The sequence below is a fragment of the Molothrus aeneus genome, chromosome 4 (genome assembly GCF_037042795.1).
Source record: "Molothrus aeneus isolate 106 chromosome 4, BPBGC_Maene_1.0, whole genome shotgun sequence".
Classification (NCBI taxonomy): Eukaryota; Metazoa; Chordata; class Aves; order Passeriformes; family Icteridae; genus Molothrus; species Molothrus aeneus.
Window position 1 is genome coordinate 47,112,758 of NC_089649.1, and position 288,358 is coordinate 47,401,115.

The window sequence follows — 288,358 nt, forward strand, 5'->3', positions numbered from 1 at the left end:
ATAAAAGCAAAAGGTTGTCATAGCACAAGGTGGCGGGGAAAAGAGGAGCTAACCCACTTGGCAGCTTGTACAAACACATGGTTGACTACGCGGGGTTCGGGGATGTCCGAATTAGCACTGTGCTCACCTTCGTGAAATATGTGTTGTTCTATAGCAGAGTAAGGACTTCTGGTAAGCAGTGCTGTCTACAAAAAGCACCAAAAGAAGCATTTCGTTTGCTGAGATTCCTGAGTAACTATGTTTGATAATTTTAGAAGAAATCGTCAGTTAAATTGAGCCAGCCATGATCACAGCTGCCAAGTTCTGGCAAAAAGATTACATAAACAAAATCTCAATTTTAGAATTTTTGGGGGGGCATGAAAAGCAAAACTGTAAATATAAGCTAAGAACTAAGAAGTCCTTTTGCTGTTGGAATATACCATCATCTTAAATTTTAATAATCTTCATACAGCATCCTGTAGAACCACCATCTGTATCTTCTAATTTGTGTTAAAAAGACTGTCCCATTCTAAATAAACCTTACGGTATGCATTTTCTTTCCCCAGTTTGTGAAACTCTAAATCCATAGGAGTAAACTATAAACACCTAACATCTATATGACCTATTATTAGCAATAAAGTCTGGTCTACACAATCAAGAGGACATAGTGCTAAGCTAAATTTTGCCCTAGAAGTCTCAAAGTCAAGTGATTCATTTACCCTGCAGTATGATGGGGTTTGGTTATTACAAAAACTCTGTTGAATTTTGGCTGCTATTTGAAAATGTGTTTTAAAAGTTTGAAATGTGTTTTAACTGTCCACAGAAGAATTAAAGTATTTTGATGGAAAAGTTGACCTCACAGGGGAAGGAAGATTGAGACTCATAGATTTAATGAGCTTCTCTGTTTTCTCCAAGTTCCATGTCACTAAAGGCATCTTTCTTTTTCTTCATTAAAGAAAAGTCATACCAGAATAGTCACCAAGCTCACTTATGACTGGATATCAGGATTATGTGAGTGATGACACCCTTTCATCTCGCGGTGGTGTGATGCAAATGGAAGATGAGAACTTTGGCCAGAATAAACCAGAACATGGCTGCTTTTGGAGCTGCTTAGTGGAGCTCGAGGCTCACAGCATGTATTCAGCCAATAAATATTCAAAAAAATTTTGCAACCCTTTCTGTAATTACAGTATCTTGCTTCATGGTTCAGAGGTGGTGTTCCAGTAAAACAAGACATGACTGGAATTGTGAACCTGATATGCTTGTGTGGCTTCCATTACACTCATAATGCAATGAAAATAATGCAGATCCTGACAAATTTCCCATTGTATTCTGGGTACTGTCTCAGAGATTCTTAGTAACTATTAAGTTTGGCTTCACATGGCACAAAGTTACACTCTAGTGCTCTCCATAGGGCTGATATATGTATGAGCATCAGAGCAAAAGAGGAGAGAGTTTTCAGGTATAATGTCTTAAATACAAAAGTCAGTGCTTACACATATATGTGTAGCAATGCCTTTCTCTACATTATTTTTTTATTCCTGGAGTGCCACAGGTGTACTTGACAAAAAATAAAGCAAAATATTTGATCTTTATAGGAATACAATGATGTCAAACCAGTAAAGTCAAGAAAACACTACAGTAGGAGCTTCCACTCACAGAACAAGAAGCATTTTCATTCTAGAATAATACTTAAGACACCCTTACCCCAAGGCAGACATAACAAAATTATCTGAATTTAACAGCCCCATAATTACATTGGTTGGCAGGGGTAAACTTTTCTAAAGCTAGTGATTGTAAAACACAATGCTTTATTTGGGTTCAAACTGTAATACAAGTATGTTTTGAAACCCAAGTAAACACATGGCACTTAAAAGAACTTTCCGACCCTTGTGAGAAGTTGTCCTTACGTATTGCCTGAGATGCCTGAAATGAGTATGATGAAGAAGCAGAAGCAAGTGCCAGAGAAATGGAGGAAAAAAACAAGTGCCAGAGAAATGGGATGAAAGTATGAGCACAGATTAGGATTAAAACCGCAGCTCTGGAAAAATGCAGGAGTGGGTGAGTTTACAGTTAGGCACTTGTCACAATCTCATGGGAAACACAAACACATGCAGGTCCCTGCAAGCACTTTACTGGGTTCTTCACACTGAGAAGGGGAAATCCTGTATCTTAAACATTTCATAATTACCAACTATTCACTTCTTAAAGATAGCCCAGGCCAAGTATAAAATAGAAGTACATCCAAGAATCAGCCAAGACAGAGAAAACTTACATGATTCCTTGCAAGTAGTGAGGGCAGTTTAATGTTTTACTCAGAAGTATGTTGACTGTTTCCTGCTGTGACTTTTCATGTCTTTTCATTCGCCCTTAACTCCTACTACCATCAGCATGAGAACAATGCCCTGTCGTGTAATTCTTACTTCGTTTTCCATGCTCTGTTATGGTTACAAAGCAAGGGGGTGGAGCTTTGTTTCTCAGGGAATTTTCAAGCAATTAACAGGGTTTGATTTTGTAACAGACAAATAAACCACGTTTAACACAAGTGGTAATAGTTCCTCCTGCTGGCACGCACTGCACACATACGTGGAGTGTTTCTGTTAAACTTGCACACCAGCAAGGCTTTGCTTTGGTGACTGTGGTGAACCTCAGGACCCTGGCAACCCTTCAGTGTTTTCTAAGAGGTTCTTCAGTCAAGCAGCCAGAACCTGTAAACCTTCCCTGAGTTTGTGAAATGTCAGTCATTGATCTGCTTATACTCTGACAACAGATAATTCCTCAGCCAAACATTCAACTCCATAATGGTTGTTTTATTTTTGGTATCACTTGGGTTTTTTTTTTCTTTGATGTGTAAAGTTGGTTTTGTTCAGGAGCAGTAAGAATCTCTTTTGTTTTGTGTTTACTCTTCCAAATCACTTACATTTGGTTTCTGTCTATTACCTTCTCTCCATTTTTATAACACTGAAAAACTTTCAGGTAAATCTTGGAAAGAAATAGTGTTTGAAGAACATATTGAATTGTGATAACTAACTTTACATTTAAAGTTACAATTGAAAAGAAGCTTAAACTGATTTTTAATAGGCACTTTTGCACAGAAATTTGCAAGAATTCAAACAATCCTATCTCTAGGCAATCACTACCCCAGGCACACATATAGCCCACAAGAAAATTATCATTCCAGTGCTCTTTCATTTTATGTTCAGTTTAAGCTGGACCAGTTAAGAAGTTTTTGGTTATTAAGTACTCACTCCACATGGGATTCTCTAGCGTATTGCATTTTTCAGAATAGCATGGAGCCAACATCTATTAAATAGTTTTAGTGTATGTTTCCAAGAATACCTTTTAGATCCCAGTTTTAGAAAGGTATTAGATACACTTTCAAGACTTGTTTTAGGACAACGCTCTTGCCCAGCCTCCACGTGAAAAGCACATTTTGCAGCAGCAAAGTCTGATCCTCTGGTTTGGCAGGAAAGAGTGGGAGAATAGTCTGGTGAAAGGGGCTTCAAATAGCTGAGACTCATGGAAGCTGAAAGCTTTTTTTGGACTTAAGAAAATTAACTACGTGTTATGATTCTTATGAAACTGAGATGCCAAGGTCATGCAAAAGGAGGAAGTATAATGGTGATCTCACAGGCTATTCATTTCATGATAAGCACTGAAGTGTCATATCACCATTTTAGATACTCTACTGAAAACTATTGTCTTGCTGTGAAAAAAAAACCCAAAGCAAAATGAAATAGAAACAGAGACCTTTTTTATTAAAATAAGATGCAGAATAAAACTCATGTTTATATTTTTTGTTTTAGAAAACTTATTCTTAAAGAGAGGCATTGCATTTCTCATTTCAGAGAAAGTAGAACCATTTTTTTCAATATTCCTAGAACAACCCCTCCCACACCCAACTGACATTTTCAGGATAATTTTGTCTTGCAAAATTATTTTTGCTTGATAAAAGTGCCTTTCTTATTTGTTTAATTCTTGTTAATATGAAAATTTATTTATTTACTTAATTATTTACAAGCATTGTAGTATTAAAATCAAAGTAGATAAGCAACACTTTTCATTCCAAAATGGTCAAGGTAGAATTTCTTTTTTAAAGAAGAAGATTTCAAAAAAAGTTTCTTTTTTAAAGAAGAATATTTCATGTCCAGAAAAAATATTTTCAATTTGTAAGACAGACCCTGTATGTTGTATATTGGGGTCCTCACTACAAGAAAGACAGAAGTTACTGGAGAGGGTTCAGTGGAGGCCACAAGGATGATGAGAAGTCTGGAACATCTCTCTTGAGGAGAGACTGCAGGAGCTGGGCCCGTTCAGTCTGCAGAGGAGAAAACTGGGAGGGATCTTATCAGTGCATATAAATATCTCAAAGGCAGGTGCCAGAGGATGGTGCCAGACCCCTTCTGGTGGTGCTCAGCCACAGGACGAGGAGCAGTGGCTATAAACTAAAACCACAAGAAGTTCCAATTCAGCTTGAGGAAGACCTTTCCACGGAGAGTGGCAGAGCACTGAACAGGCTGCCCATGGAGGTCCCAAGCCCACCTGGATGAGTTCCTGTGTCACCTGCTCCAGGTGGCCCTGCCTTGGCAAGGGGGGTTGGACCAGATGACCTCCACAGGGCCCTTCCAACCCTAATGATTCCGTGCTTCTGTTACCTTCACTAACATATACCCTTGCTGAAAGAGCGTTCTGAATTTCAGTGGAGAAATCCGAGAAGGCGGAATTTTCTTGGCGTGGTCGCTGTTCTCCTACCGGAGCAGCGCAGCGGGAGGCGAGAAGTGCCCGTGGGGCCCTCGTCGGAGCGAGGAGCGGGGCACGAGGGGCACCCTGCGGCCCGGCCGTCCCGGTGTCCCTGCGCCCGGCGGCCGGCAGGTGCCGCTGGAGCCCGGGAGCCCGGCCGGGCCGGCCCCCGCCCAGCGCGGCTCAGCACGGAAGGCAGGCACTTGTGCGCTTCTGGGGCCTAGCCGGGCCGGGCCAGGTCAGGTCAGCCCAGCACATCCCGTTCCGTGTCCTCCGGTGGCCCGCGGAAGGTAAGGGCGGCGGGGGCCGTGAGTGTCAGACTCCTCCTCCCCGCGCCGAGGCCTCCGCGGGGCCGGCTTTCAACGGCGTCACGGCGGGGGAAGGCGGGGGTCGGGGCGCGGCTTTGGGCAGCAGGCCCAGCGCAGGCGGCCGCTGCGGGGCCTGTGCTGCCGCAGCCCGACGGCGCCGTCGCCCTCAGTTCAGGAAGCACACTGAGGTGCTTGAGCGTGTCCAGAGAAGGGCAGCGGAGCTGCTGAAGGGTCTGCAGTATAAGTCCTGTTAGGAGCGGTTGAGGAAGCTGGGGGTGTTTAGCTTGGAGAAAAGGATGCTCAAGGAGACCTTATTGCCCTCTACAACCACCTGGAAGAAAGCTGTAGCCAGGGGAGGATTGGTTTCTTCTCCCAGACGACCAATGGCAGGACAAGAGGACGTAGCCTCAAGCTGTGCCAGAGGAGGTTCAGGTTGAACATTAGAAAGAATTTCTTCACAATAAGGGTGATTAGACATTGGAATGGACGTGACAGTGCCGTGGTTCGCTTGACAAGGTGGTGTTTGCTCATAGGTTGGACTCGATGATCCTAGAGGCCTTTTCCAGCTTAATTGGTTGTTTCAAGGAAAGAAATGCGCTGTGGTGGCCGGGCGTGCACTGCCCTGGGTGTGGGCACCGAGCAGCCGCTGCCGGGCTGAGCAGGCCTGGGGCATTCCCCAGCCCTGCGCTCTCGGGCTGTTGGTAGGGACCTTTTCATTTACTACCTAGTGCAGCTACTCTGTAGACTCGCCTTTGTTTTAAACTCAGGCTCTTATTTCAGAGAACCAGTTCAGATAGGTGCGAAACATCATGTTGAGGCTTGTCATCTTCCTGATGATGGTCCTTGAAGTGCCTCCCTGAAATCTTTGACGAATGGTGCCTGCCCTGGGCATCACAGCCCACTGCCTGGACCAGTTAATACAAACGATTTTGGCTCCTCCCTTTCTTCTCCGAAATTCTAGCCCTAGAAATTTTGGGGTCATTATTCCTATTCAGAAGGAGGCTTTTTATTGAAAACACAGTGTATGAAGTTGACAACTCTCATATTTGAAAAATTTAGCTGTCTTCTTGCATACTGCTTCTTTGTCATCCCATTAGAGGTATTCAAACTGTGAGATATTTTCAGGAGCCTAAAATTAGCATTTTCTTCTGAAAATGAAGAAATCATCCAGAACATTTCTTGTAAAAGACAAATAAGTTTTTTGACTATTTGATCCTTGCAAACCACATTGATTTAATCTTGTATTATATAGGTATTTCATTGAAACAGAATAATATAACTGGGAAATTCTTCCCAGAATATACACTTTATTGTTGCACTAAGAATCACGTGTAAGGTTGAGAAAACAGCAATGAGTATTGCAGAAAACGACAAGAAATTACATTTCTTCAGTAAGCTAATGGTAATATAGTTATTTTTTGGGATAACAGTTGTCTTTCCAAGACACAGGGGCTTGAAATATTAGAACACTTGTACATTCCTCAGATAGAAAACAGCTTGTCTGCTAGGTATGAATATTAATAAGTCAGTTACATAATATTTTGATGACATCAACTCTGTCTCTTTGTTTCATTCTTGCCAGTATAGCTCTCAGCTTTCATCCCATATGGGAGATGTACCATGAGGCTGCTTAAAGGGCTAAATATTTTTGGGGTTCTTCATTATGTTGAAGCAGTAGCATAGCTGAATAACTTATAATTCAGGAGAAATGTGTACTTAGGCCAATATAGGAGGCCCATGGCGAACTGCAGATAGCTGTAATCTTTATTTATACCCACTCTTTTCCCTTCATTTTATTTTATTTATTTTCCTCCTGTGACTCAGCTGTTTTATTATCATGAAAAAGACAAGCACTTTAAATCTGTTGCAGCATTTAGAAACTGTTTCCAGTGATTATTTTATGCAGCCGTCTGCACAAGTATGCTTTCTGAGTAGATAAGAATAAAAAGGCAGATAAGAAAAGAAAATTTGATTCATTTTTGATTGACACAAACATCTTTAAAGTTTTATGTGTCTTTCTTATATTTTATGTCATTTTTTTGCATTAAGTGACAAGAGACTGATGAAAATTAAATTGCTCTCAAATTGAGGAAGATGGTGTAGAGCTGTGTAGAGGGCAGTGAGGGTAGTGCAGTAATTCTGGACAGCACACTAAAGAAGCTGTTTCTTGGACCTGCAATACATTAAAAAATTAGAAAGGTTTTCTATTACTTGCTCATATTTATTTTCATTTCTTTATGATTGAGCATTCTATACTAGGTCATGATTCAGCATTTAATTGTAGTTACTGACTTAGCTGTTTAAGTTATGCACAAGTCTGTGTTGCTGATAAGTGATAAACTGTGCTGTAAATTGTGTATCAGGATGCTCTCTGCTGTAAAAAATGCACTCCTTTCAACCTGGTAATTTTTCTTTCTAGATGAACATTGGACTTACAAATATCAGTATGATATCTTGACTTTCTACCTTTGTACCTTGCAGAAAGAGAAGTAGCCAAGCATAAAACACTTCTGCTGAACAAGAGCAGTAGCAGACTACAAGGAAAGAGACAATGTCTTCTGAAACAGGTCAACAGGGAAGTCAGACACCTCCAATAAAGCAACCTGGATGGGTAAGCTGGGTTTCCTCCCTTTTATTTCGATGCTATTGCTAATGAATAACAGATTTTGCCTCAGTTGCTGTTTTTGAAAGAGAGAAATAGGTGTCTGTTAGTTTAAGCATATAGATGAAGAGAGGAGAGGATGGTGTGTTGTTTTTCCTGGTTCACTGTGCTCAGAGGGCTGGGAGTTGGGAATCTTAAGGCTCTGATTTATGCCCTGAGTTATGAGCTGGCATAGCCATGGTGTCTGAGTACAAGTCCAGTACAGCCTGTCCCCATGAAGCTCTGCATGTACATATTCAGAAGGGGAGAAGGGAACAGTACAGCACAAGAACATTCTCCTCTGATGGAGACATCAAGGAATTTAAATGTGATAAGACTTTTTGTTAACCGGTCACTACCAGAGGGCAGCAATACTGGGTTGATCTGCAAGGAAGAGGCACAAATGACAGCAGGGTGGCAGGGGATAGGGCCTCAGGTACAGGGAGCACAGTATCACAGTACCCAAAAAGAGGAAGAGAGCAGATCGAATGGTCAGCCTACAGTCAGTTCAGTGACTGCCAGGCAAGTCTGATGCTAAGCTAGGTGATCAGGTTAGCAAGGCAGGGTAAGGATCTCCATGGTATAGCTACAGCACAGTTAAGGCAAGGGCCTGAGCTTTTATACAGCTCCTGAGCTGAAGGGCAGAGGCCCTGGGTAAAGCTTCCAGCTGCTTTCTCTGAGCTTTTCTGTTTTCTCAGCAGACTAACTCAGTGTTACACAACTGTGCCATGGTAGAGCTGACTCTGAGCTCAAGCAACTAAACAGCTGGCAGGGTGTGTATGGAGGCAGAAAGGTTGCAAAGCCTGTTGGTGCACTTGGGGCTCTGACATGCATTTCCTTATCTTTCAGGCAGCCTGTTTGTATTTTACTGTATGCGTTATGACCTTGCTCTGAAACCAGTTTGAAGCGGTTCTCTATGATCTGGAGTGGAGCCAATTCTGTATTGTTTGCCCAGGTCCACCATTAACTTCTATGGGAGCAGTACTTGAAGAAGGGCTGAGATATTAATTACCTATAATATGAAATGTGTGGCTCTGGCCAGTAAATGCATTTCCTTATTATGGCCATAAAATCATGCATAAAAGGAGTCAGGCATAAAAGGAGACTGAATCCTGTAATAGATGAATGTACTCTTTTTTCCAAGGCATTGCTTCTTCTATGATGCCTGGTTTTTCTTTCAAGAATGTGTATGTTTGAAGATGATGTGGTTTTACAGAAAAATGTTAAAATTTCAATTAATTTTAACTTAATGACAACTCCTTTCCCTTGGCTTTTCTTGCTGAGCACGATGTCATGTTATGGAATTGGAATATCCTTTGGATCAGCTGGGGTCAGCTGTCCCAGCTGTGTCCCTTACCAAATTCTTCTACATCCCCAGCTGGTGGGGCAGCCTGAGAAACAAAAAAGGCCTTGACTCTGTGTACGGTCTACTCAGCAGTAATTAAATATCCCTGTATTGTAAAGACTGGTTTGGTCATAAATCCACAGCCTAGCACCACACTGGTTACTATGGAGAAAATAAACTCTTGTCCAGTTGAAACCAGTATACCCATTTAACACTGAGTCTTTTCTTAAAGAAAGAAAAATAATCCTCATATGTTTCCATGCCAATACCCTGGATAGAATGCAAGGGAGAATACTGTCACTTTTTCCTCACAAGCACAATGGGTGAAAAAAGAGCTACCTTCAAGAAGTCTGTTGGCAGCCTGATTTGTACTAGGGTAAAGCCAGTATGAGTTCAGTTAATGCCATGGATATATTTAAATTGCTCAGAGAGAAAGTTCTACTAGTGGGGAGTCCGGCAGAATTTGTGTTGACCCTCTACTTGCAAAATCTGCTATTATTGAACTTCACTTGACTTCTGTACAGAGCAGAACTTGATTTTTGAAAACTGCCACTCTGCCTTTATTTCCTGTCATTTCTTTCTGGGAGACATAATGTAGCTCATGAGAATGAAATGACTAACAGATATAAAACAATATGCTTCTGGGGTAAGCAGCAGCTGAGCTATTTTAGGAAAGTAAAGACCAACAAGATGGGTTGTTTGTACTTCAACCTATACTTAAAACCTAAAACCTTTCTGTTTCTGTATTGGGGTATCACAATTTCATCACACTGCTAGCAACAGAATAAGGAGTTTTGCTTGGAGGTTTTTGTATTTTATTTGTTTTTTAAATAATTTATCTTCTTTAATTGATTTGGGTTTTTTTCTTCCTGTGAGATTAAATTCGGTAAACTAATCCATGTTTATGCTTTCAGCCAATGTTATTTTGTCCCATGTCCCAAATTCAAGACAGAGAGGTTGCAAGGATCATTAAAGAATGCAAACAGGAAAGTTTCTGGTACAGAGGTGAGTGATCCAAAATCATTCTCACCACACCACACAGAATGACTTCTTGATGTGTGTATGCAAAACTGTCTGCAAAATGCTTTTTTGTTGGAACACTGTTGTGGGTTAACTCTGTCATGTTAAGTTATTTGCATAATTGTTGTAGGTAAAGGTGGTTGAATTGAGGTCTTGTTTAATCTGAACTTCAGCAGTTGTAGAGTTGGTTCCATTCTTGAAGTCTATTATAACAACCACCTTAGGAATGTTTTACTTTGTTACATACTTATCCTTGCCTTTGAATGGAAGGCAGGCATGGCTATGTGTCTTTGATTTGTGAAATTCTTTGTATGTTATGACAGCTAAAAAGATCAGTGCTTGGTGTTTTAGTATCCTTTACTTTCACCCTTTCAGTTTGTATCTAAATTACATAATTCCTTGAAAAGGGTTTCAGCATTTTACTGGAGTTGTTGTCATTAGAAGTGTTGCAGTACTTAGAGGAGATATTCAGATTGTGGAAACTATTATTTAATAAATATACATATATTGCATTAGCTCCAGATGTTACAGCATGGCTGATGTCTGGCACTGTGTGAGGACATCGTGGCTTTGAAGAGAACATAATTTGAATGAGCAGATGTAATAGATGATTAAGACAGTGAGCAAAGTTAATGTTTAGAAATAATGTGTTTAACATTAGAAACGGAAAACATTTAATGTATAAGAGAGTATTTGCCAAATATGTAGCAAATTTTGGCTGATACCAGCTACTCTCCTTTTCATTTTCACAGCTCTTCCTTTATCTCTTGGGAGCATGCTTGTCACCCAGGGGCTAATCTCAAAAGGTAAAGATAAAAAAATATGTCATTAAAGTGCTGGTTTTCAAGATCAATATTCTTCTTGCTCATTACCATCATTGCTATGGTGATTTGATTATTATGTGTGCATTGCCACAGTCATTCTTTTGCAAGAGCATGAACTGAAAAGAGAATTTGCAAATCCAAAGACTGGTGGCTGGGTTTTGTCACCATGATCACCTGGAGTTGAGTAGAGCCTTCACTGGGGCAGCTCGTGGGGCAGAGCGTTGTACAGCCCGAGCAGGGTGTTAGCATCGGGGGCTGGAGCTCTCACTGTTCTGTTTAAAAATGCTGGCAGTGTTTTGACACTGACCATGTATCAATATGACTGCAGCTTTGGTGCAAAGGGATGAGGAGTACTGCCAAAGTGAGGAGACAGAGAGCTTTCTGTAGAGATGGCTCATGATCTGCAGGCTAACACAAAAGAAATTTGTGTTCTGTTTATGTGGTGGACGAACCTGGTTCTGCACAGGAACCTTCAGTTTCCCTGCTGGGGCCTTGACTGTGTATAAGGTTGAGGTTGGTGTTTTGGGGAGAGAGTGAGGGGCATCCACCCTGAAGTCTGCTAAGCTGTATCACAGGAGGCTGATGTGGGTTCCCTACTCCATCCTTGACCTATGAGCTTGTAGGGAGACAGGGAGGGAAGGAGTAAGAGTGTGTCAGAGAAGGATGACACACTGGAAAAAGGGTGAGCAGTGATAGGAAGGGCACCGGGGCTGTCTCTGTAGTAACATGCCAGCCTCTGGCACCAGGTACTCTTCTCAGTTTCTGTTCATTGTACTTGGATGTTTCTGATCAGCTGTGAAATAACAAATGCTCTTAGTAAATAATCATTACTGTGTGTCAACAGTTGGAGAGGCGTGATTAGAAACAAACAACACTTTTGTTCCTCCCTCCCCCAGGAGACCCAATATAAAATTGCATAGATCACAGTGGGCAAAAGCCCTTGTGCTTAGCATAGGCTGAATAATCCTCTGTCTAAATACTTTCTTCTGATGGCTGCACACAGTACCCTGCCTCTAGAAGATGCTGGAGCTTCTAAGCCTCATTATTACTGTCTGAATGCATGTAACAGTGCAACCAGTGTTTACTTCCCTTCCCTTTGCCATGGTAATCTTGCTGTGTGGAGCCCTCCTCCACAGCATGGCATTCCTCTGCCAGACACATAGTTCTCAGAGGAATACTGGCTTCACCTCCTGAGATAACTGGGGGAATGTGGATTTTGGTGGAAAAGCTAAAGATAATTTTTTGCTTTTCTTGTTTAGCACACTGTGTTCTCCTCTTAAAGGCCAAAATGTGTGATCTTTGCACAGGGGAAGGCTAGATACCAGTGGTACAATTTTAATTGATAGCCATGGAAAGCTTCCAAAGAGCAGTTTCATCCTACTTATCACAGCACAAGGAGCTGAAGCCTGTGTAAGAGATTTAATTTTGCTGTTTTATATGCAGGGTTGGTTTGTGCTGAAACATAAGCCACCATCACTTCCTCTGCAGTGCTGCAGGTGACACCAGTGGCAGACATGTTGGTTCACACTGCTGCTTTCATGTTGGTTTGCACTCTGAACTCCTGCCTGAGGTGAATCCTGCAAAGTCCAGATTCTCTTCCTCCTATGACTCTAGAACTGCCCCAAAACACATGCACTAAGAACTAGTGGAATAGAAAGTGCCCTGATGTACTGAAATCTGAGTTAATGGACTTCATACCATCTTCACCTTAAGAAATGCAAAATCTGTAGGAAAATTAGTGCTGGTTTTGAGTGCTGCTGAGTTCCTCAAGTGAATAAGCTTTCTGACTATTTCCTTTTATTGTAGGCATTTTCTCAGCAAGTCCAAGATTTGGTCCATTCCCCAAGATGGCAAGTAAGTTGTACCCAATTCTAAAAGGAAAGAAAAGGTTCTTTACAGGCAATATGCCTGTAAAGATGCATCTCTCTGAATTTCTTTCCAAAATCTTCTTTTTTTTGCAATTTATATGTTACCCCAGCAGATTAGGAAATCAGATTTCTGATGTGTTTAAAAATAAATGTATGAAACGAGATTCTTCTAATGTAAATATTTTCAGTAGCAGCTTATATTTATGTAACACAGTATCTCAAATTGGTATAAACTCTAGTCTCCACTTTGTTTTATAAATTATGTCATCTCATTGTGCTTGGCAAATTGCACAATTTATAGTATCAAGAAGTCACAATACTATAATATATAAAATAGTATGGTCCTTTACATATGTTTGATTGATCTCAACTGTCTAATTCAGAACCATGGATTGATAAAGAAAACAGATAGAAGCACAGGAACTGTACTGTACATTGAGGTGGCTCGTAAATGACAAGAAATTAAATAGATTCCCTCTCCAGTAGAAATTCAGCAGGAAATCAAGGACATTGAAGTAGTCTTTTATTCTGACTCTAGTGAGTGAAAGCCACAGTGCAACAGTATGGCAAGCTGATGTTCCAGCTTCTTAGAAGGCCAGAGAAGTTGGTGTTAAAAGTGTGATCAATTAGAAGTAAACCATGTTGTGCAATCAAAGGCAAAAACTGTTAGTGCTGACATTGTGACTTAATTTTATTTTCTATAATCTGGTCCTTTAAATATTATCTCATTTTCCTGTACACAGGAATATTATATCCTTTTTCTGTATCAATTATTTTGGACCAGTTGTTCTCTCTCATGATAGGTAACCAGTTTTCAGTAGTTATTGAATTCACCCCTGTAAACCCTGTATAATTTCACATGTGTTTGTGACATGTTCTGAGAAGATGTGGTACAGAGTTTGTTATATGATTAAAGTGGAGCCAATAGCACACTCCTGATTTAAGCTGTTGTATTAACAATGTTTTGTTATCTGTCTCTGTAGTTGCTGGTGTCTTGGGTTTTGCCATTGGAAAGATGTCATACATGGGAGAATGCCAAAAAAAGTTTCAGAAAATGGGTATTGCACCAATTGGTCCACAACAAAAAAGGTCTGTGCTAATTTAAAATAGTCTAAAACACACTAAAATTATATGGAGCAAAACTATGAATTTAAATTGTATTATTAGATACTGAGATACTCCTCTTGGACTATATATCACAGTATTAGAAACTACTACGCATTCTTCAGAAAATGCAAATTAAACTCATTGTAATACCTGTTACTAGGATATCCATTATTTAAATGAAATTACTGTACTTTTAGGTGTGATGTGACAACAGTTGCTCAGTCTCTTTTCTAGTATCATACTGCTAAGATTGTCCGTGTTATCACTTTGATCCTTTGAGTCTTCCTTTGGAACATACCTCAGGCCAAATATGCTACAGATTTTCTTATAATGTTCTCATATTTTAACAACAGTGTCAATCTCAGTTCGTATTCCAACCTCCCTCTCCTCTATGGCTTTGCCCAACCTCATGCTGTCATGCCAAACCATGAAGAGCACAAACTGAGGGGGTGCTTTTTCCACCTTGCACCTCTAACCATAGAATAGATTTCAGTGGTTGACTTCTGTCACCTGGTGCCTCCATGAATGTTTTATTCATTGTTTTCTTAATTTCACATAAAGTACTCCTTCCCATCAAATCAGACTCTGATTTTCTTCCCAGCTCCTCCTTCAGCTGCCTGGTGTACTCTCCATTCTCAATATGGCTTCTTGTATAAACCTTTTGCCCACAGAACACATTTCCAAAAGTCCTATCTATAAAACCATTCTCCTTTGTCTTCTCCTTTGTCTTTCCCCCAGACCAGCATGAGCTTTTATGGCTACAAAAGTACCTGACTGATAATGGGAAGCTTCTTCAATGTTCATCTATTTGTCTACTTGTATTTTTTCCCCCACATAACAAAGTATATACTTGGTATTACATGAAGTGTTAAACACCTTACTCCTAGCTCAGTTTGCTCATAGGTACAATGACAAGGACTGTCCTTTGCTGCTTAGAAAATCCTGTTATATTTAGCAATTGCTAGAAAGAGTACTTAATATTAATTAATGGGCATTTATTGTCTGAGGCATTTAGATGTCATATTTTGCAGTTTATATCCCATATTACAAAAATTGGGGGATCTAGGCAAGAGATTACTTCTTCAAGAACTTTTACCATCATGCTCTATGGTTGTATTAGTAGAAACCCAGCAAAATTCTTCAATGTTTTATTTGCTTTCCATATTGTAGGAAGTGTCATCATACTTGCAAAGAATGTAAAGCAAAATTGGGATCAAATGAGAGAGAAGGTTCTTCAGCAACTTAGTGCCAGGTAGGCAACCTTGTAATTTTTTTTTAAATCTCATATTATTTTCCATGGTGAATGGTATTCTTCTTTTGAACAATATTGCGTAAATTACAGATTTTAACAATGGATCAAAATCCAAGCATTACTCGAGGAAATATTCTGTATTTGTAATTCCTGATTAATTTTGTTTCTTAATTTCTACCTTACATACCTTTCATACTAATTTTAAATCCCCCATCCCTGTGGAATTTTTTCTTTAGTGTAGCTGAGTATTGATGATTGACCTAAGTGGAATTAATTTGGATTGACTGCTCGTATTAAAACAAATACAACTCCTTTCAATTTTCAGCTTGTTTTATTTAAGAATCAAATAATTATGGATTTTGTTGATATTTAAAAATGCATTGAAGTATTGAGAACTAAAAGCAGACACAGCTGGGTGTAGGTTTTTTGCATTCAGTTCTACAATTTGGCTAGAGCCTTAGTAGGGTAGTGTGAAAGTGGGTGCAAGAGCAGTCTGCTGTGGTGGGGCAGGGGACGTGGCTCATGAGGTGTTCTCACCCCAGAAAGGGGGAAGTTCCCTTTGTGGAAAAGGAGGGTTTGCAGGGTAGAAGGTAGGCAAGTGTTTAAAAGGACTTGCACTCTATGAAAAACAGGCCAGCAGCTGGGTTTTTTAAGAATGCTTTCACACTGTCTGCTTGTGGTAAGCTGGCCTACATTTCTCACAGGCAGGAGAATGTGTGAAAGTGTTTGCAAATAGCTCAGCTGCCTGCAAGAGAGGGGAGCAGAGGGCCTGTTTGAAACCCTGCCATGGGAGTTTATTCAGCTAAGAACAGAAGTCTGACACAGAAATTGTTGCATTGAGTCTAGCATATATAATGTACCAGTTTGGACAAGGATATTGGTGATGGTGCCTTTCTTACTCCTAAGTGCATGCCCACAGACAGTCTATAAGGAGGCATATCCTATCAGAACCTGTTCACTTGCCCAGATGAGAGATTTTGATGGACTTTTACTATGCAGCAATACATTGTGGCAGTGAGGATTGGAAAGACTTTTCAGAGTCCTTAAAGAAGGCATTAGAATAAAGTCCTGATTTTAATCAACTTTGCCACTGGTTCAGCATTTTATATCAAGTGCTGCAAGTGCTCAGCCACTAGCAGAAAATGCACTTTGGCTTAGGCTCACCTCATTGGGTTGCGCCAAAAGAAGCAGTGTTTCTCTTGTGCCAGCTACAGAGATCACTGAGTGAGCTGGCCCTCCAGGCCACCTCTCTGCTCTAATTTGGTATGAGGACAGGGGTAAAAAATCCCCCAGAACTTTCTGAAGGGTTTCTTGCTAGTGCCAGCATGAAGGAGGAAGTGAGCCAGACTTAGATAACTCTGAATAAATAACATTCTAAATCCATTAGCACCTATGAGCTTAATTAACTTCTTGCAATGCTGTGCTGATTAACTGCTTTTGAAGATTTTGTGTTAAATAAATGTTTATGTAGGCTCACTTATTTCAAGTAAGGACCCCAAAGCATATTTAATTGAGAATGGTCATTTACTAGCAATTACCTGTGTAGAGGAATCAAATATTTATTATGGGATTTACCCCTGCTGTTTGTCAGAGCTGCAGCTTGCTGAACCTTCAATCCAAACACATTTTATTTTTCAGCCTTCCTCTGTGAGCTGACAATATTTTTTCTGGTATGCGAGTACCAATTAGCTTTTAAATAAATTCTAAATTGTCTCAAATACAAAGAAGCCTTGCAGCTTTTAGAGGGGAAGAATAAAGGATGCCACAGGCATCTCCTTGTTTTCTTCCTGTAATGGGTCCTGAAAGTTCTGCTGTGGAACCTGTTCCCTGCTCCAGCTCACACGTTCATCAAAGACCTTGATTGCTGCACATTTTACCAGCAGCTTAGATCTTCTTGTTTGGTTTATAAAAGAGCTTGAAAGCTTACTAAAAAAATTAGTTTGAAGACAAATGTAAGGTAAGTGTATTTCTTTCAAGTTTCAATTGCTGTAATGAAAAAGCCATTATATTTGGGGCAGTGTGATATTTTGAATTTGCCACAAATCAATTCTGATGGACAGGTTTTAGAAACTTAGGAAAAGAAGAAGTACTGTAAGTATTATGTTGTTTTCTGTGTTGTTAGACCTCTTCTATGTTTCAATAAAAGTTCTTAATTTAGCATGCTGTGCTCTAAAAATGTACAGAGCCCCTGCTGAGCACATCTTGCCACTATCCATGCGAAGCATGTGGTGCAAGCTCTGGCAGTACCTGGGAAGACCACTCAGATAAAATTGTATTCATGTCCAGGAGTCCAAAGGTAATGTCTTTTATCCTCAGGGACTCTGGAATGTTTGAGAAATCACCAAGTAGTTCCACGTTTCACACTGAAAGCAAGGTGGCACTCACATAAATAACAGGTCATTTTATTCTGTTTACAGATGTGGTGAACACGATTAAAACCTTATGGACCATCTTCTTTCAAGGCACTTTCCTGTAGACTAGAAATAATAATTTTGTGATTCTGTCTCTTAGATTTGATATAAATTGACTTATTTGAAATAGTTGCATATTGTTTCATAGTTCTGTTTGTACTAAATACCTCTTTTTTGGGATGCACTTTTTGAAATACACCCCTCTCTTTTCAGCACATTAATTTTCCTCTTTTCAGTGCAATTTAGCTCTTAGTGCTGAAAAATTACATTTGTCTATTGTATTTAGATGCTGGCAATGCTTTGTTTAACAGACAAAGTGGTTTATGTTGGAATGTTTGTCTGTGTCAAACAGAAAGGGTGTGAGGATGTTTAAATGGTTTGCACAGTCAAGCAGCTATCCAGTCTCTGAGCTGACCCCTTGGTTATGGAGTACTCTAATAGTACCTAATTCAGGGGATTGTCAGACTGCAGTTACTGAACCAACTTCCCATAAACCAATTTTACACAAGGGCCACTTTGCCAGAGATACCAAAATCATGAACAAGAACACACAATATTTTGGAACAGTTTATGGCTGCATAAAATCTGAGGCCACCAGGTGCTGAGAAAACCCCAAACCTAGATGGCACATGCTCCCTACAAACAGCAGGACACAGTCTTCCATGAAACATCTCAGCAAATCAAAAGCAGGCACTTCCCCTAAACACAGTGATGGCTTTCATATGGAAATAAATGCAGTTACTGAAGAGTTTGGCCTTGGCTGTCAGTCGATGAAGACTGTCTTCTGTGGGCTTTTTCTGTTTGCTTTAATATTATGCCTGTGGCTATTGTTCCTCTTTTGAACTAGCTTCTGTGGGCATCTTTACCTTGACACAAAGAAATTCTTCAAGCAAAATATATAGTGTGGAAAAGTATAATGTAACTATTAATTGGTTAGTAAACACAAAAGACATTCTGGATTTGACAAAGTCATTAGACTGAATACTCAACTCCCTGATAAAGCACTCACATAGCCTTTTCTAGCCAAGCAGCCACCAGGCAGAAGGGGAAGGGTTAGACTGGCCTCCCTGTTCTTTTCTTTACTATAAGATTTTATATTTTTCTACTTGGTGTTTATCCTCTTGAATTCTTGAGCTACTAAGAACCCCTGTCTCAACAGGGGTTTCAATTTTACACTCGTTACTTTTCTACAGAAATTTTCCACAGCACTTCCAGTGGGAGTCAGGGATACACAGCAGTGCTGGGTCACAGCTGCTGCTCTGACAGGCAGGTGAGCTTGGAGGGCCTCCAGGGAGAGGGGCTTACGCACCCAGAGAGAAGGCAACCTCCTTTGTGAAAACCTGTCATTGTCATGGGTATGCTGTGATAGCCACCAAAACTTGACTGGTGACATGTCTGAGCTACTTCCCCTTCATCTGTCATCTGCTGTCAAGGTAACAGCCAGCAGCTGCCCCAGGGTTAGTCGAGCCTGGCTTATCTGAGGGAAGCCATTACATCCAGGTGACACCAAGGAGAGCGATGCGTGTGACAAGGACCTTGCATGTCAGACTCCCAGAGGTTGTTCTTGTGGTGTTACCTCTTGCGATTACAACTTAGCTACTGAACTTTTCTTTAAATGTAATTCTGATTATTTTTTACCTTTCATTATTTTTCTGTAATAAATATACTGATGCATAAAATTTCTTGTTTCCTTTTTTTCTAACTTTGTTTCCATACTTTGCAAAAGGCTGAATAGCTAATTTTGTTGATCTAAGTTCATGAGTTACTGTGATACAGATATGAAAAGAGGCAATTTGTGAATAAGATGTATTAGCACAAAATCTATGCATGTCAAAGGAAAAATGAGCACAGCTAATGGGCAAACTGTTCTTTCAAAGGTCATTAAAAGCAGCTGGTTTTTAGTAATTATGTGCAGTTTAATGAGCTAATCTTTGTTGGCCATTGCTATTGTGCATTCCATACAAGCAGGTTAAAGAATTTATTTTTAATTGAAGCAGAAGTTCAGTACTTTGAATTTAGGAGTGACCTGTCAAAAAAAATTGGGAAAGATTTTAGGTAATCAGTTTCTTCTTTAATAAGAGGGGAAGAGGTCTCCAGGAGGAAAAGCATTTGACCTTGCAAAGGTAAACTAAACTTTTCTTAGTGTTTTCTTACACTGATAATTGGCTGTACTTTCCCCTTTGGCAGAAGATGTTAAAAAAGGCTAAAAAAATCCAATGAACTTACACAGCTTCCTGTGAGTCATTTGTATCTGGAAAGTTGAACTTGTTTTCTTCACTCAGAGACAAGGGAGTTGAACTGTGTGCTTAGGCATATCACAGCTTAGGTGCAGTCCATGTACTTGTTAAAATTGGGAAAGCAAATACCTCCTTCAGCTGTGATACATACAGAGTGGATAGCTGTATGAGATAGATAAAGTGCCTCTGTGCACTTTATGAATGTATGGCTAGAAAAAGGGTGCAAGAGGAAAGCTACAGTGACATTAACCACAAACAACTGCAATAGACTGCTTATCTTTGTGGATTTTTATATCAGCTGTTGGCATCCATTTTACAAATATGGTATTCACTCCAAATTTTTTAAAAATGTGTTTTAGAAGAGAAGGCAATTGTAGGTTGAAAGCAGCACATTCCTGTTTAAATCCTTAGTAGGTGGACTCTAGACAAGCCAGCTGGTCTAGAATTCTAAAACTGGGAATGAAAGGGACATGAAAGCTCACTATCCAAGTTTTCATAAATCCCTACCAAAACCAAGATTTGGGCCTTATTTTATTGTATTTTTAGAGAAGAATGAGAGAATAGGGCATGCTATGCAACAACAGGTGATAGGAGGGCAGAGCTCTGGAGTGAACTGGTAAGAAAGCTGGTTCTGGGGCAGGATTTAAAAGAAGAGCATGCTTGACCAGGCCCTGTGGGAAATACAGAGTGGCAGCAATGCTAACTTGGGAGCAGCAGCCCCTTCCTCAGGTCCATTTCTACCAGTGGAAGAGCTGCTGGTAATTTGTCCCACTCACCCAGCTTGTTTTTGGCATCACACACGAAAAATCCCTTTGAGAGGACTAAAAAAAAGGGATCCAACTTCTGACATCAGTATTGCAGTAGTTCCACATCCTTGAAATACTAAGAACTTGTACATTATATGAGTATGGAGGGTTATTTGTTTTGTTTGTTTGGGTTTTTTTTTCCCTAGTAAGTCCCTCAAAAAAATGAGGTTCTCCAGGAAATAAATGAGACTTCTCAAGGCTGTTTAAAATCTAGAATGCCTGAGAGGGCATTTGGGGACATGTTGGGGGCATCTGGTCAACATTTTAACAGATAATCTGCCAAAGGAAAACACAAGTGTTTCTTGATGACAAAATTACAGAGCTATGAAAAAAATCTTCGCATGAGAAGCTGACTAATAAGCTTCATAGTAATGCAGAAAAATACTAACTGCATCACACAGTTGGTTTTAAATTACTCTGACTTTTTCAGTACAGGGACCTGGGAGTCATTTTGCATAGTTGCAAGACATAGGATCAGTGGTCTTTGACAGCCAAAAGGCAAGTAGAACATTAACGATTCTTAGGGAAAAAATAGATTTAGACTACACAGCAATTCTATGGCATGCCCTCATTTTGAATATTATGGTGCTTCCAGTGCATCTCAGAAACTGTGCAACACAGAGACAGAAACAGGAGAAAGAAAAAGTAAAAAAGAATGATCAGAAATACAAAGTGGTTTCATCACAAGAGATTATGTAACTCACTTTCCAGGCTGAGAACATCTCAAGGTGAGGAATACTATGTCTGTAAAAGAGTGAAAGATGAATAGGGAGCAAGTAATTGCTGGTCTTGTAAAATCAAACATCAACACTCAGTGAAATCAGATTTAAACCAAACAGAAAAGAAACTCTTGTTTACACCGCACAATCCCATCAGGGGCATTCTTGCCACAGGATCTGGTAGGAGCAAAGAAAACAGCTTCAAGGGACATGACCTACACAGAGACTTGGCTGCAAAACACCTGCATTTGCATGATCCAAATGCAGCCTTTGTGTCAGGAAATTGAGCAGCTGTGATCAATGAAGGGCAGGAGTGGGCACCAGTGAAGATATCCTTCTAGAAGGATCACTTGCCAGTGTGGGAGACAGGGTGACCACCATGATGATTCTTACATTCTTGCAGCTATTGAAAAACCAAGTTAAGAGCCTTGCCAAATGAACTAAACCCCAGGGAGGTCATATCTAGAAGTGGAGACTGAAACATCTTCATGTGTAGAAAGGACAAGATTCATGATTTCCTGAGAAAATGCACTTTTAAATTATTTTTATTACAGTGTAGTGACTTCCTCTGCAGATGAAGGGTGAAAAAGAACTAAGGGTGGTAATAGATGCTTTTCCCACTGTCTTTGGCATTCAGATTGTTTGAGAGCAGTGGCACTTCCAACTTCCTGCATAGAAAAACCCCACTTACCCAAACTTGGAAATGTTTCTTCTCACCTGTGGGCGTTTTGAGCTTTCTGCAGCCTGTGTTCAGGCACATCAGCAAGCTCAGGTATTTTCAGAACAAGAGATCTTTAATTCTTCATCCCAGAGGCACATTTTAAACCTGTTCTTCACTCAACCAGCTGCAGGCTGAGGTCTGCCAGGGCTGGGCTGGACGTGCCCAAGGGTACTTCTTCCTTTTACACTGTCACATCTGTAATACTCAGAGGAAACCTTTCCCAGCAGCAAACGCTTGCCATTTACTCACTCCCATTCTCCTGCTTAGCTCCAGGATCCAGCACATGTAGCGCTCTGAGCCGTGCCAGGCACGGAGCCTGCCCGTGTCTCACTCATGCTACACAGCTGGCAGCTGGGGCCGGCGGCCGCCGCAGGTCAGAGCGGTTCCAGCAGCCCGGCTTCCCCCGGTCCGTGCCGGTCCGTGCCGTTCCGTGCCGTTCCGGTCCGTGCCGGTCCGTGCCGTTCCGTTCCGTTCCGTGCCGTTCCGTGCCGTTCCGCTCCCGGCACAGCTCCCGCCCGCCCGCCCGCCCGCGGCTCCCGGCCACAACGCGGCCTCAGAGCGGGCTGAGAGCTGCGCGTTCTCCGGCATGTGGAGGGGCAGTGAGGAAAAATGCATGCGGTCTTAACATTAAATCTTCAGGGGACACTAAAAAGCACACTTTGCTCTTCTTTGCATGCACTGACTCCACGGCACTGTACCAGCAGAAATGTTTTCTACTTACCATAGCTAAAATTATTTTGACATTGTTAATAATAATCCATCATTAATGTTTAGGGATTGGCCACTGCAACCAAAGTCACCCTTACTTGAATCAGTTGCACTGTTTAAAAATGCTAGTTATCTTAAAATAATTAAGATTAACAATTGTATTCAAAGTACAAAATTAAGCCAAACAAAATTATTTATTTTGGCATTAGATTCATATAGAAACTAGCTTCATAAATAAAATAAAAATCGAATGCACTAGCAATGTGCTTCCTCTGTGGGTTAGTGGAAGTAGAAAAGAATGTGTATCATTCTGTGTAAGGAATGAATGAAAAATTTCAGGGTTTAGAAACTGTTCATGCAAAATCTCAGAAGCTGAAAATGGAGTCCTATGTCATCAGTGAGCAACTGGAAAAACAGCAACACAAAGGTTATACACTATGAGTTTTAATCCTGAATAATTTACCTCAAGTTTTGGCAAACTTGAGGTAAATTATCTCCACTTCTTGTTCATTTTAAAATTTTTTTTCTCCTTTCAAGGATAAGTGAATATTCTATTTGATTGCATATCTATTGTATCAGATGATTGCACAGCCTCTTTATCATCTATCCTTTGTTTGCTTACTGCAGCATCACATTATGAGAGTAGCTCATACCAGGATCTTGACTTTTAGTTTTGAAAGTATAAACTCGAGGCAGATGCATGTCCAGGTCTGCACTGGCTGTGCTGAACCACCACACCCAGGGCAAGGGTCTGAAGTGGTAATGGGATGCAAATTGTCCCAGTTGTTGCCTTGAGATTAACATCCAAGGATTTGTGGATTTCTGCTAACAACTTAATAGGAAACTAAACTGCAAAAAGTAAAAGGATATTTTTAGACCCCCTGTTTCATGTAAGAGATTACAGAGAATTTATTCTGGTTGTGAGTTAGGAAGACTGGGCAGCAAGCAAAGCCTTCTTCTGGCAGGTCTGGTGTGTTTGTAGGGCCAAGGAACTGAGCTGGACATGCCTCCTGCAGCTGGGCAAGGTCCTCACTCAGGGCCACAAACAAGAGTCCCCCATGAGGAGAACAAATAGGTCTTTGAGCTTCCAGCAAATAATGGACAAGTGAGGATTTCTTCTTGAAGCTCAAGGAGGCAAAAAATTATGGGTTCAATCTGGAATATTAATAATTTCCCCAGGCTTCCACAAATCTGCTCAGCTTTCATTAATCTAATCAAATCAAATCAAATAAATTTTCAGTTACACCTTTCTCTTCCATGTAGCTGTGTTCCAAACAAAGTCAGTAGGGAAAAAGCCCTGCAAAGGTCAGACTAGTACCTACTTGGGACTCTAAACATGCCTACTAATTTGGGGAAACAAAGAAACACTCAGGACTAGGATTTTTGGTAGCTTTACCAGCTATAAAAGAGCTGAGGCACATTTTTGCAACCCTCTTCTCTCTGTTTATGTACATTAGTAATAATAAATTTGGGGATAATGCTACCAGCTCCTTTAAACTGGCCTGCTTATTTTTAAGTTTGAAGAAACTGTGAAAACAATTATTTTAGAGGGTTTTTTTAGGAATGTTCTTTGTGAAGCATTCAGACTCCTTTCCTTGTGTTTGATTTAAGGTATAAAAAGTTACTTTTTTAATGTTATTTTTAATTTGAGGAAGAAAAGAAAATTTACTTAACTGTACAATAAACATTGAGTTAATTCTCAATTATTGACAAATATACAGGTATGATGGACCATAGAAAAACTTCAAGTATTTTTTAACACCATTGTTCTATACATCTAGTAACACTGCTCCCAGTAACCCTGCTGTCAGCTCCAAGACACTTGGTTTCAGCTAAAAATTCCCAAAAGTCATGGCACTACAGTGTAAGCAAGCTACTGATGGGTGACTGGGTAGCTGCTATGAAACCATGAGTGTAAATACCCACTATGAAACAAGGAGGTACTAATGGAAGATATGCAGGAAAAGGGAAGAAACATTGAATTCCCATGGCTGTTTAGCGAATCAGGGGCTCAACATACACATTGTCACAGCAAACTCAATGTGACCCAACTTTGATGAAATATCAGTTCCCAATACCCTACTAAATTAACAACTATGATTGGGAACTCTCCTGTATTTAATGTGTACTAAGGGTGTGAAATCAGAAGAATTTAGAGTTGGTTGACAACAAACCAAACTTGTTCAAGTACAAAAGAAAGTATGTCCTCTGAGAGTTACTAGATGCAATAGAATAAAAGCTTTATATTCAATTTAAAAATGCTATCAATACAGAACAACATTAATTGACATGCCTTTTATTTTCTCCTTTAAGAAAGGAAGAAAAATTCTGATACAATTTATATAAAACACTGTGCTTGTCCACCCAAAAATAAGAATGTGAGGCAAGACACTTTGCAGGAAGGCACCATCACAGGAATCTGCTCTATTATTATCATCTCAGTAGTCTGCCTCTATTGCTTGCATAACTGACAACTAAGAAACCGTGAATATTTTCATGATAAAGCTGATCAGCTTTGGATTAGCACACTGAAAACCACAGCAACACAATTCTGGCAGACTGTGTATTTTCAGAGTTCACTCCTAACAGCCATGAGAAACCCTCTACAAGGTAAATTTCTGATACAACTAAAAGATTATCCAATTAGTGCATTCATTTTTTTAGAAGATGAGCTTTTCTAAGAGCAATCTTCCTGGTTTATTTTAAGTAGTATTTAGCTCTTTAAGCATCCTTCTCTTCCCACTTCTTCCTCCTCATTTGTGCCATTTGCTGCAAGTCCACTAAATCAATAAGATCTTTGAGAATTTTCAGCTTGGTAGGCATGTTGTTTTTCAGCTCCAACACAGATTTTGGGAATGCTTTTATGCTATCAACTTCATCATGGTTCTTGCTCCCTTATAGCCCAAACCCCCAAATAAACACAATGCTGGGAGATGAAACTACACAGGTGAGAAGATGAAAATCCCTAAGTGAAGGCAACATGTTCAGAGACAGAGCAGGTGATGCAAATACCAGGAAAAACTCTTCAGTTTTGCCAATGTAGCTCTTGTCTTACAGGTGATAAAATATTCCATAGATTGGGATCTCTTCTCCATAAACATTGTGGTTTTGTCATGACTTGGAAAAATCAAGAAATAAGGTCAAATATACAGAGCCTAACATTAACAGTCAATATATCATTCAAGGTTTTACCAAAGTTTGTCATGTTTAGCCTTCTGCACTTAAATGTAGCTATTTTCAATACGTGCAGTTTCGTTCAATTATTTTCTTCAGAAATGACTGTCTGTAGAAACCTGTTGTGGGCAAGCAGAGTATCAGCCTAAAAACAGAGTTGGCACCATGAAACACTTTTGAAAAAGTTATGGTTACTTCAGTGTCTGGCTCAGCCTTTCCCCCTCAACAGTTTAGTAGTATTCCTGACATTACAAACCAAGTATAAGGACAATTTCAAGTTCCCAGCATATCACTTTCAGACAAAACAAGGTGAGAGGTTGAGTTCTACAGGTAACTTTTAATGCAAGTCTTGAAAATTTGAGAAGATTCTGATACTGTTCCCTTCTCAATACATGGGATTGCATTTATTTACATGTATTTTTCCTTTATGCTTTTTGTTCATATTACCAGTTACCTTTCTCATTCTTAAACAACAGCACAAATGGTTTACAGTCATGACACCTCACAGTAGCCTTGTTTTTCATTTATGCAAAATTAAAAAAAAAAATTCAGCATAAATACAATTTTTAAATTTTCTGAGAAGTCAGGATTTTCTCCTCATTTATTAATAGTTGTGTCTGGCAGAGCACACCAAAGGTGCTGATACTCATGACTAATCTAGATGAAGTTCAAGTTAGCTGACAGGAGGTAATTTTCTTCAGTTCTTCATTTGACTCTTACTCATCCCAGGTATCTCCATATTTATTTACTTTAACTAAAGAAAACAAAAGAAAAAACAAAAGTAGTCATGTGATAGTTTAACTGCCGAAGTTTATCATATAGAATGCCAAAAAGTATAATGAAGTGCACTGTCATCTCAAGTGGTGCATGGGGAGAGTCAGTCACAGCACAACAGACACATAATTAAAGCCACTTTTGAATAAATGGGGAGAAGAGTTTGCTAATCACTTTACCTTAATGAATTAATATTCAGTCAGGAGGCCTCCTGTGCTAATTCCTGCTCTACAGAATTTGTAATTACTTTAAAACAAATGTAACACGTGAATGAAACAAAGACAATTGGAGGAAACAGGCAAGGAATGTTACAATAAATAATGAGGCCACATAATCTGGTTACATGCACAGTTGGATGTATTTGGGATAGTTAAAAACACATTCAAAGACAAACAAACAGAAATCAGTAATCCCGACTAGGAAACTACTCAGCCATTATTATTTGGTAGCTTCCTTTAGCATAGGATTGAGTCAGAGAGGAAAAAACCCAGGGTAGTGGTCTAACGGCTTTGCTCAGAAGTGTGCCACTGTAACTGAACAACGACCAGAAAGTGAAAATGGGCTCTCTTGAGAGTGAGCTGCAAAGTCCTCTGTAATTGACTGCCATCACTGAAAAGGTTAAGAATGGCTCCATTTGATCCTGTAGGAATGCTGACAGTAGTTGGGCACCCCTTTATAAATTCACTTGCAAGTTAATAATTAAGCTGACTGTTTATTACTAACTATGCAGCAGAACAAGCAGAATGGAGCAAAACACCTGGTCCTTGTCTCTGTGAGCTACCAGCAAACTGAGCATAATGCCCTGACAAATCTCTTTGGAGTGACTGATATTGCAGTGAGACACAATGAGAAGCTCTCTCCAAGTAGGATTTGATTTCCATTTATATTACCCACAGCAGCTGAACAGGCTGCACTCATTCCCTGGAAAATGGGCCAGTCTCGATCACTATGCAGATGCACGTATTTGTGCCACTGCAGGGAAGGGAGAAGGCACTGGCAGATGGAAGTTAGGGACTGCTTAAAGCTGCTTTGGTTTCCCTTCTGCCCTTGCAAGGAAGGTTCTATTTGCAAGGGACTCAGAGATAAGAGAATGAACCAAGGGGCAGTGACTCAGAAAGTATGAACAAACACACAGTAAGTAACATGTCCAGTTTGACACAAGAAGCTAAATCAGATCTTAGTCCACAACATCAGTGTAATCCCTGAACTGCAGATTTAAATGTACTTGCATGTGCAAACCATTCCTGAATTTTTGTATGCCCTCCTTTCTCTTTTTCTCTAAAAAAGTGAAGAGACACTTTAAAAAGTCTCTATTTACAAATCTCTCACACTGGTCAGTTTTATTCTCAAAGCCTAAGTACAGCCTTCAAACACAGAACCCAAAAATATAATAGAAAGAATGCAATATTTGATCAACATTTTATAGAGGTCTTTTACATACCTCAAGTAACTAAAAATAAAGTAAGAAATACACATTCTCATTTCACAGCCACATCTGCCATGGAATATGGCAAGGTTTCAGAATGCTGCTTAACATTTCTTTCTGTGGCTCACAAGTGCCACTTCTAGGTTTTCTACTTGTGGAGAAGTATCTTGAGAAAGAAACATTGTGTAAATCCATGAAGTGTCAGCCAATAGAATTTAAAAACAATCTGAAACCACAGCTTCAATAATTTTTTCATGTCTGATTTGGCACAGTCACATGATAAGAAAAAGCCTTTTATCCTTGAAATAACAGTTAAAAATCATTATACAAAAATGGCTTATAATTTTTCTTTCAAGACTGCAGATCTGTCCAAAGATAGATGATCTGCAGAAAGTAATTCACAAGCATCAAAGAGACTGACACTCTGTTCCAGAGCTTAGTGTTACTGCTTCAGAACATTTTGCTTCAATACACTCTTCTATACTTATTACCACCCATTATGCCTAACAGGAGACAACAGCTGTTCCTAGAAGTCTTGTTGCAACATGGCTGACTAGACTGGGCAGTGCACACAAACCCAAACAATTCCAGGTGACTGACTAGTCCATCAGTGTGTTCAATAGTAAAACTTTTCCTCCTTAGCTACAATTGTTTTTACAGATGCCACATTAAATTAAAAAAGTTCTAGAGCAAGCAATTGAATATTAATTGCTTATGTGTCTCCTTTTCAAAAAATTGATTGAGTCAAAAAGTTGTCTGAATGGTGTCTTGCTCTTCAGGACATTGCATTCTTATTTTGCTCTGCAGAGTTTTCTTTTTCACTGTGAAAACAAGTCTCAATATTGCTGCCAAATACCGTTTCCTTCCTCTGGGTTTTAATGTAGAAAATGAACCTCTACAAACAATGCCTCTATAGAAATTCCCTAATTCCACATGAAACTATTCATAAAAATAAATACCCTCTCCTTCAAACCATGAGCCATGTGCTCTATTTTGAGAGAACAATGCTATCTAAAACACAAGCCCCCCTCCCATAGCTCTTTGGTATAGCTCTGAGCTCAGAGAATTCTTTATTGAAAGAGGTTGCTCAATATACTCAATGAAGCAAAACTTATGAGCTTTTCAGTCTGGTACCAAGCAATATGGCTGGAGAAAATGAATTACAGTTTTCTATGGGATGACCAAAATTTTCGAAAAAATAATTAATCTGAAACAGGAAACTACAAACTGTATCTATCATATATTAGATACCTGAAGATACACTAAATATACATTGCTTAAAAAGTATGCAGAATTAAGCTTTATGCTTGCAGCCATTTTTAACATGATGGCAAATATCTGGATTTCACAAGTATTTGTGTAAATCAGTGTATTACCTTCCTTAGCTGGTTTTTCCTGGGAAAACTTGCTGGGAGTTTCTGCCTTTGGTGGTTGCATTACCTCGTATGTCTGTCTGTGTTTATTCCTCAACTCCTCGTATGTGATGCCTTTTTTTTTACGACTTTCTTCTGGAACTGGAGCAGGTTCTGGACACAAAACAAACAGAAAAATACTAACTATGACATAACACACCAAAATTTAGCTTCTAGAATACCAGTTAATTGTTGCTCAATCCCAAATTAATAGGAGCATGACAGCTGCAATTCTAAATACAACAGTGAATGTGTATGGTCTTCAAGTAATCCATTCCTTTTATCCTTTTAATTTTACCAAACTTCTTTGAAACACTGGCTGTTAATTATTTTTCTTCATTTTACTATAAGAAATTCTAACAACCATGTGGTAGTTGATGGATAAAATAGTTCTGGTCACTTTATCTAAAATTTACATTTATTGCACATTTGAGATATATATGATTTCAGAAGAGAAATCTAAGTGAAGCTCAAGGGTTTGCATTAAGGCTTTAAATTTTGCTTTCAAAGAATTAGGACAATATGCATCATATGATGCCTGATAAACATTTGATCCTTTTATCTGTATTTATATTGCAGAATCTTTGTTATATAATAAAGGTTTTACTAACTATTGATATTTGTGATGAAATGCAATAACAATTTTCTTGACACATTTATATCTTATATTTTCATATAATTATAACCAAGTTGTATGATAGGGCTTTTTTAGTGAAATAAAACATTTTTCATAAGTAAGTTGAAAAAATCCAAACTAATTCAAAGTACAAAACCCTGCATTTGACATGATCTTCCTCCTTTGTGTACCAGAGATACCTGAATTCAGAATCCTGTGTTTTCCCTGCAATAGCTGAGGACAGTTCATACTGGAAGGAGGGAAACAGCTGCATCATACTTGAAAACCATTTTAGTTCTCTGTGAGAAAACCAGACTGCTAGTGGATAGAACAGAATATCCATTCAGTTCCCAGGAGACAAAAATGTTTTTTTCACATTGAGAAAAATTTTTAGACATTTAATGTCACAGAGTTACAGCACTATCAAGTGACAGCCCCACAGATGGTGGAACTGCAACAATCACCTTGGAAGGGCCAGCAGGCAGTGGGAAGGCTGTGGTTTATTCAGTACAGTGAAGGGATGGCATATTCCCCTTTCCTTCAGTCAAAGAGAACTTTCAGTCAGGCTGAGTTTTTTGCAAGTTTAGTTCCACAACAGATTGCACTTTGTAAGTTAATTCAGGATCTTTATTTGCAATTAAAGCAATTTTCAGCTAGAAAACCCTGAATCTGGTTTACAGTTAGAACACAAAATAAAATTTATATTCATCTTCTATGTAAAAACAATTATAATTCTTCCACAGCTCTTTCACTCAAAACCACTATATTCTGCCATGTGTATTTGCATAGGGTGAGAATACCTAGTTTAGTAAGAGCAGTATCTAAAAGAAAGTCTCTAAGTACTAAGACTCACCTTGAACAGAGTAGTCAGTAATTCCTGTAGGTGAAGATTCATTCAGAGAAGCACTGAATGGAATGGGCTCATAACTTGAGAGGGCTCTATCTGTTGAGCTGTAATCATCTGAATAGCTGGAAGAAGGTGGGAATCCAGCACTTGGAGAAGATGACTCAGTAAATGACTGAGAAGGTATGTCTGAAAATTCAGATTTACGACTGGAACGACTGGAAAAGAATAGAACTAAATATTAAATACAAAAATACTGAAGTTAAAAATGGAACTATAGCAATACTTGCAATTCAAGAAAATGTTCTTTCATTTTAAATAGTTTAGTTTCCAACTGAATCATCATCTTAAAAAATTTTTGGGATGTTTTGGGTGTTTTCTTTACACTGCAAAAATTTCTCTCTTTCTTTCCCCACAGAATCTTAGCTCATACCTCCAGAACAGGAGAGAAAAGAGACAAAACATATTGAACTTTACAATAACTGAAGTTACAATCCTTTTTCTCAAGGAATCTTCAGACAAAAACACCCCACATCAGACACAAACAGTACACAGTGTGCCCACGTAACTAGTGGTAGTGTAAACTACAGTGAATTTTAAAAGCCTTTTAGGAAGAATTTGATATTTAAAACCCTTCATCATTAGAAGGTGCTGTAATTGATCAGGACTGAAGAACAGAAGAAGAACAAACAGCTATCCTAAGAAAATTAAATGATGAAAATTAATCAAGTTGCTGAATTCTGCAAAAATATTAATGAATTTTCTCTTGAGAGAGAAAGATAATATCATATAAAAAATATTCTGGAAATTGGTGCCAGATATTTTAAAGTGTTCACTATATTCTTAGAATTGCCTTGCAAACCACTACACAACATGTCCCTCTATCAGGAATGCCACCACTAGAATGCCACTAGAACGTCTCTAGAGTATTTATTAATTTTTTACTTTTAATTTCTGCTCAGCTGTACTTTTAGTTTCCTATGATAAACACTGGCAATTAGTCTTTATTTAATTCTCATAATAAACATACAGAACAAAGCCGCTTTATTGCCTCAATTATGCTTTTAAAATACATGCAAACACAGCTTTAAAAAACTACCTAATCTTTTAGCTCCCTACAAGTTTTAAACTCATATTGTATTTTGGTAAATCTGGTAAATCAAATTACCAAAATACATTAATTAGTAGACATACAATGCTCAGGAAAATGTAATGATTTCTGTTGCAAGGGTTAAAAGGGTTAGCATGTATGGATAATAATGCAATTGAAATGAATTTAAATTATTTATTCAACCAAGGAAAACGAATTTATCACTTAGGAAATAAAACTTTACAGATACAAATGGGCCATTAACAGTAGAAGGAATTTAGTGGTGTGGCAGATGATGGTACTTAAACAAGTTCTCATGTAAACACAATTAATAAGCATGACAATTTCATATTAGCAACTGGAGGGGGGTGAAAGGACAAGTCCAACTCCAGTTCAGCTGATTCCATACAGTAAGTGTATGCAGTGGTAATGCCTGAAATTGTGTGATGTCATAAAACCATAAACATTTCAGAATAAAGGTAAATCTTGCAGACAAAATAAAAACTGTCATAAATCTGAATTTATAGTGTATTTAAGAATTTAAGCAAATCCTTTATAAACACTAAACAAATCTCGGCACATACACAGGAGGACTACTACTCACTATCCAAACACTATCCTCCCAGTTTTGAATCAAGGGTTTAAGTGACATATTCTGAAAGCAGCTTGCAATTAAATACCAGTTGAAGTAGAAAACATTCTGGAAGAAAACAGGAAATAGTTTTAAGAACCTGATGAGTTTCTCATATGTACAGCATAATGGTGTTACAGATGTAAAGGATTTAAACAAACAGCAGTAAGTTTGACCACCATGTTTCTTCCTGCACTGATATTGTTTACTAAGCTCTTTCCTTTGATAAACACTGAAATCATTTCCACCCTTTTCCTACTTCAATCAAATTAAACTATGGGAAAAATTCCAGAATGTAACACTATTTTATTTCAGTTAATTTAGTTTACTTTTAAACTAAGGAGACAACTTATGCTGTCACACTTCTCTAAGCAAATTCCATGGGAAACACTCTCAATTTTACAAGGAATACAGTTTGTTAAGTAAACTGTTTATTTTTCTACTACTCAAAGTGATCAGTTGTATGTAAAGAGCTCAAAATATGTATTTTATAGCTTGCCAACTGATACAAATACAGATTTCTGAAAGTGGTAGATTTGAGGTAATGGGGAATGAGGGAAGGTGCAGCTCTGAAGGTGTTGGAAAGCTGCAAAAGTAGTATTGATCTGTTAGTGTTTAAAATACCCTATTCAGAATATGTTTTAAATTTAAAAGATACTTAAACTCTTACTTAGGTGAACTATGTCTCTGAGCTTGTCGCAGAACATCTCCTATTGGGGAATCCTTCAGTTTCTTAAATTTCTCGCTACAGATTGGCAAGTAGGATATCTTTCCAGCCAGGTATCCACACATTCCAGCAACTTTTTAAAAAGAAAAAAAAAAAGATGGGTTTATATGCTGCACTATAATATCCAACATTGTTTTAAAATAATAATTTCAAATAAATAATGTAGTATCTTGAATAAAAGAAAGAAAACCAGTTTATATCTAAACCAAAAACATGCAGTAATCATCTCTGCTTCTTCTGCAGACAAAGGGTACAAAACCAAATGCAACAGCTGAACAGAGACATAAAGCAATGATTTAGACATGGTGTGAGCATCAGATGATTTCAGCTAGTACTTGGTGAATGAAATGTGGCAAAAAAAAATAAATTGCATTGTTTTTTCCCAAGAACCAGAAATCACAATTAACTATCAAAGATGATAAACCAACCAGAAATAAATACAGGCAGTACATTCTGCTAATTTAATCCAACAGAACAGTTGGATCCTGAAAAAGCTTTACCAGTATGAAGAGAGGTCTAAATCAACTTAGCAGTAGGCTTATTTTCTGTAAAGGATTCTGTTATTTGACTGCCAGGGGGCAAACAACTGAATTAGCTGAACCCTTGTAATGACTAAGCAAATGGTTTCAATTTAGTGCATGAGCTACTTCCACCTGCTGCAAAGGACCTAAGAATAAATTGCCAAGATAGCTCTTTCTGGGCCTAAAACTTATGATTTCCATCAACTGGCTCCTTCAAGTTTTATGAGTGGGTCAATGGTGTATGAAGGATTCTGTGGGATTTAACAGTTTTCTTGTCGACTTTGTAGGAGAAAAAGACTAGTCCCTCCTTTCATGTGCAATGAGTATTTTCTAAATATAAAGATTAAGAGTCTTGATTATCTTTAAGCCAGGAAAGAGTTAATTATCAGTAACGTTAATCCTCTGCAATTCTCAGCTGTAGACTACATTGCCTGGGAGCCAATATAAAGGGGATCTTACCCTAGCCTGCTATACTGATACTGAAATTTTGATTCCTGTTCTAATGTCTTATTTTCAAAAGAAGGATAAAAGTCCTTTTCCAAGGGAATAGAGAAGAACAGCCACAACTATGAGTGATGTTTACAAATAAGGAATGTAAGGGTTGCACTGTTTAGTGGGTTACAAAAACCCAAACACCTCATATACAATAAATATGTGCAAAGAGAAAAATTACAAGCCTAAGAAGAATTCAAACTAAATATTTAGCAAAATAAAACTTAACAGAAAAGCTGATTAGTCTTTTGCATAAATTACAGAGAGAAAGTTTCTTGAGGCCTTCTAGAAAAGAAAAGGGGAAGTATCTCTCTGGAAGATGTTTCACTCAAAGTAATTATTGGCCAAAGTATTTGATTTATTTTATTACAGAGCTAAGAGCCAGATGATCCACATTTTTCAAGTTAGCACAGTAAATTAGATGTTGTTCTTTGCTTCTACATTCACTGTGACAAGATCTTAGAGAAGCTGATTAGATATGGCCAGGTCCCACTGCAGACTAACATGAAGGACACAGAGGCATTGGAATCTTCCCCTGCTTTGTCAAGTCAGAGAGCACCAAGAGCTCTTTGCTGTGTTGAAGGGGATGCTGTCAATGTAGTGAATCAGCCATGGCTAACTAGATGTTTCAGTAAATTGCTGAGAGTACCTAGAAAACTACTGACAAAAGTACAGTAATTCCTACAGGCAGAACATCCTGGCCAGCCCAGCTGCACCTTATTTTTCCCCCTGATTTCAATAAATTAGTTGTATTAAATAAGAAGAATGTGGCCCGTATGTGTAGAAGTGATTGGGGAAATAGCTGTTGTATTATTTATTAAAAATGTTTGTGTTGTACCATTGTTTGGTGTTCAAAGAAAGTAACCAGAATTTAGCATAAACAACTGGAGCCCTAGTCTCACATTCATTTATCTGCTTAAACAACACTTCCTTGACCACAATTCATAGGGTTTACCCTCTTCCCACTGAAGTAAACTGGCTGTATCTGCCAGATTGGCAAGATGGCAACTTCCTGTTTTACTGTCCTGTATTACATTGAAAAGGCTAATTTATTAAGTTAATAATTTATTTTTGCTTATACTTCATCCAAAAATCATTCACATGAAATTGCTTTTTTCCTACAATTGTATATACATAATGTCCAGGAAAAAAAAAAGTAATTAAACTAGCCTGAATGGGACACGTGAGATCCATGAATAAAGACCTTCAAATTCGGAAGGGAGGGGTGGGTGTGTTCTGGCAATGTAATTTAAAGCAAGGTTGCACAGTATCTATTTACAATATTTTTATCTTAAATGATTATGTTACATTTATCAAGCAATTTTATACAAACCTTATAAACAAGAGTTGTGCAAAATGTGCAGTACAAATTCAGACAGTGAATAAATCACTGAATCATAAAATGGCTTGGGCTGCAAAGGGACCTTAAAGATCATCTAGTTCCCCTGTGGCATGAGCAGGGATGCCCCCCACTAAACCTGATCGTTCAGGGCCTCATCCAACCTGCCCTTGAACACTTCCAAGAATGAAGCATCCACAACTACTCTGGGCAACCTCTCCAGTGCCTCACCACCCTCAGTAAAGGATTTCTTTCTAACATCTAATCTAAATCTCTCCTTTTAGTTTAAAACCAGTGGTCACACTGGGCATTAGGAAAAGGTTTTTCACTGAGAGGGTTGTCAGGCACTGGAGCAGGCTCCTCAGGGAAGCAGACACAGCACCAAGCCTGTTAGGGTTCGAGGAGCATCTGGAAAACACTCTCAGTCACATGGTGCAGTTTGAGGTTCTTCTGTCAGGAGCAGGGAGCTCGGACTCTGGTCCTTATGGGTCCCTGCCAACTTGAGTCACAGTAAATTAGCCAGCCAGCCCCAGGGGAATTACATCTGCACAGCAGAGTCCAGAACATACAGCACAAATACAAGCTGAATTTATATGTAGCTTTTACTTACATGCAACTTTAATAAAAGAGCCAAATCTTGAGGTATCTCTTAGAACACCTGAAAATGAGGATGAAATCAGATATTAAGAGATATGATATGTAAGATATGTGTAATCAGGTATCAAGAATTAACTTGAAAAAACTCAACTGTAGTTACGTTTGTAGAAGCAAGTTACTCCTTTACACTTCACATTAAAGAAAATTAAAAAAAAAACCCTAATATCTGAATTCCCCATATAATTAAAAAAATCTAGGAACTATCTCTTTAATCATATTTAACTACAGGGTTATTAACACACTAAGAACATATTGTTTCATAAGCAGTGAGATATTGCACTTCTCACACAACATAAAACACATATGAACTTGATTTTAAGTTCAGCTCCTTCTTTATGTTGAGGAACTGCAAATCAGAGTTGCTGCAGAGTCTGAGCTGCATCTTTTATTTGCAAGTAGATTGGGCATTATATTATCATAATAACTTTCTTAACAGCAGAAAGATATTTCAACTGAGCAAACTGAAATGAAACTGAAGTATTTTTATACTTTACCTTTTCTAATTAAGAAACTAGTACCAAGCATGCTCACTGCAGCCAAAGGGAAAGCTGTGAAGAAGAAAAAAAGCTGCTTAAAATACAATTTTCAATATTTTCAATCACATTTAACAAATATGCAATAAAATGAGAGTTGCTATGCCTTCCAAAGCTCATTTGTGTAAGGAGATATATCTAATTAACAAACTGTATATAAATTATCAAATATTGTCAATTCCAGTTCTTAAGACCTACTGCAAATTATGCTGTATGAGTTAATGAGTCATCCTGCCTGCATTATACTTCATGTTTCCTAAAATACAAAAGCCACTGTTGGATGGAATAGAGCTCTCCAGACAAGACTCCAGGTCTAGCTACAACTGCTACAGCATCAAGGTGCAGAACTTTAAGCTAGAGAGGCATACACAGTTCTGCACAACAGGAGGAAGTTATATACAGGCCAGTGCTTCTAAAAACTGTTGATAATCTAAACTCTTGATGTTTTAACATAAGAATTTTGGAAAAAGTTTGACTCCTACAGAGCTATAAATCAGATTGATTAAAATTAGGCAATGTTTGATTCACCAGCAAATTAAAAAACAGGGCAGCTTTTCCTGTAGCTTACAAATCAAACTATACAACCTGGAGTTAGGGTCAGAAATGCAGAGAAAAGAACATTCTGGAAGACCATCACTGCCTACCACAACCAGCCTAACAGTTCATGTCAATTTTTATTATATTGAAAAACTTTATGTGGCAAGAAGTATTTGGAGATCGCAAAACCCAGAATGAATGCTTCTTTCAAGCAATGATAATTACTTTATCAGGAAGATTATTGTGCAGCTATTCATAAAGAGCACCACCACTGCACAAGATACAGGGACAATGAAGTAACAAACACAACAGAAGGCTAAACTTATTTACATCAAAGATTTAGATATGTCATAAAGAAATTTAATTTCATGCAAGTCTGAAAATGTAGATGTTACAAAAAGGCTCAATGACTTCTAGGAGAGAAATGTTTGCAACACTAGATTGTTGAAGCATTTTGATGCACACAATTTGCTAATTAAGCGCATAGTTGAAGACAAATTGTATTTATGGAGAGCAAAGTATTAAAGAATACTTTGCAAATTAACATCTAATTCCCTCAAAAATTCTGACAGGTCTAAACTAGGTAAGGAGTCCAAGCAGCATCTATCTCTGGGTAAATGCAACTGGATGTCACTTTTAAGAAGAAATATTGCCTCCTTAGTTCAAAGCAGGATTACAGCAAAACTTCAAAATAAAGAATAAAACCTCCCAACCTATCAGATGTTAAAAATCTGATGCTTTTAGAGATTCCCGACCTAGATTTTCAAAAACTTACTGTTCTAGATTTTCTGAGATATAAAATGACAGCACAGATTTGAAACTAAATTATAAAAGAAAAACAAAAGCAAACAAAGCCAACAACAACAACAAAACAAAAGCAAACAACACCCCCCCAACAAAACAAGGGGAGAGAGGGTGTGTAAAGAAAAATACGTTCAAAAATTATTACAGAAGATTTCAGTCCAATCCTTAGAAGTTTGAAATTATTTATAGACCTAATAGAAACATTTTAGATATCAAAACCAGGCTATACTAGTATCTGAGCATATAAGTGACCTGAAATAGTAACTAAAAATTAAAAAAAAAAAAGGGTAGATGAAAATTGGATTCATACCTAAAAATCAACATGAATTATTCAACTGTAGGGAAAAAAAACCCCAACAAAACAAACTCAATAAATCAGAAACCATCTAATGGGCAAAGAGTACTTTTTCTACTTCAGGAACAAAATAAATCTAGGGAAAATAATGGAAGGCTGATATATCAACAGCACATAAGGATGGTAATATAATGCACCCAAGTCAAAAGACTTCCAAGTATTTGTGTAAAAGCAGATGAGGAGAATGCCAAACCCACGGAGAAAGACAAAACAGAACTCTGAATCATTAATTCAAAATCACAATGCCTTAGGAGCTGTCCCTGAAAGTACTGGCTTCCATGAGAAATTAGAACCCCAGTGTGCTAAAATTGGCAAATCAGCCGCTAAATTCTTTATCTGTCCTGGTTTTTGCCAAGCCACCTATCAGCATCAGTAACCTACTAGTGTGTGATAAAACAGCAGGTAGCAATCACATCAGAAGGCTTGTTCAAACCTTAAGACCAGGGTACAAAAATCAAGCATGCTTTGAACCTTAGGGTTACAGAAACCATGCACAGACACAGCAATTTTCTCTAAAAGCTGAACAGAGTGACTACTTATATATTGTTCTCTTCACAAGTCTCTATAAAGATGAAAACTAATGGTTATAAGATAAACTATTTTATTCTTGCATGTTAAAGACAACAATAAAAATTGAAAATAAAAATGCAGAAATAACACAAAAAAATCCAGTAATATAAACGAGACTCAGTAATTAAATCTATTTTCAGACTTTTAATAACCACATAAACTTAAAACATGAAGATACCATGTCATAAGGCATGCTACTTAGAAATTATGTTGCACCTTTTACACAACTGCTGCAAACTCTTAGTAAATACTACATGGATCAGCATTTGCTGGGACACAGTTCTAGTACACATGAAGCTCGTTAATGCTCTATTGTGCTATATTGACCCAGGCCCTCTGTAATGCCTCAGGCAACAGCAAAAGCTAAGGGTGGAAGGAAAGCAACCAAGTTTACCAGCAAACTGAGCTTACCTCTATACCGAAAACTCTCTTCAGCACATTCCTTGAGGAGTCTTCTTTCTTCCTCCGTTGGAACATAAGGCTTCGGTACTTCCCTCTTTCATTAGTGAAATAAATTAGAAAAGAATGAACAAAACAGTTTGGAGGCATTTTTCGATCAAAAAATTTAATGTCTAACTCTCACACCTTGTAATTTCTATACTTTCACCCAGTTAAGAAACCAGTGCCTTTTGTCCATAAATGTCACATAAAATATATAATTTTAAAAAATCCAGTGCTTCTAAAAATTACATGAGAGAGCAGGAAATACTTTGTGCATAGTCAGATCCCAACTTAGCTCAGTCCTTTTACTTTAGAAAAGCCTGCTTTGGTCCCTCCAACCAGCCTTCCAAATAGCTGACATCTGACAGCGCCTTTTTGAAGTATTTCTCAGGGTTTCAAATACCACACACGGCGTGTTGTTGGTTCACAGGGATGTAATTCAGCGAGAGCTGACCAGCTCTTTCCCCAGCGTGTGCGAGGTTCGTGCGGGGGTGCTGACCCTCTCCCGCCTGAGAGCTGTGACACTGGGCACACTGCTGGGCACCGCCCGCCAGGAGAAGCACAGCTGTGGGAAGGCCACAGGGGAACAGAGAATCACGGAATCAGGTGGGTTGGTAATGACTTCTGAGGTCATCTAGGACTGAACACCACCACACTAAGTACCATGTCCAGTGTTTCCTTAAACACCGCTAGGGACGGTGACTCCAGAACCTCCCTGAGCAGTCATTTCCAATATCTAATGACCCTTCCTGTGAAGAAATTCCATCTAATGTCTAATCTAAATCTCCCCTGGTGCAGTTCTCTTGTCCTGTCGCTGCTTGCCTGGGAGAAGAGGTCGATCCCCACCTGGTTACAACGTCCTTTCAGCCAGTTGTAGACAGACAGTGATAAGGTTGCCCTGAGCCTCCTTTTCTCCAGGATAAACAACCCCAGCTCCCACAGCCACTGCTCCTAAGACTTGTACTCCAGACCCCTCACGAGCTCCGTTGCCCTTCCCTGGACAGGCTCCAGCACTTCAGTGCCCTTCCTGAGCTGAGTGGCCCAAATCTGAACGCAATACTTGAGGTCTGGCCTCACCAGTGCCGAGTAGAGGGGGACGGGGACTTCCCTGGTCCTGCAGGCCACGCTATTCCTGAATGAGGCCAGGATGCCACTGGTACCCGAGCACCTCGGCGGCTCACGGTCAGACACGAACACCTCCTTACCCTCTGCCAGGACCCCCCGCCCGGCCCCCGAGAGGCCTCAAGGGCACCGGCCCAGTGTGGAAAGGCAGGGACGGCCGAGCGGCTGACAGGAATCCCCTTTCCCTGCCCTCCGCCTCGCCGCCCCCAGCCCCGCCAGGTTTCCCCGCGGCAGCGCCGCCGAGCCAGCGCAGTTACCTCGGCCGTGTCGCCGCCGGGGCCGGGCCCAGGGCCGGGTCCCTGCCCGGCCTCCATGGCCGCCGTGACCCGGAACTGCGCGCGGCGCACGCAGGGCGCGGTGCGCGTGCGCGCAGGCGGCAGTGACTGAAGGCGGGCGGGCCGCGGCGGGGTGGGTTTGGCTCGGCGGCGCTGCCCGCGCTGGGCACGGGCCGGGCCCCTCACAGCGAGAAGCGAAAGGCTTCTATCTGCCCCTGCCTAGCTCCAGCTGTAGGTACAGTACCCACAGGCTTGCTAACCGCCTGCTAAGGATGCGTGGCCAGAATTTCCTAAAATGAAAGGATCTCTGTTGCCTAAAAAAAGGGTTTTTTTCTGAATCAGGACCAAGCAAGGGTCTGCTAGGCAGCTCTTGAGCTCGGAAGTGGAATTAGTTTGGTGGTTAGTATTGTCTTGGAGTGGGAGACTAGGAAGTTGTGTGCTTGATTCTAGCCGATGCCGTGGAAATGGCAGCTTTAGCAGGTGCTTGCAGTTTTTGAGAAATAAGGAGAAGTTGAGGGAAAAATGTATGGTGTTGATAGTGCGATGTATGCCTTGGCATTTTCTTGTAAACAAGCAGTACTATGGCTTGAACTCACTATATGCTGATTTGCCCGTACTTGCATATGGAATGTACCACTCCCTTTAAGCCTTTCGTAGAGCAAGCCATTGTCTCTTTACCCCGGAGTTTGGCTTAAATTGCTGCTTTCTGATGGCTGTACAAAAAAGGGTCCATGCCTGAAGATAGGAGAAGGAAGGTCCTTGAGATTGGAGGTCTGAATTTGGTAGAGAATGTGAACCATGGGAAGGGCCTAGGGCAAATGGACTAATGAAAACTATAGAGGAGGTTGGATTCTTGAAACAAAATAGGTGGATAGAACCAGAAACTATGTATAGTGGGGTTCTTTTATTCATACCTCTCATCATACAATAAATACATTTCTAATTTACATGCGATTGGAAGTAATTGGTGTAATCAGGCAATCTTTATTTCTGCTTGTCACCTGGGCCCTTGCTAATGAAACATTCTCCAATATATGACCATCCATGATGCACATTATTAGTTGGAAGGCAAAAGATTTTTGCCTCATCAGCTCAAGACAGTTTTGTTTATGGGACGAATAGCTCATTTATTAAAACAACTTATTTCATGCTTTTTTCCACTTATCTTTCTATGCAAAGAATACAGTGGGTTTTTAAATGTTTAATTTTTGTGGGGTAGGACATGCTTATGAATTGCACTTCCTCTAAATAAGGAGCTTCAGTGGGGAGGAAATGGCAGTCTCCTTCATTGTAGAAAATAATGACTCTGAGCTGCTGTTTTGCTTCTCTATTGTAAAATTAATAGTTATCCTTTCAGTTTTCTCACTTCACTGTCTTCATGTTTCTTATTCTTCTAATGGGGAAAAAAATTAAAATAATCCAGCAAACCGGTGAGTTTACCACCCACTAAAAAATCTTTCCTAGTACAGCCTGCTCATGAGATACTTAAAAGTTTCACCAGGCTACATGCATCCATTTGTTGGCTTACAGCTTCAGTTGTGGGGCCATATGTAGCATTGATGGTAAAGCATATCTACATCCTTGGCACTTCATTCTCTGTACTCAAGACCGGTTTTTGGAGTTCATTCATTGAAAGAAATGTTAACAAGGACACCCTTTCTGACCCTCTGGTCTTTTTTTTACAACTTCCTTTATAATCATGCTATCTTTTATACAACTATGAGAACTTCAGTTTACAATTGTTGATTGCATCACGAAGTCCTTCTGATAAACATAAAATATTGTTCTCTTGCAAGGCTTAAGGCTAGATATGTAAGCCTTTTCTTGAATACTATTTTCTCTACTTTCTGCTTTAACAGATGCCATTATGCAATATGCTGATTTTTGTTTATAAATCTATGCACTAGAGTAGTTCTTAAGAGAAAAACTCTCAGGGATCTTGAACTGTTTGTTTTAACAACAGGCACAATGGTGGTTTGACACTTCAGCTGTTTTATAATTGCTGTTCTGTGTTGTTTTAAACACAAAAATAATAGATTATTTGTAATAGCATTAAGTTATATATTTTTGGACCACTTCAGGAGTCAAAATTATTTTTACAAGTATTACAACTCATGTATCTACATCTCTAAACTTTTTATCTTTTATGACTTAATATCATGTAAGAATGAAGAATATATTTGAGTTTCAAAATACTCTAACAAAAAACCTTGATAGTTAACCTTTAGAAATTGGAACTTATTTCTTGTGAAGGAGATGCCTCGAAAGAAAAATGAAAACTTTCAAATGATAAGATTCTCTTGATATGAACTTATTACTTAGGTTAACAAGTTGGAAGGTGTGAAAGTCACATGGTTTCTAATTGCAGTACTTTGCAAAGCAAAGTGGTGAATATTCAGAACCCTTGAAGGTGGAGCTCAAAGAATGATTGGGGTGACCTCTGTGCAGTCTATCAAGTGGTTTAAAAGTTTATGTTTCTGATGAATTTTTTTTTCATCCCCTTGTTAACAGTCAGTGACAGGTTTTATACAACTCCACTGCAAAACACAGGTGGCCTAACAAATAAGTTTTACAATACTGTATAAGACATAACTAAAACTATTAGATATATGAAAGAGTTGTAGCAAACGCTGATCTGGTAAGGAAAGTCTCCAAAGCAAGTACTAGAAGTGTAGGTACTCAAGTACAAAGGACAATGGTGATTTTTTTTTTTTTTTTTTTTTTTTTTTTTTTTGCTTGGTGCTCTGGACAATATAGTAAAATGCAACAGCTGAGAGGTTCTGGTGACTGCCAAGAGTTAACAGGAATGTATTTGGAAAAATCTCTCCCTAATGAGGAAATAACAGTGCCTCATACCAAGAAAAAAGAGCATTGTTGTAACTACTACAACTGGTGGCAAACAAAGAATCAGTTATTTGCCTGAAGCATTATGGCACATCAGCAAGAACCAAGAGTGGGTGTCTTTGAGGAGCTGATAGTCAAAGCCTCAATTAGTAAGGACTTTACCCACATAGATAATGACTGCTATTAATATTAACTGGTAATGTAATGTATTTTGAAAATTACTTTACATGTTAACTAATCCTTAGAGCTATTTTGTAAAGCTGGCAGGTAAGGAGCATTTGGGTCTGAAAGTGACATTGCTTCAATCAATTGTCTGAAATGATGCACAACACCAGCAGCAATGAATACGGTTTGTCATGTTAGGTGCTCTATCACCCATGTTTGGACTGTTTGGTACAATTGTTAAAATACAATAAAAAGTACTCCACAAAATTCTTAAAGCTACGGGGAAGAGTTAACCTCAGCTAGCAGGATAGCTTTATTTTTTTCCTCTCCTGCTTTCTTTTCCGACTGGCTTCTGCAAGTTGATGGACATCATGTGTCTTAAGGGTATGCAGCACATGGACAGAAATAGTTGAACATGGAGAGGCTTTTACTGCAAATAAACTATAATTGTACAAAGTGTAGTACAGAACTTTGAACTTCTAATAGAATTTTTTACAACTGTTGTGCTGGTGCATTTGTTCTTTGTACTTTTCACTCAGTTCTGGTTTTCTTAGAAATGCTTATTATAATACAGTACTTGCATGACAGGCTTATGTTTAACAGTGGGAAAATGTTAACGACAGGATTTTTTCTAATACTGCTTTGCAAATCTTGTGTTATTTTATCACACTTTACATGTATTTATTTTTCTTTCTTTCCCCTCACTCCGTTTTTCTTTAAAGCCTGGAAGCTTTGAGGTACTTCAACAAAAAATATAGTTACTTTTTAACCAGTTAAAATGTTGATGTTGGTACTGTTTCTGTTAACGATGGCTCCCAGATCTTTGCATTGTTTACAAATACATTGTTACTTCCAACCACCACTCCTGTTGTATTAGTGAAATCCCGGCTAGACCCAGTAGCGGCTCCGTTTTCTGAGGATGATGTTGTGAATTATCTTATTACCCCGCCTCGCTACCAGTGCATTGCGATAAACCTTGCAGCTTGGCTCCTGCGGGAAGTCCATGAAATCAAAGCGAATAACAATGGCCGGAGCAGTCCCAGTGCTTTATATGCCGTGCAGGGGTGGCGGCAGCGTGCCCTGCCCTGCCCCGCCAGCTTCCCGGGAGCCAGGCTGCTTCTGCGGGGGAAGCCCGGCGGCTCGCGTTGGTAGAACAACGCGAGTAATTCCTGGCAAAAAAAAAGGCGGTATTTCAGCATTTGTGCAGCTGGCCGCGACACAAATATTTGCCCTTATTCGCTGGGGGGAAGGGCGGGTTTTCCGACTGCTTCCTACGGGCGAAAGGAGCACCCTGACGGCACGGCGCGGCGGGACCTCTGCGGGACTTCATCGCCTCAGCAGCCAGGACGCTTCCTTGATGTTTCCCAGCGATGCTGCTGCCTGCCCAGAGAGCCGTTTGATTCCCGGCTACCTTGATGATACCGGCCTTCTTAACGGCAGCGATCGGTCCTGCTCTCTCCGGGGGCTCGGAGACATCCCGGGCCCGGGGCCGCCCTGCTGGCCGGGCCCGCTGCGGGGCTGCACGGAGCCGCCGGGGCCCGGAGCGCTGCCCGAACGGCCCGAGGGGAGCAGCGCCCGGAGCGCTCCGGGGGCGGGCCCGGCCGCCGCCCCGGCCTATCACAGCTACGGGAAGGGGGGTCACCGCCAATCGGGGCCCGGCTCGCCCTCGCCGCCTCGCGATTGGCTGAAGTGTGGAGGGCGGTTCCTGGAGGGCGGGCCGAGCGCTCGGGAGCCAACGGGCAGGGAGCGCGGGGGCGGGGCCTTGTGAGTGCTGCGCGCCTGCCCCAGTGAGCGCCGGGGCCGGGCGGGGCCGCGCGTGCCAATGGGGCGGCGGGGGGGGCGGGAGCGCCGCGCCGGGACGTCGAGGTGCCGGAGGGGAGAGGCGGCGTCGGGATAAAGCCGGCGGGGGATGCCGGTAGCGCGCGTCGCTCGCTGGATCCCACCGGGATCGCTCTGAAGTGTGGGGGGGACCGCAGCCGCGCTGAGGTAGGCAGCGGCGCCCGGGGCTGCGGCACCTTCCACCGGCGGGAGAGGTGAGGCGGCGGCGCAGCCGGGATCCGGTCGTGGCTGATCGGAGGGAGGAGGAGGCGCCTTGCCCCGACGGGAGCGGAGCCCGCGGGTTGTGCTGTGCGGCCCCTGGTGCTGGCCCGGCCCCAGTCCTCGCCGCTTTGTTTACGGTGGGGCGGGGAGGGGAGGGACGGGAGGGAGGACAGCGTGTGGCCGGGCGGCCCTGCCCGCCGTCGCCGCGGGGGCATGAGTAGGGCGGAGGCGGAGCAGGGGTCGGCGGTGCTGCGTGCGCCCGGCCGCCCCCACCTGAGCTCTGGACCTCCCGCCCCGGGGAGACGGAGCCTGCCCCGATCCCCTCCGCGGCCCGCGCTCTGTCTCCTTCCGCCCCTTCCTCCCCGGCCGCGGCCCCACCCGTGCGTGCCCAGCTCCTCAGCCGGCGGCCCCCGGAGCCTCCGGGCTAGGAGCGGCACTCGCACGGCCCCGCGGGCCGAGCGTAAAGGGGCGGCCGCCGCCGGGCTGCTCCCGCCCCGCGCCCGCACCCCGTCCGGCCGGCTCTGGCCGCCCCCCGGGACAGCGGGGCCGCGCAGCCGCCGGGCAGCCACCGCCGCAGGGGATGGCGGGGCTGGGAGCGGGCCAGGCCGGCCGGGAATGGCGGGACGGAACGGGGAGGGTGGCACGGAGCCGGGCTTTGTTCCCGGCCCCGCCCCGCCTGGGGGTGCCCGGGGGCTCCGGCGGAGAAACGCGCGTCCCGGCTCCTGGTGCGGAGGGCGGCGCGGGCGAGCAGCGACGCCCCCGGCCGCCCGTGCCGCCCTCGGCGCAGCTGGCCCGCTCCCCCGCCTTCGGGGGAAACTTGGGAGACTTGAGCGGCAAACTAGGAGACGTGTGTGCGCTCAGTGTGCAGCGCCTCGCTGATGGAGTCGCTCTGAGGTGCTTTTGGGACCAAGTTTGGCTTCCACTGTTTTTACAGCCTCAGATCGGCGTGCTTGTATAGCTGTAAGTATTGTAGGGGCTTAATTAGTTTTCCCCTCTTCACTTTCATGTGTCTGTTTCTAGTATTTTGGTAATGTGATAATTTTTGTTACTCAGCGGGCAGTTCAGTTTGTGTCTTGACCAGAAATCACTGCCTGACGATCAGGGTAGCTCTAGCTAAAACATGCTAAGGATCAGAAGGAAAACGTAAAAAAAAATATCCCTGAAAACCCAGCAAACCTCAAATATTTTGGTGGCCACTTATACTGAGGGAGTTGCAAAAGCAATTTGCTAATATGATCTTAAGGAATAAATAGTAAGGCAATTTGGAGACAAGGCAGCAAGAGTGTAACCTGGACTTCCTTCAAAATTACAAATCTCAAATGCACATTAGGCAAGAAATATACTAAACCAGAAAATGAATTCTTTACTCCTTTGTGCACTGTGTATCTCTGTGCTGAAGACTTCATGGAGTATATAGAGTTCTATGAGAAAGGTAATTTGCTGCTTGAGGGTTGGGCAAAGAGTGAAATTAACTGTAGTTTCTTAAGAAGTATTTCCTCACCATGTCATTTCCTCAGTAGGCTGTTTCAGTCGCTTTGCTTCTGTGTTACTCCTGTCGTGCTGAGGATATGTGCTAAATACTTCAGAATCTTTGTGGAAGATCTCACACCAAGTGCTGTAAAACCACGCTGATTCTTATCTTGTGACACTATCTCAGGAAGGAAACAAACCACCCTGTGAAAATTGTGTTGCAGGTTTAGTAAGGCACGTATTTAAAGATGAGAACAACATTTTCAGCATCAAAAGCTTCCTTTATCTGTGGTTTGTAGAGGTCCTTAGTGGTACTTGATGGTGGTTGTTTCCCGTAGGCGACCAACTTCCCTGCGCAAATTGCTGCTGTGAATGACTCCTTATTTATATTCCAAAACTGATTTGGGTAAAGTCTGTGCTGACTTCTCTGGAAGTGGTTTCCTTGGAGCAGAGTGGTGGTATGTTGCTTTGGGATGTTGTAGAACATTGCTGCTGAGCTTCATTTCAAAAGAAAAGTTGTTTAATTCTTCTGTGAGGTTAGTTAAGGTAAAGTTGGAAAATTCAACTAATTCTATTTCTGTTTGACTGGCCTAAGTGAACCAAAGCATGGTGATAGCTGGTTTTCATGTAATAGCATAATACTTTTAAGAAGGGAAGTTTTTGGTTGTAGAGGCTAAGGCAAAAAGTAGAACTGTTCATTTTTCATGTTACTGTATTAATGCTTTGCAGAGTCATCCTCCTAGCTCAAGAGTGGTCCTCATATGTTTATTTCATTGTGAATACTTGTCTTTCTAATTGGGGGTGATAAAATTAATTGGTATGCTGAAAGTTTTTGCTAATACAGTTGAGATCATGCTGTCTGTATTTGCTTTTTCTAAGAACTTAAGAAGATTATAATTCCCTTCAGTGGCTATGCATCAAGGAAAACAACTTGGAAAACGATGTGTTCTGCATCAGGCAGGAGTTGCCTATTTTATATCTAACCTTTTATTTAAGAGGGTTTTGTTTTCATTGTCTTGCCAGGTGAAGACTGCTTCGTTATTGCATAAAGAACCAAAGGACAAGTTCAGATTTTTTGTCTGAGCTCCTTAAGACATGTGAAGGCAAACTTTTCGCTTCAGTGGACTTGCATAATGCAGAGCATGGGTGCATAATGTGCTCCTTCTAGCCTAGAGTGCTGTGAGTTTTTAGCAATTTTGCCTACATTTAAGCCTTAGTTTGAAAGAAACTATAGATATTGTGCACGTAATGTCAGAGGAAGGAGCTACATGCACGTGTGGGCTGTGTGAGTTACTGTGAGAAAAATGAGGATAATATTTCAGGGTTTGTGACCCTGTACCTGTGGTTACTGGCCTGCCTTACCAGTAGAAAATGTGATGTAGCTTTTCCTCAGTGAGGGGGCAGCTGGCCTAGCACACGGCCTGGCTGTGGTTTGCTGCTTTCTGCAGCTTCTGCGTGCTCGCACCCAAACAACTTTCAGCCTTTACAACTCTTGTATCTGTAATAATCCTCCCAGGAATCACAGTGGGCTGGAAAAGTGTTGCAATGTTAGAAGGTTTCAGAATTCAGCATTATTCTTGTCTGGTCTTGCTCTAAATCCTGATGAACTCCAGTAATAGATGCTAGCCAGACTGACTCAGCTAGGGCTGCTTCTGCCTTCCTATATTCAACTAAAAGAGAAGTTCTTTCTGCTATTTAGCTTGCTTATCCTCAGTTCTCGACAGTTAATTGTCTGAGTATCTGTGTACTGCCATATAGCTCTTCTCTTCTAAGATTTCTGTTGTCCTCCCTTTCCTTCCTTCCCCTCCCCCAAATCTATTATAATCCTAATTCCCTCTGACATGAGCACCTCCCAGGAAGAATGACTGAATACAGTCTCAAACAGCAAGTGTCCAATACCATCACTGGAAGATATCGAAAAGGAAAAAAAAATCCTCTTGAGCTAGTTGAACAACAGTGTTTGCTCTGGACATGGCTTCAGTTTTGAGGGATTTTTGTATTTATCCCTAGTTTTTCCTAATGATTTATGTTTGCATGCAAAAATAGAAGAGGAACAAGTATTAAAAACAAAACCAAACCTCTTTGAGTTTGAGGTTCTCTGAAATGTCTGTGTATTTGATCTGGTGCAAGGACCTGGTGTCCTCATGCCATTGCTGTAAGCTTTGGGGTTTTATTGGTTTGTTCTTTACGTGGGTATTCTTGTCCTTGTCACCAGAAGCAGCATGAATTGTTTTTTGTGGTTAGTGACAATAGTCAAAGCTGAGCTGTATGGAATTTGCACAGACCTCATTACAGAAGGACCTTTCTTCCATCATTCCAGCTGCTGCTTTGGCTGCTGGCCCATACAGGTGTAAGAGAGCTTTACTTTTCAAGAGCTGGGGCTGGCCTAGCCTGAAATAGCTACAGACAAGAGTGTCTAGCAGTAGGCTTTGGACTATTGACATGCCACTTGAGTGGTGCAGGTGGTCCCTTTGGAATTAGTGTGGTGACCTATTTTCTTCTTATTCCCTGTATTCCAAAAAATGGGAGAAGACTCCTGGCTTGAACCTTTTTTTCCCCTCTCTTCTTAGATTTTTTTCAAGTAAAGTTACATGTTACATAAGATGGTCATGATAATAAAACAAGCTTTGTGTGTTTTGTCAGTTAACTATTGGAAGGCTGCTTCAAAACCAAGTAACTGATACTTGGGGAATATTTGCAATTGTATGTTAAAGCAGTTTGTCAATGGCAGTTGCCAACGTTATTTTTCATCTTGGGTGGCAATTTTTTTCTTTTTAATGTTTGTTTTCCCTTATCTTGAGTGTTTCTAGAGAGCAATAGCATAATTTTGCTAAACCAGATAAACCAGACTCTCTCTTGTTCAGGTGAGATTTCATGTTCACTTTATCATACTAAAATGCTGTAATTGCCTTCTTGATGTATTAATTAGTCTTTTTAACATGCATTGGCCAGACTTCTATAAAGTGTTCCAGGGAAAGTTCCAATGGGACTTGAATACTCTGTGTGTATCTTGCTGGTAAACCTTAAGGATCCTGTTTTCTTTCCATAGTCCTCTCAAGCTTTCTCTCTGTCTTCATAAACTGCAGCTTATTAAAAAAAAATATTACTGCTCAAGTATGTTACATTAAGGGAGGAAGAGAATCTGTAGGTTAAATGCAGCTTTAGTGGGTATCATTTTTGCCAACAGTCCTTGGGGCTACTAAAGTTTGGGCCCCAGTGGGCATGGTGTTAGTCATACTTGTGCAGAGAGTGTTCAAGGAGCTCAAAGATGCCCCAGCTGTGTGTTAGTAAGCAAGGGAGAGGAGGACAAAATAAAATGGTGTGTGCTAAAAAGATCCTTGGGTTATGGCATGATCTGCCTTGCCATATGCAATCCCATTTGCTTAGCCTCTCACAGACTTCCTGCTGTTGAACTTTTACTGCTGGCTTTTTGTAGTAGTCTCAAGGACAATAATTGTGTAGGTTTTACCAGCCCTATGCAGTTAAGTTTGTTTGTTTAGAGTAACTGAATATAATGTTGGATATGTTTATAAAATAAGAGCTGGAGAGGGCATAAAAACTACAAATAGAGATAGTTTTGTTGTACTTGATCCTGAAGATAAGGCTCTACTAATTCAATGTGGGAGACTATTAAGAGATTAAATTTTTTTAAAAGTGAAGGAATATCTATAACATGAGGCTTGGGAATGGTCTGATAAAATGAGACCTCAGGAATTTGCATTTGAAGTTGTTATTGCGAAGAGTGACTTTCTCCGTTGGTGTTGTCCAGTTTTGCAAAATAAAGAAGCATCTTTTGTAAATGCCATGTCCTAAAGAGGACTTGGAACTAAGAGTAGACCTGGACAAAGGCTGATTCTCTTTAAAGGCATTAGCATGGGAAGTAGCTGAAGTGTTCCTAGTAATTTTTATCTGTCTTTCATGAGAATAGTCCTTATCAACACCACTTCTGCTCTTGTGCTAAATCAGAAAGACCTGCTGGGGTTGTGCTCGTGGCAGCTGGACATATTGACGTTGACAGAATTTTCATGATTTTTAATTGAACTAATCTAATCTGCCAGTAATGGTGATTATGTTAAAAAATTGCTATAAGCAAAAATACTAAGCTTTCTACCTCTGTAGACATCATCCAAAACCAATGGCATCCAAAAAGCTGAAGAACTACTGCCCTGTGCACTGTGACTGCTGACTGGCCTGGTTCTTCTCTGGGACAGGGTGATGAGTAGTCACTGGTCCCATGACAGGTGTTGGTGTGACTCAGGGGGCTCCTGGATACCCCATGTCAGCCCATAAAGAGAAAGGAGTTGCAAATGAGTGCTCTTATTCTTTGCAGGAGTAACAACATATGTAGATCTCCCTGACATCTTCACTAGGATATGGCAAACCTGGTACTCTGTTTCTTGACACAGAAATCATGGAGATCTTGCCCCATTCCCTCTGTTTCTTCAGCTGTGAGCCTACCACTGCCACCCTGTTTGAAATTACTTTGGTGGTAGGTGTTGCATATAAAACTGGGGACCAGAGCTGTCTTTTCAGATGGAGTTGATACATGTGTTTGTGTGTATATTTATATGTATTTACAGGCACCTACCTGCAGAATTGATAGGTGAATAGCTGGGGAGGGTGAGAGTGGTGGATAGTAAGTGTGGGAACAGCAAGCTGGGTAAACAGAAGTACAAAAGAAATAGAACAAGCTTTTGGTGCAGGAAACAGAGAGATTTTACCTACACATTCCTTTAACACTTCAGTATAATTTTGGGCCTTTGCTGTAGTAGGGGAAAAATGAACCTTATTTCAAAGCGTTTATGAACACTTCTTTTCCTATAAGTCATGAGCAGGCTATGATATTATAATCTAATTCAAAATCTGTAAACAAACCATCAGGCACAGATTGTACTTGTATTTTTGTGGTGCTGAGATAAATTGTGTGCAACTGATTTGATCCAGTTGGAAACCCAACCTTGTATCTCCTGGGAGAATATCTAAAGAAGGTATTGCATCATATGGCATTCTGTGTTATGCAGAATAGTGTGAGTTGTTGTTCTCTTGTCTTGCCTTTTTAAATTAAGAATAAATAGTTCCATTTTCAAGTATGTCCTAGTCTTCCTAATTTGAAAGTATCTTTTGTTGCATGTTCCCATCAAACCATATCTAGTATATAAAACTCTTGCATAAAACTTAGGTAGTTTAAGGGCATAAAATCTTTGTGACTGTAGCTCAATGATACAAATATTCCAAGTTTAAGTACTGACATATGTTAGGGACACAAGACATTCTGAATTTTGCAGGTGGCTGTTTGAAAACTATGATGTGATTATTATGGGAAGACTAGAATGTAGAGAGAGAGAAATCATTAGGGCTTTCTTAACGTTTTGTGCCTAGAAACAAGAAGGATAATTCAGCTACTTTAATGTTTGTTATTGTTATGCTGGAGAATGCAGACTGGCCTCATTTGAGCATTTTTTTAAAGTAAAAAAGCAAGTTCATATCTCACCCTGTGTAAATATAGACTCTATGAACTCTACAGTTTAAGAAAAAAGAATAGGTTGAATGGTCTGCAGGTACAACAAAGTCCCCATTCTGGTCATTGCAGTTCAAAAGCAGTTAGCACAACTGCTTTTCATGCAGTATTTGTATTCTATTTCCAGAGGCCAGAGATAATTGCACTAGGTTGGGATATATCAATTGGAATGTTTTTCTGCAGTGGCTTGAGTAGCTAAGGAATCTGCTAACTGATGTTATACTTGCTGTATTATACATTATTGATGTTCTACTTCATTGTTGTCTGGTCAGCATATTGGAAGAGCTACTGGTTCTATATATAGTTTTATATATAGGACCTTAGTTTAAGCTCTGTTGAGGATGCTTTGAGGGGAGGAAGTGGGGAAGGCAGCTGCCTGCTTTGTTCGAAGGAATAAAGTGGTAAGTTTTTTTTTGGTGTGGGTGGAGCAGTGGGGAGTTGTTATTTATTTATTTAATTCATATAGACCTTGGTACTGAATGTACATAAAGTTCATGTTGGTTCCTCCTAATGCTATGTCATAACTAACAAAAATTGCCACATTTTCTTATATACCGTAATAGAAGTGGTCAGTGTTTTATAGTTTTCGGAACTTAAAAAAAGAGAATGTATTTTGAGCCTTAATAGTCTGTTAAGGGAAGAAATGTTCTACATAAGATGTTAATTTTTTTATCATTCCTTAATTTCAAGTGCTTGAACCCTGCTAGATGGTGAGCTCCAAAAACCAATTGAATAAAAAGGGATTGTTGTCTTTGGTTTGAGATACTTTCAAAAATAGGAAATTGCCAAAAGCAGTTTGAAGGTGTGATGTAAGGTCCTGTTCTTTGGATCTAATTTATTTTGTTTCAGGCTCATTTTTAGTTTAGCTGTGCTTGCAATTTATTTTGTAAAAAGGGAAAAAAGGAGTTTGGTTTCTAAAGCCATTTAGCATTTTTTTGCATTTCTCAGTTGTTGCTTTAGTGGTGGTGCGGAGGTCAGAGTTTTAAGCTTCTGGCCTACACTGCACACTCATTGAAGTTCTCACTTTTCCTGTGGCTGAAACTTTGTTAATAGAGATGATGGTGAGCAGTGGTGTTCAGATGAATGCAAACACTCCAGACGCACTGTTGTGCTTTACTGTTGAGGGCAGCAGTGCATCTGAGGAGAGCATGATGGTTGTTGCTCTTGGTGAGAGTCTGCTGTTTTCCCTTCCAAGCACACATAAAATAAGAAGGCACAGATGATGATAAATTCTAGGGGACATAAGATTAGGCAAGCTGGGGTCTTACCCATTTCTTCTCTTGGAAATACTATACAAACTTAGTTTTAGCTGTTCTCCTGGTGGAAGCAACATTTCTTTAAGTTAGTCTGAACATCTGAATTGCTTACAACCTCTCGTGCTAAGAGGAAATAACTGTAATTTCTTGGTCCTCTGCAGATCACTTGCAGATTGAACACTTGCAGAGAAAGTATTTCTCTGCTGCAGTTTCTTGCAAAGCAGCTGAGAAATACTTTCTCTCAGATTGCTAGTCCAAATTAATGGTGTAATAGAAGATAGTTAAGGTCACTTTTTGGGGGACCCAAAATATTTGGTTCTGTACTACAGCTGAGGAAACACTCCTCTAAATCAACAATCAGAAAATAGCAGGGGTAAAGGAGCAATCAGAGGGCATACAGCTTGGAAAGGTGTAACTGCATCACTGCTTTCTGAAGGCAGTGGGTTCCTTGTCTTGTGGCACTAGTAAAGGCAGTTTTTCTAAAGAGAATAATCTGAGAAAGTGAAAAGGTCTTAGGCCTAGATGGAAATATCTATTCTGCTGTGGTAAAAACATGGTCTGAGTTTTGGCATACTCCTAATACTTTGAAATGAGACTCCAAAAGAGAAAAAGTTATGCTAAAGAGTCAAAGAGCAGGCAGCGCTTGTGGCCCTGGCCCAGTGGAGATTTGGGATTCACTTACTTAGTCCCTTTTCATGCTAACTAAGGAAAAGAGAATTCAAATAACCCATTTTAAGTTTCAGTTATCATGGTCAAATTATTACACATTTAGTACCAAGCCCTCAAATTTATCTTGCAAATCCTTCTTCACTACAAACAGGAGCATTTCAATTGAACTTTATCCGTTTGTAAATGGAGAGCTATTTGTAATTCTTGGAAGAAGAAAGTGTTGAACCGTAAAACACGTGTAGTTCTCAGGTGGTTGGCTATATTCCAAAGATTTGTTATGACTGAGGCAGTTTTTTCTTCTTGTCCCACGAATCCTTTTAGGTGATCTCAATATGTCTTATGAGTGTTATCTCATTTCCATATCAGTTATGTAAAAGCTGAACCTACATTAATTTCGTACCAATGATCTATACATCTTCCAGTTGCAATATTTGTATTCAATGAAGTTCTCCCTGCCCAAGCCCCTGAAGGCTTTGTTTTTGCATTAGTGACCCTGTGTCTCTCCTGTTTACGACTTTTGTGGTTCCTCACTCAACTGATTAATTGATCCTCAGTTAATTGTTCAGCAGCCACCCAGCCTCACTGGTTGTGTGGATTGTGGAGTGGAAAAAAGCTTTTTCTTCAGTAAGGAGATGGTCGGTGAAATTGGGAGAATATTGCATGACTACTGTGTTCTTGACAGCATTTACTAACACTCAGTTCATCAAGTACCATTTTTAGTTTGTGGTGTTGATTATTGTTATACACTGTTAATATACTTAAAACTTTTACAGGAAGCAAAAGAACGAAGTTGTTACTAAAATCTTCTGTTGATACACAGTGTGCTGAGCATCAGTAAGGAAATGGAATAGATTTGAATAAAAGGAGCCTGGGAAACTTCATTCTCCCTTTTTATTCTTATGACATCCAGTTTTATGAAGTAATTAGTTTAAAAGTGGCTTCTGTAGTATTCAGGTGCTCTCCAGCTCCTCTTTTTGCTATTTCTGATGTCAGTCACCAGTATTGCTTACTTGGGAGGACAGCAAGCCATAAGCTCAGTATAGTCTAGTAGTGCATGCTGTTGCTGAGGGAAAGGTTGGGAGAACAAGGGAACTGGTCAGCCACTGGAAATCTTCCAGGCTTCTGGTATCATTTTCCCATGCTGTAGTTGGAAAAAATGCGTAATTGGTCTGTAACAGGGAAGTCTTGTATAAAGTCACTATGTTGTATAATAAATCTAGTTTATAGTTAATATTGTTAACTATAGTTAACATTTATAGTTAACAATGTTGTTTTCTTGTTTTCATACCTCCTGTAGGAGGGGTGGTGTTAGCTGACAAGAGGACCAGAGCTCACCAGGGGTGGTGGGTTATCTCAGGAGTGCTTGTGACAATAGGTTATAGGTTACTTAGTTCTAGAAAAAGCTGAAGTTATGGGTAAGTCACAGGTTCGGGGTACCATAGTGCCATTGTGTAAATGTTTGCCCCTAAACTTCAAGCTTGTTGTTGTAATTTTTCAAATGATGCCATAAAAACTGATACAGTTCCTTTCTGCCTTTATTCTACCTGTGTAAAAGCCAACAGTGTATTGAAGCCTGGTTAGGATTTGTAGTGTGGAAACACCACTTCTAGCAGATGGGCTAAAACTATTACTATCTCTTTTTGTCTTTTGAAGTATCATCTTAATAAATTTTTTGGGCCAGTAATTGTGAAGAAGGCTCTAATATAGTGTGTTGTGTGTATCTTCTTAAATGAAGTTGCTGATACTTGGATTTCCAGCAACATTAGTATTAATCCCCCTCCTTGAAGTTTTTGGAAGTGATCTGCTCTACCCCCTCTCCTATGCTTAGCAGCGTGTGCTGAATTGGAGCATGTTAATTGCTGCTCAGAAGTTAAAGCTGAGTTCTGTCTTGCACAGTAGCCAGCATTATAGCTGCTACTCTGTGAATATAATACAACAGCTTGAAAATAATGCTCTGTGAACACCTTTCCTTCCAAAAATAGAGTTTATGTAATTAGAAGTTACATGTGCTGTTACTTGATCAGATTTGAAGTTGGCAGAATTTTTATTTGTGTTTTCCAATTCAGGTTGTTAGAGGAGTTCTGAATTCTTTTAAATATGAAAACTTGGAGGTAGCATCAGTTTTCTTTGTACTATTTTTTGAACCTTATGATAGCAAACCTCCTGTATTTTCAACTTTGTTATGTTTCTTTTTTTCATGTTCTGCTTCTTAACTTTTCATAAATCTTCCATAGGGGTGAACCCCAAACACCGAAACTACACCTGTGTGATACCTTTGACTTCAAATCTGATAAATATAGTTATAGTTTAACTTGTCAGCTGCCATTAGGAAATGAAGCCAAATGAACCAGCAATATGCTGTAGCTACTGTAAGCTTCCCTGGCATCTGTTGGAGACTTTTGACCTTTTTGTTACCTTTACTGATACTTTATTTTTCCTGTAGTCTGAGTTAATCTGATCAGATTGATTCTGTAGAATACCTCAGGTTGTATTCAAATCCGGCTGTAGTTGTTCTTGAAGTTCGGGGCAGCAGCTACAATATGAAATTCATTATTGCTCAGTGTGCACAAAAAAACTTGGGTACATTGCATGGGTTTTTATGGGCTTCCCAGCCTCTGGCCTCTTTCCAAACAGTCAGCTATCTGAACTGACAGTGCCTTCCTAAAGCTTGCACAGTCGAGTCAGTTTTCAGCTTAACTTTATTTCCTTCCTTAAGCAGCTGGGCTGTTGGGTGGTGGTGTGGTGGGAGGGGGAGATTGAATCTGGTGTGGTAAAGAAGGAAGATTTGTATGTATTTCTATGTGTTTGCTCTGAAGGCAGCAAGCAAGGAAGCCTCTAATGAGAATGGATTATGTACCTGTGAATGTATGTTTTGCTTGAGGTGGTGAGCTAAAATGTCAGCATATGCCAGGGTGGTTTCTGTCTGGGTATTCTGTCAATTTTGGGGAGGGTAATAATGCATGGGTTTGATTGTGTTCAATTGCTGATTGTATTAGGGGAGGAGTTAAAGGACACCTGACCCACTCTCTTTCAAACTAGGGCAAATGGAAGGGTTGTCATGAACTGAAAAAAATTATTGCTTACCTTTAATAAAAAAAAAGAGGAGCAAAAAAGGAAATTTTTCAGTTTATTGATGTAGGTAGGATGAAAGGTGATTGTTTTCTGCACAGGAGAAATATATTCTAACTTATCCTAAGTGTCTGAAGAGGAAAAAGTGATGTGTATTTGATGCACTGCACTGTCAAATGCGCAGACTATGGAAAACAGTTGACATTTTTATTAAAGTGTTGCAAAATTTAACAGGTAAAATTCACAGTCAGAATTTTGTCTGTCTTCAAATGCTTCCCTTTGTACCTAGTCAAGTCTTTGAAACACTTGACTTCCTTTTCCAAGGGTTTATGTAATGCTTTCCCAGTTTATATATAAACCTCAGGTTGCCTCCTATTTGCAAAAGTTTATCTAATTTTCTTGCTTGTCTTGCAGTCTCACTTTTAAGCTCTCTTACATGTTAAAATCTTCAGGATGTGGCTTTTTACTTTTAGATTGCACTTATATGGGTCTCTCTTTTGTATTTTTGGAAACACTAATTAAGAAGTGGAACAAGTTGTACATAAAAGAATTGATGATGATTGAATAGTTCACACATACTTAAAGGAAACTACTACATTTGTGCTGCATCAGAGCACTGAAAATCGTGTTGGATGTACAGGGTTCTTTACAGTTTTTTTCTGGTAAATTTTCAAGCTATGGAATTTTAAAATTCCCAGAATTTTTCAAGCTACGAATTTTAAAAAGAAGAAAAAATAACTTCCCCATATAAACTAGATGTTCCGGAGTGGTGGACTGCTGCTGCATGATGAGACTTGAGTTGTTAAAAGCAGTTGAAAGTGCTTGATCTGCCTTCAGGGTAAATTTAAAAATACTAAAGTGCTTTCTTTTACTGTCGTTTGGCACTATAGAAGAACAAAAAGAAACTGCTGCCTAGGCAAGTTGTGGCAAGTATGTCAGCTGCATACAAACTTCTATTGTGAAGGAATCTGCAGAAGTTCTCAAGGCTTTGTTAGGAAGACCCAGCTCTGAAGTATTTTGTTTCTTTTTCTGACCACATCCTCCTGCTAACTGAGCAGATGAAAAAAAAAACCCAAAAATCAGAAAAGAAATTATTAAAAGGACTAATATGAAAGAATTGATTCAGAATTACTTGCATTTTAGAATGGTTAGATATGATTAATAAAAATATGATTGTAACTAAAGTGCATTTAAAACCTTTCATAAGGAATGGATGCATGCGGAATATGCTGAGTGTGGGAAACCAGATGTTATTTTGGTGTCAGTTTTAATTTTTCTCTTTCATGGGGAAAAAATCATTAAAAATAATTAGCTTCTGAGCAGAAGAGCAATTTTGAAGACAAATGTAACAAATAGATTTTTCTAGTTTTTGACTCTTAAATGATGAATTTAGAATTCTAAAGCATTGGGAAATTGTTGGCATCTCTGTTAAATGTCTAAGGTTTGATTTTTCTTCTCATTTCTTTTTCAGAGTTCTGTATTTCATTTGTCTGTACTGTGTTTGGAGATCTTTCTCCAATTTTTGGCTACATACCAGCCGACTCAAAGCTGTTTACATCTTTGTCTACTCTTACATCTCGAAGCACAACGTTGGACTCGTGGGGAAAATGTCTTGATGGATCCAACCTAACTGTGATAGCTCTCGTCAGTGGTTAACAATGGCTTCTAAGTGGTAAGGTCTTTCTCACGGTAGTAGTGTCATAAATAGATTTTCATCTATCTCTTTCTGTTTTGCTTGTCTGTGTTGTACTGTGAACACACCTTGAGCTGCTACTTCAGATATCAGTTGTCTGACTAGAAGTCTGTCTGTACTGTGTTAAGTCCAACGAGAACATTTGTTTTAATACAGTGTAGTGACTGATCATGGCCAAAAGTGAATGTCTGAGGAAGAGGTCAGGAACAAGGCAAATAGCCTCCCTGTCATCTGTGTGGGGACTTCCGAAGCCAGATGTGGTTTCTGTGCATTTAGTAATTCTCGAATTGTCTTGAATTGGTATTTCTTTTGTGTAATTTCTGTATGTTCAACAGGTCTCTCAAGTTTTCTTTCTCGATCGTCGGTGCTCCGTGCAGGTGGGAGTTGGTGGGAGCGGAGCCCTCCCGGTGTGGGTGTGCGGGCGGCGCCCGCGCACTGCCCCCTGGTGGGTGCGGCCGGTACTGCAGCTCATTGGCAGGGGCAGTCATGGACTCGTGGAACGCCTTGGGCTGGAAGGGACCTCTAGTTCCTTAGTCAGAGTTCTCATTCCTAAGTCAGTGCCACGTACAGATGCTCGTTTCTTTGCTGCTTTGCGTGTAAGGATTTTACCTTAGGATTTTCCAGTAGGAAATAGATAGGCGTTGATGCCAAGTACAGGGCAACTATTGTCCCTAAAGCACTTCTGAGCTGAAATGAGCATGGATAGATCCAACCAACATCTAAACTGTCCTTTAAAAATAATATAACACACTGCTTTTCTATAGTCAAGTGGTAAAACTGATAGACCATGCTTTCTTGGGGCCTTTGAGGGGGTACATTGGTGTGATAGGACGAAAATATTGAAGTGCTGTTGTTGATATGCCATTTACTATGTGGACTTCTGTATTCAAGAAAATTTTATTATTTATATATTCTATAGTATTTTGTAGAATCTAATAGGATATTTTTTTATTACTAACTGCCATTAATAATTAGAATATATATGTTATATAATATTTACTCATAGCTCTCACTTTCCTTTATTTTTTATTGTTCTATATATTCTGTGCAGAAGTATACAAAAAAATAGAATTTGGGTGCATGATAAGATCTGCCTTTGAAACATCTCCAGTATATCATGTACCCATGTTTGCTTCTGTTACTTTTTTAATTTCCAATGATGTAACATGCTGACCTCCTTAACTGTCCTTTGTTAGAATTTTATACCATAATTATTTTTGTACTGAAGTATTCTTTCTCTCAAAGTATAATAAATTTGTTGCTGCAGGAGTTTACCTTATACACCATATCTTGCTATTGCTCAAGGATGGCAAGTACATCTTTGAACATTAGAGTGGGAACTCCAAATCAATCTTTTAAATGAAGCAGAACAATGGAGACAGAGGGTTTGAGAACATTACTATAATTTTTTACTGTAAGTTTTTCTTCTGTCCATGCTTATCCTGCTTGGGACAACTTTAGTTTTATCTAATTTTGTGTATGTTTCTACATTTCTATATGTTATATAGAAAACGTACTCCAATTACAAACTTCAAATGTTCAAGTTTGAATTGTGTAGTTTTTCTTTATTGGGAACAAGGCTGTCCAGTACTGATCTAGTTTTTGGAATACTTCTCAGTAATTATTGTGCTTTTTATACGTACTGTGAGATGTTTAAAAAACAATCAGGTTTTTAACAAATCAGGTTTAAAACAAATATTCTTAGTACTGGGTCCACAGCTTTTCTATCTATTGTCTTCTGTAATAAAAGCCTACTGTGTTTTGTACAGGCAATAAATGTTTGGGGTGTTTGGGCTTCTTTTTGTTTTTCACTTTGGAGAAGTGGTCTTTCAGGATCTATTTTCCTGTTGGAGAATGCAGAGAAAGTTTTATGCAAGTGCATTTCTTTAAAAATATGGGTGATAGGGAAAAATAATACAGATGGAAATATGTCCCAGTTGCCATTCTTCTTTGGTGTTGCTAATTTGCCTGTTGTCAGTTTCCTGATCCACCTTGTTGCTCAGGGCTTTGTCCAGTCAGGTCTTGAAAACCTCACCTGGCTTTTCTGCAAAATTGTCTGGAGCACCAGTGATGCTGAGAAACCTATTTCTGTAAAAGCAATTCCTGAACATATTCAAAATAAGAAATGGGCCTGTTAATACTTCACAAACATTTTTGCAAGTGTAAGAAATAAGTTTGGTAAATTTCTTTTCCAGTATAATTAATAGAGAATCATCATGAGGAGAAAAAGTGTAGTGCTTTTTTAATGCATTTTATTTAAAAACAAATATTTCTTATTCTTCCTTTTATTTTTTCTTCTCCTTAAATAATCATTTAGGATTAAAGGAGTACTTACTACTCACTTGATACTCTGCTCGCAGTTTCTTTAGTTTGGTTAATATAAATTCTAAAATGGATATTGAAAAAGTAAATAGGAAATTTAAGTTCTTTCTTCATCACGAAGTTTCTATTAAGATATAGCTCAGTGGGCCTCAGTGACTTTTAATAAGGCTTTTTGTGGGCTTTCCCCCTTGCCTCCTGCTTCATTTGGACATTTGTTCTCACTCTGATGCCTGACTAGAGAGGCATGTTTTTGCTGAAGAGCTGAAGACCATACCTAATTGTAGTGACAAATGGCTTGTAGAATGCCTCACACTTGATGCCTTGCGTTGTTCAAATAATGTGGAACATCTGAGGCACATCTACCAAACAAACCCCAGAAGATGGAAATCTAATAGGAACACAGAAGAGCTGCTTAATCTGTGAAATGGGAAAATGTCTGTCAGACTAGAGGGGAAAAAAAAAGTTCAACCTTACTTAGGACGTACTTTCCCTAGGATTCTGTGGACTTTGTGCTTTGTTTTTGTTTGTTTGGGTTTCCTTTTTAGGCAGCATTCAACATTCATAAATTTTTGTTTTCAACATTTTGTAAAGTTTGGGTTTTTTTAACTTATTTTCTGGCATAAAGAACAGCAATTTATCTTTATAATGAACAATAAATTTTAGTGTGATTGATTTTTTTTTTTCTTTTGACCACATTTTAAAAAATATAATCTGCTTTTGTATTGAGCATAATATACAAGGCACTACCTTTAGGTGTCTTTTAACACCTAAAATGAAATACATTTTGCCTTCAAAGGGGCTAGACCTGTGGTGGATTTTTTTTTTGGCAGTCTCATTATGCATCAGCAGAAATATTGTGGAGAAGAACTCTGTATGCTAGGTAATTTTGCTCTTGCTTAAAAATTGCACTATTACAGCCCTTTTTAATATGTATATATACACACATATATACAGCTATTTGTATCCATATATATCTTCAATCCTCATTTTTAATGCTTTTTTTGGTCAGGCAGCTGTTATATATTGGTTGTGGAGATGCTGCTGTTCTCCATTTGCAGCCAGCAACTGTTTGCTTGAAAGCAATTCACTTGGAGAGGTGCTTAATTTAAAAGTAACAATAACTTAAGGTGTAGGGTAACTGTACAAGTTACAGTAAAGACTCCATATTGCAGTTTAAATCTATGATATATAATGGAATGGAAACCAGAAATCTTTAAGGAACTGGAAAATGCTTATTCCTTGCTTAGCAGCTAATGAAAACACTGTATGTATTTAAACAAAACAGGTATGTCAAAGATAAGAAAAATGATTTTTTTTTTTCCAGAGATTTGGGTAAAGCACAAGTGATGTAGCTACTTCTGATACCTCCTAGGTAGCTGCAGAGCTTTCCTGTGTAAACTCTTGAGTTGCCCTCCCTTGTGCCCCTGCTCATCAGGGCTTTATACATCTTGCCTCACTTGGCCCAGGGCAATTTCCATGTACAGTGCACCACTGGTCATTAAGCTCTTGTTTCTACTATGGTTAGTTCCTCCTCAGTAATGCTGTGGCTCAGAAAAGCATAATGAAGTGCAGCAAGCCTCACTTCTGATGCAGAACTGTTCTTCGATTTGAGGCACGCTGTAAAGAATATAAAGATTCAGTCTAAGACATACAGCAGAGTTAAAGAAGGAATAACAGGGTTGTGTGAGGAAAGGAGCCTTCTCCCTTTCAGGTGTACTTAGCTCCTATTCTTAATTGTAACCACATTTCATTGGCTCTTCTGAGTGAGTGATGAAAGGTAATCCTAGCATGGACAAAATGAATGACAATTGTCACACCTCTTTAGCATTTCCTTTAAGAGGAAGTAATTCCAGTTTGTGAAAATTTTTAGCAAAGAATCCTCCTGTGTTTCACTATTACAATTACTAGTCTTTTATTATTAAAAGTCACAAGTGAAGAAAGCACTCAGGTGTTCTTTAGTCTTTCTGTTCTCATCAGATGACTGGAGCATCACTTCTTTAACTAAAGGAATTCTTCCCTTCCTTGGTGATCATGTTCAACCAGGTCCTTAAGTTTTAGTTTCCTCTCTTTCCTCTTCAAAGGCAAGTGATTTTTTTTCCTTCCTGCTTCTAACAGGCATAGGCTTAACCTCTCCTTTAGATAGGTTATACAGCAATTCTCCTCCATAATAAGGATACTTCCATAAATCTTTTACAGTACATGTAATCTTGTATGTGTTTCTTCTGGCATAAGAAATTAGAATAATCCTTTTAATCTGATGATATATATGAGTAAAAAGTATGCCACCACTCTTAGTATGTCTGTTCCATAGATCCACCTTAAGGTGTGGTACTTGGTAGAACTACTCATACATGGAAGTGCCTTTTGAGCTTTGCTGTTGCCCCCAGGTGACTGTCAGAATGCCTGAGCAGCAGAGCTGGTGTGTAGGAACAGTAACTTTGCCTTGATTGCTGTCTTTTAAACCGAGTCTGTTAACTGTCCTTCTGAAGTTGCAAAGTCAGTGTGCTGTGTATTGCTTCTGGGTTTTTTATTTTATTTTTTGGTGATCTTGTTTACTGCTCTTCAATTGTATAAGCTTTACTGTGATAATATGGCTATATTTAGCAAACAAACCTGCATATTGTGCTTAAGTTGTTTTCTCTTGGATGGCTCAAGAATTTTTTTGTTTAGTTCCTTCATCCTTGTGTGTTTGTTTACTTAGTGACTTTGATATACTGAGAATTAGTTATTCTAGCAGTGCATTTAGCGACTGTGTTTAGTTATTTACTAATCATCAAAAATTGTTTGGTTTCAAACTTAGGTTTTTTTTTCTCCCCTTCTTCCTAGAAACATTTTTGAACTTTATTTTAGTACCTTAGTTGGACCCCTGTTTCATCTAAGTATGTTGTATTTTTCCAAACAGGAAATTAGATTTCATCTAACACTGAAAGTTAGAATTTCCTCTCCTGTGCTCAAAGCCCTGAAACCAAAACCTCACCAAACCTAAACGATATCTATTCTCTTTCCTTTATATAAATTGTAAACGTGCAAATTCTCTGCCTCTTTTCTGGTTTTACGTTCACCGTGAATGATGTTTTGTAAATGTTTATGTATTTAAAGCTACAATACTGTGGTGCCCATAGGCCCATGTGGAATTCTACTGGGAGTATTCTCTGCAGTATTTGGTGTTTTGGTTCTTGCTATTGATTTTTTTCCTCCTCCTTAAGACAGGAATCCAGATGTTTCCATTCACAGTCCAGTCCATTTGCAGAGACAACACCAAAAGGAAACCTATTAAGTACTTGTTCTGATACATATGTTATATTCATACAATGTATATAGAGTTTCAGAGTTATGGTCTGTATAACAGAGTCTAAATTAGTAGAGACTTGAGCATGTCAGTTCACATGAATGGACAGGTGAATGCAGCCACCCAGGTAGGTTGGGTTTTCTTCCAAGTAGGTTGAATATGAGTTTCTACTTTCTATTTTGCCATGTAGATTAAACTTTCTGTGGCCATGTTTCAAGAACCCAGTTAATTTTGCAAGAGAAGAGCTAAAATAGATGGGATGGGCGTAAACCAAGACAGAACCTGTATTTAATGTAGGCATTGAGAGCTTTTTCATTGCTATTGTAAACGGAGCTTATCCTATGAACTCACTAAGCATGTTTGTTTTATTTTTTCAAGTAATAGAAGCTATTGAGAAAAATCACAATGAAAAAATGGTAGTTCCCCGAGGTCAATGTGTGCCTTGTATGAAATTTTAAGCAATGAACTATAGTTAGGTTAGGCTTGGTAAGGGAAGCAAGATAAGTCTGCTGTATGCAGTTTTGGGATTGGAATGATGGTTATTTTGAACAGTGGAATATAGATTCCCATGCTGTTTGACTTTTATGCTTTCAACATGATTTTAAAAGTTGGCCGTTCAAACATGAGGAAATTCTTCTACAGATGTGTACTTTTATGTAGTGCTAGAGAAACTCTTTACAGAGACTGTGACAATGCTGTGAAAATCAACTAAATAGCCCAAATATTTGTTTAAGAAATACATGTTGACTCACTGTTCTTGAGTAATTCTGGAAATACACATGTGCTTGGTCTCTGGTTATTACTTACTGTGTCTTCTGGCCGCTCTATGTATTAACAATTGGCAACTCTTGTTTTTCTGTAGAGCATTTAAAAAACGTTTGGTAAAAGTTTTCAGGTTTCAATTCCTTAGAGGTCCAATTTTACAGCAATATTACCGTTGTTGTTCTGGCAGTGAACCTTTGGTTTTAAAATGTTTCTTATTTTAATGTCCTTTATATAGAGATATCAACATCAAGATTGTCATCATTCACTTTGATTATTTTATAAGAAAAAAGGTCTGGCCACTTCTTTTGTTATGGGATTGTGTAATGATGTCTTCTCTTGCTGTTTCTACTTGCATGGAAATGGGTATGGTTCAGGTTATGCTGCATAATTTGGAAGATCTTGTGCAATATATCAGTACTTGGAACAAGCAAGAGGTTAGCAACAGGAAGCCTGACTGAGGATTGTAGGAGCTGTGGGGTAGACAATACCTTGCTCTTCTCAGGAACTCCTAATGAGTTCAGGAAGGCATTGTATTCTTGCATGTGACCTCAAGATAAGAACAGTTATTTAATACATAAATGGTAAGAATTTGGGGGTTTTTCTGTTCAACAGACTAATACAGTATTCAGTCAGTGAACATAACAGTTTTATGTTCAACTGCTGATGGATATATTTTGACAGATGTTTGTATTTTTTTTTTCATTCTCATGCTAGACAATCAAAGCTAAACTCTGAAACCTCCCCCTCAAATCATTCCCGGAAATTTGCAACCTTCCAAAGAAAAAAGCCCCACAACTTGCTCCAAAAGGATCTCCAGCCCCATTTAAAGCAAATAAATACAGCCTAAGTGACTGAAAGAAAAGTGAAACTTTACAAGAAACTGACTGTTGTTTGTTTCTTTCATTTCTCAGAAAATAGCTAGGTGTGTCTAAGTGATAACTGAAACTATTTACATTTTTACATTAAAAAAGCAGTAAACCAAAACTATAGAAAGGTTAAATGGCTTAATTTATAAGTATTTTATATGCAAAATAATAGCTACACAAGTTTGCACTGATACAGAGTGCATTGCAAAATTGTACATTGATTTGTCCCTGGTTGGGTTTTTTCTGTGAAATAACATTAGTTGAACAGAACCAAGGAAACCATTAATACTAAGTAGCTTAGGAATTAATTGTAAAGTTAAGTGTAACTTATATGAAGCATGGCCTCTTAAATGTATTTTTAAAGTTTGAAATAGACATGGCAAGTTGATTCCTTTAAATATATTAGGTCCTTACAAGTGGTTAGTGCAAACTGCCAAAAGATGAGACAACACCCCTACATGACAGATACACTGTTTTCTCCCTGTGTGTGTGTTTCTCTAGGCTATGTTCTTTGTTCAAAACCGTGTGACAGTTGTAGTTCTGAAGCAAAAAGGCTTGCCATTTTAAAAAAATGCAGCATATACAGAGGAAGAAACAGGGTTTGTCTTCCCTACCCCATGCAGGCTTTTGTGTGAAATTATGAGTGTCCTACTATTTGCCTGGCCGGTATAAAACATGGATGTCCAGTGCCCACTACCTCTCGTGAGTTTAATGTAGGTCTGTTAATTTATACCTGTAGGCTGGATTTCTTTATACCTGTAGGCTGCTGGATTTCCAGCTCTGCTGTTTTATTCTGCTTTCAGTTGTGTATCTTGCATCATAACTTTTTTTTTTTAAGAGTAGATTTTTTCCATTGGGATATGACAAACTATTGCAAATAGTCTTACAAATTTGTCTTTTCTTCTAATCATCAAGAAGACACTTCCTGTACTTGGGTTTTTCTCCTAAATATTTATTTTTTTTAGCAAATTTGCTTCCACATGACAGTGGAAGCAAACAGTGATGTCAGGTTGAAATGAGGAGGTTGGTGAAAACAGTCATGCTTATTTGGTGTGCACTAATGCTATGTTTAATATGTTTTATATGCTATGTTCAGTATGGGATGCATAGTTAATACCCTTAATCTCAAGGAATATTAATGTTTCCTGAAGAGCTGCAAACAGATAGAAATCATTTTGCATCACTTGGCCTGCTCACTCTTTCAAAAGGCAGAACTTGCACCCTTTCTTATGCTGCTGGGTCTTTACTGTTAAAACTCCTTTGGTGATGCCTCCAGTACCAGTGTCCCAGCAGGAAGAATAGTTTTTGCTTTGTAGGTTCTTGTTTTGGTGGGGTGTTGGTTTTTTTTTTGCAGGGGAATGTTGGTGGTTTTTTCTTGGGGTTTTTTTTTTTTTTTTTGGCTGTGTCATTGTGGGAAATACAGGCACAGAGAGCTCCCGAAGCCTCGAGCATACAAGCTCAGAGATAGAGATTGATACAATGTTTGACCTAGGACCTTGGAGGAGGCTTGAACGTTTAGAACAGAAAAGTGAAACAGACACAAAGTAAGAATAAAGATTTGTAGTTTAGGCAGAAATATGTTTTAAGCAAGTAGAAATATGCCTCACGTAAGCAAATAAATATGCTAACCAAGATAGTAGAAAATTTTCAAGTCTCGTAATGGAACTTGTTACAGAGTTGGTAAAAAGTAGAAGATACAGCTGTAAGTTTCTGTAGAGTTACATGATTGGCTAAAAAGAGATGCATTGTGACAGAATCATGTAAAACAATTAATGATTGGTTTATGAAGATGCTAGCGAGCTTTGTGGAAGTAGTTGATTGGAGAAGAAATATATCAGACATTGTAACTAGAATTAAAATGGCTTTTGATGTGATGGCATTGGATGTAACAACCTTACCATCTCATCCTCCATGAGACTGATTTTGCAAGAAACCCTTTGCTTAATCACCTCACCAGTCAACCCCATCTACTCTGTATCCCAAACATGTTGTTCTATCTGGTTAACCTTGTCCTGTGGCTGAAAAGCTGGGAGAAAGCACAGGGTCTGTGTGCCAATAGATGTGCCCACCCCATAGCAGTGTTTAGCTAAAGGGGAGATCATAGAATCGTTTAGGTTGGAAAAGACCTTTAAACCACCAAGGTTTGCAGTGTGAACTTCCACTATGCTGGCACAGGAATGCCTCTAGCTGTGTCCTTTGCCAGCGTGGTTGTACTGATGGCCATATTGCCAGCATGGCTGTTGAGGAATATATTCCTCACACGTGGCTCAGTGTACAGCTCCAGGCTGAGCTCTGCGGAGCCAGGAGCCTGAGGCATGAGAATGTGAGTTGGTGACCCTGTGCACAGCGAAGGGGATGTGGTGCCAGCCAGGGCACCGGGCCCTCAGAGACAGGTGGCCGAGGACTCAGCTGGGGGACCCCAGGCATCCCTGTGCCTGCACTGTGAGGGTACAAACGCCCAGGGGTTCCTTTGCTCGGGGTCCCTCCTCTGGGGCACCAGCTCCAGCTGTTATTTTGTGATTTAATTATTGCATTACCTTAAATTATTTTAAGGATCTGGACGTCTGAAACTCTGCTGTGGGAACCCTGGGATAGAGCCTACAGGGAAACCTCGTCTGACTGTGGGTGTGGGGCGTGCAGCTGTGAAGGGGCCTTAATCCCAGCTCAGGGGCTGGCAAGGTGGCTGGCAGAGCGGCTCCCAGATGGGCAGACAGGGAGTTTCCTTAACACGGCTGTATTTTGGAACACACGTTCCCACCGTGCTAAGCAAGCTCTCCTGAACTTGTTGCACTCTGCGGGGGCCCGTGAAATCGGGCGCAGTTCTGTTTCCTGTCCCAGGGCGGTCTGCGCGGCCCTGACAAGTTAAACCAGCCCGCTGTGAGGGCCGCGCCGGGCCGGCAGTCGGGCCGGGCGGAGCAGGGTCCGGCCGAGGGCCGCGCGGGGGCGCTGCGGGCAAAGCCCGCCGGGAGCGGGGGGCGCGGGGCTCCCGGAGAGATCCCGCTGGGACCGGGGCACCGCGCTTCCCCCCGCCCTCCAGCACCTTCCTGCCGCCTTACGCTGTCAATATAAAAGAAACCTCTGCCAAGTAGTTTTTTCTCACATGGATCTTTCTTTCGTTGACTGTGTTTTGTTTTTTCAGTATTTCTCATTCTTGGGATGTTCCTCCATCATCAGGTTCACCTGCTTCAGTGGAATTCCCATGTACATGGCTTTCTATGCACCCCTGCCAAACAGCTTGGCTATTTATGTTCTGAAAGGTCTAATCCAAGGAGACAGTGCTCTGAGAAGACCCAGTGATCATTCACTCACTGGGTCTCCCAGTATTATACTTTTGCATGTTTCATGATCTGTTTGCAATCCCTTCTGCTAATGTGGACTCCTGTTGGTGAGAGGTGCAGAGCTCAAATGTTATCTTGCCAGCTAGTGATACAAACATCAAGGACTGTGGCAGGGGAAGCCTGAATACTTCAGCAGGCACTTCAGTGCAAAATTAGTCATGCTTTGAGTATAACCGAAGTGGAATACATGTGAAAACACATCAAAGAACTTGCTGTAATGAATGTAACATTTTTAAAAGCAGGTCTTCTATTTTTAAAACTCTTTTTGTTTAGAGGTTCCAGAATAAGAATTAAAAATTCTTATTATTCTTATTCTGTTAAAATTTATTGAATAAGGCTTATCGTTGCCTTTTGGTTTTGTTTAAACATGAATTTAGGTATAACAATTGTAAGACTTCTGGTATGTTTTACACTGACAGATAATCTGTAAAACTTGCTTAGGTTGTATGGAACCCACAATTGTACATTGTACTGTTTAAGGAGATGGTAAGAGCAAATGTGAGTAAGGAGTATATGTGAAATGATATACCAAGGCAAAAACATAAACCTTGTATCTTGCCTTCATTTTTTATAAAATACTGTTTTCATACAATGTAGTGAAGCATGGAAATCCTGGAGTTAACCTCCAGCCATCTGTATACATGTAGAAATATGCATGTGTGTATCCCCAGCTGTCTTCTGTAGAAAACTTCTTGATGTTCTTAAGAGTCAAAAGCCACCCTGAAGGAAAAATCAGTCAAAAGCTTTTTAGTATATCTGTTTTGTATAAGCTTTATTAGTTTATCAGGTTTAATCTTGAAATATGATCCTGTGTCTGGACGGTGGTTTTTATTGCTTGTATTTTATGTGTCCTATTACTTGCAAGGCTATTTTTTTCTTATTTTGCAAAAAATACAGCTTCAACACCTAATTGTTTTTTAAATTCATGATTAACTTACATATGCCACATGTTGTGTAAAATGTCACATCTTGTGCACTTAATGTTAAGTGGTGCACTAGGTACTTGAACTTTACATGTTGACTCCACCCTGAGTCCACACACATAATAAAATCTCCCTACCATGGTTAACAGCACTTTGATTCCTAGTCTGAGCCTTTCAGAGGGTACAAAGTGAAGTATCTGGTTGCCCAGATAGATAGGTACAAAGTGAAGTATCTGGTTGCCCCATCTGCAAACTCCAGTTTGGCAGGTGGATAGTTGGAAGCATTCTCAGTGTCACGGAAGTATCTGAATTGCTCTCTTGCTCCCAAATGCAAGGAACTGCCAAGTAGCTTTGTGGCAAGATTTCAAGGGCAAAAAAAGGAATTCTGTAGAAAAGAATGCTATTATGAATAAATGATGGCTTGAGCTTGTAATGACTCATGATCTCTTGTAATCACAAATTGTCTTTGTGATATCTTTACTATTGTTCTGAAAATGCGTAAACCCCTTTGTCTGTATTTTCTTTTTGTATTGTGGATAAAACACTGTGAATGAAATCATTTTAGGGAGACTTTTCTGCTTGATCTCCCTGCAGGAAGTGGTATTCTTGCAATACATCTCTTATGATAAGGTCAGAATTTTGTATTCACTTATAAGGAAAAAATTGTGTAGATGTTTATATTCATTTACAAGGGGAATTTGGACTCACCTGGTTACCTGGGGATTTTAATGCAGAATTAAATAGAAAAGACATTTTCAGTCTATATAGAACTTGAAAAAATATCTTAGGTGGCCACTTTAATGAACTTGTACCAACTTTTTCAAGTTGTGGCATTCTGCACAACATACGTGGCAGTTGAGTAAGACTGACAACTTAATCCAGTTGAGCAGCCCCTTGTCAGCATGTAACTGAAACTCTGAGACCTGAAACATGTTATGCTGCATACCTTTCATTAAACTTTTGTTTTCTTTTTAAGAGCTAAACAGAAGTGAATTTCGGATTAAATACCTTCTTTTGAGGAAAGTATAGAAGTGTGCTATGCTTCATGTGTAGTTTGGATAGTTGTGTTGCATGCATTCAGCAATGTTTTGGACACTGTGCTGCCTTCATAAAAATAACAGAATCATGCAGGCTGCCACTGAGGTGTTTGGAGTGAGTATTTAGTGTATTTCCTCTGAGCAGTGTGTACAGTCTTCAGTAGTAAATGAGGTAGGAATATTGCCTAGTACAGTGTCTATCTCCACTCTAAGTGGAGTAGTAAATAAAAGTGTAGTGTGTAAAATAAAAGAATACTGTGTAGTAAATAAAAGAATACTGTAAATCAAACAATTATACGTATTCCCAATTGTAGAAAGCCTTAAGGAACATTCTTCTTCTATGATAATTTATTTGTTTTGTCCTTCAACTTTCTTCTCCAAATGCCAGTCATCTTTCTGGCTTCTTTAAGCTAAATATAAAACAACATTCAAACTTCCCAAAATAAAACCCAAAAATTCAGCTAAACCAGGCATGTATGGAGAAGTAGCCCTAGGGATAAAGTGGATGTTTGGACAAGAGACAGGTTATTTCTGTACTTGTAGTTTTCTGGAAGGTGGTGCAAATATTTTAAGTGGTAAAAATAGCACCAGAGTCCCTGCAAAACAGCACATAAATATAATAAAAGTTAGTATTTTTGTAGTTAGTGGCTAAAACTATGTGAGAGTGTGAATGGTGATGTTATACACCAGCTTTAAAAACAAGGTGCCTAGACTTTCTGAATGATAAGTGTTATCTTTCGAATACAGAAGAATGCTCTCTATGCACTTCATGAAAATGAAGAGCTATTGAACTCTGTCAGATGCGAGTTTGCAAATGTGTTGCAAATGTTCTTAGGGTTTAAAACTTTTGCAGTGCTGAGTAGTGTCTCCTTGGCGTGCAGAATGTAGCATGCATTGGTTAATATATAGGCTTGGTGGTGTTTGGTTTTCTTATCAGTCCCCACAGTGAAATGTCTTTAGAATCTGCCCTGGAGCAGCTGGCAGGCAGCTGACGCTGCTGTTGGCACCACCCAGGTTTAAACTGACATCACCAGAAGAAGTCCACCTCTGTGCTCAAGGAAGTTGATGTGGGAGCCACGCTCTGTGAAGTGGAGCATAACTGCTGAGAACACAGAGGGCATGTAAAAATGGAATTCCTGAAAAAAATTGTTCCCACTGCTGCTTCTGGAGATGTTCTGGATGTTGGGAGTCCAGCCCGTGAGAGCTCTCCAAGGCTGCTGAAGATGAGGCGGGTCAGGCTGTTTTCATTAGGACAGACAATAGATGAAGATGAGGAGACGCATGTTTTACATCCTGATTACTGTATGTATCCACATCATCAACCTGGTGGAAACTGCTTGCTAAGCTCTTCCTTCAGATCGTGATTATTTTGTTAAATTGACAAATTTGATTATAAAAGGCCTTTTTATCAGAGCTCCTATGACTATGGTGTCTTGAGCTTTGGAACTATTTTATCACTGATGCGTTATCATTTGTTAGTGACTTATGTGGAAGCAATTTTTCAGGATTTTTAATTTCAGGACTTCTTGTCTTTGTATGCCTGTTGTAGCTTTTTCCCCCTCCTCTTTCTGGGATAAGAATATGTTTTTAAACTGTAATGTATGTAAAATTAGGCACTAAGTTGTCTAGACAGAAGTGTGCTACACAGAGATCTGTAACTGTAGTGCAAGATGCGAGTTTTGTGTCATCTTTTCTCTCCCTGTCTTTTGATCCCCTAAGTTTTCAAAGGCTTTCCTTTTGAGTGGCTTTTTGTCTCAAAACAGTATATGTTTCACTCTTTTAGTGTTTTGAAGATTGCACATTTTTAGTAAACATATTATGTAAATAAGTAAAGTAAGAATATGGATATTGTATAGAGAATTTTTAACCTCAAGAACATGGGTAAGGTTGCTTATATGATTGCTTTTTAAAAAAATTTTTACTATGTGTTAGTGGCTAAATATTAGTGTACTGTGCTAATAAAAAGTAGAATTAGTTCATGCTCCTTTTTCAGATAGTACAGCTGGGTGGTAATGGAAAATTCAGTTTTACTTTTTTTTTCTTTTTGCCTTCAGCTAAAATAGTGCAGTCTTGAGCCTTTATAGTCTTGGATTCTGCTGGCTGTCAGATGTAGTTTTTGCCCTTCACTGTGTGGTTGGATATTTTCAAGAATTAGTATGGCTTTTAAAATTTTTTTCCTTACCTGCAATTTTTTTCCTGTCTACCTGCAGTGGTGGGAGATGGAGACATTCATCTGTCTTACTGGGTAATGAACTTACAGCCTTAGGGAATTCGGCTTGCGGTGGGAGAAAACTATTTCCTTGAAAAGACGTCTCTTAGCCTTTCTGATTGTTACATGAACCACTTTTTTCAGTGCATCAGGTTGAGTAAAATAGGCAGCTGAGGAAAGCAGGGACAGTTCTGATGTTTTAAACAAGTTGTTTCTGTGCACAGCAAATTACAAGAAGTTGATGTTCTAATGCTGTGGGTTATTGAAGGCTGCCTACAGAATAAAGTGTTATGGCTGCCTATGTACTTGAAATCTGATCAGAAGCCCATGTGTCTGATGGCAAAGGTTTTTTAGTCTCATTTAACTTGGAGTGCTGTACAACAGCCCTGGAGTTTATAGTTGGATATCACTGTGAATTTAATATCTCCATAGGTATATCTCACCAATCCTGCTTTTATGCTACATTCTAATTTCTTTATAACTCTCAATTTAATTAATATTTTTTCCACATGTTATAACATCAGAAGAAATAGAATTATCTTTGTGTCAAGTTAAAAGAAAATGCTGTAGGCTGATTAAGTTGGTAGAGAAAAGAGATACATTCATCTTCAGTGTTTTGTTGATAGTTTGAGCAAATGAGGATAATAAACATAGAATAAACTACTCTGACTGTTAAAGATGAATTTACCTCTCTCGATCCTTAAATATGGGCCAAATGGTGGCTATTAGGAGTGATTTTGTGGAAACCAGCAGTGCCTGACTAATATTGTTTAATAGTGTGATGTCATCATTTACGAAATGAAGACTTAGAGTCTGTTCTGGGATCATGCTTTTACAATAGCAGATAGTAGCTGAATCCTCTTTAAATTATCTGCTTATTTCTATTTCTGTATCTTGGTAATGGAATGAGCTGCTCTGCTGGAATAGAGCAAAAGAACTACTGTGTTTACCAGTTGGGTATGCTGCAGAAGGCAGGTGCTGACCAAACAGGTAATAAAACAATAGAATTATTTGAAAAAATATTGTAAACATTTACTTGCTTGTTGTTGGCAGATGTGGTGTTAATACACCATAGAATTTGAGGAGCTCAATAGTTTTTTAAAGCCAAGGTGGTTTATTGTATTACTGTGTTTGAATTTGAGAGTGAATGGTGTTTATTATTTTTTTCATTTTACTTTCTGTTCCTTATTGCTGCTGTTTAAGTTTTTTTTTCTTTTGTTTTGGTGAGAATTTAGGTGAAATTCTGACCCTGACAATTATTTTTAAGTATAACCATATTTTAGAAGTTCTCCAATAGACAGACCAAGCAAAAAAAACCTATTCCTGGCATTGAAATCCTAAAATATTATTTTTATAATACAAGCTAGTTGGGTTTGCATCTAGCTGACCTAAAGTTTTTGTGAAAAATTTGGGTGGTGAAGTTTTTTGTTTTTGTTGGTTAATAAATATTTATCATATCAGCTGTCAAAATATTTACTCAGTTTATACTTTGTTTTAAAGCTGAAAATAGGACCTTACAAATATATGCTCTGTGATACATCTTGTAAAATATGTAGTTTCCATCAGAATGGTTTCAAGTGTATTTTAGAAGTCTTTTCAGAAATGTCTTTTTAGATGTGTAAGATTAGCACAATTGTAGAAGAAAACCACAACTGAATTGTTGAAGTGTTTGTATATGACTGGATGCATATACAAATATGCATATATGACAGTGCTTAATAGAGATTAGTAAAGAAACAGGCAGCTTTTAAAAATTTGCTGTACTGTTTAAGACTACATGTTCTCAGTTGTAAAAATTTGTTTCAAAAAAATCTACAATCCATATGAAACATGCAAAGTTGAGCATGGAAGTTTCAGATTGTGGTGTTAAAGAAGGGGAATGCCATGACTGCCCTGAGTGAACTGGCAAATGGCAGCTGTACCTGCGGTGTGTGAAATGTGCCCTCCTGTTGCAGCTCTGTGCTTTCGCTGTGATACAAGGCAGGGTAGCTAATACTGTGGAACTGTCTTAAAGTCAAATCTGCAAGAATTGTAGATGAGATGTTGATTTTTTCAGTGATGTGAGTATTCTCACTGCTCACAGCCCCCATGTTATTTCTGTGTATGGAAAACCTACTTCACTTCAAGTGCTTCTGCTAGGAGAGTAAAAATACATTCCAACAGGAATGTGGTCTTTGATGGTAAAGTAACAGAGCTGTGGCTGCCTCAGGGGTTAGCAGCAGGGGCTGGATACACATACAGTACCTGTGAGCACTGTGTAACCTGTAATATCAGCAGCTTTGCAGGGCATATTCAGCTCCCATTGCATCTCTAATCAGCCCTGTACACCTGGGACTTGGTGTTTATACATGAAATAAAAGTCAGTTTCTGTACCCAAGTACAGAGTTTTGGTTAGAAAAGACTGGAGAGGTTGGTGTGCAGCTCAGTGCCATGGCTGCCCCCCACAATCTCTGCTGGCTCATGTTTAAAGACTGCTCCATAATACTGTTTGGGATCCAGAATACTACTTGCATAAAAGCCTTTAGCCTCTCTCCTTGTTTCCTTATCACTGCAGATAACATTATTTTGTTTGAGTAATGCCCCAGGAAATTGTTCTGCGTATATTTTCCATAAGAAATAATAAGTGAACCTTTCCTAAGGGCCTTTGGAATCTGTGCTTTGAAGCCCTTTGCAACAGAAGGGAGGAAAAGGAGATTTTGGTTCGATTTTTGAGTGCAGTTTTACAAGCGGATCAGGCTGATCTAACAGTTTGCCGTCAATGAAAAGGGCAATCTCACTCACAGCTGTGCAGCCTTCCCCATCTTCTCCTGAGTTCTGGTGTGGCTTTTCCCTGAGCTGATTAATTTCACAAAGCCAGTGGAAAATGTTCCAATGTATTAGGGGCACTTTTGAAATGAATCGGCAAGGGGAATCAACTTGCTGAAAGGGCCTTTTGGATCAGTAATGAGACAGCATTAGATGTCCTACCATCACCAAAAGTAGCAGTCACCTTTTTGGATATCCTCTGTTTTAATTGATTTGTGGAAAATGAACTCTTAAATATTTTAGATAAATGGAAAAACAAGCATCCCTCCAGAGTTTTATTTTAAGTGCAGGCATGATAGATTTTATTATTACTGCTTATAAGCAGATAAAATGACCACTGGGTAAATGTTTCTTAAGTAAGGCATTAGCTTAAGATGGAGTCAATAAAGAACTGAAATAATGTCCAGCAAATCTTTTTAAAAGTAAGCCCAAGTGCAAAGGGGGTACACTTCTGACTTCTTTATTTTACCATTAATACAGAAAATCAATTGTAGTTGTGTTTAGTTTTCAGACACATCTCAAATATAATCTTCATTTTATTGAAGATCTGATATTTTAAAATTGCATACTTGACTGTATACCTAATATACTTCTGCTGTACTTTTTCTCAGGGTTTCTTCTGAAGAGTATGTGTGCAGAAATTTACAATGAATATATTTTAGTAAAGTGGTGAAGTAATTGTAATTCACTGCTTCATACAAGGTGTGTATCAGTACGAATCAAAGGTGGATCTAGAAGTATTTCTTCATACTTAACAGCTACTTGAGTGGGGTATATTTATATAAATGTGTGCAGTATATGTATATAGCGAGGAGGTAATTCACTTGTTTTCCTCTAACACGTGGTGAAGAGCTTATAAATTGATTGCTATTGGTCACTTTATAGATTATCTTTGTATCACATTTATGCATCTTCTGGACTTCAAGCACTTTAAAGGTTTTCTCAGACATAGTGTTAGTATGAGCTTTCATGTGACAGCTGAATCAATGTACTGGCTCAGTGTTGTGAACAGGAGATTGTACCCTTCCACCTGTGTAGTTGTCTTGCATATTCATTTTTGGTATTTCCGTTGTACATCTATCTTTGGTGAGACTATTCTACTTGGTAAACCAGAGGAAACCTCCCCTTCCCTTTCAATACCAGTGGATAGGCAGCAAACTGGAATGCTGTGACAAATGACCAACAGCAAATCTAGGAAGTGAATGACAGTAAACCTGTGGTTTGGACTTAGTTTTTCTGTTCTTTTGACTTAGTCCTGCAGATTGTAAGGTGAAAAGTAAGAATAAAATCTCCAGTTTATTAATTATTAATAGATAATGTGACAAAATTTCTGCACACACTGTTTATTAAGGGAAAAAAGGGGAAATTGGACAATACTTAGCTGCAAATATTCATTGAAATGTTATCTTCAGATTAATTCTTTGAAATAATGCAGATAAAATTTAGTGGGAGGATTGTAAATTAAGCAAACATCTCTTGACCTTGCCAATCTACAATTATTTTTAAGGTAGTTGTGAGAGGGACAAAATAAAGCTTTTAAGTTGAAGGAGAGGGGGAGAGACATGATACATGTGGGGGATGTGAAAAAACTTAAGATAGAAAACCAAGTTTTCAGAAGATTCTATGAAAGCTGATTCTACAAAAGCTGCTGAAGTGAACAAGATGTGGAGAAACTTATTGCAAAAATATCTGCTACTGTAAAACTGTTCTATCTATAATATACTGGTAATAGAACAACAAGAATATTATTTTAAATTTTTTGTGTCTAAGGTGGCCACAGGCCTTGGAAGTGACATTTTGAGAGAGACAGAGTAATTTAGCATGTTGTTCCTGTTTCAAATTTTACTTTTATATATCTTGCACATAAAACAGATTTTAAAACTTAATCTGCTATCAATAATGTCTGTTAGTGATCCCAAGGTAGTGTATATAAAAGGCTGGATAGCATGTAAAATAAAAGTATCAGCTTATTTTTAAGGAGCTGTTTTCTTTGAAGTAAAAAACTGTTATCCTTTAAAACATTAAAATTGATCTATGGGCTAAAAAAATCCCAACTAATATCCTCCTAATGTTCAAGAATGTATTTGAAAGGTCAGTATAGTATTTACTAGTAGGATTAATTCAGCAACTTCATGTGAAGATGCCACGCTTGTGATACCAGCAATTCAGATTAAAGTTACAGAAAGGTTAGAGTTAGAACATTGTGAAACAGTTTTTCAATTATCACTTGAAAAAGAGGTCTGCGTTTCAAATGGAAAAGTGTTAGTTTATAGGTGATCAGACTAGTCTTAATCTCCTTTAGGCGTGGTTTTTCTGTTTCTAATGAAAATGTGAATTTTAAGTGGAAGAGTCAGATATGATATTTTTCAATAATTTATATTTTTTATGACTGTTGGTAGTTTCTGTTGGCTGCATTTGTTAACTGTTTTATGTCTTTGTTTGTAAACCTCTATGTTTCTAGTTGCTTTTGTTCTAAGCTTTTCGGTAACAGGATGGTTCTTACCCTGTGAGTTCTAATTTTATATGTGTTCCTTTATTGTGTGGATCCAAACTGGGGGAAAAAAAGACTACTACTTCAACTACATCCCATTTATCAAGGGCTACTTTGGAAAGCCTTTCCACTTTCAGTAAAGGTCATTTTTCACCTCTCTAACTTAACACTGAATAGCCTTTAGTTGCTCTTCAAGTAAGAGTATGTTCTCTCAGGTAGTAAATGCTACTGAAGAGTAGCTGTGATTTGGGAAGCAGTGTTAGTGACGTTGGTTGTTTCACTCGACACATATCCTCTTGTTCTCCAGCCAAGTTCTAAAAGGTCCCTTCAAGCAAGGATCCACCCTCCCAGACAGGAGGGTTCTTGACTCATGCTTGTACATTTTTGAAGCTTGTATTTATTTATAAGAGAAAGAATTTGTTATGAGAAATCCAAATGCACTACTGCTTTGAAGAGACAAGTAAAACTTCCAGAAAGCCATGTCACTTTACCAGTGGAACCTTCTTAAAGAGATTGTTTCTGTCTGCAGCAGTTTTTCATGACGTGCTCTGGATGTTCTGGACTTGGTGTATCCTCACTTAATAAGCTGTGCAATATGGCTTTGTAGGGTGATACTACATAAATAATAATAGTTCTTTAGCTGATTAGTCCAAAAAGGTCTGTAGTGACAGGCATGTTGTGGACCCTGATTGCTTGGGATACTGTCAGTGCTCATTAACAAGACCAGTATGGCAATAAAAGCTTCAGATACTCTTAACATCAGGATGCTGTTGCATGGTCATATTAGAGACTAACTCAAAACTGTCTGGTGTCACTTGGCATCTTTAAAAATGCACTGGTGTGAGCTTTGTCTCAGTTACTTCTTTGAGAGGATGACTTGCTGAAGGAAGGATGTTTTAAATTTCAAAGTATTTTCTAAGTTAAAACAGGAAAACCAGTAATACATATAAAAGAAACTCAAAACGTGTATAAAAATATTGTATTTATCTAGTATGTTGTTTTCAGTTTATTAGAGTTAGTTTAAAACTGTTTTTTTCTTTGTTGATTGGGGTCTCCATAAATTCTATTTCCGTGGAAGGTGCTGTGCGGAGCAGAGTAGGTTAATTTGCCCAGGTATTGAGGAAGTTATAGATGTTTATAGGTACATTGTATGTTTGGATAATTAACATGTTCATATCAGTTACTGGGAAAAATGAACAGCATGCAAATGCTCTATCAATAGATAATATGACTGACAAATAGGGAGAGCCAGTTGAATGAATAGAAGAAACTAAAGGACATTGTCCATATTATGTGAACACGTTTTTACCACCTGATTTCAGCTGTTCATTTTTCAGTAATTAGTAGGGCTTGCAGTGGGGTGACACCATGGCTCTGGTTAGATATGCTGTGCCCGATGCAGGTGTGTGCATGCAGAGCTGCCTGCCATGGTTCAGGTGGAGTGCTGGGCTTGGCAGCTGCTGCCCTGTGTGCAGCTGCTGGCAGAGACTGGCTTCTAGTCCACCAGCTATGGCGCTTTAAGGAACTCTGTGTCATGAAATATTTGCACAGTACCAGACAAACATGGCCTTGTAAAGTTTTAGTGTGTGTTAGGTGTTTAGTATCTAACTGTTGCATTTAGCTGCCCTTGGGTTTGTTACTAGTTCTGGTTCTCCCCCTTTCTGATTTTTGTGTTTCTTTTCTTGCTTTTCTTTAGTGTAACAGCATGCTTGCTCAAGATAAAGGTTCAGAAAAGACACTCATACGAATTATTTTATTTCTGATTTGCAAAACAATGTATGTTTTACCTTTTAATTACCTTTCTAAATCTTAAAAGCATCTCTCTTTTTAACTTATGCTTCAGGTTCCTGCAAGAAATATGTGTTTCACAGAGATTGGAGAGCTTCAAAATTCAGCATTAAAAACACTTGTTTAAATCCTGGTAACTAACACACTAAAGAAAGGCGCTATAAATATTTTCTGGCTTTGGAGTAAAGAAATATGCCTGTTAAGTTCAACTGTGAAGAATGCCATGTTAATGTAATGACTCCATTTATTTCTGATATTGGGTGGTGGAGCTCCATATGCTCCTGCCCTGTGTAACAAACATCAGGAAAGGCAGGTTTAGGAATTGAAACCTCAAGAGAAAATTGGCTGTCCATGCCTTGCCCCTTCTTGCTTTCCTTTTCCTGACTCTAAAGTACAGCTGTCCAAGTCCTTATACTATGTGTGCAGAGCTGCCTACATAGGGATTGAAGCTGTGGTGGAGTAAGTTGGTAGGCTGTGATTGTGAGGAGGTTTTACAGAGACACCTGCAGCAGTTCCCTCTTGTCACTGTGCCATTGCCCATCCTCTGCCTACTGTTAAGTGCCCTGTGGCAGAGGTGGCTGAATGAGACGTGCGTCTGCATATGCAAGGTTCTCTAGTGTTTAATGTATGAGCAGAAGTGGACTGCAGTGACAGTGGCTCAGGAGCAAACACTCAGCTTTGCTTATGGCAGAGGGAGGAGGGCAGGAGTTCACCTCCCAGCACAGGGTAAGCACACACACAAGGATCTTCAGCTGCTCTGTGAGTTTAGTGGTAATCTGCAGCCAAGAATATTTTCTGCCCAAGTACTATTGCGCTCATGAGGCTTAATAGATTGCAGCTTCTGGGCTGAGTTTATCCCTATAGGTAGCTTTTTTCTTTAACTTTTTCTTCTTTAAAGTTTTCCCAGATGAATCATAAGCTCTCAGTGTTCTTTTTTCCCCCGATGCTCTCTATAGGGATGGAATAAAAGTGGCAGAGACATCCAGCAGCTTGGGAGGAACAACAAAAATAGAAACATAACTGATTTGTAGCAGTTGTCTTGAGGCCTTGTAGGGTAACAGAGTTAAGCCTTTCCTTACTCTATCCATTTAAACGCCCAGCAACTAAGCAGGGATTTTCTGTGTAGCTTCGTAACTGTTTCCAGGTTCCATTAAAAAAGTTGGTGAAAAGTGAGTGCTGGTTCCCAGTGCATGGGTATGTTTGTGCTGAGGCACTGTGAGGAGGCTGGCACAGTACAGAATTGGACAGATCAGACCTTAAGCAGTTATTTCAGGTTGTCTGACATTGAACAATCCTAATTGGGCTTTATACCTCTAAGTTTTATTTGCAGTCATTGAAGATTGAAATTTAGCATCTGAGAAGGGAATAAATCACTGTGTTTCTCAGAATTTTAATTACAGGGCTGCTTGTGGCAATTGAGAAACTTGGATTTGTCAGACTTATGAGATGTGGTAGCAACTTTAGGCTTGGGTATCACTTTACCTGTCTCATTTTGTCTTGGCAGGTGATTGGTTAAATATCATCTCAGAACGGCCTATTGTGGGTTTTGAAATGTTTCACCTTTTGATTTCTGATTTGTTTCCTTGTAGTCTTACAATGTTTGCTGATCTGGAAAGCTAGATTTTCAGGAAGGGCTGGGTATCTGTTTACTATAAACTCTTACAAAATTCATAAGGCTGTTGTTATCTACCTTAAAATTATTTGAATTTTCATTATTTGATTACTCTTGAAGGTTGTGGGGGATTCTTTCCCTTTATTTTTTTTTCCATTTACAGCAGACTTACTATTCAACCTAGATATTGTTAACTTAATGAAAAGTTAAATATTAACTATATCCTCTTTGATCCTACTCAGAGACTGTGCTCTGTGAGGAGGGTGTGCATGTGTATCTTCAGTGTACTTCCAGAACTAGCTGGAAACGTCATCATTTACTTTCAGTGGGGAATATTATTTGTAGTTCTGAATGTATTTTCTGCCGGTCTTTATCATCCTGAAGATAAATGTAGTAGGGTTGAAAACGGTAAAGGAACTTACAGAAGCAAGGATAGCTGCATGTTTTTTGTAACTGAAAAGAATGCCTTTAGCTTTGGTTTTTAATTGAGTGTTAATGCCAGAATGCTTTGTTCAAAATAATCTAAATTATTTTGCAGAGAGATAAGTAGAAAAATCATATTCTGTTATCTTGGCCATGCCACTAGAAAAAAGCAAGAGCTGCACTGGGGGTTTGAGGGAGGGAGGTAGAGTGTTCTCTAGAGTCCTAGAGAAATGAAGCTATTGTAGAACTGGGGAACAACACTTCAAATGAAGAAGGGGGTGGAAAGGAAATGAAGCTAAAAATCTGTAATGCTTCCTGTGAAACACAAATTAATTGCTTTTAAATGGCAAATAAATAACACTTTATAAGTAAAGTTTTAAAAGTTAAATATTGCTCTTTTAAGATAATAAATACAACGTCTTCAGTCATGAAACCCCTCTTACCTTTGCAGCCTGTAGAGGTGAAGCAAAACCAGCATTGTATGAATAATTTTTGTTGGTCTTGCATGTCACAGTTTTCCACAGGCTAGATCTCTGGCAGGTACTGCAGCAGCAGTATTATGCATATGGCACTTCTTGTACGTTGTTCAGAGTAGTTGCCAGCAATGTGTATCTCCAAGAAAATGGCATGATGTTCTTGAATTAAAGTAAAGCTGTGCAAATAGCCTTTGCATACACATTTCTGTGTAAGCCCCAAACAAACAAAACAAAAGGATAATGATCCTTTCAGAAATATTTTTATTAATATAAAAATATTATAAATGCTACAAAGAAAGAAAAGTTCTGTAATCTGTACTATCTACAGTGCTAAAGTTTCTGATCTCTTAAATTACTTGGGTCCTCTAGCTATTAAAACACTCAAGGCAAATCTTGCCTGTCCTGTGACTGGGCTTACTGTACCTGGATTGAAACTTCCATCTCAAAGGTATGTGTGGAAGTGCTGAATGGGCTTTGTTTGTACAGGTCAAGCGTGCTGTGGATGAATGGTACCACAAATGGCCAGTCCAGTGCTTCCTGGAGCAGCTGGGCTTACAGTGCGTGAATCTTGTAATGTATCAGTCTATTTCCAGCCTGGAGTCTGCTGACTTAAGTCACTGAAGCAGCTTGAGCAATTTGCTTCTGGCCATCCTCTTTACTAAGAGTTTTCCATCAGAGCAGAAAGCATGGTGTGGACTGGGCATTTGGATGAATCATTTTAGTAGAGTACAAACAGCTTGTGTCTGCAGATTGAGCACTTCTGCTTTACTGCACCTACAATCCAATTCTTGTCATGTTCTTTAAAGAGCTTACTGATACCAGTGTGCTTATTCATGCATACCTCACCTTGGCTCTTGAGAAAGTCTCAAAAATAGACTTTAGAGTAGTCTGCTCCCTTTAGAAGTGAAATTGATCCAGAATCAAAAGGTATACTGGGATCAGTATATAAACTGTGTATTTATTGGAATTGCGTAATGTTCAGCCCATTTATAAAAGTATGCACAGATCCTCAATTTCATATTTTCTTTTTTGGATTTTTTTTTCTTACTTGAACCAGCTCCAGATGAAAGCTATTTGCTTATATTTAAATGCAAGTGCTTTATTTTCCAGTTTATCTAAAATAGTAAAATATTAATCTTACAGAAGACTTTTTATAAGTACTCAAACTGATAGGTATTTTTAGTGGTCATACTTGTTGCTCTCAGTTTTAGACACAGTGTACTTTCCAGAAGACTCTTTCATTTTCCTCTCTGAGAATGAGGAACTGGAAAAAAAATCCTTGTTGTAAATTACATTTTTCTAACACTGTTCTAGAAATACATGATATTGATATCTTTTAACTTTGCCTTATGAGTTTTGTTGGGCTCTTCTCAAAGACAGCCTTGTCTGTGCTTGTCCAAGATTCAGAAGCTTGTAATCCATAGTTTTTCTTTCCTGCTTTTACTATTCTTGTTTTGATTAAAAATAAAAGGTTACATTTTAAACTTTGTGGTTTATACTGAAATCTTCTGTTTATTCTAATATTTGGTAGGTTGTTTCATTAACTCATTTCAAAGGAAAACCAAAACCCAAGAAGTCTGGTATGGCAGTCAATTGTTATTTACACACCTTTGGTTATAAAGCAGTTAAATTGAGTTGTGAGGAAGAATTGTTGGAGGGCTTGTGCACAGTTGTACAATGAGATAACTCTTATGATGCTGATGTTGTATGATAGGTCTAAGATACTGACAGACCCATTACTCCACTTGTGAAATGGATTGTACTGATAATTTGGTTCTGCCTTTCTTGGGGGAAGGGAGGACTGTGAAAATACTTGGTGAAAGCCATTTTTAAGTCTAATAAATTAGTGATGTCCATTTAATGAAAGTTGCTATGTCTGTTCATGTATGTATGAGAGCATACATATTCATGTAGTATTAAAAGAACATCTTTATTTTCAAAATATTTTGGTTCCTAATATATATTCCTAGTTTTCAATGCATCTACTCAAATCTTTAGAAAGAGAAGCTTATACTCTTGGTACATACAATTCTCATTTCTTATGAGTTGTTAATGGGCTAATATTTTTTCTGTTAATAATTTAAAATTACAATTGCTAGTATCCTTGAGGAAACCCAATCTGTTGTGATCATTAGTTGATATTATGAATAAATAACACTGCTACAAAATCTCAGATGCTGTGGTGAAAGGCCGAGTAACTTGCCTGGCCAAACACCTCAATGTCATAAATAAATGCAAATTTTGAAAAAGATTTCCTGATAATAATTTAATTTTGAAATGCTACTTATAGAAATACTGACAACTTCTCTGTTGAAAGTCTCTTAACAGGAATCCAGAAGGTGGAACATGGAGACTAGTATTTTTGTAGGGTTGTTTTAGTGTATCTCTTGGAATTTCTGGGATGATTGTTTTTAATAAGTTTTTGGCACTCATAACTTAAAGAATAAAAGCTGAGGGGGGGTGGAAAGAGCAACTACAAAGAAGCCAAAGTGTATTTTTAAAAGTCATTATTTTTGAGGTGCTGAGAGAGTTGGCTCATGATTTTGGAATGCACACTGTTAACAAGGATTCCTTTGAAGAAGTCTCTCTAGCCCAGTGTTAAAGGCAGTCAGAGACCAACCATAATTAATACAGTCTTTCAAATTAGTGGTGAAATTCATCAGCCGGCTCCAAAATCTGACCTTTATATTCTACTCATAACAAAATACAACCTCTGTCATGTCTTGTTTAGTAAGAGGAAAAAGGAATGATTGAAGTGTAACTTTGAATGTATTCATAAAAGGAGTGATGAAAAGGAATATGATATAATACTACCTACTACATGGGCAGTACTACCTGAAACAAGCTTATGAGAGAAAGTTGGATGTGAAGTCCCAAAGAGTTACCCTGTGGATATATGTTCTGCTGTAACCTGTTCGGGAAGAACAAAAGTACTGTTTTGATATAGGTGGCAATTTAGTATCTAATTACAGAAAAATATTTTTTGCATGGGGAAATTTGGATTATTTTTAATCTATGAAAACTGAATGAGATTACTGGTCTCTCACTTAATAAAACTGTTCATCTCCTAAATGACAGCAGCTGTTGCTTGAACCAGCCTAGTGCAGTGACAGGCTTGTCCCACTCTTTCTCCAGTACCTTCTACTGCTGTGTTAGACCTGTCACTTAGAACCACTTAGTTTTACATCAACTGGTTTATGTTACCTCTTGGTTAGTGATAATTCTTTTGTCTAGGTGGGGTGAGGTATATAGATTAAAAAAGCCCCAAACAAACAAAACCTTAAAAGTATTTGATGTACACTGATCTTAAATCTTTTCTACAACTTCAGATAATACCTGTGTCCTCAGACAAATTAGAATTATTTCCTCCTCATGGCTTGTTTACTCCTAGTACAGTATGGGCAGCAGTTTTAAAACTGTGGATTTTTAAAAATATCACCTTAAAACAGATTTAGTTAATCAGTGTTGGATTGCATCCCTAGGAACCCAGAACTGTAACTTCTAAGAGACTTTCCATTGTAGCATTTGAGATGATACTAGATGATTACTACAGAGTAAACCATCAGAAATACCAAAATTGTGTCAAGTCCTTTAGAAGACGCTAAGAAAAAAAACCCCAAACCAAACAAACCCCAGCTCAAGTCCTTTAAAAGACATTAAGGAAAACAACCACCACCAACCAAACTCCAGAGAGTTTGAATCATAGAAGGATTTGGGTTGGAAGGGGCCTTAAAGCTAGTCTAGTTGCAGCCTCCTGCAATAGCAGCACTACGCCAGGTTGCTCAGAGCTTCATCCAGCCTGGCCTTGAACTCTTCTGGGGATGGGACATCCAGAACTGCCACTGGCTGTAGCTCTTTTGCAGGCATCCACCGTGGGAATACTTACGGCCTTCCTGCCCTCCACTGCGATTGTTTTTCACATTTGTGATTTCCCATCCACTGTACCGCCACCCCTCCTTTGATTTTGATGATCTTTTAGCGTAGACGGCTTGATTGGCTTTTGGCACTGCGCAGAGCAACGCTGGGCGGTTTGTTTAATTCATCACGATTTTAACAGATCGGTTGGAAGTTTATTTAAAACTCGGAAAAGCACAAAGAGCTTTTTATAGCCCCTTGTGGTTGTAGTTGCAAGGAGTCGCTTGGTTCGGCTGCCAAGGGCTGGGGAGCTCGGTCGCTGTGCCCGTGTCGCTGGGAGCATCCCCCGGGCGGAGCGTGGGTGCACCCCGGAGGCGGAGCGGCCCCGGGGCGGGGCCCGGCGGGCGAGGAGGGCTCGGTGCCGGCAGGAGCCGCCCCCCGCCCGCCGCCCCCCGGGCCCTGCGTCACGGCGGCACCGGCGCGTCCCTCCCGCGGGTGCTGGCGGAGGCGGCGGCGCGGCCGGCGCCCCGCTCCGCCCTGCCCGCACCATGCTCAGCCTGCAGGACTCCCTCTTCTTCGAGATCAGCATTAAGTCTCTGCTGAAATCCTGGAGCGGCAGTAGCAGTAAGTATGTCGCTGCACCCGGAATCACAGCAGTGTAGCAGATATCTTATCCCTTTTAAATTTTCTTTTTTTGGGATTTTTTCCCCCTATTTTTCTTTTTCCCTTTTTTTTTTGCATGTTGCCGTGTGAAATTGCCCTTTAAAAAACAGGCTTTTAGTGGTCCTGTGTGCTGGTGCAACTTGGCATAGCCAGTCCAAGAGCTATCTGCTTCGTAGTTCTCATGAAAGATTTTGTATGTATATATTTGTTTATTATTTTATTTTCTCAGAGTGCAGTTATTTCAGTCTGATAAAGTTCTTTGCACCCTTTGCTGTCCAAGAGAAGTGACAGTAGATGCTCATCTCTGCGGAGTTACCAGATGCTGATGATGTCTTAGTTCTGTCAAGCTCCAAATGCTCCTTTGAAGCAAATCAGTCACCCTTGGACAGTGTATTTTACAGGGGGGCATTGTTTTTGTGCCCGAAACCTATTATTATGCCTACAAAAACTGCCCACTTTGATCTTCTAAATGTCCTGAAACGAGAGTTTCTCGGAGGATTCCTTGTCTGAAGTGAAGCAGCGAAGCAAAGATGCTGCTCTTGGTTCAGACAAGCCATCTGTCCTCACGTCACCCCTTCACACACGCTTCAATGCAGAGTCTGGGCCCGGAGCTGCCTCGCACCGTGTCGAAGAAGGCTTTGCTAACGTAAGCACAGCAACTTCATGACAGGATGCCAGGAGGTGACAAAGATGATGTAATTGGACGTCAGCTGAGCATTTCCTACGTCTGAAGTTTCTTGTATATCTGAAAACGAAAAAAGTTAAGATCTGGAAGTAACCAGCATCTCAGCTTTATGTTTCATTAATTGCTGCTTGATATGTACTGGGATGCAGTTTCTACTTACCATACACTTCATCAAAATAGCTCCATTAGGATTTTTACCCCAATACAGTAGTATATATTCACCTGTCTTGTTTGAAGGAATTAATAGCAAGTTATTTATTATACACTGTATTAATCAGTGCTAGGAGATATGCAGATGCTTATTTTGTCCTAATAGCTCATTCAGACCTGATTTGCTTTTTGTCTTAACTGCTGTAATTTGTTTTAGACTGATAACTTCTAGACTATTGTCTTACAAGTTAAAGCAATTCATGTTTCAGAACAGGTTTTCCTTATAGGTTTTGCTTTTTGGTTTGTTTAATTTGTGTCTTGCAGATTAACAGTATCTGTTCCAAATTATACCTTGTAATTGTACTTGGTAGTTATTAACATGCTTGCTGCAATAGAGATAACCAGAAGGATTTTTCCAGTGTTTTATAGTAGAAGTTGAAAATACCTTATGAAAATGATTAAAAATCCTTATTGTTTCCAAACTAAAGGAAATTGTAGGTTACAATCAGTAACAATAAATTTAGTCTGCAACTAGATATATCATTGTATAGTTAAGGAGATAAATTGTAGCTTCCAGACTAGATAATTGTCAGCTGTGACAAGACAGAGTAATAATAATAAGATAGAGAGTAATAATAATAAAAAGGTTGTCCGAGAAGCGGTTATATATGATGCTATGTTTTCTCCTTTATGCCCTCTGTTATGTAAGCACAATGGAGTAAAATCTTCCTGACTCCTTCATCAGGAAGTGGCACTTGGATCATCTACCAACAAACCAATTTTCTCTGTGTGCTGGTGAGATAGCTGGGGTTTATTTCACTTTTCCCAGCATTGTCACTCCATTTGTGGGAATGGTTGTGATTCCAGCATAGCTGCACGTCTGCTCCGTGAGCGTTTGGGAGTCGCATTCTGATGGCGCTGTGTAGCCTGGCTGGGAGCAGAGCCCTCTGTGCAGCCTGTGCTGGCTCCAAGGACTGTGATTCACATGCATACCTTAGTGAGCTGAGCTGAAGTGGGCAAGCCATTTGCTTTGTTCCTAAAACATTTTCTATTCAAGAGATGCACTATGTGCAGAGCAAGGAATTACACAATATTTGCGTTGAGGATGAGCTTGGAAATTCAGGAAATATCCATATGCTAAGAAATTACTTCAGAAAAGTTTTTGCTATGTTTTCATAAAATTTTTAGGTGCACATGCTACTTTTTATGGTTTTTATCATAACTTTAAATTTTTACATGCTGAAGGATGTCAGAAAAGGAGTGGGTGTGCTTGCATGCATTTCCATGTGCATAAAAGTAAGCATCTGCAGAGAGTGTTTAAGTGTGTAACAGAAAGGCAGTAAAGCTCCATGAGTCTGGTTAAGGGCTTGCTTAGCTGGCATAATGTTGCAGTGCTGGCTAAGGTTTTATTGTAGTTGATCTTTTTTCTTTCAGTAACAACAATGAAGTGACATTCATACGGCCTAGTTTCAGAATGCTATCTCTGTGCCAACAATTTTAGGCATTACTTCTTTTTAAATGGAGTCAGGAATGTTCTTTTAATCCAGCAGTGAAGCGAGGCTGTTCTTGCTTAAGAATTGATTCCTTACTGAAGTTGTGAATGTAACGGGGAGCTTTATACTTGCTTGTCCTCAGGGCTGCTTGGCTCCTTAGTATTTAAGGAATCCTAGTTGTGATGATGTATCTCAGTGCTCTTGGATTCTGTTGTTTAGCCCATCGCAGTTTCAATATGTGGTCTGTCTAGTGGTTCTTCTGAGTTCCTAAATTGTAGGAAAAATACTAATTTTGATTGTTGTTTATGTTGCTTGTGTAAAAGAGCTCTTATATTTTGTCCATTAAAACCTTCATTTAAGGTTAAGGAGGTCTGGATGCCATGAGAATTGCTTTTAGTAATGCAATATGTGGGTTCAAAATCAAAATGTAGTGCTGCTTACAGTGAAAAGCATTAAGTAATAAATACCTTACTGTAAGATATGACACAAGTTTTAATGAAAGCTAGGCATGTATTTCTGGGGCTTACAGTCTGGACAGGAACAATGACTTTCCAGTAAGCACAAGTACAATCCATTATTGCTTTATTAAAAGCTTTTTTGTGTTTCCAATATATACTGTATTAGTAGTCATGTCCTGTTTGGAAATAAAGAATTATTTCTGGATTTTTTTTTTTTTAATAGGATGTATTGTCTTTCCTAAAGCTATCACACAGCTTTTTGTTGCTGTGCTGCAGTTGTGCTGTATCTATCTGGTAAACAGAAGGGACTAAACAGAAGGGTACACCTGTCATGTGGGTGCTTCTCTGTCCTTGAATTCGTCCCTATCTTCTTCTGGATGAATCAGTTTTGGAGGTGCTTTGTGAGATTTTCCATTCCACCTTGCTCAGCTTGGTTCAGAAGTCATGCATATATCTCAAGAACTTATGCTGGTTAAGAGAAGGCTGCCCTTTGACAATGCCCCTGCCAAAGCTACATTGAGGTTGTTGCCCTTGGCTTCTTTTTGATAAAGGTTTGTGACAGGGATTTTCAAAGTTACTGAGACTCATGAGCCTGGGAACAAAGTCCTGCCAGGAAAGCAAGCTGTATCTGCCTGGACAGCAGTTGGTTTGGAAATTGTTATAAAATCAGAAAGAAATGGAGCAGCTTTAAAAGCTCCAAATTATTGGAGCTATGGCTGCCAGGTGCTGATGAGCACATGAAAACTGGGGAGCTGCCTGGCAGATACTTTTGAATCATTCTTTCTGTGGATGAAAAAAAGAACTTGGAGCTTGCTTTTTAAGATTCACTTATCATCTCATAGGATTACTTTGACTGAAGATTTCTTCCTCCTTTACCAACCAAAAATGAACTCTTCACTCTCAAGAGAGGTTCTGCTCTCCTAATACAGTATTTAATAAAGTAGATGTAGTGGATTCATTTTTATCCTGTGATTTTTTTGTTTGAAGATAGCAGCGAAGCTGTAATTTAAATAAGAAAGGTCACATTACAATGTCATTATAGGAATGTATATGAAAGAGGACCATAGGAAGAGTTCTGGGAAAAGAAATGTTTTCTTGATGGTCTTGTTCTTTAGGAGAAGATGGGTGGGGTAGAGTATACATGGAGGTGTGTGTGGCTTTTTAATAAAACCACAGATTTGCTGCTTCTGTAGCTATTTGCTAGTGGTTTATACTTAAAAGTAATAAAAGCACCAGTTTTTAACATACTGGAAGTCATTATTGTATGATAAATTTAATCTTGTTTCCCCATTAACTGTTAAAGAGCAAAGAAAAATGAAACTTGAGGAAAAAAATTAATCTGAGATGTTACATGATTGCTTCTCTTTCAGACTGTCCTTTGGGCTAAGAGTTATTAGTGGCATAGCCGTGCTTTAGAGAATGTTCATACAGCATATTTTATATTCCAGTGGATAAACCAGTATTACGTCACCATGTAGAGAAGTCCTATTTTCATGAGATACTATTTTTGGTGCCTTCTAAAATAATTATAGTTATTAAATAAGTACAATAATAAGTAGGGTGTTAACTTCAGCATCCCAAACAATAATATGCTCAGTCTTTTTTTTGTTGGAAACTTTTTCTTTATTGTAACCTTGACTTCAAAGGATCACATCAGTTAGTAGTGTTGCCTTGTATGCTGAAACATGATAGGCACTTTCTAGAGAATGTAACAATTTTCTTTATATCTTCCAAAACTGTTTTGACATGTTGCAAAGTGAATTTTTAAAATGAAATATGAATCCAAATGTATTGAGTTTTGGAAAAGCTACTAAATTCTGCTTTTTTGAAAAAAGCATCTACATCTAATTTGTGTTAATAAATGTAGTTACAGGTCCCTGTACTACTTGAGAAGCAATTTTTTTCCTGTAGAAGGGACATATGATGACCTTTCCAAAATCTTTAAGTTGTCATGGGAAAAACAAGTTTCTGTCAGTAGTTAATTACCCAATACAGTGTGAATGTATCAATGTATTAATGTGTTGTGGAGTGTGGCCTCCATATTTGGCTCTGTTTATGAACTTCTGTGGCCTTTGCTGATGGTCTCTTGTGCAGTACATCTCGAGGCGCATAATGAGTCATTGCATTTCCAGATATATGGTGTGTTGGCATATTCATTAACAGAGGTGCTGGTAACATTCTGTGTAGTAAAATTTGCTATGTAAAGAGAACATTGGGTGGGACTTTTTTTCCTCCTTCTTTCTTTGTTTCTTGGTATGTTTGGAACAACAGGGTCTATCAGTGGATGTAGGCTTGAAGAGGATAACAAGGCTGTAAGTATAACATCCAAACTAGTCAAAGCCAAGTACCACCCTGAAGCTAAAGAATACCCAGCATACACGTGTGAATGATCTCAAGGGAAGGAGGTGCCTGTAACAGAATGTTCAGGATCAGCTGCCTGGCAGTGAGAGGCTGCCTGTCTCTCTTGGTGGGCATGTATGGATATCTCAGCTCAGCTGGATCCTTGAGTCTTGCTCTCCTGTCTTTTGCATAGAAGCCTTTTTATATTTGCTCATTTTTCTTCTGTGTGACTGAAGATGGGGAGTGGGTTGGGTATTTTGGGGTTGGTCTAGCTTCCATTATTGCTGAGCATTCATACCTACTTGTATACTTTTTGCCTGCCTTATCTATTTGATGTCAGCAGTCTGTATTGTAACACCTTCCATGTAAGTTGGGCATTAGGGTCTGGATGCTCATTAGGGAAGTACATGTATCCAGATTTTTACCAGTTGTAATTAGCTAAGGTTATATGATGTTGTGTGCCCTACTTTGGACTTCTCTGCACATAAAGATGGAAAGTATGGAACTGTTATTTAAAACAAAATTTTTTTGAGGATTGTTTTGTGTGAAGTTCTTTGTATTGATTTTTTAATAAAATGCTTGTGTTGTAGGAAGTACATTATATGTTGAGATATGCATTATTTGTCTTCATCAGACATAGATATGCTAGAATGAGCTTCCCTTTGTGAAATTCTTTCTATGAAAGTGATAGACTTTCTGCTAAACCCATAACTAGATTCTGTAATGATTCAAATTGCAGAAGAGAATGCTGTTGAAAGGAGAAAGTGCACCAAATGCAAATCACTCTGTCAGCTACTGTTGCTGGAATAAACTGCCTGCTCTGCATGGACTTCAGGAAAGCTCCAGATAAACCAATTGCAACAAGCCATATCAAATACCCCATTTCTGCTGACTGTTTTTTTTTTTTTACACTCTAGCTCTGGTGCTTTTGTATTTGAAGGGGAAAGGTTTAGACATTAGGGGTTTAATAGCATTTAGGAGATAACTGACACAACGACATTTATTTATTTGGAAAGGTGGTTGCCAACTTTTTTTGCTACATTATATCCTGTGTACATGTAGTTAGAAGTTTCCCACTCTATAGAAGTAAATGTTCTTCCTCATTCCTATACAAAGAGTAATGATGCTGGTTAAAGGGGGCTGTTCAATTCTGTTAGGTACAGTGCAAAATAAAGGGTCTGTTTAAAGAGGAAAAGGCCATTCTAAATCAGAAAGGACACTGGGAACCTAAAGGAAACTGGGCCATGCTACTGTAAATAAGAATTAAGTTTTTGAACTCTTAACATTCCCAGTTGCCTGTGTGAACGTCACAAGCAAAGGTTTATATTGGTAGGTCTGGTGGAAAGTATATTTTGTGAGAGATTTCAGGGGAGTTTAATGAAACTTGATGTGCGTAATAGGCTACCAAGCTACAATAACAGAAGAAAATAAAATATTGAGGCATAGAATTGCTTGAACTGCTTTTAATATTAGAATATTAGTTATTGGAAAATTAGGTTACAGAAAGAAATAAACTTTTTATCATTGAGTTTACTTTAATAACTCTTATTTGACAAATCCAGGAGTCTCTTATAGACTGATATAGAAGTACTTAAAATACAGCGATGGTCAAAAAGCTAGATGTGGACAGTGTTTCAATGCAGTTACAGAATTACATGGTTTATGAGTCTTTAATTATTTTCATCAGAATTTAAACTTGATGCCCTAAGTAGGTATAGTTATTAAAACAAGAAAAGAATGATGTGTAGGACATATTTTACTCCTATCAGAACAAATTCTTCTAATGAATATGTGTGTATATACATATATATATATATATATATATATATAATGCTTGCAAAGTAGTAGTAGAACACAACAGGCGTATGAAACATTTTCTTCATTCTTTGCCTTTTCTCATTCTTCTAAGAATCAAGAATCTGAAAATCCAAAGGAAGGAGTACTTTTTATCAGATATATGTAGACTCAGAAACAGACTGCTAAGAGTTTAAAAAACAACCATTTCAATCTTCAAAAATAACATTTTTAATTTAGAACATTAATATTTATAGGTTTCTTGCTCAAGAATTCATTTAAGTTCTAGAAGCAATTTATTTTATAAAGAGATCTTAGGAAAGCATGGGAGGTATAAATAACTCCTGTGCTTCTGCCTATCAGGCACAGCTGGCATGTGATTTGGGGATATTTTCAACTATATTTTTTGAAGTTTTCTTTGCAGATAACTGGTACAGACAAGAATAGTGGTCTAGAAAGATGTATGAATGCCTTAAGCCCTTGCAAATCAATACTAGCTAATTATTGGATATTTGAAAGAACTGTTAGATTCACAGTGAATGCTACCAAAGCAATGTAAGTAGCTCTGGGGGTTGTTCATTTTCTTCCTTTTGCTTTTTTTATTCATCATCCCCGTTTGCTGCCTTTATTCATGCTGCTGAACTAGAACTGAAGATCTTCAGGTTAGGAAAGTGATGTCTGTGAGGGTGCCAGGGTCAGCGATCAGTAACAGCTCAGCAGCTCTTAGTGAAGCCCATGTTGGTCTTAGAGAATCGTGTGTCTGACATCCCAGTGGAAACCTGCCTCCTTTCTCTCTCCAGCATCTTGCTTTGTGCTGGCTGTCAGCAGGACATAGCAGCTGGGCCAAATATCACCAGATTTTTACTGTTCTTTCAGCTACAAGTGAGATCTTGTCCTGAAAAAAGAGAGGCTGGCAACTGGCACTTCGTTTTTATGACAGCAAAGTGAAGAAAGAAAGAAGCAAAGCCAGGTGTTCTGAGGTTTGACTGAGAAGTTCAAAGGTTTTTTTGGTAGCTGTTTGAACTCTTTGTCCAGAAACCCATGATAGACTAAGCTGGGGATATTAAGGTGGAATCCTACATTGTTCTGCATGTAGGGGTATTTTCATCTTTTAATCTCTCTCTCTTCAGAAAGTAACTGGGTAGGAAAAAAGGAAAGAGAGTACCCAAAACCTAGAAATAACCTAGCAGAAGTGCATGGATTGCAAAAGTTTTGCAGTCTTTTTGTCTCACTTTTTTTCTTCTTAAATAATGATTTAAAAAACCCTGAAAGAGTACTTCAAGTTAGAATTTTTCTTCTCTGGGAAAAATTAGAAGTGTATCACTAATTCTGAAAGAACTATCTTAAGAAAACTATGGGCAAACCCCAAGTTTCCCAAATATGGCAAAAGATGGCCAAAAGGAAAGTGATTTCACTGTTAGAAGTTTTCCTAGTATCTATCAGTGTAGTATTGTTCAAAGGTTAATTTGAATAATTTTTACTTATGTATTTATTTTTAATTTATAGTTCATGCCTATCTTTTATGCCCACATTATCCCTAAAGACATTGCTGTAACTGGAAAACTGGAGTGCTCATCTTGGAGAAGACAAGGAAAAACAAGAACATAATGTATTTAATCAAACAGGGGAGAGGGTGGCAGGACAGAGCCTGGGAGGTCCTTGGCATTGGTTCTATATTATTTGAAGTAAACCTGTAAGATTTTGCTATCTAAAATGTAGTAAAGGATGTGAATTTATGCTACCACTGAGCACAAAAACATTTTGAAGCGTATTGAAGCTGAAGTTCAACATCACTAAAAGCCAATCTTGGTGTGCCAAAATGGTGTCTTGCTGTAGATTCAAGTCTTTAAAAAAAAAAATAGTATGCACTGCACTTCTCACTCTGAAAACCTGAAGTGAGGCAGTACTGTATCCTCGGTTAACTTTAATTTAGATACTGTTTTTTTAACATATATTCTTGCACATTTCTAGTTTTTTCTCGAGCTTTTGTATGTCTTTCTTGCATGCTTACTTCTGCTGAGACCATCTACCTAATGATGCTGAGAAAAACATGTTAAGTCCTTGAGAATTGTTTGCAGTTTTAAGACTGAGGTTACCAGGACTGACTGCCAGAAGGCAGTTGTGAGTATCAGTTTTAGCTATTTGGGGCTGAGAGAGGTGACAGAGACCCATGAGGTGCAGCTGTGCCATCCTGACATGATTAAAACATCTCGGTGGTTTATGGTGGTGTTAATATGTGAGCATGCAGACTTAAATCCCACATCCCGAAAGAAAAAGATGAGCGATGAGCTCTGGATGTGAAACTGGCGTTTCCAGGTCACTGGCCAAGAGTGTAGCTGGGCAGAGGCCAGAGCTTGTTATCGTTTCATGGTTTGCCTTTGGTCTCCTTCCAGGTGTCAGGGCTGGAGCGCTCCCTGCTTTGAGGCCCTAAGTCCCCACCATGCCCAAACTGCACCTCTGCTTCTGTTCCCCCCAGAAGCTGGCCAGTTGTTCCATCTCATCTGTGTTTTATTACTGGAGACTGATTATTGAGGTCATGTTTTATTAGAATAGATACAGAATTTGCCTGTGTAACCTCAATATAGTGAGGAAGCTTGAGCTCCAAAACCTTGATCAGAGAGTCTGAGATTTCCAGGGTTAAGTGGGAATAACTGGGCAATGTATAATATCAGTTCTGTTAATAGTATACCTGAGCAAGAATGAAGAAAGTATTGCTCCATTTTAAAAATAATGCTGCCAATATATTTATATATTGCAGCTTAGGAGATGGCAGCATTGTCTACCTCTCTGTAGTAATTCTGGTTGGAAACTTAAATGACCTAATTTTTATTTTTCTTTATCATGTAGCAGTAGTAAGCAGCCCTACAGATTATCAGACCATTATTTGTTTTGTGATATCCTCTGCTAGGAAATTTCACCCTCTCTTCCTAAAGAGGGATGAACATTAAAGAATTTTTAAAGCAGAAACGTAATCGTTTCATATAATTTTTCCTGTATATTCCTCATTTTTATATTTGTCGTGAACAGTGTAGTCATCTAAATACCATGCAAGTACTGCTGTCATTATTGGCCAGCCGTAGTTGGTGTCAGCACATGCAGTTAGATACTTAGTTCTTTTTCAAGCCCCAAAACAGTAGTATTTGAATGACTTGCAGATCTGAATGTAGCTATGACACAGTTGTCTCATCTCCTTAACAGACTGCTCTCTTTGAAATATGGATTGATGTATAAACATGTTTTTATCCCTGTCCATCAGCTTGTAGGCCAGTGTATCTATTTCTTTTCTGATAGACTGGGGATATTTTCCGTGTCTTCCTACACAAATACAAAACCCACTATTTATTTTTTACCACAGCACAGTGTAGGAAATGCTGTTGCAACATTGTATAAACTGTGTAGCAGATGTAAATGTGATATCTTGTAAGAGGGAAAGCAGATATTATTTAAAATGAACTGAGGGGAGCAAAGTGTATGAGTCCAAGAGGACCACCAAGCAGCCAGGCACTAGGACGGGGGGGGTGCTCAACATCCAGCAAAAAGCCACCACAGCGCTTGTGTCGAGCTATTACATCTGTAATCTATGGTCATGGTGTGGCAGCCAGGAATGTCAGGTGTATCATTCTCCATGTGTCCTGGGCTCCTTTTCAGTTGGCATCAGATTTTGGAGCAGTGTTTTTGAAGTTGTCGCTGTTTAGTGTGCCCATCCTGTCGCACTTCTGTGAGTCATTACATGATTCTTTGTCTCCAGCTCTGGGTGTGTTGTGAAACTGCGGGTGGGTGAGGTGGGTGCAGGGGGATCTCTGTATCCGCTCAGCCAGATGTTGTTCATGCAGGCCATGCTGAAAGCACCAGTTCCCTGGTGCCTCCACAGCCAGAACTTCCCATTCATATCAGCCCCAGCCTCTCAGGTACAGTTCTCTGCAACGCTTTTTAGAGTTTAAATGAATGTATTGAAACCAGATAAAGGTTCCTATTGCAGAGAGAGCAAACTATTTTTTGAAGTAAATTAGAATCAGATAAAAAATAAAAAGAAAGTTGAGGGAGTTAGGAGAAAAAAGTTTTTTTTTTTTCCTTGTGATACCAGTACACGCAGCTCAAATCTTTTAAATGACCAATTTAGCCATGTATTTTGGAGTTCCATGGACAAGCATATGACAACCTATTTTTACTTCAGATGTGACTAGTCTCCTCCCATGAAACTGACAAAGAAGCTGGTAACTCTGAAACCTGGGTGTGTTTATGGTGGCTAAGAATAGCATGGCACTGAGTATTGTCTCCATATAGAAGTCTAGTGTGAGTGCTGGCTGTGTGCTTGCTGGGTGGGATTTTTTTGCCAGGTTTGTGCTATGCCCTTGTGCTTCATCTGAGGACTTAAAGCCCTGAAGGCTGTCATCTGCTTCCCTAAGGAATTGCACAACTTGGGATTCTTCCTAATTTAGTTTACTTTTATTTGCAGTAAGCATAGATAAATTTAGTCAGAAAGACTGATTAGAAATAGAAGTGTCTCATGCTTTTTCGTAAAAAAAAAAAAAAAGCTAACTAGGGTCTCATGTGAACTCAGCACTACCTTCTGCTGTTAAAGACTTAAAAAGCACTGAGAAACCCCAAAAAACAATACCCACATTAGCCCACACATGCAAAGCAAATTTGGATAAGTGTCCTAGTGAACAATCCTAAGTTTTCTATATATTTGTTAATTTCCATATTCATAGAACTTTTTTCCCAAGAAAATAGTTGTCCCAGACTATCAATAAATAAAGCAGCTGACACTGCTGTTTTTCTGTAGAATTTGAGGAATGGTCTTGACTCAGAAGAGCACATTTGATAAACAGGAAAGACACAGACAATTTACTACACCTATTTAAAATCAGAACTTACAACAGCATTATAAGATTGTGTTTATGCCTTCACAAGGAAATTTTTGTTGTAGTTGAAAAATACTCAGTCTCTCCTATGTGCTGATTACTCTTTGGGAATATCTACTGGGAACTGAAACTCATTGGAGTTGAATTTTCAGGAGAGCTAATTTTTCAGGAGAGCTCTGCCCTGAGTGCAGGGCAGAAAATTTCATTCAGGGAAATTTTCAGGTTTTTTTTACAGTTAAATATAGGTAATTACCTGGATGTGAAAAGAAAAAGGGGTTTGTTTTTTTATTCCTCAGCAAAATTACTAAGAATATGCTTTTGAAAATGTTGGCTTCACTTTTTCTGTTTTTCTTCCTATGACATGTTTGTGTTAAACTTGGCAGATTGAGTTAGTCTAGTATATTTTCCTTTTCAGCTCATATGTTCATATGAAGGATTACTAGGCAAAACTGACAGAATCGGAGCGTGGAACAGTTGTGCTTTTCTGAAATTGATATTTAATGCATGAGATACTTTTTGTCCCTCATTTGTGTATGCTTGAGCATATTCCAGTGCTGGATTGTATTTGTTTACTTATTTTCTCCTTTGCTTTTTTAATCCTTGTGTATATATACCTAACACTTCAATTTTCAAAACATACCTTGGTATCAGTAATACTATTACAATATTTCTGAGTACATCACTAGACAGTTATTTACAAAGAAGTGAAGGTGCTCTCTAAGATGACCCAGTCTGGGCTAATGTATTGGTTTTGGGGTTTTTTGTTTGTTTGTTTTTAATGATACATTATTTGAAGTTCTTGGTTACCTTATAACTGACATTCCACAGTCCTTTTCTTAAATAATCTTTTAGAGCAAAACTGCCAGCATTCATTACTTTCTTGCATTTACTCAGGAAAGGTATCAATTTGACACTAATGAGGATAATTGAGGATAATGAGCATAATGAGGATAATGAGGAAAAGTTTTTTCCTCTTTGAACTGGGAGCTGGAATTGCCCTCTTCTCACAAGGAAAGAATTAGCAGGCAGCAAAGTGAGAGAAGGTTAAACAAACTACCTTGGCTGTGCTCTGCAAGAGACCTCTTTGCAAAAGCTGCTGGCTTCTGACACAATCTTATTTGGAAATAAAATTAAGCATAAATTTGTTGAGTATTTTGACATTGTTTTTTCTTCAAATACAGTGAACCAATAGGGTTTTTTATATTCTTAAGTCTGCAAACTGAGGATGTGAAGTTTTGTTTTTCCAGAGAACTGTGGATTAGGAAAGATGAGATAAGGTATTTAAGTTTCTGTTTGCTAGTTAACAAAGGCATACCTGTGGTCACTTTGACTTTGTTACAGAATGCACTTTTTGTGTGTGGTGTATACCAATCTTTTAATACATTGAAAGGAAATAAAACATCATCACGTTTGCAGTGACAATTGTTAAGAGTGTTTGTGCAGCCTGTATTTATGTGTATTCCTTTGCTGCTATATCCTTGCCTTAGTTTTAGATTTTAAATGCTAATTCTTAAAACTTTAGATTTAGTTCGTGTTTTTCTTTCCCTTCATGTAGTTAGCATACCATGGTAGTGAATTCTTTATTCAGAGCAGGTTCACTCTCATCATTGCTGTGGAAATGTGTGTTTTCTTAACTTACAGATCAGTGTGTAAGGAAATCTGGAATAAACACTTGTGAATAAAATTCTCTTTCCTTCTCTTCCTACTCTTTCACTCCACAGGCCTGACTAGTGTATCTTTCACTGCTGCCTTTGCTTCTCTTCTGCTTTTTAGTTTAACATAATTTAGCCAAGCATTGATTTAATTTTATTGCCTTTGCTAGCTCAGCTTAACACAGGATTCAGAGCATCAGTATGTTTCCTGCCTGATGCAGCCTTCAATTTGATGGCAAAAATGGGTTTCTCTCTTAGGAGTAAGAGAGAGCAGTAAGTTCTGTTCTCTGCCCCACTTCCCTCACCCCATGGACTGTGCAGGGCACACTTTCTGTGCCAGTCAGAAAGGTCATGAGTGCTTGCAGATTTACCAGTGTGCCCTTCCCTGTTGCTTGAAAGTTGACCATCAGTATCTGGCTCTCAAATGGGAAGGAGAGGGAATGATGAGAAACCAAACTGCCCTCAGCAAGCTTAAATTTGCTCTGTAGGAATCTGTATCCCCCTTGGAAACTTCTTCTAAATAATAAAAAACTCCAGGAGACTGAACTGAAGGAGAAATAATACTAATGAGTTATGGCCTCTCAGCCATTGCATGAATGCACAAACCATATAAAAGCATGGTAACTGACTGGCATGCTGGTGACCCTGAACTTATAAGCCCCCATGAAAAGCAGGGAATAGTACTGGCTCAGACTTAGTGGGGACTCGGTTAACATTTTCCAGATGGATCAGAAGAACTAACAGAACAAGCCAATATTAAGCAATTTTGTCTTTGCTCTCCATATTCAGTGGGAAGTTGATGTCTTTGTCCCGGTTGCAGAAATCAAGTTAAATAAAAAATAAGCATCAGATACTGCCCTTTAAAATTAATACTGTAAGGTTTTTTTTTTTTTGGCAAGTTAATCATACTGGAATAAATTGCTTCTGTGTTTGCATCGTTAATGAAAGTATGACTTGCAATGCTGTAGAAGCCTAATGCTAATGAGGATAGGAAGTAAAGAAACAAGATTAGGGATTTTTTAATACTTATGTGGGTATTCTTTTGAGGGAACACAGAATTTGTAATTGAGTGAGTGTTGATAGTTATATATGTTCATTTGTTAAAGTTCAGTGTTTTGAAGGAAGCTGAGATAGCAGGGTGGGTACATACATTCTTCGCTTGTGCTGTGCAAAGTAGTTTGACAGTTAAGGTCATGTTTGGTCTTCACAAGGTCTACTGGGAAAGGAGACTGAAGGTACCAGATGTGTGCTTGGGGTGGTATTGGTTCTCTGAGAAGTTTGCAACTTGATTACAGAACTGTTTTTGAGCAGAAATTACTGCATTAAAGTCTAGCTTGCTTTATTATATGTGCAGCTTAAAATTGCATTGAAGGCAGTTGTATTAAATGTCAGGACACTAGGAGTATTTCTGAAAACTACTGTTGGGAATTTGATTTACAGCCCTGAATCTTTGCATTCCTGCCATTATCCTGCTTCCAAATGTGATGGATTATGTTTAGATTACGGACAGATGAGACTTATCCTTTACATTCTTTGAAGCTGATCTTGCATGAGACCAGCTTTCTGACAGTGTAGTTTGGAAGTATGCTATTAATTAAATCTCACTTCTTTCTAAATAAGGATTGCTGTGAAATTCAAAAATATTATTTTTAATTAAAGTACTTTATTTGAAGACGTTTTCTATTCTGGCTGTTGTTCTAGAAAAGGAATTACATAAACTATATTTTTAATGATCTGACACTTTAATGGCCAGGATATCCTGATGGCATGCCGTAATCAAGAGTGACTGGGCAGGACTTGAGACAATTGAGTTCAAACTGATTTCCTCTTCCCCCTCTAGTTTTTGTGTTCTATCACATTGTTTTCCACTGTGTATGGTTTGCTCTTTTGGCATCTTGTGCTATCAAAATTATTTTTTAATTTTTCTTTTTTTCCTGTCTGATAATTATCTACATCCATGGTCTTCCATACAAGGCTCTGTAAAATGAGTCACAAAATGAGTTGTACTTCTTGCATATGTGTCTAGAAATTTCAGCCAGTATTTCCCATGTATTCCTAGCTGTTGTGTTGTTGAGGATTTTTTAAAATGTATGTAAATTAATCTTATATTAATCTTAGTTATTTAAAAAAATAGTATTTCATTTTAAATTTCTTGTTTGCCATGGTAGTTACTTCTGCCATAGATGGCACAGTCTGTCCTGCTGTTTGACACTACATTAGAATTACACAGCACTAGAGATCAGATGATCTTCAACATTATCTTTGGAGCTTCTAGAAGCCTTTAATGCTGTTAAATCCAACATTCTCAGTGGACAGAGGGAGCCCAGTAACAACTAACAGTCTATTTCTGACTACTGCCCTGGGTATCCTCACTCTGTCCTGAATGTCAGATCTGATCTCTTTTTCAACCGTTAAATTTCTTAATAAAAGTTTTTGTGCATTCTACTCCAGTAAATACAAAATACTCATCCATCTGATTTAGGTGATTGTGCATTGTGTATGTGGCTGTTGTTTGTCCTGTTCAGCCACAGTTCTGTGAGAAGCAGGTGCTCCTCATACACTATGAGGATAGAGGGTTAGAAAGAATGTTCAGTGGAGCTGCCACTTCTCACCTATGCATAAAGGTGTGGACAACTGCCACATTCCATAATTGCAAAGCCAGTAGGATTTACTTGGAGAAATTCAAAGCCCTGGTTCTCTCTTCTCATGTGTCTGAGTTTACAAAAAATAAATATTTAAAAATAATTTCCCTGATTTTATCTCAAATCCATTTTGTCTTTTTATCTGTTCTAAAGTTTCAGGAAAGAAATCATATACCTATTTTATTTTTGACTTTTCAAAGTAGGGAAGGGACTATAAGAGATGAGGTCCCATACATAAATTGGAGTATTTGCTGGTTAGAGTTTGCTCAGCCGTTAAAGCAGCTAGACAAGAAGAATGTCTTGTTCTCTTCATAATGCTTCCTCAAAGAACATCTGAATATTAGTACAAAAAAGGGGTAGAAGAACAGTGTGGTGGAGAATATAGCAAAAAGTCTCCAGAGGATTATGGTGATGGGGAGTTTAGAAAGGAAAAAGACCTTTCAAGGACTTTTTTATGTTTGACACATGGGGAATTTACTTCATATATCCCAGACAATGGTTATATGTGTGGAAAAGAAGCTGGAGAAATTTTCTTCTTAACTGAAATATTTGTGGTTAGTTACAGTTGGGTTTTTTCTAATAATTAAAAATGTCACTTTCAAGTTTGATGGAATATTACTTCCCTTTTGCTTCTTCTCTTGTGGGAGACTGTTTGGTTGCATTTCTAGAAATTTATGCCAAATGAAAATCTAAAAATCACATTTTAAGAATGAAAGTGACAGAGGTATTAACAGCAGTGGAGAAGAAGTCTACTGAATCTCTGGAAGGACTGAATTACTTAGTTGTAAGGCAAAGCTCGAAATCTGAGGATCATTTGTAGCAGCAAGACTTCTAAGGGATTGCAATCTGGCCCAGATACCTAGAAAACCAGATATTGCCAGACAAGGTTCTATGCCTTAGAATTTCTGCTGTGTCTTTGTGTTGGCAAGAAGTAATGTTTCTATTACCATCCCAGCCTGTGTTTGCAGAGTCTTTGAGAGCAGAAAACAAGTTTCATGTGAGTACCTGTAACTAGACAAATTTACAGCTGCTCTCCCAGTTGAGTCAACTTCCCCTAAAGAAAGTGTGTTCATATTTGCTGGAGGTAAAAAAATAATCTTTAGAATAAAACTTCAAAGATTTCTGTGAAGATTTTGTTCTGTGGGGATGTTTTTAGTCCAAATGAAAGCTCAGCTGTCATAGCACCAGTTCCCATAAAAAACTCAGAAATACCTTGTGTATTCTCTCTCAGGCTATACTTCATGTTACAGCCATATGGTTAATCAACTACTTGTTGAAATTAATTTATCTTCTGTTTATTGATGCAGCATTCATTTATGTTCTTTGTCCCAGAGTTTGGCTGAAATTAAACATATCTGAGACTCCTTAGAGAAGTTTTTAATAGGGAAGTGTTTCTGCTGCAGAAGTAAAATGTGAGTTCCGATTTAGATGTGGAGGGGAAGTTATCAATACACATAAAACTTCCTCTCACTGAAAGGTTGGACTTGTCTTTACAAACTTTACATGAACCGTACCACTGAACAAAGCCACTTGTAAGCCTCTTTCTATTTCACAGGTAGGTAATCCATTCATCTTGTCATCATGTGTGATATCATAAATGCATGACACAAGTACCAGCTACAATTGCTGGTTACTTGATTATTTCCACAAGTCATTTAAAACCAGTAAAGAATTGAGAGAGGTGAGGTAAGAATTTGCACTCTGGGCTTAGTCCATGTGACCTGTTAATGAGAGAATATTTCTTCTTTGCCTGTGGTGTAGTTGGACATGTGCATGAAGCCAAAATTTTTTGTTAAACATCTTCCAAAGAAAATTCACTGTATACTGCCAACACAGAAAAGGAAGAGATAATTCCATAGCGGGTGTTGCTGGATGAATTAGTTGTCTAGTCTTTATTGAAAATAATAGGAAGTTTGTGCTTCAAGAACTATGTATCCAGACTAAGGTATGAGAAATAGGGGAAGAAGTGCTGGTTTGTTTTCTTGATCCTGTATATTCTCATGTATTCAAATTGATTTCAGTTTCTACTGCTGTGTTTGTATTTGTGGTGTTACCAGTCAGTTCATATGTATTATATACAGCAAAGGAATGTCTAGATACCACACTCTAGGAAAATATGTGGTCAGTTGCCCATAATAGATGCTTAATTTCACTGTCAAAGACTGTGAATTTTGTTCGCATTATTTAGGTTATCTTGTAAAGTGACATTGCTTTGGTGTCAGGAGGCTGCTTTGCCTCTCCCTTGGCATTGAGTGTTTCATACCAGTATCAAAATTAATATTGGTATTAGGTATGGAGTTTTTTAAGGGCCTTGTAAGAATGTCTCAAAAAAGGGTATCTGGCAGAAACTCAATTTCTTGATCGGTCCAAACATATTATTGAGAATAATTTACATAACCAAGAAAATCAGAATGGCATTTGTATAAAAACAGATGTGCTCAAAATGAGTACATATTTTATGAGTTTGCATTTTTTTTTCTCTTTTATTGTATCTAGTAGCACAGTTTAAGATTAGTACCACCTTTCTGGTAAAGAAGTGCTAGTGAAATAAATGAGAAAATCTGGATAAATGCAGTATAATGCAGAAGTGTCCACTAATTCTGCAGGACTGCTGAATTCAGCACTTGTGTGATGCTGCTGAGCCAAGGAGCCAGCCACATGTGCCACAGTACACGGTGTGCATGACATCAGCAGGGATTCAGTACAGCTGGAGCAAGTGAGGCAGGGATAAATCCAGCTGTCAGACAGGCTTCATGCACTATCAGTAGTGCTGCATAGTTGGAACAAAAACCAAAAAGTGAAGTAGACCTGGTTGTCTGCTGTGCCACCACATGCTTCAGCAACCCAGGTAAACCACAGCCTCCTATTGCTACTGGGAAAGCAAATCCAAGAGATTTGAGTGAAGAGTGGCTCTTTCTTTGTATTTGCTTATAGGTTGGAGGCTAAGATCTGTAATGTGCACCTGTTACTAGAGCAGTGTTTGTTGAGTTTCGTTGTATTCATAAAGCTGTTCAGGTTCCTTTCATTCAAGTCATAAGCCTTTCTTTTCCACTGGCTAGGAGTAAGCAGACTTTGGAAACGGTAAAAACCTGATGATCAACAGGGCTTTCAGAATTGTAAAGTAATGATAAATTTAGTGAGGAAGTTGCTCTGAAAAACAGGGTTCTTATCAACGACATGGGAAACCTAGGTTTAACATTGGGGCTCTATTCATAATTTTTTGGCATGATTCTGGATAGATTGCCATCTCTTTTGAGCATTGACATCCTTTTTAGGAAAAAAATATTCTTTTGGTAAAATAACTAAAGATTGTTTGTTATGAAACATTGTCACAATCACTACAGACAAGTTTCCATGTATATTAATATCATTTCTGGAGGCAGGATAAAATGTTCTAGATGTTATCAGAGTAGAAGGCAAGGAGTTTAATTAAAATTCCTTTAAGTAACCACACGTAATATTTTTAGTCTTTGGAGACTTTTGTATTGTCAGTTGGACATGCAAACCCTATTCTGCAACAAGTGTCGCAGGAAATATAAAGTACTTCTGAAAGTACATGTGCTTCAAAAATAACAGTAAAAAGCTTAATTGCTAAATGTGAGCTATGTAAAATTATGTACTACTTTAGCAATTAATTATAAAAATAGCAACTAAGAATATAATCTGCTTGATGAAAACTGCGGAGGCTCCTCAAGATTGTGTTGAGCATGTTTATTTTATAGTTGAGTACCTTATTTTAAAATGCTATAAAAGTAATTCCAGATTTGTTTTCAGGTATGTGGAAAGAGGGGAGATACCTGATGGAAGTTTTGCTTCAGTCCAGCCATTTCCAACTTCCCGAGACACAGCAGCAACTGAACCCAACTTTCAGTTAAAGCAGTAACCATCAAAAACTCGGGGGAAAAGCACATATAAAGTGCCAACACTTGGCTAAGTGTAAAGTAGTACCCAAAAAAAGTCTGAAAGCTAAAAATCATCATTTTTATTAGCCATGAAGTAAAATGGACTCATCAGCTGTCACTGGCTGGTGTTCATTACCTTTCAGTACCTGCTTTGTATGTTTGAACCCTGAATAGTCTCATTGGTAAATAGGATGTTACTTTATATCCTCAAATACTTGATGCATTTGGGCTATGCAGAGAGAAACAGGATGATAAAATAGTAGCATTCTTTACTGTCAAATTGGGTATTAAATAACCTTTCCTAGTTCTAGACACTTGTATTTAACATGAAACAACTTTGTTTTTCACTTAGCATACATCAGGGCGTGTTGCCTTTTGACCTAGGAGTGTGTTGTCTGTCTAATTACCCTTTGTATTGTTTTACTGTTCCTTGCAACTATCCAAACAATTCGGTGTGGCCCTAGCAACCAAACAATACTGTTTAACAAAGATTTCCTTACTGCATTGCTCCCAGATTTCCCACGTAGCAGTAGCTCCCATCAGAGCAAACAAACAGGATATTGTTTCAAGTGAATAATGTTCACTGTTTTCAAGTGGTTTGTGAAAGTAGTTTTTTAGTTTTGAGCTGTTGCAAGCTGTATGGTTTCTGGTTCCAGATCTCATATGAAGTTCTGTAGAATGCTTCATGTTTTGAAGCTTCCAAACGATGTTTGAGACTTACATTTTCTCTGGCAGCTAAGAGTAAAGAATGACTTTGCTTTGATGGCAAAGAATAGCAGAAAACAATATTTGATTCTGTCCTGCAATGACTTATTTTTCCATTAAGCATACTTAAATTCATATAGATCCTTCCTACAATTTTATTGATTGCAAAGTCATGAGGAAATGCATCCCACTGAATGTAATTATACCAGATAATAATGTTGTTTGACCTAGGTAAGAAATCTAATAATAGATTTTGACTTTTCTTTAACAAACTCTTGTATATTTACTAATTAAATACTCAAGCTCCCTCTCCATTTTCCCTCGTACATGTTTTTCTGTGTGTATTTAAATAAATTACTGGTTTTACAAAGCAGATGAAACCATGAACATTGTCATATGCAAGACAAGAGTCTTGATACTAATGTCAACCACTAGTGGTGTTGTGAACTAGAGTCCTCAGCAAGTTCATGGATTACTAATAATTTTTTCTTCCTTTTACATACTCTTACATTTTAGCAAAACTAAGGTATTTGTAATACTGTCATGGCAGTGTTTATAATTGCTTCAGTATGACAATTTTCCCTATTTTTTGTGGGAAAAAAATCAGGGGGGTAAGTTCATTGCCACCTGGAGAGTTTGTGCATGTGAGCACAGAGATTAGTAACATGAATGGTTGTAGGGATAGCCGTGACTCTGCTTTGCTGCTGAAAGAGTAAGAAGGCAAGGCAAGCCCTGTTCCTGCACTGACTCTGCTGGCTGGAAGGGATTGCATCCCTGGACAGTGCTGCAGTCACAGCAACCCTGTGTGTGCACTCTATGTGCTGTCCAAGAGGGGCTCTGTGAAACTATAGCCAGGGAGTGGGGTCCTTGCTAGTTCTGGGGGATGTAAGGCTATCCTGGCACCACATTTCCTTGGCTGCATGGTCATGACCTCTGCCTTGTACTGAAATGTCTGCAGCACTCACAAGACCCAGTCTGATTATAGTCCAGTTACTTCTTTTTTTCTTGCCAGCATAAGATTTTTGCCCAGTTTATCCATTTCCTAAGCTTTTGTTTGAGCCTGAGGAGGGAATTTACCTGTGTTTAGATGAGTGTAGAGAGCCTTGGAGTTTCATCCTTAGTGAGGGAAGCTGTCTTACAGCTTTGAAAGTTAACACACTAAGGTGATCCCTTTTACTGAGGATTGAATTGCTAACACAAAGTAAAGATAGCACTTAAAAGATGATCAGCTCCCAATGTTTCCTGATTCTTAAGTGACAGGGGCTTTTTGAATGTGATCTTTTAAATTCTGAAGACAGAAATGTATTATGTAATCACACTATTAAGAGTTGTCTACATCTAAATATAGTGTGGGGTTAAGGAGCACAGTGCTCTTTGTTTCCCCAGAGAGCAAAAAGAGCTGGTTGAGTACCAGCTCCTCACTCTTCAGGAGTGGGAACTGGACCAGAGCTCTGGCATGTTCACTTCAGTCCAGATCATGCAACAGCTGTGGCATATCCAGTAGGTAAGTCTGGAATGAGCTGAGCTGCTGCTTTGCTGAATTTCTTCTGACAAGACACAATTTAGCAAATAAGTTTTGATATTCAAAAGGACATTTAAACACTCTCATTTCTTTCCAGCCTGTTAGTGTTAATATGTCTTTTAAAATAAGACAGTCCAACTTGTCTGTATTTAGAACAAAGCTTTATCGTTCTTAGAAACTCTCATATTTAGGATAAAAGCAACTGCATATATTAGAAATATGTGGTATCTGTTCTGGGTCCTTAGCTACTCAAATTTCTATTTTGTTTATCTGATGGAAATGAAAGGAAAGTTGTTCAAAATTGCATATTACAGCATTCTTCTGTTTTGCCTATCCCATGCTTGGTATTTCTGTTTGTTACCTGCTATGGCCATGAAGGATGTCTTTATTCCTTCTTTCACCTCGTCTCAAACCTCTGTACTCTTGTTCTTGACACATTTTCATCTCTCTCATTTTCTGGGCTGCCTTTGGAAACATTGATGCTTCAGGATGGCAAGAGTGTGGATGCTGGAGAACATAGGCATTGTAAAGACATGAATTGTTTTTTTTAAGTTCCTGTAATGTTTATGTTTCTGTGCTGAAGGATGAGCCAATCATCAGATGTGGGATGAGAGAGTTTTGGGTTGTAATCTTCCTTTTGCAGCCTGCACTTTGTTCTGTTTCTTAATGCTCTTACGTACTTGTATGTAGTGAGCTTCTACTGTAGGGATCTAGATCATGGCAGTGTCTGTGATGTCCCATTGTCCCTGGCTGTGTGGGACATGCTCTTCTCTGTCTTTTAGGGCCTCTGCTACTGAGATCAAAGTGCTGGATTGAAGTGTTAGAGGATGTTTAGAAATTTTTTATGACATATACAGTGTGTGCCTGTTGTTCTGGTGTTGCCCCTGGTTCCCAGGCACTCAGTTTTGTGACCTTGTGCAAGTCTTTCCAGCCTCAAAGAAAGGATTCTGTTATTTATGTTTATTTCCTGTTTTATGCAACAGGAAAAAAGATGCATTACTCCAGCTAAACAGCAAGTTTGTACAATAGCATAGGGATTAAAAACAAGTAATGTGTAGTACTCCCAATCTTATGCAAGGTACCCTTCCTTCTGGATTAGAAGCTGAGGTAGTTGGGGGCATTCAGTTTTCACTCCTGCAGAGTTTCTCACTTCAGTAATGCCTTTGATAAATGATAAATTTCAATGGAAGTTGCAGGAGTCTGTTTTATATTATGTAAAATGTAACTTTCTGAATTGATAGAAGATATAATAAATGGCCAAGACTTCTCTTGAGAAGATGTGATGTACCAATGTTTGGTCTCCATGTTTGGTCTCATGTTTTTTCATAAATGAGTTGAAAAAAACATTTGATAAAAAGTTGTGGATAATATTTAGCTTACAGGGTTTGAACATGTGAAAACTAAAAATTACTTCATGTAAAAAAATTTTCAGGTTGAGCAAAATAAACCAAATGTGTCACCTCACACTTTACCTGCAAAAAGCCTTAAAAACGCTTACCTAAACACATCACGAAATGTAGCAGAATGAAACAGATGGGAGCTAGGCTCCCTGCATGACTGTCTTAGGAAAATAAAATCTTAATATAAATAGATAGGAATTATTAATATAAATTCCTAATAGCAATTGAAAAATAACATCTGCAGTCATGGAATACACTAGAGAAATATGTGTACCTCCCTTTGTACGTCTGGGTCATCATTAAGAGGTGTCAGCAGTTATTTTGATATATAGTGTGCAAGACAAGAATTGTAATTTACTATCCTGATTGTTTCGTGTATTAAACCTCTGTGTGTGAGTTCTGAAACATGCTTTTCAGTACTGCAGTTCACATTGCTTTCACAATAAATGGATGTTTTGGAATGCCTGAGGAGAAAAAAAATTAAAGGTGGATAACTATATATGAAGTTTGTATATGACAATTTCAGTATAAAACCAAAATAATTCTTAGAAAATGAGACTGATACATACAATGTTATTTTTATTGATTAATAAATATTTCTTACAAGGAACCGTTTTTAACATGGGACTAGAAGATCAGTTAGCGTGAAATGTCTAAAAAGGGTTTGCTTTCTTGTTAGGAAAATCAGCTTATTGACAAAAAGTGCCAAAGAAGAATTTCTCTTGAAGGTATTTGGACACAAAATAGAAACATGAACTTAATGGGTGATCCATAAAATGGAATCAAGCAATGCTTCTCATAATATAGGGGATAACCCTTTCCATTCAACCTTCTGATTTTTAGTCATACTTGAACTGAAGCTACTATATGTTAATCATGTAGAGCATTTTATTGACAACACAAGTGACCTGCATTGTAAACCCTTGTGCAACATAAGCGTAGAAACTCCAACCTAACTAAAACAAATTCTTGTTGTATGTTAGAATTGTTTCCTTCTGTTTTAGAGAATGTACTGTGTGAAAATATATGTGTGATGAATGGGAAAATATCGTGGCACGATGTTTAGAAGCTCTGCTTTATAGCTCTGTGTTTTTCTTGTTTTTTACCTTTAGCCTCCGCACCACCCAGCAGAGTAAATAAACGTAGAGTTTCTCCAAGTGTTGTTTCCACCTGGGAAAAGAGAGGCATCATCATGTCTAACATTACTATTGACCCAGATGTGAAACCGGGCGAGTATGTCATCAAAAGCCTCTTTGCTGAATTTGCTGTTCAAGCTGAAAAGAAAATTGAACTTGTAATGGCTGAACCTTTGGTGAGTCCTTTTTTTTTCATAGTATCTCTCAAAACTGTCTTGTTTTTTTCTGGAATAGGTTGATTTATCTTATGTATGGTTAGTGAAAAAAGCACTCCCAGATATTGTTGACTTTTCAGAGAGATTACTTCAGGAATAAATAAACTTCTGCAAACAGGGTTGCTCCATGATTTGTTTTATTGACTTGTGTCAAAACTGTTACCTAGTAGTTCCTGGAAACAAAACTCTTTAGTGTATCCCAAAGGTCTGTGAAGTTACAAAAGGAAATAGGAACAAAAAAAAATGTTCTTTCATTAATACTGTGAAGTGTGTTTCCTGTCAGTGTTTTTTTAAATAATACTTAGGCAATATACTTTCAAGAAAAGATACATTTGGTTTGTTTTCTGAAGTAATGATAATAACACCTGGAATAATATAGTAGCCTGCTTATATTGCAGATTAAGCAAAAAGGTAAAATTCCATTGTTGATCTAGACTTTATGGTCTTGAAATAAATGGTTTTCTTTTAATTTGGAAATTTCTGAAAAGAAAACAAACAAAAGTGGAAATTCACTGGGCAGGTGAGATGCTGTGGCTAGCAGAAGGCCAGCTCACAGAAGGCTTCTGTTGGCAGCTGCTGCTTGCCAAAGTGCTCATGTGCAGAAAGTGCCTATGTGAGCATTTGAGCCCCAGTTTTGAAACTTCAGGAAAAAGTTTTCCTAGGAAGCAGTCCAAAAGGGCACAAAAGCAGGGCTGAAACTGTTTTGTGGATTATGGAATCATCTTCAGCTACAACCATTAGTAGATAAAAGGCTGAGGAAAATGAAACTTTTCTTTATACCTGTTCTTTATATATATGTCAGTGTGCACCAAGCAAGTTTACAACTTAAATATAACTTGTTTATTTGTTTTTTTCATCCAAAAAAGTAATGTATTCAGGAGGGGTTTATAAGTAAGCACAAAAACTTCGTAGAAAACGGGGCACACAAGCCTCCACCTGGCTGAAAATGAGAGGAGAGCTGTAGTGGCAGTGATGCTGTGGGAGGAAAGGCTGGTAGCTCCACTGTCCATCTATGTGCCAAGTGCTGCTCCTCCAGCCCCATTTCCATCCATCAGCTAAACAGACAGGGAGGGTAGTGCTTGGCCAGAGGGACAGACTGCCTGGAACTGAGATGAGCTGAAGAGGGCTTTTCCTGCAGACACAGCTAGTTTAGAGTCAAATATAACCAGAATAATGGAAGCAAGGCAAATATAATAGCCCTGGAGCTCACTTTTGCTGCAAAACTTGTCCCTAGACCAGATAAAATAAATCCTCTGTCATCAATCCCAGGTTGTGTCTCCTTGCCATGCTGTTGACTGTTAATTAAACAAATGTTTTTAAATCTGTTAATCATACAAAATTGAAACATCTCACCAGATTAAAAATTAGAAACCCCATGAAACTAATTAAATAATTCACTTTTCACAGAAGAGTGATTCCCAGCTCTGTTGCCTGGTGAGGTTTTATGGTGATTGCATGAAGTCTACCTTAGTCAAGATTTTTTACTGATAAGAACCTGAAGTCAGTATTTTGTGTGTATACAAGTATGTATAAAATTCTTTAGAATAAAGTAAGAAATTACAAATATTACTTAAGTAGTCGTCTATAAAGGTTTTAAACAGTTTTGTCTAGCTTCATTTGCTAAGCTGAATTCCTTTAAACAAAATGAATTTTAATGGAAACAAACGTAATTTACATGTATAGCCAGCTTTCCTTATTTTATATTGGTTGGTGAGAAGGACTGTATAGAAAATGAGCAAATTAAGAGAGGTGCCAAAGGCTGTGGAAAAGTGAAACAACCTGAGCCTGTATAACATAAAGAGGTAGAGGGAATCCTTAAGTGTCCAACTGAAAGGAAATACTGAGGTATTGAAGCAGCTTTATTTCTGTATGTAGAATTTTTGTAAGTACTGAACATTTAGTTCTAGTGTATGAAATTTAAAAAGAAAGATAAAAAGGCTGGAAGAGCACCAGAAAAACACTGATTGTGATTGGATAAAAGGCTTTAATGGAAGAGTGGAAAGCCCTTTATTATTTTAGTGTGATTTGATTTTGTGGAATGACTTGGCTGCAAACAAAATATGAAGAATATATATAGAGTTACATAAATCTTTAATGAAGCTAGGCTGTTGGGTGAAGCTGTTTGAGAGAATTTAAAGCCAGACTAATAAAGATTAGGAGCTAGACAGTTTTTAAAACTTGGAAATGACAGTAGGGGAGCAAAAATTAATTAAAATATAAATTAAAAAAAAGGTCACTCACTGCAGATCAAGACAGCATCTGTGGGTGAGAGGTAGTACCATTTTTGCTAAATGTATGGATTACATTTAAAGGTAACTGACTTGTGATTTCAAAAATTAACTGAATGGTTTCTCTGGCTGTGATTTTTACCTTACTTCTTCTTACTAATTTAATTAAGAGTTCTCTGCTTGCAAAATTGTAATACCTCAGCTTTTTCAAAGTTACAGACAGAGCTTATCAGCAAATTGTTAAAGTAAATGATTAAATGAAAGCAGCAAGTGTAATGACAGGAGGGAAGATCATCCTTTTAGTGAATAAATGAAATAAAACCACTATTTTTTTTAACCAGCTATGCTAAATCTTTTGGAGCAGTATATAGTTTTAAAGGAAAAAAAAGAGCCCAAGAGTACTCTTGTAGCTTAAAAAGTACTCTTCAGCTTAGAAGGATGACACTGAGGAATGACCAGCATTCCCCAAATGTGACATAAACCATACCAGTTAAAAAGATTAGTGATAAACTCAATTATTTTGCATTTTGTCAAGCTGCATATAAGTATGGATGGTTAGAATTTAAGCAGAGAGTTTAACTTGGTGCCACCTACTAAATTGTAGGTGTCTCACGCTGAAGTCACAACTAGCAAGAGTATTTATTCCTGTTACCATCACAAGTGATTTTATTCTGCTGTGGAAATACTACACGTGGCTCAGACTAGCACTGTGCACTTGTGCAAGTCTTGCCTACATGCTTTCAAAAGTTTGTCTGAAGTAAAATTTAGCACAGTACTGTGCTTGCCCCTGGGGCGGGGATGCACTGCCCAGCCCTGGGGCTGCAGGAGGCAGGGCAGCATCCCTTGTCTGGTTTCTTCCCTGCAGCTTGGAGCTCAGGCAGAAGCACTCTGAGCCACCCTGCTGAGGTGTGCTGGCCACCAGAGGATGGTGCCAGGGAATGCTGGAGAGGGGCCAGTGGGTGGTACCTTTTTCCATGGGTGCAGTTGTTTGCCCAGCACATGCACATCCTGATCCCTGCTGCCTGCCATATGTTGACATTTCTCCTTTACACAATGAATGCAAACTGCTCTTTGCTTAATGCAATAGTGTTTTGGTTTTTTTTCATTTCACTTGTAAAAGATAAATGGAGACCTATTATTTTCATCTCTCTCTGAACTTCAGGAAGGCAGGAAAATAAATCTTAAATTATTCAGTTAGAGTTTCCAGACATTTACTTTATGCTGTTGAATAGATTTTTTTAAATCATGTGAGATGACTGGAGCCATGACAAAGCAGAGGTAGAAGAAGACATTAAAAGAAAATAGATTTAAAAGCCAAATAATTCAAAGGCCTTGATAAACTTGTGGTTGGGTTCAAGAGTATTATTTGGTTATGTCAGGTTTGGTTAGTGTTACATTACCTCTACAGTGTATTTACCTTTTAAGAGTTAAGATCCTTAGTGCTGAGGAAACATAATAGAGTTGGTTATGAACTTGTAAGGTCTTAATTCTTTCTGACCTTAAAATCTTAAACATTTGATGTACAGAAGTATCTAAATTAGTATGGGTTATGGGAGGGAAGCTAAACTTTCAGAACTAGCTTTCTCTCTATTGACATGGATTTCAAATTTGTGTAAAGACTTACAGAATGTTTCACTTCTCTTTGATTTGTCATTCTTTTTTTTAGCAATTTTTTGGGTTTAGGCACATGCAAATGGGTATAGTGAACCCAGGGTTTCTTCACTTGTATAACAGTTTTGTAGTATTATGGTGGAAACATGGTTTGTTAGGACGTTGTATCCTAAGGACACTTAAGGAACCTGACTTTTCCCATCTTCTTCCAGGAAGACTTCTTCCCATCTTCTTACACTTTTCCATCTTATAAGGAAATAGTTTTTCTCATGTAACTTACTTAGCAATGATACAATGTTTGTATAGAGTGGAACATTTCTTGTACTTCTGCTTTATAGATAAGCTAGCAATTACTGTGCAGTTTATCTGAAAGCATAATACAGATAACAAGAATTCATCTGTAGCAGGCATTTCTGTGTAAAAAAAAAAGGAGGAGGCTTGCTAGCTAAAAGAAAATTTGGCTTTGCAAGTGCTCTCTGGAGCTTTTAGTATATACTTCAAAATATCAGTCTCATAACAGTGTTTTGAACAGATTTAACATGTAAAATTACATGAATTTGAAAGACTCAAGAAGGTGAAACCTTTCCCCCTTTGCTTTTAAATAGACAGTGAAAGAACATCAACTATTACATCAGTTTGTTATAAATTATCAAATCGGTAGCCAAATTTATGAAAAATTTAACAAAGATTTATTGGATTGATAACAAAAAATAGAATTTCGAAAAAGAAGCACCACAGCCTGAACAGCGTCAGCCCCGGGTGCAGGCGCTGGGTGAGCCAGGGTCCACTGACAAAGTGACAGCGTTTCCCCAGGAGCTCACCCGAGGGCTTCCAGCGGCAGCTTGTATACAGTTTATTCTGCCTGAGGCAGAGGTGACCACACATCTCTTTGTGTCTCTTCACATGCAGAGCGGGGTCCATACATGTGCAGGAACAGACAAAGACGAATGAATCTATAGACTCAGACGAATGTCTGAGTATCCAGGCAGAAGCTCTATTCACATGTAGTAGAGTGATACCAGTTCCTGTGTACCGCACATGTAATCATGCCCAGGTGCAGGTCTTGTGAGTTCCTTGAGACATTCCATTACTCATGGTCCAGGAAGGTCTAGATGCTGTCTCACAGGTGCAGATGCCAGGGGAGGTCATCGATGATGGTCTGGGACTGTCCCATTCATACAGTAACAGACCTGATATTATCTTAACGCTGTCCGGGAACTGGTTACAATGAGAATAGAACTCTGCTCCCAGCCAGAGTGGTCAAAGGCATAACTTTGGACCTTCACAATATTTCATACACACATATATATCTATCTATATAGCATGAATTATCTCTACCATATATTACAAGTTGATTAAAAAATAGAGCTTTTTCAGAATAACCAATGCATTTACCTAGAAACCCCCTTCTTAAAATATTTTTTAATTTGGGCATACTGGAAGTGAACATAAATGGTAGTATTTTCCTAGATAATTAAGTGGATTTCTTTGGATTATGGAAAGTGAAAATGACTTGTGCATTGACATTTTTAGAATTTCAAATTATACTTTCAGAGTAGGCAAGTGCTTTTTGCCTGGGCAGTGTTGAATCCAAGTTTTCAGAGGCTGTAGTAGTTGCCAGATATTGCATTCTTTTTAACAAATTGTCAAATACAGCTGCACTTCAAGGAGAAAATGCCAGAAATGGTGCCGTATTTTCAAGTTTACAATTAGGACAAGAGAAAATAAGTTGCCTGTTCAAACCTTGGATTTGGGACATGCAAAATGAATTTTTATCTGTTGAACATACAGGCTGTCTCTTGCAGCCTTGCAAGTGTTAATCACCAAGCAATGTTGACTTTCTCAGTTTTTGTCAACAGCCTAACAGCATGGGTGTTGTCTCATACTAAGCTACTGAGCAGTTACTTTGTGCTGAGTTACAACCTGTTGAGAACAGAACTGGCTATCAGTATTGCTCACACCTCCTTTTACATGCCAGACCAGGCAAGTAAACTACTTGACTTAGCCTGCTCCATAAAACTTCCTTGTTTGCTTACTGCAGTCTAATGTGAGCTATTAACTCTTTAGGTACATTTTTACTTTCCTTGTGAAAGATAACATTTTGGACTCATTTATATTATCAAGTGAAGGATAGTTTAAAATTTTTTTAAATAAGAGGAAATGCTCAGCAGATTTACGTTACTGCTTTGCAGTGTGCTCTTAAAGCTGTTACTGTGGCGCTTGGGTTGCTGTAAATCAGTGACCCTCACAGCCAGTTCACAGGACTCAGTGTTCTTTTCCTTTTTTCTTCTCTTTCTTCTTCTTCTTCTTTTTATTTCTTTATTCTTTTCTTCCACCTTTTTTTTTTACTTTCCAGGGTACCTGAGCAAGGTATAAAACTTTTATTTCTTGTAAGTGTATAATTTCATACTCTACAGAGTGACTAGTAAGAATTACTGTTTACTATTAGAGTTTATAAATGTTTTATTTCCACAATGCTTTAATCCTCACTAAATTGTCAGGAGTATAATTTAATTTTGCTTTTAACAGAGCAGTATGTTATATGCTACTGGTAGCAATAAATATTGTAATAAGTAAAATTTTAGTAATAGTGCTTTTTTTTGTTCCTTACAGTTACTTCAAGTTAAAACAAGTGATTATTCACATTCTTCTTTTACTGGAGTAGGTCTTCTACTGTGTTTCACTGCAGTTCAGAGGAAGAGTAGATTGGAAATGCATTGAACACTTGTCTCTGCCTTTGTGAAGACATTTTAAAAGTCATTATTGTAACTTAGAATAATTGCCATATATGAACGTGAATAAACTTGCTAATTGAGATAGGAATGGCTTTCCCTCCAAGTTACACTTGACACCCACCACCAGCTGGTCTCTGTTTGGCCTCGGACATCTTCTGTTTGTCAGTCTTTAATGTTATTATTGTTTAGCTACTGAATTAATTTTTGGGACTATACATCACATCTCCAGAAATATTTGTATCTAAAAAACCAATGCAAATATTTATATTAAAAGTTTTTTCTTTGTTCTGTAATATAACTGGAAAAAAGGAATCTATCTTTGATAATACTCAATGACATTGTGAAATGTATGTTTCTTTTTATTTTTTTGTACAGGAAAAGCTCTTGTCCAGATCTCTTCAAAGAGGTGAAGATCTTCAGTTTGATCAGGTAGGCGACATATAATTGAAGGCAATTTTCATTGGATTAAGGTGTGCTTTACTTTTGCAGAATAGTGATTCCACTGTTGTAATAACTTAAAACATTCACATCTGAATCTGTGTCAGAAGATTTAGACTCTGAATGTTAGTTAGACTTTATTTTCCATTGTAGAATATGATAGTAATAAACTATTAGAATAGATAATTATTTGAAGGTGGCAGTGAAAACTGGTGGAAGAAAGATACTGAAGCACACAAGGGGACAAAAAGTCTTAGTTTATTTCCGCATCACTTATTGTTTGAGTGTCCAGGGTTCTGTTTTTATAAACAAATAGTGTGAATTTTATTTCAGTAACATGGCTTTTACTGAGTGCTTTTTGATTCTATGGCAGAAGGTATAGGGTAGATTCAAAATGTTTCTAAACTGTTACTTTGTCCTTTGCTGAAAATATAGATTGATTGCTAGGCAATTCCATTTCACTTACTCTCAGTGAACTGTGTCTGGAAAGAATCTCTGCTCAATTTATTCATATTTATTGTCTGTATTTCTAATTCTTCAATAGTGTAGGCATGTTTGTGTCCCATAACCACTTCCTTGCAGTGGAGAGGCAGCGTTCAGAGGAAGCCCCATTAATTGCCTGTTCCTGTTCTTGACTGTTCCTGAATAGCATCTACTATATGAAGCTTAGTGTTCTGTCTAAGAGAGGTTCTAAAAACAGGCTGAGTGAAGAGAAATAAAAAATAAAACATGTAACTTTTAAAATTAGATAATATAGAAAGGAACTGGTTTTCCTGAAAATAGAGTTTAAAAAAAAAAGTTTTGATTGTTTGTATATATATATGTGTGAGTTCTTATTTTTTTCTTTTGTTATTTGTAATCTACTTTGAAGTCAAGATCTGAACTTTAATGCAACTGAATAACTGCTTTAGAGAGACTGGAATGGCTGGGATGATGAACTTTGTTAGGGAATTTTGCACATTGTTTGGCAAAAGGAATTAAGATTGCATCTCTCTGTTCGTTGCTTGCTGTATAAAACCCTTATTAAGAACAGTTCTCCAGCAGTGCAGAAGATTCCAGATTAAAAAAGTGATTGGTAAAGTGTGGGAATGAGGAGGATCCAGAGGTCACAGCCACAGCATCCAGCAGAGAAGCTAGAGCTGTTGCTGGGCCAACCTTGTTCACCTAGAGGTCTTTATGGAGCCAGGAATCTGGGTCTAAAAAGTGGCTTTACCTGTACTGATAATGGGGTCTGAGTCTGTAAGTGCTGTACTTTGTGAATAAAGAGAACATGCTTGGAACACAGGAGGGCCCTGGGACTAAGGTGCTATTTAATTAAGACTTGTTTTCTCATCTCAGTAAGTGATGAGAAAAGGGATGGAGGAGGAAGGCATGTAGTGTTGCCCGTCCCCCTAATGAAAAAGTAAAATAGCATTTAAGGGGATTATAAGTCATTTTTTTTAAAAACATAACCAGACCAAGAGGGCTGCTATTAAAACAAGTTTGAAAAATCAATAGCTTTTAATTTCCAAACAGCAGAAATCTTCTCTTTGTCATTTGATATCTTAATTGGAACAATAATATAAATTCGGCTAAAAGAGGAGAAATTTTGGAAAAGGAAATTTGTATGTTGATACACTCATGAACTGTTAAAAATTTTAGCACCAGAGCTTTCCCTTTACCATTCCTAGCACATCAGGAAGCTCCAGACAGGAGTTTTTTTATAGAGCATATATTGCGTTTCTTAAAATATTTTTGCTTGTACAGCTTGAAACTGAAATAGCAAGTGTTTTTCTTTTTTTGTTTGTTGTAGGAAACATACTTGGCAATTTCCTACTCTTGTCCTAAGACACCAAAATTTTATGATCACACAGAAGCCTGTGTTGACCTTCTCAGTGACTGAAAGCAGATGTATATGAGGTTCAGGGTTGTTCATGATTAGGCACAACTTGAGCAATGTTTTCAGGATCAGGATTTTGGCCAAAGCCGGAATTTGGGCTCTAGCATTTTACTATCATTTTGCTTCTCTCTTATTACCTCTCACTGTGCTGTTGGATATGTTATGTGAAGCAATTAGCAATATGTTACAGCCTTTAAGACTTGAGCAGGATTTGCTGTTTCATTCTGAGGAACTGAAGTATACGTCATATCTATTGCAGCCCTGTCCTCCTGGGTATTACAGGAGCCCTTTGTCTGGATTGCTGCTTTCAACCTAGGCATAATATAATGCTACAACAAAAGAGTTTTCTTGTATGAGAAATAGATCTTTTATATAAGAAATTTTTTTTATTATAAGATGATTTTGAATTTAGTATCCAGGCAGTATAGTAGTTATTTTAAATGAAAAATAGCTGATGTTCTGCTTAGATGCTATGCAATATTAGCAAAGATGTCATCTTCCTTTTCATTAGAATACAAATAATTCAAAACTTGGCAGGAAATAATTATTATGTAAAACTTTTTCTTTTCCAAGAGGAAAATACTTTATTATGCCAGCATTTTAGCAGTGACATTTTTGAATGTGTGTGATACATGCTTGTTTCTCCAGAAGCCAATGTAAATTGCCTAACTAATTTTATGAACATTTATGAATAGTATTAGTATTGATAAACTCTGTAAACTTGCAGGAAAACCTAAAGAAAAGGTATAGTAAAGCTTAAAATTCAACTTGCTTCTTTTTCTTCTGCTAATAAACCCATCAGTTCAGAGCACTATTTAATTCTTGTGCCTTGAGTAGCTGACTAATTAACAATCTGAGTAATGTATTCAGAAGATTAAAAGAGGTCCTTCTGAGGTTTTCCTGTGGTTAACTTGTCCCCATCCTTTTGACAAACCTAAAAACCCAAGATGCTTCAAATGAGGAAAAAGAAACAACTTCATTAATGTTTTATCAGAACACGTAAAAGTGTAATATTATATTGTTGTCTGGAATGGTGAATAATAGGTAAGTTATAGCATGAGCATGACTTCTATCAAAACCTTATTTGAAAGATCCAAGAGGTAGGTAATACATGGCATGAGTGAGCAACATGGTAACTCTCCCATTCCAGCCTGTGTTTAGGGAAAGGGCTTGCTCCCTGTTGCCTCCTGGAAGCAAGTTTATAATGGCATTTTGCTGTCTTCAGTCATTCTTCTCCTTTCCAAAAAGTTTTTAGTTAAAGAAAGCCTAGATAATTTAAGTTTAATATCATCTTAAAGTCTTCCTTCTGTAATGGTTCCTGTTGCCCTATCTGTTGCACAAATGAGTTTACTACTCATACAGATTTTCTGAAAGAAAGCAGAAGATGCGGGAGTTATACTAAAAGTAAATATAGCCCAAGACCCAGACCAGTCAAATGTATTAAAGGCAATGTAGAATATCTAAAAGGCTCTTTTTTTGTTTATATAATAGCCAAAGAACCAAATTTTTTAAAGTTTTAAACTTCTTCAGTTTAGGAGGGCTGGCTCTTGTAATTTGTGAAGGTTTCTATACTTCAAACATACATATGGCAACATTCAGGGACGTCCTAATACCGCTGCTGTTTTCTCAATGATTTTATACACGTTACATGTCTATAAATTTGTCATTTTGTGATCCCTCTGAGCTTTGGAACACTTTACTTAAATTTATTATAATATTACACTCAGTATGTTATATTTACAGTAACTGTCCTAGGTGAAAATGAATATTAACTTGCCACTTTGTGAAGTTATGTGATATATGGTTTTTAACATTAAAAAACAATTTGAAAGAATTATTTAACGCCAGGATTTTCATAGCTATATGAGGCTAAAGTATTTTTCTTACTCTTCCAGTTGATAAGCTCTATGAGCTCAGTAGCAGAGCACTGTCTCCCCTCCTTACTACGCACCTTGTTTGACTGGTACAGGCGCCAAAATGGAACAGAGGATGAATCTTATGAGTATAGACCTCGGTCAAGCACAAAATCAAAGGGGTAAGAATTTTCCTTGCAGAAGTCTGTTTGATTTTTGTGTGCTTTCTCATAAGAAAATGTGTGCTTTGTACTTATGTGACAAATATGTTGTATTTGGATTTGTCCTTACCTAAATTTGTGTAGAAAAAACACAGACTTCTTTAAGGTAGTGTATTTAACTTGTGTAGATGATATACATGAAGTGACTTAATGGTTTTGGTGTGGATATACAGATGGAAGCTGGATACTGGTAATTCTAAGCTAGTTTGTCCCCCCCCTTTTTTTTTTTTTTTTGATTATTGGCAGGTCCATCTTTCCATTTTATATACATCTGCAACAGTGATTACATGAAAAACAATGCAGTAATTGTCCCTGCAATATTTGTGTTCAGTCTTGTGTCTGATAGCTGTGTTCTTGATTTCTTATTTTAGGGATGACCAACAACGTGAAAGAGATTATCTACTTGAAAGGAGGGACTTAGCTGTAGATTTCATTTTTTGTTTAGTTTTAATAGAGGTTCTAAAACAGGTAAGATCTTTGGCTTTGGCAAATTAATTTTAATATTTTGCTTGTAATGTTCGTTTTGATAATCTCCTTTAAATTTTTATTTTAAAGACTAGAACATATCTGTGGTGAGTGTATGCAAGGCTGTAATTATACTCTCAGTTATATAAGGCCTTTGGCCTCTCCTGCCTTTTCTTTACATGCCTGCATTATCTCAGTTCATGTGTCTTGGAAAGCTGCTGATGTACTGCAAAAAGCAGAACTGTAAAAAATAACATTTAATTTATGCTCAGTACCCTTTGTCAGTTTAAATGTTCTTGAAATACAGGTTGAAATTGTTGGATAATGAGGTTAAAATGTACTTTAGAATTATCATTATTTGGCTAAGAATGCCAATACAGATTGTGTAAAAGTTATATAGTGCAGAATTAGCTTGATATATGCCAGGAAAGGATGTGTCCTTGGACACTGGTGGGAGAGATTTCTCCAGAGCATCTCACAGCACTGTTTATTTGCTTCATACATGCATGTATGTATAGGTGTTACGTACATGTAAGTGATATGTGCCTTTCAGATACCTGTTCATCCAGTGCCAGATCCTTTAGTACATGAAGTTCTAAACTTGGCTTTTAAGCACTTTAAACATAAGGAAGGGTAAGTTTCAATTGTGTACTTTAAAATATTTTGTATTACCAGCCTATGTTTCTTTGTTGTGATTGCTCTCTTTTGCCTCACATGTAACATGTTGGTGATAATACCAGTGTGAATAAACACAAGTCAATGTCTTTAAATTGAAAACATATCTTGAAAGAACATGGCTGTGTTCAATGTAACACTGAGTTTATTTTACTTCGAATATACAGAATGATTTGCATCCTCAGATGCAATAAGAAAAGTCTGAGTTTGGATAAATACAGTAAAATTTCTATCCAGAATATGTTTCTTTTGAAATAAGAAATGAAACTACATTGCTTTAAATGTCACCCATGCATTTCGTGTTTGAATTTAATTGTTTTTATGGTAATAATTTGCCTGCTAGGGGACAAATGTTTTGTTTGTAATTGAAAACTTGCTTGGGGTTTAGAAGAGCAGAGTTGTATTTAATGAGGTTTTTTCCCTTTATTGTTTTTTTTTTTTTTTTTCTCTTTAGGTATTCAGGAACCAACACTGGGAATGTTCATATTATTGCAGACTTATATGCAGAAGTGACAGGGGTTCTTGCTCAATCAAAGTAAGTTCAGTCTCTGACTCTTTGTGTTTAGGAACAGACCAATGTAGACTTAAAGACTATTTGCTATAGCAGAATCTATTCATGTCCCCCAGTAGATAACCCTGTAAGTGTCAAATGTAGTCAGGTGTAGTGTGCTGTGTCTGTCTGATGTTCCAGCACAAAAAAATTGAACAAATCAAGAAATAATCTTTAGTAGCATTGCTTTGCAGTCAGCTTGTTAGGGGCAGGGAAAGGAGGCCCTGTGCCAGTCAACTCTTGTTTACTTAACTGGTATATTCTCATGTACTGATCATCATAGGCACTCTTAAATGCCTGGATTGGAAGTACCAGGGTTCATCTCCCTTGCATTTCTCATACAGCAGCTGCTGATATTGTTACAGACTAAAGAAATTGGTTCAAAATTATAGACCTCATACAAAAGTAACTAAGAACGCAAATAATTGCTATCTGTATCCCTTGTTCAGGTTTCAAGCTGTTAGGAAGAAGTTTGTCACTGAATTAAAGGAACTGCGGCAAAAAGAACAGAGTCCTCACGTAGTACAGAGTATCATCAGTTTGATTATGGGAATGAAGTTTTTTCGAGTGAAGATGTATCCTGTGGAGGATTTTGAAGCATCATTTCAGTTCATGCAGGTAAACAAATGCTACAGAAAACTAAAATAAGCATAATTTTAAATGTTTAAGTCATGAAGCTACGATGACACTTGCTGTGATCAGTCACTCCCTCTACTTGTGTGACATCCTTCATCCTTTTCTGTTCAGTTCCTAATTTTTCAGAGATGTAAATTGTTTCTCTAGTTTGTGAATACCTTTCATCAGGAGAAGCCTTTCACAATTGCCTTAGTAGTGTGGCAAACCTGTAATATATGAATTTAAAACTGAATGAAAATGGATAGCAATCAAATAATTTTGTCTTTATAAAAGCAGTGTATTAAAGAAAAAGAATTATTTTGTATATAATTTTTTAACAGATGAGATGTCAAGACTTACTTTTCTTTAAAAACACTTCACTATGGATTATTTATTGTGTATGGAATATTTAATTATATTTAATTTTCTTTGCGTCAAAGTCCTTTGAAAATGAAAATCAGTATTAAAAAATAAAATACAATTTCCCAATAATTTTAATAGATATAAGCATTAAAGTTTTTTAAGCTTCAAAATGATCTGAGGGAAAATGTGTGTATTTATATTCTTTTGTATTCTGAGTACTCTTTATATTCTGAGTAAAAAGTAAATAGCTATCTGGTATTACAAATGTTCTCCTTTCAATTCATTGAGGTGTATTGCTGGGCAAACAGGTTTTAAAGTTTCTTATGTTTTGTGAAGTTGATACTGCTAAGGAATATAAAAGTAACTCAAACACGTTACATGTTTAAAATTAAAACAGGCAACTAATGTTAGACTGCTAGTGGTTTTTATAGTTATGTTTGTATTCCTTTTTCTAAATATTTTTCTAATGTTTTCTTACTAAGGAGTGTGCTCAGTACTTCCTGGAAGTAAAAGATAAGGATATAAAACATGCACTTGCTGGTTTGTTTGTGGAAATTCTCATACCTGTGGCTGCTGTAAGTATTTTAATCCCCCCGCCGCACTGTTCCTCCCACTTTCAATTGGGCTCTCATTATTAAAATTCTTCAATTAATCCTCAAAATACTGCATTTTTATAGATTCAGAAGGACATCTAGTGCCTCAGGAGGGCTTACAAGGAGGCTGAAGAGGGACTTTTTACAAGGGCAGGTAGTGATAGAGCAAGGGAGAAGGGCTATTGCCTGAAGTAGGGTAGGTTTAGATTAGATTTTAGGAAGTAATTCTTTACTGGGACCATGGTGAGGCACTGGTTCCCATGGTGGGAACAGGTTCCCCAGAGAAGTTGTGGATGCCCCATTCCTGGAAGTGTTCAGTGCCAGGTTGGATGGGGCTCTGAGCAACCTGGCCTAGTGAAAGGTGTCCCTGCCCACAGCAGAGTGGGGAGTTAGAGCTAGATTATCTTTAAGGTCCTGTCCAACACAAACCATTCTGTGACTGTTACATAGATTACCTTCACTGTCTTAAAGGGAAATAGGTTGATTTGTGTATTGGCTCGTTTCCAAAGTTTTTTCAGAAATTTAAAAAATTGTCTGTTTTCTAGACACCTTTATTACCAGAGCATTGTGTAATTTTATACGTGCTTTAAAAATTTGAAATTTCCTTGGTTTAATATTTGTTTGCTCAAGGGTCTGGCTGACTTTTCTTTATTAGCTGAAATCTTTTGAGTTCTTTCTGTAGTAAGCTGTGTAACATTTTTACAGTTTGATAAGGAGAGTGTGAACTCTTATGCAGGAAGGAAGAATGTAGGTCTTGGCTAATTAAATAAAAATCATTTGTAGAGGTGAATGTCCACTAGATTTAATCCTTCAAGGGGAAGAGCAGTAAGTCATCTCCTGTGTGTGCTTTAAATCTAAAAGTAGAAATTTCACACAGCAGCCATGAACAAGGAAAAAAAAACTCATTATCATCCCAGTGTTGGATGTACTGTGCCTGGAATGCTGCTTGTGCAATCTTTTAGTCAAGACAGGCTCTCTTTCTTCCCAGGCTGCTTTGCTTGGTTTTGTGAAGCTTGTTCAGCAGGTCAAGAAGAAATTATGGCACCTGAGTATAATTCAAGTTGACCATTGACAAGCTCAGTTAATTTCTTCATAGGAGATTGATACTTTCTGGGATTGTTGTGTAAAATGCTAGTTGTATTAGCAGATGCAGGCCCATGTTTGGCATGCAGTCCCAAAAAGTGGCCAGTTGTGGCTTTGTGTTGCCACATAGATTATAGGGACATATCTTGCTATAAATGGAAAATTGGGACATGTAGATCTTGTTTTGTAGAATAGGATCTACAAAGAGTAGCACACTGGGTGGGCGTCCCATCTGAGCAAGATCATAGGAAAAGAAAGGAAAGTAACTCTCTGGGTTCTTCATCCTCTTTTAAATGGTTTACCTTGCCCTGGGAAAATTCTTCTTTCCTTTCCATGGTCTCAGTCTTGGTTTTTTGAGGTGGGAGGTTGTTTTTGTTTTTGTGGGTTTTGTTTGTTTGTTTTTATGGATGTTTGTTTGTTTTTGTTGGTTTTGGGGGGGTTGTGGGTTTGTTTGAGTTTTTTTGTTTGGCTGCTATTTGTTTGTTGGTCAGGTTTGGTATTTGTGGGGGGCTTGGGTTTTTTTAATTATTTTTAAATTACAAAGGAAACAATCTTTTTTCATAAGACATAATTAGAAAGAGGTGCTTCTAGTATGGGAAGAAGTTTTGATCTTACCCAGGCATGCTTATACTCTTCTAGAGGAGAATAGAAGAATTTCTTTCTTCTATTCTTCTTCAACACATTTTGTCATTTTGAATTCCATAGTTGCTTGGCAGCTGGAGTGGGAGTGCCGAGTGAAACTATTTAGCATTTAGGTAAATGCAAATATTAGTTTGCAGAATCATAAACGTGGTGAAAACTGCCCTAGAAATAATGAGGAAGAAGCAGCATTTGGGAGGTGGGACTATCCTCTGGCAAGGGCAGAGGCAGGAACGGGGCTGTGCAAAGCACTTGTGGTGCTGTGATCCAGCCTGAATCAGCGCTTCAGACACTTGGGGAGGCAGGCTTGATCTGTCCTTCTGACTCACTGGGTCTGTAATCATTTCATACACATGGAGCTTCTTAAATAGAAACGAGGAGCTCACTGCCAGGCTGAGGTGCGGTTGAGCAGGTTAGTCATTCTCTGGGAAGATGTGAGATGCAAGTTTGAATATTTTTCATGCAGCTGAAGGAATTGAATGTAGATTTTTCTGTATCTTGGATACAGAAAATCGCTCAAATGAGGAAGCTGTTGGGTTTCAGCATTGAGACTTCTTTACTGTTATTCCCTTGCTTAGTCATTCAGGCATTTTAAGAAACCTGACCTGATTTGGACCCTGCAGGTATGATGAATCACAGCATATTTTATAGCAGGGAAGTTAGGGCTGCTCTGAAAGCCTAAGATTATATCCCAAAGCAACAGTGCTGTGGTGACAGCAACTGACTGATTTCTCATGTGGAGCTAGCAGAGTACTAATCAACCTATGGCCTAAGATAGCAAAAGATAAATAATTGGGTACATAGGAAGTGATTTAAATCATAACAACTTTCTCCTTTCTTTGTGGATCTGTACACATTACAGAGATACATGCTATTTTTGTGCTTCTACATCATGAAGCTTTTAGAGTGTTCTTAGCAAGATGGACATGATTTTTCTTTATGTAGTGTTAGTAGATATAATGTTTATGTAATATTAATAACTGTAAATAAAAAAGATAACAAAAATTATCTTATGTTGTAAGGAAATTATATGTACAGAGGACCTCTTCCAAAAAAGCCATTTCAGTCTCCAACACCCCACTCCTCAATTTGATAAATAAGCAGAAACAGCTTAAAACAGTAGGTTGAGAATAGTGTTTAAATAGATCATCCTGAGGATCCAGAGAGAAGCCTAAGAGGCTTGCAGAGGTTTCAGTAAAGAAGGTGGCAGCTGCCTGGGTTGTGGAAGGAAACCTATTCTGTGTGCTAGAACGGAGTGGGTCAGAAGGCTGTAGGGCTCCATGTGTGTTTCATTAGTTCTGAAAGCTGAGCAAAGACAACTTGCATGATTGGTTGACTGGTAATCCTGTGGATTATTTCTTAACTTTCTAGCTTTCAGTATTAAAACAAAGAAGAAAACAGGAGCAGTTAAGAGGGGAGCTGTAAAAGTTAAATATACTAATTTTTTGAATAAATATGCATATGAAGATCATCAGTGTCGTTTTTATTTGTTAGTTGGTATCAAATGCATTTTCTTCTTTGAGTATGGAATAGAGACCACATTCCTAAACCAGTTTATTTTAGTGGGCTGTTCTGTTGGGGTGGAGTTTTTTTGTTTGTGTGCTTTATTTGTTAATTTTAACCATATGGTTGTAGTGTATGGCATGATTTCTTATGCTTCTGTTTATATTTCAGATAAATACACTGAAATACCTTACTAATGTGAAATTTAACTTTTGAGAGGTTTTGAATTCATAGACATCTTAATGTGTATTTAAATTGCCTTCTTTGCAAATTTTTACACCAAATCATTTGTGCTTTTTTTTTTAATAGGCTGTTAAAAATGAAGTGAATGTGCCATGTTTGAAAAATTTTGTGGAGATGCTTTATCAGACTACCTTTGAATTGAGTTCAAGGAAGAAGCACTCGCTGGTATTTTAAAGAAATATTTCAACTTCTCCGTTTTGCTCATCTTAGGCTCTTAAGCTAGTACATTATATGAGGAAAAGCTTATCAAGCCATATTAATTTAAATCTTAACATCTCAGTATAATTAAATTCCCACAGTGTGTGTGCATTTGTTCTAATTTTGCTTTGTTTCTTTGTGCAGATATGTGCTCTTATCTCACATGTGAGATTGTCTTGAAATCAGTGCTTGTTTTTGATTATTTTAGTGGGTTTTAGCAGAGTTATTTAACCTAATGTCTTTTAAGTAAAAAACTTGCATTCAGGGAGTCTGAATATATTTAAATCAGGGTTAATTAAAAGATGCAAATGTCAGACAAGACTTTTTCAGTAAAATAGCAGCCTCTTAATAGCCCTACTTTGCCTGGTTCTCTCCTCTCATCACACACCTGGTTAAAAAATTTATAATTTTTTAAATTATCTCTTATTTTTGCAGTATTTGGTTATTTTTGATGACTATGGCAGCCATGTTTCAAGTTGATTCACTTCACTTTGCTGAAAATGCAGAGCTAATTTTTGCATTTCAGTTGGCACATTAAGTAAATGCAAGTGAATTTAAAATGTTTTAGTCTCACTTTCATGTTATGGACGAGCTTTTCTTTCTAGTATTCTGCACATATAAAGCATATATCATTGTATTATTAAACTCCTTATGTAAGAGTAACATAAAGTGGTTGATATTAGTACTAAAAATGTCATTTTTTATGAAGTTAGAAACGTTGTATCGAGAGTACTGTTTACCTACTCATCCTTTAGTTTTGCTTCATAACAAGAAAAGCTGCAGTCAGATTTGGTACTAATCACCATTATGTGTTAAAAGGATGTGGTACTTAAATCTTACCTTACTAAAGCAAAGCTAAATCATACTTTGCATATGCACAGATTTAAAATAAAGTATATTGTGGTTCATTCCTCACTAAAAGTAGATCTCGAGTAGAAGTAGCATTTCTGACAAATTAAAGTCTGAGTTTTTACTGAGGTTGGTATTTTTCCTGAATATTCTTGGAGGCAGTTCACCTGCCCAGCATGTAGAGCTACATGAATTGAGTCTTGTGGTTGCAGGGAAAGCCTGAACATTGTACGAAGGATCAGACTTCTTTCAGTCCTTGTTTGACATCATGCCTTGCTGGGAAATGAGCTTCACCTTGGTCCCACTGCCCCAGTGTGACCCCCTGAGCTCTTGCAGCGCTCAGGAGTTACCCAGGGCACTGTGCACAAGTGTCCCAGGGCAGGGGAGAGGGGCCATGCAGTGCCAAAACTGTGAGAGTGAGAGGCAGCAGCCAACTGTGTCTCATTCTCAATGTACAACACTTGGGAGGTCTGCAAAGAGCAATTTGATCAAGTCTTTTTCCCCCTACTCATAGGCTTTGTATCCATTGATCACCTGCCTCTTGTGTGTCAGTCAGAAACAGTTTTTTTTAAATAACTGGCACGTTTTCCTGCAGAACTGTTTGTCACATCTGAAGGTAAGAATCCTTTCTAATTAAGGAATTGTTGCAAATCACTAGCATTTATTACAATATGTTTTCAGCATTCTTGTGCCAAATAAACAATGAATAATATTTGGCTGTTTAAATGGACACTGAAATACTTTTCTAAAAAGAAATTAAATGTTTCGAGTCTCTGTATTAAATGTAGTAGTAAGTTTTTGTGATGCTATATCATGTTGGAAATAAGTGTGGTCCCCTTGGGGATTATAATTTTTATTGAGTAAAATCTGCAGAAGTATCTGCTAACAAGGGCTATTAATGCCAGAGAAAATACAAACCATATTTCTTTATGTGTAAATTATATGTGAGAAAATAAGTGACTTATCTGCTCTAAGTAGAATGTATAGGAAGTGCAAACTTCCTATCTTGTGTTCACTTATTGAAGGAATAGAAAATGAACTGTGAGACTGGAAAAGATGTTAAATCTACAGCCTGTGATACAAATTTTAAAAAACTAATTACAGTGTCCCTTTAACTTGTGCCTTCTGTTGGTATCATTGTAACCATCAATTGGTTGATAAAGACATCAAGATATTTACAAATCAGTCACTTTATTGTAGTTATTGTACGTGTTCTTTCCTTGATTATGATTAACATAATTCATGATTTTGCCTAATGTATTGATTTTGATAATGTTAATAAATTCTTTGATCCTTCTTCACAACACTGATTCTGGTTAGCTATGAGTGACAGTTACAGAGCTTATTTGTAAAATACATAAACCGGCATGAAGTCGAAAGGAAAATGGTTTAGCTGCTTTGATTGTTTTGGGTCATTTGTTCTTACAGCATCTTTCACACCTTTCTGTTGCTTGTTGGGTTCTGTATATTTTTCATCTAACATTATTGCAGTTCTTTTGCAATATTTGCCTTGATTTTTGTTTTGTGGTTTATTTTGCTTATGGAAGCTGCTTGTGCTTTTTGTTTTTAAAGCTTTAAAAAAAACTCCTTACAATCTAGGAGTTGCTTTTTTCTGGCATAATGTCCATCGCTGGTAATGGATATATTAAAACTATAAATGCCAGTGAGTTTAACTGGTGTTTGCTGAGCATGCATTTTATATTTTACTCAGATTTGTTAACCACTAACAGCTTAACACATTTACTGTAAGGCTCTATTCAGCAGAAATTCCACTTACGAATTTCTGCAATTCAGAATTTGCCGTGTTATGATGCTATGCCATCAATGAGTCCTTTAGGGTATTTTATGGCTTGGTTTAATTTGGCACACCAAATACGATCAAGTTTTTTGGGTGCCTGCCTTGTTCAGAAACTTCATTGAGCTTAATCTTGAAAAATAAACCCCCACTATCCTGATGTGTCTTATGAATTAATGTGTTCCTTTGTTTCTGAAGCTAATTAAATGCATGCACTCTGTAATAAGTAATCTCATTAATTTACAAATCTGAATTTCACAGCAGTTTAGTCTTTTGGATTTACCCTCATTATATTTCCTGATTTTCTAATGACAAAAATTATTTTATTTGGAGTTATTTAAATATGTAAAATGAAATAAGAAATTCCAAATCTATTGCCTCTAGTATCCTTGTTATTAATAAAGTAATTTTGAAAGTTACTAGGAGATGCTTAGAGCACTAATAGGATTCATTTACCCCTGCTGTATTTGTTGAAATTAACAAATTAGGAATTGAAATAATGATAACACTTGGAGTCTGTCACAGGGATATTCCATGAAGAGTACAGGCATGCTAGAAGTCACCAAGAGGTAATGTAGGTTATGGATTCACGGTGCTCTCATTATTCCCTGGTGAGTGCCCAGTACAAACTCTCCTTAGCCATGAGCACCACGTTGCACGTTGGTGGCTGAAATGAGCCATTTCCCATTTGCTGTGCTGTGAAAGCTCACACCTTTGCAGTGGTCCCACACACAGTACCTGATGCAGTTTGTTCATACCTGCCTTACCTTCTGGTGCTATATTAAATTTGATAATGCTCCTGAGAGTGCTCTGAATCCTAAACCTGGCAATATTTATGGTCTTTGTAAACTCTTTGTGCTGGGTTTCAGTGCAAATTGCCTTTAGTTATCTTCAAAGCAGGCTTAGAGTGTGGGGAGAACATCCTAGCCTTGCTGAAAGGAGGAAACCTAGGGTCTGGACCAGTGCAATTAGCTCATCAGTGAGCTGTAAGAGTCAGTTTAGACCAGGAGTGTACGAAAGGGTTGGTTTTTTTCTGGTATATATATAGTTAGCTTTGTCCCACAAATCGGTTGGGCTGCTGTTTCAGCACTGAACCCAGCAGGCATTTTTTTACACATTGTAGTGTAGGCAAAATTCTGAGTTTGTTCAGCAGACAGTAAAGCTAGGTCAGTATTGTAAAACACTTTGCTTACTTTTTTTTGACTAGTATTTACACAGAGTAATTCTAGCAAGTTTGTCAGAAATTTGATACATTCTTGGATGAATCTGAGTTGTGGTATCTTTACTACCTCTTCTGGTGGGAGGAAGGAACATTTTAAAAAGCTGGAGAAATGGGAGAGAACAGTCTCTGTCATTCTGCACCACTGTTGGCTGGAAAAAGAGTATTTTTTTTTCTCACACTTGACCTATAGAGTCTGTTACCACAAAGCCTTGAAAATTGAAGGAACATTTTCTGCCGCTATAGCAAACCCTTTATTTCTACTGAATAGAGTCCTTGCTAGACAGCTATCTGTTGGTTTTGAGCTTTTTTTCATCTAACATGCATGTGCCTTCCATTCTCATGTTTGTTATGTTTTGCTGTCTCACATTGCTTTATTTAGATGCCATCTAACAACAGTATCAGAAAACAAATAGAAACACTGCAGGTGAGTTAATACGTTGTTGTAACTCAGTGAAATGTTGCTTTGTCTCATGTAAATACTTTTGTTTTGGTTTTTTATGTTATTTGTTGTATTTTGTGCTTTCCTTTCTTTGTAAAATTGCTGTTAGTACTGTTAGAAGCAATAGGACTAAGAATAGCTAATGTTTTAAAGATGTTTTTCTCTTGCCAGGGAGTAAAGGAGAAAGATCAGAAAATTGTCTAATACCAGTTTTTCCTTGGGGGTGAAAGTGTGGCTTTGTGAGATTGATTATTAATATCACAGCTGGTTTCCCTGAACACCAGTGCATGTTTCCTCTGGAAGTAACTACCTATTCAGATGTATGGGTTTTTCTGTTACTTCATTTCAAAAAGTGTCTTGCATGTGAGCAAACGGAAAACATTTTCACAATAAAAAAATGTGAAACTGATTTACTGTAACAACTTGCAGTGCACTAACTTGAAAGACTTTTACACTGTTGGTTTTGCAGGTTTTAAAAAGTAGAAATTGTTTTAGTTCAGAACAGAAGAAAAGTTTAACATCAGTATTAAAAAGTACTTTCTTCAGTAAGTGACTACATTTGACTAACATGGAAAAAATGCTATTTTGTTTCTTGCCATCATTGAGATTTGTTTCATTGCCTCATTTTAATGTGTTTTAATTTGCTCTTACATTTTTGGTTTTGTAACAGATACTGTTCCTGACAACTTTTTTCATAGTCTGCTGATACCATAATTTATGTTTAAAAGTTCTAGAATTTTAAACAAAACTATGTTTAAAAAACCCCAAACATATAGCATACTTTAAAATGTGACAGATATCATCTAAAAAAGACTAAAATTCTGCCAGATGTTGAATTACATAGCCATCTATTCCTTATTCTAGTTGCTCTAATGTCTAAGAGAAAATAAATACTGACATCTAAACTCCAGGTGTACATGCAGTGTTGTAATTCAGACCCCAAAAGCAATTTTGTGCTAGAATATTTTTTAGCTCTTCATTGTAGGAAGTGATAATGAAAGTTTTCAATGCTTAAAATAATAAAAGTACTGCAAAATTTATTTCCTAACTCTTTTTAAAAGGTTAATGCCTCTATATATGCTCCTTTTTTTCCTTTATAGCAAGCAAACTTTGTCATAACTACTCAGAAGTAGCTCTGTTGGATGATACACCTGCTAACAGATGGAACATTGTTTACACATTATTAAACTATCTGCTACCTCTACCATTTTTTTATTAGATGATTGAAAGCCAACAATAATTTTTTTCTTTACTTCTGGACCTGTAAATTAAGCTCCCCTCTAGAATATCAGAAATTAGAAAATTGAAGTATTACTCATTTCCAGATGCACTTCAGATAGACTTTGATAACATTTATACCAATGAATTCCCCTTCTGCTCTGACAATCAGTAATTCTTGGCTTGTAAATTAAATACAATGAGTAATAATATTGTGGGGTTTTTGCTGTTTAAGCTGATTAGAATCAAACCTATCCCACTCTTTCCCTCTGGTACAGTTACATTTCCTTCCTCCTCACAGTAGCACTGCAGGTAAATTAACTGAAGAGTGAGACATTTATCAGTGTACATAGTAAACAGGGATTTTGTCCAGATCATTTCCCTAAATTTAACCACTGCCTAGCTATAGGTGCTAATTCAGAGGTGGTGGTAGCACACATTGCTGTGTGAAGGGAAGGTAGAACAGCTTTATCAGTGATGTAAACTGGGTTAAGTTCTTCCCTCTAATATTCTGGTAGTCAATCTTGTGTGTTACTTGTCTGTCCTACTTTGAAATACCACTTCTGCCTCTGTGATTCTGTGATAGGCTTTTAGTGCCTAAACCAGTAGTTTGGACCCACCTGTGTTAAAGCCACCAAAATTACTCTCCTTTGTGTATATAATCTTTTACACAGACATGGACATGAGGTTATTTTGATCAGCTTATGGGTGCCAGTTGGACTTTCTTACTGCTAGAATTAATGTACAGGGAGCATTGAGGTTGTGGGAGGGAGAACCATGAGCGAGACCATCTCTTTTTGAACAGTATGTTTTTTTCAGTTCCACTTACATCCTTTGTGAATTTGCACTCCATTTGTCCTGGAAGGACAAAGGCATCTGCAATTCTGATTCACTGGCTTGTGGCACAAAATATGAAATTAATTATGTTCAAGTCATCATATAGATATGTCTTGAAACAGAGGGACTTCACTGGAGATGGGGAAGGTGTGGTTTTGGAGTTCTGTTTTTGCTTTTTTGTTAGTTTTGTTTGGATTTATTAGTTTGAATTGGGATAATGCCCAAAAAGTTGACAACTCGGAATCATTTATTATATTCAGAAATTTATACTTATGGCCAGGTCCAGGAATCTTGCTGGACACTTCTAGATTGTAAGTACTCCAAGAATCCCTATTTGGAAAGGAGGTTTCTAGAGCTGGTACAAAGAATGTTAGCTACTGGTTTACACAGTTTAAGAGCTTGGAGGAGCAAAGATAAACTCAGTAGCAGCTTGAAGACAAAAATCATTTTGTGTTCAGTACATTATTTAAACTGAATTGTGCTGCTAGATTTTATATTAATTCAAGAAACAGTAGCATAATTGTTACAATAAAAGTTCATTGAAAGTGGACAAACACTAATACAGCCTGCAGGAAGTGTCTGCATTGTCTGAAGCCACACCCAGAGATGCATCTTTGTGTGCCTTCCCTGTTTTGCATTCTTTTCTTCTGCGCCTGCTATTGTCTGCTGTCACAGGCTGAGTGATGGAATGAGACCTTGTGCCTGATCCAAAGCAGCTACTCCAATGTTTTAGACAAACTAAAAATTGGTTTGCTATGAAGTAGGTATTTGTTACCAATGGCTTTCTGAGAAAAGTTCTTGAAAGCAATATACTCTTGGTGTGTTCATCTCAAGAGGAATATCTGCTTTTTAGTTACTGCTCTGCCCTCAGAGTTAGAGATGTGTAAAATGAGCTGGAGTTACTAGTTAAATAAATTTAAGGTTAGGAAATATGCAATACAGGCTTGTTCTTTTTTTTAAAAATATCAAAAACTTGTAGTCAGTATTAAACCCATCTGCTTTCATTGTTAAAAAAAATTATTTTCAAAAGTAAATAAACATTATAATAGAATTTTGTCAGTGTCTCACAGGCAACAATAACTGTATTTCTAAATTTATTTTACAGAATAAAGATCCCAAAATGTCCCGAGTTGCACTGGAATCTTTGTATAGGTTATTGTGGGTTTATGTTATTAGAATTAAATGTGAAAGCAACACTGTAACTCAAAGGTAAGTTCATTATACAAAGTATTAAACTACTGATGATGGAGATTTTATTCCAACCTAGTGATATCAGAAGAGAGCTTGAAGCCAGCTCAGGGATGGTTTAGTCAAGTAAGCAATAAATATTTTCTCTTAATAGAGAAAACCAAAAGCCCTTGAGTACTTTGATGGAAAGAATTATCAGAGTCTAGAATTGTCTTTGCAGGGATAGAAGAAGGCAGAGAGATGAGCAGGAAATTTATTAAAGTCAAAAGGCACTAATGATGACAGAACAAATTGGGTATGAAGTGTCCATCACTAAGTATGGACTGGAAATAAAAGGTTTTATTTATAATTGTGTATAATGAGAATTTGGAATAGTCATTCAGATTTTGCCCCTCCTCCTGACTGTTAGTAACTGGTTTAAAACAGGATATTTTTCAGTTCATAGAGGAACCCGTGATCCTATTGCCTGTGACAGCTGGTGTTGGGCTTTCTGTACGTGGTCCTACCTGTATAGGCTTCCATATTATGTCATAGTAGGTCCACACACACACACTTCCAGATTTGAACTGTAACATAAGTGCTGTTATAAGTATCTATTTTTAAAAGATCTTTTTATTTCTTTTTGTTTCTAAACTCTTGTAGCCGTCTCATGAGCATTGTATCAGCACTTTTCCCAAAAGGGTCGCGCAGCGTGGTCCCACGAGACACACCTCTGAATATATTTGTGAAGATTATTCAGTTCATTGCTCAGGTAAGAATACATCTAGGTAGAGCTAGAATAGTAGGATGAACATCATTTGGAAGAAATGCAAGTTTAAGGTTTGTTTTTGAAATGTTTGTACTGAATTAGTGGTCTCATCTTGAGTAGAATTTCTCCAAATATGTCTAACAAACGAAAGAATTCATTCTCTTTCTAGTGGTGGCAAAACTTTTTTTTTAAACATCACAAACTGGTATGTACAAACATTATGATGATTAGTATTTACATTTGTATTGCACTGTTGGGGGCAGTGTGTGTATATATATATTTTTTTTTCTGTGTTTGTAATAGAATTACATAATCCATTATGGTATTTTTATAAGGGACAAAGAATTAGAACATTAATACCTATTTATGTTTAGCCTGGAGACTGACCTCAATAGACAGAAATAGTATGCAATGAATGCAGTAGTATATAGTCAGCATTACAATTTGATTTATATTATTTTAGGTGCTTTTCTTGTCCTAATATCAAAATGCAAGATGCAATCTCACAAGATGAGCTCTCATTAATCTTTAATTTTATAGATTAGAGACATCTTTTCCTGTCTTAGAAATAGCTTGTCTGTGCTTCAGCTTCCAAAACTATTTGCTTTTGGTCATACAAGGATGAGGCAGGATTCACAACTCATAACTGTTTATATTTTTTTGTATTTATATTGTAGTATTTGTTTCTACCTTAGGGCTTCTCTTTATCCCAGTTTCTTTTTTCTATAACAGCTCATCTTATTTGTAGAAATGTATTTGATCTGATGATGAATTGTCTGGGAATTTTTTCAGGAGAAATGGTTCAACCATATCAGGGGATGAGCTGTGTTGAGTTGTACTAGATTTAAAAAAAAAAGTCATAAGAATAAGGAGGAAAAAATGAATATTTTATAAACTTTTTTAATAACTTTTAAGACATGATACCCAGTAGCTGTGCAAAGTCAAGAAATTAGGCGTATTAATGGAAAAGAGATGATCATACAAATCTATTTTTCTTTGTAGGAACGTTTGGATTTTGCAATGAAAGAAATAATATTTGATCTTCTTAGTGTTGGAAAATCACCTAAAACCTTCACTATTAATCCAGAGGTAATAAAAGCTCATTACTTGCATGCCATGAGAACAAGGCATTGAGGGATTTTTGGGGGGGAAGTGGTTAACTTTGTTTGCACCACGATAAAAGCATATTAATGATTATCTGAATTAGTGTTCTGCTAACACTAAAGAAATAATTGTTGTTGTGCACTGTTGCTGTTTGATTTTAGGTGAGCAAGCAGTTCTACAGTTAAGACTGATTTCAAGAACAATTTCAGAAAATATGGGTTTTTTGGTACAGTGTAACTGTAAAGCATTTTTTCAGGAAAGTCACACCTAGCTCTTCAAGACCCAGTCTAACAGATGGGATGTTTAGCAATGTCTGTCTTCAGTGTGTTGCTCTAGAGGTTCAAATCAAGTCCTTGAGTGCTCAGTACTATAAAATATTCTGTATCTTAGCCTGGGCCAAGTAAGTTCACTTGAATCACAGTGTGGGGTGGCACAGAAAACTTAAGCTCTATTCCTGTTACTTTCATTACCCTAATATGTAACATTTAAATAAGTTCTGTCCTGCTGTCTGTTTAAAAGAGAGGAAAAATGCAATTTGTATTTTGTCTCTTTGTTACTTCAATATTGTAATTTTTTCTGTTTTCTCTTCCCTTTTTTTCTCCCATTTTTGTTCTTGAAGAGGATGAATATTGGCCTTAGAGTCTTCCTTGTCATAGCAGATAGCTTGCAGCAAAAAGATGGTGAACCACCGATGCCAACAACAGGAGTTGTTCTTCCATCAGGAAATACTCTTCGTGTGAAGAAAATTTTTCTTAATAAAACACTGACAGATGAGGAAGCAAAAGTTATAGGTATGTTGTATTCTTTTGTAAGTTGGCATTTCAATATGTATGTGTATATTCCCAATTATTCTCATCAGTACATTAGTGTAACTTTATTTATGTATTTATTTTAATTGTTAGCAAGAATTACTTTGATTCTTAGAGAGGGCTGCTAGACATTATTGACCCCCTGGTGTCTCAGACTAAACCCATGTCTTTTCTTAAAGTGTTTTGCACTTATTGCAAAATAAGTACAAAGAAGCCTGAGTGCAGTGAGTGTGGTAAATAGCATGACAAATTTTTTTGTTCTTGATGTCACTCTAAAATGTCCCAAATGTCTCACAGCTGAGTGGAGTAAGACAATCTTGATCCCTGTACCTTGTTGATCTTCTATGAATGAGGTAGTCATCTCAAAGGACTGTTTCAACATGTCAAATTTAAACTGGAACTAAAAAGCTTGGAATTGAGAAAATAAGAAGCAGCTAATGGTTACTTCATTGCTTTGTTTTTCCTGCAGGAAACTTCTACTTTTGTATAACATCTTATATTTATAGATATGTATTTCATAAATACATGCATTTGTTTTGACAGTTAAAGTATATATTTCATGTCATCTGTGCAATAAGAAACTTGTCCTAACCTGAATAAGTGGCAGATATTTTAATAAAAATATGAAAGAAGGTGATAGAACTCTTTGATTTTTCAGGAATGTCCATATACTATCCTCAAGTCAGAAAAGCACTGGATAGCATTCTTAGGCATTTGGACAAAGAAGTTGGAAGGCCCATGTGCATGACTAGTGTGCAGATGTCCAATAAAGAACCAGAAGACATGATTACGTATGTACTGAATTGCAGCATTTTCACTGTCACAGTAGCATCACATTATTTTTATTCTCTTATGTTGCAGATGCCATCATTAAAGTGTTACAGTTGTGGGGTTTTTACTGGACTATTAAGTGAATGTTAGTTTCATTAATTATTGATAAAAATGTTTGTTACCTCCATAGTTGTGGCATGAAATGGAAAATACATTTCTAGTGTACTGAAATCAATTTTCTGGTCTCTTTATTGATTATAAACTGCTTTTGTAGGGGTGAGAGAAAACCTAAGATAGATTTGTTCAGAACTTGCATTGCTGCTATTCCAAGACTGATTCCAGATGGCATGAGTAGGACTGACCTCATTGAATTGCTTGCAAGGTAAGAGAAACGGGATTGTGCTCTTAGTGGATGTTCTTTTTCAAATGCTGCGTGTGCACGATTGTCAGTGTCCTCACTCTGCAGCATGAGTCGCTGCATGCAGGCTCTGTCCTTGCTGCTCCTGCCAGCCTTCTGCAGTTGGTCAGCTTTTACTGGCCATAGTAGCAGGAGGCAAATTTATCCTGCAGACCTTGCATTTATTTTTAGAGAGAGTATTCTGAGAACTAGGAATTCATTGCTGTTGCTTTGTTGTTTTGAACTTGTTTTATATTTTTGTTACTGCTATACTTTTTTTCCTCTCTTTTTTTCTTCTGTTGCGAATACTATAAATTTTCATAAAGTCATTCTTGTTTGACATTGCCAAAATTTGAGACAGGCACCTGGGGGAAACTTCAGTATTTTTCTCTACTAATCCTGCTTTGTTTTTCCATTTTCCTGTGATCCAACACAACCCATATTCTTCCATCTCTTATCTCAGTTTAAATTGAATATACCTTGACAGTACTGATAAATAGTTGAGAAGATTTTTTAAAATTTTAAATGTAAGAATAGTCTGGCACAGAAATACAGGACAACTTATAGTTGGAAATTATAAATCCATTTTCATATAATGGGTTGAACTACAAATATAAAAAGTTAGTAATAACTTAAGAGAATAAGATTTTTCTAACACTCTTTCTTCAATGTTTAAAATAGTATTAAAGACATGAAATTATTAAGTAATATTATAATACTGGAAGAGGTGTCTTCTACCATAGCAGGCTTAGACAGATTTTTAAGTATATGTGCAAAGGATTGTTTTGTGAATTTTTTCTCATATCCAAAGTAAGTGTCCTTTAGCTGCAAAACAAATGTGTTGTTTTCAGTTTTAATTTGAAGAAAATAGCCTATACATCACAGGGTGCTGGTCTGCTGAGCTCAGACACCTGCAAAGATCCACCTTTGTTAAACACTTGATAGTCTTTCTTGAATGCTGTTTATTTGTATTAAGTTTTGTGAAACCTCACATTATTTTGCTGTAGTAGAAGTGTCTTCTGTTACTAGCCAGTTTCAGTTTTATTCAGTGCAGAAAATGAATCTCTGTGGAACTGTTCTACATTATACAGTAAAGAAGGAAGAGTAAACACTGAACTTTAAATTACAAAGGCTGGTTAAGAGTATGCTTTTTTAGGGTGATGATACCAATGTTTTTTCTAAACAGGCTGACAATTCATATGGATGAAGAACTTCGTGCATTGGCTTTCAATACACTCCAAGCATTAATGCTTGATTTTCCAGATTGGCGGGAAGATGTTCTTTCAGGATTTGTTTATTTTATTGTGCGTGAAGTGACTGACATCCACCCAACGCTTCTTGACAATGCAGTGAAAATGTTAGTGCAGCTCATAAATCAGTGGAAACAAGCAGCCCAAATGCACAATAAAACCCAAGATGCTCAGGTATATCTATATAAGGTCCTTTGATGTTAAAACATACTTGGAATCTACATACAAACTTAGTAGTGGGCTTTACTGGTTTTGTTAAGTAATAAATATTCAGCTAAATTTCTTACAGCACTTGAAGACTTCTAGATCTCTCATTTTAAATTAACATTTTTTATCAAAATAAAATTAGTCCCAAATTATTAAGTATTACGTGAACACTAATTCATGACCACATTTTGCTTACATTATAGGGAATATGTAGGAGTTATTACACAGTAGAATTAAGCCCACCATTTTTTACTTGCCAGTAGAAAGGGTCCGAATAATTTAATATCATAATTGTTTACAAAAGAGTATTGCTTGAGGTTTTTGAAATTTTGCTCTCATTGCATCATCTTGTGAGAAAGTGAAATAAAGATGTTCTTATGGTATTTGTTTGGACCAAATTCAGAGAGGTGATAAAAAATGAAGTGACTAATATTATGTCATTCTCATAATGCAAATTTGACCAGTACCTAAAAATCTGAATATTTTATTATTAAATCAGCCATTGCTAATAATGGAACTGTATCTTAGCTGTGTTTATTTTTTTCTTTATTTACTTAACTTCTGTGTTGTTTTTCTTAGCGTGGTGTGTCCAATGGGGCTGCCCATACCCTTCCCCTGGAGAGGACCCTTTATTCCAGTGTATTCCATGTGGTGGAAGGCTTTGCTTTGGTCATCCTTTGCAGCACAAGGCCTGCCACCAGGAGATTAGCTGTCAGCGTTCTCAGAGAAATAAGGGCCTTGTTCACACTTCTAGAAATTTCAAAGGTAACAGTTGATGACCCATTCTTAGGCTGCCTGGTGAAACTGCTTTTATTTTGACATTCTTTGAGCCTGGTATGCTTTGTGTTTTGTAGAGTGATGATGAGTTGGCTATAGATGTAATGGACAGACTAAGTGCTACTATCCTGGAGAGTTTCATACATCTCACAGGGGCTGACCAGGTAGGACCGTTTTTATGTAAAGTTGCTTGTAAGATGAAGTAATTCTGTAAAGCTATCCCAAATAAATAGTATGTATTTCAAATGATAGCGTCATTATGCTCATGCTGATTTTAATAGCAATTTATCACCACAAAAAGGCAAAAATCTGAGGAATGTTGTGAGGTTGACTACACCACTGTAAACTTTCTGACCGATAGTGTGTTGTTATCACCACCATATAAACACTGAGAGCTGTGTCTTTAGCGGTTTTTTCTCATCTTGTTCACCGACTGCAATTTCTTAAAAGCAAAAGGCACTGCTTTTTTCTGCAGTACTACAGTGTCATAACAGTCAATGTGCCCTTTATCCATGATGAATGCTCTAATAACTGTCAGTGAATAACAGCTGAATTCCATACTTGGGTATTTATCGTAAACTCCTAAGTATCAAGGAAACTTCTGATTTTAGGATTAGGAAACAAATTGGAATTCAGTAGTAAGGCTTTTAGAGTACAAATCTTTTGGAAGAATTAAATCTTTATGCATGAAAGGGTGTTTTTCTAGGATTTGCTATTTCCTAATACCAGTTTGTTCACAAACAACATGTTTCTATAGCTGTTCACATTAAGATCTTCTGTAAAAAGCCCCATAAATTACTTTTTTTCTGTTACGGGTGTGCTTTTGATACTGATACTTTATTAGATATATAACAAAAGATATTGTTGCTTAAAATACATGGGTATTAAATATTTCCTCATTGTCTTTTCTATGCATGCAGACTACTTTACTGTACTGTCCCAGTTCAATAGATTTACAAACTCTGGCTGACTGGAATTCCTCCCCAATCAGCCACCACCTTGACGTGGTCAGTCCCTCACATATTTGGATATTTGCACATGTGACTCAAGGCCAAGATCCATGGATTATAAGCCTCTCAAGTTTCATGAAGCAGGAAAATCTTCCAAAACACTGCCCAACTGCTGTAAGCTATGCTTGGACATTTGCTTATACAAGACTTCAACTGCTGTCTCCACAAGTGGATATCAAGTAAGTTTATTTCTAAAGTAAATACATTATATTATATTACTTCAAGATTTATCATCATTGCAGTGTCATTATTGTTTCATTGAGGTAACATAAATTCTTGATATTGTCCGTGGATTTAATTCAGCTTTATATCACAAAAAATTAAAGCAGATTTATCTGTATAAAATATGGAGCTAACATTAATTAATGCCTTTGGCCATATTGTAGTTCAGCAGATTTAAATATAAAAGCATGTATTATTGATGTACAAGTCTGCTCTGAATAACTTATTTAAAGTTTACTATGTTAACAATTTGGGAAGTCATGGCATATGCATAACTGAAAAATAAATTCAGTAGAAAACCAAAGTAAAATGCAGTAAGCTTAATGTACTCTACTGAGCTCTTCTCTTTCTTTTTTAATAGCAGCCCTATCAACGCAAAGAAAGTAAATACTACTACAAGCAGTGACTCCTATATTGGGCTCTGGAGAAACTACCTGATTCTTTGCTGCAGTGCAGCATCTTCTTCAAACTCCTCCACTTCCACAGGCTCTGTGAGATGTTCCCCTCCTGAGACGCTGGCGTCTACCCCAGACAGTGGTTATAGCATTGACTCAAGAGTAGGTTCTTCTAATACTTTCTGTAAATAAGTCTACATCTTATTGAAGATAGAAACACCAGAGAGTGTATTATGTTCTATCGTGATTAGAAACTGGTATAATTTGTCTGAAAATAATTTTAGGATACCTTGGTTTTTCATTTGATTAGAATATTGTTTTAGTTTGCTTTTCCCAATCTGTGGTATGTTTTTAAAGCAAATCCAGTTGCACAATGAAGACATTTACCAAATCTCAAAATCTTATGTAGCAGTAATAAGGAAATGTTTTGTTTGCTGTTAAAGGGGTGGTTTTACTGTCATTAGACTTCTGTAGTTCTGAGCAAATAGACTCTCACTTCAATAACTGAAACAGGGACCTATTCAGGCATGATGTATCTTGTTGTATTTTCCCAATCACAGATTGGGAAAATACAATGTCTTTGTCTTCATATTATCTGCAGATTATGGGGTTTTTTCCCTCTTCTTTTGCTTCTTTTTGTTCATCTCATTTTTGGCTTCCCGTAGAAGATACAGTAGACATAAAGATAATTCATGGACTATGCAGCTGATTTTTTGACAGAAGCAGCCTGTTCCACTTGTTTGTTACCAAGATACTTTCCCCAGTTCTACTGAAAGCTTTATTCTCTTTGAGAGAGAACGACTCAGGAGTCTAAGGAGTTGGACACCAGAAATCTACTTCTTCCCCAAGGAGGGCAGATACATTAATGTGCAAAGCATCTGTATATCATATTGTGCAATTCATTGTCATCTGACTAGGAAAATTCAGTGATCCAAGAAATAGTTAATACTATTTTACTATTTCAGGAAATCTTTTCCATGTCAAAGATAAATTTCACTTTTATCATTTTGAGTCACTGGTCCAGTGTGAATAGACTGTGAAATTACAGCAGATGTCACCACCTTGTGGTAGCTACTTCATTGTGTTTTGTTCTGGTTTTCTTCTTAGATTATTGGCATTCCATCCCCTTCCTCCCTGTTTAAGCACATAGTTCCAATGATGCGCTCTGAGAGCATGGAAATTACAGAATCTCTTGTCCTGGGACTTGGCAGGACCAACCCAGGAGCTTTTAGGTAACTGTTGTGTTTCATCTGTTTCTATTGGTTATAAAGCTGGGGAATTGGAGCTCATTCTTTCTTTCCTTTTTTTTTTTTTTCTTTTTTTTTCCTTTTAAGAATTTTTAAAAAGCTTTGACAACTGATTCTCATTGTTTTTTCTAGCATTTAGAGGCATGATAGAGATGGTTAGAGATTGTAAGAATAGTTAGTAGAAAGAATAAATAGCTTATTGGTATTTAAAGCTGCCCTTATCTGAAAGAACAGATTATGTGAACTAATAACATTTGAAATGTTAATTACAACCAAGTTTGCAGTAGTTGATAAACTCTCCTTATTGGTATTGTCAATTGCTCTTTATGAGGATGAATGAAGAGAGAGAACATCTGAGGGCAAGAAAACCTGCTGGGAAGGCCATCAGATGTTCTCTGACAGCAGCCAATCTCTGATGCAGAGAGAAATTATGATTTATAAAGTTGAGATTATGAGAGTTATTATGAGAATTATAAAGTTGTACCATGCACAGCAACCAACTCTGCTTCTGCAGAAGGAACAGGAATTGCTGTACTGTTGGTTTTGAATAAGATGATGCTTCTCTCCAGTCACTTGTGTCCCATATTATCTCAGATAAAAAGTCAATATTGATATTAATGCCAGGTTCTCAGTTGTCATATTCTGGTTTATATCCCTTGATAATCTTATAATTTTGTATGATATCTGACTTTATTTGCTGCCAGGAGTAAAGCAAGACTTTGTGCCATGATCCTGAAGAGCTGCTTAACAGCTATAAAGTCTAGAAAATGCTTTCAGAGATAATTTTACCAGAAATCCTTGATTTCTGAATTAGAAACAACTCATCCAGCATGTTAAAAAGAAAAAGATCTGATTCCTCATCAGTTTTATAATTTCAGAATGTGGTTTTTTTCTATGACCAGCTTTTTTCTCTGTCTAGTGCATGTACTCACACCAGATGCTAGCTGTAGCCTACCCCTCACCATTGCTGCTCTGCACTGTTTTGGTGTTTAGCTTTTGTAGTTTTAGGCACTGTTCCTCCCCACTTGTTATGTTTGCTCAGGAACTTTTTCTATTTTAGACTATGTACATGCAATCCACATACATTTATTAGAATAATATTTTTGCTTTGTGTAACTGATCATATAAATTCTTCTAGGTATCTCTTGATCTTCATTGTAAGCCTACCCTTTACTATATTTTAGCACAGAAAAATTTCTTCCAAGTTATTTTCTGTGTTTGAAAGAAAATACATAGCAATATCTAGCCATGCTTAACTTTCTTGTAAATGAGCACACCACAAACATTTGTGCAGCATTCTGATCACCTGGACCCATTCTCTGAAGGAGGAACTTTGCATGAGGTATCAGAGGAGTCAGTCATTTACCACGAAAACTTGAAGTGGTTTATGCTTTTGATAGATCTCAGTTGGGGCACCATAGGAAGTAGAAGAATGTGTCCACTCCAGCAAATCTGGAGGCAGTAGTTACTCTGATAACGAATATAAGTAAACCAAATATATTTTTACCGTAGTATGTTATGTGCATACTTCTGTACTACTGATCTCCTTTCCCTGCCTCCTTTTTGAAGTCATGAGAATCTTAGTTTGGCAGCAGGAATCGAGTAGTGATAAAAACTGTGGTGCTTCAGAACAAATGGGGGATGTAAGCACACTGTCAAAACCTGTTTCACTTTTCAAAGAGACTGGTCTAACTACTGTCAGTGTATTGTTACTGGACTTAAAGAAACAGTATTAACAACTAAATGCATCATAATAGCTGAAAGGGCATTGTATGATAAGCTGCCAGCATCCTTTTTTCCCTGTAATGATATCCATCTGCACCATATGACTTTGTTAAACTCTTAATATGAAAATAAATTAAAATTATCTGTGATAGAAATAAGCCATAATACTTGGAGAATGCAAATTTAGGGATAATTGTTTGGATGTTAATTTAATAATCTCCTTTAAATTAGGAAAATATCTTTCTAGGAAACTTTACTTTTAAAAGCTACAGATAAAGAAGGAAAACCTGAGGGTGTTTTAACTTTTGTTGTAATACTAGTTCTTGAGAAACATCTTTCAGTTGAGATGTTAATTTTATGTTTGTTTTTATCCTTTTAATTATTTTAATTCAGGGAACTAATAGAAGAATTACATCCTATAATTAAGGAAGCACTTGAAAGAAGGCCAGAGGTAATTAAATAATTTCCATTATGCTCAGTACAATTTTAACTGTCTTTTCACAAAGAGGAAGTGTTAGTTATTTTCTTTAATTTTTGTATTTAAAAACAGTCAGTATAACAGATAAAAAAGTGAAATATTGCTTTTTTAAATGATTGTGAAGTGTTTGCCTTAGAAGAGCTTCATGTTTGAGATCTCTGTTATTCCTGTATCAGAGATTTTATTTCAAATGATGAAAAAATACAGTAACCTCTTCCACATTCTGTTAATTTCTTTAGACTAATCATAGTTTTACGCAATTGTTACTTTGTTATATCATCAGTTACATTCCCACAATTAGTGGTAGCTATGACATAGAATTGAGTTTAAATGTCCACTAACTTTGTTGGGGTTTGGTGGTGGTGGTGGTTTTTAGTGGAAAAGGTTGTAAACTCAGATGACTGCTCTAATGAAAATGATGAAAAGGAATAGCACTTCTGTTTCAAAATGTTACTGTACTGTTATGTGTTGTGTCAGGCTTGCATACAAATCACAGAATCACAGAATATTTCGGGTTGTAAAGGATCTTTAAAGGTCACCTAGTCCACCCACCTTGAAATGAGCAGGAAAATCTTCAGCTACATCATGTTTCTCAGAGCACCATCAACCTGACCTTGAATGTTTCTACTGATGGGGCATCTTTCATCTCTCTGGGCAACATGTTCCAGAGGTTCACACCCTCATAATAAAAAGTGTCTCTTTTATATCTAGTCTAAATCTACCCACTTTTAGTTTAAAACCTTTGCCCCTTATTGTATCACAACAGGCCCTGCTAAAATGTTTGTCCCCATCATTCTTACAAGCCCCTTTTAAGCACTGAAAGGTCACAATGAGGTCTCCCTGGACCCTTCTCTTCTCCAGGCTGAACAGCCCTGGCTCTCACAGCTTCTGTTAACAAGAGAGAGGCTCCAGCCCTCTGATCATTTTTGCAGCCCTCCTCTGGACTCACTCCAGTATGCCCATGTGCTTGTGGCCTCCAGAAGGCAGTACTTCAGGAGGGGTGTCACAAGATTGGAACAGAGAGGCAGAGTCACCTCCCTCAAAATATGTGGGGAGACTGCCTGTTGCACTTCATTGTTTTATATATTGCACTTAATGACAGGAGGCTGGATGTAGTAGCATGGATACATGTAGTAGCAAACCTGGTATATCTCAGAGCTGCAACAGGGAAAACGTTTGTTTGCTGTCTGGTTTATTAAACTTATTAGCAATTTTGGTAACTTATCTTAAAAGATGGGCACCTCTGATAACAGATGCCAGTTGTAGTACGGATATAATAACGCTTTTATATTCTACTCTGGTTTTCCACTTAGTTTTTCCTCTGCTTCATGTAATTTTTTGTTTCCTCTGATGGACAGAACATGAAACGGCGCAGGCGTCGAGATATTTTACGAGTACAACTAGTGCGAATATTTGAACTGTTGGCAGATGCTGGTGTCATTAGTCACAGGTAGGGGCAGCACACATGAGAAATTCTTGGTGTTCGTGGGTTGTCACTGACTATGACTCAGTAAAACAAGCATGCAAAATTCATCAGTGAGTTTCAGTATACCACTAAATAAATAGACATGGGGTTATAAAACTCAGAATTTTGCTGGTTTTCTAATCCCTCTCGCTCCCATGTTCTTTGTCACTGTGTTCTATGTTTTATTTAAGATGTTACTGTTCCCCATACTTTGAACAGGCAGTACATCATGGTCCCTTTTGTTTGTGTGTGCTCAAACATTGCACCACTTGTGCAAATTGTAACTGTTCTGTGATAATTCAGGAACTTCTGCCTTACTTGGAGTGCTGGTGCTAGTCAGCACATCCTATGCAGAGAAGGCTGCTGCTCATTAATGTTGGACTTCTGAAGGATGGAGAATGTTAACTCAGTTGGTTTTTTTTCCTCAGTTTACCCTGCTTGTGTAGGGACACTTTGAAAGAAGTTTTGGCATATGTTTTACAAAAGTCCCTAGGAAATTTTTTCCTATGCATGTGGAATTGTGTAAGAGCAAGTAGTCTAGGAGATGGTTGACTCCTTCCCCCCACAATTTGACAATGATACTTAGATATGTATTTGTCAGCCGTAACAATATATGCGTGAAATTCTCAACCTTCAAGTGTATTTCAGAAAATTGCCTCAGAAGCATTGCTGAAATGTCTATCAGCATGCTGTTATTATAGAATCCAACTATTAAAACCATTCTTTCCCTTATCTTTTAAAGTTCTCACAAGGGGAGGGGGAAGAGACTTCATGTTTGAAGATTTTAGTTAACACTTGTCCCCAGTAAAAAAGCTAGTTTTGTGGAAGGATAAGTGACTTCAGATAATTAGGTTTGATTCTTAGTTTGCTTTCACTGGAGTTTTTTACTGCATTGCTGAAGTAGAAGCTGGATGAAGAAATTACTTTGAATTAAGTATTTGCAGTGATGAGAGTGTAGGGTTTTTTAAAGATAAAAAAACATAATGATGTTATTCAAATGTTATATGTAATTACTGTGCTCTTTGATTTTCTAAATTTACTTTATTTGTTCAGTGCAAGTGGTGGCCTTGATAATGAAACACATTCCCTCAACAACACTTTACTTGAGTATGTTGATCTAACAAGACAACTCCTAGAAGCAGAAAATGAAAAGGATTCTGATACATTGAAAGATATCCGATGCCATTTTAGTGCCTTAGTGGCAAATATCATCCAAAATGTTCCAGGTATGTAAAAATGTAACTTCTGATTACTGATTATTTAATATGCAGTATATTTAAAAAAAAACAAACCAACCAAACAGAAACTAAACCAAAAGACACTTCTTATCTGAACTTTCAGAATACTTTTATTAAAATAATTAGTGACATCATTTTTGAGTATAACTTTAGCAGTATTAGTTTTAAGAGATTTTGGTACTGTTTGGCAAAGTCCTGTTGATTGTTTATGTATTTGAGTTCTGTGTACTAATAAATAACTTATTCTTGTACACTACTGGCATTAAACAGGACAATAGTCAATCTGCATCCAGGCATTATGGTGTTAAAATAATGGTGGATCTTTACAGGGATTTTTCCTTTTATATTCATAGTTTGGGTCTGTTTGCATTACATGCTTTATCTTAAAGAATTACAGGAGGAGTGTGTATAACTGTGTGTATTTCTTACAGTTCACCAGAGAAGAAGTGTCTTTCCACAGCAGAGTCTACGCCACAGTCTATTTATGCTGTTCAGTCACTGGGCAGGCCCTTTTAGTATCATGTTTACTCCCCTGGACAGATACAGTGATAGAAACATGCGAATAAACAGACACCAATACTGTGCATTAAAGGTATTTTAACACTTCTGAATTTTGGAAATAGATTGTTATGTCAACATGATGCAAATTCAACATTTGGGCTTTTAGATGTGGTTTTCACATCCATGTTTTAGCACCTTTTTATTCCTTCTGTTTACATGTGTATTTATGTCAGTTCAGCTTTTCCCATACTGTGACTATTGCACTTGCTTTTGAAATTTCTTATAATCACTACTGAATGTTCACTTCCTCACTTTAGTTCTCATTTGCTTAAGTTAAAGGCTTTCATCTAAATGTAAATTAGCAATGAAACTGGTTAATGGTGTATTAACTCTTCAATATGTCAGCATTTTAGTATTGACCCTTCCTTGTATTTGAAAGTTGAGGAAAATATGATTTCATAATTTCTTGAATAAAATGTTAAACATTTTTTATTGCCCTTGGTCTTTCTCTCTTAACAGGTTAGTATTTAGTTATCTGATACTTTAGTGGACTGAGCAAGAGCAGTTCCTGTATCTGAGTTATTAAAACGTGTTTTTCATTGCTTTCCAAAGGCTATGTCTGCTGTACTGTGTTGTGGCCCTGTTGCAGACAATGTTGGGCTTTCATCTGATGGCTATTTATACAAATGGCTGGATAATATTTTGGATTCACAAGATAAAAAGGTAATACAAGCAATGTCAACATCACTTTGCAACTATCAGTGCCTCAAACACATGTTTTAGTGAGTTTGCAGACAGATTTGCCTAAGTGTTCTACTTAAGCTCAAAGCTGTTTTAGTAGCACAGGGTTTTGCACTGTCCTTCACATGTATTCACCCTGTTGAGGAAGGTGGTCCCTAATCAGACACCAAGAGAAACAGAATTGAAGAGGAAAGGACAAGGGGTGAAGCACTGTATATTGTTTATAAAGTGACCAACTTAACTGACCAGCACCTGACTTATTACTACAACCACTTAAGTTGTAGTAATAAGTCAGGTGCTCCAAAATTTAAAAGATATGAGATTTTGAACATGAACTCTTGTGAGACTGTAGAGTTCCTTGGGGTCCTTTGGAGTTAGTAAGATCAAGCTTTTCATCTGAACAGCAAGGTAAGCTTTAAAGGTAGGACCTCATTGCCCTATAACGCTTGGACTACATAAAAATACAGCACCTGTGGGCTACTTTGAGTCCAGGAAAGATGCAAGTCTCCATGCAGATGTATCCCTTGTATCCCACTGGAATTCTTGCTTGTCTTTAAATGCTTCTTTGTATCTAGTGCTTTCAGGGCAGTGTTTCGGTGTGAGACAGAAAAGCTCAAGCTAGCCTTGGAACTGAAGGGGAAAAAAAGTCAATAGAGCTCTAGTTATTTGTGTCAGTAATTTATGACTGTGTACAAGTTGAACAGTAACAGTGTGATAGAATTATCTGCTGCTACTTTAGTCTATGGTGTCATTGGTTTTGGATGAAAAAGATTTCATGTTCCCAAAGGTTTCAGCTTTCTTAAATAGTTGTTTTCCTATTTTATGCCATTTTGTAAGTTAGTCTTTTTTTCTACATTTTTACATAATATATTTATTGTTCTCTAGGTTCACCAGCTGGGCTGTGAGGCAGTGATGCTGCTCTTGGAACTCAATCCTGACCAGAGTAACCTCATGTACTGGGCCGTTGACCGGTGTTACACAGGTTCCAAGCGGGTAGCAGCTGGCTGCTTTAAAGCCATAGCCAACGTGTTCCAAAACAGGTGCTATAGCATTTTTCAAAGCTTTAAAAATTCCATTTTCAGTGTGCTTTTATGTAGAACTGTGGGTTTTGCTTCCATAGAGGTAACAGATCATCCCTGTTTGTGTGTCTGAGTTCCTAGAGAAACTTCTCAAAATATTATTGTTACCTATCATGTTCCTTGTAAATTAAACTTAAATAAAATCAAATCTTAGAAAACCAAATGTAATTTTATTTTTTTCATACTTGCCATTCTTTCATAGGGATTACCAGTGTGATACAGTGACCCTCCTGAATCTCATACTGTTTAAAGCAGCTGATTCTACTAGGGCTATCTATGAAGTTGCTATGCAACTATTGCAGGTTTGTAAGCTAATTCTGATTTTTTTTTTCTTTTAAAATAATAATTGTCCTATATATTAAAAAAAATCTGGTTTTATTTAGTTGTCTTCAGTAAGGAAATTGAAAAACAATGTTGTTTTTTTTCTTCTCTATTTTAGTACATAGTTAAACCAGATCCTTAGCTGGCACATATAGACTTTCCTGAAAGTCTGCCTGTTTCCATGCACTCAAGACCTGTATTTTCATAGTACCTGCTTTTTCAGGAAACAACCTAAATCAGGACTCTCTTGATTTGTCCCTGAAACTGAGTGATACATAGCTCCCTTTGTCCAAAGGCACCTCAGAGAGAAGCACATTCCTTCCCAAGCCTTCTCTGTCTGCTGGGGTAGCTGTCAGTTTTCTGATTTTTGCACTATTACCAAACATTTTTTCATCTGTCCATGTGGAGAGATGACAGTGAAGATCTTGTTACCCATTTAATTTACTTTTGTATATTCCTTTCTGAGGTCATTTAGGGGTAAACTTAAGGTCACATTAGTGTTTAAAAATCTGTGCTGATAGTAGCTCAGACCTTAAGTCTTGGAGATGTTTTTTAAGGTTTTTTGGTCAGCTGAATTCAACAGTGAAGTCCCCGCTGAAGTCACACCCTTATTGATGTATCATCCCCATCTCTCTTCTCACATGGACACTACTTGTCAAAATCAACCGAAATTGATTTTTAAAGTATCAGAATGCTTCAGCCTCCTGCTGCATCTCTACCACATCAGAGATTGTGTTGTTCCTGTCCATGTCTCATAGATGAGCAAAAATTGGTGTTGTTTGGAAATGCAAATGTTAAATAGTATTTTGCATTTCTTTATAGATAAATTTGTATTTAAGATGGTATTTTGTGAAAGCAAGTTTTGGAACTTTATTGCTGGAAACTCATCACGTAGAATGTATCTTAGCTAGTCTTCTATTAATTTACCACCATGTCAGCAAATGCTGTAGGTGTATGGAGATCTGCATAGATAAGAAACATGAACTGAGAATAGATGCATTAACTTAAAAAGTGATTTTTGTATAAAAATTTCTACAGTAGCTCTATACTTAGCTTCAAATTCTGAACATTACTGTTGTAGATTTTGGAACCAAAGATGTTCCGTTATGCTCACAAACTGGAAGTTCAGCGGATGGATGGGGTTTTGGGACAGCCTTCTCCTTTACCACATTTGTATTCTATGTCCTATTATCAACTGTCAGAAGAATTAGCAAGGACTTATCCTGAGCTGACACTTGCTATCTTCTCAGGTATGATTTTAAAACAAAACAAAAAACTTCATCAAGTCAAAAGCATTGTACAAAATGTGTCATTCTTATTTTTCAATAACTGATTTATATGTAATTCACTAAAATCGGGACACCAACATCATCAAACTGAATAGAGACAAAAAAGCCTACCAAGTGACAGTTTTTGTTCACTTGTGTTTTGAAATATATTCAAGGTGAAAAAACATGAATCAAAAATATTTTACTGACTTTCTAATAACCATGGAAAATCACATTATAGAAATAATTTGCAATTTAAAAAAAAAATTCTTTCATTGTTCCCTTTAGTGTGTTATTTATTGTAGATTGCTTAAATATATTATTCTGCAGCATTTTTAAACAATTGTAGAATAATAACCTATTACATAAATTAAAAAAAAACCTACTAGGACTAATATAAGGAAGAAAAAATTTTAAGTGTTTTTTTGCCAAACTTGGTACATTTTCATGCCATAGGTTTTTCAGTTCCCTCCTTCAATTCCAGGAATATATGTACACACACACATATACATGCATATATATATATATATATATATATATATATATATATATATATATATATATATATATATGCATACTAATGTGATTTCTACATCATACTGTTTGTCAGCAGTGTCTTCAGTTAGCTCTGCTGAAGACTGTAGACTTTATCATTATGAAATGGCACTAGTCAGCTAAACAAAAAAAATGCATCTGTTTCAGCATGACATTATATCAGTATGGTGTGCTGGGTTCATGATTGTTGTTATCACCAAGCCAGTTCTCATTATTGATTTGGAATTCGTGTACGTACCTAATTTTTGAATGGCAGAAGTGAGTCAGAGAATCCAAACAGCTCACCCAGCTGGGAGACAGGTGATGCTGCATTATCTGCTGCCATGGATGAACAATATTGAGTTGGTGGACTTGAAACCTTTGCCAACCATTCGTCGGCAAGATGAAGATGAAGAAGATTCTCTGAAGGACAGGGAAATGATGGTGAACAGCAGACGATGGCTACGAGGAGAAGGCTGGGGGTCACCACAGGCTACAGCTATGGTTCTGAACAATCTGATGTACATGACGGCAAAGGTAAAATTAATTACTTACGTGCTTATCTTCTTTCAGTGGATTGTTCTGTTTAGGATGCAGGAAAATACTGTTCAGAGATGATATGTCACCAAGCTTTCAAGAGGTACTGTTTATATTTGTGGAGGTGCTTTGTATACCCAAACTATACCCTACAGTTTTGAGGTATTCCAAGAAATATGTAATATATAACATAAATGTCATAGTAATTGTTATGTATAATTGTTATGTATAGTGACAGTATATAACTAATGTTTTGCAATATAGATGTCTAGCTGGATAGAGAATACCTAACTGCTGTGTACCTACGATCTCAAAGTGGAGTTTTGGAACCTCTCTTGCTACCTGATTGACTCTCCTTCTTCCTATCATAGCTACTTCCAACAGAGAAGTATTGCTCACGTGCAATGCTCCTGTCAATAAGAATCTTAGTGATGAGAGATCATGTTTTGAACTATCAATTAAAAGCTCTTGTCAGTGTGTGGTCCATGGAGTTTTATTCAGTATTTTCAGCAACTGGGAGACTGGGTCTCTGTTAAATTGCACAGAATTGTTAGAGTTGAAAGGGACCTCAGGAGATCATCAGGACCAACCCTCCTGCCAAAGGAGGGTCACCCTGAGCATGTTACACAGGAACTTGTCTAGGTGGGTTTTTGGTCTCCAGAGAAGGAGGCTTCGTGACCTCCCTCAGCAGCCTGTTGCAGGGCTCTCCACCCTCTATGGAAAGAAATTCTTCTTCATGTTGAGATGGAACTTCTTGTGTGTTAGTGTATGCCCATTGCTCCTCATCCTGTCGCTGGGCACCACCCAAAGGAGTCTGGCACCATCCTCTTGGCCTTTGAGATACTTATATGTATATATTAATGAGACCCTCCCCTCTCAGTCTTCTCTAGACTAGAAAGGCCCAGCTTCCTCAGTCTAATGTATTATATATCAATGGGATATAAAATATGTACACATATCTTTAGATATATTTTTATACAATTATATCTATAGAAGAAAAAGCTATTTCCAGAAAAGGTTTTTAAAAAAACACGTGAAAGCATCATTCTGGAACATTAAAAAGGCAACAGTTTCCTCCAAGATTTATGTCTCTTTTTTCTAGAGCCTGTTTCACTTGATCAGTGCAGATAATTTCTGAGTACAGTGTTTTCTGATGAAGTTTTCAGGACATACATTTATTTTGTTTTCTAGTATGGTGATGAAGTGGCTTGGTCAGAGATAGAAAATGTCTGGACTACTTTGGCAGACAGCTGGCCAAAGAATCTGAAAATAATTTTGCACTTCTTGATCAGTATTTGTGGAGTGAACAGTGAACCCAGCCTTTTGCCTTATGTGAGTATGTGACAGATCTCTCATTGGTGCTTATTGATATTTTAAAAATTAGTATGTCTGGCAGCAAAGATCACCAAATAAAAATGTGAGGTTGGATTGATAGTATCAAAATCTCCACCCTGTATTTTACGACCACTAATACTATGAACAAATCAAATTCAGTTCTTTTGTTTGCATTACTTTGGACATCTATGTCAAAATTACAGAATCAATTAAATTAATTAATTTGTCATTAATTAAATGATTGTAGGACTATATGAAGACCATAGATATTATTAAGTGATTAAATAATAAAAATGTAAAAAAGTTACTAAAATTCCACATGTGTCTTAGCATGTTCTTTTGTCATACAAAGTAATCTTCAGAGTTTGATAGGTAAACTTGGATTAATTTTATTAAGAGTACACACTGAACAATTTTTTTCTCATGCTATAATTTAGTATATTCCTGAAAAGCAGACAGATAATACAGGAAAATAAAGCACCAGTTACACCCTGCAGAGCATCATTCTTTCATGACCAATATTATACAAAAAAACCCCACAAACCATCCCAAGCACCCTCAAAACAATTTTATTTTATGTGAAAATGTATGTGAGAGCACTGCAGGATAGCATGAAGAAAAATATGATAATATGCAGGAAAAGAAATAGCATGGAACAGAACTGTGAAATATCAAAAGAAATTATATCAGAATACATTCATTCCAGTGTTGGTCTCAGGTGCTGCTAAAACCTTTGTAAGAGTATCTTTTGCTTAAATGATTTTCAGAAGCATACTTTCAAACTTTATTGTCAGAAGACTGGAACACAGAAAATTTACTTTCTTACTATTGTGATATATTCCCCATGCTTCCTGCTGTTGACAGCTAGAAAAGCAACTTTGGTTGCTTTTAGAACTGAAGTAAGTTTCATGTATCGTTGCTTGCAGTGCAGGTAGATACTGATTCTAACAAGTTGTGGTATTCAAATATTTTCATATAAATAAATAAATATTTATATATATGTGTTTTTTATTGCAGGTAAAGAAAGTAATTGTTTATTTGGGTAGAGACAAAACAATGCAACTACTAGAAGAGCTGGTGAGTGAACTTCAGCTTACGGATCCTGTCAGTTCAGGAGTCACCCATATGGATAATCCACCATATTACCGCATTACATCCAGTTACAAAATCCCTTCTGTCACTTCAGGTAAACATTTACTGACTTCACTCATTTAAACTCTTATTATTGATAATTATAAACATGCTGCTGTCAATTAGTTATGCCACTGGACTGCATTTGTAAATATTCTGTAGGAGTGCAAGGTTCTGTATCTAAAAAACAGGTTAAAAGTTTGTTTTACAGTATCTGCAGATTTTGGTGTACCCAGAGTTCTTACTGAAGAACATCTGATAGGTTCACAAGGGACAGGTTTGTCTTAATGTGTGCATCAGACTTCATCTGTGTTCAGAGACCTTGCACTGTTTACCTTCATTATATAACTTTGATGTTTAGTCAGTAAAACCATGGGGAAAATGTATATAATTTTAAATCCATCTAAGTTATTGCATTTGAAGTTCTGTTACAGACACAAACTGCATCCACAGGACTTGTTTCAAGATTTAAGTTCACTTACTTAGGAAAATTTATCTAGAAATTATTAACAATAGACCAATCATCAAAAACCCCCCAAAGTGCTGAACATATCAAAAGTGTCTACCTCATACTTCAATCCAAGAACATGCTGAGAAATGTGGGGAAAAGCAGTCTTGTTTTGGTACAGTTTCCATCTGTCAAATTGAGCTGCAAAAGACACAGATGTGGGGAGGGAATCTAAGCAAGGCCTTAACTTTTGTGCTGAAAATTTGTCAATACTGTGAAGCAGCCTGGACCTATCACATGGTGTTATCTTGATCACAAGGTGGATGCATTGGCACTTGTTCTTGGAAGTGTTTAAAAAATGTGAAAAACAATCTGGGGCTCTTGCACTTAATGTAATTCAGAATAGCAAAAGCTGGAAGGGTACAAAATTGCTTCCAGATGGGGCTGTCGGTTCAATGTGATGCTTGCAAATTTCTAAAGAGAATTGTTAAAAGCTGCACCACAGGCTATTAGGTTTTAATCCTTAATGAGTTTGTGGTTTGAATTAACTGGATAACAAAGTCCAACTACATTTTGCAGATTACTGCGAGATGTATAATACAGCAAAAAAGGAAATAGGTCTCTAGAAACTGCTTAAAAAACTTTCTACTTAATTTACATTGAAGAGTTAGAGATTCCTGGAATAGATAATTTTTTTTTTCTGGTTAATGAAATTATGGTAGCAGCTCACAATCCTTTATTGCATGTGAAAGTATGGCTCAGTTTGTATTTGTGCCAGTTGCTGTAGAATAAACCTGATTAGGGCTCTGGGCAAGGACCAGTAAATAAGGGTGATCTTGTAGTGCTTAAGACTACTTTTCCATTTTATTGACCAACCTTTTTCCTTGTCCATAATTCACAGGTACCACTTCTAGTAGCAATACAATGGTGGCTCCCGCAGATGGCAATCCTGACAGTAAACACATGAAAGACAGTATTGAAGAGAAGTAAGTATCTCCTCAAAGAGCAGTTCTAGTTGAATCACAGGAAATTCCTTCTAGGTACTTGAAAGACTCCCATCTCAGCAGCTCCAGCTATGTCTTCATTGCAGGGATTACATTCCATGTAATGGCATGCATGTCAACAGAACTGGAATACTATTTGGGATTAACACTAGCAGCCTCAACTGTAATTTGAACTCCAGTCCAGGTCAGGCATTGTATTGCTTGCAGTTATATTGTTGGTGGTGCCTGAAGTAACTACTGTTAACACTGGACTGTGTATGTTCACATGAGGGCAATTGTACTGTGAGGTGGGGTTGGTGAGACACTGGAACATATTGCCCAGAAAAGTGGATGCCCCATCTCTGGAAATGTTCAAGGCCAAGCTGGATAGAGCTCTGAGCAACCTGGTCTAGTGGAAGGTGTTCCTGCCTTGGCAGGGGGTTGGAACCAAATGATCTTTAAGGTCCCTTCCAATCCAAGTAATTATGTGATTTTATGACTTCCAGATTTATTACCTCACTGGAAATGAACACTGCCTATGTGTTGCTAGTTTATTTTCCCTAACTAGGGTATTTGGATGCCTGGTATCTGTGTCAAGATACTTTACAGCTAACTTTAAAACAGATTTCTCCCTCCCTAATTTTTGAGCTATTTAAACATAATCTTTTGGAGAAATTTGTCAGACACTGTGAGGCTGGTGGAAAGCAAACAGTTGATACAGACTTAGGCTGTGTACTTGGAGCTCAGCAGTAACTGAGTGTGGGCATGCTGTCATTTTGTGTTAATATGGATAGCTAACCTTCAAGTGAAGAGGGAGTGGAGACTCTGTGATTAGCATGAGCAAAGTGTGCACGTCTGCCATTACTGTCAAGTAGGAACGATGTCATAAGTTCGCAAATGAGTTTCTGACAGCTTGTTTGAGAACTTTAATAATTACAGTTCTGATATAACTTCCTAGTTGCACACTTTCTTTCCTTCTTTAGGATAATTATATCAATATAATTAGAATAGTAAATATATTGGTAGAGGCAACCCCAATACTTAAATTGAATTGGGGTGAGCTGTATGATAGTAAATCACAGAAACCTGGAATGCAAGGCGTCATTCAGAATTCAGCTGAGCAAGGCACAGACAAGGACTTGGCTGCTATGGGGGCTCAAGCTGAAGAAACTTGTAAAGTAATGAAGGCAGTTTTGAAAGTCTCTGTGAGTTTTAGCATATACTGTAGGGTTGTCTTAAACCTGCCGGGAGTATATGCTTCTTGATAAGATGTACCCTGTACATCTTGGACTTGCCAAAAGGAGAGAAATATAGAAACAGTTTGGAAATGGTGCTTTAGCACTCTAATTTATCTGATTTCTTTATAGTTTTATCAGATTAGCAAGGTAGGATCTTGGACACCGTGTGTGTATACATGCATATGTCTCTGACAGATCACATATGGATTTCCTTATTTTGTTCTAGACTGAGAAGAACTTATGTAAAATGGTAACAGTTATTTTAATGTGCTTAAATGTTAGTGAAAATGATGGAACAGAAATACAATTTATAGTGGATAATCTTTTTGAATCCCCTTATCTGGTGTTGCTTGAGAAGGTATGTCTTACATGGCTGAGGTGCTTTGGCATCATGTTGATTATCCTTGTAAGATGAATTGTTTTTTCTAAAGGAGTTTTGCAGAAATACAGTTTTCCTGAGAGACCCTGATTAGTGTTTGTTACAGAACGTCAGTTACTAATTCTGCTTTATTTGCACCTACAGTTACGCACACCTAGACATCTACAGCGGGTTGAACAGCAACTTAAACCGCCAGCACCACAGACTGGAATCTCGCTACAGCAGCAGCTCTGGAGGATCATATGAAGAGGAAAAAAGTAATATTCTTTATTTTAAAATATTTCTATGAATAGCACACAGAATTTTCACAAGTCAATATTTCAGCTGAAGGTTGTGGAACATAAAGAAATGAGCATTATCAATGTTTTTTGCATAAACTTATTAAATATCAAGGGTTTTTTTATCTTCCTCCATCTTATTACTACTATGGAAGTCTAGCATACATTCAACTGCAATAAAATATTCAAGGAAGATAATATGCTTTGTTCTTTCTGTTATCCTCTTGAGTGAGTTGTGAACATCTTCCTGAATGAAATGGTTTTACTCTATTTCCTTCGACAGTTAGGCACAAGAAACAGAGATGAGCAGCATGAAGATGAGATTTAAAAAAAGGCGATGGAAAAGAAGTTTTTTAAAAAAAGAAAATTGCAAGTAATTGTTCTTTTAAATGATAGCATTCCTTGACTTATTCAAAAAAAAAGGATACTAAACTTTTTTTAATCCATAGCAAAGGAAAATATAGCAGGGAAAAAAGTTCTCTTTATGTACATCTAATTTCCAAGATTGTTCTGAAAACGTGTCTTGAGTTATTTTTTGTGATCTATTTTGTTGTTTTTTTTTCCACTGAGATGCAGAGGTATGGAAAGAGGTAAAAATTTCTTCTGAAACTCCATTATGCATTTGCAAAGATTTCCTTAACAGAGGCTTATTAACTGTGGCTACTTTTGCACCAATGCCTAAGATACGAATCGCCATGGCAGTGCTACAGAAAGCAAAAAAGGTCATGTAATCAGGCAAAAATGAGGACAGTGGTCAGACAGTAAATGATGTGTTACATTAGTGGGTTCTGTGTGCTTGGTCGGAAGAGTTGTTTCACTGAAACTTTTGTTTCAGCTAACAGGTTGTTAGTAATTTCAATGACTTTATACTTCACCTTGCATGGGATAATCAGATATATTTCAGTCATGGAAGTGGTCCCACAGACTTAGGTTTCACTCAATTTTTTATTGACTGTTGATTTTACTACCAGGTAAGTACTTTGGGTATGTTACAGCACACAGTGCAACACTGCCTTTTCCTTAATTTTCTTGTATGACTGAACAACAGGAGGTGAACTTCTGCATTTTGAGCTTTAGATGTCAGTATGGAACCTATCCTGTCCATGCTGTATTGAAGCAACAAGAGTCCATTAGGATCTTCTGATGCACTCTTCAGTGACTGATTATTTGCGCAATGTGAAGATTAGAGTGAATTTGTATATATGTTCGTATTCATATATGAACATGAATATTCTTAGTGCCTCTGCTAAGGAGGTGAAACCTAATGTCCTCTACAGAGATTGTTGTAAGGGCTGGACATACTAATGCAGAATCTTCTAAACTTTGGGTCCGTAACAGGTTAATGGCTTCTGGTCACCCAGAATGTTTATTACTGCATGGATAGGCATTATCCAGAATCACAGTTACAGTCACTTTTGGATTTGTTTGCTGTTTGTGATAGCAACACTGAGTATCTTGATGATATATCCCATATTCCATCAGTAAGGAGTTTGTCATTTCCGTTGAAGAAGGTGATAATGAGCTGATTCATGTGTGAACATCTGAAACTTCTGCAGCTATACTTACAAACAGAGCTGGTAGAATCACTGAAACATAGAACTGTTGAAGCAATTTTCTTGTTTCTAGTCTTGACTGACAGTTCTGAAGTCCAAAACAACTTTTAAACCAGTAAAGCATTTTGGGTGTGTTAACACAGTATACTCTCATACCAAACAGGTGAAGTTTTTCTTGCACTTTTGAAGCTTGCTAAATAAAAAACTAAATGTCTTTCTGTGCTTTCTTGACAAATTTACTGATTTTCTGAGCAGTGAGAGATTATCAACCAGTGGGATTGGCTATGCTGTTGTAAAAGTGGCAACTTCCAAGTTACCCATGGATCAGGCCAGCATTATCTGGCAGATAGCACTGGTGGGGTTTTGCTGTGGGACCTATAAAGATGTGCTCTTGATGAATACTTCCTTAGCCTATAATGAAACACTATTCAAGATGAGTTCAGTTAAATCTTAGGGCTGAGCCTTAATTAACTTCCTATCTGGCATGAGGTTTGAAATTCAAGGAAATTACATCAGATCACTTTGCCTTTTATCATAAGTTTTATGAACCTATTCAAAAACACCTTACTCTGTTATGTGTGCAACTTCTGTAGAATCATCCTTATACTAAAAGAAATAATACTTCTTTCAAAACACTGTGTCCAGCTACTGTTTACAGCTGGCTCCCCTTCCCCTCTCCTAGATCTCAACTTTTCAAGAATTTAAAAATACTTCTTCAGAAGGCTGTAACATACAGAAATATGCATTGTAAATATATTTCTGGTTTAATTTTCTGTTGTGTTAGGTGATTCAATGCCTCTCTATTCCAACTGGCGGTTGAAGGTGATGGAGCACAATCAAGGAGAGCCTCTCCCTTTCCCACCTTCTGGAGGTTGCTGGTCACCACTGGTGGATTACTTGCCTGAAACTTCTCCTCCGGGCATGTCACTTCACAGGTAGGTGTTTTGGCAATGCCAGTGGCAGTTCTTTATGTTTTCATTTGTGTTGCACAAATACAGTCATTTGAAGATAGCAGATTAAAGGGCAGTTAATAATACATTTGTTTTCTGTGTGTACAGCAATTTAAGATTACCCAAGCTTTTAATCTGGAGGATTAAAATTTTTCTATTTTTATTATTAGCCTTCATCTTTTGCCTTATAACACAGCTTTGTGAATGTTTATAGACTGAAGAATACAAGTTAGAAGTATATGAAGCTCTTTGTAGCTCTTTGTGAAGTTCCTGTTACATTCTTCTAACATACTATTTTTTTGTTTTAGATGCAATATAGCAGTGATTCTTTTGACTGATTTGATAGTTGACCACAGTGTAAAGGTGGAATGGGGAGGATACTTGCATCTTTTGCTTCATGCAATTTTTATAGGTAACTAACTTCTTACAGAAATACTTATAGAAACTTGAGCAATTCTCAGCTGTTCTTGATATTTAAATTAATTTTTGCCATTGTATTGAAATGGCATTAATTTGATACTATTTACAGTATTTTTAAAAAATTCAATTAAATGTCTTTCAGCTTAATTAGTATAATGTAGATTTTTTGGAGTTGTTTTAAGGCACTTTGTTTAGGAGTCACTTTTACCTCTTGTAGAAGACACAGTAAAAGGCAATGTTTTCCTTTCTGTTTCTGAATTTAATAATTTTCATACAGAACGCAAATGAAGTTCTTACTTAAAATTACTTTGTACTTTATCCCATGTACTTGCATGGGATTATCAGATATATTTTTGTCTGATCAACATACTGTTTGTTAAAATATATGCTGCTGTTTCTATATTGAAACACTGAAAAAATATTGTTTAGAGAATTCTATATCTGTTACTTGATAAAGTATAGAAAACCAATTTGAATACTGCTGTTTTTTAAATAATGTAATTCAATGTGCCCTTTGAATATCATAAAGCCTCGCTGTTTTCCTTTTGTGTTAGGTTTTGACCACGGTCACCCTGAAGTCTATGAGCATTGTAAGCGACTACTTTTGCATCTACTGATAGTGATGGGCTCTGGCAGTAATGTCCAGTCTGTTGCTTCTGTCCTACTCAGAAACAGAGAGTTCAACGAGTCCAGGGTGCTTACTGTCAAACAAACTACCCATTTAGATTACACTTTCACAGGTATGCTTTTGATTTATTACATGTTGCTTGTTAAAATGACATGGGAAGTTACCTGTTTATTACAGGCATTAATAAGATTTCTGTTGTTTTTCTTGCACATTTCTTGCAAATATTTTCCTGAGGCCTTGGCATTACAATTTATTTCTTTGGATTTTAATCTAATGAAATTTTAATTAATGAAGTCAAAATGAATAGAGTTCTCATTGGCACTTTGTGCTCAGTCATCAGAGTTGGGAGCACAGTTGTATGAGGAATAGTAGTGGAAATCAAAGAGGGAGATCTGTGTTTTGGAACTTTAATACAGCTGTTTTCATGATGCCTTTGAAAATAAAAACCAAGAAGATACATCTCTTACTTGTTTATAGCAAGTTAAAATGTCCAAGTTTTGTCAGCTGTGATTGCATTCTTTATTGGCTATCAGAATATTTTTTGAGATATGACTTTTTAATATTCCCTTTAACTTTACAATATTGTAATTGTACGTGTACTTTATATTTCTATGTATCTCTTTGTGAAGGGAATATTTTGATGGTGAGACTGTATTGTAGTTTCTATTAAAATACTTCTTTGTGGTTTTTTTAAATTTAGTACTTCATATTATTTCAGTAGGTGGCAGCATATTGCCATACAGTTGTTTGTTCTCTTTTGTTCACATCAGCAATGGCTTTATTACTTTGCAAAAGTAGTTGTCTGATTTGTGAATTTGGTTTTTTGTAGCAATGAGGAATTAAATTCCACTGTGTATAGTGGAAGGATTATTTTACAGGAATCTGTTTAGCAGAACTTTAATGGTGCATTTACACAGTGGCATATAAAAACCACCATTCCCTTCCTAATCTTTAAGGGCTTGGATAAAACTATCTAAATAAACAGGACACAATAAAAAATAGTTTGATAGAAACTAGAATAAGGTCAGCATCAAACATTTCCAGCTAGAGATTAGGATAAGGTGTTTACAGATATGCACACCTAGCACAAGGTTAGACAAATTTTATTTGAGGTGGCTAAGCTCAAATACCCCAGTCCAAACTCTGTGGTTCTATAGTGAAAATCTGTGGTGGGTTAGTGAGTCTTACACTTCTTTAAATACAAGTGCTGCAGTCAAAGGCCTGGCCAGTTTTCCTTGGTAGTTAACTTTCCTTCAGCCCTTCATAGATGGATGGAAGGGCAATGTGAGCAGTCACTGCAGTTGTATTTTATTGTCACGTGATTCTTTATATGGAAGAGAAAAATCTTCTGGCCACAAGATTAAGCTAACGTCAGAGAAACTTTGTGCAGCCACAGGGGCTCTGCTCATAGTCCATTCATTAGATAATACTCAGTGTTCACTGATTTCAAGTACTGTCAGTTACAGTGGGACTGGGTTTTACCAAAAAAAGCCTGCTCATTAGTAAGAAATATTCTGTATAATTTTTAAAATTAAGTTGAGATGCCTCAGAAGCTGATGAGCTCTGATACAATTAATACAAAATCAAGGATAATAGAGGGGTTTTAAAAAGGGATCTAGCAGTTCCCAATTAAAGTTCAGATAAGTCATGTGAAGAATTTGGATATATGAGATTTGTTGATTTCTTTGAAATTATTGCATCCATTGATTTATTCTCTTTTAAGTATTCTCATTACATTTACTAAGTTATTGATCTTTTTAGAGGGCTATTTTTTCTTTTGATATATTTAATATTAACTGTCAACTTAAAAGTGCATAATCATCTTGTTTCAATTTCAGCAGGTGTTCATGATTTTATACCTGATTACCAGCCCTCCCCAATGACAGACTCAGGACTTAGTTCAAGTTCTACCTCTTCTAGCATCAGTTTAGGAAATACAAGTGCTGCCATTTCTCAACTGCACACCACAATCCTCAATGAGGTTGACATTTCAGTAGAGCAGGATGAAAAAGTGAAAACTCTTATAGAATTTATTACCTCAAGGTAAGATTTCAATTTTTGTTTTTGTCAAGACATATTTTCTGGAAAATGGCAAACCTCTCACCATTTAGCATCATGGTTTTTAATTCTGTCTCTGTTTTATCACAAGTAAATGTTTTTATGTGATACACATATGAAAAACTCTAACTTTCCAACACTTTCAGAGAATTTTGACCATCCTTTCAAGTCCTGTCTGTTTAAAAGTATTTTGCCATGTTTTATTCTGAATTAGGGCAGGAATACATTGAGATGATTAGAGAGATTTGTGTGCAGTTTAGGGATTACCTAGCAGTAGAGAGCTGACTATTCAAAAATGACAAATTTGTTGCACAGGACATTGGGAAAATCATCCACATTTGTACAGTTTGTATGACAGTTTTATTAAGCTTTCGAGATGGTGTTAATCTGAATTCCTACCTGTTTCTCCATACTTTGATACTTTTGCTTTACCTCAGCCTAAATTTATAATTGTGTGGCATATCGATGGAAATGAATTGGGAAGAAAGGAAGTTAGGAAGTGCATAATGGTGGTAGTTGTACTGGTTCTTTCTTAGAGAACTATTTATTATACTATAACTATACCTTCCATCTATTATATATGTTATATACTATAACATCTCTTCCATTTTCTTACCCAGTTATTCCAATTGGAACTCATACACTGCTTTTCACTTTGTCTTAACTTCTTGTCTATGTGTAATATTGGTCAGTTGTCAAAATTCCTTCCAATTCATGCCTGCACTTCTAGGTGGTTTCTTTTATGTGGTGCATAGTAGATTCTTTTGCAATTAACCTTAAGGTTTAAATTTCATTTAAATAATAGTAAGGACAAAGGCTGCATTTTATATTCTGTTTACTCTATTTTTGTATTTTTTAGAAAAAGAGGCCCACTTTGGAATCATGAAGATGTTTCAGCCAAGAACCCTAATATAAAGAGTGCTGAACAGTTAACTGTGTTTTTAAAGCATGTGGTATCTATATTTAAACAGTCTAGCTCAGGTATGTTAGCAAACAGACCATGCATGATCAAATATGCAAGACTGTGAACTAAATAAATACTTTTTAACGCATGTAAATGCATAGATTATCTATAAAATCACTCTAGGAAATTACTGCTTCTAAATAATAGTTTTCTTGTGTATTGCTCACTTCACTTCATGTTTCTGTTATGACAGATTTAAATATATATTTAAATATTTATTTTAGGAATGAGATAAAACATCTTATTAATTTATTGTGAACAGTTAATATTCTAATCATAGATGTTTTATTACCTACAAGTCTCTCTAGCATTAAGTATTTGGAAGACATGTTTATATTCCTGTGAAGATTTTTGAGACTAGTACTGGTTGAGAAAAATGTAGAGGATGTGAGAATATTTTAAATTTGGGAATGACTGTGGCAATTTACTCTTCAGTAAATTCAAGTGGATTTGGTTTTTTATAAAGCGTTAATTGACTATTTATTTCCCTTCATAGGAGGATATCAATTGGAACATCGTCTCAGTGAAGTTGCTTTGCAAACTGCTCTTTCGTGCTCCTCTCGCCATTATGCTGGGAGGTCCTTTCAGATTTTCAGGGCTCTGAAGCAGCCTCTCACTCCATCTACACTTTCTGATGTTCTCTCCAGACTAGTAGAAACTGTTGGAGATGCAGGAGAAGAAGCTCAGGTATTTGAAATTTTGCTTCCACTTTATTAGAAAACTAAGTCTGTCTAAATGATGTGCGTGCATGATTAGCAAAATTTAAAAGCATTGTTTCATTCAGTTGTTTTTTATTTTTAAGTGTTTCAAATATGAAACAGTTTTAATCATGACACTTCCTGAATTTCACCTAATTAACTGAGGAAAAGTTGTTCACATTCTCTTCTACAGCAAGAGGCTCTTTCAGAGAGTTTGATACATCTGTTTACTGTAGACACCACCTCCTTCATTTTTAGAGAATACTGAGATCAGCCATATAAGAAATTATTTATTTTTGTTTTCTTTTGTTAAGAACTTTATTTGATAAGGTGTTAACAATTATTCAGCTTAGTGTCATTGTACATCTTAAGAGTGTATCTAATATTTTAATATTGCAGAATAAGTCTGAATGACTTCATCCTTCAATCCATCCTTAAAAAAGTGCAAACTAGAATTAATTCAGTAAATGCTTATAAATAAATTGAAATTTTTCCTTGTCTGGAAGCTATACTGCTGAATTGAGCTGTCTCGTGAGGATTGTGTTCTAATTGAAGCATGAAATAATTTAGTTTACTGCTACTGATTTTATATTTTTATATTACTACTTAGTAGATTTTCTGTGATCTTCCTTGTGCATATTGCATAATTTATAATGGCCTGTGGCTTTCCCCAGGGTTTCGTCATAGAGCTGCTTTTGACTTTAGAATCTGCTATTGATACATTGGCTGAAACGATGAAGCATTATGATCTGCTTTCTGCCCTTTCTCAGTAAGTTCTTTTATTAGTCAATCTTTATTATGCATTTTTTACATTTGAATTATTAAAAATCTGTATTATAAATGTAATTAAATAATTTCTTGTCATCTTTGCAGAATAATTGTATCCATATTGCAAAATTGCTTGCTCTGGTATGTTTTTATCATTCTGCCTCAAGCAAAACTTGTAAGAATCTAGATTTCTTGTAAAGGATATCTTATTGCCTTTCTGATTTACCCTCTTGGGTTCAATTTAATTTTGTAAAAATGGAGTTCAAGGAGTTTCTTATGGCTCAGTTCTGAAATATTGTCAGTTCTTCTTAACCTTCTTGAATTTAAATGCTCTGCAAATGTTGGTCTGTCTTAGGCCTCAAGTTTGTTGTCCATATATAAAAAGTGTAACTGAACAGTCTGAGTCATTTGTGTGTCTCATTACTGTTTGAGTAGTTACCTTGATGACTTTTTATCAAACTGAAAAAAAATCCCTAAATGTACAGACATCTGTATTTGTTTGATTCCCTTGCAAAGATTTTGAAAATGCTGAGATTTCTAGGAATACATTCAATTTCTCTATATCAGAATAGGAAGGTATTGGGTTTCCTAGGTTAGATACCTCAGACAAATGCATGGTAATAATTGTATTAATTCATTAATTTCCCTACTTTTATCACAGCTTTAAATAAGTTGGGATGCTAGGTCATCATTTACACATAATCTTTTACATGCTATGGGCTAATTTTTCCAATTTTACTGTAATTTTATGGTATTCTGGGATTGTAACAAAAAGATTTGGTAGAAAAGATAACAGGGTACTGCAGTGTTGTCTTTATGCCATAAGGATATTTTAATAATAGATACAGAAATCCTGTGTTTACATGCATTATAATACTCTTAGGATGATGAAACAGGGTATACTGCATGTGTATGTGATTTGTGTAGCTTTTCTTTCTTTCTTTCTTTCTCTCTCTCTCTCTCTCTCTCTCTCTCTGTCTCTCTCTGTCTCTCTCTGTCTCTTTCCTCCTTCCCTCCTTCCTCTTTTCTTTGTTATTAAAATTCTTTGTTATTAAAATATTTGGCATGTAACAATATGTAAACTGATTTTATTTTAGAACCTCATACCATGATTCTGTAATGGGAAACAAGTATGCAGCTAATAGGAAAAGCACTGGACAGATAAATCTAAGCACAAGTCCCATGAATAGTGGCAGTTGTTTGGGATACTACAGCAATACAAGGAGTAATTCCTTGAGACTGAATTTAATCAGTGAGCGGAGAGGTGACCGGCGACGGAGCAACACACTGGATATAATGGATGGAAGGATAAATCACGGTGGAAGTTTGGCAAGGACTAGAAGCCTTTCCTCCCTGAGAGAGGGAGGGATCTATGATGTGCAGCCCACTACTGACCCTGTCAACTTGATGGCCACCATATTTTGGATTGCAGCTTCGTTGCTGGAGTCAGATTATGAGTATGAATACCTGCTGGCTCTCAAGCTGCTCAACAAGCTTCTTATTCACATGCCTCTGGATAAATCAGAGAGTCGGGAAAAGATAGAAGAGGTGCAGAATAAACTGAAATGGAATAACTTTCCAGGCCTTCAGCAGCTTTTCCTGAAAGGCTTTACTTCAGCCTCTACACAAGAAATGACAGTTCATCTCCTCAGTAAACTCATCACAATTTCCCGGCATGCTTTGGTGGATCCTTCTCAGTTAGCAGGTAACTTTAGTAAATATGTGATAGAAATCTATTTTCTCATTGAATTAAGTAGAGTCAAAATCAGTAGTAATTGTGCTTTTGCCTTAAAGAAACGCTCCTGTAAAATGCTTTCTGCAGTTGTCTGTATTACACTGCTACATAAAGGGAATACATTACAGACTATGATTATCTCATGAGCAAGATTGCATGTAAACTTTATGTATTGACTGTTGTTTGCAAGTGAGTTTTAAGAGCTGTGTATTTTTTTTTTCATTATCTTGTGCAAACTAGCTCAAATAGCCCTACTTACACATTTTTAGAAACAATGTGACATAGTGCCTAAAACTATCCAGTTTCATGGTAGTTTTGGTTAATTGGTCCAGTGATGATTTTATTTTCATCATGCATTTTTATACCTAACACAGACATATCTATATACATTGTTCATACATGCATACTTAGATAAATGTATGTGTATATATAATTTGTATATCTGTGTGAAAGTATGTGTCTTGCTGTTGGAACTTTAAATACTGGCTAGCTTCACGTTAAATTAAGTCATTAAAAACCTTAAGGACTCCTATAACTCTGTTTATGTATGTGTTTAGGATTTCCCCTAAACATCTTATGCCTACTTCCTCATCTGATACAACATTTTGATAACCCAACTCAGTTTTGTAAAGAAACAGCTGACAGGATAGCAAAGGTATGTAACATGATGCTTGGAGAAGTATCCAGGAGGATATATATACCAGCACTGTTTCTCTATTTTTTGGGGACCCTTTTGTAATACTTCTGTGTGATTCTAATAGTAATATACACATAACTATGAGGCCATATTTTAAAGATGTGATCCAGTCAAATTTATATACCTGGACCTTGTATCAACCCCCGAGTTTGTTTGTTTCTTTAGTTTATTGTGTAAAATTTGTATTTCAAGAACAAATTTTCTTACCAATGATATCAATTACTTTTTTTTACTTGTCTGATTTTTCTAATAGTAATTTTGAATGTCAACCTAATCACATTTTAAGCATGCTTCCTAATTTTCTTACAAGAAGAAAGTGCTTCTTACTGGTAGAGAAGAAAAGGTTGTATGTTCTTTTACTTGTACACAGTAAAATACACCTTGAAATATTTCTGAACTGTAGTGGCTATTAAAGCAGTACATGGTGCACAGCAGCTCTTAGCCAGGATGGTGTTGCACTGGCCTGACAGAGTCTTTCTTTTAAGGAAGAATGTGGAAAGGGGAATAGGAAAGAGCTGTGTGGCACAGGAGATGCAGGCATACACCTCTGCTCAGACTGTGACACGTGAACCACTAAACCACTGAGGCTGTGCACAGGCTGACTCAAAGAGTATGTGCCTGATGCAAGTGCACAAATCACTGCTGCCCTTAAATACTTGTATTACCTGAGTGAGGGATATTGGTTGATCATACCAAGTGTATGATAAATAAATAAACTTGGAACATGGACGCCACAGTACCAAAATTCAACAGAAACTGTAGGTGAGGCTTGTGTGATTGGTTTGATTTCACTTACTAGAAAATAACTGAAGTGAAATCTTAGAAATTAAATCTTAGAGTGAAATTTGGGACAAGTGCAAAATGACTCAGGAATGCTTGGATTTTAAAAAAAATATTTTCTAATATAATTAAATATGATTTTGCTCTTCAGGTTTGTGCAGAGGAGAAGTCACCAACTCTTGCCAATCTGGCTCATATGATGAGTTTATACAGTACACACAGTTATTCCAGAGACTGTTCTAACTGGATTAATGTAGTGTGTAGATATTTGCATGACTCTTTCTCAGATGCCACATTTAACCTCATAACTTATCTTGCAGAGGTAAGTTTTTACTGGAAGTATCTCATGTTGACGATTCATTGCCAATTACTATTTTCTCATTATTCTGAATATCAGGGGGAATACAGCATATCTTCTCTAACAGGAAAGTATTACTAAAATGTTCTATGATGTAGAAAAGGTGCCATTTTGGAGTGCAGTAATTTATAAGTACCTTGAAATTAGAATCCCTCTAATGACAGATCTCCTTTTATGAGAATGGTGTTTGGTATTAAAAGTTTATATTCTATACTACATGAATATACACTGTCCTGGCTTTAGCAAAATAAAATTTTAAGAGACCTTCTTTAGTCAGGTACACATGTCTTTAACACAACTTTAAAAATTAATTGCAAAGTTCATTTGTAAGTAGTGCATAATGTAGAAAAAGATAATTTAAATTATAGAAATCAGTATATTATTCTGCTGGCCATTCATACAGGAAAGCTGTTAAGTACTTTGTATGAAAAGCTTGTCGTTGAAGTGTATCACTTCAAACTGATGGAGGCATTTTAAAAGATTTGTTCATTCTTACAAATGACTTTATATATATATTTTTGTTTGTAAAACTGCATTTACCAACCTTCCTTAAGGTGTTGCTGTAATTGTTTTTCATACAGTTTTAAGGCTTTGAATTACTATGAACTTTTATTTAGTGAAAAGTGTTTTACTATTAGGTACTTTGAATCTGTGCTAAAAATATGTCAAAATTCAGGGAAAAAATGAATTAGTACAAAAACCATTGTGCTGTTGTATTACTGTTTTTTAGTGCTAAAGCAAAAAGTTTGAAAAACAGGAAGTGGTACATTTAAGTTTCTTGAAGGGAAAAATAAATGTGTGTAGAAGTTAGCTGTATTTTAATGTTTGCTTTCACTTTTTGCTACCATTAAAGGCCCTAATTAAATTTTGTATTTTAAAAACCCTCTTTTAGCTGTTAGAGAAAGGTTTATCCAGTATGCAACAGTCCTTGCTGCAGATCATTTACAGTCTTCTGAGTCATATTGACCTATCCACAGCTCCAGTGAAGCAGTTTAATTTGGAAATCATAAAAGTTATTGGTAAATATGTTCAGGTAGGTACTCTGAAGAACTGTAAAAGTCTTGTTTGCTCTTTATCAAAATGGTATCAAAATTACACTTGAATTTTGGGGGTCATTTATTTCAGATATAAATAAGATGCTTGTGGTCAGTTTCCATAGGGGTTTTTTCCTATGTACTTAATCACCAAATGCTTTTGTATTTGTCCAATGTGGTTTGGATCTGGTGGCACACGTTATCTGGGTGAATGTGCATCTATGTACAGATGTAAGCAACTTGTCATATGTAGTTAGAGATGATGATCCTTCAGCTATTCAAACACAAGGAAATGTTTACTGCTAAGCTGGACAAATGTTTTTTTAATGTGTATATGTTTTAAAAAGAAAATTTTATGGTTAAATGAATATTTAAATCACTCTCAGTAATGTATCCGTGAGGAACTTTAAGGTGCACCTTAACAAAATTGAGTACATTTTTTATTAAAGAAAGTCCCCAAAAGATGAACCACAGTGTTTTGCCCAAGGTAATTTAAGCCTTTGTACTTGAAACACAAATTTACTGAAAATCTATTACACAGAAGAAAGTCTAGCATCTTACTGAAAGATTTTATAAAAATGCCTGGAGCATAAAACCATTTCAGTGCACAGCATTCTCTTCTTTTTTCTCTCAATTCCATTATTGGCGAATGTATTTCATTCAAATGGTTTAATCATAATTACCAGGAAAGTCATGTTCCCTGGACGTTTTGTTATTGATGGATATGTACTTTAGATATTGTGCTCCTGTCAGAGTGCATTAGGCAAAATGAAATGATTAGCATTAGCTATAGTTTCTATGGCCTGGTGGCTTCTTGCTTCACCTCTAACCCCTCTCTGAGCAAGCTTGCTCTGAAGCAAGCCCACAGTACCATGGAATGTGATCTTAGATGTAAGCTATCAAAAGATGGTGCTAGCGAAAAAACATTCCAGAGAAGTCTTAACATATTTTTGATAAAATAAAATGTGTTACTATAAATGACAAAAGAAAATCATAAATTATCATGTCTTGCTTCAATTTTCTACTAAGCTTTGGGTCTTTTCAGTCCTCTGCAATGACAATGGCTGTAAATAAATCTAAGTGCTAAAGGACAGTTCCAGTTTGAGACAGCTTTTTTATGCTTATGATACATACAAATGGAGGAGATTATTGAAGACTCTCATTATCTGAAAAGAAGCATAAAGCATATACTACTTAGAGAATTGAAAGGGGTGTTTACTTATTTTAATGCAATAAAGTAATATTTTGAGAAATATGGCCTCCTAATTAAAAAAAAAAGCAGACATCATGCTGATTTCAAAAATTGGAAGATTTAAGTTTCAGGCAGAATCCTTGCATTTCTGGGAGTGTAAATCTTAATACTTGCACAAAGCTGCTTTTATTTTGTCTCTTCTTCTGATTCTTTTCACAGTGTGTGTAATTGAAACCACTGAATTATTTACATTGTCTTAATCATTTTTTTAAGTCCACTTAACTCTGGTTCTGCCTCTTATATTTTCACACTTTTTCTATAGCATTTTTTAAGCACTCCATTGGTTTGATACTAAAAGCTTTGTAAATGTTTTCACTTCTTAAATAAAATCTTTTGTATTTCCTCATGTATTTCAAGGAATAGGTTTGCTTGTTTCAAATTGCATTTACTCTCTCCATGACTGTGAAATAATTGAAGATGACCAGAGGTGGAATTGTTAATTTGAGGACTGTCAGTTGCTGTAGTTAAGTGATAGTTCAATACTCTCAGTTTCTGTCTCCTGGGTCACAAAGGGCAGTTTCAGACAATGGTAAAAAAACATGGTGTAACTGCAGGGATGGAGGGACATGGACTGAGGTCTGGTTGTGGCTAGCCCAGTGAGCTGGAGCTACTGAGCCTGCTTGGCTGGACCTAACCATGCTCCATGGGATGGCCACTGCTTTCCTGGCACTTCAGGGTCTGAAGTTTCCCACCTGTGCTAGCCCCTTCAGCCATGGGTAGTAGATCAGAGGCTTTGGGTTGGGGATTCTTAGAAAATGCTACTGTACATAAAAATTGCTGTCCTGGTTGAAAGGATTATTGTTTGATTTGTGTATGTTCTCTTCAGAGTCCATATTGGAAGGAAGCCCTTAATATTTTGAAACTGGTGGTGTCTCGATCAGCAAGCCTTGTTGTGCCTAATGATATTCCAAAGTCTTATGGAGGTGATATCGGCTCTCCAGAAATCTCTTTCACGAAAATTTTTAATAATGTCTCCAAGGAGCTACCTGGGAAGACCTTAGATTTTCATTTTGATATATCAGAGGTAATTATTATATTTAGATGACAATGCACTTATGACTTGCTGTTACAAACTCAGGTGTTATTTTTTGTTAGCCTTCTACATTTATATGTTTTTGAATAAATACAGTTTTTAAGAATGGCAGAGATTGAAGTTTTATGTACTTGTAAATGAGAGTGATACCAGAAGATAAATTTCAAATTCTTTTATGATGTTTGTTTGCCTTTTCCCCCTTTTGAATATCTGGAGAGTGAATTATTGAAAGTCAGTAAGATTATTCTCAAGGATATCTCATCTGTGTCAGAGAGCAGACAATGCAGCTGGCTGCTGCTTGCAGCTGAACACACCAGGCTTTCAACAAATGAAGGGCTGTGCATTCAAGGGCTGGGAGGATTAAATCCCTGTACTGCAGTTTTGGCATGAATTTAGGGAAGGGGGAGGAAATTTAGAGGAGGGGATAGGATACAAAATTTAGGAAATTCAGTGTAAGAGGGATACAATTGGAGAAAAACCTCCTGTGGTTAAAAATATCACCCCTACCACCAATGATACTCATTCTACATCTGAAAAGGGGAGCATGGCCAAGTGACTGCAGTGTAATGTAGAGACATGAAAATTGTAGAAACTTTAGAGGTGATCAGGAGTAAGAGCCCTTGGTTGAAACTAACCCTAGATAATGATAGGAGATATAGATGTCTTAGGAATGTTACATAAATTGGCAAGTACATTCACTACTGAAGTTTCAGGGTATGTGGATAATTGAGAGGTAAGATAAATTCCCACAGAGTTCATTGGGTTAGCATTTGTTGTCAAAAGAGTTGAATTTGATAATTGTTTTTTCAGAAGTGTGTGTGTGTTTGTGAAGTTGCTGGTCTGTGAAAACAATTTGTTCATGTCAGGGAATGATTCTACAGAGAAGCTTTGCATCTTTTAAACCTAGAACACATTTAGTTTTAAAGTGTGTTTAAAAATATAATTGGATTGTCGCATAAAATGTACATAATTAAATACGACACAAGTGGGCAGAATGGCCCTTGCTGCATAGGGTACACGTATTCAGCTTTGTATTTCCCAGTGAACCAAGGCTCATTGGATTTGACATGGGTTTTACAGAATGCTTACAAACAGCCCAACCCTCCTACAATTCATATAATGCTAAATTCTTAAGTCAAATATGTGGTCTTTATTAGTATAGATTTGAATTCTAATAAATTGTTTGTTGTCTTTGCTAGACACCAATTATTGGGAATAAATATGGTGATCAACACAGTGCAGCTGGTAGAAATGGGAAGCCAAAAGTCATTGCTGTGACCCGGAGCACTTCTTCAACTTCGTCAGGCTCCAATTCAAATGCACTGGTTCCTGTCAGCTGGAAGAGACCACAGCCATCTCAGGTATATTGTGCCTCAAACACTTTATACATATATTTGAGATAGTGTTTGTGAATGTATTAAAAAAAATGCATTGAAGTGTTAATTGAAGTCTGTATTATGTCATAGCAAAACAGTAGATTAATACAGCATAAACTAAAAGCTGATACTGGTGAAAAGTAAAAAAATTTAAGATTGTTTTTAGAGGATGTCAATATGCAATATGACTAGTTGAATATGCAAATGTTTTCTGTTTTTACCTGGACCTCGAAGAGCTGCTGTGCTATGTGATTTTCTTTGGTATATTTTTCAGAGAAGGACTAGGGAGAAGTTAATGAATGTGCTTTCTCTGTGTGGTCCAGATTCTGGTCTTCCCAAGAATCCTTCGGTAAGTGGTGGTGGTGGTTTGTTTTGGTTTTTGAACTCAACTAGCAGAATGCTATTGCATTTTTAGTTGTTGGTGAAGTTATGAACAGTGGATTTAGACAAGCTAGTTTTGGCTCAGCAGTTCACAAATCCAATGGAAAGATTAAAAAGAAGAATCAGAAGTAATGGATTACTATTAGTCCTCAAGGACTCCCGTGGGCATGGTTGTCTTGGCTAGAAAAGAGAATTGAACTGGATCTCCCCTGTTCTGACTACCTCTCTACCTAGTCCTTTACAGATGCTCTTGAGCAAAGGGGTAGCAGTAGCTGAGGACTGCAAGGGTGTTGATGCTGTATTGAAAATATCATAGAATCCATTGAAAATAACCAGTGGGTCATATACCTTGAAACATGGTTATTTATAGGAACAGTAGTCTTAACTGTTGAGTAAAAATAGGTTGATGGTTTTACTTCTTTATAAAGAACCCACTGGCATACTATGCTTGATGGTGGTGATGACTTTGACAGCTTTTAAAACAAAGTGGATAGCCTACCTTGGTTATCATCTGGAACATAGTTTTTTATTGTGGCATAACAGTTCTTACCTGAGGAAAATATTGGTGGGAGAAGGATCTTGAATCGAGTGGAAGAAGCTAAAATAAATAAAAATAGATGTCTGAAAGCTGGAACTGGACATATTAAAAACCAGTGTATGGAAATAAAAACAGAATATTGTCATTTGTGAAGGCCACAGTAGCTCAGTATTGGATCCCTTTTAAAGGTGTACAGTCCTTCCACAGAAGTTCGTAGGTGAAGTTTGTAGGTACGGTCTGTGTCATGTGGCTAGTTATTATGATGGATTCTTTTGTTCTTAAATTTGACTGATATTGTGGTTATGAAAATGAAGTTTGGGTGATATATTTTTCTCTCTATTTATATCTTTGTAACTCTTAGTTACATTAAGGAGAGAACAATACCACTAATTTCAAGATGTAGTTTAAAATCCAGCTAGTCTTGAAGCAAAGTGTTACCAGTACAGGGGTAGACACGCTGCCTGCCACTAATTCCACTAAATGGCAGGAAGCAGGATAGCTGACTTTTGGAGTTACAGAAATTGGAAGTTCTTACTTCTTTTTTTACCTATATCTGCAGGTTGTGTTTTCTTCTAACGAAGACTTGGAAGTTGGAGATCAACAAACTAGTCTAATTTCAGCAACAGAAGAAGTGATTCAAGAGGAGGAAGTGGCTGTAGAAGACAATACCAGTGAACAACAATTTGGAGTTTTTAAAGACTTTGACTTTTTAGATGTTGAATTGGAAGATGCGGAGGTGAGACCTTGGGGTTTCTTCTGTGTATTTCCATTTGAGAGCATTTTAAAAATAAGGTTGTGTTGGTGCAATTCCAAGGAATTGGCAGCCCTACTGGCTAATCCAATTCAGAAAAATTTATGACATGATGGAGCTTAGAGAAACCTGGGCCAAAAACTTTGCAGAGTTAAGTTGTTGCAAATTGTTGGCTGGTTTTGGAGGAAGGAGTTGAGGTTTTTTTGGAGGGATTTAAGTGACTTTACCTGAAAGTGAAGTGATATGACAGTGTAAGCCAATGTCAGCATGAGCACCTGGGTGCCATGCAGGAGAAAACTTAATTATGGAACAGTGTGTTAAGAAAATGGCATAATTATTGTTTCTGATACATGTCTGGATTTTGAGAACTTGATGAAAGGTTTTCAAAGTAACAACCTGTATGATACACTATCTCATTATATATGATTGACTTGCTCTCTAAAATTGCTTGCTTTGACTTTTACATTGTATCTGGTATATTGCAGTTCTTGTATTTCCTCTACTTCTCCTGTCAAAAAGAGAGAGGGAAGGTAAAACAAAATTAAGTATTGAGAAATAGTGAAGATTCTGTTAACAACTGTTACTTGTTTCAGATCAATAAAATGCTTCAGACCAGAATTTGCTGAAGCTTAAAAGTATGACTATAAAAGGACTGGGAAGGAAAAAGTAGAATGTTCTATAGTTTCTCGCAGTGGTTTTGTTACAGTCTATGCAAACTATTGAAATAGTAATGGATATCCTTGCTGGTCATGAGTCCACAAGCTACTAATATCTACCTATCTAAACACTGATTGTTTTTCTCTTGATTTATCTAGACCTCTTTACAAGGTTTCCCCCTAATTCTTTAGTTTTATGTTGCTTTCCTCCTGCTTCCTGTATTGCTTAACTTCAGCCAGAATTTGCACCTTCTAGGAAAAGTACAGGCTCATTATGGTCTATTGCATAGATGTACCACACACTATTCAGACACCATTTCCTTTATTGAATACAAGTTCAGAATTGAGTCTCAGTAGTATTAAAACATTATTTTAACACTAGACAGGACTTGACAGATAGGATAGCAGAAGTTGAATACTTCACCAAATGAAGTTAACCTTTAACTTCACTTTCTGTGCTATTTTAATGGCAGGTCATAATTAAGAAAAGACAGTTTCTTCTTCATTACTTGCCTGAATGCAGCATGTCGTGCTGTACTAGATGAAAAAAAAAAAGACCACTAATAAGATAGTACAGATTTAGGGTGTTATATAAATCGTGCACTTGGTATAAGAGCTGTGGCTTATTTTTTCACCAAAAATATAGCATGTTCTCTATTGCTAATAATTAAATGCCAGCAGTATGAACTGGGGCTTTTACATTAACATCTGAGTAATATCCAGATTAAACTTAAATGCTTCAGCCCACAGTAGTAGTACTTTGTTGTACTTGAAATATTTTGCTTTGCAATAACTTTTCATCCTCTTTTGAGGAAAAGAAATCACCAAGAGAGAAAGGAATTGCAAAATGTTTAGTTTGCATGTTTAATGAGTCATGATGATTTCTTAAGTCACCACAAAAGATACTGTTAAGGCAGTTTTGGAGCCGTGTTTGGGGCTAGATGTGGTGTTACAGTAACTGTAGACAGGTGAAGTGAACTTCACCAGGTTTTCCATATCGCTTAGCTGAATTGTTAAAGGTTGATTAAGTGCTTGAAAAAATCAAATATCATTATTGTACTTGTGAATTAAAATAACAGTGTTTTTAAGATATGGATGCCACTTAGTATGATGGATATTTGAAACCCAAATATCTCAGCTTGAAAATGCACAAGCATAGATCCAGGGTATTGGTATTCAGGATGCACTTCATAAAACTGACGCTAAGTAGCTGGTAAAACAGTTAGGGACAACATCATCTTTTCTACACCCTGTATATAATTATTGTTGATAGTGTTTTGTCAGTTGGATGTGGTCAGTATAGATTCATGTGTGTTAGTTAAAGAACTTCATCAATGTTTGTTGGAACAGTTGCTTTACATGTTATGCTAGAGAAAATGTATCATAAGCATGCTGATTTTAGTGTTTTGTCGTCAGTTTGTTGGTTTTTTTTTAATCTCATTAGAAAGAGACATTATTTTAAATACTAGCTTTTTGATTAAGCTTTTTTCCAGAGCTTGAATCAGTCTTTTACTGTTGGCAAATCCTATGTAATAAAACGTTTTCCCTGGCTCTAGAGTATCTTTAAATGTTTGTCCTCGTTCTTTCTAATTATATGTGTTTTCCTTTTTGCTAACCAGGAGCTGCAGGTAAGTTGCAGCCTGGTGCCCTGGCTTGTTCATCTGTTGTTGTCTGTGATGTGTTTGTACTTTCTAGTCAGATTATAAAATCAATACTGATGTAGTTCTAGATTACACATTGAGTTGCTTTCCAAGAAGATATTCAAAATATTTCGACTTCCTTTGCCATATATTTTATTTACAAGCATTTACCAAGGTACTTAAAATTTTAATAAAACTAAAGGGCTGATTGAAACTCTGTTCATGATGCATTCAGTACTCATATTTTCTCTGTCTCATTTGTGTATTAACTTAATTATGTTGAAACTCGTACATACCAGATGTGTGCTCACTTTTCTATTCCAGGGTGAAAGCATGGACAACTTCAACTGGGGCGTTCGCAGGCGCTCTCTTGACAGCATTGACAAAGGAGACACACCGTCCCTTCAGGAGTGCCAGTACTCTGGTAGCACACCCAGCTTGAACTTGACCAACCAGGAGGATACTGATGAGTCTTCAGAAGAAGAAGCAGCACTGACTGCAAGTCAGATACTGTCTCGTTCACAGATGGTAGGTTATTTTTCTGTGGAAGAAATCTGAGAACTTAAGCTTTCCCTAGCACATTTAATAGATAAGTGTGGCTCACACTTTCAGCCTAAGTGACATAGTAAGGAACTAAGTTAATGTGCCTAAGCTTCTTTTTCACAACAGCATCAATAAAGGAAAAAAGTTACTTTATGACATTGATGGTACATAATTTATAATTTTAGAACGCTCTTAATTGTTTAGTGTCTTTACACTTACATTTTTTTAAAATATAAGCACAAAATTGCATCTATTATATATAAAGTGTGTATCTTTGTGGATTTCTAGATCAAAAAACCACTCCAAATGCTAAAAAAGATTAAGAGCATTAAGTGGTCATATGGAAGTCTAAGCACAGAAATTGCTAAATTAATTATGGATTTTGAAACCTGTGTACATATAACTTAGGAAAATCAAGAATGCTGGCCACTCAAAAGTCTCTCTGCATTACATAAATGAAATTAAGAAAAAGTTGACTTGATGGGGGGAGCAGCTTGATGTGTATGTTGCTTTTCGGACTTTAGGCAAAGTTTGTATTAATGTTGCTCCCAACAAAATGCTCTGCTTTTCAAGAGTTTCAGTCTAGCAAAAAGAACTTCTAAAACAAGAAAGAAAATAATTTTCCTTAAAGGAAAAACTTCTTTTCAAAGTGAAATGTTGCAGAAATGCATGTGATGCTTTGTAATAGTTCTAGTGTAAAGCTGTGAAATCCATCATATGTGAATAAATTCAAATAGCTAACAATACTGAAACAACCTATTTCAGAACTAATGTATTCTTTACCTGAAATTTGTGTTTCCTTTGAAGAATTTTGTTTCTTTCTTTTCTGTCTTAGTTAATCAGTGATTCTGCCATAGATGAAACAGTGTCAGATCATGCTGGTTTATCACTTCAGTCTCAAGATTCCACTAGCAGTGTGGGAACAGAAGAGGTGCTTCAAATCAGAACTGAGACCCCAAGTTTGGAGGCTTCTTCTCTAGATAACTCTAGCAACCAGCTGCCTGAGGTGGGGAGAAATGTGGGCTGGTGCATGGCTGATTTGAGCTCCTTCTAGTTTTAGTAGCAACTTTGACTTTCTTTTCAACTGAATTTTCATCTGTTACACTGATTAGTTGATTTGCTTTTAATATTTCTAACCTGTTGGCATGTTCTTACAAATTGTTTCCTCAGCATGGAGATTTCTTGGATGGACTGAGGGAACTCACCACAGGTTAAAAATATTCTTGAAGGGCTGATCACGATCATTTCATGGTGCAGAATGAAACAGGCTAATATTCAAAATGCTTTTACTTGATATGGTTGAAATTCTTCTTGAGCAACATTTTCTTTCCAATATTTTTATTTTTCTTCCCCTGTCCCCCCCCCTTTTTTTTTTTTTTTTGCTTTCTTTGGGTTGTGATTGGTGCTATATGGGAATAAAACCTCAGGCCAGCTGTGTTAGCAGTTGGTTCCATTAAATAATCCTTTAGTAAGGACTACAGATGCTAGTGGTATACTTTTTTGGAAAGGCCCATGTGGACTGAGACAGATTTCAAGCTAATGGCCGTCTGCAAATCTGTGAGTACTTCAGTTTATTGTGTTTTCAAATGTTTGAATAATTTAAAATTTAAAAAGACATCCCTAATTTAAAACAAACTGTCATCTGCTACAATTTTTCTCTAAGTGGCTTGGTTTAGGTGGACTTCTTATCTCTTCATTTAAAATTATTTATGATCCTAGCAATCTTATTTTTATTTGCATAGCGTTAGCCAATCCTATCTTTTACTATGCATGAAGTTTTATTGAGTATTCCAGAAAATTAACCCATTCCTATGTTTATTTGACTAACCAGTGAGTGCACTGTTGGCACTTAAGAATGAGTCTTCAGCCAACCTGGTTCAAACAATTTACTGACTAGTTCAAGTTTCTAAAGGCTCTAGTTTAACTGTTTGCTACCAGAAAAATTGCTCTTACTAAGAGGCAGACCACAGATGTAGCTAATACTTAATGAAGAAAACTGTAACAAAAGAGTCTAATAAAGGGAGCATGGCTGATTTCCTGTAATACAATCCTCACCTTTTATAGGTGTAATATTGTGATGCTCATAAAATGCTTTCCCCCACATTTTTTCCTATTTTCCCATTATGATTATCTATGTGCTTTTTAAAAAAAAGTGTTTCAGTACACTGCTGTTGATAAATTGTCTCAGCTGTTGCAGAGCACCTGAGCTTAGATGGTCAAACAAACTGTTGTCACTTCTTGTGCTCATCTACAACATCCATTTGTGATACAAAAGAATTTTGTTTGAGGAAGAACACCTCATCTGGGTGAACTTTTTGCACACAGAATAGATACTTTATGTTAAGATTTCAGAAGCAAGAAGCAATATATAAGCTGGAATTTTATAGAATTAAATTCACCATAAAAAACTTTTGTCTTCTCCCTTGCTGATGTGGGGTACATCCTCAGCTGTAACTAATTTTTACATTTTCATAGTTATTTCTGAGACTGCCCTTAGAATTCATTGTTCTTCTGCAGCTCCCTTTATAAAATCACTACAGTGCTATAATTCAGGTGAAAATATTCACACAAAAAAGCACCATTGTAATTTTAAAATACGGAAAACATTTAAACTGGGCTGTAAAATAATTCTGTGACTAGGCAGCATTCAGAACGAATTGCTGTGTATAAAAAAAATTACTGCAGGTGCATACAAATGCATTCACTAGATATGATGTATTCCAGGTTTATTTTGTGCTTGTTAGAATATGAGATTTGGACAACTATACAGGTTTCTTCAAGCAAAATTCAAACACTCACAGTTATTGCACTACAAGACTTAGATATCTGGTTGGATTTTGTTGCCCAAAAAGTGAGCTGGCCTTATGCCTCTTACCAGAATGAGCTTGAAAATATGCACATGATTGACTCATCTTGAAATATTTATGAAGCCAGTAAAAGGGATTTTATTCTGAATACTTATACTGTACAACTTGTAGCATAGGGCAGTTGTTTTTTCCTGTGCTCCTGTACTTTATTATGAAGCTCTCTCAGCACAAGCATTTCATTGTATGCCAACTGTCAGTTATCAAAATTTTTTAATATAAATAAGTATATATCAAAGTTATCTAAGACAATATGGGAAAAATTGAAGCCATTATTCATAAACAGGAGTGTGCTGGTTAGATGAATTGAGTTCCCCGTTTGTCTCATAGGGACGCTGTATTTAAATTAATTGTTTACTTAAATGTATTTGGCTGATTCCCAGAAAAAGCAAAAACGAGGTTTCACATTCCAGTTAAGAATTTACTGTCCATCTGAGAAGAATAATTTTGTTCAAAAATATGTTTTACAGGCTAATGCATAAGAAAGTTTCTGACTAAGATGATTCTCTATTTTACTCACTTGCACTGTAGATTTGTGAGGGAGTAGTTTAGTAGAAGTAATTTTCCCAAGGTTCTGTGGCATTGGTAACCATATAACTATATAAATCAGCTTTTTAAGATACTTTAGGAATATTCATACTGGGAGTCATGTCCAATGACACACAGAAAATGAAATCAGGAGTCATGGCACTATGAAGATTTAAACTTGGCAGTAAATTTATTATTAATAAGTGTATTTTCAAAAAGTGCATCTCTCATGTGTATATTTACCAGTCATGATCAGTGCAATTCTGTATCCTATGTTAGCACCTGTAACAGAAATGGACCATTGGTTCAACCCAAAGTATTTTGTTGAGGTTTTGTAAAAGTGTCCTGCATTCCCATGTGCCTCAGCTGCTCGGTAGGACAAAATGACTCTTCTGTGAAAAAAAATTCCAGATTTTACTTTAACAAAAGAGGCATAAATGAAGTCACTAGCTGTGTCAAATGTCAGCAGTGTCACATTGAGGAGTACCATAGTCAAAGTGAGATTTGGTAAGGATCACTGTGAAAGAAAATTATGTTTAAAGCTGAATTTTCCTTTCTAATATGTATACAGTTATTTAATGTATCAGAGGATCTGTTTCAACTGCTGAAAACCATGAAATGATGTTTATGCTTAGAGGCTGTCCAAAGGTTCCTTGACCAGTTTTGGATATGCCAGTAGAGAAAGACCAGCATACAAAGAATGAAAATATGTGGTAATTTGTGTCTTTAGGAAATAGCAAGTGTTATTTTTATTCCACAGAGAAATCCAATATAAAGGTTTCAAATTAATTCATCATAAATTAACTGAATCTTAATTCGTCTGTTCAATATAGTGATGTTAATGAATATAATAATGCTAATGGAGGAAGGGAGAAAGGGTTGTTTCAATATTACCTACATGAGTTTAATTATCCTCTCTCTGTAATTGCCTGTTAATGAAAGCCTGCATTTAGAGATTCAGGGTAAAACCCTTGAAAGATGCCCATATTAGTAGTAATGGCAAAATAATAGAAACAGTGGAATGTCCCTTTTCCCCTGTTTATCTATTACACTGTTGTTAAGTAGTTATGCTTTAGAAATTTATTAAAATGGAGGGTGGAAAGGAGAAAAAGTGTTCTGGTACTTGCTCTAGACTCCAAAGGCAAGCATGAGGCAATCATTTGATGCTTACCTAGAAAAGTAAAACATGAAAGTCTTGGGTTTGTTTGATCTCACTAAGTTTGAGGCTGTTTGCATATTTTTCTATCAGTATTCTCTAACAGATTTAATTAAATGTATTTGAGAAATTGTATTTGCTCTACATAAGTCACATTCTAGGATATTGTTTACCAGAAGTTATAAACATTACAAATAGGCTGCCTGTCTTTCCCCCAGTAAAACTGTGTGTACAAGCCAAAGACCTGAATAGTTAAAGTAAATATTTGTAAATAATCTTTTATAACTGTTAGATTACCATAATAAAAACTGCTAAGAATACATAGGCCTTGACAGTAACACTAATGAAAGGATGTGTGATTCACAGGAAGGCAGTTCAGCAGTGAGGGATGAACAGATTAGCACTGCTAGTGAAGACACTGGCTCGTACCTACTGCATGAGCAGCAAGAATGTCTGGTCTGTCACGAGTCTCTGGAGCTGGAAGAGACCCCAGAACTGGTAGAGGCAACAGCTCCTGAAAGCTATTCTGAATCTGTCTGTGAAGAGGATGTCACTCTTGCTTTGAAAGAGCTAGATGAGAGATGTGAAGAAGAAGAAGCTGACTTCTCTGGTTTGTCTAGGTAAGATTAATACTGGTTATAAGTAACACAAATTACATGTTATCAGTGCATTATCAAACAGGCTTTTCTATGGTATGGAGATTTCCATTAATCCCATAATACAAAAATATAAAACGATGGTTTGCATATCTGAAATAATGGTTGATCAGTATTGCCTGTTATAGCACCTAAACTCAATATTTTTTTCAGCAGTTGTTTCTGGTACAAGGAAAACAGTTGTGCAGGAAAATATGAGAATTCTCGAATAAAAGAAAGTAGCACTTTTCTTCACCATCAGTACGACAGAAATGTGAAAAATTAGCTGTAAACAGTATAACAGAGAAAAGCTCTTCAACTGCTCTGACTTACAGCAGTACCCAAAGACATGAAAAAAACAGGAGAAAAAGTTGGTTTTTTTTAATCAAAGCTTCTGTAGCAGTCAGATCAGTTTGTCTTTGAATTTGCTCAAGGGTTATTTTCATTATTAAGGTTCATAAATCTCCTGTATATTTCTAAGATATTTTAAAGTAAAATAACCTTTTTTTTTTTTGTTTAATAAGGAGAGGAAAAATAACTATTGAGAGGAAAAGTTAAAGTTAGTCCTAGCTGGTTGAATCACATTTAAAGTGAAACTCTTAAGTCCCCTGGAAGTAATGGTCTAAGAAGGAAGGAAAAGGAACAAGAAATCCCAAACAAACAAATAAAACCCACAAACCAAAACAAACAAAATCCAAATTGATCATAGGCTTGTTCATATTTAAAATTTGTTCAGAAGTTTAGATTGAATAATAGAGAAACTTGGTATATATAGGAACATAGACTTGACATCTTCTTCCAGAGAGATCTCTTAAGGAGGCTTTTTTCAGAAAAGAGGACAATAGGAGACACAAAAGAAGTTGGTTGAGAAGGTTTTACTAGGAGAGACAGAAACTTGTTTCTTGTGATCCCATACTTGACCTACTGCATATGCCTTGTGAGAATTCAAGGCTGGTACCAGTTAAGAGCAGTTTAGTTCCTCATTTGCAACTGAACAATCCCTCGAGGTTTTATTTTATTTACACTAAGCAAGCCAATGAAAAACCCCATAGCTCTAGTCTAAAGAGTGACAGAGGTGATAGCATTGGTACACTAGTTAGGAAATATCTGAAAATATTTTTTGAAGCTTCACTTACAGATGATAATCATAAGGGATTTGTCTTAGCTTTTGAGCTTTGTGCTACTAAAATGAAGGTATTTAAAACCAGCACCCATACTTCTTGTTTAAGACATGTTTAAGTCTTGTTTAAGATGTACTTAGTGCTGTTGTGGACGAGGCAGTTGTCATAGAGAAAAACTGTGTGTAATTTAAAAGATTATTTTAATAAACTATCTGTATATTTGGAATCCTCCTACACAAATTTGTGCTGCCTACGTACAGTTATACAAGAAGAAATGTCAAAATGTATCATCCCTTGTAATACAGAATGTTTTAGCTTAATCATTATTTTAATGATTGGAAGTAGTAGCATTGATTAATTTATAGTTTGATATTTTTATTGGATGTTTGGTGCCTAATGGAAAGTATGACAGCAGAACTGTTCTGTGAACAAAGGCCTGTTAAACTGATTGCCCATAAAAATGAGTGTTTCGATCTATCTCCATTTGCTTCTGTTACTTAAGACAGTTATAAAGCACTATTACATTGCTAAATGAGCTCTTGTGCTTCCCTTAAGGAAGGCTAAAAGTTGTTGCAGATATTGGTGGACCATCTGTTCAGATCAATAAAAATCTGAAGAATGGGATGTTACTTCAGTTATTGTGGGCAAGAAAAAGATGCCTCTTTCTAAGTGGTGTCCATATATATAGTGCTGTATATACCTATATATAACCTCCAGATAGCTCTTTGTCTCTAGTTCTGTGTAGAACTGACATGTGGTAGTAAATTTTGGAGAGTATAAGCAATTTTTAATATATTGCAGTAGCAAAAGTTTTTGATTGTTTACTCTTTTCTTGTCTCGTAGTTACCTTAGTTGATCTGTTATTTATTTTACAAAATGCTATTCTGAATCCAATTTTTTTTTTCTTGCCAAAATGAAGGTGTTTTCTTCCTAAAACGTTTGCTGAGGAGGTAATTTCTGTTATTTATTGTTTGTAGCCAAGATGAAGAAGAACAGGATGGTTTCCCAGAAGTGCAGACTTCCCCTCCTCCTTCCCCCTTTCTTTCTGCCATATTGGCAGCTTTCCAGCCAGTGGCGTACGATGATGAAGAGCAAGCCTGGCGCTGCCACGTCAATCAGATGCTGTCAGACACAGATGGATCTTGTGCTGTCTATACATTTCATGTCTTCTCAAGATTGTTTCAGGTCAGTGAATTCTCCGTGTATGATTGCTCATCTGAAATCCTTTCCCCCTACTTCTAAAACTGTTCTTCCCCTTGAAACTGCAAAAGCCACAAGATTATGGTAGCAAGAAGCTTTAGAAAGCAAATTAAAAGCAAAAAAACACTGCTGAAGTAATGTTACACTGTCATACCCTATTTTTCCCTAGGATATCTGCTGTATTCGTTGCTTAGGAGTGAACCTGCTCAGAAAATCAACAAAAATTGAGAAAAGCTCAAAAAAATCAGTTCAGTGTTTCTTGCAAGCTCTTAGTCCAGGCTGTGTCCCTTCTTTTATTTTCTGAACATTACCTGGGTTCTGTGATGATTACAGAATTAATGCCTTTCTCCTGTTTTTTTTTTTTTTTTGGTTTGTTCGTTTGGTTTTTTTGTGGGAGTCATTATTATGGGATCACAGCATGACAAACATTAATGAATTTATCTTGCATCTGTCTTGAGAGAAAAAGGTTTCTTTCTGCAGAGAAGTAATTGAAACACCAGGAGATCCACTGGAGGTGGATGTTTCAAATGCCTCTTTTTAACTATATTTACCTCATAGATCTGCTATCTAACGCAAAATACCCATGGCTTAATTTTTCTGGCTTCCTTCTCCCTGTATGTAGGGGATGAGATTTTACATTTTAGAAGTAATGCTTCTTTCCAAATTCCTATGGGGTAGAATAAGTATAATTAATTCATTTTACATACAGGCAATGAACCAAATGAGCTAAGGTAATATTCAGGACAAGGTTTTATGGCTCCAGCCTTTCTTGTATCTCTGATATTAATTTTGCTTGCTGTTTGGAATATCATAATAAATTCCTCAGTGAAAGATGCACACTAGCACATTTTATCCCATGTATGGGCAGTAACTTAGATGTGAAGAATTTATGCTCTGCCTTTCCCATGGAATAATTTGTTTTCACATCTATACCCATTTTCCATTTTATGGTAAACTAATTTCATGGCCACAGTGCCATGAAATTTCTGTTACAGGTTGTAGATTTTTGTCTCTTGCTTCGTCTAGACATCAGGGATTTGGTTTGCCTGTATTATACAAAGCTTAGCTGCAGTTGGTTTCCACACATTCATTCATTTCCTGAAAGTGGTAAAATGAGAGCTCATATTCTCTCGTGCTCATTAACGAGGGAGCTGAGGAAGAAGGATGAAACTTAACAGCTGGAAAGTTGGCTGCTCTGCACAATAGCAAACCAATGTTCAAGCATGGGCAAAAAATGTTCCTGAGGAGTTGTTACTGGGTACAGAGGAGGGTTAACATGATCAAGTGATACTTGGGAGGCCTTGTTTGACTGGACCTTTCCATTTTACCTTTTGGCTCCTTCTTCCTGTGTTTAACTTTGCAGCTGTCTGTATAATCTTTATATAGTTTTTTTCTACATGTAACTTCCAGGATTAATGAAATAGTACATAGCAAATTGCAGTGTTCCATTAGGCTAAGATGACACTGCATAATCAAACATGATAAACTCAGGACGGATTTTTGAAGAAGGTAGAAATCCTGCAGGTGGCAGTTTTGGACACAGATCATGCTACGCAGGTTGCATACTGACTCATAAAACTCTGTAATTTTCTGCACACAAACACTTGAAAATTAATTGAACTATCTGTACTGTGTAAAGGCAAATAGTTATCTACCCATACGAAGGCTAGAGGTCTAGATAGGAAAGGAGTACTTGTCTCTATAGATACTGGCTGGTTTATTGATTTATTGCATTTTCCAGAGTTGATTTTACATAACTATTCAGAGAAAATTGCATATTAGTTTTTCATTTAATGAAAAAAACATAATGTGATGGAAACTTGTCAGGATAGAAATTTGCTTTGAAATTCTTACCTAAAAAGCCAGAAGAGTAGTAAAACACAATGTAAGATAAATGTTTTTCTGATTTGACTTTTAGACCATTCAAAGAAAGTTTGTATCTATTACAAATGATTCAGTTAGCTTTCTTGGTGAAAGTCTACAGCGCATTGGAACAAAGTTTAAAAGTTCTCTGGAAGTGATGATGTTATGTTCAGAATGTCCAACAGTCTTTGTGGATGCAGAAACGGTAAGAATCTCAAACCTGCATGTTGGAATATCTGTCTGCTTAAACCTTTCATGTTTTAATATGTGGCAAAAAGAAACTCTTTGAAATCAAAAGGGAATTAAAATCTTAAGTGGCCACTGTGTATCATAAACACTGGAAACCACCAGTGAGAAATGCATTTTCTTAAAAAATAGGTTCCAGCTGTAACAGTGAACAGTAGGAAACTTACTGATAGTAGATATCACTTTGATTCCCTTACTACTCTTTACCTTCCCTGCTTGTTCATATTTATTCTATGTTCTCTGCACAAGTAAGAAAAAGGAAGATTATTTATCTAGCAGCAACTTTGCCTTTTTCTGTTATCTTGTTTTATGTATATATTCAGTGATGCATGGGAAGAACATTCTTCCTACAAATATACAATGAGAAGACTTGGAATTATTTGTTGTCATGCAAGTTGAAATCCTGATTATAATAGATACTAATCCAAGAAGTCAGCTCAGTGTTTAGCAGCAGGCAGAAAAACCCCTATGCTAGAATTATCAAGAAAGGAGAAAGCAAAACAGGAAACATCACTGAGTTAATGTACATATTCCCAGTATACCTACATCCTGAATTTTGGGGGCAGTTTTGGTCCCTTGCTCTCAGAGCAAAGGTAGTAGTGCTGGAAAAAATTAAAGAAAGATCACAACACAAGGATGATGAAATAAGTACACGTAAGATATGAGTATGTAGGCTAGGATTTTTAGCCCTTTAGAAGATAAATCTGTCAATCAATGTCTTATCATGGATAAGTGATAGAAAATATTTTCTTTTTGTCTTAATTGATGTTAAGGATGATCAAATTAAGCTAGCAGTAACTTACAAAACATACAGAACCAAGGTCCTTCATGTGATTCATAAACTGTGAAATGCTGTCACTTTTTATGGTATCTGTTCATGTTTTCAAAAAGCCACTAAAGAAATTCATGGAAGAAGTAGCCCTGGACAGATCCTTTAAATATGCAGAACAACACGTTGACAGAGGCTTTGAAAGCACTCTGGGGCAGGTGGATCACCACGTTTGCCCTTCTTTAAACAACTGCCATTAGACATTGTCAGCTGCAGGGCTGAGGCAGATGGATCTTTGGCCTTAATGTCCTGTGTGAGACACTTCTACTGTCCTGCTTTTTTTCCCTTGCTACTAAGGGGCAACTCTTTCTTAAGCTCTCACTTAAGAATATAAGAATGAAAAAAGCATGATACAGATAGTGCATTTCAAGGGAACCACCTGTAATGTTTTTTGGGTTTACTTATGTCACTTTAAAAGCACTAGAAATTTACAAAAAAGGAAATTTCTTTAAGATAAGAAGCCTTAAGAAAAGCTACACTAGTGCCTAACTAAAACACCATGTGTATTTTAAAATAAAAAACCAAATCTATATAAACACAAATATAAAAAGGATATAAATTAATATAGCACACAAATACTTACATGTGTACATGGACATACACACCTCAGTGTTGTTACATTGACAAATACTGTATAAATAAATATTTCCTCTCCAAATAATGAAAATTCAATGAACCTGTTTGTCAGATTAATTCTCACTGATAAAGTACAGAGCTGTTATTGTGTGCAAGGACTGACCAGTGTGAGGGAGGAAGCATCATGTTAGAGATGTCTATTACAGGAAGTGTCAGAAGAAGGACTAATAAGAAAACCTAAGTGAAAATAAAACTACAGGGAGAAATGGTGTGGAAGAAAGCTGAGGTAGCAGTCCCTGAGGGAAAAAGATTCTGATACCATATTAAAAGAGGCAGTTATTAATAGCAGAAAAGTCTTCAAATATCCAATGGTTCCTGCTTTGACCAAGCCCTGTTTCTTACAGACTGCAGAAGCTATTCTGGTAGTATATTTTGTATATTGAGAAGAGCAAGTAACCCTCAGTGGATGCTCCTTAGGTTGCTACAGGAGCAATCCAGCAGCAATCCTTTCCTTCCTTCTACAGGCTGTTTTATTTATTTTATTTAGTTGTATGTGTGTATCAAATATTCTTCATTATGAAAGACCTAAAAATTGCTTTGAAATCTCTCTTTCACATGTTAACTAGATACTACTCTTCTTATTTTGGAATTAAAACTATTGTTCACTGATTTAAATGGTAGAGCTGCATGTATGTTAATTCACTTGCTTGTCACAAATGACATGGCCAGCTAATTCTAATTTGTTTTTCCAAATGTGAACGTGGGATTCTGTATAATGTAATTTAGATATTAGACTGTATGGGTTATAGTCAGATGTTACATGACTACAGAGTTTGATTGCTTTTATCTTCCAGCTATTGTCTTGTGGCCTGCTAGAAACATTGAAATTCAGTGTTCTAGAGCTCCAAGAACACTTGGATACCTATAATGTCAAAAGAGAGGCAGCAGAACAGGTGAGTCTCTTATATCTCAAGACAACAGTATTAGAACCTACTCATCAAAAAATGTTGCAGGTCCTTATCTCTCATCAAAGGCATCTAAAGGTAAACTGTGGGAAAACACTTCTGAAATAAAATCCTGTTTTCTTTTCTTACTACTATTATTGGAACCTGAGGGGTTTTTTATTAAGTGTAATTCATTTTTGTTGCATGTATTTCTGAAATTGATTTTTAATTATAACACGGCACAAATCCACTGACAGTGGGAAAAGCCCATTCCTAATTTAAAAATATTCAAGTATTTCTAACATGAATATCAACAAATAATGGGTTTTTTACATTTATGTTCTACTTATTTTATTAGACTAGAGATTCACCTCCAGATTAAGACATTTACAGATAACTATCTTTCTGGAATGCCAAGTGCATTAACACCCATAATATTCAAGGATCAGATCAATATATTAAAAGGAATCAAGAAAGCAATGCATTTATTGTAATAGAGATACTGACTTGAATAATTCTGTATACTTTTTTGGTGACTGAATTTCCACTGACAAGTAATGAGGATTTTACAGCTGTGTCACACAGAGACAAATTTAGGGCTCATCTTACAGCTGGATCTCATTGAGGATGATGTTTCTGTGTTGCTTAGAATAATGCAGTTTAGTTTTCAAGGTGTATGTTAGTGGTTATATCCTTTTTCCAAAGAAATGCAGTTTAGAAGAAATTTAGAAAATTTCTGTAGCAAGGGTCTGTATGTTTGGTTTTGTGAACCTATGTGTGAATTCCAGAAAGTAAGATACTAACTTCAGAAAACTGACACCGGTAAGATTTGTATTTCAAGAGCTAAAAGAAAACATGGATCTACAATGAGTTTTGCAAATAGAGGGAAAGGGGGAATATATGGGGTTTTTGTTGTAGAGATGATGATTCCTAGGAAGATTGAACATGCTGAATTTTACTGATCTCAGCAGCCTCTGAGGCTGTGACAATGGCAGTATAGGCAAGTTTGAGTAATTCAAAACAGAACCAGAATTCAAGCCATGATGCTTTGGCAGAGCTTTGGCAGATATTTTGCAGCACAAGTGGCTCTGTGTCTCTTGATCATGCTGAATTTATTAGGAAATTATGGCCTTTGCCTTTCAAAGATTGCTGACAGCTCATCTGTTGAATAGACCAGACATGCACTTTTTTGTGGAAAGGATCTCACAAGAAATGTGGTTTCCTTGAAACCAATGCTTAAAGTATGCCACACAGCACTGTTAATGAAGATAAACTCTTGGCAGGATCCAGGCCAGCATTTCTGTTAAGGAGTTGCTGCATTTATTTGCCCTGCTCTGTGGTAATAACAATTTATTTGATCGAATATAATGAGCTACATTTTGCCATGTAGGCTTAATCAGAAACAAGTGCTCATCTAATGACTAAGATAATTTTACTCAATGTAATATTTCTTGTCTGGCAGTCTTCAGTGCAGAATGCTATCAGCACTGCTATGAGAGCATAATGTATTTCATTCCTCCTTTTAGAGGAGGCCCTGAGGCACAGAGGGTGTAACTGATTTGCCCCACGGTCAGACAGAAAGATTTGTGACAGGGTAAAAAGGGACTGATGTGTGTGGGTGTGATTAGAATGATGACTATCCAAACATGAAGGAATTTTACATCAACTCTCCATTTAGCCTAGTTTATCACAGCAATAACCAATGGTATTGTTTTGTTGATTTGTCAAAATATAACAAATTAAAATTACATCCCTTTCAGATGGCAACTAATTCACTAAAGGTATTGTTATTTAATTTTGCACTGCCACATTTCATATTGATATAAACCCATGCTGGATATTAGGAACTTCTTTGTATTTTATTTTACTAGGTAAACAAATACAAATACATCAATTTGATGGCCTCTGTCATTATATCATAGTGAAGGAATTGTTTTTTCTGTCAAAAAACCAATTTTTCTGTCAAAAAAAGGAAGTCCAGTGACATGTTTCTATGGTCAGCCTGTCTTATGCCACAGATCTGTGAGTGACTGGAGCAGGAAGAAGGTTCACAGGGTTAAAGGAATTGTTCTGAAACAACTGAGAGCATTTTGTCAGGGTTTTATTTTTATTTAATCATTTATAAATAAAAAGGAGTACTGAGAAGGAGGAAACTTTCAGCTTTGACCAGTCATCTCTGACTCTTGATAGTACATCATTTAGACAATTTAGGGCATTATGTAAGTGGTTGTTGAGCATGTTAATTTGGAAGTAGTGACTACTCAAATACTTTACTTTTCTAAAACATTTTAGAAATATTCCTTTAGCTGTTGGCCCTTTTTTTCTAAGGTGTATTTTATATTAAATGTAAACTAAGAATCTTCTAAGCTACATCTTAGATATATGTTTTACTGTCTTCTTACTCTGTCCTCTTAAACAGAGTATAGGGAAAGATTGAACAAGACTTCCTCAAGTAAAATCTGAATTTCTGTTGTTACACACAGCTGTGCTATGTATCCTATTAAATTTGAAAGTATTAAGGCAAAATCCTTAATCAACTTTATGCAGACCCTTGGTTTTTTCATAGAAACACACAGAAAAATGACCAGTAAATGGTTGGGTTACTGTATAATAAAGTAAATAAAAATTAACAGATTTTTGTATGTTAATCTGGTATCCTCTAGAATCAACCACTGGGAGAATCTGTATGTGAATTTCTTTAATGAAAAACTGTTGTTTAAACTTTATCCTAAAAGACGATGTTTGTCACTCTCAGTGCTGGCATTCACATGAATCAAACTGAAAAAGTAAAAGGCTTGGGCTGCATTTGCTTGAAACACTTCCCTATCCAGCAAGATAAGACAGAAAGGTACCCATAGTATAGGCTGTTCAGCATGTCTGTTTAGGGTGTAATCTGGCAGACCAACCTGTGCTTATGACCAAGACTAACCCCAGACTTCCCTGCCTTATGCTTTCATCCACACTTTGTAGGAGATGTATGGAGAAAACATGAATTGACACAAAGCAAACACATAAAGAAGGTTATTCTTCACACTGTTCCTAAAGAAAAAAAATCTTTCATGCTGAACATATATTCTGTAAAAATTCTTAACAAATTAATTTTGTCACCTTTTTGGAGCTATTGTTCTATTTTCTTGCAAGACAACTGCTTAGACTTCATGTGTGTATTAGGGACAAAGATACTGAATCAGATAAATGTAATGGAAAATGCAAGTTTATACACACAGCATTCTAGGCACACCCTTTATTCAGACTGGTTCTAAGATTTAAAAAAAGATCTTAAAAGGGTGGTGTGTGAAAAGAAATGCTAGCTTCCCAATTGCTGCTGTTTGTTGCAGTGCAAACCTATTCCATTGTTCCTGATGGAGGCTGGCTGATAAAAAGAAAAATGAGATTTGCTGTGGATGTTGGTATCCATGTCACTAATTGAAACTGACACTGTGATGTTCAGAGAATTCCATTTCTCCTCTTGATGAGCACACTGGCCTAGTTAATTCACTAAGTAACCTTTATTAAATTGAGCGGATGGGAAATCACATTTTTCTTTTTCTTGCATCAGACAAAGGTTAGAAAAAGGTCACCAAAATTCCCTCTGAGACTCAAGATACCAAACACAAGCAGTATGCTAAATTATTCTTCCTTGGATGTATAGAGGCTATTCTTCATTTCAGATTATATTATACACTTTATCTCAACAAGATGCATTCCCATTTCAGTAATAACCATGGTTGCAGTTGTTGGCACTGTACAGAAAAATTTATCAATGGGGTGATCAGGTTGTATTGTCCAAAAAGAACACATTTTATTTTATAAATGCTTTATAGTAACACAGAAATTCATGGGAATGCCAGTACACATGGAGGTTATTTTTTGAGAAATTTGCATGGCTGGTTAAGGGTAGAAAAAGAGACTGCCCAGTGAAATTAATAAACTTATTGTCTGATATAGGAAGTGAAGTTAAGTGCAGCCCTGAGTGGAACCTGCAGGTTTGCATTGTGTAATGCAAGAATACTTTATCTCCTTGGCTTGTATGAACTGGAGGTGATGCTAAACTCCCACTGGACAATTTGGGTTTTTTCATTCCATCCTGTAAACCTGCACTTACACAGGAGAGCTCTATTTCCTTTTGTTTCTTAAGTAGTCCCAAGAAATGTAACAGGATTATTCTCTTAAGGGGAATGAGAATTAATATGAATTGGTTCTATATTTTTAAGGCTGATAAATCACATTAGTGTAAAACTTGTGCAGAAAGTAAAGAAAGGGATATTTCTGCTTCCACCCTCTCATACATTTTCCTGTAACGGTATCAATTCAGTGATGGGTTAGTATTTATGCTGAAGTGTACTATCTCCATCTTGGGTAATGAAGGCCACAGGAAATAAAAGTTACAAAGTGATCTATCAGAGTGGATGTCATCACTGCAAACAACATTGGTAACCAGTTAATTTCATAGCACAATTTCTTACGTTATCCAAGAATGTACAAGACAAAGTGTCTTAAACAGTTTTAGCACAGTCTTCAGTTTGCTGTGTCAGAAGATGATTAATCTTGTTTATATTTATTTTGCAGTGGCTAGAAGACTGCAAAAGGACATTTGGTACTGATGATGGTATTCATGGGACTAACACAGATGCCCAGGTAAGTATGTCATTTGTGAGTCTCAGGATATGAGACTAAAAATCATCTTTGTTGCACAAAAAATTCAATATTTGTAGAGATATTAAAAATGTATAAAAAGCTTTTCATTTCAGTTATCATCCTATCTTTTGGAAACTCAGAGTCTCATGAAGTGGCAATAAAAATGGGTCTTTTTAATAAAAGCTGGCAATCCGTTTTGGGTTCTAGATTTAATAACGCTGAGTAGATAAGCAGACTAGATACCATCTGTGTACCCGCAAGTCTGCTTTTCTCCTGCTGTTTCTAGAAGGAAAAAAGATTAAAATTCTGGCTATGCTCAGATATATTGTCTACTCAAAAACTTAGAACTACGTAAGACCTTTCTAGAGCCAGTATTTGAGTGAGAAGTAACAGGGAGTAAAGTAGCAGTATAGCAAAAAGCTCATTAAACACTTCTGTCAAAATATCATCTAACAATAGGTTAAGTAACCATTAATATTAGTTGAATATTTTGTATATATTTGCATGGCACTCATCCATGTTTAATATTACTAATTGCTATAATAAGTGATAGCTTTTCCCAAAATGGACTAGGACTGAGGTTTTGGTTTTTTTTAAATAGAATAGCTACATAATATTGATCCAGTAAAAAAAGCAAATCCAAAACCCAACATTAGTAGGTACAAGAGGTCTGCCATCTGAAGTACTGTGGTAAGGACAGTGAAAGATGTAAGAAAAAACTGCAGGTAGCAGATGAACTTAACCTTTTCACAATCACAGTTTGACAAAAATCTCAAATCCAGGCTGAAAAAGGAGGAATTTTATTTCTTTTATTCAATTGAACCATTCATTGATGCACTTGGTCAGGTTTCTGCTGCTGAAGATGTAATCTTCACCAACAGAAATGTTTACTGTATCTTTGGACTATTTCTTCTTTTATAGAGTTTTCTTTTGTTGTTCTTCATATATATACACATATGTGTTTGGGGCTTTTTAATGCAATCACAAAATGTACCTGCATTTTTACAGTAGTAAAATGTGATACTATATGTTAATTTTTATACTGCATTGAAGTTGCACATTAAAAAAAAATCAAGTGAATAAGCTTAGGTAATACAAAACTGGCAAAATAATTTGCTACTATTTGCAAGGACTTTTTATCTTGTCTATGAACACATGCTTTAGTATATTTTACACTAAATATACATCTTTGCATACTGACTGGTATATTTTTAGAAATAGATAACATTTACTATTACAATACAGTAAATGCTGTATATATATTAATTTAAAAATTTATGTATTTCAGTCCATACGTGTAATTTTGTTTACATACACCAAGAAATTGTTCTAACATTTAGTTGTTAGAACAGAACCATTCTGACTGTGAAGGTAAATGTTACTGTTCCTACTGTGTAGTTGGAGAAACCAAGAAATGGAAGACAAATAACATGCAGGCTTTCAGATAGCTTGTACAGAGAAAATTCATGATTCCTTGGCAAGGCAGTTTGGCCTATTCTTCCCCATTTCTGTAGGGTTTGAAGATGGCCTCTGAATCACACTGATTATTATTTGTGGGGACGTGTTTGATTTTGATTTTTAATCCACCCTGCAAGGGCGGCATGCTGGTAATTCTTCAAAAGTCCTTGTAAATGGAGTGTGGGGCTGCTAAGTCGGAGCAGTCAACCAGTTAATGCTAAAAATGTGTAAGTGTTGTCTTGCTCAGAAAAACAGATATTTTTCATTCACTAACACAAATAAGATTTTCTTACTAATTTTTGGCACTGTGGTCCATACAGCTAAGGAATAGTGAGAGTAATTCTGTTCCAGCTTGTGCATTGCCAGCAGACTTGCAAGTAAATCTAATTATTCAGTTCTTGCTATTAGTACATCTAAGCCTGAAAGAATGCATCTGGACTCTGGCTTGACTGTTCCTACAGGACAGGCAGGTAGAAAAATCAGATTATTTCTCAAGTAAGCATGCATGTGAAAGACACTGAAGCAGTACAAAGCCATTTTTAAAGGAAAACCTCTCCTGAATTTTTAAAAGGTAGCTTTCAAGCTGTGTTTTGGGGAAAAGGGATTAATTATGGCTTACAGTATTAATGAGACTTGGCTTTAAGAACACTGGAACTTAATGACTAAAATTATTAAATAGTCAATCCTGCCATTTCTCAAAGTCTGATTCTCTGTGCTTCATTAAAGTGATTAATCAAAGTCATGTTAACTTCTGCAGTTCAAGATTTTATGTCTTCAGTGTTCTGTGCATCAGAAATATGGTAATTGTGCTGAGTATATAATAGCACAGAGTGCAGAACAAAAACATGGAGTGTAACAAAACCATGCAGTGTTTATAACCTGAGAAGCACATAGTTTATAACTTACCATACCACTGTGTACAACTGTGTGCTTAGTAAAGCTCAGCTGCTTCTGTCTCTTGGGAGCCAGATATCCACTGACTTTCCTTTTTTTGGCTCTCAGGCATGTGGTGTGTAGGGTTGATGATGATGATGATGATGACAACCCCATGATTCCAATGGGGTTGTCCTGTGCAGGGTCAGGAGCTGGACTTCAGTGATCCTTGTGGGTCTCTTCAGCTCAGGATATTCTGTGATTCTGTGATTCGGTTTGCCATGACCACTGTACATGCCTAAGTGCCATCAGTACGCTCAGTGCATTACAAAGCACAGGAGTGGGGAAGTTCACATCCCTAATCTGACACATGCATTTTCTGACCTCTTCTCTCCCTATCCCTCCTCCCCAAATTTTTTTTCTGAAATGGCTTGTAAAAACCAAGTGCAATTACAGTACAGAAATCTCTCAGAGGGGTTTAGAATTGAGTTTAGCAAACCCAAGAATTTCTAAACTGATTCAGAATCCAAATTAACCTTGCATCTCCAATTTTAAAATGCATTCTTTTTGCTTAAACTATTGTGATACAGAACAAGAAGCTTAGTACAGATGTTCAGGTCTAAGTGTCCTTGATTTTGATTACCTTAAATTTGTGCATCTTTCAGACTACACCATGTATACAGGGTTGTAAGAGTGTTATTCATTCTGCAGGATAACAAAGCCAGTACTTTTTATTTTTAGTTATAGCAGCAGCAAGTAATTTTAGATCAAATTCAGCCTGGTAATTTTTTACATTCAGGATATGTTTGGAGCATGTTACTTGTATTTCTTCCTCCATTTTACCTGGGACATCTTTTACCCTAATTAAAATTATTTCCTACACTAATTCTTGCTCTTTTTTCTTTCTTTGTATTTTTGTGACCTGCTCATCTTCTTGCTTAGCAAATGGAAATTCTAGCAGTAAGTGACAGTTCTTGATTTATCAAATACTTAACCATGCCAGTCACCAAACTGGTCTCCATATGTCTTGTCCATTTGTGAAATAATGATGTCTTGTCCTAGACTATTACAGAAATGCTGTGTGCTTCAGTTTTGCATCATCTAACCCATTAGACTGTTGGTCCTTTGTAGATAATAGGATCCTGTAGTTAGTAGAATGGTTATAAAGATTATTCCATTAGCACTAGCTTTTATGTCTGTATGTGAAGCAGTATTAACACTGTCTGCATTTCTGACGAGTGTTTTAGAGGCATAAAAGTGGAAGCAAGACAGTGCATAAATTAAAACTGCGATTTCATTTCCTTAAGAATATATCATGTGTTATTTTCTAAAGCAGAATAAGAGCTACCTTTTATAAAGAAAACATTATTCTTGCCTCCAGGAATGGAATTATTCTCTTCCTACTCTGTCAGGCAGTGTAAGCTAAGGGCCAGGTTATATACTGTGGTTACAATATAAATATTAATGGTTATGAAAGATCCTATACTTATGGACCACAACTGCTTCTTTTGGATATTAGATCTTGAATTTAAAACAGTAAAATATCAACAATTGAAACTCTTGGTTTTAAGTCATGAAATCTTGAAATGTTCCAGACATTTCAAAATGCCTTTTGAATCACTTCACATCCCACTCCACCCCCTTTCTTGGAAATCTAACTTATTATAAAGTGAACTTCAAATTTTTGTGAGAGGCTACTTGTTAATCTAGAACTGAATGAAGCTTTCACCTGCTTTTCATTAGCTTACTGTATGTTAGCTTCTAAATATTTTGGCATTTTCTTTAGTAGCCAAATTAACTACTTCTAATTTTGCACACTCTACTGAAGAAGTTGTGATTTATTGTCTCTTGCACTGGATAGCAGGAGGTTTGCACTTCCTGAATGTAACAGTGTTGTTTACATTTGTAGGAGCTGGAGTTGTGTCGGAGGCTATACAAGTTGCATTTCCAGTTGCTGCTTCTGTTCCAAGCCTATTGCAAACTCATCAGTCAAGTAAAAACAATCAAAAAAGAAGCAGAGGTAATGAAAACCATGCCATTCAGCTAGTAATTGTTGACATTTTAAAAGCAGACAATTTAAAACACATTTTGATAACATTTTCATCAGTGGGACATCCTTTTAGAAACTGGAAGAGTGTTCCAGCTGTTTTATAGCCAATTAATAAAATATTTAAGTAGAGCTTACAATAATTTTCTGAGATGTTCAATTATCTGTGTTGATTTTTGTACAGCTTGAAAGCTCTTTAAAAAAAGACAGGAACGTAGGGAGTCCAGTGATGAGGATTTTAAGGATTTCAGTAACACTCCTGGTGTATCCTAATCAAGCTACAATCAAGGCACATCAAGTCCACTCAGAAGAGTTTTCCATAGCCCTGGTGTTTCCTATAGCAAACACCACCACTTTCTACCAACTGATTCATTTAACTCTGTCATTTCAGCCACCATTCAATTACTCTGCAACCTTAGTCCCCATCCTAAGCACAGTTAGTAGTACATAAGCACCTGCCTGATTTTTAGTTGTAGTAACTTCAGAAGAAGTGTTTTTCAGCTGTGCACATGTGGTACATATGTGATGTTAATTGAGTTGTGTGCATTATGCTATTAATAATGCCTTCTATAAGTTCTCCCCTGGGTCTGGAATGCAATAAACAGGGGTAGCAGGAAAAAAAAAAGTAGGCTTGGTCTTGCTTGATATACTAGGGAGGAACATGACAATCCTGACTGAAAGTGTTTGGTTTATGAGTAGCTTCAGAAAAAAAAAACTGTGCATGTTCCTCACTTGTATTTCCAGATTTTTCTAGAGGCTGTAAATAAGTTTGGGTTTGAAGAACACTGTGGAAGGTTGGCTTCACATCAGTCCCACTTCTTGCCTAAGTTAGTCAGATGCAGAAGCATGTTCTGAGAAATGGCCTTGTGTTTTACTCATGCATTGCAGCTAAAGCCAAACACATTATTATATACACTGGCTGCACTACTGTTACTGTGCTGGGTTACCATCTTCCAGATTTTTTCCTTCATAATTTAAGATGTCCTTGTAATGGCACCATTGCTCTCATACCTTTCTGAAAGGTAATTAATACCTTTCTGAAATGTTTTATTCTTCTAAGTTTCTTATTAAGTAATATAAGAAGAAATTAATTTTTAAAAATAAATTTTAAAAGAACTAAGAGGGAAATTTCATCAGGGAAAGCCCAAATAATTGACTTGGGCCATTAACTGTATACTTAAGCATCTGCAGAAAATATTTTTCTAATTCTCTTTATTGCACAGAGGACAAAAATAAAAACCTGATTTTCTGAAAATTATTTTGGTTTGAAATACATTTAAACTAAAAGAGATAAATTATACTTGTTTAAGGTAATAAACATGTCTGAAGAACTTGCTCATTTGGAGAGCTGCCTGAAAGAGGCCGAGGCGGTGTCTGACAGTGGTATTGAAGAAATTGAAATTGCAGAGGCTGCCCAAGCTAGCACAGAAACAGCTATTCACTCCCTCATTGAAACCCTGAGAAACAAGGATTTTGTGTCAGCTGTGGCACAGGTCAAGGCTTTCAGGTAAGTTTTTAAGGATTGCTTTCAGATCTTGAGTTTCTTAATAGACATTTTTAAATTAAAAACAGGGATAAGTACTATTCCTTTTTTTTTAGTTTCAGTTCTTGTCAGATGTCCTTGTTGAAAAGGACAAGTGCTGTTGCTTCATTACAAGTTTTGGGGTTTTCTTTTCAGTAATTTAAGAAAAGTGAAAAGCAATTTTAGTAGTACTTATTTAGAATTTATATCTGAGAAATTATACTGTTATTTACCAGGGCTCTGTGGAAGAAACTTTCCTCTAGCATTTTTCTGTCTTTTGTTCAAATATCTGCTTAAAAGTATTTAAACTTTTGATTTTTAAATCTAAATTGCATGTTATTTTCCCTTGCATTTTCCTGTCTTCTGTTCAAATATCTTTTAAAAGAACATTTAAACTTTTTTTTTTTAAATGTTTAAATCCAAACTGTGTGTTTACAGATCTATTTGGCCCCATGACATCTTTGGCAGTTCTGAAGATGACCCAGTTCAAACATTGCTGCACATCTATTTCCGTCATCAGACCCTTGGCCAGACTGGCAGCTTTGCAGTAGTAGGCTCCAACCAAGACATGTCTGAGGCCAGCTCAAAGCTGATGGAACTTAATCTAGAAATCCGAGAGTCTCTCCGCATGGTGCAATCCTGTCAGCTTCTAGGGAAGATCAAAACACGAATAAATCCTGTGACCACTGGATTCTGAACAGCTGTCATTTAGAAAAGAACTGATCATGAAAATACTTCAGACTATTATTGAGCACCTTTCACAAAAAAAAAAACAACAAACCTCCAGCAATCCTGACAAGCAACACACTTTTATCACAGCAAGAAACTGTTTCATCACAAGAAAAACCCTGAAAATTGAAGTGAACATCCTACTTGACTGCTCTTTCTACACAGCAGCCTGTGTGGCAGTAGTATTTTTTTATTAAATTTATGTATAAAAACTACATGAAAGGAAAAGGGCTTAAACACAACGCATACATATGCATTATTTTCTGTTGTAACAGAACCATAAAGGATGTTTGCAAAAACAGCCTCTAGAGGTTGGATCAATATCGCAGGTGGGATGAGGCTAAAATCAAGGCTGGTTTATTTTGGCTGAAGACCTGCAAGGCTTCCTGGCTTTCCAGCAGTAAAACCATCAGCTTAACACCTAATGAGACACTTTGCAATGTCATGAAGAATGTGCAGTCAAAAACATGAGTAGAATGATATAGACTGCAAAAACCATTGACTGCTCAGTGTTTTATTTGCTTTTGTTGTCTGTTATAAGGAAATAACGTGTGTGAGTTAGAATGTATGGCTATGTGACAGTTGTTTTTTTGAAGGTATGGGTGATTGTTAAATAAGGTCTCAGAGCATGCTTAAAAGAGCTGCAAGATTATTTTTGAAGAAATTTTATTTTATTAGATCTAATCCTCATAGTGTGTAAATGTTAGGACATTTAATAATATTTTAAACTGGGATTTCCCAGTGTTTCTAAAAGAAATAATATATCTGTTAACTTTATTGGAATGCTGCTCAGTTCTCTGACCAGTGCTTATGTTAAAATACTGATAACAACTAACCAAAAAGTAGCTGCCTGCAGAGACTTTAAAATGTATATTAAAGATATATGCTGCCCATCAGCAATTCTCATTAGAAGTTAACTTATTTTATTCTGTATATATTCTAGAAACTGTATAGTGCAAAACCAGTATTTTTCATGTAAATTTGTGCAATGCACTGTTAAAACAGTAGGTGTATAAAGCTATGAGGCGAAGGGGGCAATCCCTCTTGGTAGTCACATGCAGTACTTGCAGTCTGAGTAGCCTGCAGGGTTTGAATAGTTTGAAGGCATGTATATGCATCTTCATGACTCAACTGAAGCCTAAGGAATTGGGACTACAGGAAAAAAAAAAAAAAAAGACAAAAAAAACCCAACTACCAAAACATGCAAACAGGCAATATACTCATAGTTCAGTGTCAAGTCTGTAGCATAAAACTAACTGGATTCTGTTGAAACCAATAGCATTTTGTACGAAAAAAAAAAAAAAAAACAGAAAAAAAAAACCCAGAAAAAAAGAATGTAGTCCCACAACTCCTGTGATTTGAAAGGAACACCCAGTATTTTTATATACATCTCTTACCCACTGTGATTTTTTTTAATGGGCTCTAATTCCAGAGTTTAGAATGTAGAATTGAAATTCTTAGCTCTGCCTTTTTGGGGGAATTAGGCCCCACTAGAAATGTAATTATGCTGAAATGCATTAATTGAAGGCACTGTGCACACTGTTGGACTGCTGACAGTAGTTATGTTATCCTAACAAGTTCTGTAACTGGTCAAGGCACATTCATATTCACTGTATTTTTTTTCCCTGTCCCTGATAAAATTTAATTATTTTGATGGTTTTGTGGTACTGTAGATGGTGTTCTTAATTATTTAACAAGTATTTACAGGGGAGAGATAGTTTTATTTAGGGGCGCATTACACTTTTATTTACATCATCTTTTACCAGCTTTTTTTGTAAAAATAAAAGACATTGTATCTCTCATTTTGTGTATTTTTACAAGCTAGAGTTTAAATACTTTAGCTAAACAGATTAAAGACTGACAACAGAGGCCTGGGTGCCCTGAAATAATTCTTTCCCTTTTATGTCCTGTCATTGCAGCAGCATTTTTCTAGGCATCATCTGAAGCTGTTACTGGATTTCTCATGAAACTCAAACCTGAATTCATATATGTAATTCCTTATGTTACACATCTTCCTCCATTTATAATCGCTAGTGGAACCTGCACTATTGAGCAGAATCATGTTAGATGACTGTCTTTTGATATTGCTTAAATTTCATTCAGCTTTTCAAAAATTACTTATCTACTGCATGAGCTGTCACCCTGCATTACATGGTGCCAGGCCTGTGCTGAATCCAAAGCTGTGGTAAAGCTGTGTAGAAACAAGCAAAACATGAGACAGCTCCTGTAAGATGCAGCAAATACAGCACTGACTGAGCTAACACTTGCAAAAGAATTTCTGTGAAAAAGTTGTACAGAGCAAGTTCAGGATAGCTTTGAATAACTGGCACCCTTCCACTTTGCATAATTACAGTAGGTCAGGAGTAGCTTTCCTTCCTGCTGAGTCCAGGAACCAGTGCCCACCATCAATGTGTGCTGTCATGGACATGGCATGGCAGTAAAGCTGAAAAACAGCTAGAGAGTACAGAATTGTACTTGGGCATCAAGCAGTGAAAGCATGGAACATATTTATGTAAGAGGGATGACATGTAGAGCTACTCTGGAACTGAAGAATGCTACAGGATTAAGGAAAGCTTGTTTAATATGGCTGCCCACTGCACTGGACTCCTCCAAGCCACAGAGCCTTGCAGTAGCTGATGAAAGCAGGGGTGGCCTCCTTGCTGCTACTCAGTTCATATCAGCTAAGCCTGTTCTACATCTTATCATGCAGAACCAAGTGCTGCTTTGACTGTAGTTAGTGGGGATGACAGCCCTTAAGTTGTGCTAGATTTCACTTCGGGCTAGTACTGATAATCATGTAAGAGTCACCATATTCACAGCAAGTAATCCTCAAAGCCATGTTTTGTAAGGATGCCTATATAAATAGGAAGCATTCAGCTGCTGACATTGCCATGACTTCACACTGACATGGCACAGAGTTTCAGTTCTCTCACTCATTACCAAGGTGCACAGACTCATCACAGTCAGTTTCTCAATACATGCATCAGGAACAGACTACAGCCACAAGAATGGGGAAGGCAAAGAGGAAAACATTGAAGAACATCCTTGGAGGGGAATATGTTCAAAAATAAAGAAATCCCAGATCACAGCTGCCACTGCAAACTGAGGCAGTAGGGCCAGGTGGCTGCAGAGGGCCCCAGGTGCATTCCTCAAGCTGGAGGCTTACCACTGCTCACCACAGTAACTACAGGTGACTACAAGGCATGTGCATCTACAACAGAACACTGCCCAGCTGCAGAGCAGCTTTTCAAATTGAATTGGGCAAGGATGGAATTTGCTGTGAAAGTCCGAGTGAGCTGGTAAAGGAAAAAAAACATACATATTTCCTTTCACTGTGATACTGGAAAAACACTTCAGGTAGAAGCCTGTTTTTCCTTTCACTGGAAAAACACTTCAGGTAGAAGCCTGAAATAGAACCATGCTCTGCTCCAGAGGGAGTAGGTCTACTTCTTCCCAGAATGCCTCACTGCTATAATAATGAATGCAGCAAGAATAAATAAAATTACTTTGCAATAAATTGACACTGAGGCATTAAGCCTACTGCAGCAGGTTCAAGGGGCATATTGAAATAAGGCAGGAATTTACAGCAAGATGAGTGAAGCATATAGAAATAACACTCGCTGCCATTTACAGAAACTGGCACTGAAGCTGTTCTACACATGGGCTCAGACTGATTTTCTCTTTAGCATTTAACAGAATGGTCTCTCAAGTAAGCTGGGTATAGATGAAGAAAGGTTTGCTATAGCAAATAAAAAAAAAAAATCACCCTTTTGAAAGAGAAGTTATCTTGAGAGTTCTGCAAAAGGCTTGGTGACTCTATGCCCAATTTAAAAATTAACAGTGCCGGTAGCATTCTCAGAAAAGTAGGTTTTCATCTGAGTTTTTCCAGCTTCATAGCTAAAAGGTAGACTGGGGCAATGGTGTAGGTTTTGCTAGCTTGTGAACCTGCTCAGATGGTGAGGCTGTACATTGGTCACAGAGCCAGCTTGTAACACTTGGCTGAAGCATGGTGTTCCTATAGACAGCACCACCACTGAGAGCACCAGCAGCCCACAGAGAGCATCATCTGCAAGTAACCAGTGCTGGTTCTGCCATTACTACCAAACACAATAAGTACAATTCCTAGCTGCAAACCCAACCCCAGAGGAGTGTGGCAGTGTCAATCCTTCTGATGGCAGGCATCTAAACTGTAATTAGGTCAAACTCCTCAAGTATAATCCACCAAGTGCACCGCTCTTGCACTTCACCTGCAGGTTGAAAAGGAAGCCAAGCAGATGCAGTATTATTGCATCTTGCTCCTCTGAAGTGTCACTTCTCTCCATAACTCTTGTGCAAGTAAGATGAGCAATACATTTACCAAGAGACCTTACCATAACATCAGTGACTCCATTCCTCAGTATTTTGTGAGAACCATCCCTGAAAAGCTTTCACTTTTACCTACAGACAAAACCACCAACTTAGCTAAATGCAGGCCAGTACCAGTAGAATGATTCAGTACTTACACAGCATTTCTCAATCATTTTCTAGTGATGAAAAACAGGTGCAGGATGCTTTATACATTGAATAGAGGTGTGACAAAACAAGTGAGTACTACTGGTGTTTTGTTCATCATGAAGGATGGACTACTACCTACTGCAGATGTCAATTTGATGTTAGCTTCAAGCATTTGATTAGTTCAAGAGCAGGAGCAGTAACAGAAACCCTTTTCACCTGAGAGTCTACAAAATCCTGAGTCAGTTGCTTCCAAGACCATCACTGATTTACAATACACCTCTAGGCTTGTTGCCCATGCAAGTTACAGAATTTACAATATGCACCCTCTGAGCTGGGCACAAACCCACCTGATCATTGGAGTATGCTTTGCAATACTTTTATTTTCATGCTTTCCTAGCTACATCTCACCAAGTACCTTCAACAATACCAACAAAAACAACAACAAAAAAAAAATCTGCTCAACTTGCAGTTTTCTTGAAGAGCCCTAAACAAAAACAAAGAACCCCATCTCACTCAGATGATGTATTTGAAACTGAATGTGCTATCGCAGGAGAGGCGTTTCCCTTTGCATCTCCCACAGAGGTCCTGGCGGTGGGGCCTCTTGGGATCCACGTGGCGCATCTTCACGGGGCAGGTGCACCGCGTCTGCTTGCAGCTCTGAGGGAGGGGAGAAGGCGGCGGTCGGCGCGGGCAGCCGGGCCCGGGAGAGGCCGGGCTCAGGATAGGGCGGGGTCCCTTACCTGGCAGGTGATGTCCTCCACGCGGTACGGGTTGTAGGACTTCTGGCAGGTCCGGCAGAACTGACGGAAATAGACCTGTGGGGAAGGCCAGGGTCAGCAGGAGGGTGGCGGCGAGGAGCGCTCGCCGGGGCAATCCGAGCCGGCCCTACCTTGTTGGTGCCCTGGACGCACCAGACGTAGGCGCTCTCCCAGCGGATGTTGCAGGCCTTGCAGTGGTAGTACCCGTACTTCTGCTCCAGGAACTGACGGGGACAATGTTATTCGACGGTGCGGGCTCCTCCCGGGCCTGCCCGGCCCCGCTCTGCTCCCCCGCGGCCGACACTCACCTGGAAACGCAGGCGGGTCTTGCCCGCCGACGACTGCTGCTCCTTCTGGGGTGAGGCCGGCGGCTCTGCCGGCTGGGCTGCCGGCTCTGCCGCCCCTGCCTGGGCTGAAGGCTCTGCCGGCTCTGCCGCCCCTGCCTGGGCTGAAGGCTCTGCCTGAGGTGACGGCTCCTCCTGGCTTGCCTCCGTCGCCGGCTCCGGGGGGGCGGCCGAGCGCTGCCCGAGTGGCTCGGCTGAACGCTGCTCCAGCGGCTCGGCGCCAGCCTCGGGGGGCTTCTCCCAGCTCGCCCTCACGGCAGCCGCCTCCGCCGCCCGCTGCTCCCGCAGCGCTGCCGGCTCCTCCTCGACGGCCGGCGCCTTGTCCTGTTGCTGCGGCCGCCGCTCCGGCTCTGGGCTCGGCTCCTCCAGGAAGGCGGTGAGTCTGCGGGACGCCACGGGCGAGTAGACGGCGATGGTGCGGGGGAAGCGCACGGCGCGGGTGTTGGTGGTGGCGGGGCTGCCCAGCTCCTGCTCTCGCTCCGCCTCACGGGGCCGCGGCGCTGCGGGGCCGGGGCGGCGGCGCAGCAGCGTGCGGGGCCCGAGCGAGCACTGCACCGAGGCGTCCTGCCGCGGGTTCACCTGCACACCCACCTCCTTGGTATTGGCCTTGCGGAGCCGCGGCGTCAGGTTGGGGTTGACCTGGGACAGGATGGCCTTCAGCTGCGCCCGCTGGTAGTTGTCGAAGTACTCGGCGGCCGCCTCCCCGTAGCCCGAGAAGTAGGTGCTGCTGCTGCCCCGCGGGCGCCAGCCGCCCGCCGCCCCTCCTTTGCCCTTGGGCGGTGGGTAGCGGTAGGAGTAGGGGTGGTAGGTGGTGTACAGATAGCTCGCCATCGCCTCCTCGGCCATCGTACCGGACCCAGGGCAACCTCCGGGCAATGGCCTTAAATACCCCCGGGGCGGGGCCCGGCTTCCCGCGCCCCCGACGGGCGCCGGCCTTGCGGCCCCTTACCATCCCCACCTGGTGCGCGGCCTTGGGCCATCCCCCACCCCCCTCACAGCTCCCCAGCTGAACCAGGTAGAGCGGCTATTAATTGCCTCCGAGGGAGTAAACAGCAGAGAACACGGGTTTGGTTCGGCTTTGCCATGTATTTGTGGTGACAACAATGAGAACAATGCTTTTACAGCAGGTGGGAGGCACAGAGATACACATGCTACGTGGTTTTTCCTGTCATCTGAACTGACACTGAGTTGATGTTGACTCTGTAGAACACTGTTTCTTCCTTCTACCCATTCCTGCTGCACTCAGCCAGGCAGCAGCCTCCTTGCATGAAGTTTTACAGTTACTGGTTTGTGTCGCAGTGATGCTTTTTCCTTTTTTTTTCTTTTTTTTTTTTTTTCACGTTTACTTTTGAGGAAGTAGAACTGTCATGGTAATAAACACATATCACCTTGTACAATGGGAGTAGCTGGAGAAACGATAGAGGCCGGGCAGCTCCACTTGCACAGCAGCGAGCACAGCCCCAGCCTGGTTGCAAGCACAACACACATTCGCGTCTCTGGGAGTTACCTCTTTGTCCTGCCTAAAGCGCCGTCTGAGTCGGCTCCATCTGAATGGAGTTGTGGTCCTCTGTGGTCACTGTGCCATATGAAGTATCAGCTACCTCCTCTTCCTTCAGCTTCTTGTAGGAAATATCTGTGTCTTCCTCTTCACCAAGTGCATCTTGCTTGTAGCTGTCTTTTCCGTACATCTTGTATGCCAGCACAAACAGTCCCGCTTCTGCTGACTGAAAAAGCGCATAAAGCAACGGAAACATGTACATGCTCCCTATGAGCTCCGGGGAGAAGGTGAGTTTTAGGATGGCGGTGCAGAGCTGGACGTTTTGGCACCCTGTTTCCAAAGATACTGTTCTCCTGCAGTGTGGGGGCATTTTAAAGACTGTGGCTAAGCCGTATCCCAGGGCATACCCTGCCAGAGGCATCAGCACTGCAATGGCGTAGACAGACGCAGGAATCTGTGCCAACAGATCTGGGCCCAGCATGGTCCCAGTCAGGATGAACAGGACCACCAGAGTCACCAAGAGGGACCACAGGGAAATCTGGCAACAGATAGAGACGTTGATAAACAACATGAGGGCTATTATTTTGAAAGGATAAGCATAGCAGTTAGAGGCTTGCTAAAGAATCTAAGTGGCAAAACGTGGTTGCACTGCCCTTCCCAGGTTTGCTCCTGGCCTGGGATTTTGGTAGTGTTTGATCATATCCCAGGAAAGAAATGGGCTGAGGTCATCCTCCATCATTTTGCTTTGGGATGACTTGCTGGGAAACAAGAGTCGGGACTTGTGCCTCATTCTTCCTTTCTCAATTAAGGTAATTTAGTTGCACATTTTAAGGAAGTGTGGCTGTGCCTGCAGGTTGGTTTTGCCTGACCTGGGTGCAGCAAGAGTGGGGAGAAAGTAGGATGTCACGGAATGCCTCTGCTACAGGGTCCAGGATGCCTGCCGGGGTAGAGCACCACGCTGCCCTGCCTCCTGTGTGCTCCGATAGGGGGTAACCCGCCCTTTCTCTCGCTGTCTCTGTCCCACCGTTTTATTTCAAGACTATAAGTCTTTGTATTTCACCTAAGTAGTTGAATATGCTTGTGTGACACTAACACCGGTTTGGAGAGACCACAATGCTCACTGCCATCGGCTCCCGGTTCCCGGTGTCGCCCCGCTCCTTCCCCGCGGCGTGGCCGCCCTCCTCCCCTCCGGATGCCGTGCCTACCTTGACCAGGAGGTCGGCGGCGCGGGGGTGCCGGTAGCGGATGAGCACCCCCAGGCCGATGGGCAGCAGGGTGCTGCCCAGCGTCAGGCTCACCGCCCCCAGGGGCAGCAGCTGCACCACGGCCGTGTTGATCCAGTGGCGGCTGTAGATCCAGAGGCAGAGTGGCATCAGGAAGAGGGCCAGCAGCGTGGAGGAGGCCGTCATGATAATGCTGCGCCGGGGGAACCAAAGAAATGCTCCATCACCGCGCGCCCGGCCGGGGGGCAACCCTGGGAAGCTCCAACCCCCGCTGGAAGTGGCTTCTGCAGCCGGCCGGGCACTTCTCACGGCAAGAGCCCGCTCGCTCCCCTCGCTCCCCTCTCCATCCTCCACCCCGTTAACTGCTCCGGCCAGGGCGCGGGCACGCAAGCTTTTTAGGGAAGGAGGCAGGAGGCGTGTGTCGGGCTCTTGTAAGATCCTCCACGGGAGAGGCAGGAGAGCAGTGCTGGCGATTCCCAGCGCGCGGTGGTCACCCGCCCCTCCGTCCCGACTCCACCGGCGGCAGATGCCCAGCGAGCCCTCCCCGCTTCCTGGGGCCGCCGCAGCCCCCGGCCGGCTGGGGGCGAGGGGCAGCGGGGCACCTACCTCAGATTCATATCCCCGTCGACGAGCACGGACATGAGGTTGGAGAGGTTGCCCCCGGGGCAGCAGCCGCACAGCAGTACAGCCACGGCCGCCACCTCGTCCAGGGCGAAGATGAGGGCGAGGAGGAAGGCCAGCAGCGGCATGGCCACGAATTGTCCCAGCAGCGCCAGCAGCAGCCCCACGGGCCGCCGGAGCTGCTGCCCCAGTTGCCCCAGCTCCACGGCGCAGCCCAGCCCCAGCATGGTCACGCAGAGCCCCAGCCCCACCAGCACGCTCAGGCCCTGGCTGAGGGAGCGGTCGCCGAAGGTCTCGCCGCCCCCCGCCAGGGACCCGCCGTCGGGGCCGCCGCCCCCCGCCGCCGCCGGGGGCTGCGCGGAGCTGGCCATGGGCTGCGCGGCCCCGGGAGCCGCCGGCTCCCCGCCGAGCCCCGAGGAGAGTGCCGGCGGCGGGGCGGCCGTCAGTGCGGGACGCGGGGAGGTGTCGCCCCGGCGGGCGGCGGTGCCCGCATCCCTCCCCGGCTCCGCCGGGAGCTCCGGGCGCTGCCGATGCGCAGCGGCCGCGGTCCCCGGCTGCCTGTCTGCTGCGGGCGCCGCCCGCGCGTCCCCGGACCCACGCGGGGCCACCCCCGGCGTGGGCGGTGTCTCGCTGCCGCCTCGACGGCGGTCATCGCCGACCGCCAGCGCCGCCCGGGCCCGGCGGAGGGAAGCGCAGGCGGCGGCGGGTTCGCGGCCGCATCCCCCTCCCCGGTGCGACCCCCGGCAGCCTCTTCTGGAGCCAGCAGGGCCCGACCCTTCCAGCGGAGGACCTGAGGTATCACAGGGTTTACTTTGGCGTCGGCATTACAAAAAGGTCAATTAGCGTCGCAATGTCACGCGATGGGGGTGGGCAGCACTAGACCCCTCTGCCGAGAGATTCCCAAGCTCGTTCCCCCTCCAGGCAAGTTGCTATTGATATGAAGGTTTTGGAATGTGTGAGGAAGGATGAAAAGCCCCTTCATGAAGTCGAGAAGGCACCACTTTCTGCTGGTGGGGACCCAGAAACTTGTCAGGAGAGGTGATACCTTTTAAAGGGTAGTCAGTACACGTGAAGGAAGCAGGCAAGCTCAGAGGCACACAAATATTCAAAGCAGGGTAAGACTCATAGTCTGTCACCCAAAAAAATCACATTCAAGGGCGATTAAATTGCTTTCAGTCATAAAATTGTGCTTACAACATTTGCTTTTCATTTAATAATTGTGTGTCACTCTGTTCCTTCAGGAGTAAAGTGCTGTATAGAATGCCCAAATAGACTCACAAGGGCAGGAGTTCCTGAGAGAGGAGGGCAGCTTCCCAGGGCAGGAGATACATCGTGATTCTCACTCTTGGCGCTGCTATTGGCCTTGTCTTAGGAATGTAACTCTTTCCCTCCTTCACCCACGGGGTTTAGAGGGGTCACAGCCACCACTTCACATTGCCACTGCTGGGTGAGGGTAGCTGATTCAGGACAGAGCATACCCAGGGCCTCCCCCTTGGCTTCTGCACTCTGTGGCTCTATTTCTGCATGGAACATTTCGGGTCACAGCTGAAGGAGAGCACACTGGATGTAAGGAGACAGCCTGTGGGAGCTGCCCTGACTGGCTGCTTGCCTTAAGCTCCATCAAACAGCAAGTTTGGGTAAGAGTTTAGGTTGTCCTGGGACTCGAGTAGAAATTATTGGTGGCTTGAAAGAAAACTGGACGGTTTGCTTATTAAACCTTTGGTTGTTTCTTGGGGCACAGGTATTACAAGACGGGCAAGCAGTACCTGGTGACAAAATCCTGGAAAAGCAACTTTGCCAAAATGATGCCAAGTTCAATACTGTTCTGCCTGTGTTTGTTTGCTTGTCATTAGCCTAAGAAGAGCTCAGATGAGAGCTCAGGGAAGATGAGTCATCAGAGCTGAACAACCAAATAGGATCCAGATTGCTTTAGTTCATTCATATTTTTGGCCTCCAGAGGAGGGGAGCTCAGGATCTGGTTGGCTTTTTGAGCCAACAGCATCCTCTGGATTTAATTTTCTGGTTTGCATACACAGAAGAGTGCTTGCAGTGTATTTATTGTGGTTCATATTACCCCTGTTATATCTTATTCTATCCGTCATGTAGCAAATTATTGGCTTTGCAACATGCAGGTCATTTGCTTATCATACCCTCCTTGGTTTGTAAGAAGTGCCTGGGTGTTCCCTGTGGTGTGGCTGACCAGGGATCACTGTGGGCAGACCCAGGATGGATCCACTGTGTGAGCACAAGGGGGCTCCTTATTGAGCAGGTGGGAAGGGCACAGCCAGCCCTCCTGTTTTATCTCTGACTGCCACTCTCCAAACTTCCCACTGCAGCAGAGCTGGCCACAGAAAGATATTTTTATATCATAATGTGTGGCACCTATGGTGCAGGCAGTTACAGGAGGAGTCCAGTATCCCTGGAAGCAGATGCAAGCTCTTTCAGGGCCCACCCAGTCAGCATAAACTTCAGTTTCGAGGGACACTGAACTATAGTGGGAAAATGTCATGAATGCATTGCAACAAAACAAGACCTCTTGAGATTTTTGTTATAATTTAGCAGCTAAAATTTAAGTTAAACTCTTGGTTTAAACATGAGCAGTGAAGCTGCCTTCAGGGAAAGCCAAGTGTCAACCCAGCCAATTGGTTTTGTAAGTTGTCCATCCACAAAGTACCTCCACTCCAAGTGGGCACCCGGAATATTTTCACATGGAGCATTTAGAATGAAAGAAACGTTGTACCTGCTGCTGAGCATGGTTCTTGTCTCTAACTTGCTGCAGGCTTTTCTGATATGCCATAATGAAGGCACAGTCTGGAGTCTGGAGTGATGCTGAGTAGTTTTGCCGGATCTGGCTGAGAGGCAGCCAGCTCACACATAGTGAACACCTCAATGTATCTACACCCATGGATAATTCCTTTCTGCTTTCTTTTGGGGAGGGCAGGAGAAAGGATACTGCCTACACTACTATTACTGGAAGCCGCAAATTGAATATTTGAGTATAAAAAGACTTGGCAAGTAAACCTGATCATACATCATTTTCAATTATTCTTTGTTAGTCCTTCTGTTGAAAAATGGGTAAAAGGATAAGAGTTAGCAAGAACAAAGAAGAGGGAGAGAAAGGACCGCTGAAATACGAACTTGTTGTAGTTTGTAACTTATATTAAAATATTGCCTTACAATAATCTTAGAAGAGGGTTGATTTCCACAGAAGAGCACTTGTGCTATAAGCCAGTCTGGAGAGGGAGAAGTCTCTCAAAACTAAGGAATTTTGTTTGCTCCTTTGTAACAGGCTTTTTGTGCCTTCCCTTTATTTAACTAGAATCAAAGGTGAAAAAGAGAGGATAAATTTGTAAGGAATTCTGATAGTACTGTAAGGAATGAGCAAAGCAACCTTGCTGTTTACTCAGTGACTGCTTCAGCATACTGTATAATGTTGCTTCTCCTGACAGAGATTAAAAGCATCTTGCATACCTCAGGACTGCTGCAAAATTGCAATCATTGTATCTGTGCTTCCTCTTGGTGACCCCCAAGGGAAGTCACTGTGGGTGTTGTCCTCTGAGCTGAATTTGGGGCAGCAAGAGGAGGTTTGGTGTGTGCCTGTCGCTCTGCAGGCTCTAGAGCCTCAAGCAACAAGGGTTGGTTTTCAAATCCCAAGTGAGTTAAGGATAAATCAGGGTCTTGAACTTGAAAGCCTAAATCCCAAACGTGCGCTTCAGGTGTGCGCATGCTGTTGTTATGAGCACTCCATAAAAGCGGCCAGTGGGGCTGGGTAAGAAAGCAAAGCGTTGTCACCCCTGCTTTTCTCACGCTTCCCATTTGAGCTCAATATCCATTTCAGCTCCTCCCGCCCTGGCTCCCGCGCGCTGTGCCTGGGTCTGTGGGAAGTGGCGTCACCCTCCCGTAAGTCATGCTCTGCCTCTCTGCAGTCCGTGCCAGCTGATTTGTGGAGCTGTGCTGGGTGTTTGCAGAGGGGAGGCCTCTGAAGGATAGTCCTGGAGGATGGAAAGCTTTCAGTCAGCACCTTAAGGCAGTGTACTACTAAAGATGCTGGGACAAAATACTGCTGTGAAAGTGATGTTCAGGTGAGACCTAGCAGGTGCAGTTTCTGATTTCCAGGGGATGTACAATCCCTTCATTTCTACCTTACTTGCTATGCAGCTAGGCTATGGATAGAAATAAAATTAAAGACTCAATAGGGAATTAATAATTTACCATGGGAAAAAGAAAAGTCTTTGCTGTTGCCTTGAATTAAAATATTCCTTTGTCGTGTATTGTGTGATCCTCTATATGCAGTTAAAGGTAATTTTGTGGTAAACTCCATGAAATGCATAAGCTTGATCTTTATTTATAATGTAAATCCAGAGCACTGATTTTTTTGGCTTTGGAGAATTAGGAGTTGTAGCCTAATTGTGCAGAGATATTGGTGCTTTTGCTTGTTCTTCCATGGTTATTTTTGTGCTGGGAAGGATGTGTCACCTGTTCCCTTGCTGAACTAGGACCTGTCTCCCACTCTGTCTCTCAAGAGTAGCAGCACACCGGGGACTTGGCACCTTTTGTCACTCCTACCCATAGCCCACCTTCACGGAGCCAGAAACTGTCAGATCTTAGCAGACAAGTGACTTTATCCTTTTTAAAAATTTTATGTTGTTTGGGATGTTGTTGTTATGTTGTCTGGTCACTAAACAGGTGAGAAAATACATTTTGGGAATAAGATGAAGCACTGAGATCTGTGCAATCAAGTTTTTCCCAAGAAACCTCCCCAGCCAGACATGGGCAGAAACTGCTTTGGTGAGGATGTGCCCTTTGATCAATGTTGCTCCTGCCCCAAGCTGCTTGTGGGTCACACAGAGGCAAGAGTGCAGTTGTACCATGGAGGTGGAGAAAACACAAGAGTCGTGGGTTTCCTGCTAGTTCATTGCAAATGTCTGTAGTGCAGAAGCACTAGGATAGACCTGCCTTTCCTGCCTCCCAGGCTTTTCTGCTACTGTTCAACATGGCACCTGGCCCCATTGCAGCACTGTTACATCTCACCCTGAGCTTGTTTATCTTCAAGTCTCCTCTGTCCTGTCCTTAGCAAGGTGCTGCTGCTCAATCCTGCTTGGTAAATCTCCACAATAATCAGCATCTTTTATTCCATGGCCAGCATCCTCAACCAGTCCCAGGGTCTGAATTTCAGGGTGCAGAAAATTAGATAAAAGTCCCTTCCTCTCCTCTTCAGCAGCAGTCATTGCTGCGTCCCTGTTGTCTCCTCTCAGAGATGAGATCCCATCAAATCATCCTTGCCTTCTCCTGGCTGAGGTGGCAAAGGCATCCAGGCACCCTCTTCTGCTGTGCTGTGTCTGCTTCTCCTCTTCTCTGCTGTCTTTGTAATTTTTCTGTTCATGGGAGTGCCATCCCCCTTTTCTCATGGGCTCTTCTTCCTAATGATGCCTGTTTCAGTCCAGTCCTGCTCTGTATTTATGCCTGCCTTGGGAGCAGTGCCCTCTACCAAGCAACTTAGAGCCTCTGAGATTTTATTAAATTGAAGTGGTGTGGAAGGGAAACAAGTATAAGCCTTGTTACCTGGCTGGGCAGTCTCCTTTATGTCCCCCCTATGCATTCAGTCTCTGACCATATGGGAACAGAGCCTTTCACTGAAGCTCTGGGTTAGCAATAAAGGGCGGAAATTATTAAAATCCTCCTGTTGCACTTGGTGTTTCCTCACATTTATTTTTAAGATGTCTGAAACATTAATCAACAAGTAAGTGCACGATGCCTCAGGTTGCAGTGTTCCTGTACTTCATAATTCCAGCTAAGTGTATAAGGCTGCGTGATCTGCCTTCTAAATGAAGAGGCCTTTTGCCAGCCATCCCATTAGAAAAGGTCGTCTGGTCCATGAAAAGAGATGAAATCAGGGAATCGTTGAAGGATAATTTTGTAAATTGACTGCTGACAGTGAGTTGTTTAGGCAGTTGTATCCCTACAACTGTAAAACAATTACTCGCAGCAAGTTTTTCTTTAAGCATGTAAATGCCTTTGTGTGAGGTACCTTTACCCAGATTCAGATAAGAAAGGATTCTGCCTCATTCACTATTCCCTTTTGTTGTCATTTGATCTTTTTCTGGAGTTGGAGTATTATCAGAATTAAAATGAAAAGTCATAATAAATGACCTGATGACTAATGCATATGTTGGTCCAGAAGAGCCAAAATTATCATCCTGCCCCATCAGATAGGGACAAGGAGGTGAGATGAGGATGACTGAAAGCACTGGATTCAGATTTAAAATTCAGTGGTATTTTGCACTGCAGGCACAGGCTCTTACAGGCAGGTGTTCATAGGACTTTAGAAACAGGCATGTCTTGGATGTCAGAGCTCTGATTGACCTCCCCAAGAGCATCACAACAGCCTGCTCAGCACCTTCCCTGATGGTGTGGGGGACCCTGATGGCTGTGGAGGACATCAAGGCCAGAGAGCACGGTGACAGTGGGATGTGCACAGCCTGATAAGTATTGGGGCTTCAGGATGGATGTGCAGTTGCAGCTCCGAGTCCAGCTGGGTTTACTTGGCATCCATCACCTGCTGAGAGTCCCAGCCCCCTTTTCATTTTCTATGTTTGAACCTGGGGTTAAAGGCATAAATCAAGAGAGGTAATGTGGAAGTAGATCACACAGATGTGGTTTTGTGCCTATATAACCTATAATTTGGGTTTTGCAAAAATAAAAAACCAGAGTAAATGACACCAAGATATTGTCCCACAGATTAATTTAGTTGTCAAAAATGTATAAATAAATACATTTAATACCACCTATAGCAGCAGTTGCTTCATAGAGTATTCATTTAATTGAAGAAAGACACCCAAAAGAAAAATTCCATCACTCACCTGCCAAAGCTTTCCCCATATTAAAAGGAATGTTAATGGTGAGCCCCGTGGGAATAGCAAGAATTAATAGCATCAATATTCTGTATCTCAGGTTGCACACAAAAAATATCTTTGCACTCAGTTACCAGCCATTTGTATGATGCCATTGAAGGTGCCTGGATGTGGACTAAAGCTGTTTTGTGCTAGCATAACCATAGAATAAAAATGCTTCTTGTCCTGCTGCCAAATTTTTACCGGATATTAAAAATGAGTATCAGTAATGCTGATCAGCAAATAAGGAAGCCCTTCAAAATAGGTGCACCATTACCTAAATTAACTCTTGAGCTGTCTAGAAAAAAATGTCAGGGAAATGGAGAGAAATAAATCTCAAATGTAATAGACATCTCTTAATACTTGTCTTAGCTAATGTTGTGTATTAAGCCTATGAAAATAGCCTTGACACAGTGTTATGTGCACTTTTAAAACCGTGATGAAGCAGAACATTTTTGAATAAACCACGGTATCGGTAGAGCCTGTATGTCACTGCAGCTGAGGCAGAGGTACTCTGGGCTTTGTATATTTGTTGATTTTCCAGAGAGATGAAAGCATGAATGTCTTGATCAACAAGCTGTTTTATTTCCTTTCTGCAGTACCTAAGGAGAAATGCTGGGTATGAAGCTAGGGGAATGTGTTGTTCCTGCCTGGGCTGTCCATTCTACCAGTAGCTGAGACTAATCTCTCTTTATAAGCTCACAACTCCTCAGAAACACAGTGGGTTTAAGCTGCTGTAAGAGAGATTGGGATTAGATACTGCTGGGGCCAATAAAAGCCGTGGTGCTGAAGGCCAGATGGTCCAGGCAGGCAGCAGCAATCTCCTGGGAAAGGTCAGGCGAGCATCTCTGCAGCAGCGCAAGCTGCTGCTGCTGCTGACTTGGCTTTGGGGTGGTACAGGCTCCTCCTGGCCCTGCTTACCTGGCTGCCTGTACCTTGTGCCCTTTAATGTGCCCTTTAATGCCCTTTATCCAGCGCAGTCACTGCCGGTACCAATAGAACCTCGCATCTCTCTGGGGCGTAACTGCAGCTGGAGCTGCCGGCAGCGCCTTCGGGATCGCAGGCGTCTGCCCAAGCTGGAGACATCAGGTGCAGTTCACAGCCCAGAAATGAAGTCTGTGTTCTGAACTGCTTGCAAATTTTATTAAGCTGGCAGCATCTTGCATCCTGCCTGCCAGAGAACGAGCCTCAGACAGAGCTCTTTCGGATTGGATAGTCAGCGGAAGGAATAAAAAGTGGTCAGTCCCTTGTTTCAGGGTGAAAGAATTAAAGAAAGACAAAAGATTGGAATAAACATACACGAAAGGGCCACCATAAGAGCTCCTTTCCTCTGCTCAGTCCATTATAAGAAAGCAAAATATTAGCGATATTATTAAATTAATTTTAGGATATTAAAATATATAAATTACTAAAATAATATAAATAAACATATAACATTTATTTCATACACACTGTTTAAAGCATATAATTTCTAAATAAAATATTTGAAACATATTTTACCCATATGTACATAGGTAATCTAAATGCTGAGGAAGTTTCAGTAGGAGATTCTTGCTGCTGAAATCAAAGCTGACTGGGACCAAAGGAGTAGCTGCCCACAGACATCTGTAAGGTGTCAGTGCTCAGTGTTTGCACCCAGCTGTGAGTGGTACCGTGCAGTAACCCCAGGCCCATGGGGGAAATTCCACCCAAACAAACCCAGCCCAAACCCCTCCAGGCAAGGGAGCCCTGTGCAGGATAGAAGCTGGGGATGGGCAGGAGATGACAGAGTCACCACTTCCCATGGAAATCCAGAAACTCATCCTTACAAAACAAAGTGCTTCAAGCTAACACCAAGAAGTCTAAACAAATCCAGGTCCCATATGCAAGGTGCTAATGCAAAGCCAGCTAGTGAAGGGACCTTCCCTGTCCCCAGAGAGTTTATTATCAAGTGCAAAGATGCAGGGTCATTACATTATCATGGTTATGTACAGAGGGAGAAGTTATACATGGGAGTGATTAATTTACGTGAGATCATGCTGGAAATAGCAACTAAGCTGCACACTGGTGACAAGTGCACTAAGCTCCAGCAGGTACCATACTCCTGAGGAGGCAGCATGTACAGTGTGATCCCTCAAGGACAAAGCAATTCTGTTTCTCTACCACTGCCAAACAACTACAGAATCAATTTTCACTTGTACCTTCTTGGAGTGTTTGAGTGGTATTGCTGAGACCCTCCTTAGGACCTGCCATAAGCAGTGAGCAATCGCCTCCAGTCCCTACAGACACATGAGTCCTGGTCCCAGAGAGACTCTACAGGGAGGATGGCTGCTGGGCTCCTCCAGGAAGCATCAATTCATTGTAAGGGCTTCATTAAACCCTTTGATTCAGTAGCAAAGGAAAGATGTCCAAGCATATTTTCCCTTCAAGTGGAGAGGCTGTCTCACAGCTCGTGGCTGCTCCCTGTCCCTGCAGCATGCTAGCACTCACCATTAGCATCCCAGGCCTTTTGACATTCAAGACATTTTTGGCAGTGATCTTAGCCTTCATTAGATAATGAAAGATATTATCTGAGAACTCAGAAGGAGATTTTAGAAAGACCTTAAGTAACCAAAAATTTAATTTTGAGGGATAACAAACAGTAAGAGCCCTTGGCCAGCCAGCATAGGAAGCACTAATATATGAGTGCAAATTTCACTGTTGCTTGTGCAAAAAGGCATATCACAGCTGAGCTTTTCCCAGGAGATTTCTTGGATCAGATGCCCAAATCTGGAAGCCCTGAGAAGCTGAGCTCTGCAGAAAAGGAGACTGACTCTTGCTCCCTGTTGCAGAGTAGTAACAGCATCAGTTTGCAGTCACTGCTGTTGCCCCAAAGCAGAAGCAGTCCTGGTGCAACTCAGACTCCCAATCCCTCCAGGGATTTCACAGCCATGCCAGTGGGAATTGGTGGCTCAGCACTGCACTTGGGTTGCTCAGAGGGGCTGCTCTGGAGGTTGGCTCTACTTGAGTGCTGTGCTAACTGCCACAGCAAGAAGAGGAGGGGTGTATGTCTTGTGCAATGCATGCAATCCCAAACTCTGTATTGATTGTCTCAATGAAAGTCTTTGTGCTTTCCACAGTCTTGAGATGTTGCTGTGTCACCACACATTTAGCTGGAAAAACCCAGACCAGTAGGAAAATATTTCTGAAATCCTAAACAATTTAAGGAAGTTTAAGTCCAGTGACACTGAGTAAAAAGTCTAATGGGGGTGTTTCAGACTCCTCAAGAGGTGTTTTTTATGGCCTGCTGTGTGTGGCTTCATCCTCCCTCAGACTAGGGCTTTCCTGGCATAAATGCAGCTGTTAATTACATTCAGGACCTTATGGACAATTCAGTGAAAGCTCCGGACAATGTGTTGGATTGAAGCTGAATTAGACCAAACTTGGCATGAAAAAGCACAGTGAGAGCAAAATCATCCTCTAGTGTCTGAAGAGTCCTGGGTAGGAAGCAGAGAGCAAAAAGAAAACCCTGCAATACTTAATACAGTAATAAAAGGCAAAAATTACAGGAAAATAGAAGGGCTAAAAAAATCCTTAAATGGGTTATAAATGTAACCTACCAATGGTAGGTGACATTTCAAATTTTGAAAGAAGGTTTCTGGTAGGCAGATTTCAAGTGACTTGTTTGGGTAATTAATGTTATTTAATTATCTTGATAATGAGAAAGATGCAGAAAGTGAGAGCACAGAGATAGAATCTGGTAATGAAAACAGCTGAGAGACTTCAGTGTGGAGAGCAGCACAGAGAAATGGCCTGAGCAAGGAGCAGGGGAGATGGGCTGAGGCCCTGAATAGGGTACATGGTTGGAGCTCCTTAACAAGAAACACCTATTTTTGTACTTCAGTTCTGCCATTGAGGCACTTGGGCCAGGGAAAGGAGTCTTAAACTGATGTTGTACCTTTGTGAAGGTGGGGAAATAGGGTACAAATCAGTAGAGCCTACTACACTGTAGCAAGTCTTGAGCAGTAAGTTGTGAAGTGGCGTTGTAAATTGTAGGAACAGAGTTTGTTCCTTGGGAGTGGGGCTGTGGCTGAGCCTCATCCCCAGTGGGTACAGCTGTGAGGAGCAGGTGAGCAGCATTGACAGCAATGAGCCATGGAGTGCTGAGGTTACTGACCAACCACCAAAGGGAACAGAGGGCACACAGTGCAATGTGTGAACAATGAGGGGGATGAAAGGTTGGGCTAAAGAATAAGAAGAGCACATGCTTGCAGCCTTCTGATGTGGGTTGATGTTACTCTGTACGGGCAGACACTTGAAGCCTTCTGCTTTGGTTGGGTGTTGCTCTGTGTATCGTGGCTATCTCAACTGCGACGTGTGCGGTGGCATGTGCTGCAACAGTTAATGAAATTTTCCATTTCTTCCACTGACAGTGGGCCTCTGGGCAGGAGAGCTGGCACTGGTGGCTGGATGCAGGGACCTGCAGAGAATTGTATTTTGGTCCCCTGGGTAAATTTTCACGTGGGTATAAATTGCAAAGGTGAGAAGTCCACCATATATCAAATCCCTCTGTTCTGCTCTGGTAAAGGTAGCCTGAATTTGCCAGATTTTATCAGAGCCTTGTGTTGCCAAAAGTTGCTTTATTGCTGAGGAAGACTGAGCTGCGCTTGGGTGCTTTACCAGCTCCATGATTTTAAGCAAGTCCCTTTAATTTTTCTCCAGTATGTTTGTTTGTGTGGGCCCCACCATTCATGCTGAGCCTGTGTGAATGGCAGCATCAATAGTCACTAAATCTTTGTTGATGTTCTTTTAAAGGGAGAATAAAAATCCCTTGACTCTGACATTTACAATAGGAATTATCTGCTCTCTGACATTTGAGCTCATAAACTGAGGTCAACCAAATTTCTGTTCTTAACTTACCCTGCTGTATCAGACCAGATATGAACTGACTGGCTGTCCCTTCCTCAAAAGAGCAGCCACCTGCCCCTTGCTCCCAGCATGTGAGTCAGGAAGCCTGGGAGTCGATTCAGTGATGATGGACTGAGCCTCAAGGAAATAAATGAGCAGAGCAGGGAACTGGCTGAGAGTATTCTATAGCCCACTCTTGCACCATAACAAATTATTTCCTTGAGTCCACAGGCATTCAGGAGGTCTGTGTGCACTGACTCAGCAGTGCTGGCCAGGCAGCAGCCGTGCCGGGTGTTATCGATGGCTGCTATGGCAGCGCAGCCGCTCCCTCGGGGGAATTTCGGGCGGTGCCGTGACCCTGCTGCAGGTGCTGCCTGTGCAGGCAGGGGCGTCCTGTGGCTCGGGAGCTGCCCGTTCTGCCAGCAAGGCTGGCCCCGCATGGAGGGGGATGCTCCGGGCTCTTTCCTGAGGCTGTGTGATGGTGGTGGCATCACACTGCTGTCTCTGACGTGCAGGCATGGTTTTAAAGGGATGAGAATCAGGACGAGGTTTTCATGGCTCCTTTGAAGACCGGTCCCTTGAAGCAGCATTAACAGTGGTTTTCTGTGTCTGCATTAGCCTGGTGGGGAACAGATGAACAGAAACAATACAAGCCTGCCCTGGGCTCAGTAGTTGGGTGAATTAATGTAGGGGTAAATGGATCACTGTGGAGCTCAGAAATACAAGGCTAAGGCAGGACCTGAGGCAGAGCATGAAAAGGAGAGGGTTTGCCTGATCTCCCTCTTTTCTTTTTCTTTGAGAAGGGACTCAAAATGGTAGCAAGTGCTTCAATGAAGTTTTTAAAGGAGGAGAGTAACACAGATACAATTAATGTGGCACAATACTCTGTCCTGTCCATCATTAAGACAAACAGCTTTGAACAAGAACACTTACTCTGCTTTTAATTTGGCATGTATTGGGTTCAGTAAGCCAGGAGCACATTGGCCTTACCCTCTGCTCTGAACAGGAACCAAACTCGTTGTAGCCCAGAGCTTGGTCCAGCATGACTTTCTCCTGGTAGCATTTTGGCACTCGTGTGCAGCACAGACCAGCAGCAGCTGTACAATTTGCACAGCAGTGTTAACCCTGCTGAGTGAAAGGCAGGTAAGGATCAGTGGCATAACTAAGCTTTGGAATGGGTTGTGCAGTTTTGTTTGCTGATGATCTCTAAAGGGAGCAGCTTAGGAAGAGTGCTCTAAGAGAAATGCAGGAGACTGCTGGGGGTTACAGTGCAGTGATACTGGTGTTAGAGCAGGGCCCCCTGTCCAACCCAGCAGCTGATGTGTCAGTGCCCAAGTCAGGTGCCTGGGAAGAGCAGGAGACTGGGGAAGGCCCAGCATGCTGGCCCTGTACCCTGACCACTCTTCCATCACACCCCAGCTATTTCCTGATCACATTTGTTGCTTTAAGCAGCCAAGGCCACACAGAGTCCCAGGTCAAGTCACTGATGACCTACTCCCACATTTAATAAGGACCTTTTTCTCTTGGGCAGGGCAGAGGTGGGAAACAATGCAGAACAGAAATGTCTTTATTCACCTTCCTGTTACTATGTAGAGAGTTTCCATGAAAAAAATCCTACCTTGCTACTGGAAGAGAGTGGAGGTAGCTGGTATGAGGCTTCCAGAGATCATGTGCTGGGTGGGGGGCCTGTCATTTGTCTGACATTAGTCCAAGCTGTTTGCACTAGTGAGGTTTTTAATCAGCCTGTCATAGCAGGGCTGTGAAAGGTTGCAATTTTCCAAGTCCCAAGAAAATAATAGCAAAGAGAATGGAAAATAATATATAGTCTGTATTCTGTGCATTGTGCATGATAACCAGCATCTGAGTGGCACTGGGAACCACAAGGTCACCTTCTCAGTAAGGCAGATCCCACTCACCCCAAAAGGTGTTTTGACTTGAGTCTCCCATACTGTAGTGCCAAGGGAAGCAAGCTTTCAGGGGTAAACTAAAAACAGCAAGGAGGGGAGAACATGCTGGGGGAGAAGGCATCACATGCCACTGGCTTTTAAACTTTACTGTTGCTAGTTATTAAAACTATTATTTACTGTATTTACTGATTAAGTTACTAAAGCTATTTTCAAAAGAAAATGGATTTACATTATTCTTATTGCTTTCAGGGCAACAAAGCTAGTGAAGAGTCTGGAGCACAAGTTCAAGTTGTTGTGTTCTAGTTTTAGCACAAGGAGCAGCTGAGGGAGCTGGGGTGTTTAGCCTGGAGAAAAGGAGGCTCAGGAGAGACCTTATCCCTGTCTACAACTGCCTGAGAGGAGGTTGTAGTCAGGTGGGGATTGGCCTCTTCTCTCAGTCAGTTATTGACAAGAGGACATGGCCCAGCTGCGCCAGGGGAGGTTGCATTTGGACATAGAATTTTCTACACAGAAAGGGTGATTAGACATTGGAATGCACTGCCCAGGGAGGTGGTGGAGTCACCATCCCTGAAGGTGTTGAAGGAAAGACTGGACACGGCACTTGGTTGGTTGGATTCGATGATTTCAGAGGGCTTTTCCAACCATGTGATTCTCTGCTTATGCTGCTGCTGACGGAAGCTCAGGTTACAATGTATCTTCTTTTGTTTAGTCTGATGTATCTTTATACAGTATTCTTTTGTCCCGAGAGTGCCACATTGCATAGAGATCTCAGGCATTCCAGTTTTCAAATCTAGTAGGTTTTTTAAAATTCAGATTGTAACAGGTTGATGATGCGCCAAGTTAAAAAATGACTTTGCTGGTAAAAAGTAATTTTTGCTACCTATTCCTTTAAATCCTTTAAATAAATGTTGAAGAGCTACAAATCAGCTTTATCACTAGAGTTGCATTTTGTGTCCTTCTAAGTGCTTAACGTGGTCCCAGCAGAATTTATCATTTAGTGCAAAGAGGACAATGACACAACTCTGTGTGGTATCATAGCTGAAAACAGTTGTAAAAAAATCTTGTGGAGAGTGAGTCAGGTGGAGTTTGCTCCTTTAACTCTTAGAGCCAAAAGCCCCTTCTTCACGGGGCAGTTGCGTGTAAATCACGGGTGCTCCCGAGAGCAGCCGAATGCCAGCCCCACCTTCCTGAGGCGTACAGTGAGTACAGACAGGCTGCCTGTAGGTGTCAGACTCGGACTGCACATGGCATAAATGCCAGTCAGGAGCAGGTGGGCCTTCTGGTTTGTTTCTTAAATCAAAGCAACCTCACATGTTGCCTGTTTTAGTTAAAAAATAAACATTAAATCTAAAGTTTGTTCTGTTCCAATCAAAAGAGGGAGAGCAATCAAAAGAGGGAGAACTGCAGACAATACTACTGTTCTAATGCAAATAATTCTGAGAAACAAAAAAGGTAAGTTTTAAATTATTGAATTGTGCATTCTGCAGCCATCTCAAGACCAGCAGCATATGCATTTTCAGCCTTCTGCCTCCTTATATGTTCATAACTTTTTTTCCTTCACCACTGCAATTGGGCTGCCAGAGGGGAACACACATGAAATGTAAGAGGACCCAAAGGAGCTGTCACACCTTCCCTCAGAATGAGAACTGAGAAAAATACTATTTCTAATCCCCAGTCTTGCAATATGGTGATGATACTAATTATAAACAACAGTTTAAAACAGAAGAGTTTGTTACAGAAACCTACTAAAAGAGAAGTGCAAAAGGCTAATAATTACCAGATTTTGACACTGCTCTACTTTCCTGAAGGAATGGGGCAAATGGTACTTGACTGCAGACTAAAAAGTGACAATACCTTTTAGAAGCAGCAGGTCAGAAGCCAGTTCTCCATAAATACGTCAGTTAACTAGGGGGAAACATCTTAACCTACTGGCTTAATTACAAAATAGGGGACTATACTGGGATAAAGGATTAGTTAGAAGTTTTATAGCTTAAATTCTGTTAAATTTAAGTGCTACCATATAGAATTAAACCTGCCCTTATTAATACCAAGACAAAGATGGTATTCACATTACTATTGAATCCATTGCTTTATAATAAAATGCAGATTACAGAAAAATACGAAGTTCAAAACTAACTTCTTGCTTGTAGGTGAGCCAAAGATGGAGGCATTCATGTAGAAGGTAGATAAAATGTGGACTTATCAGTTCCAAGAGGGCTTAGTAGGTACACTTTTACATGGGTCAATTTTCTGCTAAATGCCAGAATTTTCAAAATTAAATTTTTTTTCATGTGGTGGTCTGAAGTCCTGGAAAATGGAAAGGAAGGCTTGTATACTTCAAACTGCCTGTACAAATCTCTCTGGATGAACACTTAGAATACAGTTTTTCATGTAAATCTGAACTATGCAGGGTCTTTCTGGAACAGAGGCACAAGTCCACCTCTGTCTGTCAGTGAAATCACAGATTTTACCCAAATACAGTGTTGTACTCAGTTCATGAATTACAGTAGGCAGAAACCAATACTGGTAACCTCTAAAAAGAGAATACAGTTCCTGAAAAACAACCCAACCAACCAGACAAAAAAAAACCCCATAAAATATCCTCTAAATTTCTAAAAGATTTTGAAAACACTTTGTTGTAAAAATAATGATCCAGTAAGTATTTTGTGGTAAGAATATTTTATATTTTTTTTACACTTTTAACACTTACAAAAACATTCAAACACAAAAAAAAATTAAATTACTTTGGGAGCAGAATAAATCCTTCTGCCTACACACATACATCAATTCCAAGCTGTTGGCACAAAAAGTAATCCACATTCATAAAACCCTTACTACTATATCAAACATAAGTTAAGTAAATCATAGGCACTATTTTATCAAATCCATATTTCCACAATTCTGCAGTAAATCTCTAAACACAGAGCCCCATGATTTCCTGATATCAATGAACTGGTAATGCACAAAGGCTTTCTAGCAGACAGACAGTCTGTCTTCTCAGGAAGTCATTTGCTGTATTTCGGGGAGAACAGCAGAGAAAAAAATCCTATAAAACTCAAGCTGAATTTACCCAAGCGATGAATTACTTAACTTAAGGAAACGTACACAAGTTTGATGCAGCCATGGCAAAACCCCCAATACTGTCACCTAAACTGACTTTCAAAATTTGTAAGTCAAGTGAAGTTTGATCAAATCCATCAAGTTAAATTCCCCTTTCTTCAGTGAAGACTGCAGCACTGATTTGTACAATGCTGAAATATTAAAATTCAGGCTTTACTGAGAATATGCACATTTGATCTAGTCCTGTTTTCTGCTGAACAGTGCTGTGAGATACATCCATTCCCTGTACCTGCAGGTGACTCAAGGCTGCATTAGTGGTATGCACTGCTCTGTACTGGTGAAAGGTGGTTTCTGCTGCAATCTGACAATTACAGTATATTTGACACCTTGACTTTGAAGTCTTAGCACAGATCTTGGTCTGGTGTGTGAAATCACCCATCAACCCAGAGCTTGCTTGAGTAGTTTTAAGTTGCAAGTTAGTCTCCACTCCTTCCTATTTGGTTTCTTCCAAGTCAAGTAGTATTGAATGGCTTTTCATCCAGGAATATGTTAATGTTGGCCTAAAATTCAAGTGCTAGAATTTCAGGATTAGTTATCCTCTTAGTGGTGGGAGCAAAATACACCAGCAGTCCCAAACTCAGTTACTAATGGGGTTGAAGGCTACCTACCATCCAAGCTGACTTGTAGTGTTTGTCAATCATTGCACAAAGGATTCACATTCTCTTACTTCATCAACTGTACATCCAAAATATTGAAAAACCTTCAAACAAAATCCCTTCCGCTTAACTAGTCCCACTCAATACAACTTCAGGTACAGATTTTTGCATGATGTCTTCCAAAACAGAAAACAATGGTTCAATGCTAAATATATCAGTTGTTCTGAGCAAAATGTATTAGAGTAAGTCAGAGCCACCAGAGGAGTTTAATAGCTTGTAAACAGACATAGCAGGTTTCATACTCTGTTACCAGTAATGTAAGATACACATATGTAAGGCAAAGTACATATTTAAACACACTTACATGGGCAATATCTTCTGTAAAAATATTTACAATTTAAAATAAACCAATTTAAGAAATGGATGAAAGTAAAAAAATAGGATACAGAAAACTCCCTCATACCATGGAACATCACCTAAATGAATATCATTTGGCATCGAGTCAACTCATTTCCTTAAAATTTGTATGTTACAAGTGCATAGTTGTGTTTCCTTCTCCTTAACTATCAGCATTTATAGTTGCTGCAGGCTGCATGTATAGTGGTATGGTATTAGAATAAATCAAAATTATCACTTGCTCTTTCTTCTGCAAGGAAACCTGCATAAAAAATTTTTCCCCAAATAGCAAGCCATGTGTTAAAAATGTGGCTACAATAATGAAGGCCATCTTTCCTGAGCCAGGAATTTAAAATTAGAAAGATTGTACAACTGATACTAAGCCCTTCTGGCAATCAAATGTAGGAGTAGGTAAAGCCAATAAATCAACATAGGAAAGATGCAATCTATACTATTGCATTGTGTGTGTCTGCTACATTCAAACCTTTTAATGTGACAGAAGTCATGGCTACAACTCCCTGTCCTGCCCAATCCTCCAGAGTAGCTGCTGATTCTTCCTGCACTACTGAAGGACAGATCCAGCCCCAGGTGGGATCTCATACAATTGTTAAAAGCAACATTTCCCTAGCACTGTAGCAGTCTGCAATCAGAACATGCGCTCTGATTCATGTAGCCTTGTTTCAATAGTACATATTCAGCAATCTTTCTTGCTGAGTTAAAGCAGGTTGAAAATGAAGTTTTGGATGATGTGTGTTGATAGTTATCCTTGCTGTTTTTCAAGATGGGCATTTCTTTGGCATTCATTCATTTTTGCCCCGACATTGGCCACTCTCATAAATGCTCATATTGATAACATTTTTAGCAAGCAATAAAAAAGCCCCCAGAACTGATAGCAATTTAATGTAGAAGTGATTGTATGACCACCAAACATCTGATGTTAGATGTCATTAAAGTGCTGCTTTATAATAATCTCTGCCAGTTTGTGCTAATTAGAGACAGAGAGGTTTGGAATTTTTACAAATTCCAAGAGTCATATCTGAACAGTTTGTTTAATCAAGCTGTCTTTTTGCCTGGTGAGGAAGTATCCATGAGCACTGGAACTCTGCATTAAGCTGTGCAGATCAGTAGCAGCCATCTTTCCAACTCTCATCTTTCACGTTGCCATATGTCTTGGGAGTGGGTAATGATCTAAAATGAAATGAGATTTTTTCAGTTTCATATATAACTGTTCAAGTCTCTATCTACAATACATAAGAATTTAAACATTTTATAAATAACTGAAATATACACTTCATTCATTTACTTCTCTGCAATACAGTTTACTTAAGATAATCTTGAGAGTATTTTCCATTTTAGGTTTCATGTGTTGTATCTTCGCAACTACCACGCCAGGAAAAACGCTAAATAAATAAACAGACAGAAAACTTATTGCTATTATACTCTGTGAAAATGCAAACTTAATCTGCTTCCACCTAAAATGGGCTGATTTTTCAGTGATGTATATAAACAGGCAAATCCTTGTTTAGAATATAGCATTTTGCTTACATCAAAATCTGACATTCCTAGAAACTTGATTATTGCATTGTGTACAGAGTCTGCATTATAGAGCCATGGAATTGTTTAGGCTGGAAATGACCTGTAAGATCATCAAGTCCTACCATTAACTCAGCACTGCCAAAGCCACCACAAGACCATGTCTCAAAATGCCACATCTACACATCTTTTACATATCTCCAGGGATGATAACTCCACCACTTCCCTGGCCAGCTGTTCCAATGTTTGAAAACCCTTTTGGTGAAGAGATCTCCCCTGATACCCAATCTAAACCTCCTCTGGTGCAAGCTGGGTCTATTTCCCTTTGCCCTATACATGCAAACTTTAAAAAAAAATTATAAAGTCAGTTTTAAAAAAGTTTAGTAAGGGAAACACTTTTCTATAAGCTGTGATTTGGACAACCACACTTCACTACTATTAGCAAACTCCTAGCAAAACAATTGCTTTTTATTACACACAGTTCTGTACTGCTGATCAGTGCAGGCTTTAACCACAAAAGTCAGTGCTGTGACAGTCACTTGTCATTCCCCTGCCTAGCACTCACTGCAGAGCAGAACTTTTCCACTGTGCTATTTACCACCATTTTGTCTTTTTTACAGTACTACAGACTAACTGTTTTTCCCTTCTGTTTAAAGAGATTCTTATTTCTCATGGATGACTGCTTCCTTATGTGAGCTTCTACTTAACACCTTCAGTGAAAACTGACATTTACAGTTAATACTCGGTCTCTCTTGCAGTAGTTTTCAAAAAGACACATCAAGCAACGTCTGTAGTTGGGTGTTAGCACAGTTATGTTTAAGCTAAAAATTCTGTTTCATCCTGGGGGTTAACTGCAGTGCTTTTTATTTTAAGTTTAGCAAATGCTATAGATGTCTCAGTGCATCTTCCTTCTGGAAGTTTTCAGCTGCCCAAGGAGGGAAACTACTCTCAACGTGGTACTGTTGCTTGAGTTATGGAGGCAAGCAGTTCTGACTTCAGAATGTGTGACTCACACAAGTGAATTTTCTCTTGCCAGCTGTATTTTGGTAACTTTTTACCACATGCAGACAAATTCTTGCTGCCTTATCAGCCCAGACTAAGATTTTGTTTACTTAGTTCAGTATCTTCCATTACTGATTTCACTTTCACTCGTTTACTTTCACTCTCTCATTAAAGAACCTTTATCTCTCAGTTTGGATTCAAAACTGTTTTGGAAATACTTCACATGGAGGTCTCCATTTCTGTTCTGAAAACCTTAAGATCAAAATAACAATTGCAAGAAGCAGCAGCACAAATACACAGTGAACAAAATTAGTTTTAAAAACTTCAACCTCAGACTGCCTGTCAGAGACTCACCTGCGAACAGGCTGTGCAAGTTTGCTACGAGGCACTGGGATGCCCCCTGTGGAAGGGGCACTGGGTCTGGGCAAGCCACTCCTCATCCCTGCTGGTCTGGTAAGAGTAGTACTGTTAATACTGCTGGCAGGACTGGGCAAGCCTGAGCTCTGGGCTGCGAGGGGCCCTGGTGAAGAACTGCTGTGCGTCAGCTGAGCGGCTTCTGGAGAGGCAGCCAAGCCCGGCCCGTGGGTGCTGAATGCTTTCACCGGCTGCCGCAGGGCCAAGGGAGACGGTGCCGCGGGCGAGCGGAATTTACTTGAAGAAGGTACTGCAAAATACAGAAGTCACTTTCAGCTTGTGCTACAATATTACTGAAATGAACAACTGGAAATTACTTTATGTGATTGTACAAACAATATGGAATGTATAATGGAATACAGCCAATCAAGCAGCAATGAGAAACAGGAATTCAGATGTCCTCTTTGTCATGTGTTTTTGATATCATAACTCTAATGCCCTCTTTGCTGACTACAAATATTTATTTGGATTTGTAAGTGATCCTAATCAGGCTATAACTGTTGTATCAGTTAAGTCAAAAGAAATAGAGAAAAAGGCTTAAGAAGAAATGTAACTGCTTCAGAAACATGTGAACTTAATTCCCGTCTGTGAAAGAACATGTTGAAGAACAGTATTCTAGTGTGACACAGGCTTTAAACAGATTCAAAGGCTATTTTAGTCTTCAATGATGAAATTTTGAGCACAGATCATCTTGGTGATTCTTTAATGCTGTTCTGTTTAACCACTGAGTTAGAATTCATCTAAAGATATAGTTACATCCCACATTTTCTGGCAGATGGAAAAAAAAAAAGATGGGGTTATCTGTCCTGATTTCAGCTGGGATAGAGTTAATTTTCTTCCTAGTAACTGGTATAATGCTGTAGTTTGGATTAAGGATGACATCAGCCAACCCCCAACACCAAAGAGGTTAAGGTGCTGCTTAATGAAACTTAAACCAGACAACTCTTAACAATTTATAGCCTTCCTCTTCTTACAAACATTACCTAAATGATCAGTATAACTAATACCTGTTTCTAGTACTTTGTACCTGAGTTAGTATGCAAGGTTTTGTTATCAGTCCTTTCTGGGATATGTTAATAAGACAGAATATTCAACAGTCCTTTGATAATGCCAAACCTTAAGCATAATTCTTCACAAGTATGAGGAATATTTACAAATTATGCATAACTTATCACTGAATAGAATACTTAAATAAACTCATCATCTTAGTAATGGAATGAAATTTCACCAGTTTTTCGAAATGATTAGGGTGAGTCAGTAAGAGTCAACACAGGATGATCAAATCAATCACGTAACAAAAGCATGTTTACATCTAGTAAATCTGCATTAACTATACTTTCCTCTACTAAATAATTGTTTTATACTGAGACCAAAGTTGCATCGTTTTTGACGGATGTTGTGCATAAAGAAGCTGGTCCTTAACACAGCTTTTATTATAATTTTCAAGGTAGATCCAGTAAGAACACGAGGAGTGAGAAAGGAGACAGGTAATGCAGGAATGCAGCATCCCAAATGGGGTACAGAAGAACTGGTAATTTTGAGATTGTATTCTGAAGCTGTTTCTTATAGGGAATGTCTAGGAAGATTAATATGTACCTCATTAGAGATGTGAATTGGATTTGATTTCTTTCTGGATTACCCAAGGGGACCTTTCCCCTGACAGCAATATCAAACACAGCATGAAGCCGCTCATGGGAAAAGCTGACAAGAAAAGGTGACAGAGAGGTCAAAACCACATGACAGTTGCTAAGTGGCAGGGAGATTAAGTAAAAAACCTTAAAATAAAAGCTGGCATGAAGCCAGAGTATGGATTAAGGAAAGCATTACCAACGGAATGACTGGACAAGAAGAGCATCCGAGTGCTCCTAGGACTAAGATAGATTATATGTAAGTTTTTAAAACGTGACATCGCCTGTTAACATCAATGCAATCAAATCTGCAGAATTTCCAAGTGACTCTACAGTGTAAATAGTGGGAGCTTTTATCACTGAACTCCTCATTATAATGCTTGGAACACAAACACAGCACCATGTTAGCAACTACCAGCAAAGCAATGCCAGTCTATAAAAACTGAATACAGCTTCAGGCCTCTTACAGGCACAACAGGGAAAAGGTTTTTAGGTAAAGAATACAAGCAACAAAAAGTTGCAACAGAAGTAAGCTTCCAGCATTCCCAGAAGAAGTAAGGATCCAGTAAATTAGTCTTCTCCATCCTCTTTAACCTTCTGCTGGCCATATTTTACCATGCTGCAAACTTGAGCTGTCAATTCATAAAACATTTCCTGTCAGCACAGCATTGCAGACATTGCTGAGAGCTATATTCATTCTTGTGCATAAAGTAATGAATTGTCTTCCAGAGCAGCCCACATGATGCAGTCTGGCAAACTGCCTACTAGTTCTGTTCTACAGATAAAGAATTTGGTCTCAGAGCAGTTTTTGATATTCATTATAGTCAGTTTGGTCTATCTGTAAGACAGGATCACAAAGACTGAGGTACTGCCTCACAGACTATTTGGTAACTGCGTAACCATGTATAGTATTTAGCTGATCCATGTTCAACAAAAACGTGTAAACATATAAGTGTAGTGCTTAATAACTTTACACAACTCAGTCTCTCCTTATAAAGTAAACTAGAAACAGCTACAATTAAAACATCTGGCAGCCAAAAAAAAAAGAAAAAGAAAAAAAAGAAAAAATTAAAAGGCATGGTGCAGTTATGATATTTAGATGTCCTACCCTCTCTGGACTCTGTCCTGGATTGTGGGCAGGGAGCACGAGATCTCCATGTGGCAAAGTAGGGTGCTGTGAAGCTGCAAACTTATTTGGCTTGCACTCCAAGGCCAGCTGCTGCACACCAACTTGAAAACAGATTAAATTCTAATGCAGTTGTTAAACCACAACCATTATGATGAGATGAATCACCCCAATATGAAAGAACAGATGAGGTATAACTATTGGAATCAATAAACTGATCTGTCATCTCAGTACAGGAAAGATGTGGACCTGTTGGAGCAGGTACAGAGCATGGATGAGTATCTCTCCTCTATCTGGAGAGAGGTGGAGGTCTTCAGCCTGGAGAAGAGAAGGTGCTGGGGAGATGTTACCACAAAGTGGTAAAAAAAAGCCAACATGTGTGTGAAAGGTGTCAAGCTATGTAATGAACAGTATTTTAAGAAGGTAAAATCAATTGTTGCTCAGCTGTTAATTTCTCTGCTTCATTACTATTAAATACTTCTATACTCATGAGGATCTCAGATCAGAAGAAAGAAAACCAACACATTAAGGACTATAAAATAGCAAATAACTGAAAAAGACAAAGCAAGTAACTGAAAGGGTCCTCATTTGCAGTAAGGAATGACAACAGCTATAAACTGGAATATATAACTGGCAGCGCAATGTGCTCTGTTCCTCATTCTCTAAGGTTTAATAAATTTTTACAAATTATATAAACTCAAAGAAAAGCTGATTTTCTGTACATTCCTACAGGCTCAGACCAGGCCACTGACCTAATAAGTGTTCCAGACAGCCAGAGGAGGGCATGGCCAACTGGAAAGAAAGCAAAGAAAGCTCTGCAGAGGAATAGCAATGCAGAACACTGTGAGAACTTTATCTGGTACAAAGTATGAAAACTGTTAAAAGACTTCCTCTTAAGACATGTGAATCTGTTTCACAGGCCTCATACTCTGCTAAAACTTTCTGCATGGTATGAAGATGACTCTAAGGAGTTGGCATTGTTGAAGCCCCAAGAGAAACACGTACATTCTGTCAGCCCCTCGTGTCTGCACCAGTGACTCTCACAACACTCAAAGGATTCTAGCATCTACAAGCTTATGAATTAGTCTCAAGTGTAGTATGAATTTTAAATTGAGATTTTCTTGATTGTAATAGACAACAGACCAACTATGCTTAAAACCAAAATAATTGTTTACCTTAACTGTGAAATTGAGGCAGTGTCACATACAAGGCTGCCAGAGCTGATTAAAAATCAGATAAAACTGTCTAATTGTATTAGAGACTCGATATTTCATTGTATTAAAAAAAAGGTCAAGTTCAACCATTAGCAAACTGGAATATTATATACAAGAGTCTCTAATTCCTTGAGTCAACAAACCTTAATTCATCTGTGTTGGGATTAACCTTCTGGTTTTGAGAGGAAAAGAGAAAGCACAAGTACATGCAAAATAAGTTGACAGTCTACACTCATCTTCTCAAAGATAAATTTGTTAGCTTTTGTTCCCAGCACAAAGGATTGTATGAGTATTTTTACAACTTCTGTTTTAAAAACTGTATTTTGCCATTTAAAGAATTCCTATACAAATGCAGCCCTAGTGAATATGTATTTAGGAGTCCACTTTTCTAATCCCTATTTCCTGATTAATGTTAGAATGTCACTGTTCCTTGGATTTTTATCTCAAAATTCAATCTCCTATATAACACAGAGTTTATTTTCAATATTTAGACCAAGAAGTTAACTTTCATACAGCAAGGACCACTTGGTTAATCTCTACAGTAATTGCAAGAGCAAGTTTATTAATCTAGAACATGTGAGATTTAATGCAGGCGAACCATTATCTGAGATTTGCTGGAGCTTGGTAAGAGGTTGTAAGTTAATTACCTCCTTTTGTAGATGGAGTTTGAAGAAACTGTTTGGTTTTGAAGGCAGCACGAGGCAAATTTTTCTGCCTTTGCAGAGCTGTTGAAAGACAAGAAGTGTTATATTTGTCTAAGAAGATAAGAAAACTAAATTCACTGGGAATTTCAGAATTGTATCCACTTGTGAAGCATCAAGAAACTGTGAGTAAAACACTCAAAAAGCTGTTATGACTCTGGAAGTGATGGAGTTTTGTGAATGGCGCTTGCTCTTAATGGCAAAGAGTTGCAGAGGAGTGTGTCAGAAATTTTGCAGTGCAAAATACGCAGATTTGGTAAGAGTAAAGCTTCTTGCAGGGCAAAAAGCCCAGAAATGCAAAACAAAAATTAAAACACCAAAGGGAGAACAAGCCACCTAGCAAACATGCTACAGCAATATGAGAGCAAGATTAGATACAGATGAAAATTAAACTGTTGTATTTGACCTAGCAAGACTAAATTTTTAATTTTAGAAGTGTTTTCAAAAAAATATTCTAATACTATACAGAAGCATAAATCTTTGTCTAATATGATCATCATATAAACAACTTGTATTCTTCAGTTATGGAGACTTAAGCCTTCTTGAGAGATGTCTTTTTTCTCTCCTTTTCAAAAGGTACGCAAGAGGACTTAAGCTTAAAATGAAGACTTAACACTAAGATTTATCAACTGCCAGCATGTACCCAGCATGATGGAAATTGGTTTTTATTGCTCCTTTTCTCCCTCATCCTGCCTTTTGTCTAGTAACACTCAAGGGCTGGTGCTGCCTTGAAATGACCTCACTACCTACCAGTTACCAAGAGAGAAGCCAATATTCCGAGAGCTGCAGAATCTTGGCATGGAGAGAATTACTTATTGCCAGAAGGAATGCACTGACTCAGCCTATTTCCATCACAGCACATTTAAGGGGGAGAAGGAGGAAAGTAGTCAATGAAATAAAGCTTTGACTACACAGAGACTTCATAAAATGATAATGTATGAATAAACATCTCTGCTTATCTCAGTGTATGAAGTTTTATAGCAGCATAAAACTGATTGCACTAGCAAGGCTTATTTCCATAGTGAGAAGGAAGAAAGATGGGGGAACAGCTGTGCAAAAAGATCCTGACCCTGAGTAAGGAATAATATCCCATCACCAATTACTGAATATCACTATAAAGAAGGTGGGAGGGGAATAATTTGAATCCTAATATTAGTTAATCCTTTTGATAGCATATAATGATTACTATGACCTTTCCTATGCTTCAGTCAGTGCAAAATACACAGTATTTTATGAACTATAAAAAATTCATCATATGTTTTAACATCATGCTGAAATTATGACTAGGCAGGCTACTCAATTTAGTCTTAATAACTAACTAAAACTGTCATGTTCAACAAACAGCAAAAAGGAATTAGATTGTTCATAAACAGTAAAATTCTGCCTGTGCCTACTACTAATAAAAACATTATTCCTTCTACCAACTAGAATCTAATGCAAAATAGCCTGTGGCAATATGTAATTCTTACTCAACTGGCACATGGTCTTCCTAGAAACTTTTTTTAAAGCATACATGTGAACAGCCAATTAAGTACAGTATGGTCTCTAAATATGAGCACAATTCCTAGAAATTTACTGAGGCAGACCGCTAGGCAGACTGCTTCAGTCCTCAAGTATTCCACTTTATTATTTTCTACAGAATCACTGTCTTTGTTATACCACACAAAATGAAGAAAAGCTTCTTTCTTCATATTTTGAATTTGTTTTGTCCTAATCCACTCAGATTTCAATATGTTACTGCACATGGCACTTTCTTCCCCCATCATTATTCACACTTCTTGCAAGTCAGAGAGATGGGATGATATGGAAAGGATTTTAAATACGCATATATCAAATTCCTTCCTTCTCAATGGAGACTCTAGGAAATAGACACTCAATAGCAAAACATTTCTGTGCACTGAAACACTGAACAGAGCTTAGGCAGTACAATCTGAGCAATGCTGAGCAAACATGCAGTTTGAGATAAGCACCCAATGCATGTTTATCCACACCAGTCGCTGCTCTAGAAGTGCTCTCTGTGTGCTGTGACATTCCCTGTCACAGCTGCTGCGTGCTGAACTCATGTAGTTACATTTACTTCTGATCAACTAACTGGACTACTTGGTCTCTTCAAAACTTACTCTTCCTCCTTTTACTCTAAACATGCCAAGCAGTTGGATCTTGGCAAGCAGACCAGTCACTTTACTGATAGTTTGAATCTACAGCTTGAGAAAGTTTTGTATTTAGCTCTTTTTAAAAGCATCCATGTGCTCATAGTGCCACTAAGTACAAAAACATCACACAGAATTCAAAACCAGGTAGCTCCCATGTGGAAGTCACCCTACCATTTCTAGAGCTTTGTACAATCTATGTGGTACAGGACTCAAACACAAAGATTTCCCATCACTAACACTTTAGACAATACCTATTCCTTGGGGAACACACATATTACCATATCTTCTAGTGCTTTAAGGTGAACTATTTACTAGCTTTCATATTTTAAAAAAAGTACTTTCTGCAGAATGGCACGGAGAATCAGATGTAAATGAAGAATCAAATTGTTAAAATTGCTATTTAATTCAGTCTCTCTTCAAAACCAATTTGGATTGTTCACCACACTGCAGCTAAAAGTTAAAAGGCCTATGTTTTCATGTTTACAGTTGTACCTCTAAACACATCACATGTGTCTTCCCTCTCTTCTGTAAGCAAGCAAATACAATTTGGCTATAAAACTGTAAGAGGAATTGTCATTTCAGAAACTTACTGGATTCCTAGCTCATTTTTTGAATGCCAGCAACCATAGCAAGTTCAGTATTGCAGCCACAGCAAATGTGCAAGTAAATTATGAACCGCAAATCTTTGACAAGGAGCAAAGTAGTGACCTTGGGTGGCAAGCCAGCATCCTCGCAAAGGTAAGCTCATGCAAGACTAGCAGCTGTATGAGGAAGCTTCAAATCCCAAGACCCAGAAATCATTGCCAAGGGAAAACAAAAATTTGCTGCAATTTAACAGTGCTTTGTGCAAAGTGACAAAATATAAAACTAATAAAACAAAAAGTATACAATAAAAGGACACAATTCTGGAAATCTTTATACAATGTACAGTTTTGCAGAAAATTTTTTAATCCGGACTAAACAAAGATACTTACTCATCGACTTCACACACAAACCGTTTTACGATTGTCAATAGCAAGACTCTGACAAACATCTGTAAGAGCAGGGAAACTGTAAAAGCTAGAAATCTGGCCTTTATTAATGATATTTAACTTACATTTAAATGTAAGTTGGTCTAGAGTGGTTCACATTTGGGGAAATTGTCTATGAAAGAAAAGCAAATTTACCTAAGTAATTCTTAATGCATCCACAAGTTGAAAAAATGAAATATAAACACAATCAGACCACTTTGGTTCCTGCAATGAAGTAACTGACTAAATATTGAATACTGAGTCTTTTGTTGTCTGATCTTTCCAGAAAGTTTAACCATGAATATACTTTTAATTCTGGAAATAGCCTTCTAGCTAAGTTGCTCTCTATGCTCTTCCCTTTCCAGTTCACTCACTTCTAAAGCACCAAATGAAATCGGTAGAGATTTTTACTAAAAATATTTTTTCATTAAATTTATTTAAGCTCATTTTGATAATTCTTCCTATCACTGAAATAACACAGCTGTAGACCAGCTGCCCAACTGCTCTGAGTGCTTTATACTTTGATAAGGCTGCCAAACAGGTAACAGTTGTGCATTTGAACTACACAAATGTCCTTTTAGCTTGAAATCCCACCTTCTGAGTGTCTGCCAAAGGTGGAAGAAGAGGGCCAAGGTGGAAGGATGCTGGAGTAACTTATATGAATAATGGTAAAGTCACACTAACTTCTGTCTACTGCAGTATCACACACCTGGGACTGACTGTCCACAGAATCCTTACATCTGCTCTGAGTCGGTACAAAGATGGAAACCTTGGAGTCTTTGGCTTGGTCTCTATTCCTTATGCTGTATTTAACTGTACTTGGTAGCTTTAACACATTGTTTTGAAAGTTTTAAGACAACCAACTAGGTATGCCACTATGGCTTCACTGTTCTATAGGTAAAATACCCCTAGTTAAATTCACAAACATTATTTTTACATTTCCAAATATTTAGATTACTGATGAACCTTTTCACAGAATTTTTACAGTTCAAAGCTCTTCACATAAAAATATTCATAATGTGTTCTTTCCTTGAAAATGTCACACAAGGTTATTAAATTCAGAAACTTGTTTTAAAAGAAATGGTCAGGAAACATTTAAACAACAGGAACTGGCAATATTGACATATAAAGAAACACTGAATATTTAATTTTCATTTGCTTTGGCTTCTTTAAGGTCACCATTTTCAAGAGATTTCTGATAATAGCAGTATTTTCATATCAGCAGTTAACTTTTGTAGAAACTAGGAAAGCAATGGGAGTCCAGCAATGGGCTAATATGTTTTATGAGACACAGGTTCATCCAAACCTTTTTTAGGAAGTAACTAACACTTAAAGTAAATAAAATTGCCAACTGGATATATAATCCATATGCCCAGGAAAAAAAAAAAGAAAGAAAGAAACTGCAGACATGGGTTAACTTAAAGGGCTAAACTGAAATTAACACTTTCAGGTCATGTTTCACTAGTTAAAAAAAACAATAAACATCATCTAGCCTAGAAAGAAAAGCTTTGGACATGCCCAAATACTGTACTTATAATTCTTCATATTACTTCTACATATACTTCTGGGAAACTATGAATGACACCTTAATAAGAAACCAGACTTCGACTATTTTGCGAACCATAAAAACAGATTCACCAAAGTCTGATTACAAATCAAGATTAGCATCTCTAGCGTGGCATGCAATGTTCTGCTTTGCCCTGAGACTGGGCAAAGACAGCTCAATACCATCACTTAACTCTGAAATTCACACTGAACTACTACTGAAGGTACTTACTGGCTGAGGCTTGAGGTTGAATGCGAGGTATTCCTCCATTTGGCACTTGGAAATTTGAGTCACTTCTGCTGTTTTTCACAGACTCTGCTTGGATGTTGGATGTCCTGGACAAGTTTGGAAGACTACGCCTTAGCTTTTCTGTATGAAATAATACAAAGATACAACATGTAGTCTGATGCTGGACGAAGGTCAGATTGTGAACCTGTAGCTGAGCCCCAAATGTAAGTGAAACAAAGTGTTAGCCATATAAAACTACAATTTAAAAGTGTATTTTGCTACATTACTTCTTCTATCACATACAAAATATTTATGTGTCTAAAGAGTAAGAATGTCTATTTCTCACCTATGGTGAAAAAAGTCAAGCATATTGTGTTTTGAAATTGAAACATATCTGGATTGTGATTCTCTGGGTTTTATGGTAGTATTATCAAAGCTGAACAGACAAACCTAATTTGCAGTTTTGCACAGTTTTCAAATTATTTACCTACAAGGTTATTTGTAACAAAATGCTTGCCTGAAGAGTAAAAACAACATAGATGTTTGAGTGAATTTTTGAGACTGCCTTGTCCCATATCAGTCCATTATACAACAAATAACAGAGTCCCACTTGGTAAGGACCTCTTCATACACAGCATTATTAAAGTGTCCAGTTATGCTTCATCTTTCACATATGACTTGACTTATCTACTCAGCTAATGCTGATACGTCAGGAGCCTTCTAATATTTGTACCACTGTTCACAGAATATGAAAAGATGTCATTAAGTACTTCTCAAGTCTAATGACATTCTGTGTATCTCCAACCCACGCAGAGCTGGGTTGATGACATACTTTGGACAGAAGACTGAAGAGGCCTTGACAGGATGAGCGGCCAACCTGATTCTGCAGAGGGATGCAGGGAAGAAGTAGGTTACAATGCACAAGCACTAAAGGTGAAAACAAAACTAAGTCTTCATTGGCTGAATTATTCCAAAAAACGTACTTTCTTCACTTAGCAGTTTGCATTCCTTTGTACTGCACTTGGTACATTGTTGAACCATATCAACCAAATGTCCCTCCAATCATTCTAGACAAATAATATTAAAAAGAAAAACGAAACAAAAGAGCAAACCTGAACAACTTTTTTTGGCTGCTGCTGTATCGACTCTGAATATCCAAGCAACACTCAACTGCACAAAAACCACTGCAAGATAACTCCTTCGAAGTGTTTCAGAAACACATGATCACATACTCTATTTTGATCCCTCTGGTATGTGGGATACTAGCTTTTGGTACCATTCCTCTCATAGGATATTTTTACTGCAGCTCATCTAGCACATATTAAGACTTTCATTTTAAGAAATTAATGGGAAAGGAATTCTCGATTAAGTTACAATATAATTGATTAGCTTTTGTGTTGCACATTTTCCTAGATACCTAAAATTTCCTCAAACCACTATTACTAGTAAGGGGAATTCTTAATATTTAAATGTACATTCTTTCTAAATTTAAAATCTTACTTGCTGGATAAAAAATACATTTGTTGAAATGGGAACCTGCTTGCAAAATTTCATCCCAGTAGAAGGAGTTTCTGCTAGATGGCTACTAGGAAAAAGTACATTCAAGAAGAAAAGTTGTATCAGGATTGTATTATTTTGTTCTATGCCAATATAGTATAACTCTATTGAATTTACTCCAAACTTTATTTATTACGCAGCAGTTTTCACAGCTTTGAGATATCTAAAATATCCAACAAATGCATGAGTTAAGTACTAATATTTTTAAGACTATGTTCATGATTGAAAAGTTTCAGAGTCCCGTGCAACCAGAAGAAAGCATTCAGCTGGCTCACAGGCTACAGGCGTGCATAAATCGCCATGTTACTCTTATCTGACCACAGTTACTTTCCTCTGCATTTTGTTCTGTCATCTGCAAGGCTTAACTCTACTAGTAAATGAGCTTCCCTGCTTCATTTTAGTGCATTTGCCTGCCAAATATAGACCTTGGTCACTATGAAACTCAATTATACTCATTGACTGGATAACATCTAAAATAAATATAAGCCTATCAACTCATCTGACTGTAAGGGTGCCCCAGCAGAACTTAAGCTTTGCTTGCGCTGCGTTTTCTTCAGCAATTCAGAGATCAAACCACAATGTTACACAGGCACATAATTTTAGGACTGCACACTGACAAAACTCCTTTATACAGAAACTACGCAACTACTCGTGTAATGAACTTCAAACAGTTTTTTACCTTCACTTTTGACATTACTAGTCTGCAAGTCTGTAGGATGGCCTTGAAGGGAAAGACGAGGCTGCTGCAAGCGGCTGATCATGGGCTGCGGTGACACTCTGCTGTACTCTATGCTTCGAGCAGGTGATCGGGAGCGAGGCGAGTTTCTTGGGGATTGTTTTGGTGAAGGCCAGGGAGAACTGCGAGGTGATGGTGAGAACCTGCTGACAGCAGGGTGTACTGTGTGATGTGTGCCATCCTCCTCATCTTCTAAGCTCTGTGCATCAAGCTCCTGGTCGCTGAACGTGCCTCGCCGCGTGGAATTGCAGGAGGAGCCAGAACTACGCCGAGACGCCGTGGCTGCGTACTCTTGCCGCAGGCCTGGCAACAACAAGAGCATTGTTTACTTGCTTCCAGCCCACAAATGGTTCCAACTAGAGACTCTGCACACAGATATCTGCACAGTTCTCAAACTCAGATTTGGCTCACCTTAGCTCCTTTTATTGGAGGCATTAAATAAATTCCAATCAGTACCAAAAAGTTATTGACCAGCTAATAATGACTTGAATCAGGTGAGCTCATTCCTTTTCCTAGTAAAGCAATCACCAGTATAGGTGTATTGTGTATGTACATGTTCATATCCTCTCTCAGGCTGCAACTAGCAACGCAGGCTACATCATAATTTTGGTATCAAGTAACATCCTACAACAATTACAGCAGACACAGTGAAATGTCTCTTGCAATGTGTCGGTGAATCTAACCATAAAAGCAACACTAGAGAAACTGGAGGTGTTAGATCAGTGATCTCTGAAGTGTGGTGCCCACACCTCTGGGGATATACAAACCAATCCACTGGCATAAAGCAAGAAAATTCTGAACAACTGATATTTTTAAAACAGCATTTATCTTGTCTTTATCTCATACTTTTATAAATTATATTTTTGTGTATATTTCTGTATGTTATACATTAGAGTAATACACGTCTATCGTTTATTAAAAAGTACATATATTAGGCATTTGGTTTTAGCTTTTTTCACTGGTAAGGACACACAATAAAATAGTCTGGAGACCACCTAGTTAGACATCTGAAATTATTACCACTGCAAATTCGGAGGGACAAAAATCTCAACTAAAGCTATAATTAAAGACAGACATCTATATAGGCACTTTTCTTAATAATTCTTTGCCATATTGACTTTATATTTCAATTATTTAAATTATGATTTAAGCATTGATGTGAACAAGACTGGATTACATCAGGAAGGCACCAATCTCCTTAGAAGAATGGTGGCAAGCAGTAGTCCATTCAAACAATCATCCTTTTAGCAAATACTGTACCTTACAAAAGTCTTGTCCATTGTTCCTAAAGAAAACTTCTGCACAGCAACTTCCTTTGTTTAGCCTGGAGGCTGAAGTCCTTAACCAGCTTTCTTGGGCAAACTACATTTGTACATCCATAGTAGAAGTTATACTGCTTTTCCATGCTTACTAAACAACTACTACTGCAGTTATTAAAAAAAACCAAAATGCAACAGCGCTATTTGATTTCAGGAAAAAAAACCCACTTACTTTCCTCCTGCATTCGTGCTAAAATTTGCACATCTGTAACATCATTTAACTTGTAATTAGACCCGATAGAGTCTTCATCCATCTCCGACGCACTTAATTCACTGTCCAGAGAAGACTGTGGACTTAGTGGAGGATTTCTATCTCCTGAAATTTTAAGATGACCTATGGAAGGAAAATAAGTAACAGGAATTGCTGTTACTAAAAAAAAAATTTAAAAAAAGGCAAGCTGCATTTCCTTTCCTAGTAAAAACCACCAGTCTGAAGAAATTGCTACTGAGACATTGATCTGACAAACCATTTGACACATTTGATTATTTTATTGCCAACCTAGGCTGAAAATGTAACTTACAAAAGCAGGTCATAGCCATTACCTTCTAAAAATGGGCAAATTTATAAAATCATTGCGATAATCTCAGAACAGACTAGTGGCAAATAATTTGGTCTATCATAGCATGTTACAACTGCTATGAAGTTTGCACAGCTCTACAAAAAAAGCAACTGCATACCTGGTTCCATCTCTGCTTTCATTCTCACCTCTGTATATACCTTGTAAAATGTCAGTTTGGATCTTTCTTAACAATAACATTTTTGCTGATCCAATGAATATCGATTCAGTTTAGAATGCTTAAAATAGACTTTATCTGAAAATACTACCTGTTTCACAAACACACCTTTGCTAAACTGTAACATGGAAAGTATAACAAGGAGAAAGTCTCCCTGTTCACTGCCTTCTGCCTTCCCATTGCCTGTTACATCTCTGTCCCTCAGGCAGACATGTCATTTTAGCACACAATGCAGAGCAGAGCTACCAAGATAAAAACTGGGTAATGGCTCTCATGCAGTGCAGGCTTCTGTAAAAGTCCAGTGAACTAGTGATAGCTGGATTGTCAATGCAACGTTTTTTCATCTTTCCTGTAAGCTAACTTAAATTATATACAATAAGACAACAGCCTGACTTCAGAGTAGAGATACGTTCCAGGCACCAATTTTTTTCATGCAAAGAAAGTGTCTACAGAGCAGAATAAAAGCAGAAAACATTGCCAGAAGTTAATGCTTACACTGATGGCTACAAAGGCTCATGGAATGCTTAATTGGAATGTATGCTTCTTCCTTATATTATATTGTTCACATCGCAGAGGTATTGCTGGATACACTGCATACCAACTGTTTCAATTAGTAAACAAGAGGATAGTTGAAAAAACTTCACAACTAACCTTTGAACAGCTGCTATGGAACTTACACCCCTGTCAATTACAGGGTCAGTTCCAGAAGCCACTTGGAACTCTACAGAATGATCTCAGGTGTTTTGGTCTAACTGCTAATCACATATATCAGTAATTTTTGGGTCACAGACACCCAAAGAAAACATTTTACATGTTTCTCATGCCAGAGAGCATGCAAAAATCCCTTCCTCAAAAGCTTGTGTGATGCACACATCCTACAAAATGCTGGAAAGTTCTGGAGTCTTTCTTACTCTAGTTCAATGCAAATGTTGTCTATCTGAGCATATTTGTGAAGGAAGAGGAGGAAGAAAGGAAAAGACCAGACACACAGTGCCCTACCTGAGGTACCAGGAGGTATGAGCTGTTTCACTAAAGCAGATTTCACTGGTGTTGAGGAGGGAGAGTTGAAGCCACTGCTGTAGGGGCTGCCGGTATTTGGACTGTAGGAGCTCGCGTAACTGACCGCACTGAAAGGGCTGCTGTACAAACTCTGTCTCTTGAGAGCTGCAGGAAGGAGGGGAAAAGTGATGAATTATACTGAATGAATCAATGAAAAACAAATACAATACTATATTGTGTCTTCAGTGTGATTTAACTAGTATGCAATTCAAGTAGAAAACTTCAGTCACCAGAAAGTTTTTCCACTGCTTTCTTCACCCCTAGGTATAACCATAATGTGAAAGGAGTGGCAGAAGAGGGCAAGACAAGATAGTGACAAGTGTTTTCTTTTCAGAAGTCAGATCTAAGATCACTACAGCTGATGTCTTTGAGATGTCCAGTGTAGGTGCTGGGAAGCAGGAAGGCAGTAGTAGCTCAGTTACACTAACACACACCCCATACACAACTACATAGAAAGCAGAGCACACCAGGAAGTCATGTTCTCAGAACTCTCAGACCTGTCTGAATCACACAATACTTCAACAGTAACTCCAAGATTGGCATCGCACAACTAAGCAGTATCACCTACAAAACTTCCCTAAGCATATGCTAAAATCAAAAGCCACTAAGTAAGGCAAATGCTTCTGTATAGATTTGCGGGTACCAGAATGTACCAGACTAATTGACTATCAATTGACTATCTCCTACTGTTAAACTTCTGTTCTAATAACTTAGGATTTTTTGACCATAGGCTTCAATCTCATATGCAATATAAGATCTAAATTTGGTACTTTCCTCTGCCATTTGTTCTAAATGTTTCAATGTTGAAGAATTTTCAGATTAATTTTAAACACTGGTGAACATTAACAGTGGTGAACAGTATGATGCTGAAATTCCACTGGTTGTCGGGTATATTATTTGTTTAGTTACTTGACTATTTTGTTCAAAAGTTTACATTTTAAATATAACAGAAAATGGAATTTCAGCTACAGAGATAGTGGGATCCAAAAGATATTTAGACACTTTTGCTACAAATCAGTTCCTTCACTGCTGGAAGTATATTAATGCAGAAATGTATATAAGGACAAATTAAATTGCAAAATGTTAAGAAGAAAAAGCTAGAAAAGCCAACTTGATGTTATGTAAATCCAGATTAGATTTAGTTGCAGCTCACCCAGCTGCTGAAAGTAGCAATTAAAAAATATTGTGTGACATTTCTCTTAGTGAAAAGGGACTTCAATGAGTGCAGTAAGTATTAGGCTACTGATAGCAGTGGACAGGAAAAAAAAAGGAAAGGAACCCAAATTTCCTCACTAATAATCATTGTTAATTTGACATTAGATGCCAAAACAGACTACAGTTGCATGAAATGCTGCTTTCAGCAGCCAAGCCCAGCAAAGCTTCAGTTTCTCCCCTTTGCTCTTGGTCACTACATCCTCAGTTGTCCAGTGCAAACACTGGTGAGGCCGCACTATTATCTGACCTACTAAAGTAGATTTAAGTTTAAAAATATATTATTTTAACTGATTTTAACTGTATTCCATCACTTAATCAGTTTTTAAAGAGTGCCCCCAAAAAAACATAACATCCAACCTAGCCAATGGCAGAATACAGAGGCAAAAGCAGCAGAAATTAAAGCTGACTTTGCAGCAAATTCCTAAAATCACATCTCATGTAAAGATCCTTTCTAAACCAGTTAATATTACCAGTGTTTTAGTCAGAATGAAAAGACAGTTAGAGATGAAGGATGAAAGGTTTATATTTCAGCTTTCACTGCAAGTCTTAAACAATATGTGTTAATTTCAGCAAGTTGTGACTTCACTAAATTCTAGCAAGTATTCATGAGGTATTTTCAGTTTATTTTGAGTGTCAGAAGGGAAAACCTCCATTTGATTACAAAGCTCAGTAAACAAAGCCAGTAATTACAACTCACTCTGATCTGGATGATTATGATGAGGCCTTTGATATCAACTTCTAGCATTCACAAAGGAACCCCAAAGCATCTATTCCAATTGAATCTTTGTTCTCATCCAAAAAAAAAAATCTACTTTTCATCTCTTGCCGAAAAAGTAATTAAAAATCCCTAAGATGTAAGTCTGCACAACAGTTCTTTCTTTTGTATTTATTACACAGACAAGTAATTTAAAATATTAACCACACATTAGAAAACAATTCTACTACTGTATAGTCTTCAAAACAGGATCTTTGTATACATCCATAATGATACAAAGTATTTGATCATACACAGTTTTTTTTTTTTTGATGAAACTTAGCAGGACTGTGCTACATGTAAAAAGTTTGCTCCTGTATGTGGTGAGACTTGATATGCACAGTAGTTCTCAAGGTAGCTAATGTGAACCTTCATCAGCACAGTAGATTTTCCAAGACAAAGAAAATCTGGATTCAAATCCATTTTCTGGACCAGAATTCCTAAAGGTTTTCCAACAGGGATTTTTGTGACTCAGGAAGACATTGCTATTTTTACAAATAGAGATATGGTCTTTATTAGGAGTGTCAGACAAAACTAGCAAGACACATAATCATTTTATAATTAAAATGATCCCAATATTAAACACTAGCTTACAAAAGATTACACATTAGCTTTCAAAACACCAGAAGGGAGGGCTGATAATCAGCAAGTTTATTTTAACATAAATTTTCTTTTATAAAATACAGAAACAGTATGCAGCATATAATTCCTTTTAGTTATGTTTCTGCTGAAATGGTAATGAATTTCTCTTTTGCTATAGAAAATAGGAAAAATTGAGTACAGAATATATCTAAAGTTCCCTCTAGTCTGAACACAGTTCCAACACTGAGCATGACTTGCTCTGCAATGGTAAACCTGACTGCTGACAAGGCATTGTGCATCAGTAACTGCTAGCAGTAGCATGGAGCTGAGAGCTCCATGCTATTCTTCTCTCCTTGATTGTCATGCAATGAAAAATAAGATGGAAGAAGAAAATAAGATATACAAGAGGGCTTTTGAGACTGAAAAAGAGGAAAAAGATATTAAGATTAGAAAAACCTACCAACAGGAACTAACAAAGTAAAAAGAGTAAATGCAAAAGAAGAATCAGCAAAGATTCAGGGAAGAAAGTTACAGATGTTGAAAAGCCTTTTCCATGGAGACTGGAACCAGAATCTATGAACTGAACGAGAAGCTAGTAACAGGTTAAGTGATGGGTCCATGAGATACAAGTACTATGCAAAATGCAAGTTACACTACACTCCTGAAGTTTAGAATAGGAAATACACACAAAGTTACAAGAAACACTACTTGTCTTCTCCAGTGGAACGCCCTGCTACCCTTATTCTTAAAGGAGGCTGGTTGCTCTGAAAGATAATTTTCTGTTTTGTTGAAAATTCATTTTTACATGCAATCTGCTCCAAGCAGCATGTGCCCCATTAGTATTTCCACCAATTATTACTACAAATTGTGTTATTCTTACAAGTATCACTGCCAGAAGCAGATTCACAGATCTAGGGGAAAACAAAAAAAAGAAAACACATCATTGGAATGTTAAAACTTTCAAATCTATCTATTTCACAGAGAAGTTTCCTGCCATTCTGCTTCAGCTGTGAATTTTTAAAGATACCCTGTGGGTAGCAGAATTAGTGGCATTTCCGGAAGACTTCTACTTAATTCTGAAAGAAGTTAAACCACAAACAGAATTATGTCAATCAACTGCTATCCATTCATAAATACTCAGTAGTATTCAGATTCCCAAACCTGTATCATCCTTAATAAATCCCTGTGATGTGAGTGCTTTTTGTTGTTCACAATCTCAGTCTTTGCCTGTATCTAAGTCATATATCATGTTAACTGTTGAGGTAAATTTTTAATAGACAATTGTCCAGGCAGCATAAAAAAGCACAAGAAATAGGGAAATATTTAGGGTGACTCGTACTGAAGACACTTCCACCACTATGCCCATGATTTTCCTAAGAATAAAGAATGGATTCAAATTTTATTAAGAACAGTTTTAGTACAAACCCGAATAAAGACTGAATTGCTCCAAAAAACAATACAAGGACAGGAAAGAAGTTACAGCCAAATAAATTCAGCACGAAGTTTACATATAACCATGGAAAGGAGGTGGCTGCTGGAACCACTCCTGGAACTGTGTGTTCATACACTCTTAGCTCAAGTCCAACTATTCTGCTAATTCCTGAAGATAAAAGTTTAACATGTAGCAGCAGCAGACTACAAAAAGAGGCAACAGGAGGAGAATAGCTATTAATAACAAGAAAGTAAGTTTTCTCAGCATAATTTAAAAAAATAGGTTCCAACAAAGAAACAAAACAAAGCAAGAAACCAGTGGACAGAGAATTCTAATCAGACCTTCAGCATTTTGCTGCTGGTTTGACATAAAAAAGTCTGGTAATAGAAGGATGGAGAATGCAGACTTTCATTCTCACAGGGTCAAACACTCTCCAGTTTTGAATATAAGCAACTAATTAGTATTAAGGAAGAATCAAACTCTGGATTTTTTTAAAATTTGACTGTAACTAGATCTCAAGTTACTGGGGATGTGAGGAGAAGAAATCATTATCATCTCCCAAAAGTATTCAAAAACATAAGCCTCCATTTCTTTAGATGAAGTAAAATAGATAATCTAGCAGAAAATCAAGTTTCATGCTAACATACTGACAAACACCTAACAATTATGATATCTTAATACAGGCTTCTATTTAAAAAAAAAAAAAAAAAAAGATGAGAAAACTTTTTGAGTTAAAACCATTGGCTTTTCCTGAAAACATCAGACCAAACTATGCAGGTATTAAAAAACTCTGAAATCATGACTCATGATCTAATGCCTTTTTTCATTTCATTCATATGAGTAAAATGAGTAGAATTAATTACTTTATAAACCAAAATGAAAGCTTTAGATACAAGTAATTGATAGATGTTTTATCTCACAACCATTAGCTAATTTTGATGCTGTTTCAGAATAAATACATACAACCCAGTGGTTTCAGTGTGCACAAACTCACCTGACATTGTTTGCTCCAGCTTGTGGATCAGTGACTTCTTAGCACATTCAACATCAGGACTTGGGTAATCCAATACCTGTCTGCACCAAACTAATGGACTGACACTTTTTTGCAGTGGATTTTTTTTCTTCTTTGGAGATGTATATAACCTGGAAAAGAGAGAAAAAAAAATTATAAGGACAGACAAAATTGAGCATAAGATCAGACATGCAACAGAACACCACAGAGTATGCTATTTCTGTTTCTATACTCTATCTGCACTATAGTACAATCCCAAAAGATAAAGAAAGCACAGATTTGACCCTAAAATTAACTATTTTGAATAGAGTATAACAGCGATAACATATGGCTACCAAGGATTTCAGACACATTATGGACAATTTCACTGTCCATAATATACATAAACATACAAATGAGGATTAATCTTTTCAGATTCACCTGAAAGAAATAAAACACTATGCAATAGAAAACTCTTGTTTTCAGAAGCAAAGGAAGCAATAAGCATCTTAATAGCCAAGGAGCAGTGCTAAAGTAGACAAAACACAACTACTGTTTCAGTAGCCTTGAACAATAAACAATTTATTTTTGTTTATTATTTCTATCCTAGCACCTGATCTTTTCACTCTCTTTGAACAGAGAACAAAGAAACTATCTCTGTCCTAAGGAGGTATACAGTCAAGCACTAGCAACAAGGAAAAAGAGATAATGCACACAGGAGAGTGGAGAGAAACAACGAGATCGTATTGTTTTGCCAGATATACTGAAACCTTTGTCTGTCTGCATCTCCACTCACTTATTTTAACATCAACGTTCCATGACTGAAGAAAGTAGTAGTCCAGTTTAAAAACTCTAGAAATATAGCTGAAAACTTCTCCTCCCTCAAGAAACAGATCAAAGGAAAAGTCATAACCAATCACACACTCACAACAGGGAACTTTAGGCCTTACTTTGAATTAGAACCAAACTTGGAAATGTGGTTCAGCAAAAGACAAAAGTGAATTGCAAGACATAACTCTTAACTAGAGATTATGCATGTGTAGAATCAGCTAAACAAGTGTTTCTTTTAGGGTAATGACAGACTTAATATTCCAAGTGAATATGATTGTATGCCACACAGCGTCACTTAGGAATATCTGACAGTCTAATCAGACATGTTTCTGTACAAAATACACAGCAAAAGTTGTTCTCTTTATGCCAATGACATTAGCAACACAGGTTATTTCCTACAACTTTCTCTCTACAAGATTATCTCATCTCTCCTCTGTAATTCTAGAACTTGAACTGTTTGTGTTATAATAGCTTTTAGAGATGTTTTGTAATTAATACCATTAAGTTCACTTCTTACAAAAGCTTATGTTTATAAAACCACCACTCACTGATCTTTATTAAGAGTGAGCTCCAAAACACTCTTCCCTCTAACACTGAAATTAGCAAGCTATGCTTGCAGATCCAGGCAAGAAAATATTTATCAGCTGCCAGGTTTTAAAATAAAAATGAAGCTGTTTGTAACAATCCAAATAAGTCACTGCCACTTACTGTAGTTCAAGGGGTTTATGCTTTGGCCAATATCATGCTGTCTGTCATAACTGCTTTTGTAGAAATGCCTGCAATTGGGCACTCAGCCCAAAAGAAAAGCTAAAAGCTCTTCATGTATTTATAGCCCTGAAGATCCTTGAAAAGGATCACAAGAGTCACTCAATTTTCACAGTTGTGTAAACAATTACACCACTTTCTGTAATTTTTAGGACATCTCCATACCATTAAAAGTAATGTTTAACATTTACTATCTCTCTAGCATTTTGAATTTAGTGTCTTTTTAATACTTACCTGTACTCCTTTCTGTCCTAAGGTATGTTTATACAATACAAAGAAGTGTCAAAGGCAACAAGGCCAGCTTTTGCCCAGTACAGGCCAGACTCACTCCTGGTGCTCTGCATAGCTGGCATGCCTTGCTGTGTTTGAGAAGTTCCATGCACATTCAGTTTACAGTAGCAGCCAGTATAAAAGGCAAGAAATTAAAATGCATGTCCTCTTTGAGGACTGGTCTAATCAAAACTCTACCTGATATTTTAAGCTTCAACACATTCTTTTCAGGAATTCCCAGTTGTTCCATAAGTACTTTATTAACTGAAGCAATCCAGGCTCACACAGCTCCCTCCCTCTTTTCCACCTCCCTTTCTAACCAGTATATATTGCATATTCCCCCCACCTCTTCTGACTCCTTTATCAACCTTTGTTTCATAACTTGGACTTCAAGGAAAGACAGAACTTGACAACATACATATTGCATGCAACTCCAACACACACATGTACACTGATGCAGTGACAAAACAGCTGTTTCAGGGCAGTTTCTTGCACATCATGCAATTATCAAGTCTCAAGTCTCTATAAAGCAGTGATCTTAATATTCCACCTGACAAAGAACAGCCAATCTCAAGTCTTGAGACTGACTTAATTCTACTTGCTTTGCCTAACTTGGATTTTACAAAAACCAAAAGGACCAAGGGCAAGGCTAAGAATCAGAGTGATGCCTCTATTACTTCTTCCTCTTTGCCCAACGTCAGAAAAAGAACGGATACATGAAGCACATACAAGTAACTTCACACAGCTAAGTGGTCTTCCTGGTCAAACTGTTTGATCCAAATGATATAGGTCCTCTTTAGCTGAACAACCTTCCAGAAGAGATCCCATTTGTACCTGTCAATGCATTCTACAGCAACACAACAGCACTGACTGGCAGTACAGCAACTTCAAGACAGAAGATTATCAGAATGACTTCATACATCTTTACCCACTGTAAATCAACTCTCTCAAAACAGGAAGTTAAAAATTATTGAGGAAGCTGACAACTTACAGTTGCCATCCATACTACAAACGTTAACACACCAGAAATATATACTCCAATCTCTCCTCAACAGAGTAAAGACTCCACAACTCAGTGACATAAGGTAAAGCAGAACAAAATGGTATATTAAGAGGAGCTCAGGAGCTTTGATCTACTTTGAAACAACACTAAGGAGACCAGACACTAAGACTCTGCTGCAGCCATTAATATTTCCTTCCTTTAGCTCTTACAAGTCAACCACACCAGAGCAGCACCAACCCAAGGCTGAAAGCAGCCAGGGGCTCTACTGATTAGTTCCAGGAAGATGCAGCACAGAAAAGGGCAGAGCTTTTGCAGGAAGACTGCTGTGACTACAAGCAAATATGATGTCAGCCAAATGGAACAAGATGCAGCATGTTGCACTGGGACACAGATGAGTCAGAAAAGGCTTTGAAGAAACAGGACACACCACTGCAGCAGGAGTGGAATATCTGTGTACAGATTACCTCACCTGAGGAACACCTCCCAGTGCATTAAAATACAAGAGGCTAGTTGTCACAGGCATGAAACAAGAAGCCAACATTCTCACTGGGAAAAAAAGGAAGAGTCCTTTTGTATCAAAATCCTTACACTGCTCAGTATAAGAGTGAGAAAAAACATGCAGATGAACATGAAGTCACAAATCTGAATTAGAAAGAAGATGGCAAGTGGAAGGAATCTGAAGTTAGAGCTCATTTATTTTAGTTACATTAGGTTTAAGCAAAAACTGGAAGTTACAATAAAGGAAATTAAATGGGAGCACGCAAAACACGATGCGTGCAAAAGCAAGATTAAAAACCTGAAGACATGATGAGGAGAAAAAACTGAAATCCAAGGATAAATCAATAAGAAATGCCCCTAAAATACAAGAAAGAAACTTCACAGTGAAAAGCTAATGAAAACATATAAATCAGGAGACAATAATACTGAACAGTCATGGAAACAGATAATTTAGAACACAACAGTGTCAATCTAAGCTATTTTAAGACAATTTAAAAGTTTTAGGAAATCCTATCTGAAGTGGCTTAAGCACATTAAAATTTAAGACAGATTTTGAATGGACAGGTAGAGATCTGAAAAGCATCTCTGGTTGAAAGAAAAATCAAAAAATTAAGTGACATCCCTGCACTTATGTGGCCCACAGATCTCCTTTCCTTCTCCCCACCCCACAAAATTCCTGTGCCACAGCTGTGGCTGACTAAGATACACATTGCTTAGCCTGCAATTATTCGTTTTCAGCTCTACTTCACAGAATACTTCTAGTTCCGAGAGATTGCACAAACTACAGCAAACTCCAGTCTATGAATATAAACTGCAGAATATGAATACTACAAAAAGCCTTTGACAGGCTCATTAAACCTTCACATTACAGTGGTACATCTCAGTTACATAATGAAATTTTTAAGTAGAATTAAGAATATCCAAGAGGTTGCAAAGTGCAATTTGGAACACAACTACCTTTCTGTGCCCAACAATTAAAGCTAGTTAGCTGTGCCCTGGCTAGTTGCTGGAAATTACTGCCACTATTCATTTCCTCATCTAGAAGAACATGTTTGTGTCGGAAAAGGATCTTGTAAAATGGGAAATGGGCCATCAAAACCACCATCATGTACCTTCTCTAGAACTATCACACAAATTGTACAACTGTCCACTATTTGAGAAGCTTTTCATAAGAAATTTGTTAGTGCATCTGTGCTTAAACATAGCATTGTTCATATTTACACTGAAGAGAAAAAAGTTGAGAAGTTCTGTGTCCTAATAAATGTGTTCCAAAATAAAACTCCATTTAATGACTATGCCTGAGAGCTCTATCAACAACTACAAGTAATAGAAATGTGAACCATGCCTAAACAAGACATGATTATGTAGTAAATTTCAGAAATATCACTAGGACAGTAAAGGAAACCCATATCAAAGATTTCATTATATCTAAATATCAAGCATGTTTAAAAGCAGTAATTATCACAAAAATGGTCAGAAATTGAAATAGTTCTTTCTCAGGATTCTTCCTCCAGTCCTCAAATATCTGTTTCACAACAAATATGGATATCTCAAAGACAATAATCAAACTGAATATTATTTAATGTTACCAGTTGTTTTTCATTATAACACTGATGACTTCCGTAACTCTTGCTTTTCCTACATGCTTCTTTTCATATTATCTTCCTAGTTTGTGAAGATGTTATCTGAATTTGGTTAAACCCCAACAACTTTAAATCAAATTGACTTTTTATGTGCCACAAAATGAAAAACCACAATTTCTCTTTTACTTACACCATGGAACAGAAATTGATCAGAATCTGTCCTGCTTCCAAAGGGCCTAAACCACATTAATACAATAAAATTTAACAGTTAAACAGGAAATGCTGCAATGCAATTTCAGCAATGGGGTTTCATTCAGGTGGAGCTCTAGCCTAAAATAGTCAAAGTATACTTTACCAGCTCACTATGGCAAACCAGGATTCCAAAACAATGCTGGTGCTCAAGGGACATCCAGCAATATGAGACAGAAGAATCATTACAGACGACAATCGTGTATCTCACACAGGCCCTTGGCCAACTACTGCTAATGGATGGCTAGAATGGAAACTTGCACTGTTATCAACAGGTGCAAATTAGAAATAGCTGCTGAACGAGTGTGAGTATAATAGTAAAAGTATGTGCCTTCCATTTTAACTAGTCAGGATACGCAACCAGTCTGAGCTCTTAAAAAACACTGAAACTATTACTTTTAGCTATTCAGTAAGTAAAAAAAAAACCACCAATAATTTAATTTTAAATACATAATAACTGCCTTTTGTTTGTAAATGAGGTCAGTCAACTGTAAGCTATTTTAACCCTACCAAGGAGACTTGATGCTGATATGAAAGCATGGGTGATAGTTTTTATAGCACTGTCATTTAAAGAGAACAACTGTTCTGAAGTTTGCTGAGCAATTACATGTACAAAATAGATACACAGCAAGCTCTATACTCTTATGCACATGCTGCAAGTAAATTTTGAAGAAAAGTACAGCATGCTTTGCTCACATTTAAAACAAAGCTTTTCAGAGAGCTCAGTTTGGGACCGTGCAACAAGTTACCACAAAGGAAGTTACAGTGGGTTCCCAGCACAGTAACTCATCTAGAGTAATTGCCCACACGTGCACACTTATCCTGCAATAAACTCAAGACCCAATAAACTCTTTTTAAAAGCAGCATGGCAAGCCACCTGCACACTGTTATCCAGATAACACATCCACACCCAACCTTACCCAGCAAGTCAGGCAAGGAGGTGCACACCACTTCTCTGAAGATTTCTCCACTCTGGTCACCTCTTCCGCCCTATTGTCTTTTCAATTAATTAGTAAGAAAAGACCTGTTCAGACTGAACTTGAAAAAAATTAAATTTGATGCAATCTGGTTCAAGAACAGCTAAATAGGAACACCCATAGAGTAGATTATGAAAGTTGCTGATAACTGGAGGAAATAATCAGCAGGCCTAAAGCAAAGTCTCCAAGGGTCTGTGTAGAGCTCAGTACAGTGTGCAAGTACAGATGTGCCAAACTGCAACCTTCAGGACCTTATCAGGAAGAAAGTTTCAGCACATTAAACAACTTTCAGAAGCATATAGACAAGAAACTCAATCTAAATGCACTAAAATATTTTTAATAATTTACCACATAATTTGAAGATTGTCTGATGCAAAATGTTTAAAACATGAAGTGAATCTGGATTTAAGTAACCACAGAGAAGAAAAACAATCAAGCAAAAATATAAACAATCCCAAAAGTCACTAATACTGTATGGATGTTTTAATAGCTAATGCTGCTATTAAAACAGCAGTGTCAAAGTTCCTTTGCTTGTTTGATAGTTACAGCAGAGAAGTGTAAAGTGAAAAAGTAAGGAGAAGGTGCACTTACCTAAATGCATTTTAAAAGCTAAAAATAAGTTGATCAACTCTACAATGTAGATTTAAAGAAACATGTCACATTCTAGTATCAATTTCAATCACAGTATCAGGTGTTCTGTCTTAAATTCACAGCCACTAATCTCATGTAGGCATTAAATGTAAAACAATTTTAACAATTAAGAAAAACATTTATTCTGCCATGACAAAACTGTATACAATTTCATAATAGGGTATGAAAATGTCTGTATTACACAAAACAGAAAAGAACAGTGATAACCAGCACCCTTGAACACCTATTACTGCCCACAGCAAGGTCCTTTTGAAATCAAAAGTGAAGACAAATCTTAACTTCTATGTGTAGACAAGCAAAACAGGCAAGATGAATCAATTTTTTATGAACAAACGATGATTTAAATTTAGTTTGTTTCCACAAGAGGTGTCCTCAGCTGCTAAGAAGTATTTGATTTTGACAGTGTATAATCCCATACTTTAAACAGGACTTTGGGTTAAGCATTAGTGATCCAATCCATTTGAACCTCAAAGAGTTCATATGATACTTAAATTTCATTGAATACATTCACCCTTACAGTTGATTAAATTATTTTATGAATGACCTTCCATAGCCAAGGCCTGAGGAGGAGGATCTTTATGAAACAGTTTAAGGGAAATCCACTTATTCACAGCAACCCCTCCTAAAAGAAACAGGCTTGTTTCTTTTAGATTACTCCATTAGCCCTCTGAAAATGTCAAACTTCATTAAGAGCAAAAACCTCCATTAATCAAATGCATAAATACAAAGGCATCTTACCTTCATAGGAAAATAAAAGGGGTTGGACTATTTAGTGTTTCAACAGTTGAATTAGAAGGTGTTTAGAAATTCCAAGAGCTTGATTTCCATTTTTATTAAGCACTTTGGAACAAAAAAATCATCATTCTAGCCAAACTATGTTTATCATTAATTGCATATTGAACAACAGCAGGAAAACACTTTTTTTAAACAACCACATATCCATATTTTGTGATATGTGTGACAATTCGTAAATTTTTACAATTGCTTCTTTTGTTTCATGCATTTGTGTCTCACTCAGTGTCCTATGCCTGAGACTGAAAATTAGTAGCTAAAACACTTTAGCATTATAGTTGCCAAAATATTAGTAAAGGAATCAAGATGTGCAAAAGACTGCCTATAAGTTTTGTTGCCTTTTGAGCACCAGAACTTGCACAGCAACATGACGGTGCCACAATAATTGGCAGCCAAACACCTGACACCAGCAAGGGCAGTGTTCAGTGAACCATGTGGCTGCCCCGTGAGTGCCCAGAACTGTGTCAACAAAAACACAGCACTAATGCCACCACTGTCACCATACACTCTGTCGGGACATTCACTTTCACTTAAGAGACTCATTATGTTACCCACGAGTTAGAATTAATGTATAAAACAGTAAGATCTATTGTCACTAGAATTCACGACATTTACAGATTCGGCCATGCCACTCCAAACTTGCAGGGCAAATTTACCAGATTCTATTTCCATCAAGGGCTGTAGGCCCTTGTAGGTTACCAGGCATACAGTGAGAAATAAGAGTAGCTGCCTTGCACAGACTCATCTTCTGAGAGATGATGCCTTGTGTTAATTTAGTGTTGGATGAGAATAAACTTATGCTCTCATACTTCTCCAGTGGATCGGGCTGAATGTCAGGCAAATGATTTCTCCAAGGAAGCGCACACGCTGTCTCCTCCCTGAGCAACTAAAACATTGCTCATGCATGGAGTCATTCCAGCATTTTTAAAGGCGTTCCTAACTCTGCAAGACATTTTTGTTTGTTTTGTAAATTTGTCTGCATGTTTGCTTCCAGAGACCTTCGTAGATGGACCCACAATCAGTTCTGTTGCAAGACAGTTTGCATACCTGTTTAAACAAAAGTTTACACTTTTTGTCCCTGTACATGCTTCCCTTGCATTTCTCTGTTGACATGCTGCTGACACGGTGCTCCTCCCCACTATTTCTCCTGCAGCTCTGAGGCTGCCCCTCAACAACTGTCACAGGAAACTTCAAACCGACAGCTGGGACAGTGTCATGTTTGGAGAGAGCCAAGTCTTGATTCTCAGTGGAAGCTCAATCAAGTGTTAATAATGACAAGGCACACAGCCACCTGCAGCTGTTTCTGCTGGAGCAGCAGGGTAAGCAGTCCATTTATAACGAGGAACCACCTAAGGGAAACCGTGATCCTACATCATTAGCAATAAATTAGAACGCCTAAGGGCAACACGTTTATGAGATGAAAAAGTGCTACATTTGCTGCCTTTACAGCTGAAAGAAATCGAGGCATTAAAGGTGCCCGATGCATGTCTGAAGCCTAACAGTACCTGTGGGCCAATTCTAATACGCAGAAATTTCCCACAAGTTTCTCAATGCCTCTCCACCGCCTGCACTCCCGAAAACACTGATGGCTCATTCTGCGGCAGCACCGGAGCCCGCTCGGTGTCCGAGTACCCCCAAGTAACGCTCCCCTCGCGGCCGAGCAGCGAGCAGGGCAGAGCCGCGGCCTCCAGGGAGCTTCACCGCCGTTTGCAGAAAGCGAACACCCTTCCCCGGCAGGCATCTAGTCCAGCTCACTAAGCCCTTCACCCAGCCCAGAGGGCGAGGCTGCCTCCGCACACAAAGCCCCGAGACCCCCTCCGACATCAGGCACACGCCTGGAAACTGCCCCTTCCCCCAGGCACGGCGGAGCCTTGCCCGCCTCCTCACCTACCCGCCCCCGCTCCATCCCCACCCCGGCCGCCTCCTCACCAGCCGGTCTCGTCCTCATCGCAGCCGGCCAGCCGCTCCAGCTCCTCCGGCCTGAGCACCGCCGCGTCGTCCAGGAGGCCATTGCCGCCGCTGCCCCCATCGCCACCGCCGGGCTCCTCGGGGAGCGAGCGCCGGGCGACGGCCCTGGGGCTGAGACAGCGGCCGTCGGGCGACGGGGAGACGGCGGAGGGCGGCGAGGCGGGCCCGGCGCTCGGCAGGCGCTTGGGGCTGGCGGGGGCGGCGGGCAGGGCGCCGTGGCGGCTGCGAAGCTGTTCATTCTGCTTCTCTAGCTTCTTCACCAGCTCCTGCAGCTTCCGCACCTCCGCGTCCGCGTTCACGCCCGAGCCCACATCCTCCATGGCGGCCGCCGGCAGAGCGGCGGCTGCGCGGGGAGAGGCGGCCGTGCCGCCCCGTCTACGCGGCCCGGCGGCCGGTGCCGGGGCAGGGCCGGGGCGGGGCGCAGGACGCACATCCGCCGCCGCCATGTCACCGCCTCTGCCGCCGGAACCGCCGGCCCTCGCGCCGCCTTCTCTCTGGGCGGGCCGGAACGGAACGGCACGGAACGGCACGGAACGCGTGCCATGCCCGAGCGTGGCGGCGGCTCGCGGCCCCGGCAGCGGGAGGCTGTGACTCAGCCCCGCTCGGGGCCGTCCGAGGGGCTCGTGCGGTGGGCTCGCTCCTGAGGGAGCGGCCTGGCTTGGCCTGGCCTGGCCTCCCGTGTCTTGGGCACCGCAGGTCCCGGACAGGAGTTGTATGGGAAGCCCCGGAATACCTTCCAAAACCGTTCAAAACCTCTGGAGAATACAAGGCTGCCCATGGTCCGAGGCCTAGGTGAAAGTGTTGGGCCTATTGTGTGTGACGGACGTGTGAACTGAACAACCTTCGAGTGTACATTTTGTATAAATAGATGCATATTCTTTTAAAGGTTGTGGTGATTTTGCCTTCCATAGCAAAACTTACACCTTTAGGTTTAAGGAATTAGTGGGGCTTTGGGATTTTTCACAGAATCACAGAATGGATAATGTGGGAAGGGACCACAGTCGTTGATGTGGTCCAACCTCCCTGCTCAAGCAGTTATCCTAGAGCTCAGGGCACAGGATTGTGTTTACTGGGCAATGTGTTCCAGTAAAGAAGTTTTTAATATTCAGGTGGAACTTTCTGTGCATTGCTTTCTGCCCATTGCCCCCTGCCCTATTTCTTGGGATGTTTTTTATCTTGTGACGAATTGTCTCCAAATTTTGTCAGATGGCATTGTGGGGATGCTCTGTGTCCCCCTTCCCTGAGCCACTGAGTGACACTGTCCTTAGTCCCACCCCTTCACAATTTTTTCCTCTTCCCAAGTTCCATCTACTCACCAGCTTCATTTTGGAGCCTGGTTTGGCAGGGGAGAGGAGGAACACCAGCAAGTGGGCCAGAGGATGGCTGGAGTCTGCAGGGGATGGCACTGCTGTGAGCAGTTTTTACCAGGCTCAGGAAGGGAAGAAGGAAAATAAGACTGGGGTGCTCAGACCTGCGGGATGTCCTGAGAAGTTGCAAAGTTTAAGGGCATTTAATGCTACACAATCTGGTTGTGTTAGGTATGGTGCATGGACTGCTGGTGTGTTGAGACTGCCAGGCATGAGTTTACCACATCCTTACAAGACTGGGTCACTTCCTTGCCTTACACAACACTCTCCCCTTATATATTCAAAGAATACGTTCCCTGTATGTACAGCATTTTTTGAGGGTTTGTTCTGGGGTGGTTTTGCATTGTTACTGTTAGCTTCTCACCAGAATCCAGGCCTTTGATCCATACATGCAATTTATGTCATTATTTTCCCAAAACAATTATCACCTTAAGTGTTTAACTGCATTAAAATACATCAGGGCTGGTATCTTTCAACAAAGCAATTTAATTACTCCTATGGTAATGTCTTCATTATCTGCAAATGAAGCAAACTTCTTATCAGCAGCAGATTTTGCCACAGATTTTGTATAATTCTCACAGCTATAGAACTACTAAACAGTTTTGGCCCATGAGCTGAGACCTTTGGCACTCTGCTCACTGGCACCACGTTAATGACTATCATAACTCCTTAGAGACTGGTCTGTAAACCAGTTTGTAAATCCAGCTCATTCTCTGTGTCTGTATGATATGGTACAAAGTCAAATGCCTTAAGGGAATCCAGATATATTCTGTGAGAACAGTTACTTATCAACAGAATTTACAGTCCTACCAAAAGGCCAAGAAAACTATTATATAAAGGTTTTTTACATTAAGGATCTTCCATGACCCCCATACTTAGAGTGACACTGCTGATGATTCAGTAGTTGGTGGGTCTTAAACTATGCAGGGAACTTTATTCCAAATTAGAGCATTTATAGCAGGACCACACAATAGAACTTCTTTCTTCTTCTATAACTATCCTCAGGCCAAACATCAGTGGCATGAGAAACCCTGTCACTTGAATTAATCATGCTTCTATGGTAGCAACAGGAGGACTTTAATCCTTTCTATAGTGCAACTGCTGGGATCAGGATGGGACTGGTGGCTGGAACTGGGAGTGTGGCAGTGTGAAGTGGGGCTGTGACAAAGGGCTCTGCCAGGAGATGCAGACAGGCAGTGTAGCGGAGGACCAGGACCACAGAGAGACCCAGGCTCCTGGGAGCTGCTGCCAAAACTGCAGCTGTTCCTGGTCATTCTGTCATGTTTAGGGGCCTGCTCTGATAGCTAATGGGGCACCTCTGAGAGCTCTTTAGTGGTCAGTACACTGCCTGCATCCTGCCTCTCCTCTGCTTCCTCTTCCTTCTCCCTTCCTCTCCCCCCAGTTCATTTTATGGTCTGTCTGTCCCCCAGATTTCCTACTCCAACTTTCTGTCCCCTGCTGATACCATTACTTGCTGCCAGCAGCTGAAGCAATTTTTTCTCCGCACAAGATACACTCCCTGCAGGTGTGTGTGGACAAAGGGGGAGGAAAGTGAGAAAAAAGTCTCAGAAAAAAGCTTTAGAACTGCTGAGTCACCTGCTATTTTTACAAAGAGTAAGGGCATAAATGAAATGAACAAAGGGAGTCACTGCTTAATAGTCACCATAGTCTGTGCTTTGAATAGCAAGAGCCATGATTCTGCTTTCTCATTCATTCCTGTGTTGTGAGTGCCGTTCTCATGTGCTGGGAACTGAAGAGCAGCAGGGCTTGGTCCATAAGCTTCCTATGAAATATCAGGTCAATAATAAGCTTCCACGACCTTCTTGTTCCTCAGATTCCAAGCTTGCTCTGGCCAGATGTGAGACCACACCCAAGCAGAGGCCCTTGGGTGAATATACAGAAATAGTATTAATTGATAGTAATGCTACAAAAACGAAACCTTTCCACTGTGTCACAAGAGCAAGAGAAATTCTTCTCTGTGTGAAATTAGATCTGTTGCAGAGTTTTTTGTGAACAGCTGTGATTGCACCCACGCTGTGTTTTCCCTTTTCACAGAGAGGGAGGAGAAAAGTGGCCTTTCCACAGCACTGTTTCCAGATCTCGGGACATGCTTGGGTGCTTCTCTTGTCTGACTTGGGGCAGGTTCTAAACTCACCAGATGAGAGAAAATGAGGAGCAGTCTCTCCAAAGGAAAGGAAGTCTGAACAAGGTTCTCATGTCACTCAAATAATTCAATACACATCCTTCTGACAAGTGGATCCTAGAAAAAGGCCTTGTTTTGCTGACCTTTGAGCTCTCTAGCATGGACAGCCCTATGGTTAGTTTCTCAAAGTGGTGATTTGCTGAATCTTTGCCTTTATATCTGTCAAAACTGTTAGAATCTGACTTTAAACCTTGATTTCATTTGTCACCTGGGAGGACAATCCCTCAGGGAGAATAGTACATGAAGACGGGCAGATGCATGGTGGGAAGTTAACATTTGTTGTAAATATTTAACTTGATGTCTGGAAAACTGGACTGGTTTTTAAGCAGCTTTGTTTATTCTCCTGCAGAAGGGTTGTTGCCTGCCAGACTTGTCAAAGGAGGTGTTCAGCAGGCCCACACATGTTTGTGTTAGGCAGTGTTTAGCTAAACCTTTGACAAAATATAAAGTATTGTTTATCATTACAATATATGGCACATGCAAAAATTGAATACAGAGTGGAGTGAAGCATGTTCCTGTCATAATATGTTCCTTTCAGAATTAAAGGCAGAACTGTTACTCTAGTTCTACTAAAAGAACCAACATTGTAACTTAAGTTATTTATAAGAGATACCTCTGAGTACATCAGGCTCATCAGTGGTGAGACAGCACCAACAATGTTTAGCCCTTTAGATTGGGGTTTGGAAACTTAAAAATGTAGTCACTCTGCACACATCTTCAGTACCCATACCCATCCCCTGAAATCTTTAAACGGCAGTGAGCTGTGCATAAATACACTTTAAAAGTCTTTATAAATAATTTTTAAAAAGTGTTTTCTGCTGACAGTGTTGTGGATGATGGACCCATGATCAGTACATTGGTCTCCTTACCAAGTTACAAGGCACTTAACAAAATTTAGTTGAGCAAGCTTAAACTTAGCCAAATTTAAATTATTCAGACAGAACAAGGTACTTTCTAAGGCATTGATTAGAATTTTTTAGTCTGGCTTACAATATATTTTGATAAGAAGAGAGGAAAGGAAAGGAAAGGAAAGGAAAGGAAAGGAAAGGAAAGGAAAGGAAAGGAAAGGAAAGGAAAGGAAAGGAAAGGAAAGGAAAGGAAAGGAAAGGAAAGGAAAGGAAAGGAAAGGAAAGGAAAGGAAAGGAAAGGAAAGGAAAGGAGAAGCAAATTCAGTTTTATCATGGCGTTAGCTACCAGTATTTCATATTTATCAATCACTTGGAAATAGCTTAGTTGCTCTTTAAAAAACTGCTGAGTTCAACACACTTAAAATGCTGTGGTGACATGGACATTGAATTGACATTGTGGTGACTCAGAACATTGGGAAAGGATTTTTTTGTTGTCAAGAAGATTCATGATTGATGTTCAGTTGCGAGTGCAGTGATTTTAATCACTTGGGTAACAGTGAGTGAAACCTTACATGTCTCCACCCATATGAAGCAATCTTCTGTTCTATCATTCAAAAAAAAGTTCCTAAATTTGCTCTCCCAACATGGCTTCATTACCAGGCCAAGGCTGGAAGGAAGAAGACTTCATTGCACTCAAGAAGTTTTTAAAAACAGTTTTCCCTCTGCATTTTTTTTTAGCATGATAAAGCACCAAATCTTCAGAATGCAAACTAATTGGAAACTTTAAAATGCATGATAAAGCACCAAATCTTCAGAATGCAAAGTAACAGGAACTTTCAAATGTGTTGAAAGTTTGAAATGCTGCATACTGGAAAAGCTAGTATGTTTTAAATGTCTTTTTGCTCAGATTTACAGAAAAGATTTGTTATTGAATAGGTGAGAGAGGGTATTCACATTGCATAGACAAAACTTTGCAATTAAATTAGGTTTATGCTCGATTTATTGATGGCTTGTATTTAACAAGGCTCTGCCTCTGTCTGAAGACAGTATGCTAATGCTGACAAAAGTAATTGAGATTGGCAATCAAGAAAGGAAAATGTGTGACCATGAGTAACCAAAATACTGTATGCAAACAAAAGAATTACCAAAGAAGCCTGAGATACTACGTTGGTACTTGAGTCTGGAGAAAAAACAAGAATATGTTATTTGAGATGTGGCATATCACTGTATAATGCAACTTCTGTTCTTTTTTTTTTCTCTTCCCTGTTCTCTTTTGAGAAAGCTTTTGGCTATTTTGCACAGTATCGAAGGTATCCATCGCCATCTAGTGACACCACGTTGTGCCTGAGTCTGAGCTTGTAACCGGAGCGTTCCCAGGGAGCAGCTGGTGCCCCAGGACTCCTGCCACCCTCGTTCAGAGGTCTTGAGGGCAAGAGACCTCGGTCATGGCTTTGGTGGCCCAGGGCTCACTCCTGAGGAGGTGGCTCAGAGAGGGGACAAATGCGTGTGGAGAGTTTCTCGTGGGACAGCTCTTGCCATGCCTGTGCAGTGGGGAGGTAGCACAGGTGTGTGTGTGTGCCCTGGCCTCTGCACTGACATTTTCCTGCCCACATTTTGGGGGCACTTGGAGAGGACACCCTGCACATTCCACAGTGGAAGGAGTTCCCTGTATTTGGAGGATGCCATGAAGGAAATCCTACCGTGTAGTCAGTCCCAACACTTACTGATCTTCTTTTCTTCAAGACCAGTATTATTTAATGCAGTGTCATGATGTTTTTTTTTTGGATTCTTGTATGGTAATTTTTTAATATATCAAATGAGGACTGATTTTACTCAGCAGGGATAAAATAACAAATAATTCATAGGACTGGCTAAAACATTCCCTCTGTGGTCCCTGCTGCTCAAATAAATGAGCTAACCTCGATGAGGAGCTCACTTAGTCAGTGTGCCCTCTATCAGCAAGGACAAGTGAAAGGAAAGGCTCTGCAGGGAAACGAAAAGAAAATTAAAATTAATTTGTTTCCCAAAGCATGTTTTCCAGGGCCTAATTAAATGCATACCTTTTTGCTGAAGTCCACGAGAAGAACTATCATTATATTTCCCACTGCAAGAATATTATAGGGTTTGTAAATGAGAAGCAAATTGGGAAAATATTGTTTAGAAATCACACTGGAATACAAGAGCAGGCTGTCCAGGAAGGGGAGCAGGAGACCCCTTGGAAGGGCTTGCAGACAAATGGCCGTCTCATTGTGTCTCTCAGCAAAGTCAAAGGAAAATAGTCTGGTCTTGATATGACAGGTCACTCACCGTAAGTCAGTAGGCTTGATACAGAGATTCAGCTGCCCAGCTGCAGGTAGATCTTGATAAACAATTTGATGTAAAAAAATCAGGACAAATGTATTCCATTATTTCCCTACTGAATTATTTGCTTCCCTTCTAATATTATCACAACATTCACCAAGCAGACTAGGATTTTTTTCTTTTTCAGTAATGACTGCAACAGCAAGATCATCCTTTAAGGTATACAGTATCACAAATCTTATTCATTTTCCTCTAGTTTTGCTTTATTTTACAGACATTTTAGAGACTACTAAAAATTAGAAAAACTAGGCTGATAAAATGGTCTGTGTCATTATCCATGCTCCTGCATGTATAATGTATTTGTATTTCTTCTGTTTCTGTTATTATCTGTAGGAGGATACAGTATGGGTAAATGAAGGTGGTATAGAATGTAATCTTATCCCCTAAAGAGTTGCAGCTGAACCAATTACTAAAGATTAGGAGCAGGCCTGATGTTAACAGGCCACAGCTGTAGCCAATGCAAAGAGTGTTATAAAAAAGTGGATTGGTAGGAACTGGAGTCAGTTGGCTGCTGTGAGGACAAGGAAGAGTCAGTGCTTAGAGGAGATGCCTACAAGAAACATCAAGGAGGTACAATAAGCTAGCAATATGGAACCCTTGCAATGTAATGACAATAGAACTCTTGCACTATAACAACAACAATTATCCCATTTATATTTTAAGATCTTTGGAGCAGTTTTGCTCCAACTTCTGTTTTTTAAGTGCTTTGTTTTTCTCTAGTGCACCTAATAGAACTACTCAAGCATAAGTCAAGCTCTGTAGAATATAACTAGCTGAAATATTAATTTTAAAATATTTGTGCTACTCAGCTGATTTGAAGCCAGAATAGCTCAGTCAGATAACTGTGGAAGGCAACTAGAATTCCTTTAAGCCTAAGTGCTCCAGAAATTATCTTCAGCATGTATCCCAAAGGGGAAAAAATATGGAAATAGCTCCATTCACAATTAACTGGGAAACCCTGAACTTTATAAAGTAATGAGTGAGTCTACAAGGAACAGAAAATGAAAAAGTGTCTTGCTAGACAAAAGGCATGTGAAAATGTCAAAAGTCAAGCTTAGGAAAAGGCTGCAAAAGAAGCTTAAGCACATAGTAAAAGGTACCTTGGCCAAATAACCAACAAAAAAGGAGTGGATGCCATATAAATCATGGATGAGGTTATAATTAAAGATAATTAAGGTCCCACCCCAAACTACCTGATTATTTGGCTCAGCATGAGTAATGATAATGCTGAAGTACACAGAGCTAAACCCAAAGTTGTTCATGAGAATGGGTGTGGAAAGAAATTATGTGTGAGGTGAAAATGAAGGGCAGAGAGCTTGCCTGTCAAGGAGGCCCAGTAGCAGAGATAATAAATCCAGCAGTAAGGTTTTTTACGAAAACAGACAACAATACCATGTGATTAAAAGACTAAAAAGTGAAGTAGCAATATTTAAGGAAAAAAGTGTTGCACAAAAGTAGATTGTGATGATTTCAGTTGTCTGTAAGGACTCAATGTTTTTGTGAAAGAAACAGCTATGAAAGCAGATAAAAATTGGAGACAGTTGCCAAGGATCAGCTTGTATTTTTATTTGCTAAAATACACAATGTTTTTAGACAATTGCAATAAAGCAAATCCATATAGATTTCAGTAAAGTGACTGACATGGTGTTACATGGAAGTTAGTTTGATGATGCAGGAAAATCAGAGGAAAGAAACCAGCCAAAGAACAACAGCAATTACTGTACTTCAAGGAAACTGCCTTGGCTATAGGGGATGGTTTATGTAACTGGATTAGGGACTGGTGCATTTATTATTTCTGTTAATGGTTATGTCCAAAGACAAGAACTAATTAATGAAATACACTTGTGACCAAAATAAAATATCTGGACTGAACTGCCATAAAACAAAGTCTTAATTAACAGAAGTCTAAGGCAACAAAGGCAAGGTACTTAAAAGAGTAGGAGGAATTTCTTCAGTAACTACAGGTTTATCAGCTGCTGAAGAGAAAAGCCTGGCTTGAAATAGTTTTGAAACTGTTTAAGCTGAGACCTTATGGAGATTACTCAGAACATGTCACAGTGAAGAAACATTAAAATACACTCAGAGAAGTTTAGGTGACAGAACCTTGAAATGGTGATACCTTAAGTATAGGTCAGGAGGTGTCTTGTTTGGCTCAACCAGGTGAAACCAGATGTGGTTTTAGACAGCAACAAGGGTAAACACTGGGGAGGAAGAACTATGCAAGCCAAAGAACAGTGCCCCATGAGCAGGTTTTCCAGCTTCCTCCACATTCAAGTTGCAGTTCTACACAGTCTGAACATTCCCAGTGCAAACAATAGATTAATAAGTCATGCATTGATGGTTTACTATAACCAAAACCTGATCTTATACTCCCTATTTATTCCTATTATCAGTGGGAATTAAAAGCTTGTAGCATCAGGATCCCTTAGGTGCCTTTGTAATTCAAGTAAGTTGCAAAAATGCAAGATTTAGTATTGGGTTTTATTAATGCATGTAATAATTATGAGTGTCAGTACACATACCATGTTGCAAGTGTTCACTGATGTATTTCTCTGTGTATATATATGTATTTAACTTCAATCAAAATGCTAAGCTGAGGTATTGGAATATGATAAGTAAAATAGCAATAGAAATATTCTACCTTGCTGCCAGGTAGAATATAAAATTTTTAATACTTTTAAACATTTATATTTCTCTCCCAAAATTAAAAAGGAGAAATAATATCTGAACATGTAGTTACCATCACAGAAAATCTGTTTATTGAGGGCTTGACAATAATAAGCACAGCAGAACATGTGCATTTTATTAGAAGTTACCTTCTGTATCCTTCTCTGTAAAAATCCCTGGCTCTTTGCAGTATTGTACTTTGTACACATGCAGTTTAACTTATCATTTTCATCTTGAAACAATCTTTGGAATGAGCTGTAACCTTCTAAATGCCTTTGTACCTTGGTGGAAAGGCTGAGTCACTCGTCATGAGGGATTGATGGAGGATGCAAAATCAAAAGAATATATGGGACAGATTCAGCCTAAGTGTGGCTGAAGTCAGTGGTGCTCTAGGGCTAAATATGAGCCACATTTAGGCTTTCTCCAGGAGAAGGGAACTGTCTTGGGCTGAGGCATCTTGCCCCCATCACAACCAAACCTGCACATCAGGGCACAGTAGGATGCTGGTATCTGGTTCAATAAGACACATTTTGCAATTCCTCTGTTAACAGGTCTGAACCTGTTCCACTGCTTTACAATTCTTTAAGTACAGAAAAAGTACATAAAAGCTATGCTATATTCAGACCTCAGAAGATGTGCCAAAATGACAGAAGTCAACCCTTAGTGGAAAGTTCAGAGTAGAGGGAAAATTCAAAGGGCTCTTATTTTTAACAGAATGTAGCAGTTTGTCTCAATTTCCCAGCTCAAACAATGTGGCAGGCTGGTGAGAGTGAGATATTTTCTATGGGCTCAGTTCCTGGTATTGTTTGCAAGCCAAATGTGAGGGTAGATAGCAATGTGTCAGCCCACTCACAGTCATGGCACAGGCATCTCCTACTAGTGACAGGCCTGGCTATTAGAACAAAGAAACACATGAGGCAAGAGACTTAAAGACTTCTTCCTTTCTCATAAGCATTTTGGCAAGAAAATTTTGAGAAAAACATTAAGGTTTGTCCAAGGAATATAATTATTATTAAAAAAAACCAAAGCTTTTAGTGCTCTTGACAATTAATTTTTTTTTTTCCAAAGAAATAAGTGACAGCTAAATAGTTCTCTGAAAATGTTGGATTTATGACAAAGTCCAATGAAGCAGAGAGGGGTATTGATTTGGGAAGACTAGGGTTATGATCTGTTCATTTTGCCATATTTCAAAGTGATGAACCATATTGTGTTGTTTTAACTTGTCTGTATAGCAAATAGTGTGTGTGCAACCACGCACGTGTGTGTATCTCTATGCTTATACATGCACATACACCTGTTAAACACCATATTTGCAGCCCATGTTGGACTTGAAAAATTGCTAGAATGCTGGACTGCAGCTTCAGGAGGTTGCAAGGAAACAGCAATGAAGTATGAAGTGGAAATTCCCTCTTTATGACACTTGAGGGTCCCTAAATCTTCCTATACTTCAATATTAAGAGCTTTTAGGAACAATGAAGGCAATTTTTTCAGCAAGACCATAGCTTTAGACATGATGTTGCGAGGGATGCAACATTCATCTTCATTCAGCTTTGTTCACAGCAATGCACATTCACAGGAGTTGAATTAGGAAAAAAAAATTACATTTTATGTCCCTACTTCATTTAATCAGTAAATATAACTTGAAAAGTGATCATCAGTTAAATAAAACTTTCTAACATGAAGTTGCAAATTCTTTAATAACAAAACAAATGTTACTTGCTGCAACTGTTTTGAAAGTTGTAACATTAGTAGTGTCTGTCAATGAAGGCTGGAAAATGGGTTTTAGCGGGAGTGTAGAATGTCAAATTCACTCTAAAATAATAGTAAGGGCATGTATGTGATTATCACAGTGGATTTACTCTGAATTGTCATTACTGGAATGCCAGCCTGATAAGGGCAGAAATTAGGCCATGTGGCAAAATGCTTGGACTGAAGGCTGCTGCCATACTACTGATTCCATTTGTTGAAGTGAACTTTTATTGTCAACTGGATGCATGGTAAATTTTGTTTTGCAATTTTGTTAGGGAATGCCAAATACACTAAGCTCCGTATGCAAAACCATAGTCTGACCTACATGTGAATTCAGAATAATTTAACAAGGAACACAGCTATAATAATATCACAATCAGAATCTGACCTTCTCTTGGGGATTTGGTGTGATAGGCTTCTAATCAATGTGGTTCAGCTGCTTCTTATAATTAAATCAGTATAACATGCTTATATATACAGTGATACAAACCTCTCAGAAATGGAGATAAAATATTCTTTTCTCTTGAGAGAGGAAAGTTGTTTGCATTTTTGCTTTGCTTTCTAACCTTACTCAGTCTTACATAATACTTTATATACCAGTTAAAATTATGCATTGACACCTACTTTTCCATAGTATATTCCAGTTCAACAGATCACATCTTGACACAAAATTTCCTTTCAGCATTTTCCCTGTAAATTTGGTGTAACTCCATTAAAGTCAGATGTGAAATCCCAGTTTTGCTGAGCTCAGATTCTGTTCACTGAGCACCCATATTAATTGGTTAAATTTTTCTTTGCCACCCGTATCTAAAGGCTAAACTTGCTTTTGAAACCTAAGAGTTGCCTCTTCAAGCAGACTTACTGTTTCCTTAGCAGCAGCATGTGCTAAGCCACATATGATGCTATCACAGTGTCTGAGGCTGCCCTGCAGTGTCACCTAGACAGTCTTTGCCCACAGCTCCTGGTAGCTGCATACTTCAGACAGTCCACACTGACCACATTAGCTGGCAGGGCAGTAGTTTTCAGATCTAAAGATCCTTAGAGAGTGAATCCTACTGTGGTCCTTCTTGGTTACCTCCTAGGGGTCCTCTGAGAAGTATCTAGAGACTCAGAGAGCACAAGCTGACAATCACCAGAGCTGAACAACCCAGCATACTAATCCACATCCTTGTCTTTTTAGACAGTTGTTCTTTGTACCAGGACTGGCAGAGAATTTCAATGTACTCCTTAGCACTACTGTTCTGACCCTGGATGTCAGGTAAAATGTGCAACTAAATGAAGACTCTTTATGTTCTCTTCCATGTTATATATTCATGTTACTTTCCTGTCATGTTAGCACATCAAGCCACCACTCAAATCGGGCTGCACTGTGCTGAACAGGGCCCTGTTTTTAATAACTAACTCCTTTGTTTGTGGCAAGTTGCACTGCAGCAGTACACCATAGCACAGAGAAAGAGGAAAGAAAGGTTTGACAAATGTGTGTGGTTATATGATTTTACCAAACATTGTGGTCAAGCAGGCCCACCACTTACTAAAGAAATTTCTCAAACTCTTTTGCAAGTTTATGGGTCTGGTAGCTTTAGAGAGGTCTATGGATTTTTGAAGGCTAATTTAGCCTGATACATGCTTCTTTTACCTTTTGTTCATTAAATCAGTAACTGCATTAGAGTTCCTTGCAAAGTCTTGTGGGTTTTACTCCTGGCTTATCAATAACCTGACTGTTTGATAAACTATTTCCCCAGTTTCTTTTTCCTACATGGAGTTAGCATTCATTTATGAGTCCTGCTAGACTGTGGATATGAAAATCCCAAAATGTCAGGTGACACAGCTGCATGCCAAAGGAAAATCTAGCATCAACTGACAACAGTTCACACTGAAAGGATAAAAAGTTATCATGGTGGGAATCACCCTGCATCCCCAAGAAGATTAATCCCAGCTAGACCAGTGAAGGTTATCACCCTGGTAGGTCAGGGCCTGCCCCTTCCCAGCCACCCAGCAGTAGCAGCTACATCCTCCCACTTGGAAACACTGGCTTCCTAGTCCAGAAAGTTCCTAGAGGGAACTTTTCAGAGGAGATGATGATCAAGGAAAGGACCAGTGATACATATGGATAATTGCTGTTCCATAAATCTAGATTATAACCACATAACAAAACAAATGTTATGTGGTTATATGTTTTGTTTGTGCACATAGCTTTTGCACAGATCTTTCATGTTGTGCTGGGCAATGTTTATAATGAAAAGTGCTACAATATTCTAAAGCAGTGGGTAAAAACCCAGATTCCTTGTATTCTAGAGTGCTTTCAAAACTCCTTGGTATTTTTACTGTACCTTCCTGTTGAGACTACGATATCTTGTAAATCAAAGAATCACAGAATCATTTAGGTTGGAAAACACCTCTGAGATCATCAAGTTCAATCTTTGACCAATCACTACCTTGTTGACTAGACCATGGCATCAGGTACCACAAACAGTCATTTCTTGAGCACCTCCAGGGATGATGAGTCCACCTCCTACATGGACAACCCATTCCAATAACTGACACCCTTTCAGTGACAAAATTCCTCCTAATGTCCAGCCTGAACCTCCTCTGGCATAACTTGAGCCTATGTCTTCTCATCCTGCCGCTTGTTACCTGGGAGAAAAAAAATCAATCCCTACCCAGCTACAACCTCCTTCCAGGTAGTTGTAGGGGGGAATAAGGTCCAGCCTGAGCTCCTTTTCTCCAGGATAAACACTCCCTCAGATACTCCTCACAGGACTTGTGCTCCAGACCCTTCACCAGCTCCATTGCCCTCCTCTGGACTCACTGCAGCGCCTCAATGTCCTTCTTGTAGTGAGGGGCTTAGAACTGGACACAGGATTTGAGGTACAGCCTCACCAGTACAGGGGAACAATCACTGCCCTGGTCCTGCTGGCCACACTATTGCTGACACAGGCCAGGGTGCCATTGGCCTGCTTGGCCACCTGGGCACATCTGGCTCATGTTCAGCCACTGTCACCAGCACCCCCCAGTCCTTTTCTGCTGGGCCGCTTTCCAGACACTCTTCCCCCAGCCTGTAGCATTGCAGGGTGTTGTTAGGGAATGCCAAATACACTAAGCTCCATAAGCAAAACCATAGTCTGACCTACATGTGAACTCAGAATAATTTAACTAGGAACACAGCTATAATAATATCACAATCAGAATCTGACCTTCTCTTGGGGATTTGGTGTGATAGGCTTCTAATCAATGTGGTTCAGCTGCTTCTTATAATTAAATCAGTATAACATGCTTATATATACAGTGATACAAACCTCTCAGAAATGGAGATAAAATATTCTTTTCTCTTGAGCTGGTGCTGCACCCAGCACTTGGCCTTGTTGAACCTCACATTACTGTTCTTAGCCCATTGATCCAGCCTGTCCAGATCCCTCTGCAGAGCCTTCCTGCCCTTCAGCAGACCAACTGCCACCTAGCCTGGTGTCATCCATGAGTTTGCTGAGGGTGCACTTGATTCCCTCATCCAGATAACTGATAGAGATATGGAACAGGACTGGGCCCAGTACTGAGCCCTGGCAAACACCACTAAGGATTGCCACTAGCTGGATGTGGCACCATTCACTCTCTGGGTCTAGCTGTCCATACAGTTTTTGACAAAGAGTGCACCCATCCAAGCCATCAGCTGCCTACTTTTCCTGGAGGATGCCTTGGAGACAGTATCAAAGGCTTTGATGAAGTCCAGGCAGACTACATCCAGAGCCTTTCTTATCCACCTGGTGGGTCACCTGGTCATAAATGGGAGATCAGGTTGGTCAGCTGGGCCTGCCCTTCCTAAACCTGTGCTGGCTGGGCCTTATCCCCTGGTTGTCCTGTATGTGCCTTGTGATCGCACTCAACATGATCTCTTCCATAACCCCACTGGGCAAGCACCTTTCCCGAGGGTGGCATTTGTCTGTGACAGACACATCTTACAGACATGACACAGCTGATAGTACCCTGCACCTGTGTCCCAACCTGTTGCTATGTTGATATGGTGCTTTTGCTTCTTGACACAATGTGTGTCTCCTCAAAACCGTGGCACAGCTAGGAAACATCCTCACATTTACTGCAACAAAACACAACCCAGTGGCTGGCATTGAACTGGCATAGACCTTCAAGACAACAATATTTACTGCAAGAAAGAGTATTTTATGGTAGGTCTCTATTACACTCCACTGTTTAGTTACTTTCAGTGGTACAATGGAATTATCACTCCCAAAGTCTCTCAAAACTGGGCCAAAGCTATGGAGAAAGGAAAACCAGCACATTTGCTGATAGGAAAACCAGATAATGAAGAATGACTGAAATTTTTCTCTCATTCACAGGGTTCCCTCTTAAGAGTGTTATCTCTGCCCACAGCAAGTGAGGGAAGAGAAATAAAGAAAATGCTCAGTGACTAAATTGACAGAATCCTCTGAGAAATTAAGGGACAAAGAGGATTTGACAGGCATGTAAAGGAAAAAGAAAAAGAGCCTCTCTGTGATCGAGGAACTGGTAGACATGCCTCCCTCTGACCAGAAATATTATTTTTGAACCCAAGAGCACACCCAAAAGAACAACACTGGCTTCAATGAGAAAATGGGCATGAACCATGAGATGCTGAAGCATTAGTAGATGAAAAACTGCTGGAAAAGGTGGTCTATTAAAGTTGCCATCCAACTTGTGTATTTGCCTTTCTCTCCTTGGTACTTTATGTGGGCCTGAAATTTCACGAGTCTCAGTCTTTCCCAAAGTGGAGACTTTCTCCTTGAGACTTCGCCACAAGGACTCTTCACTATTACTCATTCCTTAGTAGTAGAGCAAAATCCTGAGAAGCAGTGGCATCCTATAGTTGCTTTGATTCCACCATCCTGATGATGTCCTTTGTCTGCAGTTGTGGTAGAAAAAACACAGGAAGGGAACTGAGAACTGCAAACTCCACAAAGTTTGCAAGCAAGTTTGTGCTCCACAAGTCCACCACAAATGCTCTGTCTGTTGGCTGATCAACATCAAAGTAGTTAACCCCTGATCAATGGTTGTAAGAAGAACAGCACAGCAATGGCCACATGCTTTGAACCACAGGGATGTGCCCTGCTGTCCCTTTGCTTCTGCTGCAGCTCTGGAGTGAAGCCTGAGGAGTAATGTAGCTGCTGCTGGTTAAGTCACAGTGTAGCTTAACACATAATCTAGTTCTCTGCTAGATGTCACTTCTTTCTAGAGCTCAAAAAGGGCACCATATAGGGCAAAGCTATTTCAAGTTCCTCCTTTAAGCAACTGTTTGGTTTTATTGCCCTTTCCCTGTGCCACAGCAGCAGCAGAGGGGGCGAGGAAAGCTGTAGCTGCCATTGCTTGAAAAATGAAGCAATAGTTGCCTGTTTGCAAAACTGACCACATCAGTGGCAGTGGGTAAAGGTGTCTGAATGGATGCCTGAGCGTGTGCTACCACAACTGCGTGGATGCGGAGGGAAGTGGGAGTGGTGACATGGGCTGGTGGTACTAGTCATCACAGAGTGGCTGCAAGGAGGCTGCCCATGTATTTAAAACAGAGAGGCCCCACACACCAGGCATTCAGCCCTGTCACTCCCAGGTCTCAGCAGTAGTGTGACAGGCATGGGAGACATGGCCACAGTGCCAAAGTAAGTTGGAGGAAATCCCTCAAGTAAAAACAAAGGCTCGGTAAGTCATTTCCTCTGAGCTGAACCAAAAGACATCTGTGTTGATACAGCTATTACACACTAATCATAACAAAACAATTCTCTTGCAAACAGCAATAGACCCTGCTTGCTTTCCTCTAGGCTGACTGAAATGTGAGAGATGTATTTCTGTTGAACTTTACAAGATCTTTTTCTTTCAATGCGGTTTTGCAGTGACAGTTTCTGTAGGTCAGACTGGTCTAGGAATGGGAAAGGAGGTAAAGAAAAGAGCCTACGTGCCATTTCAGTACAGACCCTGAACTCTGAAGTTCAGCACAGGCACCTGAGGGGTGTAAAAAGCCACTTCAGTTATTCTGGCTGTGGGTTTGAGGTGGCTGGATGTGACTGTTGGCATGGTTAATTATGAAGGAAGGCACTGTAACCCCGGGGACACGAGCAGATCTGCCATGGGCATTGAAGAGGAGCAGCCTCGGGGGTGCACAGCCCACTGGGGATGGGGGAATGCTGTGCCCACCGCCACAGCACGGCCCAGCCCGGAGCCCCGCGAGCACTCATTCTCTCCGTGGTTTGGTAAGAGAAATGCTGTAGTCAAAGCACAGCTTTCACACAATTACAGCCAGCTGGGGCCAAGACCATAGATTTTGAGGGAGCGTTTGCAACCTGCTCCGAGTTACGTAGTTTGCCTTTTTCTTGTACTTCTCGGACGGGATTCGAGGCAGCTCCCGACGGATCTAGTGGGTGTGGGACACCTCAGCTCAGCCTCTCGCAGCGCCGCACCCGCCCCGGGCGCCCAGACAAGCGCGGCCGCCTCGGGTTGCCCCCGCTGCTTCCTCCGCGGGGAGCCGCGCTCGGCGGGAGGAGGAGGAGGAGGTGCCGCCTTCCCGGGCCGGAGCGAGGCAGTGCGGTGCCTCTCGCCCTTCCTCCCTCCCTCCTTCCGCCCCCCTCCACGCCGTCGGCGCCCGGATTCCTTCCGCGACGGCGGCCGGGACACGCAGGTAGGGCAGGTGAGGCAAGGCGGGGGTGCCGGCCCGCTGAGGGAGCGGGGCTGCCCCAGCGCCGGCAGCCGCGGGGACCTGCCGGGGTGCCGCACACGGAGCCCCCCCTGCCGCCGCTCCGAGCCCCAGAGTTTGCGGCACCGCCAGGGCCGAGGGGCTGCTGCCTCGGCGCGCAGGTGTCACAGCAGCCCTAAGTGGGAGCGGTGGCAAAAGCCGGCTTTGAAACCTTTGCTTAAAATTGCTCTAACTGTGTGATATAAAGGGGCTGTGGCCCAGGCTGCCAAATCCATTTGAAAGGCAACACTGATGAGTATTTCTTTGTTATGTGACTTTCTTCTCTGAGTCTTAGCTCCATGCAACTACTGTGCTTTGCTAAGACTGTTTTGCCTCGACTCAAGGGAAGAATTGCCTTCTGTTGAGTCCAGTTACCCTAATAATTCCTCCTGCTTTCTGTCCCACATGGGGTTCCCTTTTGTTGGCCGTGCATGCTCTTACATAGCCTTGTGCTGGGACACAGCACACCTGCTGCTTGTTCAGTAGGTGACGAGACTTGCGTGGTGTTGTTTTTCCACAGGCTTCCTTTCTGCACTCTTAAAAGTTGGAACGGGTAATTATTTGAGCTGTAAACTGAACTTTTAGTACCGGCATGGCCGTGAACTCCCTGCTTGAAATGACAGATGATAATCTGAAATATTCAGGGTTGTTTTATGAATCAAATACATATGGCTCTTATAGATGGAAAAACTGACTGTGGTAGAAATGCAGGCAAAAAGGCGTCTTGCGAGTGCTTGCTTCTGGAGCTTTTGTTTTCTTGTACGTGTTTCTGATATTCTGACTGTCTCACCTTTGATAGAAGATGATGTTTTGTTCAGTTTCTCAGAGCTCTTCAGAGACTGGAAGATGGGTTATTACTTATTGCTGTTACATAAATGTTTAGAGTATTTTGGGCTATCAGAAAGCACGTGCTTTTCTTTCCTTCTGACACACCAGCTGTGCTGCTCAGATAATTTCACCTGTGCAGAGGAGGCCCTTCAGGTGTCCTTGTCTTGTTTGCTGGGTACTGCTCTTGTATGTGGGGAGGTAGCTCCCAGACAGGGAGTTAATTACAGTCATTTGGTGGTTATGGTTTGTAAGGGAACTGCAGCAGGAAAGGGCCCATTTACTATCAGACTCTCCTCTGGTATGCTTTATGTTTCTCTGGGGTTTATTTATCTTTTATTTCTTGTGAAATACATTGTATCATGAAACGATCACATTTATCTCTGCCCTTAGTTCTTATTGAAAGGGTGCCTTATACGTTCCTCTTAATTTCTAAATGAATATTATGATTGTTTTGAACCAAATGGTTGATTTCTATGTGAGCTTGCCTGCTGAAACCACTGAAAGCAGAGCACTGTGATTATGTTTGGCATGTTTTTTGTTTTGATAAGATAATCTCATAGGTGTGCAAATCAAAACCATACTGGCGGTTACACCTCTGTCTTGAAGGAGCTCTGGTTATCAACTGCTAGCCCGGCTTTTATTAGCACTTCAAAATTTATAGGAGTACCACCTTTTTTTTAATGTTAATATAGACTTCTTAAGTCTTTGAAATATTTTAAAACCATTTACTGTGAGGCGGTTTGATCTATGTCCTAAGTTAAATCACATTTTAATGCTTAGCTATAGGCATTGTGGATTTGGCATTGTAGTGTATCCACTAGGCTGTCTACAGTAGATAAAAAGAGAGAAAAATAATTGAGCTGATAAAACAATATTATCTCCATATTTTTTCATCTTGCCCTGAAACAACATTGTATTCAGAAACACCATGATGTGTGATAACCTGCAATGAAGTTAAAATAACTGGGAAGTGGTTAATTTAATAGAATTACTTGGAAGCATCAAGAAAAGTCTTCCCCTCCACCAAATATAGGCGCAACTTGTATATTTTATTACCTCTGTGTTGTGTTAGCTTATAAACTGGATGCCCAAGATAAGGTGCAGAATAGTGTAAGTTTCATACAAATATTTATACCTCAAATATGCAAAACATTTTGTGTTTCTTAGACAATAGAAGTCTGTGCTGCCTGCTGTCAATGCAAAGGTCATGGAAAACAGTCTTTAGCCTTTGTTAACCATTGATGTCTAAGATGTTTTTCTACTTTTTCTTAGTTTGACTTTTTTTCAGTAACCTATTACCTTCTTGCTGCTGAACCTGGAACTATTCTTCGAAAAAGGAAGATTTGTGCATGCCAAAGAACCAGTTGTAGCAGTCTACAATGACTCTCTTGCAGAAATAATATAAGGAACTATAAAAACTGAAAAATATGGAAAACAGTACTCAAACAGAGTGGAGAACAGGTTGGCATGATGAAGAAAGCCTGAGGTGGTGGACCTTTTATATTTCTAATTACATATGTGCTCCTGAAGGACATGTATCATATAGTTTTGTATTTGTGCTCCATATATTTTTATTATTATCTAGATGAATCTATTTGCTCAGAATTACTGGGACCTTGTCTGGAAAGTGTTGGCAATGGTCAGTCAGTTGCTCCACCATGGAAATTAGAGTGATGAAGTTCATTAAATGACCTGCTGATACCCATAGCTTTCTCCATTATGCAAAATGCAAGGGAAAGACTCTCACTACACTGGCTGCTCCTTACTGCAGAGGTATCAGCCCAATTTACCCTAATTCTCCTGGCCAGGACTTCATGTCAGCACTAGGCATTAGAGGTATTACTGATATAGTGGGACACAACTCTCCAGAAACCCATTAAATTGCACCAGTGTTTTACCAAATGGTCAGCCAGGTCTCAAGAAATGTATTTTTGTTAATAGAGCAGTTTACTTCTAGCAGCAAATCACCAGTTTGCTCTGCCAGCCCTCAGACAGAGGAGCATTCTGCTCTCCTGCTTCTGGTCTGTTTTTCTAAGTGTATTTTCTAAAGGAAAAAGCATTAGGAAAGAAAACAGTGTGCAAGTGAGGGAAACAAGTGTTTGGATGGACACGTCTGCTCTTTGTCTGGTGTGGCAGAAGAGGAACTGGGGAACTGAGCACTGCCCCGTGGCCATTACAGCACTGGCAGTTCTCAGTCATCCCTTGGCCTGGCTCAGCCCCATGGGCTATGATTCAGAGTCAGGAAAAACAACATGTGAGCTAAAACCTTGAAAAATAGACAGGCACCTACGTACCAGTGTGACGACAGTCTCACTGCAGAAGGTGCTTTGTGGGGAGGCGAGCAGCTTTCTGCATTTCCTGGGCATGGAGGTGGGATGGAGAGAGAGCCATTTCTGACAAATACTGTGAAGTGGCCACTGTGTTCAGATGGGATCATGAAATCTTGGGAAGAATTACAGAAGTCCCCTGAGAGTAGGTCTGTCCATCATGGGCAGGGTTTACCTTTCTTAGGAAGAATGACATCACTTAGAAGTTGTCTTGGGTTTGGACAATACCCAAACATTTAGGAGGAAATTATATTGCTGAAAAGGCACCTTTTGGTTGCATGGCTGTCCTGTATTCTGGGCAGTTCAGTAAAGCTCATGCTTAGCATGGTATGGTCCTGCCTTTGTGTGTGAGCAGGAGACAGGGTTTTCAGGAGCCTGCTGCAGAGAGAGGAGTTGCTCCA

General features: G+C 38.6%; 7 protein-coding genes across 10 annotated transcripts; 2 read left to right on the plus strand and 5 right to left on the minus strand.

The window, feature by feature from the left end:
* Nucleotides 1-4,868: 4,868 nt before the first annotated feature.
* On the plus strand, nucleotides 4,869-19,174 carry OCIAD2 (OCIA domain containing 2). 2 transcript variants are annotated; one of them, XM_066548447.1, is made up of 8 exons: nucleotides 4,869-5,009; nucleotides 7,509-7,638; nucleotides 9,928-10,018; nucleotides 10,786-10,839; nucleotides 12,664-12,711; nucleotides 13,709-13,814; nucleotides 15,003-15,084; nucleotides 17,502-19,174. In XM_066548447.1, the coding sequence occupies exons 2-7, from the start codon at nucleotides 7,579-7,581 to the stop codon at nucleotides 15,076-15,078; spliced, it is 435 nt and encodes a 144-aa protein (XP_066404544.1). In that variant the 5' UTR covers nucleotides 4,869-5,009; nucleotides 7,509-7,578; the 3' UTR covers nucleotides 15,079-15,084; nucleotides 17,502-19,174. The 2 variants fall into 2 exon arrangements, with proteins under 2 accessions (XP_066404544.1, XP_066404545.1); XM_066548448.1 differs by lacking the exon at nucleotides 4,869-5,009 and adding an exon at nucleotides 7,322-7,429.
* A 7,003-nt stretch (nucleotides 19,175-26,177) lies between these two features.
* Nucleotides 26,178-41,090, minus strand: OCIAD1 (OCIA domain containing 1). Its single transcript, XM_066548449.1, has 8 exons — nucleotides 41,009-41,090; nucleotides 39,600-39,684; nucleotides 36,884-36,937; nucleotides 36,343-36,390; nucleotides 33,324-33,453; nucleotides 30,942-31,150; nucleotides 29,437-29,586; nucleotides 26,178-26,614 (listed from the first exon to the last, which is right to left on the minus strand). Exons 1-8 carry the CDS (start codon nucleotides 41,063-41,065, stop codon nucleotides 26,577-26,579), a joined length of 771 nt encoding a protein of 256 aa, XP_066404546.1. The 5' UTR covers nucleotides 41,066-41,090; the 3' UTR covers nucleotides 26,178-26,576.
* Nucleotides 41,091-45,465: 4,375 nt separating this feature from the next.
* On the minus strand, nucleotides 45,466-46,290 carry LOC136556090 (uncharacterized). Its single transcript, XM_066549146.1, has one exon. It carries the CDS (start codon nucleotides 46,288-46,290, stop codon nucleotides 45,466-45,468), a length of 825 nt encoding a protein of 274 aa, XP_066405243.1.
* On the plus strand, nucleotides 45,918-209,558 carry FRYL (FRY like transcription coactivator). The gene is made up of 63 exons (XM_066548450.1): nucleotides 45,918-46,021; nucleotides 59,529-59,729; nucleotides 113,333-113,532; nucleotides 120,521-120,574; nucleotides 124,358-124,497; nucleotides 124,908-125,004; nucleotides 125,555-125,634; nucleotides 126,131-126,211; nucleotides 126,676-126,844; nucleotides 127,687-127,779; nucleotides 131,332-131,430; nucleotides 132,827-132,928; nucleotides 138,929-139,032; nucleotides 139,654-139,762; nucleotides 140,762-140,848; nucleotides 141,483-141,654; nucleotides 142,331-142,463; nucleotides 142,718-142,825; nucleotides 144,027-144,264; nucleotides 144,877-145,062; nucleotides 145,152-145,238; nucleotides 145,995-146,263; nucleotides 146,668-146,863; nucleotides 147,809-147,933; nucleotides 150,067-150,124; nucleotides 151,510-151,601; nucleotides 152,670-152,842; nucleotides 153,286-153,446; nucleotides 153,968-154,078; nucleotides 154,982-155,136; nucleotides 155,378-155,477; nucleotides 156,578-156,746; nucleotides 157,576-157,835; nucleotides 159,027-159,167; nucleotides 160,188-160,356; nucleotides 161,651-161,735; nucleotides 163,494-163,606; nucleotides 165,965-166,115; nucleotides 166,439-166,542; nucleotides 167,105-167,290; nucleotides 169,017-169,221; nucleotides 170,096-170,217; nucleotides 170,697-170,887; nucleotides 171,573-171,667; nucleotides 172,764-173,371; nucleotides 173,959-174,056; nucleotides 175,030-175,200; nucleotides 176,129-176,269; nucleotides 178,349-178,546; nucleotides 179,755-179,916; nucleotides 180,206-180,280; nucleotides 181,410-181,586; nucleotides 184,222-184,425; nucleotides 185,276-185,446; nucleotides 189,355-189,608; nucleotides 191,722-191,929; nucleotides 193,863-194,012; nucleotides 196,313-196,411; nucleotides 200,972-201,040; nucleotides 204,314-204,331; nucleotides 205,281-205,391; nucleotides 206,729-206,925; nucleotides 207,379-209,558. Exons 3-63 carry the CDS (start codon nucleotides 113,413-113,415, stop codon nucleotides 207,635-207,637), a joined length of 9,060 nt encoding a protein of 3,019 aa, XP_066404547.1. The 5' UTR covers nucleotides 45,918-46,021; nucleotides 59,529-59,729; nucleotides 113,333-113,412; the 3' UTR covers nucleotides 207,638-209,558.
* Nucleotides 209,559-212,523: 2,965 nt separating this feature from the next.
* ZAR1 (zygote arrest 1) lies at nucleotides 212,524-214,111 on the minus strand. The gene is made up of 4 exons (XM_066548451.1): nucleotides 213,230-214,111; nucleotides 213,053-213,145; nucleotides 212,904-212,978; nucleotides 212,524-212,820 (listed from the first exon to the last, which is right to left on the minus strand). The coding sequence occupies exons 1-4, from the start codon at nucleotides 214,109-214,111 to the stop codon at nucleotides 212,677-212,679; spliced, it is 1,194 nt and encodes a 397-aa protein (XP_066404548.1). The 3' UTR covers nucleotides 212,524-212,676.
* Nucleotides 214,112-214,331: 220 nt separating this feature from the next.
* Nucleotides 214,332-217,187, minus strand: SLC10A4 (solute carrier family 10 member 4). The gene is made up of 3 exons (XM_066549105.1): nucleotides 216,593-217,187; nucleotides 215,969-216,179; nucleotides 214,332-215,301 (listed from the first exon to the last, which is right to left on the minus strand). Exons 1-3 carry the CDS (start codon nucleotides 216,976-216,978, stop codon nucleotides 214,786-214,788), a joined length of 1,113 nt encoding a protein of 370 aa, XP_066405202.1. The 5' UTR covers nucleotides 216,979-217,187; the 3' UTR covers nucleotides 214,332-214,785.
* Nucleotides 217,188-232,879: 15,692 nt separating this feature from the next.
* Nucleotides 232,880-267,224, minus strand: SLAIN2 (SLAIN motif family member 2). 3 transcript variants are annotated; one of them, XM_066548452.1, is made up of 9 exons: nucleotides 266,866-267,224; nucleotides 257,321-257,469; nucleotides 252,284-252,448; nucleotides 250,722-250,883; nucleotides 249,174-249,533; nucleotides 246,941-247,078; nucleotides 241,947-242,024; nucleotides 237,272-237,581; nucleotides 232,880-235,570 (listed from the first exon to the last, which is right to left on the minus strand). In XM_066548452.1, exons 1-9 carry the CDS (start codon nucleotides 267,222-267,224, stop codon nucleotides 235,504-235,506), a joined length of 1,788 nt encoding a protein of 595 aa, XP_066404549.1. In that variant the 3' UTR covers nucleotides 232,880-235,503. The 3 variants fall into 3 exon arrangements, with proteins under 3 accessions (XP_066404549.1, XP_066404550.1, XP_066404551.1); XM_066548453.1 differs by lacking the exon at nucleotides 241,947-242,024; XM_066548454.1 differs by lacking the exons at nucleotides 232,880-235,570; nucleotides 241,947-242,024 and adding an exon at nucleotides 245,128-245,203 and having other exon boundaries at nucleotides 237,446-237,581.
* Nucleotides 267,225-288,358: the final 21,134 nt, after the last annotated feature.

Excerpts from the sequence above, each read along its gene's own strand:
- OCIAD2 (XM_066548447.1), top strand. The coding sequence starts at position 7,579 with ATGTCTTCTGAAACAGGTCAACAGGGAAGTCAGACACCTCCAATAAAG. Across the intron at positions 10,840-12,663 it reads CCAGGGGCTAATCTCAAAAG|GCATTTTCTCAGCAAGTCCA; the intron begins GTAAAGATAAAA and ends CTTTTATTGTAG. Across the intron at positions 13,815-15,002 it reads ATTGGTCCACAACAAAAAAG|GAAGTGTCATCATACTTGCA; the intron begins GTCTGTGCTAAT and ends TCCATATTGTAG.
- OCIAD1 (XM_066548449.1), bottom strand. The coding sequence starts at position 41,065 with ATGGAGGCCGGGCAGGGACCCGGCCCTGGGCCCGGCCCCGGCGGCGAC. Across the intron at positions 36,938-39,599 it reads AGAGAGTTTTCGGTATAGAG|CTTTCCCTTTGGCTGCAGTG; the intron begins GTAAGCTCAGTT and ends TCTTCTTCACAG. Across the intron at positions 36,391-36,883 it reads TAGTTTCTTAATTAGAAAAG|GTGTTCTAAGAGATACCTCA; the intron begins GTAAAGTATAAA and ends CCTCATTTTCAG.
- LOC136556090 (XM_066549146.1), bottom strand. The coding sequence starts at position 46,290 with ATGCCCCCGCGGCGACGGCGGGCAGGGCCGCCCGGCCACACGCTGTCC.
- FRYL (XM_066548450.1), top strand. The coding sequence starts at position 113,413 with ATGTCTAACATTACTATTGACCCAGATGTGAAACCGGGCGAGTATGTC. Across the intron at positions 125,635-126,130 it reads CACTTTAAACATAAGGAAGG|GTATTCAGGAACCAACACTG; the intron begins GTAAGTTTCAAT and ends TTTTCTCTTTAG. Across the intron at positions 161,736-163,493 it reads AAAGACAGTATTGAAGAGAA|TTACGCACACCTAGACATCT; the intron begins GTAAGTATCTCC and ends TTGCACCTACAG.
- ZAR1 (XM_066548451.1), bottom strand. The coding sequence starts at position 214,111 with ATGGCCGAGGAGGCGATGGCGAGCTATCTGTACACCACCTACCACCCC. Across the intron at positions 213,146-213,229 it reads AGACCCGCCTGCGTTTCCAG|TTCCTGGAGCAGAAGTACGG; the intron begins GTGAGTGTCGGC and ends TGTCCCCGTCAG. Across the intron at positions 212,821-212,903 it reads TGGAGGACATCACCTGCCAG|AGCTGCAAGCAGACGCGGTG; the intron begins GTAAGGGACCCC and ends CCCCTCCCTCAG.
- SLC10A4 (XM_066549105.1), bottom strand. The coding sequence starts at position 216,978 with ATGGCCAGCTCCGCGCAGCCCCCGGCGGCGGCGGGGGGCGGCGGCCCC. Across the intron at positions 216,180-216,592 it reads GACGGGGATATGAATCTGAG|CATTATCATGACGGCCTCCT; the intron begins GTAGGTGCCCCG and ends CCCCCGGCGCAG. Across the intron at positions 215,302-215,968 it reads CCGCCGACCTCCTGGTCAAG|ATTTCCCTGTGGTCCCTCTT; the intron begins GTAGGCACGGCA and ends ATCTGTTGCCAG.
- SLAIN2 (XM_066548452.1), bottom strand. The coding sequence starts at position 267,224 with ATGGAGGATGTGGGCTCGGGCGTGAACGCGGACGCGGAGGTGCGGAAG. Across the intron at positions 257,470-266,865 it reads GATGAGGACGAGACCGGCTG|GTTATATACATCTCCAAAGA; the intron begins GTGAGGAGGCGG and ends TCTCTTTTCCAG. Across the intron at positions 235,571-237,271 it reads CTTGCACAGCCTGTTCGCAG|ATCATTACCCACTCCCAAGA; the intron begins GTGAGTCTCTGA and ends ATTTCATTTTAG.